Source organism: Echiichthys vipera, assembly GCF_963691815.1.
Source record: "Echiichthys vipera genome assembly, chromosome: X".
Classification (NCBI taxonomy): Eukaryota; Metazoa; Chordata; class Actinopteri; order Perciformes; family Trachinidae; genus Echiichthys; species Echiichthys vipera.
The window spans coordinates 24,705,422-24,993,779 of NC_139825.1; the positions used below are offsets into that span (position 1 = coordinate 24,705,422).

At 39.8% G+C, this 288,358-nt stretch overlaps 4 protein-coding genes across 7 annotated transcripts; 2 read left to right on the top strand and 2 right to left on the bottom strand.

Annotated features, from left to right (window-relative positions):
- The first annotated feature begins 44,525 nt into the window (after nucleotides 1-44,525).
- ca16b (carbonic anhydrase XVI b) lies at nucleotides 44,526-158,042 on the top strand. Its single transcript, XM_083939953.1, has 29 exons — nucleotides 44,526-45,036; nucleotides 69,305-69,409; nucleotides 99,086-99,265; nucleotides 116,181-116,329; nucleotides 122,226-122,321; nucleotides 124,658-124,724; nucleotides 127,077-127,234; nucleotides 128,481-128,673; nucleotides 134,662-134,846; nucleotides 137,791-137,899; nucleotides 138,020-138,069; nucleotides 138,179-138,938; nucleotides 139,655-139,793; nucleotides 142,280-142,371; nucleotides 144,005-144,096; nucleotides 145,555-145,651; nucleotides 145,768-145,850; nucleotides 146,221-146,355; nucleotides 146,469-146,603; nucleotides 146,868-147,040; nucleotides 147,180-147,315; nucleotides 148,446-148,592; nucleotides 149,014-149,107; nucleotides 149,657-149,733; nucleotides 149,920-150,048; nucleotides 150,614-150,760; nucleotides 151,339-151,481; nucleotides 152,369-152,504; nucleotides 154,469-158,042. Exons 1-29 carry the CDS (start codon nucleotides 44,952-44,954, stop codon nucleotides 154,613-154,615), a joined length of 4,239 nt encoding a protein of 1,412 aa, XP_083796079.1. The 5' UTR covers nucleotides 44,526-44,951; the 3' UTR covers nucleotides 154,616-158,042.
- A 1,846-nt stretch (nucleotides 158,043-159,888) lies between these two features.
- On the bottom strand, nucleotides 159,889-223,625 carry LOC310966105 (calcium-dependent secretion activator 1-like). 4 transcript variants are annotated; one of them, XM_083939916.1, is made up of 28 exons: nucleotides 223,199-223,625; nucleotides 208,605-208,718; nucleotides 206,711-207,043; nucleotides 198,884-198,964; nucleotides 198,343-198,576; nucleotides 195,974-196,095; nucleotides 190,657-190,768; nucleotides 189,776-189,915; nucleotides 189,414-189,480; nucleotides 189,033-189,141; nucleotides 188,726-188,938; nucleotides 182,908-183,044; nucleotides 182,606-182,793; nucleotides 181,182-181,283; nucleotides 181,030-181,093; nucleotides 180,803-180,926; nucleotides 179,408-179,476; nucleotides 175,603-175,709; nucleotides 171,494-171,650; nucleotides 171,261-171,402; nucleotides 168,989-169,144; nucleotides 168,721-168,868; nucleotides 168,517-168,591; nucleotides 168,039-168,122; nucleotides 167,611-167,643; nucleotides 167,340-167,447; nucleotides 161,022-161,126; nucleotides 159,889-160,378 (listed from the first exon to the last, which is right to left on the bottom strand). In XM_083939916.1, exons 1-28 carry the CDS (start codon nucleotides 223,529-223,531, stop codon nucleotides 160,202-160,204), a joined length of 3,834 nt encoding a protein of 1,277 aa, XP_083796042.1. In that variant the 5' UTR covers nucleotides 223,532-223,625; the 3' UTR covers nucleotides 159,889-160,201. The 4 variants fall into 4 exon arrangements, with proteins under 4 accessions (XP_083796042.1, XP_083796041.1, XP_083796044.1 ...); XM_083939915.1 differs by lacking the exon at nucleotides 179,408-179,476 and adding an exon at nucleotides 170,346-170,507 and having other exon boundaries at nucleotides 175,603-175,707; nucleotides 180,789-180,926; XM_083939918.1 differs by lacking the exon at nucleotides 179,408-179,476 and having other exon boundaries at nucleotides 182,959-183,044.
- Nucleotides 223,626-237,780: 14,155 nt separating this feature from the next.
- synprb (synaptoporin b) lies at nucleotides 237,781-241,908 on the top strand (the record flags this gene model as incomplete). The annotated part of the gene is made up of 5 exons (XM_083939487.1): nucleotides 237,781-237,804; nucleotides 238,336-238,460; nucleotides 240,937-241,135; nucleotides 241,269-241,460; nucleotides 241,552-241,908. 5 exons carry the CDS (start codon nucleotides 237,781-237,783, stop codon nucleotides 241,906-241,908), a joined length of 897 nt encoding a protein of 298 aa, XP_083795613.1.
- Nucleotides 241,909-275,734: 33,826 nt separating this feature from the next.
- LOC310966035 (green-sensitive opsin-like) lies at nucleotides 275,735-278,368 on the bottom strand (the record flags this gene model as incomplete). Its single annotated transcript, XM_083939824.1, has 5 exons — nucleotides 275,735-275,833; nucleotides 276,331-276,570; nucleotides 277,347-277,512; nucleotides 277,655-277,823; nucleotides 278,005-278,368. The coding sequence occupies 5 exons, from the start codon at nucleotides 278,366-278,368 to the stop codon at nucleotides 275,735-275,737; spliced, it is 1,038 nt and encodes a 345-aa protein (XP_083795950.1).
- Between the last annotated feature and the right edge of the window lie 9,990 nt (nucleotides 278,369-288,358).

Sequence of the window (288,358 nt, forward strand, 5' to 3'; positions counted from 1 at the left end):
ATGTGACTACCTACATAACAGTTGTTTTACTGGGAGATGATCACACAGCATCTGGTGGTCAGACAGCACATAGAAGATGCTCATTAGATTAGATTAGTTTAGTTTAGTTCTCTGAGGTGAGGCCAGTGGCTGCTGTAACACTGTTGCAAACATTTGCCGCAATGCTGCTGCTGCTCACGTAACATTTCAGTAAATGTAGTATTTAATAAAGGGTTATTACCGTCACCCTGTTATCTCTGCAGTGTTGCGCTTGGCATCTGCTTGCACAAGTGGGATGAGGTCCGTGCTCAGATGTCAAATATCAGCTCTGAACATATACTCCATGTGACTTGGCACACAAATGAGTTTAACTCGCCAGAATTGTGTTACATCCTTGTGGCAAAATGATTCAGTAATGTCTAGTTTAGAGCTTTATTCAAATCAGTAATATTTGTCAGATTGGTTTTCTGGGTTCTTTGACTCACACTCTTATTGTAAAGGACTAAGTAAAATGATTTAACCTAGAAGAATTCCTCTCAGACTAGGCTGGTGAAATAAAAAGTTCAAGCTTACTCAAGATTGAAAACAGGCTGGCAGGCAAAACAAAGGCAGTCAAAGAAAAGGGCTAGAACACAAGATAGACAATCTGGTGGGAAATGAATGGAAATGGACTGCTATGTGCTACTGCGGGAAGTGGGAACAGGTGTGCACAAGCTGCAAGCTTCAGGCCTTAAATGTGAAGCCAATGTAGAAGTGCCTTAAACCTGCATTTTTCCTAATGGGGGTGGCTCCCTGGTTGCCAAGAGAGGCCTGATTGTTTAGAAGTCAATTCTTTGCAATCGTAAAAGCCCTTTCTTGGCAACATACTGAAGAACTGGATTGCTGACAAACCGCTGGGTGCTGAGGGGTTAAAAAGACTGGATGTTTTGTCCTGCTCTGAGTATACAGGGAGGATGGATGGAGCTGTGAGTTGCTGTAGTTCGTGGTTGTGGCCAGCATGCTGTGCCTGGAGGGGAGATAAAGTGGCCTGCGTAAACCCATGCTGCCTAGCATGCAATTTCATTTCACCCTGCTCGGCAGCCCAGATTCCATGGATTGATTTTCGCCTCAACAAGGGAACCAATCACAGAACGGGGAGGGAGGGCAAAATGATGACAACGTCTATGCGACACATCAAAGCTTGTAGTTTGTTTAAACCTATGGATCGCATCTCTGTGTTTTTTTCTTGAAAAAACATGTCTGTAGAGTGTCCATATATAGCGCTACCTTCTTCCCTTGTGTTTGTCTTGCACAAACGGCAATAGTCGCTCAACGCCATTGTGCAAACGTGAATATCTGACCCATCGTCATCTTCTTTGTCGAAGTCCTGACGCTCTACATATGTCATCTGGTATAATTGATACGATTGCCTATTAGCTACGCATTTGCTAGACATTCGTAGCGCCCATTAAACGGCTCTGGTCAACCCATCATTACATCAACCGGAGCTGAGAGTAGAACAGACAGGGATTACTTTTACATACATTTACCTCATTATTTGATGATTTAGCGAATTTCATATATAGATATATATGGCAGAAACGTAAACTTTAAACTACTTTCAACCCACCATCTGAACCATATTTAAGCACAGCTCATACTCACTTAATCTAAAAGCCAAGGTTAAAATCGAAGTGTGTTTTTTGTGATGTGCAAGTAAATTCTGGACCTTCACAAAGTGATGAAAATAATAGCAGGAGCAAACTAAAATGCACTTTCTATTTGGATCATTTTGCCATATCTAATTGTCCCCTATTCTATTCCATGTTTTAGTTCATGTAAATGCAAATGTCACTGTGTTCCTTACTTTCTCATTATTTTGCTATTTTTTAGATTTAATATTTTTCTATTGGACCTCATTTGGCTCATCAACTAGCATTATCCTCCTGATATTATTGCACATTCTTACATCAAAGATCTTGCTTTGGGTTCAGTGAATAGAAATGGTTTTTTTTTTCAAAAATTTTCATGCAGTCTCTGTTCAGAGGTGCAAAGTGTGTTTTGATACACACGGCATGTGCTGAGCCACATCTGTAGACCATGTACCTATATAACCTGAGGCGAGGTTTTAATGAGCATTAACAGAACAGAGAAAGCATTGCTTATCAAATGGGTAATGTCCCTAAAGAAATTAACTAATTGTTTAAAAGCATTTGACAGTTAAAGATCAAAATCAGCAGGGAGGAAAAACACAGGTTTAAGGCCACATTATACCCACGACTTAATTATGCATATGTTAATCAGTATTCAGTATTAAAATGACTAATTTAGGCATTCATTCTCTGCATATAGCAATCTAATTGCCATAGGGCTTTTCCCAATGACACATAAGCAAAGACAAAAATGAAGCAACATTCCAAAGCATCTCTTCCTGTTAGCTCCATATAACAACAACACATCAAACAGTAGAAATACTGACCATTAGAGGAATTAGAGGAATTTCCTTTTGCCAAAGAAACTTCAGACTAGTAACATTTTCAAAAATCTTTGTCACACAGTAAAGAGTAAAAACGCTTTTGCATCAAGTCATGTTCATTTGTGTCCCTTATTCATAGTTACAGTGTCCAAAAGAAAATCACATTTCAGCCCTAACATTAGAAAACAAGGGAAACAAAAAAAACAAAAATGGGACACGTAGAAGAGCAATCAAACACAATCCAATTATCTTGCTGCTGACTTCTTCGTGACCAGGGCCTGTATTCACAAAACATGTTAAGGCTAAAAGTATTTCTATACTTGCTGTTTGAGGAGTAACTCTTTTTAAAGAATTCCTTCATTTTTGGTCCTATAGTATTTCACAAAGCATTTTAGTTCTAAAAGTAGCTTCTAAATCTGTGAAAACGTAGAAGTCTTCAAAGGACTCCTAAGTCACAGAGATCAAATCACAGAAAAATCCCTGAATGACTGCTGGTCAGAAGTGGGAAAGCCACATTTTATTTCCAGGCATATATATTTTTTGGAGTATCAGTTCTCAGAAGCTTTGTGGACATCTTTCACCCAGGACTCTGCTTCCCAGCACTTATTGGTATAAGTCAATTTTATTTATTTAATAATTAAGTTAATTCGACTACCATTCATTTCTAAGTTGACAAACTGATTGAAGTGATGAAACTGTCTCTCACTCAGAGAAGGTCTTAGAAAATTTCTGAGCTAGCGGTGGATTTAAAACAATAAATGAATCCGGTTGGTTTAAGATATTTAATCTAGCTTGAAAGGCCCAATATGTGTATTTAGGTCATAAAGCAGGTTAAGGTGCTGTATATATTACTGTGAAAGTATAAAAAGGCTCAATAAGCATGTTCTAGTAGAATCCCAAAGTATATCTTTTGATGGTATTATGATGGTAATGATTGAGCTTATGGGAACTTTGTGTATTTGTATTTATATTTAAAACTTTACTAAATTCATAGATTTACTTTTTATTGTATGATTCATATAGAATAATAGTCTTCTTAATGGTATATTGTGATGCTCAATATGTTGTAAGGCATTTGTTCAGGAGGAGACCACTGACAGGGACAATAAGTCATACATTACCCAATTAGCCAGGAAGGTGTTATTGTGTGGTTAACTGTGGCAAGATATTTGTTCTGATTGTGTGCGCTGTTTAAGCTGTAGCTTGTGTAAGTTGTTCTGTCATTGGGTCAGCCTGTTGATTCCCAAACAAAGTCCAGCTGCAGATTATGAAGGTATTACATCTGTTGGTTTGTCTGATAGCCACACTCGTGCAGCAGTGGAGTTTTATGCTTGGTTCAGGCTTTAGGGTATAATGCCATTGGCTGTTTACTTTAATCAACTGCTGGCAAATGAATTAATTATATCAAATGACATTAGCATTACGTGAGCTGCCCTGAAAACAGGATTTCTGAAATTTTGTCATGTGTTTCATTGTCAACATATATCAATATTTAAAAGACGTCAAGAATGCTTACTCTTTTGTTCACCAAAAAATGAGAGCCAATCAACTGAAGAGCAACCAGAGCCAGAGGCATCTTCTACCACAAGTGTTGATAACAACAGACGCTGAAGCTACAACTGCTGGGACTGGTGTCAGAACAAACTTTCCAGTGCCCAGAGTGACATCGCAGGATAATATGTGATGTTTTTTTTTTTATTAATACCCTTGTGGAGATGATGTGGCTATTAACTGATTATTATAAATCAGATGTGCTGACATAAGTGTACATCAGTTTACATTGATTGACTGGTATCAAACATGATGTTCATTTGTTACATATTGTGTTTCCATCTTCAATCTAACATTACCTCCACTCTAACCGATTTCCGAAAGGTTTCCCTTTGGTGGAGCGAAGTAAAGACAAACGATATTGAGAAAACATGCCATTCATGTAAACACAGTCCCAGTCCTGTTACTGATTGGTTAATCATTAGTCCCCCTGTGGTGCTCATTGGTCGATAACTTTTTCTTTCAAGCCACAATGCCAGATAAATCAGTCAACTCGTTGGAGTGGGTGGATTCAAAATTCTGGACCCGGCAACTGCTGTGATGCAGTGACCTTCAATCAGGAAAGACACCCCAGGTGAACAAAGAGTCTATAGTTGGCCCCATTTATAGGGATAGGACAGAATCAGAAACATGTTTACTGCCAAGCAGGGTTTTTAAGGATGCTAAATGGTCAGAATAAACATACAGAAAATCCAAACAAGTAGCCAACTGCAGCAGTGAAAAAATGTATCAATATAAAATAAAATGTACAGCAAAATATATGTCACATATATCTGTTAAATGTGTAAAATATATCTGTTCAGCTAAGAAAAATATCAGATAAAAGGAAAGCCTGTAAACAATTTGCAGTGAGACAGGTAGATCTATAAGGATGATGATGAATGATGATGATAATTGCCTTTCTGCTTGAACTTGTGTTAAAGCTACACTGTGGTTTTAACGCAAAAACACTTTAACTAGTGTGTGAGTGGTCAGATGGTCAGTAAAATCCCTGGGAAACCATAAAAATCAGCTGTGGATTTGTTCGCTATCAGAACTGATAGCAAAGCCCAGAATATTTGAAAGGACCACCCTCACCCCATGCCTCATTTGAATTCCTGCCCTCAGGGATGCCTTTGGCAAAAAAGTATATTTACAAAAACTCATGTATTTCCAGTGCAACTGATATCTTAAACTTAAAGATATGGGTTTTTCTACACTATTTGTCTTGACTGAGCTTAGTTACAATACTGTATGTGTGTGGCTGTGCAGGTAGACTTTCATAATATTCATGTTGTACATGATGTTCTTGATGTTTTAGGTCAGTGGTGTCAAACATACGGCTTGTGGGCCAGAACCGGCTTGCTAGAGGGTCCAATCCAGCCCACTGGATGATTTTCTAAAGTGTGAAAAGTAATTTAATTTTTCATATTTGTCCCCTGCAGGTTGCTCCCTCCTAATTAGAGCAGGCCCTATAGTGAATACACTTTTACAGATCCCACATGCTTTCATGCTGGCTATGTGACAGAACACTGCAGTGAAAAATATCTTTCTAAAAAAGGAGAAAAATGGAACATTACGTGAGAAAATTAAATTAAATTTATTCTAGCATCAACCTTTATGATACTCCTTACCATTGTCTCTCTTGATACTACGTCATCTTACAGCACCACAGTCAAGCATTTGCTCTAAGTGTCTAATATTGACAGATAAGGCTCACCAATAATGTTCTACTGAGCCAGAGTTGGGCCATTTCGCCTCATATATAAGGTTGTGATAACATAACACCCACTGGTGCAACAGTAACAGTTGAAATGAAAGTGGTTAATTGTTAGCTAAGGATTGGCGAAACCAGCTTTTGATATAAGTGAGAATCTGCAAGAGTTAAAATGAAAAAAAGTAATCAGTTTCTATTTTTCATATCCTTTTTCAAGCAAAAATGACAAATATTTTTTGGTTGGAGACTCTGAAATGTGAGGCTTTGACGGTTTTCTTTGTCGTAAAAGATAGGAAACTGAAAATATATGTTTTTTTTAGGATGAAACAAAGAAAACATTCAAAATGTATTTTTCTAAGAATCTAATTTTTATTTATTTCAAGTCAAAAAACAGCATAAAGCCTGTATTGTTACATGTTCAAGTGCAATTGTGTTTTTTCTCCACGTAAGGTGTGGTTTAAAATGTGACTGCTGCTTAAATTGTCCATTTCAGTCTCAGTGATTCATTATACATGCAATGAGATATGTGATTACCATTTTAAGTATCAGCTCCCCCTTCGATCATCCGCCCACCACCATACCGAGACACACACATACACACACATACACACACACACACACACACACATACACACACACACACACACACACACACACACACACACACACACACACACACATACAAGCACATTGAAGGTCAGTTTTAAAGGACAGATTTTCTGTTTAATTCCTAAAACAGGAGGAAGTAAAGCCTTACAGTATCTGTGTTTCTGACTTGGTACTCAACATCCAAAGACAGCATCACTGGCACCTGTTTGGAGTTAAAGCTTATGCGCACATAGCCAGCATGTATTTACATCTTAGTGCTGCTGCAAATAAATGCTAATGGTTCAGCTCACAGTGATGAAAACAATTGCATCTAATCTCTGACAGGATGCAGTATTTGCTATTATTTATTTATAATATTTTTTACTGAGCTCAGTGGACTTTAAAAAGCCATCTGTCAACTTACCTGTCAGCATCTGTTACTGTGACAGTGCAGCAATTATTGTTATGGCATTATTTCCAGCAAACTAAAGAGAAAAAATATTTTAAAGAAAACATTTCATGACATGATATGACAAGAAGATCAAGACAAACAGGGTAGCTAGCATTCTTTAAATGTGTCATTCCCTGACTATTTTCCTGTTTTTACTCCCATTGCATTCTTACATCAAAGGAAATGCTATTTTTTTCTTGGACTGAACTGTACTCAGCCTCTCTCATGTTGCATTCATGCCTTGTTTTTCAGAGCAGTTGCAGCATGAAAAAGTACTTTAAGAGCTACATAATACTGTCTTTTCTCTTGCTGCCCCCTCTGTCCCTGCGCCTTCCATTTATGCCTCTTCTTCCCTACCATCACATAATCTGCTTCTGTACCTGCAGAGGAAATAACTCAGATGGGAGAAGGGACCTGCCAGCTTACTCGCTCATCATTCATCACAGTCTGTTTGTGGCAACTGTACAACGCAGTGGGTGAGTCAGCAGCAACCTGCGCAAAGTTGAGACTGCACTACGACTATGAGGATGACTGAAAGGACATTTGTGGTCTTAGGGAAAATGGACAGCTGTGTTGCTTTTGGCACGCAGACATCCTGCTTGCATGCCTGCCTGCCTGCCTGCCACCTTTGACCCCGGCTCGGTGTAACTGGAATGCTAATGAGTGCATTATAGGAGCATTGTCATTGGAATACGCTCTGAAATGTCATTAGCGACGAGGCCAGCCCATGCTAATCATTAACATCTTGAAAAGGCTGCTATGACATTGGTGCAGGGCCTGAATGAGTTGTGATAGCTGGTGATTGTTATCTGCTCAGACGCACTCTCCCCGTCACTGTGCTGCTGCACCTATGAATGCACTGTGACAGAAAGCCAAATTTCAGATCCTGCTAAGAGGATTGATAATGTAGCCAAGGGTGAAAAACATTGGAGGCAAGTTGTATTTTCTCATTGAAGGGTCATATAGAGCATCAGGCTAAGCCTTTTATGTGATGATTTGGTGAATAAGCGATTTGTCGCAGAAAATCCTGCTGTTCTAGGCTGGTTTATTCACTAAAGAGTTATATAACCTCTATAAAAAGCCTTCCTATATCTCACATTGAATTATGTTTGCAAATTAGCATTACATTTTCATTCCAAACCACACACCTGTGCAACCAACCAAATAACTTCCTGAGGTTATGCACGCTCTCCAATTCCCTCTCACACAGACATACACATGCATTTTGAGTAAATGTTTACCAATTAGCATTTCATAAACAAAAGAAAATATATTAGATACTTATCGCGTGTCTCACAATGGATTGTCATTTGGCTTATTCTGTACCCAGTAAACATACAGTGTACACTCTGATGTGGTACTGTTTAATCTCTATAAACATATATCTGCATATGAATGCATAATCTGTCAGCAACTGGGCAAGACTTTGATATTGGAAGCATTCTGTTTTCTGTCTGAAATTAGGGCTATCCTCGATTAATAAAATTCTTCTAAGACTAACACATACTATTTTATCGAATAACCGATTTATTGATTTAATCCACAGACAAACCAAGTTTCTTTCTACAAAGAATCATGTAAAAGCACCACTTTAAATCCTGTGTCTAATAGATATGTGCTGTGCTGTGCAGATATGTGGAAATAAATCATCCTGCATGAAAAAATCATAAAATATAACTACTTGATTCAACCGATTAATTGTCTAAGAGAGGGCAGCCAAAATGCAATCTTGGAACCCATAGGAAATCATCTGACAATAGTTTAGATATGAATTAACTTTGTTTACAGTTATTGATCTGCTTTTGTGTGAAGATATCTCTTTATAGAGATTAACCATAATGCTCTCTGGACCTAAAACCCCCTAAAAAAAGTATTGACTCTGACTGTAAACGTTGTCTGGAAACGATACATTATGTTTCTATATCTGTTGGTCAGACCAATATAGCTGATGGATTTCACCACAGCTTAGTCTTATAGTTGCATGCCCTGCGCAAGGGCATAATGTTAACATCAGCCACCCGCCAGCTAACCACCAGCTTATCTAGCTGCTTACTGTACAATAGTAGAGTACTTTCCTGAGTTTCAATAACAACACTAAAACAAAACTTTTCTCAGCAGAAGAGAGTACTGTTGCAACTGCCATCTGTTCTTTTTGTAACAATTTATACACAATTTTACAAAAGAACAAGAGACATCAACAAACTATGAGAAGCAAGTGGGTTTTTCATATCTTACTCTGCTGTCTTTATGTATATATTGTCCTTAGCTTTATCCAGATCCAGATATGATAGCATCCTCAAGGTCTCCCATATATCCCTGAGGGAAAACATCACAAATTTAGATGTTCTATATTTTGAAAGGGAGCAGCACTGCTGCTATACGCGCCACATCTGATCCTACAATGACTTATACCAAAGCTATGGTTGCAGCTATCCACATACTCTTAATCTCACGTTGTAGCCAAATAGTGGGTTATAGTTTAAAATAGAAGAAATGGTAAGCAATTTAATACAATAATATTCCTAGTGACAGCAACCACTACTGAACATGTTTTTTCTCCCCAAAAATATTTTGATTCAACAAAAGAAGTCAATCTTCTCGTATGTTGAATATTGTTAAACTATTTCCATGTCTTTTTTTAATTTTTATTATTTTTTTATTATTTTTTTATAGCAATCAGCACTTCTGTACGGTAGTGAAGTCATAGTACTATGCTGTATATACTAAAGTCATTCCCTGGCTGCAATGAATGAAAGACACCAAGAGTGCAGATGCAAAATACCTGGAAGCACTAACCAATCAGAGCAGTCTGAGCTTTTTAGGGAGGGGGTCTTAAAGAGACAGGTGCGAAAAGACAGAGGATGTTTCAGACAGAGGATGAATACAGGTATATTCAGACAGACAATGTGAGAAATAAAGCGATCTTTGAACATCCAATCATGTAAACATGTTGTAGTAGAGAACCAGAATACAAATGTGAACCTGCAAATTAGAATGATATTGGACCTTTTAAATCTTGTCCAGACAAAAGCAGCTGTACAGCCACTTTTTCTCGATTTCAAAGTTGTGTTTTATATAAAATATGTGCTTTACGATTATGAATATTATTGTGGAATTACCACAGTTTATTTGATTACCAAAGTTTTTGTCTGATATTGACATTACCTCCATATTACTCGTTACATTTAAGTCAGTACCAAAGGGTGTAATACGGCTGAACACCTAGCCCTCCTGTGCAACTTAGAATACAGTTTTAGAGGTTACAAATGAAGGCACTTAATGCAGGAAACGTTTGTGTTTGTATTCTTCAGTAACAACAGTGCCTGCTGCAGTGCAGGTGTAGGGGAGTACAAAAAATATACTTAAAGAACTTACTTGTGAAGGTCAAAGTCATTACTGTAGCTAACAATTAATGCTAAGGTGAAGAAGAGAATACTGGCAGGCCCATATTCTATAATATGCATACCAATCAGATAGAAAGAGAGGGCCTGCATGCCCTTTCACTCAAGCAGAACAGTTGCATTGTTAAATTATTTCTCATACTGGTTGTGCCGATGCTCATATAAATGGATTGTTTTGGCTCTTTAGCTTACTGAGAAAAGCAGTGCTTTCTATTTCCTGCTGATTAGACCAGGCTGAAAACAGTGGCCCTATGGACTCCCAAACACACAATCAAAGGTAGCACCTTGAAATGTCTATGTGGAAAACGTTGTCATGATTTTTTAAGATTATTATATTTGTGTAATTTCAAGTCCTCATCTTTTCTGCACAGTAAGTGGGATAAATGTGAATAATTAACTTTAACAAAATGTTACAGTTTTTATCGCAGTTACAGAATATCAACCAGTGAAAAAAGAAAACAGAAGAAATATAATTAATACCAGTGGAAGATGAATGATGAATCTACTTTCATGGTGTGCATTTTCTGCCAGACAGCTATAATTACCAACATCTGAAATTTACATTGAAGGCCCATTATACTGCAATTACCACTACAGCATCATGCTATAACTTAAAGTAATGATCTAAGTCTGCCAGCTGCACTTACACCTTCTCCTCTATGACTCATTGTACCCGTGACCAGATTTAAATGTTCAAACCATCTGATAAATACTGACATGTTAATATAAAATGGGCTTAAAACAGGTTCCACCAATCCTCCGCATCCTCACTGTCGTCGGTATAATCACGCATGCATATGACCGGTCACATCCAGAGAAAGCCGCCTCCATCTGCTGCTTTGGGAAACGAACACAAGCTGTTTTCAGCTCAACACGTCTAACTCAGACACCTGTTACTGTTAGACAGACTTAGGCTCTTCTTGGCAGCTCGCACATTATTATAAATTAGTTTCTTGCTGCCTCCACTAAATGTAATAGTCTATATCAAGTTTACCAAGGAAAATTGCTCTAGGCCTTCATGCAATTCCAAGCGATAGTGACCTTTACAGAAAATAACTTGTCATTTAGATTTTGTTAGCAACAAACTTTCTCCCATTACCTCCCGCTGTATGGACACAAAATAAAGTGTAGGGTTATACTATTAGCATCCAGTGAGCACGCCAGGGAGAATTGATGGAACCGCATGAGGACAGTTTGACTTTATTACCATGTATGAAAGCTTTTTGCAGCCCCAAATCACTTTTACCTAGAATGACACTGGAAACATTAGTCTATCTCATCTATCAAATTTACAGTACCTTTCTGCGGAAAACAGACATTATGCAGCAACAGCCATTTAGAGGGAAGTTTGCTTATTTTGAAGCAGATGTATATAAGGTATAGTACTCTCGTTGCTGTAACAAAGTGTGTGTGTGTGTGTGTGTGTGTGTGTGTGTGTGTGTGTGTGTGTGTGTGTGTGTGTGTGTGTGTGTGTGTGTGTGTGTGTGTGTGTGTGTGTGTGTGTGTGTGTGTGTGTGTGTGGGTGTGTGTGTGTGTGTGTGTGTGTGTGTGTGTGTTCTTCTAACCTACTTAACATAGTTTTGTTAATAAGTATTGTACTTTTGTACATTTCAAGTCAAATCCATTACAGAGTAAAAAACAAAGCTATTTGATGTATGTAGGAGTGGTGACCATAGATCTTTTTATTTGTCAGTCTTTTTTGTTGACTTGTCTGGTTTTGTCTCTGATTTTCTATAATTGATAATTAGTCATTAGTTAGTAGGCTGTAGAAATGGAATTTAATGTTGATTTGGACACAAGGGGTCTTGTTGCTGATGTTGTTCCACTTGTGTATAAGTTGACATTTAATGCAATTTATTTTGCATATGTTCTCTAACTTAACAGTCGTATACTATATCTTCTCAACCCAACACTCCACCGCATCTCTTTTAGATATAACACAGTAACATTTTTGCTGACCTACTTACGTAGGTGCATTTAAGAAATAAAAAGCAGGATGACCTGCAATTTTCTGACGTTAAACTTAGATAAAACTGAAGTCATTGTACTTGGCCCCGTAGGCCTCTGAAACTCAATAGCTAAAGACATTGTTACTCTGGATGATGTTGTGTTGTCCTCCAGCACCACAGTAAGGAATCTGGGTGTTATATCTTATCAGGATATGTCCTTCGATTCTCACATAAAACTAACGACAAGGAAAGCATATTTTCACCTGTGTAATATTGCGAAAATTAGGAACATTGTGTCTCAGAAAGATGCAGAAAAACTAGTCCATGCATTTGCTACTTCTAGGCTGGACTACTGCAACTCCTTATTATCAGGCTGCTCCAATAAGCTTGTTAAGAGTCTCCAGTTGGTCCAAAATGCTGCAGCTTGTGTACTAACTAAAACAAATCGAAGAGAACATATTTCTCCTGTATTAGCTTCTTTGCACTGGCTACCTGTAAAATCTAGAATAGAATTTAAAATCCTTCTTCTTATCTATAAAGCTCTTATTGGTCAGGCTCCGTCGTATCTTAAAGAGCTCATAGTACCGTATCACCCGACTAGATCGCTGCGCTCTGAGAATGCAGGGCTACTCGTCGTTCCTAGAGTCTCCAAAAGTAGAAGTGGAGGCAGAGCCTTCAGCTACCAAGCTCCTCTCCTGTGGAACCAACTCCCAAATGTTATTCGGGAGGCAGACACTGTCCCCTTATTTAAGAGTAAACTTGAAACTTTCCGCTTTGATAAAGCTTACAGCTAGGCCTTACGAGCCCTTAGCAATGTTGTTATTTATAAGCTGATTTTGTTCTGCTTAATTATGCTGCTATAGGCCTAGTCTGCCGGGGGATAATACTTTTCCAGATACTCTGAGCTTCTCTCCTCTCTGTCTGTATCATTCATGTCTCATCAATGCATGTTACTAATTCAACTGCTTCCCCGGAGTTGTTTGTGCTTTGTCGTCTCTCAGGTCTCTGCTGATCGTGGTGGTGCCTGCTGGGGTGGTCCTGCATGACGCTTCCTGCTACTATTATAATCTATAACCTTAGCTGTGCTTGTTTCTACTATTCTGCTGTATTAACTGCCATAGCATATAAGTCATATTCACATTACTATAGATATTATTATAGTTACTGGAAGTGTGTCTGTCTCTCTCTCTCTGTCTATCTGTCTGTCTGTCTTTTCTCTTTTTCTCTCTCCTTTTCTTCCTCCCCAACCGGTCAAGGCAGATGACCGACCTCTACAGAGCTGGGTCTGTTCGACGTTCCTGCCTTTAATAGGTTTTCGTTGCCACCGTTCTCTACGAGGGAATTGTTGTAAATGTAAATCATAAATAAGTCATAGAGTGTGGTCTTTACCTAGTTTGTAAAGTGTCCTGAGATAACTTTTGTTATGATTTGGCACTATAAATAAAATTGAATTGAATTACGTAGTATTTTTCATGTATTTTTTTATTTTTATACAGAAACAATTTAAAAGAGATTCACCAGATTCATCAAACCCAATCTATGTTGTATGTGTTCAGAATATACAAGCTTCAATACATCCTCAATCCTTATCCACAAAGATTACCCTCAAGATTTGTAGTCTGACCACTGACAACATCGGGGTTGTGGTCAGTTTGAATTAATGTTGGTTATGATGGATAGGCAGTTTTCATGGTGAAAAATGTTGCCGGCATCCAGAGAGACTAATCAAACTGCTCCTGCAGTATATTCCTTTTCTTCAATGTCGACCCGTATCCTCTTCAAGATCCAAACAATTGTTTTATGAAATGCTACAACTGCTACTGTGTTTCACAGTTTATTAAATTTTCAATTTAATACTCGTGAAATATGACATTCTATTTAGCGCCCCCCTGACCTTACGTTGATCCCTTGACACCCCCTTGTTTCAGATGTAATTTCTACAGTAATAAATATGTGGATAACATGTAGATTACAGTAAATCACCTACTTTCATAGGTATATGTACGAACAGTGAATGAGGACAGCCTGAACAGGTACAAAGACGACTGAACTAAATTGGACCTGTTCTATCCCTTTAAGATGGACTCCACGTCCCTATGTCCTGCAGTGCAGTGGACATAATGGCACTAAAGCATGCAGACAGGCACAGCAGGCTCCATGGTGAGATGGTGTAGAACGGACACACAGACAGCCAGGCCTTTAGCAATGCTTAAATAAGTAAGTGATAAAATTACAGAGAAAATGTGTCTGCAGCAAAAAACATTCAGAAATGTAGATGATGACAAGGAGTTAATTAAGCTGTGGATGTTGTGTGGCGCTAATTGAGTGGGCTAAATGATCTAAATATAAGGCTGCTGTTTTGTTTCTGTTTTTCCTCATACAGTAGAGTATGTGCTTATATTTTAAACACAGAGGAGCAAAGCAACATATCAAAGTGTTTGTATTTGTTTTGAACCCTGGTACAGAAATGAACTACTAAGTGTATCTTAAATGGGAGCAGATGAGACCATAACGGCCTCTGGTTCTTGTACTTGTGACAGAAATCTGTCACAGGTGATCTCTGTCATGTCTTTGTGTCTAAACTGGTGCCAATTAGGGGATTTCATCTTTAGACAGATGACAGGTCCAAGTTATATATCAGGGGGAATAGTTTGTTATTTGCCATTTGGAAACTTTTCTACCCAAGAAAAAAATAAAATAAAATAATGGTTCATTTCAGTTAAAAGCAGATAGCAGCATGATATCGATGAAAGTATGTCTGCAATATGGGAAACAATTTTGTTGAAATCCCAAACTTATTCAACCTGAATGCAACGGTTTTAAGATCACCGAGATAGGTTAAAATGTTTTTGTATAGTTGCACTGTCGTTATTTGCTGCTCTGTGTGCCCTGAATTGCCCCCTGGGGACAAAAAACGTTTTTTTAATTGAATTGAATTGAATTGAATTTACACAGTAGTGAATGTAGGTCTCCAGTACAAAGCCGAAACAGGAGTGTAGTTTCTGAACATAAAGAGCCTTTATTTTAAAAATTTAAATGTGCTAACATTTATTTTGCTTTCCTCAGGAGCATATTTATGTTGTTCAGCTCAATATCCACTTTATATGACACGTTAAAGGTTCCCTGTGTATTTTCCAGAAACCCCATAGCGACACCGGTGACCCAGAGTGGCAGAGCAAAGTCCAAGCTAGGGTTCTGGTATGGTATCGCCACCCTGGTATGTACTGCATGTGTATGTCTGGCAAACAAATTAGCATGTGTGCCAAACAACTTGAAGTCATAATGTGAGTACTTCTTTTGGGACTGTTCCATATGTTCCATATCACAAAACCTTTTTGAAGTGGTCAGTTTGCTCAAGACCCGTTTTGAGTTTCATAATGAGCTAGGTTTTTCTTACTTTCTAAGGCCTTGTGGGATATTTGTTATGTCCAGTTCATGGACACAAACCGAAACCTCATCTCTGTTGTTGGCTTGCACAATAGACTAATTAATGTTTAATAATCATGTTTAATTTTTTCATAGAAACACTTATCTTTTTAAAAGTCAATAGAATAAGTTTCTTCGGAGAAACCTTTTTTTTTCGTCAGGCCAATTCCCCAGCTTTGATGTGAGATAAAGCATTTGAGAATCACATTAATACCAAAACATGGTCAGGATGATTTATCTCAACCAACTAATGAGCCTGGGAATGTTTCCAGTATGCATAATCAAATGTGGAGGAAAATACAATACATTATTAGCATATAACAAATAAATACTAAAACAAATCCGCCAGCACTGGAACAAAGGAACACGTAGACTGTGACAGAGCTGGAAAGATTATAAAGGATTTACCTGGGCACGTGAACACTAACGATACAAATGTATGTCCTCATTTTCTTAATCAAAGCAAAAGAAAATAGCTTATATAATAAGAATAGCTTGCCATTTACTTAGTGGGTATTTGTTTTTAAATGTATCCCCTGTTTTAAATTGTCTCTTTCATACAGCACAGTTGACAAGGTTACAGGAAGAGCAAATGAGAAAACAAATGAGTTCTCTTTCATAGCATTCGTTTCGTGTCTCACTATGGGGAACGCCTCCTGCGTGACCTCATCAGAAGCACAATAACACTACGCCAGCCCCCTATTGGCTGGCATTGATGACGCCTATGTCAGGGGGAGCAGGGATCCTCCCCCTATATAATAGGCTGACATAGCGAGAGTCGTCATTCAAAAACCTCTTCTCGCTTCTCACAGAAGCCTGTAGACGACTGTATATTGGTTGCTAGGCTAAACTGTCCACAGACTAGAGTGCACAACTCAGGTCACGGGCACCTCGTTGCCAGCTGTACGGTTATCTACTAACGTGAAAAATAGCAATATTTTTCAGAACAAAAGGTAGCAATACCCCTTTTTCAAACAGGTAGCGATACCTTACTCAAACAGGTAGCAATACCTTCCCAACAGGTAGCAATACCCTTCCAACAGGTAGCAATACCTCCAGAAGTAGAAATACTTTCTGCTCCTCCGCTAGCAGAGAAAAAGAAATAGCTATATTTTCCTCCCTCTCGCCTGGTGGCTGCATAAGCCGTTAGATAAACCGGCAAGCGGTAATAGCACGCTAGCTAGCCATGGCTACTGCTATCAGCCCCGGTGAAGCGGAGAAAAGCCTGAAACTATGCCCCTGCGGTAATAGAATTTCTGGCTGGGACACTCACCCGATGTGTGCGGCATGTCTGGGCTTACCCCACGCTCAGGCTGCCTTAAGCTCCAGCGATGAGTGTATCCACTGCGCTGCTTTCCCACGCAAACTGCTCCGCCGCCGACTAGCCCGCCTTGCTAATTTGTCGGGGGAAGACCCGGTAATGTGTGAAGCAGCCGTGCCGCATGTGGATGCGGACATGTCCGAGAGCTTGACCGCTACACCCGGTCCGAGCTGGGCAGACGCAGATCCCCAGCTGCTGGACACCATTTTCCCGACTCAGGAGATAGACGGGGGATGCGTGGGCTACGCTGCCGCTCGCACAATCCTTGGAGGAGATGCGGAGGATGACGGGGATGAGTCGGCCGACTCTGAGCTCCTGTTATCTGACGACGAAGAGGAGGAGGGATCCACCTTCCTTTCTAGCGACCGCGGAGCTGCAAAGCTCTCCGTCGCGGAGGCGGGCGCCCAGCCCTCGCAGTCGTCTCCCATTGACCTCGACATGCAGGACATGTGCAAGCGCGCCGCTAACCGGCTCAGCATCCTGTGGCCCGTCACTCAAGCGGAGGTTGTAAAATCTCGGTTTGACGGCAAGAAATTGCCTTAAGCTAAGAAGTCAGGGAAGCAAGTGTTGCCTATTCTCCCGGAGCTACTCGACGAGATAGCCGTGACCTGGAAAGAGAGGCCATACAGCGAGAGACACCCCATCGGGGGCAGCTCCCTGCTGGACTGTGAGGGGATGGAGACCCACGGTGTCCGCCAGATGCCACCCATAGAGCCGCTGGTAGCGACCCACCTCCACCCAAAAGCCTCCATGTCCTCCTCGGCTCCCTCTCTCCCCGCCAAGACGGACCGCTTCCAGTCTAGCTTCACTGACAAGTGCTACAAGGCTGCGGCTCTGTCAGCGAGAGCCCTTAATGCCTCTTCCATGCTAATGGCTTACCAGGCTGAGCTAGAAGAGGACATGACTGCCAAACCAGATACCTCCTTGTGGGAAGAAATCTGCGTTATAACGGACCACGCCTTGCGTCTCCATAAAGTGGCCATACAAGCTACGGGGAGAGCCATGGGCTTAATGGTTCTCCAGGAGAGGGCACGCTGGCTCGGGCTCACGAACCTGACGACCAAGGAGAAGGAGGAACTCCTCGACACTCCGATCGTCCCTCAAGGTCTCTTCGGTGCAGCCGTCACCTCCATGCAGAAGAGATGTGAGGACAAAAAGAGGGAGGATGAGGCGCTGAAGCTTTGCCTGCCAAGGAGGGCTCATCCCGCTGTCCCTCCGTCGCCGCGCCAGACGTACGCGCAGGCTGCCTCTCACCCGGCCCCCGCTTTCAGGATCCCCAAAGTACCTAAAGCGCCGGCAGCCTCCCAGGCCCCCAGAGGTCCCAAGAACCCGTGGTCCAGGAAGCAATCTCCTCAGGCCAGACCTCACACTGCACCGCCACCTCCTCCAGCTACCGCGGCTGGCAGGAAGAAGAAGCGGCCGGCCTGATGGCCTCCCCTCCGGAGGAGAGCGAGCCCAGTTCCCCCCCTTCACGGGCCGCTCCACCTCCTCCCGGCCTCGTTCCAGGGCAAGTTCAACAGGATGTGTTCCAGACAGAGTGCCAAATCGGGCGGACTTTCATGCTCCGGTGCCCGCGCAAGTGACACGAAAACAGTGTTTTCAGCGTTGTCACATAAGCACTTTCATGCACTCTGTAATAAAAATGTCCCCACACGCGCATCCAGGCAGATTGCCGAGGGCGCTGTCAAATGTGAAAAAAATATATACAAAAAAGTATATTTTAACAAACAAGTCGAACTTGTCTGCCATAACACAGCTCGTGGGGCCCGACATCCCCACGGCCGTGACAACGCAGGCGGTCCATGCGCCTCCAAGCCACAGTTTGGGCTACAGGCTTCAGTTCAATATCGCTCCACCACAATTTAGGGAAATAAACTACTCTCACGCTTGAGGCGAGTCTGCCCAAATTCTCATGGAAGAAATTTCCAATCTGACAGAGAAAAAAGCTATCAGAGTGGTCCCCTCCAACGAAGCTAAAAGCGGTTTTTACTCAAGGTATTTCCTAGTCCCAAAGTAAAGGGGGAGGGGCATGAGAGCCATTCTGGACCTCCGTGCCCTAAACCGTTATCTAAGAAAATACAAATTCAGGATGTTGACACATGCTTCTCTGCTGCATTTCGTGCATGCAGGCGACTGGTTTACGTCAATCGACCTGAGGGATGCCTATTTCCACATTCCCATATATCCCCCACACAGGAAATATCTGCGTTTTGCTTTTCAGGGGATAGCCTACGAGTTTATGGTTCTGCCATTCGGTCTGTCACTGAGCCCAAGGGTGTTTGTAAAATGCACAGAGGCAGCAGTAGCCCCGCTCAGGGAGGGGGGCATCCGAGTGGCGACTTACATAGACGATTGGCTAGTGGCAGCTCCCTCCCGCTGGGAGGTGGCGTGCCATACAGAGGCTGTCATACGGCACCTGGTAGGCCTGGGTTTCCGGATAAATGCAGAAAAGAGCATGATGACGCCCAGTCAACGCATCACCTTCATAGGGCTCAGCCTGGACTCTGTCCTGGCCAAGGCGGTTATATCCCGGGAGAGAGTGGATATTATGCAGAGAACTCATCTGCTGGGCATGATGGCCTCCTCTGTGGTGGCCATACCACTGGGGCGCCTATATATGAGGGGTCTTCAGCGCTGGGTAGCCTCTCTAGGTCTGGACCCACACCGCGATGGGCGTCGCCTGATAAGGGTTTCCCCAGACTGTTCACTAGCGCTGCGCCAGTGGAGGAGTCCGGGTTTTCTGACTCAGGGGGTCACTATAGGACCCATCCTAGCCAGAAAAGTGATCACCACCGATGCTTCTCTGACAGGCTGGGGTGCCACCCACGAGGGCAGAACAGTGAAAGGGAGGTGGGAGCCTCACATGCGCTCCACCCACATAAACTGTCTGGAGCTGTTGGCCGTTCACCTGGCGCTAAGACACTTTCTCCCTCGGCTGAGTGGTCATCACGTTCTGGTGAGGACGGACAACACCACCGTAGTGGCTTATGTCAACAGACAGGGGGGGCTACGGTCCCAGTTACACAAGCTGGCACACAGACTGATGGTCTGGAGCAGTGTGCACCTGCTGTCACTCAGAGCGACTCATGTACCAGGCGTTCTGAATTGGGGGGCGGATCTGTTATCCAGGGGCGATCCACTTTATGCAGACTGGAGACTTCACCCCGACGTGGTGAATCAGATCTGGTCACAGTTTGGGCAGGCAACAGTGGACGTTTATGCGTCGGCAGAGAATGCGCAGTGCCCCCTGTTCTTCTCTCTACGCGATCAGGGGGCCCCCCTGGGGGTGGATGCACTGTCACAGGAGTGGCCGAGAACCCTCCTGTATGCTTTTCCCCCAGTGGCTCTCATTTCTCCCACTCTGGCCATAGTGAGGGGGGGGGGTCTCTCCATGATCCTGGTAGCCCCACGTTGGCCAGGGAAGCACTGGCTGGCAGAAATCTTTCAGCTCCTGTCGGGTCCACCATGGCCGCTGCCACTTCGCAGGGACCTGTTATCTCAGGCACGGGGGGAGATATTCCACCCAGAGCGGCTAGCTCTATGGGCCTGGCCCGTGAGTGGTTCAACCTGAATACAGCAGGGCTTCCTTCTAATGTTATTGACACTATTCAGTGTGCCAGAGCCTCATCAACTAGGACATTGTATGAGCACAAGTGGCGTATGTTTGAGAGCTGGTGTCTGAAATCACAAGCTATTCCTTTTCAGTGTCCTGTGGCAGTGATTCTGTCATTCTTACAGGACCTTATTGAGAAGGGTAAGGCTTTCTCTACTGTCAAGGTGTACCTGGCAGCCATTTCAGCCTGCCATGTCGGTTTTGACAGAAAGACAGTGGGTCAGCACCCTTTAGTGTGTCAATTCATGAAGGGAGCGCGCCGTAAACTGCCTACGTTTAGGCCACTGGCTCCATCGTGGGACCTTCCCACAGTGCTTGGCGCTCTCTCCTGCCCCCCTTTTGAACCTATGGAGCAGGTGGAATTGAAAATGTTGTCCCTGAAGACAGCATTATTGCTTACTTTGGCCTCGGCCAAGCAGATAGGCGAAATTCATGCCCTCTCTGTGCATGAGGCATGTATACATTTTTCACCTGGGAATACTGGGGTCAGCATGCAGCCTAACCCAGCCTTTATCCCAAAGGTCTTGGGCCCGTGCTCCCCAATAGAATTAGCTGCTTTCTATCCCCCGCCTTTCTCCTCTGAGGAGCATCGGCGTTTGCATAACCTGTGTCCGGTTCGTGCACTGCGAACCTACATTGACAGGACCCAGAGTTTTAGACAGGGCGACCAGTTGTTTGTGTCCTGGGCGAAACCACATGTTGGGAAGCCTGTATCCAAACAGCGTCTTTCTCACTGGATTGTAGGGGCTATTGCCCTTGCTTATACTAGCAAGGGTCTCCAGCCCCCCGCTGGCTTACGTGCACATTCCACCAGGGGTCTAGCGACCTCTTGGGCTCTTTTTAAGGGAGTTCCCATTCAAGAGGTGTGTGCAGCAGCGTGCTGGGCCTCGCCCCACACATTTGCAAGGTTCTATAAGTTGGATGTCACAGCACCAACTCTAGCGCATACGGTCCTGAGCGCAGGCTCTTCTTAGAGCATAGATCCTACCAAGTGAGGTCCCACTGGGGACAGTTGTCTTCTTTACAGGCATGTCTGGCAATTGGGGAGTCAGTTTTTTTCCCATAGTGAGACACGAAACGAATGCTATGAAAGAGAACTTAAGGTTATGGATATAATCCCGGTTCTCTGATTAGCATGAGTGAGTGTCTCACCAGACCACCCTCCTTGCTAGAGAAGCGAGGAAGAGGTGAGCTTGTTTTGAATGACGACTCTCGCTATGTCAGCCTATTATATAGGGGGAGGGTCCCTGCTCCCCCTGACATAGGCGTCATCAATGCCAGCCAATAGGGGGCTGGCGTAGTGTTATTGTGCTTCTGATGAGGTCACGCAGGATGCGTTCCCCATAGTGAGACACTCACTCATGCTAATCAGAGAACCGGGGTTATATCCATAACCTTAAGTTCACATAATTTGTACATGAGAGATTAAATAGAAAAATGACTGGTTTATTACAACTCGGTTTATATTTCTATAGCTTTAATGTAAGACATCTTGTGGCAGGGTCTGTAGGGTCTGGCAACAAGCAATAGACCTTCCCAACTCGAGGGCTACATCAACTCATGCATTTCACAATACCACTGCACACAATTGGATAGCACTATGACCGACTACAACCAATCAGAGCAATAAACAAGGTGTAACATATCTAGCCTGTGCACCACTGTCGTCATCGGTTACCCCCACCTTTAACAGATAGTACAATTTGACTGGTGAGTCAGAATTGTCAGACATAGTTAAAGGTTGAATATGGAGAATGAGCAGAACACCGCCATCTAGTGTCTCAAGATCGTAGTCACAACAACAAAAAATAATTCCAGCAGTCAGGTTGCCAGGTTCGTTTCAGTTAACCTTTGATGGCCTCCAACAATGCATGCCCAGAGGCAGCGGCAGAGCAAATTGAAATTTGCTGGATTTCCAGGGTACTATAGACCTGCATGGAAGTGTGAAAACTGTTTGTGTGCACGACTACGGCAGGTATGACAGATACAAATGTAGTATTTTTAACAAAGGTCTCCTCTCACCAATTGTGTTTTCTGCCCTGAAGAGAACCCAGATTACTTTGGTAGGAACAGTGTTATCATAACCAATCAAAATTATGGCCAAAATACAAAAATATAAAATCCAAGTTATAAAAAAAACCATTATATCCATCAAAAAGAAATTACAGAATTATAGGTCTTCTCTGATGACTCATATAGATACAAAGAGATCAATATTTGGATTAACCTAACCAGGAAACATTTGAAACACTTTGATTCTGAAACTATTTCCATAGGATTATGCAAAATTAAAGATATGATGTGCCCTTGCTCATTAATCATCACTATAATAAGTGTATTGCATGTGTCATACATGTATTGTTATGCAGTCACAGCATAAGCTTTTATGTAGACCATCCCATCACAGCTTACTTTCCGCAAAAGTGAGAAAACACTCCCAAGATATAGTAATGATTAGATTTGTAACCATCAAAATTACAGAGAAAATGTGTCTTTTAACCTAGCATCAAAAAGATGCTGTGAAAACATTTAGAATTGCAAATTATACTGACAGAGCTAATTAAGCTGTGGGTGTTGTGTGGCACTAAATGAGCTGGCTAAAGGGTCTAAATGTAAGGCCCCAGTTATGTTGCTGTCATCTTTGCACAGTATGTGATTATCGTGAGCAGAGAATAACAAATTAAAGGGTTTGTGTCTGCCGTTTAAATCAACCTGTCACAGACTTTCACTGCATAGTTCATCTTGCGCTGAAGCAAAAGCAGGATGAATTAGTTATTACTTTTTCTGTTTCTCTCGTTGATTAAAAAATTGGATGTGTGATCAATCGAAAATATTAAGCCTGTGATTTATATCTCGTTGTTCCTGTCCCTCCACAGTATTGATGCACAATTTCTACATGAAACAAGAGCAAAATTAACGACCCTTGACAGTGAAATATTAAATGATCCAGATGCAAATACACTGTATAGCTGTTTTGTAATTCAAGGACAGAAATTAGACTTGCAAAACTTCACCCATACACAGTAAAATTACATTGAGATGTAGCCTTGCTGTTAGTGGCAAACAACAGGGAAATGAAACATGCACCAGAAAGATGGGACCATCAATCTAACTGGATTCTATTGCAAATTCTTTGTATTTCAGTATTGCCAGCTCTCACTGGGGGATAGTCAACAGAGGAATAGCTTTCAGACACTTCAGCACACATACTGGACTGCAGCTCTAGATCCCACGTAATAAGTATCATTGCCTGTAAAACAGTGAATGTCATTTTTACTTTTCTATGGAAAGAATAACAGCTTGAAATAGAATATTATGGAACCCTGTAGAAGCCAAACCAGCTCCATTAGACACGGTAATAGCCTCACTTTGTGATCGCAGTTTTGGCTGTGGCAAGCATTAACTATGCTCATTAAGGAGATTTGAGCCTAGCTGTGATCAACACATGCCAGCGTGAGATGGATGGCACATAATTACCCATTTATTGATGTCATCTCTGCACTATACTAATTATGTTTCATTTTTTACCTTAATATAGTTATTTATCATATTGGGATGCATCTATTTCAGTTGGATTTGTTCGAGGGAACTGGCGGTTTCACTATGAGTAACCTGAAACATGGCTTTCAGTGCAAAAATGGATTCTGAGATGCCAAGCTCTTCCTGTGTGTGCACTAATTTGTGCTGGAAAAGAAAGAGAGTGGAGGGTTGGATGACAAATTTGGCGGAGGGAACGTGATAACCAAGACACTGGCAGCATCCGCTGTCACTTCTGTAACCCTTCAAAATACAGCCACCCTTTTTCCAAACTCACAACTTCTTATACCCAGTGCATTGTAGAGGAGAATGAGTTAGAGTTACTTACACATTATGATAGTAATACCTGAAGGTACCATTTGACCTTCGTACTACTTCAGTTGATGGTTCTGTGCAGTCACGTCACGTCAAGCAAGATGAAAGTCCAATAGCCTTTGCATCATTCTTTCTTTCAGCTACAAAGAAAAATCTGGGAATGAGATATTGGGGGAGAAAGTGCGGACCAATGAGTGAAAAAAGCCACAACAACTTGTACAACAGAGTGTAAAACCGCAAAAACTAAATCCCCTGATTGTCATTAATTGATTACTTGTGGAGCATTAGGTTAAAGTTGTACACCATAAGATTTGAGATATCTTGTTTGTTAAGCTGTAAATGCAGGCGAGCCTGTTCTTTTAGAGTCTTTTATTATTCACATTCACGGACACTGTGTGTTGACTTTTTTTGTTGCTCTTTTGTAAACTTTATTGATTCGCATTCACCTCTCTACTTCTGGTCCCCGCCCGCTATATGTTACCCTCTTCAACCCACACACACACACACACACACACACACACACACACACACACACACACACACACACACACACACATCCCTATTCCACTTCTGCCCTTACTATAAGCCTGACTCAGAAGTTGGAAGCGCCCGATTTCTGATTACAAGTGAACGCAGCATAACTTTTAGTGACAACCTTGGCAGGCAGATCAACCGCTGTCAGCAGCATCACTAACATGTCGGCCTATAGACCTTTTTTAAAGATGTAAACATAAACATTCTAAATGTGTCCCAGTTTATTCCCTGTTGCAGTGTATGTGAATGGCATCAACTGACAGGAAGTTAACACAACAACAACATGGAATTCCCTTGAAAATGTCTATTTACATCTAGCGAGGGACTGTTGCCACAGACAGGGATATCGGAATACTCTGCAAAAAGGCAAGTAGAAGTTCTTACATTAGGCGATCATATTAGTGTTATGGACAATCACCAGTTCAACCTACCTCAGGAGTTTCAATTCTATAACATAATAATCAAGTCTGTTCTCTGCACATCCATAAGTCTGGTCTGGTCACCAAACAGAACAGGAACAGACTACAACGGACAGTCAGGACTGCAAAGAACCCCCCCTCCATTAAGGACTGATACATCTCCATGATCATAGAAACATTTAGGTAACATCACTGCAGACTCATCACGCTCTGAACTTCAACTGTTTAGCTTCTCCACTCTGATAGTCGTCACAGAACCCTGAGGGTCAAAACAACCGCAGGATTTCACTCCATTCAACAGTAACAGTAACACTTTTAATATGTACATATCATCTGTCAATGTCAATTACATTCCATACACTGTATATACAATATATAGACATGCATACATGTACATACTGTACATAATCATCCAGTCCATTCATATATTTATTCAGGATTTAATTCTTTGCACTATTTGTATAGTTTACCACTTATAGAACACCTGACTTTTTTATTCTCATTATTGGCCATTGGCAACAGTGGTTTTTTACCAGCCACAATTTTTTTGTGCCTAAAATAAAGGTGAACGACTCAGAAAATGCATAAGAATGGTTCTTGAACTTGTACAGAATCCACATTAAAGTGCTGTTGAGTTATTAACCAACTAAATCTCATTAATGACTAGACCTACATAATGACTTACAACTGTATCTGACCTGATGTGGCTGACATTTAGAAGAGAAAGTAACAGAAATAAAAACAGCCAATCATCTCACTGATAGTGGTTTTTATTCATTTAGTTAACACCCAACTGCAATCCATTAGTCACTGCCATGTCATTAGAGACCCAGGTTCAACATTTTTTTTAACTATAGATTGACAATAAAAATTACATTTATAACAAATGACTTATAGATAAGATAAGATATAAGATAAGATATTTGGATTATTTTGACTGGATAAAATTTAGATAAACAACAACAATAACATAACATAGCATAGACTGAGCGCTCTGAGTCCTCAAAAGAGGACACTCCCCTCTGCTTCCTCCACTTGCCAAACAAATGGCAATGCCCACAGTGCATCGTCTCTGTTGTGGCGCTATACATAGGCCAGTCGCTAACCTTGCCATCCCTTTCCACTTTCCACTTTGTATTAAAACATCTTTTTTATTTATTTATTTTAAAATGTTTAATCGTCCTCCTCATCCTCTTTTAGTTCTGTTGCAGCCATCAGCCTCTTCACGCCAGCAATATGCCGCCCCTTTTTTTATTTTTCTTCTTCTCTTTTTTTTATTTTAGAAGTCCAAGAAAACGGCGGGGCTTGCTTAGCAACAACAGGCTACCTGATTGGTTAGCCACACACAACACTTGCTCAGTGTTGTGTTGACTTATTGGCTACACGCCAACGTAGCTGGTAGATTGACAGTTTCACCCGCCAATCACAATAGTTACCCCCATTTGGCGTGTGGGCGGGTGCCAATTTCCTGTTTGATTGGCGGGTGAAACTGTCAACTAACGTTTTTCAACGGTAGTTGACAAACGGCAGTTGACAAACAGAAGTTAACGGCAATGGTTAGAGTTAGGGGTCAAAACGACCTAGTTAGGATTAGAAAAAAGATTTGTGGTTTGGCTTAGTACTTCCGGGACATGAACACTGCTGGGAAACGAACACTGGTTTCCTCCTGTGTCTCTCCCTCTGTCTGTTCTGTATAAGTGCATGTGGGCGTGGTCTACTTGCCATAGGCAGCGTCGGGTTATGCCAATCAGCAATCAACCCTCCATAAAGCCTGTATTCCTTAATACTAGTTGCCAGATCGTTTTTTCGGTCTACGTGGTAGTTTGCATCCTGGTTCCCTAGTGTTTTGCTCTTGTGTAGCTAATGCTGTTCCTGTGTTCATTCCACCCCGCTTCAGATCCCCATGTTTGCTTTGTGATCTCTTGTTGCTTCTTTCTTGCCTGCTCTCCTGTGTTTCCTCTCCGAGTAAGTACACCTGAGAGACGGACATCACTGTGCCATGCCGCTGAGACGCCATTTCCACGTGGCAGACACCACACCAAAGACACTCTCACGTATATCATCAGATCCTGGGACAAAGCACCACCCCTTCCCCTTGTTTTTTCACATTGACAATTAAACATGTTGTTTTCTTGCATCACTGTTGTCTGAGTCTTGCATTTTGGTCCAGTCTCTGTTCGAACCTTAACAGTAGCCTTTTAAGTCCAATGTTTCTCTACACTTTACCAAGTAATTCTTTGTGCCTCAACCTAACCAAGCGAGTCATCCTTAACTTTTTTTGAAGGCACAGAGAAATAATGACATCTTCCTATGGGCGAGGGCTACATCGCACAGCTTGCCCAGATATACGTTGTTTTCCCTGATTCCTAATTTCCCTGAATCTCTGCAATAGAGGTGACAGGTGTAAAGTTACCCAGCCACAATAGCCACAATTATGGGAAACCAAATGTTCGCTTTCAATAGCTAATGTGACTTGTTGCAGTAATCAGCAGACAACTATTTAGCCTTTTCATCCTGCTTCCGGTGAATGATTGTTTTCAGCTCCAATTATGTCAACCCCGATGGCAGGATCATCACTAAAGAGGGTGTGAGTGTTGCTTCACAATGCATATCATAATGCCTGGATTTAAGTGTGATTGCGAGGATGATTCTTAACAGAATGCTAAATGAAGAATGATATGCAAGGCTACCAAAGTGTTGAAAATGTGAAGTTATAGTTTCATAAACGTGTTTGCAGTATTTGCATTTTTTATTAAATAAACCTATCTAAGCACTATTCTCATTATTGTTTGGGCAGTTAGTTCCTTCCAGGTGTGGCTCCATTACTATGATTATCTGTCAGCATCTGAGTCCTGCTTTGAATTCACTGCAAATGGTTGAAATTATGTCACCACCCAGAGTCTTGCTGAACTAATTTGACAGTGCTGAATGGAGCTAACATAAGCTATACTGTGGTGGAAACATTTATCTCTTCAATTCAAAACTAATGAGAAGAAGTTTAGAAATGACTGTACATACAATCAGCAACACTGTCATTGCTGTTAGGATGATTTCTTTTCATGTGCTGTACTGTTATTGTACAGCTATTTTCGATTTTATGTTATTTTATATGCACAAAGTTTAACACATTTTTTTCGAAAAAGAAGATGCTATCTGTCAGTTGGAATTCCATTGGTAATACCATCAAATCACTGTATGCCAGTGTAGATTTAAGCTATATATTATACTTATATTTATATCCAAAAACACTCTGGAGTTCAGCATGTACGTTGAATATAACTAAAAAAATTCTGGCTTCTTGCTGCCGGTCATTTCAAACCTGGAGTGGGTCTTTGGTCATATGGTCTCATTTGCAGACACACACGCACGTACGCACACACACACACACACACACACACACACACACACACACACACACACACACACAAATGTTATACACTTCTTTGATAAGTGACACTTCTTGTCAAATGAAAGTATAAGGTAATAAATCCCCAGTGTCAAGAAAATTAGAACAATTTACACTTGAACTTGAACAATTGAAAAACAATTAATCTAATAATATTCAACCTCACTGCATCAATGTAAACACAACACTTTCATAGCAAAATGTCAAATGAAAAGTAGAAGGGAAACAAATTACACAATAACTATAACATATTGTTGCATTTCCACTTTGAAACTCCCAGATAAGTAGGATGTGCTAATTGTTACATATGCATCCAGTCACAAGGTATCACATCAATAATTCATAGTATTACCTATAAACTTAGATCACAAAGAGGGAAAAAAATGCCTCACTGAATGTGGCAGAATAACAGCTTGTGCATTAATATACAAATGTATACAGTGTCAAAGACAATCTACAAACCAAAGATGTTTCATTGATTTAAGTAAAAACTCTGATAAGTCTGTTGAATTACATTGACTTTGTGTTGTTTTTTCCTACCTACCAGGAAAAATAAGTAAACCCAGTATGGTAACACTCCATTTTAACCCAGCATATGTAATAATGTAGCTGTTAGCAGATATAACAATATCTTAAAGAGATAGTTTGGCTATTTTCAAGTGAGGTTGTATGAGGTACTTATCCATAGTCAGTGTACTACCTGCAGTAAAATGTGGTCGGCATGCTGCCAGTTTGGAGAATCAGGCAGGAGTACTGACACAGAAGCGAAGCAATGTACTGATGTGGACGGGGTCAGCAGCTATATGTATTTTAGAACCCTAAGACACACCTATATTTCTGCTCATAAAGGCATCGTCTTGTCTCCGTAGTGAATGGCATTTCATCGTCACAAACTGCAGACCATTGGGTCCATAATGTAGTCAAATACTATTGATAGTAACAATCTGACCCTGTCACGGACAAAAACGACTACTTTTAGTGGACGTATATTGACAAGTGTGCACTTGCCCCGTTTGATCTTGGAAGACTGTCGGCAGTACTTTCACTCAATTCTGGACCAATTTCCAAAAACATTTGTTCCCATTAGTCACTTAAACACAAATACATGGGGAGATAGGGTTGTTCTAGTATTTATTCAGTATTTAAAGCTATGGTCGACCATTTGGAATACTGGAATAATACGATTTTTATTAACATTGTTTGTATGGCGACTATGGTCTCTAAGGGGAGGGGTTTGGTTGTGAGTGGGCAAGATGCTTTTTTCAAATCTGTCTTAGAGGCTCAACTGATTTTCCGAATGTAGACCAAAGCTTTGATAATTGTTTTAATTGAACGATGTGATGCGTTTTCTCTCTCATTATTGTTTGTGTTTTGGGTTTTTTTTGTGTCAAACTAGAGGATGCATGTACTTTTGTGGCAAAATTACCTGAAAATACAGAATCCCTGCCATCCAAGTCGAATCCCTCTGTTCAATTGTCAATATCACTTGCCATTTTTTTCTTTCAAGGGCACATAAATGAAAGGTTGAGTGTAGACATTGAACCTAATTATGCTGATGGTTGGGGGACTCTAAAAGCTGTGGGTCATTAGCTCGCATAAAGGTCTACATGCCGTCCCCTGAGTGACATTCTGCTGAGAACAGGGAGATGTGTCTGATGCATTTTTATTATAGACTCCACAATGACTGCGGGGGGAGGTTGGTCGATAAAACAAAGGCTTGGGGAGTGTCAGGAGTGTATTGTTTTTTCAACTGTCAGGCCTGCCATCACACATTTATATTGAATCTATGCTCTGTATGCAGGCCTGTATCATATATCTGCAGAGTAAGCCGCTATTTCTGTTGCAGCAGTGCAGCAAAGAAATTCAATGCATAATTCCTGCTATGAAAGTGACTTAAAAACTAGATGAAATGTGTTTTTCTGTCTTCCTTATCACAAATATATTTCTGCTTCAGCTGAGGATTTTCCCTGAGAGCTTAGTTTACAAATGCAAGACACCTGGACAACATCATAGAGAAACATGCTTCATTTATTGCTATTGAAAAGTGCAGATTTAGTGTACTTTCTATAATTTAAAATTCTTGCATGTTGTCAGCTCGCTGTTCCCCCTCAGGGACATGTATCTATTTCGTCCACACAATAAAGCTTGATTTATTTTCGGTCTCCTCCGTGCATTTGGTGATGTAGTTTAATCTGATCCAAAGCCGAATCCTGGCATCCAGGTAGCGGGCGCTCCTATTTGTCTGTTCTTGGATTTGGATCCATCTTTTTCTCTGGGACCCGAAACAAAGCATGTCCTGGAAGGATGTGAGCCACTACATAGACGAGTAGCTCAGAAAATGATCTTGAGCATGCATCAATCCGGCAGTGATTCAGGTGGGGAGGCTGAATGGAGCTTGTCTGCAAAGCTCTCATTGCAAAACAAACAAACAAATTAAGGTTGTTGAATACTTGTGCATAGCACTGGAAGGAGAACAGCTCACTGTAAAAGAAGCTTTATGATTACATTCACTAGTCTATATATTTAACACATATCCAACTTATTTAAAATATAAATACTAGTTCACTATTCATAGAGATGCGTTACCAATGCAAAAAAAGCATAGCAAAACAAAAAAAGAAAACATCAAAGGTAAATGATTATTACATAAAGGTCATACTTACATGACCTTACAATTAGATTTCATCCTTACAAACAGACAACAACAAAAATGCAACAGTACTGTATATGACCTTTCAAGGCACATAAAGAATGCTTGTTAAGGTTGAATTGGTGTTATTATTGATTTTTGTCCTTCCGTCTTCATGTGATATCACATCTCCTATATATAGAAATGCACAATATGCTGTAATCTCACTTGACTGCATGGTGTTATCATGTTATCTTTCAGCTATGAACCTGCAGGATACCTGCAGGATGCCTTGAATCCAGGTGATACATTGCATTGAGAGAACAGAAAGATTGCTTCTGATCATGTGGAAGAATAAGATGAAAAATAAGGAAATATATAAACAAATGGTCCAGGCATAACGGTCACATCAAAGGTAATTCCTTACTCATATGGCAAATAAACATTACACATAATGGGATTCACTGCAATCTGAGTTGTTAAGCTCTGATTTGTTTCTGTTCTGTCATTTTTTTGTGTCAATCTTGTACTACTATTACTCACTCAGAGTAGACAACATGGTATGTAAAGGAAAATTGCACCAGGTCAACAAAGGTAATATAAACATGACAGCAGCATAAGCAGCAGCAACACATTTCTTCTAGGTGCACCTCATAGCACCCCCCTAGCACTACCCCCAACCCTTACCCTAACCCTAACCGTAACCCCTAACTCTAAGAAAATGCTGAATTAAACCAGCATAGGCTTATGCGACCGGGGAGGACCCTTTTTGGGGAAAAGGGTCCTATGTTCGGGGAACATAGGGATCACCCCGTGGTGCCTAGCATCAATAGTAGTTAAAGCACACACACAAACTGTCCATCTTTCAACTGTGGAAATATTGCTACAGTGTTTGTAAGAACAAATACAGCATAATGCATTGTTAACAGCTAGTACTACTAACAATGGCTAACCTGGCTAACCTGTTAAAAAATAATGGTTTTAGGACTGGAACGCTGTCAACTCGGGTATGATATTATTCATGATGTGTCCTACATGTGGGTTAAATGTCCAAATGAAAATGGATACAGATAGTATAAAAGCAGTGTTTAGTGTTCAGTCATGTAACAGTTTACTTTCATTTAAAACAATAGGGAGAGAAAACATACTGTAGATTGTTCCATTATAAGAGTAAAGCGACCAAATTCAGACTAATAAAGTGCTGTAAGCTGTCAGCTGTTTGACCTTGCTGCTGGGTTGTTTGTAGCACTAAGTACTGCCAAGCATGGCTATTGCCTGGGATCTTTTATTCTTTTCTTTTAACTGGATTGGTTCAATAAAACCATGGACCCAACATAGTAGACAAGTCAAGTCTGTTCTACACAAAAACAGAGTTTTAGTTTCTGTCGAATACACTCTTCATTTCTTTTTTCCCCTTTTTTTAACTGTGAGAAGAATAGAGGACAGTGGCACATTTCCCAGTAACAATCCTTTTTTTCATCTGCATAACTTCAATTTTGATAATTGCATTGCTCAAATGGAACTCCAGGCACCTGCCCAGAAGCACTATTTGGCTGCTATTGCTTTGCGCTCTCCCTTAAGCTACATGCAGACTCTGGCTAGTGATTTTTCACACACACAAAAAAGCAGGCTAGTAAAATATTCATCCTTCAGTTTCGCATAAATTATATCTTATTATCAGCTGTGCATACAGCCACATACTTTTACAGATATTATTAATGTTATAGCACTTTCATTGTTACTGTGTAATTGGCTTCAAATTATGCCTTCTCTCCTGGGTGAGATATCTCTAATTTTGTTGCTGCGTCTTTGTGTAAAAAAAAACCTGAAAAAACTGGAGATTAACCCTCATAAGGTGTTTGGGTCTAAATTGATTTTTTAATAAAATAAATAATATGTTCTGAAATTGTGGTTCTTCATTATGAAACTGGGATGAACACATCACTCAGTGCAGCAAATGAGGATGCACACACAGGGGACAAATTCTGATTCAAATGTTTCTATTTCATACATTACATGGCTGTACAGACAGTGAACAAAATGTGTAAAAGTGTGTTTCAGTCCATGTCGAACAGTGCAAGATAAAGCATGCATGATGAGTCACCCTATACTGTATTTGGGTTACTCTACAGGTGCACCTACTCAGTCATCTGGCATTGAACACACGTGAAGCCATTTGCCAGCTGGATTGTTTTTTTGAAGGCACAGCTCAACCACTGCAGCCAGGAACATGTGACACAACTTATTTCCTCTGAGTACCCACTTCTACAAATGCATGCCCTTTATCTGCTGTTGAACTGGTCATTCCAAACAAATAGATTTCTGCAGATTCACTTTCCCATGAATTAGAAAACATTCACAGCATATAGCCAGGGACAAGACTGTTCCTAATAAAAAACGTAGTGAATACTCCACCGATTTAGCATTGCACTCCTAAAACATTTTTGGACACGTGATGGACAGTTTAAATAATAAAAATGTAGCGAAATCTGAGATATTGTCTTTTTTATTCCTGTTTTCTTCTGCCTTGTCAAGATCTGACATAGTTTAGTTTGTAAACATTGGCATACCACCAAACATTGCATTTGTACAACTGTGTCGTCGGCCGTACTTAATGATATTATTATCTCTTACCTCTGTCCCCCTTACTGTCCACTGGACAGCCATCCTCTGCATCATAGCTTCAACAAAACACATCTCATGTTTTTTCACACTCTGGCAAAGTGCCTCTTCTTTTCATCAGTGTGGTAGCTCTCTCTGTTACCACGTATTTCAATTCAATTTTATTTATAGTGCCAAATCATAACAAAAGTTATCTCAGGACACTTTACAGAGTAGGTATAGACCACACTCTATGACTTACCCAACAATTCCCCCGAAGAGTACGGTGGCAACGAAAACCTTCCCTTTAACAGGCAGGAACGTCGGACAGACCCAGCTCTATGGAGGACGGCCATCTGTCTTGACTGGTTGGGGAGGAAGAAAAGGAGAGAGAAAGAGAGAAACACAAAGATAGACAAAAGACAGAGAGACTGACACACTTCCAGAGATGCAAGCAACCAAAGAGCAACAGTAACTATAATAATATCTATAGTAATGTGAATATGACCCATATGTTATGGCAGTTAATACAGCAGAATAGTAGAAACAAGCACAGCTAAGGTGATAGAATATGAAAATGATAATAATTATGACAAAGATGATCAATGATGAGTAGTGGTAATAGCAGCTACGGCACAGCGAGACATACCACTGATGATGTTTTTATGGCTACAAATTTTAGAATTTATAAGACTAGTGAAAGTATATATGACTAATAGTTATAGTAGTAACAGGAAGCGTCATGCAGGACCACGGCAGCAGGCACCACCACGATCAGCAGAAACCTGCGAGACGACAAAGCACAAACAACTCCGGGGAAGAAGTTGAATTAGTAACACTCATTTCTTTCTTGCTGGGGAACTGCCTTCTGGATGGGGCACTAAGGGAACTGTAGACCTTACTTCTACTGATAACACCTCACATCTAAAAGAGACAACATGCACTTTGACAAAAACTGATTTTCCCTTCACTTGCAATGTATATTCTAGAAAATGTATAATCCAAAAATCTATTATGCTATTTATTATGTTTACTACTAAGATAAATAAATAATATGTTAAAGATGCTAGTTTTATTTCTGTTTTGGTTATGTTCAGGGTCAGTGTAACCCAATCGACATCATTAATGTGTCCAAAAAGAAAATATAATGAAGGCAACAGGAATGACTCTGAACCTTCTAACATTATCAAACTGAACAGTGTCCTGTTGAAACAAAAAGTCATCTTTCCAGATCTTCTGGTTCGTCTGGGGTTAATAGAAGAAGTGGTAGAAGTAAAGGCACCTGATTTGAGAATGTTGAAATTGATTCAATCGAGCAGGAAAAGGGCTGAACAAAACTGTGAATATGTATCACTGCTATGCCTACTTGAAAGGTTAAAAATGTGTCCTTGTTTATTATAATAAAATTCTCCATCAGGCCAACATTCACCACCCAGGCAGGTTTATTAAGTCTTGGAATAAATTGACTGTATGGGATACAATGTCAAACTTGTATTTGGTGTTTTATATCTGTAATTATGCAAGTGAGTCGAGACTCTCATTTAAATGATTATTTGTGGCAATAGGACCCTTGGATACCTTATGTTCGTGGAAGGCGTGGATGAACTGAAGCCAAACTCTAAGGAGCTTCTGAGGAGCTTTAAACTTCACGTCCCTTGCTCCCAGACCTCACCCATCTTCAAACTCAGCCATTAATGATCTCAACTACACACCTGTAATGTTTTGTGTTATTTCTCGCACAATTGTACACTATCGTGGTGACAAAATCTGTCCAGGAGCAGGAGACAGATAACACCGTGGTCACTTAACTGGTTTGTAATTCCATAATAAACAAACCAAGACTCTTGCCACGCGATTTCAGCGTCAACCCTCAGCAACAGATGTTCCAGAATATCTTTATGTCTCCAGTTGGTGTCTTAAACCCTGCTCAGACCAAATATTTTTGACATGACGAGATAAAACTTGAAACTACTTGCAATGTGCAGGTCTGCAACGTTCTGACACCAGTCAGTTCACACCAGTGAGACAATGCGAGACGGTGTATCATCTCCATAGCAACGCCTCTCTATATTTTCTGTCACTGACACGCTCACTCGCTCGTGAATTCTCTGGACAATGACCTGCTCTTTTCACACAGGCTCAATCAGAGATTACACAGCCTTTCTAATTGGGAGCTGGCAGGGTCAAGTCTTTTTAATGTCCGATCCAAATGATTTAGGCTTTTGCGATCTCACATACAACTCCTCCGGGTAATGTCTTGATCATTTCAGGTTTTCAATGCATGTGTGAAATGGGCTTTAGCGTCTTCAGGACCACATTTTGCCATGCTGACAGACACAGACTCACACATTGAAAACAATACCAGTGACACTGTCATGGCTGGTGAAGACTTACAGATCCATGAGCTGAAACACTAATGTGGGATATCATGGTCAAATCATGTAATGGATGTGCTGTACAACACAGGGGATGCAGCTCTCTGCTGTGATGCTGACAAGTTGATTTCCTTTTTTCAGGATGCATTACTCTTAAAGCTTATTTTGTGCAGCGCTGTGTGGCCATGTGTCCGAACATCTGCAAGCTCTAGCAGTCGCTCTGTGCCTAAAAAGATGCCAGCTAGTGCCAGGAGGGGGACAAATGCAGCGACTTCTGAATTATTGAGCAAAGTCAGATCTTAATTTAATGACTTTGGACATGAGGGGAATTTGAGGATTACCATTGCTCTGTTCAATCAGAGCAAGGACACAAAGGCATCCTCTAAATTTAACAAGGAGACAACTTCTAATTATTGGTATTTTCGAAACAGAGGCGATCTCACAGCAACTGAAACTAGGCTTAATGATGAGACCCAAACCTGAGCTGATTGTGATGACCAAGATACAAGAGGCAGATTATATTTTTGTTCAACATACTCCTCATTCCTGTTCAGTGGATGAGGACTGTACTGTTGTAGCCGTCATTTAGAAACACTGAGAAATCATGTAATGACAAAAAGTTTGTAGTTTAATACCACAACTGTATTACTTTACTCCTTATCTCAATATCTCATACAACCATTTGGAATCCATCCTCGTTAGCATTTTAATTAATTCCACTGAAGATGAAGATTATGATGTATGCGTGTATGCAAATTCCTTGAGCAATTCAAGAAATATTCTGTATTATTCCGTCTCTCAGTTTTTCTTCAGCAGCTTTGCATCATTTGTTAAACGGTGATAACTTTCAACAATCCTCTGTGACTTACAAATTAGCAGGAGTTGTTGAAAGTGAAATGAAAATGGATCCCTGAGCTTTCCTGATGAAGATTTTTTCTTCCGCGTTGAGAAAAGACAGCGGTTGCCATGTGTAGAACAATGGTTTCTACGTGTTAACAAACAGTAACACAACTGTCTACGTACATAGTGACCATTTTCTTTGGAAACTGGTTACCATTGGTTACTGGTAAAGTCAAATAAACACAGTATACACTTCAAGTACATAATGTGGCTTCAATATACCACATTAAACACGTTGACACCAACTCTATATTCTGGATTTCTTGACTATTAAATCATCCGTCCAAGTACTTTGCTGGGATTCGTTTGCCCTTCTGTGACAAATGAATCTATTATAATCATCAGGACAGTTCTAGGTGGTTTGAAGAACTGCAGTGATTAATGGCAACATGAATTTTGCAGACAACCTCTACTGGCTTCAAATAGTAACTACTACCACCTCAAATCATTCAAGTCATAACTGTCTTTTTCTCTGTCTGCCAAACTCATTTTTTTTCTCTTGCTCACATCTTCTTTGCCCAAAACTGACCACCCAAATTTAAAACTGTCCATGTTTCTTTTGTTATCTCTTCGTTACAGAACATTGTTCTCCATCCTCCAGAATTAGGTCAACTGCACTAACATATATTACATCACGGCAAAGCCTCTGTATTTCAGTGTACAGTATTACTTTGATGAATGAAGTAATTTGCACATATGAAACAACCGTTTTATCTTATAATGATTGAAAAACTAACCGTAAAAATTTGGAAACAGAGCTGTTGAATTAATACACTGTACTAGAAATTAATTTATTTCGTCACTGACGACCAGTGACGGAGAAAGATGACAAATAGAATATCATATATAATCAATACAGGGGATAGCAGTTATGCCTTAAAAGATGTATTCTCCTATTTCCACAGGAACTGCATAAGTTCCCAACTGCTCATAGGGAATCATGTTGGTTTGAGTGGTATTGCTATCGACACCCTTCTGTTCTCAGGGGCATCTTTGTTTGGATGCACAATTGCAAAACTAAAATCCAAACCCCAAATCCCTGAGAAGATTTATGAGCACATTCAGTATCCAAGCTGCAACGAAACTCACATTTTACTTGCAATCTCTACCTATTTGCTTCTTGATTGTCTTCACACCTTTACATCAGCATAAATCATAAATTCAGTCCTGTTTGGCAGCTGGCTTCCCATGGCACATGAATAGATCATGCAAGTTGAATGACTTTTCAAATAAATACCTGCTACAACATGGTACAACAGTAACCCAATTTTAACCAGTGTTTCAATTCCCACTTCCAGCGCCCTTGCTTGGACCACACCCATCTTCAAACTCGGCCTTCATTTTGATCTCACCAACACACCTGTAAAGTTTCATGATTGTATCTTGCACAACTGTGCAAGATACAATGTGACTCCTGGCCCACATTTTGGACGATAACACACAATACCAGTGTCGCTGTCGTGGCTGGTAATAAAATAAAATCAGACGTTATGTTCTTTGTAATGGATCAAAAGTTTTCCTATCTTGTTATATAAGGAGGTCATGAAATGGAACCAGTGGTCACTGAGGAGGCAACAAAAACACAAATTGGTTGGAATCCATCCCAAAAATTTTATGTTTTCATTAAACTGGCTGAAAGAAGCAAAACACCAGTAAAGTATTTTACAGTATTTGAACAGTTTGGTTATGAATTTATCATCGCCAAAGCACCTTTTAAGATTCATGGCCTATTATCGGCTGCTGAAATTGGCTTCAAAACAACAAAATATAACAGAATTTTGCACAAGTCGGCATTTGTGTAAGAAAATCTGAAATACACAGGACAGGAAAATTACATTTTGTAATTGCATCCCACTACTTTGGCCTTTTAGTTTTGAGGCATATTTTCTAAAAACGAAAACTGGTAATGGGTTGGTACAGGGCTTACTTTTGAATCCCCTTTGCAGCGCTACCCTTTTAAACATTTGTCCTGCACCTGGCTGACAGACACTTGTGTTACTGTCCTGAAGCATTAATGCAGATTAGATTCTTTGCAGAAACATGACACACTGATGTGGAGAACTACAGGATGGATCAACAAAAGATAAAATCATATGGGGAGAGGAATAATGGTAAAAAATAGCTCTTGATTAAATAATGTAAGGGATTGAGAATGAAATAAATTATATATGGTCATAGCCTGAATTGCATTACATAATTGATGCACAGCATCGTACATTATGTACCAACTGTCAACATGTGAAATGTGTTTGAAAAAATAATACAAGTGTGATTCTCAAACCACTTAAGGGCAAAGAGGAAGAAGATGCCCGTGGGGACAATGCTGGTGTCATGGCTGGACTCGCATGAATCATGTATATCTCAGTTTTTCTTTTCTTTTTTTAATCTGAAGCACAATTTAACTGTCAGAGGAAGTGTTAGGATGCCTTTAGGGTCTCAACTCTCATAGGGTGATAAAAGATTAGAATGTTAAATGTCACAGCACATTTTACAAATGCCTCATGAAACTGCAAAGAAATACAGAGCGGAGGGACAATTTGGGCTTCTTTGATTTTTCATGGTTTTTGCATTAAACTCTGCAGGATGCTTAAAATAAATAAAAATCATGAGGCCTTTTACACCATGGCTGTTGTAGGTTTGTGGCATATATCAAAGAAAAAGCAGTGGCTCTGCGTGAAAAAGCATAACTTTAACAGAATTAATATAGTATCACCTGAGTGCATTTATCAGTCTTCCAGGTTGGATGTCATGAATGCAACGTACTGCTGTATTATTAATTATACTGTTCCATAATTTCACATTTTTAGACATCCACAGCACACTGCACACAGTGAGGTTAATAAGTGTTACTGTTCGGGGGAAAATTGAGTTTCAAGAGAGGCTGAGATGCAGCCGCAAAATTAGTCTACAAGTACAAACACTCATTAGATGAAAAACTCCTTAACTGCATTTTGTTTTTTAATATTCTCAAGTTAAGATTTGTCATGGAAACATGTCACCCATCTGTTGTTTGAATGCAGTTTATTGGAAATTTAAAAAAGAAGCTTCTCTTTTATTAAAGCTATAAGCTTGGATCATGTCATGGTTGGTTTCAAAACAGCTGCAAGGCAATGTTTCAATAAAGACACAGAGTACATCACAGAGCCTGGTGGCTTATAGCTCGAATAATGAACACAAATGCTACCAGGTTTTTTAAATTTTATTTTGGACTGTCTATTACTTAATTTTACACTAATTGCTATTTGCATGCTTTTTTTAAAAATATATATATATTTTTTTTTATAACAGAGGATGCATATCCCACTACATGAAACATTCCAAACAACAGTCTAAACCCCAAAGATCTTCAGTTTAACATCATATAAGACAAAGAAAAGCAGCAAATCATCACAACTGATGATGGAATCACAGAACGTTTGGCATTTTATTTAAGGAAATGACTTGAACAATCAATTAATCATCATAATAACTGCAGATTAATTATCTGTTGATCGACCAATCAAGGAATTGTGTCAGCTAGAAATGATAGGCTAAAAATATTCAGCTTAGCAAACTCTACTCACTGACAGAATGTGATTGAAAGCTCTGAATAAAAGAAAAGTAAGTAGAGTTGGAGTTGAGGTTATGATGTCAAAATAAAATAGGATTGTTAATTATATGATTCTGATAAATGTATTATCTGCTATAATGCATACATTCAAACTAATATGAGTTAAAGATCCCATATTATTTTCATTTTGCTTTAATGTTAAAAAAACACATTGTTTTTCTCATACTGTCTATCTGAATATACCTGTATTCATCTTCTATCTGAGGAACTCTTAGTGCCTGCCTCTTTCAGCCCTCTTCCTGAAAAAGCCTAGTCTGGACTGATTGGTCATGTGTCTTCCATATATGTACCCTCAGTGTCTGGACCGCCATTGCAGCAGGGGAATGACTGTAACGGCACTGTAGATAGAGAATTGGTCATCTCCATTTACTGCAATGGACCATTTTTTTTTTCACCAATGGTGTGTCATTGGAACGTCTCACTATAGGTGAGCAGCAAGTACTTGCAGCGCGGTAGAGTGGAACATTTATGATCCACTTTTAAAAGGTAAGACATGTAAGGAATCAGAGTGTATATAGTATATCATCAACACATCGGAATCAAATTAGCATGTGCATTAACACGTTAGTGGATTGTGGCCCACTAAAACACTACTAATTAGTAGTGTTTTGTCCCCGTAGTAGATATAGGGAACATTAACAGATAAGGCTAGGATATTGGATATAGTTGGCAACAATCAACACTAGCTATGGCTAACCACAAAGTGCTGCTTGTAAATAGTGTTCTCTCAATGCCATTTCACCCAGTGTTGTGGAATTAAAGAAACAAGGAAGGGTGGAAGAGTTCAGTTTTATGAAATATAACAATGGGCCCTGTGATTGTAGTCTGGTGGGTGGAGGTGGTGAAATGAGAATATCCAGCAAGTAGGTACAGTTATCTATCTTGTAGTTTAAATATTGTTTGCATGTTCTGCCCGTGTCTGTGTGGGTTTTCTCCGGGTTCTCCGACTTCCTCCCACAGTCCAAAGACGTGCATGTGTGTTAGGTTAACTGATGACTCAAAAATTGCCTGTAGGTGTGTGAATGGTTGTCTGCTTGTCTCTATGTGCCCTGTGATAGACTGGCGTCCTGTCCAGGGTGTACCCCGCCTCACACCCGATGTCAGTTGGGATTGGCTCCAGCCCCCCCGCGACCCCGATAGGGAGAAACGGTTGAAGATGGATGGATGGAGCATCAGTGATGCTGTAGGTCAGGAGTCTTGTGTGGACCATGGTGAGATTGAAAACATGAAGCTATGTTTTAAATGAACCATACGTAAGTAATCATAGCATATGTGTATAATACTACAATGTGATATGAGGAATCATACTACATACTTTATATAAAACATAAGCAGTAGTCAAACTGTATATATATAATATACACAGCAATCACACAGGAATCAAGAATCACACAGCAGTGATGCTGCATGTCGATGACGATGATGATGATGATGATGATGATGATGATGATGATGATGTTATAGGAAATATAGTATTAAGGAACAGTTTATAGTCACTGGACATTTACACACTTATTACATAGGACAACCAAGAACATGAGACAAGGTTATACAAATTCATATCACATCAGTAACTGACACCACTTAACGGACATGTTACATCACAACTAATGAACTCCCATAACTTATGTTGGGGAACAATGACCACACTTCGTCTCCAAAGATCATCTCCCATCCAATAATAGGTAGGCCGTCCACCTCTCCCTCTCTTTCAGCACAAGAACCACAGGAGGATGCAATGTTTGGGTTTAGTGAGCCCCTTCCTTTTTTTTTAGTAAACCAAACATTAAGCTTCCCAATGGCATGATCTATGTTTTGGAAAAACTGTTTAAATGTGATTGCCTCATATGTTTTTAGTTGTTGTAATCTTTAGTGATAAGATCGCTCCGGCTGACTTGAGCCAATCATTCCCCCTCCTCTGTGTCAGTGGGGAATTCTTACACTTTTCACCAAGTGATTGGAGCATCCCCATGCAGCACGGCAAACCATGATAGAGATGAAACAACAACACAGAGAACTGGGTACAGACAAACTGCTTGAAATGCTATTCATGAATATAAAAAATGGTAGAGCATGAATCTCATCTGAATTTTAAAAACATACCTTCCCTGCCTCTAAAATATCAATAAACATTAGGATGTGATTGCTCTTAAGTACCATACATACATTAATCTCCAAATATTAGCGAAACTTTACTTCAAAAAACATGTTGCGTGCTATGTAAAGATTCTTAATCATTGCATTTATTTACAACTTACCAAAGATCACAGTTTTGCCTCTCTGTATAATGCATTCAAAATAATGACATCTTAGAACTATCCTTGATGAGTCTACATGAATTACATGACGATCCTGCATTTTGAGCTTCCATTGACGCAAATCTCTCTCTTTAAGGCTCCTTTTCTACCTGTACATTGTATAATTGTGACATCACAACCATAAAGAAGTCCTGACAACTTGTTAGAGGCACAGTTTTTGAATACGGGTTGTGTGCATTTCTCTGTGGAATGAGCATTTTTAATATTTCACAGTATTTATACAGCACTTGAACCTGCAATATAATCAAAAAAGATATGTGAATTTCACTTTTTACATTTTGGGACCTTTAAGTTTGTGTGGTTGTTTGCATTATTTATTATGTTTTATTGGTTTGGCGATCTGGATTTAAAAATACATTTTTTTTGATTAATCAAAGGGCCATCCCGTCCTGCCACCTGACAGAAAAAAAAAAAAACTGAGAAGAATTCAGAATCTACTGTTCTGATGCTAATTGCACTTGCTCAGTCAGAATACAGTCCTGTCTGGAGTATTGTCAACCATACTAATGTTTTGCAGTGTGTATAGAAGTAGTGCAGCCTAGAGGATCATGCAAGGATGCCCACAAGGCTGTGTGGGCTCTGAAAAGGTAGGCATTTTGGAGAGGAAGCAGATGGCCCACATTAAAAGCAAAGGGCCCTTGTGACTGTCTTCAATGGCCCTGCAGAGAACTGGGTAATTAAATGAGAAATTTAATCAGATTCCTCAAATTAAATGTCCAGCTGGATAGTTCTGCAAGAACATCACTGACTACACATTTACCTAAGGGAGTGTCACTGGTAGATGCACAATTCTCCAATCAGTGACACACTTGTACATGATGATATTCCAGGTGATGATTACTGCTAAAGTGTTCCTTTCACAGTTCTCCCAGCAGGAGGCAAAGGGGCATCAGTGTGACCACAGGAGGGTCGTTTTAATAATGGGGCCTGGGAGGAAGCAACAAAACAGTGAGATGACTGGATGGGGGTTGGAATCAGCTGATTTAACAGGGAGACTATTATTTCTCTTCAAGGCTTCGATCCTCTTTAGATTCTGAAAATGGCCTTGACAGTTTTTATGATGCAACATATAAAAAAGAGGCTGCACAATCCAGTCTGGTGACTTGACAATCTGACACGAGCCACTGATTTCTGGGAGTCTTCCTTATCAAAGCACCATAGACAGAAACCAGACTCTGGGTTCGTTCCGACTCATTTTGCATTCAGCAAATCCGAGTACCGCCCCCCCACTCCCTCCCTCCGCTGCTCCCGCCCCTCGCTGCCTGTGCTCCTCTCTCTCACGCAGCCTGTCCTGTAGGATGAGACCAGCAGCCTGATATCCATGCATGCCTGACCGCTAGTCCACTTCCTGGATGGAAGAACGGGACGTTTCAACCACCGCTTTTCTTCGCATTGTGCATTGCCCTTCGTCACACCGTCGCCGTGGATAATCACTTAATAATGACCACGTGCAATCAATATTATTCGACCACTTTTTCCTGTAGTTAAAGACAGCGATTGATCGACGATTGACCCTTCTTCACTACGGGAATGTCGCTATCTGGAAGCCCGCTACAGGCACGGTGGAGTCCGACACATTTTGAACTGTCCTTGCACAACCGTAGCATGCTTTTCGTTGGTATTCATCGAAGCTAAAAGCAGCCTCTGCACGGACTAGAGGCGAATCAATTTGTCCTTTTTACAAAAAACAAAACAGCAACTCTGCAACCCGCACCGCTAACCATTACTACTCTGATGCTCTGCCTTCGTGGCTGCTGTGTCAACTTCATTTCTGCTTCGGTTTGTGTTTGTATGTATTATTTTTTTTGAAGAAGAGAAAAGACTCAAAAACTTCGTCATCCATTTGCCTTCTTGTTGCTCTCGATGAGTAGACTAACATGCGGAGAATACGGGAACCGAGTTACTGGTGGATTTTCTCCTTAATGTTTGTAACCTTGCCCAAACACGGAGACAGCCATCCTGGTAAGTACTTGCAAAACACAAGCTAGCTTTTGTATGTATGTAGCACAACTACTGAGAGTCCGTCGTGTTGTGTTTGTCATTTTTATAATGAGGGGTAAAGAGCGACTTTTGGTTATCGAAGACGTTATTCTTCTGGAGCACCGTTTATGATAACAAGGCCAAGCCGACTGTAACGTCCAGCGGTTATGTTAACGCCGAGATGTTTCACCTCCGTGATTTGTGTGCATGTTATTGATTAGGCAGCTGGACTTTGGCGCAAACTGTCCTCTGCTTAAACGATAGGGCTAAACGTTTAGTCCCGCTAAACAACTCCTGTGTGACCCCGACGCTCTTATTTGTTGGCTACAACGTTGCTTATTCAACATGGTGTCTAGAGAACTCGTCAAATGTAGCTAATAATAACATTCTTGTAAGCACTCCAAGATAATTTGTGGCATTCATTGAGTTACTTAACCTCCCGTAGAATATGCAGTATTTGCATATCTGCTAGTAGTAGTTTTGTTTTGGTGTTTATAGGATGCACCGTAAGTTTTTATTACAGGCTTAATACTGAAGATGTGGTGATTTTTATGTGGAGGTATATTCTTTGTGTCCCCTTTGCTGTCATGTGTAGGTAGATGATTAGAGGGCGATAGTTAGCGCTGTTGGCTTGTGGATGGGTGCGCATGTGTGAGAGTCAATCAATGCCACTGGCGCGCACTATGGTCCGTTATAATAGGCTAGTCCCGGAATAATGGCTTTGGATGAGGCACAAATCTGGGATGCAAAGCCGGTGTCGCACCCCAGATTTGTGACTCATTCGATTCTGTGCCACTAGACATTTAACTTAAATGGCCCTATTGTGCTAGTTTTCAGGGTCATATTTGTATTTTTTGGGGGGGCCAGTTACAATAGATTTACATGCTTTGATCTTCAAAAAACACATTGTGTTTCTTATGGTGCCCATTGCTGCAACAACTCTGTGTGGCAGGCTCTTGCTGTGTCCCAAATTGCGCACTCCCATCCTGAAACTGGCTTTTTTGAGGGTGGAAGTGCGTTCATGCCAGAAGTCGGTAAAATGCAGTGTACTGCATTTCTCCGGTCGTGCACTATAAAACGGCCAAACTGTTGAGTTTGGGTCGCTGAACACTCAATGCCCTCAATCGCCGCCGTTTTGACTACGTAGCGGAAGAGGCGGGACTGAATTCAAACTGGAAACAAACAGAGCGCCAACAACTAGATTCACTTTATAAATGTAAAAATAGGATCGCAGGGATTTTTGGCAGTTTGTTGGAAAAGCTTTTAAAAAAATAAACAGTAGAAAAAATACGATTGTCATTTCCGGTAAATGCGGGGCAACACTGTGACTTCAGACAGCACTTACTGGGGAAACTGAGTGTACCGATCGTGCCAGTACATAGGGCACACAGTGCACAAATCTCAGTATCCCACTGCAGTGCACAGTTTGGGACACAGCATCTCTCTGAGCTTGCCGCCCCCCCCCCCCCCCCCCCCCTCCGAAAATCCCAGTCTTCTCTGATTGGTCCGCTGGTCCGCGGTGACTGGTCAACCGACTATGTTACGCCCCTAACCATATACAGAATCAGTTATCTCTGAAAACACTGTCTTTGGAAGCTAGCCACCTTAGCCGTGCAACATGCTCGCGTTAGCTTTAACAGGTAACCTCCAAAATAAAGACCAAAACAGCATAAAAGTTGCCAAACTTACAGCTTCCAAAGTGGAGGTTTGGTCCCAGACAGTCGGTAACAGCTACAGATCCATCCTGAGCTTCAGTTTTAAATTAACTGTGTAACACAAAGTTACTGAACCTTTGTTGGGAAGTTTCCAGTCCTTTCTGACATTTCAGACATAAATCCAAATAACAAAATCCTCAATAAAGTTAATCCACTGGATCTTCACCTCCTCTGATGATGGGAGTACATGGCCGCTATTATGTTGGTTCTTGCAGTCGACAACACAGAGCAGGTAGATGACAGGTCCCGGTGGCTAACTGCTAGGCTCTGCGCAGGTCAGGACCGCTCTGTTTGAGAGTGCGCCTAACTAGCAGGAGTGGCCAGGCATTCTGGGGCAAGGAACGACGTAGGTATTTACAGGAAGTAAACACAAATGCTATTGAAGCGTTTCAGGCAGAAGTGCTGTCTGAGGGAGAGACAACAATGGCGAAAAACTCAGTTTGCCGTGGAATATCGTTATATTCAGTGTTTGACCCTTTCATCCACCAGAACCTTCTCCTGTCATGATTTTTTTTTTTAAATTCTTTATACTACTAGAAATAAATAGCCAAACAGCTGCTGTGTGCCTATTCTCACCCAGTGCAAATAAACACTCAATAAATGATACCCAGCCCATGCCAAGTAGCCTATATTGGATGTTTTTATTCTGTGGCACCAATCATCCCCCATAGAGAAGTAGCAGTGATGTAACAGGAGAATGGTTCCTCTCTGAGTCACCCCACCCCCTCCCGCCCCCTACCCCCAAATCCCCCAGTTCCCTGCTTCCACTCTTTAGTTCGCAGCTTTATTGACTAGTAGCCTTCCAGGCCCCTAACACATCTGAGTTTTATTCATATGTCAGAACTCTGACACGCAGCAGACAAGCAATACAGGCCAATAGGCAGACCAGCTAGGTGGAGTGGTGGTGGAGGATAACTCCAATTTAACTAGGCTACTTGTACACTGTCACATAACTGTATTCATCTACCGTCTAGGCTGGCTGACCTAAATCTTTTTAATATGGATTTAGAGTTTACATCATAGACGTTATTACCAAACTGGTGCCAGTTAACATGAAAATAAAGGATGCGACAGGAAAGGGGATTATTTTCTTTCTTAAATCAATGCATAGCGGATTTTAAGACACATCTGTTGATGAAATTGGCCTTATTTTCAAGAAGACTTTGAGAATTTTGTCTTAAGTGTAAATAGAGAGGCAACCCCCCCCCCCCCGAAAAAAACGATCGGCCCTATTTAGAAAACCAGTCTTGAATGTCTTTTCTCACTAACACAAACATCCTAAGGTGTCTTTCCTCAAAATGTTACTCCCTACAATAAAATGGAGATAAATGTTATGTTTGTCTCTGTAGTCATCATGAGAAGCATAGCTTATTATTCATTATAAAATTCTCCTGATTGCAGCACTTAAGTCATGAAGAAGTTATTTCATGTTAATGTGTGAATATGGCTAGGCTATATAAAGATGGATAAAGACATAAAGCCTTCTGATACAACTGGGGAATAATTGGTAGCATAGACAAAAGGACTTTAATGAACAGGGTTTTTGGAATTTAAATATAAAACTATATTAGAAACTAGAAACTAGATTCAATTACTACTTCCTGACAAACATATAGGCCATTTTCACTTGTGTGTACTATATTATAAGGATGTCCTTTTTAAATAACTCAATCATTGTCCACTACAAAAAGTATATTGGTGAACAAACATCTTATTAATGAGGTCCAGATGTAATACCATGCCAGCAGGTTTCCAGCTGTCCGGACATCACTGATGGTGGCAACGGCATCGTTATCATCTAGGTTCTCCTTCTCTGGATAGGAGATTAATTGGTTCGATATAAACACAGTACCGACAGAACGTCTAAAAAGTAAATTTCTCCTGGTTTTGAATAAGCATCAGTAACATATGCTCAGTCCCAAACATTGATGGGCTCAGCACACAAGTATCTGTTGTGTCTCCACCAGCTGCCTGTGCCACCCACTAAATGGTCCAATGGGGAAACGCTGCAACTGTAATCACTTTTCACTCGTGCAGATAATTTGCTGTTCATCCTTTTTGGTAGTGATACTTATCCTTTGCTTATTGCTTTACATTTTAATGACCAGCTCATCTATGTGTCTAATTAGACCGGATGCACTTTAAAAAGTCTATGCAGTTTTGTTAACAGTTTTGACTTAGAGTGTTGTTTAATTTTATTATGGTTGTTAAGTAGTGACCACTATTGTGGTATTGGCAAACCATCCCAGCATGTTTTATTCAAAATTATCAGCTGTGGAAAAAGTATTTTATTTGCCTAAATAGCCTGTGAAATGAGCAATCTTTTTATTATTCCACAGTTTCCTCCATGAATCTTAGTTACCGATAAAATCAAATCCGTTTAGTTTATGCTACAACGGGCTTTTAGGATAAGTAGGTTGAATGAATGACATTTAAAGTACCTTAAATTAAAGAAATTAAAAAATGCAAAAGGAATAATTTAAAGTTTAAAATTATTTCTTGTAGAGCATGAATTATTTCTTTTGGGTTCAGTGTTAATGTTGCATTATGTCCTCTGATATACAATGCTGTTTGAAAAATTCGCCATAATTTACCTGGTGTAACAAGGGCAAGCGTAAGTAAATGTTTGCTACCTTGTATTAGTTTCACAATTCGATCACTTTTTCAACACGTATGTCATGAATGATTTTTGGCCGTGAGGTAATTTGCTCGAAAATGTTTGGCCATGTATTGAGCTTTTTAAAAAGGGATGCTTGCTAAATTACTTGCTTTACCTGACATTAACTATAGTGACTTGAATCTGAGCAACTTTTGTCACTAGAGAGGTGTTTTCACATTCCTCTCCTGAAGGAGAGGCACTACACAATTTGAAATTCAAACTAATTCCGGGTAAGCTTTATTTGCTATGTCGATAATACATAAACCAATTTCTGTCTAATATGTTAAACACTTTTCGACGGGGAAAGACTTTGACATGACACCGGCAAAGAAACCTGAAACCTCCACTGCAGAGCAGACTGTTAGTGCAGAAAGAAAACGCATGCAAATACGTAACCGGAAAATGGTCTTTCCCCAGTTAAGGGAATAATCGGATTATTAAAGTTACCCACGTACTGTGTACATGAAAGGGGGTTGAATGGGAAAATGACCGGACTAACTCAACCTCCAGTACAGTAGGTGGGGCTCCGCCAACATACAGCTGGTCGGAATACAGCTTATTTTCCGGTTCACCAAATCATAAGCGGGGGGATATGGCTGACTTTTGGACAGAATTACGACTGAATCGGGTCTTCTTGTTAATGATGCTAATTGCCATGGCAAAGTCCTCACTCGGTAATGCTCTATTGTTGATTTTTTCATGTTGTTGTTGGCGCAGTTGCTTTGCAGACGCAAAACCCAATAATACTCCGGTTAAGCCATTTACATGCATGAATAATCGAGGTACTGGTGGAGTTATCTAGGTCTGTTAACCGGGGTATGAGAACTCCTTGCCAATTTATTTACATAACATATTCCTCATCAGAGTTTGGATCTGACTGACGTCGGGTTCAGGACATGGAAACTATAACTTAGATGCAGATTGCAAATGCTAGCTCTATGGGCAGGCTCTGTGCCCGTCCACCTGTGGGGCTCCAGAAGTTGCACCTGCAATACTGTGAGTCGGCGATCCACCCCAGGGGCTCTGATCCCTCACAGTCATCTTGATGTTGCCGTTTGCTTCTCTTTAAAGCTCAGGCCTGCTTAAACCTCCGGTAGAGGCTAGAACGTAGGTACCGAAGAGTCTCAAACCAGTGCGAGAATCAAAATTTCTCCAATGAGGGCGAAACAATAGTTGTGTTTCCAGCTCCATCTGAGTTTTATTTTATTATCTGACTTTTTTATGTGGGAAATCCATAATAAACACAATATTAATAATATAGTAATTTTTAAATTCACTCGTCTGGAGTAGGACCACAGAAAAACTACAACAAGCCACTTTATTTGCAGGTTGGCCGACGGCAGTCAACTGGGCAGATATGATCCGATACTAAAACTATGTTCGGCCAATAATTGGTGCACCACAAATACATAGATATAGATCTTCAGACTCTTCAAAATGTAACTGGCATTACAATTAAAGTCTAAACCTTTTTAAATGCAGCAACTCATTGGACAAAATTTAAGCAGGAATTTAAATTACAGTATAATGTAATGTGTATAGTATACAATCATATAATTTAATTGAATAGATTGGCCCCATGTTCACAGATACACAATCCAGCTATTTGAGTCAGTATCAGATTGGTGCATCCCTAACACTGGATACATCTGGAGTCTACCTATCAGTCTTCTTCTTCCCTGCCTTTGTTGATGCATTGCTATTGATCAACAGAACTGTATGAAATCAGTAGCAGGAGGTCTGCCAAACTACCCACACAAGGACACACGCAAACAAACAAAATGGGGACCCCTTCCCTCGTTAAACATTGATTTATAGCACTGCTTAGTGGTTAAAAACTCAGCAGGGTACCTTGTTTAAAATCTGCTGGATGAAAGTAAAGACTGACTTAAGACTGATCCCTCACAGGGTTGACATAGAATGCATGCAGAATACGTCACTAATTGTAGCTGTGCTACCGCAGTGACAAAATCTGACCACAAATACATCTGGTAAAATACTCAAATACCCATGACCCACACACATAATATAATAAATACACTGTACCACCTATACCCCCTTTATCCCTCTTCTTTAGTTGTATGTTGTTATAATTAAATTGGAAGAGAATAAATACCTACTGTACCATTTCCAGTGTCTGTAACTGAAGTAGAGCAACGAGCGTCTGATGTGGTCATCTGAAAAGGCTGGCATTAATACTGAAGTGGAATATTTAGTTCACATTAGTTTATGAACTCAACATTATGAGAACAATACCTTGTTTAAAGGGTAATTATAGTAATTTGACATTAATTATGATTTAACTGTGTATTTGTGTAACTTATGTTAATCAAGGCAATCAGTCATCACTTAATTACTTGGTGTGTACAGTTGAGTTCACTCGGTCTTTCAGCCAAGATACTCCAAGCTGGTCACAGTAGCATTTTAATCATTTAGAACCACTCAAAATCTTTTCATCCATCCTAGAGACATGCAACCCAAAACACACACACATACCAACCAGATTCCACCAGGCTGGTTGAAACAAGGGGGGGATAAATGCTTTTTTGGAAACTAGTGTACTTATATCCTGCGCTTGTAAACAAAAGTGGTCAACGTCCATGTTTTAAGGTGCTGTCACTGAAGGACTTGTACTGCTGCACTCAAGGACTTAGCCATATCAATAAATGTCCTGTGTCCTTCAGTCGCCACATCCTCTTTCCCCTTAAACAAACTTGCCACAATGTGATACTGTGTCAGTTTTACTTACAGCTGGACTGTCAGTCAGCGCTGCCATGTGGAGAGTGGACACAATGGGACCTTCAGGCTCCCTTTGCCTGCATTGTGCTATTGTGGGTCAAATGAGCATGTGTTTGCTTTGTGCTCTTTATTTATTATTTTATTTGGGCTACATTCAAGATTGTCTTTTTCAGAGGCGTGGAAAAGCAAATTCAAAAGTAGGCTATCCCATCCACAAGGAACATTTTCTGTGTTGGGAATTATGGCGACAATCACTGAAGATATAGGATTATGCTCTGAATGTATTATCAGGCTCATGGTGCTCTGCAGAATGCAAAATAAGCTCGCTAAATGAGAGTCAAGATGCATTTGATGAATTGAATTTTAACCTTTGCATAAATTATGTTCCTGTTATTTTGCTGCTGTGAAGAATGCCTAAAATATACCTGTGTGCATCTTTGTCACCATATAGTAGTCTCTGTGTATGGTAGTTATAACTGTTCAGACAGACACTCTCTCAAAATATAATGGTGCACAGATTGCAATTTTCTTGGCCGATCCCGATTATTATTATTATTATTATTTTTGTAGAGAGTCTAACCTGCCGATACCGATTTTTGCCAATACTTGCAATACAATTGTAATGTCCCGCTTACAACTATAATTCACAGCATACAGAAACATTTTTGGAACTTTTCTTTCTTTTATTGAACCAAAACTATAAAACATAACACGTATAAAACAGAATAGTATAACTTGCTTTTTAAAATGTAACAGGTGAGGTAGTCTAAAATGAATAACATATTAAAAATGCAAAACTGAAGGCACCTTTCAAATAATAAAACAAATAAGCTTAAATAAAAAAATGGAGCAGGTAATGGGCCCTTAAAATATATGATATGTACTACATTTCTTTAAAAAAAAAGGTGCAAACAGCTGAAGGACTAGAAGGTACCTTTTAAATAAATGTTGTCACTTGAACATTAATAGTATTTTTCTTTACAAACAGACGCATCTCTGTCACTTGACAGGCGGCTCTTTTTCTCATCTACCTGTTTCTGTTTATCGTTGTTGTGGAATCCGCTTGTCCCAGGTCAGAAGGCGCACCTGAATGCTCCATGAAGTCCCATCAGCGCACTACCCTCATTGTTTGTTTATAACTCACAGAGAAGGCAAACATGTTTCCACACCGGTAACTTTAGAGAAGCAGGAGGATTTCAAAGCTTTTTTTCTCCGTCATCTCTGACTACGGCAGTGGCCATGTGTGTGGAACAGCTCAGCTTCAGGCTAATCGCTAGCAACGTTAAGTGTGTATCGTGTGTTTTCGGCGTTGTTCCTGCGCAGCTTATTTCTTCTTCTTCTTTTACGGTGTCCCACAGTAAAGACACGCTGACTCACTGACCACGACCATAGACCTGGACTGACACTGCGGGTCTGTTTCAAAATAAAAGTCAGCTCACGTTTGGGAAAGTAAAAGCTTTTAATGTAAAGCTGCAGCTGTATGATGTTTTGTTTGCATTAGCAGTTACTTAACTGCACAATAAAGATAGTTTGTTTAATAGGAGGACAAGGTATAGACCTATTCTAAAGGAAATGGATCCTTAAATTGCTTCTGCTGTGATCTGGCGCTATATAGAAAATTAAATAAAATGAAATTAACTTGACCTTCAAGGGGGGGGCAGCTTCACTGCCTTACATATTTGGCATTGGCTGTTTCATTTTGCAAAAACCACCAGAGGGATTTGGTTTAGATATGCAACAGCTGTTCCTACCAAACAGCCTAAATCCCAAACGATTTCTTAAAATATTGCCATCTTTCTTACAAAGTGGGTGTAAGACTAGACGATGATTAAGAAGCTTTCAATCTCCAAGATTAGAGATGCAGTGGTAAAGAAGGCAGTTGAAGTCGAAAGAAAATCGCCTGAAGCATTGAAAAAATGCAGGCACTTGGATTTTAAATGTCTTCCTTATCGTTGAAGTATGATAAGCATAATGTGCTTTGACATATCACATCATAGATAGTTGATATATTGTTTGTATTGGTATATACACAAAGCCTTGACAATGGTCACTGCCAAAGACTTGATAATGGGATAAATACATTTAAAGGGTCATTCATCATGAGCATATGACACAAGTGATAAATAAAGAAGAATAGTTGAGTTTAACACAGAGTTAGTATGCACTCTTCCACTCCAGTGCTAAACCCACTTCATTAATTCCTTGTCAAAAGCATTTTTTCCCCTATCTAAGTTAACACCCTGAGAGATCAGTCCCCAGGCTTTTTCCTTTGGGTTTCGAATGAGATTGATGTTTTGTTTGTTTCTCTCACACACTTCGACTGTCTCCCTGGGAGCTTTCTCTATTTTGAGAGAAAGCTCTAAAACAACAATGAAGGGAGGGGGGTCATGGTATTTAACTGTTACTAAAAAGACGGTAAAGCATTTCAGATGGTGTTTCCATGTGCCTAATATGTTGTATCTGGAAGCTTAATGTTTAACTTTTTCATAAAATGATTTTTTTTGTGAGAGCAATGTGTGGTATTGTGAAAATGACAGAGGCAGCTAGTGTGAAAATTGTATGTTTGTTAATTCCAGAGGCTTCCAGGGGAGAAGATATGCTGAGTTGGATAGTTTTTGGAGGCAGAACAGGAGTTTGGAGACTACCCTATCTATCCTGTTGACACACTCTCCTTTGGGGAATACAAATGTTTCTGTTCTTCAACACAAACATTCAAACCCTCCTGGTAGTGGAACCCTTATTAACTAGGGATTTGAATACCATGGCCTTTCCCTTTGACATTTTCATATTTCAGAATGACATTGTTTAATGCTTCCTCAAAAAAGACAAAGCTCATCTTTATTATTAAAAGACAACAAGGTCAACAACAGTTGGATTTGTTGAACATTTGAAAAAACACAAATTAAAACACCTTACAAGTTGATGTCTGGGTAATTTTAGCTGCACTGTCGTAGAAAATCCCACGTGACTGCTTTATCTGTCAAACTGGTGTGAGCTGAAGGTGTGACAGCTGCTGTATGTTATTGTCACTACTAATCAAAACCTCCCAAACATAAGTGTTTGCCCCAGCAGAGAGGATTCATCCCCAGGTAACCACTATTCACTCAGGGATTCCAGAGACCGTCTGTCCCAGCACTTTTCAGCCAGCGCGAGAAAGGTGGGAGCTAGCAACCACTCTTCCCTTAACAACAGCCTTAAGAATCAAGAATTAAATACTTTGAATAGGCTTCTTGCAAGTGACACTACTGAGTGCAGTCTTGATTAAATGGAAGTGCTAAAGTGTTGCCTTGATTTAAAAAAAAAAAAAAAAAAGTATGCAAGTTTATGAATATCATATTTATCCTGTCAATAGATAGATTAAAGTATTCTTTATTGAGTCAGGAGGATTCAGAGTGCAGTATTGAGGACATTCAGCAGAGCATTGGTAGCACTCGATCATTTTTCACAAGTCGAAAGATAACCAAAGATATAACTGATATATATGTAGAGCAGCAACAACCAGTCGTACAAGTACAGTAGATTGACAGAAACTTAACTGGCGGCTATTTTGACCACGAAATAATCAATTCAGCCTAGGGATGTGCGGTATAATCTGTATAGAGAGTACACAGCTAGGAAGTGGCCCTACGGTATGGATTTTGACTCTACCGTGTAACCGGCAGAGCAGCTCTGATGTAACCACACAATGCATGCGGATTTACTGGCCTTTTGAGTAGAAGCCTTTGTGAAAAAGCAATAAGTAGCCGATAGGGATGTCACGAGAACCGGTACTTATGATCCCTTTCGGTTCTAAAATAAATTAAAAAACACTGACTATGACTATTTTTTTATTTTTTTTAAGGCACTGGAAGCACAAAGGCACCGTACGTTTCGGTGCTGTGACTCTTTCGGAACCAATGGGGGAAGTGTAGGAAGTGTTCCGGTCATATTTGCAATTTGAAGTAGGAGGTCTTGAAGAAGTAGAACTCACATGGCATAACAAACCCCATGTGAAAGATGGAAACTAAAGCACTGGATACGCCCTGACTCGTTGATTAAAAAAAACAACCATGTGTATGGAGGTACTTTGCATTTGAGGCAGATGACCGTGGCTATCGTCAATTTCCTTTAAGTGTTTACTGTGAAAACAAGCAACATTCAAAATGCAACTGACCTATTTCCTCTGACAAAACTATAAAGACGGATCAGATAGGTAACGTTATATTTAACATTAACATGTTTACAGCTACTAATTCAGGGTGATTTTTGATTTGTGTATATATCGACAACATCCTAACATTTTAATGAGTTTCTTTTTTTATCTGTCATACTGAAATACGAGCTACATGATGTTTGGGATGGCTCCTGGGCAAATCTGTTGCAATAATGCCTTATGTAGCATTTGTGCTGTAGGTTTAATGTTAGCCTGTACCTCGTAGTAATGCAGCCTCGGCAAATCAGTTAGCACGCCTCTTTACATTTCAGTCAGTCTTGTCAATGAAATACTTTTGCAAATGTTTGAAAACTTTTTTATGTCAATGTTTTAACATTAACTAGCTGCCACCACCAAGTCTGTAAAAAAATGAATTTTAACCTGGTAAAATTGGCATAAAAAATCAAGTGATTTCACTGGTATTGGCACAGACTACTGACATTTTGGTACCTTCTATGCATCAAATTATAATGTGCTATCAATTTTAGTCTTTACTGTACAGCCCTAAATTTAATTAATGTTAAAATGAAAAAAAAAAGCCTTGGCTCAGAATCAAACATTTTTTTTTACATCATCCATAGGTTACATAAGGACTGTTTTGGCTGGATTTGGCTTAACTGTAGGGCTCCTGCAACCAATAATTATATTATTATTGTAGAAATGGTGAAATGTCTACATTTCCCAGGGCCAAAGGTAACAGCTTAAAATTGCTTGTTTTGGACTAACAACATTTTTTTGCAGATTAATTTCCTATTGAGAGACTGTTGATTAATTGACTAATAGTTTCAGCTCTTACTGTAGTCTTCACAGTTACTGGAAGTTTGAATTTGCACAGAAGAGGGAAGCGCCTTGGTTGAGCTAAGAGGGGCAAGCTATAACAGCAACCATCATGGTTGACTGTGATGATAACCAAGCTAACACACTTCATGATATGCACTTAATGCGGCAAATATTTTCAATGTTCCCACCAACATACATCAGAAGTGAAGGTACATTTTTTGAGCCTGATTTATTGTACAAAAATTTACTGACTCCACTCAAGAGAATTTGGGACTGTTTTTCCTTTTTAATTTGGTACACATTCAGTCATGTATTTTCTTGGATGAGCATGTTTCAGGCCATAAGAACTGCTGCTAAATGCACTCACATGTAAGCTCAGTTATGGTGCAACTGCTTGATTAGAAACATTACTGCCAAGTAGTGTAAAGTAAATTCACACCATTGGTAATAATGATAAGGGAGTCTTTTTGTTTTTCTTAGAAAATATCACAATTCAGTTGATAGCAAAATTAATCAGTTTGAACAGTTGAGAGCATACTGTAATTTTAATCTCCAAATAAGTGGGGGGATGAGTAACTACAGGATGCAGACAATATCTTGGTGTGAAAAATAAATTATTTATTTTTCTTGAACTCACATTTTCTATTAAGCGTGCTATGTTGACGACTTGTACTAAAATTAAAGCATGACAGTGGATAATGATTACAAACATGTAATGGCAAATGGACTGCAACTACATAGCACCTTTTTAACCTCACCAGAAAAAGCACGCCACAATTTGCCTGAGCCCCGGTAACTTACTGTGCAAAAGACAGTACATTTAACTTTAATTATAGTAAAGGGATAAAAAGAGACATAATCCAAGGGAAGCAAAAGGAAATACACTGCTAATACCCAAGTCATACTTTAGCAGTCACATGAAACAATCAGTATTTTATTCATTTTATTATAAGAAGCTCAATTGTAATGCAGAGTTAAATGTCAAACAGGTTTTGTTGTACATTTCTTTACAAGGTTTGTACCTTTTTTCAATGCATCCTGATCCTTGTAAAATTCTAGAGAGAGAAATGATGAACTGTATACAGCAATCATTACTAGTGAGGGTTCTTAAGAGGTATCAAAATAGTTGCAGACCTCTTCATGTTTTTCTTTATCATTTCTAAATCCGCCTTTCAAGTATTGATTACAGTCCAACATCAAAAAGCATTTAAAGGGGAAGGGAGGAGGTCTTACTGCTTGTATGGCCGCAGGCACGCATGAAGAGCCTGTTTGAAAGTGATGCATGTCCTAGTGCGGTGGTATTATTTATGGCTAGCATTGAGTCATTTGGCCAGTGGGGATTTTTTCATCAGTGCTAGACAAATGTTTTCTACTAAAGCACATTTCCACAGATATTTGATTCCATATATTTTTAGAATTAGAGTTCACAACTTTATTATAGTATTTTACAACTGAAATCACTTTACTGTAGCTAAAACATCATACAATTTCAGCTCTGTTGGGTGTTCCGAAGTCAAATCCCGGCTTGGCAGTATTAGTGTCACGGTCTACCTGTTGCGTTAGACAGACCCATTTACATTGCCAGTAATCAAGCATCACCATTCGTGAACACCAGTAATGCGTGATGGGTGTAATGTATCCAGAGGCAGCTGAATTTATTTCAGAATCAATAACTAGACAATTCATGCAGGGCTGCACACCATGTCCTCAGGAATGACCTCATAAGCCCTTGGCACTTAAGCGATCCAATTGCCACATATTGAAAATTGAAAACCTCACTTTACACAGTAAATTTTCTTGACATTGTCAGAGCTGTTATGTACGGTCCTGCCACTGTGTGTGGAGACACGTTTGAAGATTGTTTATTGAAGTCTGGGAAGGGAATAAGCTATAGCCGGTTTAATAAAGAGGTCACTAGCCCTGAATTTGTTTAATCTTGTTAATGGTTTTCATCAGAGCCCCTGATGCACTCCATCAGTGAGCGCGGCAGTTATTTAATGCACTTAACTCACTGTACCAGCATTGCCATAGAAGCAGACTCAACAGCAGATTGACACAATACAGATTGACTATATGATTTCAACATTTTTGGGATGTGGCCATCTATTTTGTTCAGCCTATATAGTGGTAATGTTAAATGTTGACTTCTCCACAGGAAGTCCTGCAGTTTAATTCATAAAAGAATCAGTTCTGGTCAAACAATAGAACAATAGTTCTTTACCAACTTCTTATGAATAGAGAATAAATGCCAGGATGTTGTATTTTTTTCTTTCCTTTCTTTTGTTTAAAGGAAGGCTGAATACACTTGATACTTTAATGTGGACCCTTTTGCCCAAATTCTCTATAAAAGTTGTTGCGATGCACTTTGTTTCTCATTTATTCTTTGTAGTAAACGGTTGAATGGTGTAACACATGACACATAGCACTGCTCAGGCCTCATCCCCTCTGACTTCTGTAGTGTTATAGCAAAGATAATATGAAACCACTATCTCCTTACAATATCCCTTTTGAAAAAAAATAGGTGCAGAGACTGCAGGAAATGTGGGTGTCTGAACTGAGAACTGATTAAGAATTGGTGACACGTTTGGATTTGATTATAATGAGATGACTTTATCCACTTTTCTTCAGATATGTTTAGAGAAAAGACTGCAGAGCAAGTGGGCAAATTGAGAACGTCGAGACTGCCTCCTTTGACCTTCCTCCTATTCTGCTCGCTTTGGTGTTTCCCAATGAAACACAAACAAAAATGTTTTGTGTTTGAGAGGAGATCCAAGACTTTAATGCAGTGTGCGTGTGCGTGTGCGTGTGCGTGTGCATGTGTGTGCGTGCGTGTGTGTGTTTGTGTGTGTGTGTGTGTGTGTCTCTCTCTCTCTCTCTCTCTTTTGGACTTATTTAAAATTTGTTTTGGAGTTTCTGTCACTTCAGTATTTCTACTTGCCTCTTTATCTCACTATGAAGCTGTATCGAGGGTTTTCAGCGCCCCCAGAAACAGCTCAGCTCAGGTGGATGTGCGGTTGCACTTCCTGTCAATTAACATCATGATTAAAAAAGAGCTAGACAGGTCTTAACATGCACACAGACATACTCATACACATAAAAGAGAAAAAAGATTAAGACATGGCATTGAGGGAATTTATTTTAAATGAGTTTTGGGGATTTTTCTTTTTCTTTTTGATTTAATTCAATTTCAATTCAATTCAATTTTATTTATAGTGCCAAATCATAACAAAAGTTATCTCAGGACACTTTACAGAGTAGGCATAGACCCAGCAGACAGAGTACGGTGGCAACCTTCCCTTTAACAGGTAGGAACGTCGGACAGACCCAGCTCTGTGGAGGACGGCCATCTGTCTTGACCGGTTGGGGAGGAAGAAAAGGAGAGAGAAAGAGAGAAACACAAAGATAGACAAAAGACACAGAGACTGACACACTTCCAGAGATGCAGGCAGCCAGCGAGTAACAGTAACTATAACAATATCTATAGTAATGTGAACATGACCCACATGTTATGGCAGTCTGCATAGCAGAACAGCAGGAACACGCACATCCAAGGTGACAGAACATGAAAATGATAATAATCATGACAAACATGATCAATGATGAGTAGGGGCAATAGCAGCTACGATACAGCAAGACATACCACTGATGGTGTTTTTACATTGAGTTTCATCAAGGACTTTAGACTGATGAGCTTAACTTCACCTAATATGGTTGCATTTATTTGGCCCAAGGATGCTGATGTCCTCTTTGCTGAAACTGCTTTTTTATGTTCAGCTGTGTAGGCCTAAATATCTGCATTGGCATTTGAGTTGTTGTTTTAGGATTTCTGAGCCTGATGTTTCAGCCCCAGGGCTCAGCTCCCTCTGTTCCGTATCTTTGGCTGATCTTGGCAGTTCTCGTGTTCCCGAGGTATGTGGTGTGACTCAAACACTTCCGGGGATATTGAGCCACATCATCAATGCCCACTTCATGCGGAATGAGAAACACATGCGCTCTCGAGATCAAGCTCCACTTACCCCTTTTCTATGTTCAACCCCCAACCTCTTTTTAACCACTGTGACTTGCACTGGTAACCATGTCAACCTCTGCAAATCTGAGTCTGGTATTTGCCATATGAAATAAAATAAACAGATTTGAAATGTAGGTGTGTTTGTCGTAAAGACAACTAATGAGCAATTCACCAAAACTGAAAGCCAAGCAGATGTTCTCACATTTGACAGACACATTGCAGATGAGACTGTACAGACAGCAGCTGTCTCCTTCAATGTGCACGTTTTTTCATCATATAGTAATTTTGCATCAAGAATCTGCCCTTTATACACTCACGATGCCTGTGAAAAACACAGCTAATTTCTGTTTAGTAGGAATTCAGACACAATAATGTAAAAGTTAAGACTGCAGTTTGTCTAATTAGTAAATTTAATTATATGCCTTCTCTCTCCCTCTAATTAAAGGACACGCTAAGAAAATAGGGATGGGTGATGTGAATCAGCTGTGTTTTCCTCTCCCTCAGTAACTACTGAAGTGTCTGTATGGATAAATGTATGAATTACAAAAATTATAAAATGTGATATAATATTATTATTATCATTATGAGATGATCCTCACTTAGTACATGGATGAAGAATGGCTTTGATCACTAGGTGTGTGTGTGTGTGTGTGGGTGTGTATATAGGTTCTATGTATATAGGTGTGTAAATGATGTACTGTAATTCACTGAAAATAATTAACTATGGGGTGATGAGTGACAACTTTGTCAAGCTCTATGATTGTATAAATGAGTGATTGAGAAAAATGATTTAATTTTAAATTAAGGATTAAATACATTTATACTTCTACCTACTCCCTTTTGCGCATGTAAATCAAGACAATTTGCTAATGAAATTAATTACGTAATTTCTTTCTATTTTTTTCATTTATTTTCTTTTTCTTTGATATTTTTCAACAACTGCTGTTGTCTTTTTTGTTGTTGAATTTTACATGCTTAAAAAAAATCAATAAATGAACAGCAGGATCTATGCTGAGAGATAATGTGAACGATGCTGACTGACGCCAAAATATGTGGCTTAAAGGCAGAGCGGGTCGTCTTCCATTCCACAGATCGGCTGTTCAATCCCGGCTCATCTCTTGGGCAAGACACTGAACCTGCAGAATCTGCACAGTAGGGACTTGGCAGGAGAACCATGTCATCTAAGTACCATACATGCGTTCACCTGACCAATCTAGAGTCGGAACTAACTATATAGACAGAAATCAGGTTTAGGAAAGATTTATTTGAGTTGTACTTTGACTTTTTAGTTTGGGGTGGGACCAAAACGTCTATGGGTGAAACATTTACTAACCTCATGGTCTTCGGGTAAATTGGTGTTGCAGAGTTATTTTTCACGTCTTTTGGAACCTTGTTGATTAGTGAAGGGCTGTAGTGTCAGGACACATTATATGGGGCAGCTATGGCTCAGAGGTTGTGCCTTTGCCTCTGCCATCAGTGTATGAATGTCTTGTAAATGGGTGAATATTACGAGTAGTGTAAAAGCGCATGGTTAGCGCCTAAGTGGTCACAAGACTAGAAAGCTGCAAGTAAAGTCCATTTACCATTTATACTGGGTCTACTGGTAATGAATATACCATTTATACTTTATAGTGATAACAACATAAATGAACACAAGTGATATGAGGGATTTCAGCTGTTCCACTGCTGCGTCTCATTCCCAGCTTAAGGTTAAACAGGTTTTAAAGGTGTGTATAAAGCAGAGTACTATGATCCTACTAACACGTAATGTCTGGGGTTGCCAAAGCCTGATATAGCCTTTACCTCTGTGCAGTATCCAAAAATGCATAAAATAACATCAATGAGCCACACTATTGTTTCTTCGTGACATGTTTCTTCATTACCATTACCGCATTAGTTTATTTTGAAAATGTACTTGCCTTACTCCCAAAGTGATGAAGAAAAGGCTTCACAATCATTTTAAACAAAAAGAAGCATGTGGTTTAGTGCCATTGCATCGCTTCATAGCCCTTAACCATAAGGGAACACACAGGCGTCTAAACGTTTCACTTGCGGTGAGCTGTGTGACAGGTGTCTTTGGGATTTGTTTCGCGTTTCGTGTTTTTTTCTCATACTCGCTGTATTCTGTTGTGTGCCGTGTTCTCAAATGTCGGATGACATTAGTCGTATCAAATTGCCGTTGTTGGTTACCACCTCTTTGAATTTTGGCGTTGCATGTCTTGCAAACAGCAAGTTTTACATCTTCTTCGGAAACTGGGGAAAAATTCCAGACCGGAGAGCTCATGCTGCCAGCCATTTCATGATCCGAAAAACAGTCGCAGATAATTTACGTCATGCGCAGAAAACAGTCTTGGGTGAAAAAAAAAAATAAAAAAAATAAAATAAATAAATATATATATATATATATATATATATATATGATCGGCTTTTCTGATCTTCACTTTGAGAGCCCACAACCTAATTAGAGTCCATATCTGCCGATAACGATCGGTGACCGATCGATCGGAGCATCCCTATCTTACAGTTGTCATTATATGTAATTGAATGACAAACTGGGGCTAAAGCCATGAATCCTGAAGGTTGTGATGAACTGAGGTCTGCACATCCCACTGTCCCCTAATATTTGGCTTTTAAGGCTATACCAATTAGTTTCAAGCTTCATTATCAACATTGACATAGAAATTCTAAATCAACACCTGAATGCTGTGCAGCACCCCCCCCCCCCCCCCTTATTTTTTTTGATGTCTATTCATTCTTCTCAAACCTGGTATTTCTGCACAGTGTTGGCTCTGTAAGACTGTTTCAGGGTGGTGTGATGAATAACTCTAAAGCGTTGTAAAGTCCAAAAGTCAAAATCAACTTTTACCTTTTCCAAAATTCTCAGTGTCTTTTAATCTATTAAAATTTCCTGCTTCAATCATAGCCTCTCCAAAACAACATTTTCACAGTGCTCAAAAAACAGTTTGCTCTCCCACTTGCAGCATCCAAAGGGAGGCACGCATCTGTATTAACAGGGCGGTCTGGCAGCAATCTAACATCACCATGAATTACATTTATATAACCAAAATGAGGATTTTGTTTGAGGATGTTTTCTATTAGAGAGACATCGTAAAATATGACTACAGGCTCGATTCGAAGCTTCATCTGGAAACCCCAGGGAACTTTATTTTTAAATTAACAGGTGCAGCTCTAGTGCTTTCAAAATGATATAATATATCATTATAATATAATGATCAATATATAATATTGATATAAACAAGCCTAGTTTTCTATTTTTAGGCCTAGTGTTTATTTCTCATGTTCCATTTTGTATTTTATTGATAATAGGTTAAACAAAAATACGATCTTGGTGGAACGAATGAGGGTGTTGTTGTTATGTTTTGTTATATTTTGGTCCCATGACATGGTTAATGAATCTGAAATCAGCTATATTAAGCAATTACGCAATCTGTAGAAAAACATCACACAAAAACATCTACCATCCTATTGATCTATTGTGAACATTTGGCTACATGAGGCTTGAGGCAATTTGTTGGTTAAAGCACCTTAACAACAGCACTTAATGTGTTAATTACATGGATGCATTATCCATCCCTGAATATTCCTCCTGGTGACATGGATTTGCCAGCGTGTCTGTCCTTCACATACCTGATGCTAACATCAGTGTTAAGATTGATATTTTAACTCCTGCCCCAAATGACTAATGGAAGTTAAATGCTCCTGTGGTTGTTGTTAGGCTGCTGTTTTTCAAGGGCTCTCAAGGGTTCTTGGCTTGTTGTTGAGTGTGTTATTATGGAACAAATAGCAGGGCTTAATGGTGGTGTAGATGATTTAACTGCCCTTAGGGCATTGAAAAAAAGGAAAATTATTATGGTGCCTAGACATTGTACAAGGTGTTTTGTAGGTGTTTTATTTCCTCCGTGCTTCCTAAGCACGTACTCTGATGAAAAAATCAGTTTCACAGTGTCTAAATGTAAAAATACATTTTAGGCCAAACTCTTTATACAGCATCCCATTTAAACTGTTGGTTAACCTACATCATTGCCTTTCACTTGTGTTTTCTGGATTTGAGATTTATGAATGTTGTTTGAGTTGCTGTGAAGCTCTCCTCAGTCTCCTTCAGGCCCAGCTCAGACTGTGTTGTCTGCTCTGCTCTATCAGAGATGCTGTGGCTTTAATCCTTTGCCCACAGGGGACGTCTGACATGGATGAGAGTAAACTGTTGACATGGTGCTGTCTCCTATGCTCTCTGATCAAAGACAGCGCAGCCCTCCTGTTTCACAACCTGCCTTCAAATATGCTCCAAGTCTCAGAAACACCCTCCATCTCTGTTTCACACTTTATTTTAACCCTTGTTTTCCCCACAGTGACGTGTGATGATAACAAAGCAGCCATTTATGACTTAACACATTTAGGCTCTGTGACCTCCCTCCAAGCAATGAATTTGATTTGGAAAACACTGTAAGTGGCTCGTACTGCAGTGGAGGCCATTTTTGGATAAAGTAATGCACTGAATTCAAATGGAGGGAAAGACTTGGCTTGATGTAGTGCTTAGTTTAATTAATCTCCAGTAATGATGCAACTATTAGTAAGAGTGTGTGCGTGTTAGTGTGTGTGTGCGTGCGCGGTGCGTGCGTGTGTGTGTGTGTGTGTTTGTGTTACAAGTGACTCTGAAGGTGATTTAGTTTCAGAGTCCAGGGAAGGAGTTTTGCTGTTTAAATTAAAAAAATAGTTAAAATACTGCTTAAAACTACAATCATAAGATATAATGGAGTTGTGAAATGGGACTTGAGAATTTGGGCCCAGTCACTAAGCATACATCGACAAATACACTATATGTTAACTAACATGTTGTCTAGATTTTAATAAATTGCATATATTAGGCTAGGTAACATTTACAACCTACGAAACACCTGTTGGTGGGCGATATGTCCAAAATCTTTTATCCCGATGTAAAGAAGGTCATTTCATATCTGACAATTTATATCACGATATAGCATGTTTTCTGGTAATACAATAATAAATTGATATGAAATAACCACATCGTAAAGCCTATTTTTGTATGAATTTTCTTCATTTTCAAGAGTTTGGTGCAAAATGAGGGGTTCTGGAAGGGTCAGAACCTAAAGCATCATCTTAATGACGTAAATATTGCCGTAACAAATTGTCTGCTAGTTTTTGACATTCCAATAAAAACCATATAAACCCCCCCCCCCCACAATCTGCATTTTTATATTGTTTTAAAGATGTATATCATCATATTGCACTGCCCTACCTATGACTTACCATAGACCCTAAGTACTAACTACCCTAACCCTGACTACTACATATTCGCAAGACATTCATTCCGTCAGACATATGGCAAGTCAAAATAGTAGAATTGTAGTGGATTTCAGAGTAGAAGTAGTTTGTTGTTCTGAAGTTACATTTAACCTCGAAAACTGCTAACAAGTGTGATACACAGAAGTTGTCTTTAGGAATACTGTTTGAAATTCTGAATATCTGTTTTTGGCAGTTGTAAATATGTAAATATATTATTGTGCTGAAATTGGGGTTCTTGTGGGTATAGATTTTCCTAGTGGTATTATGGACTGATACTGAGACATATTACAAGACTGTTTATTGTGATTTTTGTGAGATTAACTGTGGTGTCAATCTGCATGTTTGTAAAGGCAACTGTGTAAATAGTTGTAAAACGCTAAACAAAGCACTGGTACAATCTGTAACCAATTCTACCAAAAAATTGATACAACATGGATAATTTAAATGGATTCAAAAACTGTATTGCACATTTCTACTTCCATTCTGAGTCTTGCAGATTGTCATCTCTGCTTTTGTTTTAGTTTTTCCTGCCATTTTCCCTTACAGAGAAACAATCAGTCTACTCAATTGTTTGCATCCTTCCAGCAACAGGCAACCAATATTAGCCAATACATTGGTTTTGAATGCCACAGTGGTTTTTGACTGCTTAAAGCAACACAAACTACTCTTGTTTTGCTCGAGCGCCTGATTGACAATGGGCTTCAGCTAGACATTTTGTTCTCTACTTAAACATGCTGCATCCGTTGTGGATCGTATTTTCCCTAATGAGTTTGATTATTGCAAGTCTGGGACTAGAGAGTGTATGCTTAAGGACAATTTGTGCCTCTAGCATTCCATGTAATTCTGTTGACAATGTTTGATTTCTTTTGGGCAATTTCCCGTAAGAAGCTGAAGGGACATTTGTGGCCTGAAGACATGTTACTGATTGTCTACACTCCTGGTAGTATAAGCTGTCTGCATTATACAGAATGAAGTTTCCACATTGGAGCTAACCAGCTATTGTGGCATTATATCTTCATGCTTATATACAGACCATCCAGTCTATTTCTTTTTTCCCCCTCAATCCAGCCCTGCTGCTGCTAATTTGACTGATTGTAGCTGTAAGAGAGCAAGAAGCATCATAGGGGCTGAAGGAGAAGCTCTCCTTGTTTTTTGCAGATCCCCAATGGCGATGATCATTACCACCCATTAAGGCATTGTGTCAAATGATGGCACCTGGGCAAGGGTGCATAGCATTTTTTTTTTTTTTATGCACATTGTCAGCACTGTTGCTCCTGCTTCTGTTTTCACTGGTTCAGTTTGGGAGATGACGTTCAGGAAAGCAAAATTCGTCATAATAGCCAGGTCAAGATCGGTAGAAGTTACCCTTGTTGAAGTATGTTTCAGTCAGTTCTGTCATCGCTAGGGTTTACAGACCCTACTGAGAGCAGCGGCAGCAGCTGCAATTGGAAGCACTTTGACAGAATGTTTCAATTAAACTGAAGTAGGTGCAATATTTTAGCTGTAATCTACAATAACAGACATTTCTTTTATCTTAAAGTAGTTTCATGTATGTGCTGTGTAGACCTTTCCATGCCATTTTTCAATTCTATTCCTTTTAAGGCCTCTGCACTGTACACAGCCACAGTCAGAGGCGTTGTGTATGGTCCGTCTGTCCATCCCATTCTTGTGAACGCGATATGTCAGGAACCCCCAGAGGATTTTTTTTCTCAAATTTGGCACAAATGTCCGCTTGGACTTGAGGATGAACATATTAGATTTTGGTGATCATAATGTTTCTGTCAATTATTGAATGCCGCAACTCAGGAACAGAAGGGGAGGCGTTAGGTTGGATACTGAATTGATGACACTAATCTTGAAATTGTAGTGATTGTTTAGATCGTCTGTGCTGACGGGTTGAAGGTGTGCATGCGTGCGTGTGTGTGTGTGAGGCATCCATGTTTAATCCAAAAAATATACTTTGACTGAACCTTTGATTGAATCCCTTCAAATTCTTCACTTTATATATTCAAAAGTCTGGGGAGTGTGGATGTAAACTGGAACTTGACTGGTTGGCAGAGGCAGTAATTCCAGTATTAAAGTATTCCTGCAGAATCTGCACATAACTATGGTTAAACCTGTGGTAGGCAGTTTATTGTTGGCGATGTTTGGCAAAACATACATAGTAATTTTTCATCATATTGTAATTCATGTGTTTTGAGAGAAAACAAGACTTCTGCACCTCCTCTTGGCTCTGCTTTCAAGCTTTAAAAGATCTAGCCAATGAAGGGAAACTTTGGCCAACCACAGGTCATTTTAGAGAGATAGAGCATTCCATTGGCTCTGTCAGGACAGAGAGGGTGTTTTTTATTCTCTGCTTTTTACCTACAGCAACTTCAAGTGCAGAATTTTGTAAACTGATAACAGGACGTTGACATCATCAAGATACTGCTGAAAGTTAACAAAAGATAATATTGAGTTATTGCCTAGCCCTGGAGAGAAGGGATGAACCCCTGTGTGCAGTGTCAAAGTTGGACACATTACACACCCATCCATCACGCCTGCCTTCAAACTCTTACATTTTTTTCAGCTGCATTGAGGGCACACTTCATCCTGCATTGGTACTAAAATTTGTAAATCTAATGTGTCCTTCAAGTTGTAAACAGGATTTGTAGGGAGATTGGACCTTTTAATTACTTTCTTCATAACTCTGTCAACTTTTGACACCAGCCATGTACATTTTCTCAGACACTTTTGATAGATTATTGAATAAGTTGCCAAAGTATTTGTAACGGTGGCAAATTAAACTTTTCTTCCTCTGTAGATTTTCTCACCTCTGTGTCTGCCTCCCACAGTTGCGTCGGGTGGCCAACCTCACTATGATGGAGACGGGCACCATGGGAGCACAGGCATAATGAGGGAAAGGAGGGCAGCAGGTGACCCCTACTGGTCCTATTCAGGTGAGCTCTCATTTTTGCTCTGACTAGAGACCTCAGTAGGAGGGGAAATGCATTTCTTTGACTTGTTCATCTCAGCTGTATCTTGCAAATCATTTTCATATTTGTGTCTACCACTTTACCAGAATCTTCTGCTTCCTCCTCACTGATGTAACCAGAAGGGCTTAATCAGCATTTATATAATAATATACCTATAGTACAGTATATGTTTTCATTGCTCTTAATAACTCAAATTAAACAAATGCACTAGATTGAAGAAAACACTGATGTATGGCGAGTGATTTTATGTTCAGATCATATTGTTGCCAACTGTGCCAGAAATGATGAGTTGATTCAAATTTATTTTGTAAACATTTGCGTGGATTGACATTGATGACGATCGGTTTATGTGCATGTCACTAAATAAAAACCTAGTTAATTGATAACCCTTCTCTTATGCAACAATTGATTGTTACAGATACAGAAGTCATACACACTGTTACAAATGACGATTATGACCTCTATTATGTCACATTTTGTACATTTGGCCTAGCTGTGAAAGCCTAGCAAGATGAGTTGTTTTAATTCCTGTTTCTATTATCAATAAAATGCATGTTCTTAATACCAAAGAAGTTGGGAATTTAGATTTGTCTCCTTCTCTAATCCCTAAACAAACTGGAACGATAGACGGATGTGGCTGCTCAGAGTAAACGGACAGATGTACACTCTAATGGATGATTCATTAGGTGCACTTTTATGCTTGTAAATACTCTCAGTACCTGCAATTTCCCAGCTTGGGATCAATAAAGTATTTCTATTCTATTTTAATATTCTTTTCTATTCTATAACACTGAAGCAGCTGAGTTATAGCTTTAGAAAGTTATTGTTTTTCTCAAAGTCTGCAAAAAAATCATATGCAGCCAAGATGCAGTATATTGCCGTATTTGTGCAGTAAACTAGTTTTAAATCCACTTACTCCATAAATGGAATATATAGATACCATAAATGCTGCTCAGAAAAAAGAAAATCAATGCATTCATTCATTCGTTTATGTTTAATGGTATGATGTCTTTTTTACATGTTTAGGCAGGTGTACGCAAACCGGGACAGCTCTGATAAGCACACATCAATTTTTTTCAAGAGCAATGCTTCATATTCAGCCATACACATTCACACAGTTTTAACATTGCTCTCTGTTGGCTATTGAGCAGTTCTGGTGGGAAATAGGGGTTATGTGCTTTGATCGAGGGCACCTTACTGGAAGAACTCAGGAAGGGAGGAGCAGTCAGTAAAATTATATTTACAGGTTCCAAGGTCCAAAAACACCCCTTAGCAAATAACTAACTGGGCCCCTCTGCTCATGGAGTGAATCACAGAAAATTATTATACTGATGGAATATTTTGTCTTTGGCACTGCTTTTACTATGGTTTTAGGCCAGAAAATGCAAACGTGTACAAATAGTGCGAAGAGAAGTGAATGATTTATGTTTGTTTTTGTTTTCAAAACTGCATGCATTTTTTCATGATGTTAGTAGTTTGTGTTCCCTCACTGCTTTAAAACAGGGAAACCATAGCTGCATTATACTTTTATCCGTCTTCATTGTGCTCTTTGTCATTGCAACTGCCATTATGTGCATATCTTTGATCTTAGTGATTGGTTATTTAAATGGCCATACTCACATCATTCTTACTGGAGGAACTAAACCTCTACTAAAAGTCCAGACTCCAGCAACACCCAATCTTATTCATGACAGGTTTTGCTTGATTTTTTTTTAAACAATTCTAGCTTGATTCGAAATTGGCACATTTCTTTGCTCAGTTAAATTCTAGGGCCGAATTTAGATTATTTGAGTGTTATGTTTATTTAAACAGCTGGAGCGGGAGCCTGATACTTACTTATATTTTGTGTTGGAAATATCTAGCTCTGTGTTTGTGCACAAAGTTGTGTAGATGCTAAGCAAGAAGGATCTCTTAATGCTTAAGATTTTCATATAGGGAGGCTGGACAAAAAAATGAACAAACAGGGAACTGGCTGACATGGCTTAATTTTGGACATTCATTTCAGGTCTGTGCAGAGCATTAATTCCGACCAGTGAAGGCAGCTGGCTGATTGTACTGAGAAAAAGGGAAGCATTGAGGGAACACAGAAATGTCCATTGCTTTGGAAAGGTAATTAGTGGCTAAGGCTGTGAATGGGGGGGACAGACAAGCGTGCCATAGCAGCTAAATGGTTATTAAGGGCATTTGCTCTGTGCAAGTGAGTGTAAAAGAAAGGCACACAGTAGGTTTAGCCTGAAGCTAGAAGTTACTAGTGCAAAGCAGACTTGAGCCTCTATGAGTTAGACACAGATATAGGGGAACATATCACCCATTGTTTCACAAAGACTTGTTTTCACGCCCTTCATTGTGTATTCTGCAGAGTTCTGCTGTAGAGAGCTGTTTGTAGGATGTGGAACAATATGAGTCTCAGAAACTGGAGCAGTAGCAATATAATTTTGTGATAATGAATAACATTGATCGCTTGATTGTTTACATAATGATTAAAATGTTTGGTAATGTGTGACGTTATGAAACTCGTTGTAAGTAGCCTTGAAAACTACAGTCTGAAATTTGAATAAAAGTTTGTGTGTGTGTGTGTGTGTGTGTGTGTGTGTGTGTGTGTGTGTGTGTGTGTGTGTGTGTGTGTGTGTGTGTGTGTGTGTGTGTGTGTGTGTGTGTGTGTGTGTGTGTGTGTGTGTGTGTGTGTGTGTGTGTGTGTGTGTGTGTGTGTGTGTGTGTGTGTGTGTGTGTGTGTGTGTGTGTGTGTGTGTGTGTGTGTGTGTGTGTGTGTGTGTGTGTGTGTGTGTGTGTGTGTGTGTGTGTGTGTGTGTGTGTGTGATGATATCATACTCACCGTTAGAGTCCCACGGGAACAAGGCTATGCATCATTTTCCCTCTTTTTTATATCTCTGCAGGTTTTCACTTGTTCTCTGTTATTTCCTTCGACTTCCTTTATCGGCCGTTTTATGTTTTGGGCCAATATAGGCAGTAGTTTGCTTTTGATTGCACTCTTGTTGATTTATTGTTCCAGTTTAATTACAGCACAACAGTTGGTGTACCTTAATGTGCATTTGCAGAAGCATTACGCTTGATCCCCTCTAACAGTGTGTAGAATGAAAAACAAAAGAAAAAGCAAAGGAATAACAGCATTAAATGTAAAAAGATATAGAGATTAATGCCCTTAATTTTAATCTACACTCAATTTATATTTTAACTGCATTACGAGATTTTTTCATGTCTCTGAATTAACCTGCATGTCATTTTCAGACTGATATGAATCAATTATTCCTCATGAAATATTTATGTTCTTGCTGTGCTCATTGTGAGAATTTATGATTTTTGTTTGAGGGAACGCCAACTGTGTGTAATGGGGGAAAACAAAAATGCAGTAAAGAGCACATGCAAATTTAGACCCACATCCTTTAGATGATATGGTAGTCTACCTCCACAAATGAATAATATACACCTGCGGTGATTTTTCACATTTATAACTGACGTTGAGCGCCGTGCTTTGTATTGATAGACCTCCTACTGCAGCAAGGATGTTTGGATGGAAGCCAGCCTGACAAGCTGTTGTAGCCACTGAAAGAGCCTGCGATTGTCTGATACGTGTGGATTACATTTCCCCTCAGCCTGACTGTTTTTATTCCACCTCACTGAAGTTGCCTATGATCATTAGCAATCTTTACACTCATGTCTCACATAATGAAGTGAATAAAGTGTCATTTTCAATCAATTGCTATGTTGATCCAACTTAATTAGTACTTTAGAGAATACAAAACAAGATTAGGTAAATCACTGTTCTTGATTGCTAGGGCTATTTGTTTAGGCTTTGAATTAACCCTCAGCCCTACCACTGCACCTGCTTCCTGTAGCTTCACAACTTCTAATCTATCAAGCTAATTTGTTGATGAAAATATATAGCTTAAATTGCACTGATAAGGTATTCCAAGCTTTTGAAGAAAACATGTCAATCATACATTATTCTACAGTCGGACAATTGATCTCAGTCGTGTGACAAAATTCACCACAGGATATCAGGGTTTTTTTGGGATGGTTTTAAAATGTGCCATTTGCCTCTCGGGTTGGTTACTTGGTTTTAATATATACCATATGATTCATACAACCAGGGCATTGGTGAATGCAGTGCACTTTGTCTCTTGCGGATTAACCCCCCCCCAAAAAAAAAAAAAAAAAAGACCAGAGGGAAAAGAGCAATGCCACGTTGTCATGGTGCCTGACAGAAGGAGCTCTACCTCCTGGAGGTAATGAATCGAGAGGAGGATTGCTCCCGGTAGGCCTCCATGTATGAGAAGTACTTGACTTAAATCAAAGCTCCCTGACTATGAGGCCCTGCAAGGGGTATGCATGGAAGGTAAAGTATGGGGCATATTATACTGGGATACAGGGAAATACTCTGTAGGGATGAAGATAAAAATACCACTACTAATGTAGTTTTCTCTGATCAGATGGAGGTGATTTTTACAAGAGCTCCAGAGATCTTGCCACACTTTGAGATAATCAATTGATATCTATTAAAGCTTATGTGAAATTTGTTTTGTATCATGAATCATAATGCACATTGTTGTCCAAATGAATACTGCAAAAACAATTATTTAATCAGATTTCAGCCAGAATGAAATACTTAAAATGGCAGCTGAAAAATCACACATGAATTTAATTTCAAATTATCATGAAGTCCGATGACATTAACATCAACTAGACAATATGCTCTGGAATTTTCCAAATTGGCTGTAAGTGATATGAATATTAGTATGGGGTGTTTCAGTTATTTTTGCATTACTTAGTCGAAAATATACATTAGTAGATCCTTAGGTAAACATACCTCATCTATTCAGACCTTTCATTGATTCTTGCTTCACTAACCGATGCACCCTATCTGCTGGTTGGGAAAGGTTTAGCTCTACCCCCTCTACGCCTGCCTGCTATAGTTTAGTTAAGCCTTTAAAGTGACAGGTTATTCCTGTTCTGTTCAATTATCAGATCGTACTTAACCCCAAAGGGACAGTAGATTGCAGTGTTTCTGATCTGTCATTCCCAGTGACTTCCATCATAAATTCTTATCAAATAAATATTTTTAGGGGCTACAACTTGGTGTATATTTGGGTTTAGGATTTTTAACATAAACACAATAGGTAACTGTCAAAGAAATTAAAGGGAAATCAAAGGGAATTATTATTTTGCTAAATGCTACAATATACTAAATGAACTAGTTATTGCAACCTGTCTCAAGATTTGAGGACAGCACCGCCTGACAGGATAGGATTAGTGTAAATACACCTCTACCATAGTTGTTTTATGTAAGTTTGCACACTGGCGGCGGCGTGATAAGTGCCGTGATAAACCCTGACTAAGACCTCTGTATGGTGCATTGATGTGTGCTACAAGTTTGTGTTGCACTTTAGAAGAGTCTCCACTTTACATTTTTTATTTTGAGAATAGAAACTGTGTTAATTTACAGGAGTGTCTCTAGGAACTTTGTTGTGCACCTCCCGCAACATTCCTTTACTGCCTAGCATAGCCATAGCGCTTTCTGGACTTGATTAATCTCCTCCTCCTGGGAGAACAGAGAGAGATTCATCTGTCTTACACCCCTGCATTTATAGTCACAGCCATTCTCTGTGATGATGGAAGCTTAACACAACATAATCTATATTCCTCCAGTCTTGCTGATGTTTTGTATCAACCTGTAGTTGTACCTGTACTCAATTTCTGAGAAAATGAGAGGTGCAGGAGCACTAATTATTAAAAATGAATTTTGCCAGGGCCCAAGCTGACTCATTATTCATCTTGGTTATTGCTAGCAGTTTGGATCAGCCTTCGTGTGCCAGAATTGGTCCATTTGTCTCTGTCAGGGGTGGGCCCTTGACAGATGTGCCAATATGGCTACCGAAGTTCTGTGCTGGGGGAGAGGCATCTTAATTCTCCATGATGTATCACGCTGGCAGCAACCAATTTAGCAGAATTGAGCTCCAAATCATCTTACTTCCCACTGCTTCTGCCAACCTGTTTCCTTTCTCTAGATGAGGTAAATATATAAAGCATCAAAATAAATTAGGGCTTCCCACGCCCCGAGCTAATTCTGTATCACTGAGATTTTGTTGGAGTTGATTGTTTTATTGTCACATTGGCATGTAAAAAGAACAGTGTCCTGGGCCACCACAGTATACAGGCTAAAGCTAAGGCCCAATACACAGCTCCAACTATGATAAATACAGCTGAATCCTCTGGTTTCCCTTTCTGCAGCAGATTGATATAATGGACCTACAGGTTTGTTGTGTAAACCTAATTAATTTCATTTCAGGTGTCACATGTCGGTGTGCCTTGTGGCAGCATATTGTGCCTACTTGGTGGCTCAGGTCCAACATAATGGATGTGGACATGCTTGGCCTGCTGGGATTGCAATATTGAGGAAGTGTGAGATTTCCAGCCCACAGGTTTCCTCTCTAATGCTGTTATGCTGATGAGCTAGAATGAGCTAGCTAGCAGCTCAGCAAATTCTTAAACTAATAATCATGATGACATACTTTGTAATGAGTACACCCCCCCCACCCCCCATCACAGGGAAGAGCAATCAACTGCAGGGGGCAAGGCCGTAATAGGGGCATAATGGCACAATGTTGGAAGGTGTGCAGTGTTTTGAATTATTAAACGTGTTTGATTCTCATATGTTCAAATGCTGAGAGGTATATTAGCATAGAATTGCACTTCACCTGCAAGATCAAGACTGAGTAGTAACTGTATAGAAGCAATTGATGGGATTTAGTACTGCATCAGTTCTAGATCACTGACGTTCCCAGTCTTGTTGGATCATTTATCCTGTGCTACTATCTCTAGTTTACTGAATTACACTGCTTACTATCGATTCCTGTCTGTATTCTAAATTATAAGGACACTTGCTGTGTAAACATGAAGCCATTGTTGTCCCTGCTTAGCTTGCAGAACAACTGCAACATAGAAGAGTAATGGCTGCTGAGGGGGTGAGCTGAGTTTAGAGAGGCCGATAGCTCAGAGTAGTTCATGCCTTATTTTGTATTGTGCTGTCTGTGGGGTGGACCATATGGCTTGGAGGGGGTAAAGCTGTTTCTTTAATCACAATATATTTATGTGCAAATATTGGATATATAATTTACTTTATCAATCACACTTATTGTTGGATGATTAGTTAAAAACTCTGAATATACCCCGCTAATCGGCATTGTTAAATCCAAAACAACCCACATTGTCTCATCTGTGCAAATTGAAATACATTTATGTTAATTTTGGTTATCCAGCTTCATATTCTCACATAAGCAGGCTGGAGGAAGATCAATCAGGCCTGGCATTATTTGCAGTGTAGAGGCTCATGACTCATTTAAGTGGGAGTTCATATACCTGCAATAGATAATAAATATTGTGGATGTATCAAGAAATTATAAGGGTAGAAACTGCTCTTTGCATATTGCAAGAAAGGTTTAGGCTCTTCTACATTTTAGAATGCAACATCGTCACTGTTTTTTTTTTTATTAGTATGATCTGTTTTTAAAGCTGAAAATTGCACTTTTCATTCAGTAATAGTAGGCAGGATTTATAAATGGATTTTTGAATGAATTGAGCAAAAATAATACATTGGAAAACATTTGGAGTGTGTCAGGTTTTATGAAATGAATAAATTGAGCCATTTCCCACTTACTTACTAAAAATAAAATACATTTTTAATCTCAAGTAAAAGAGGGAAAGCCAGCGGGCAAATTACCACTTTCTCATTATCCATGTGCTCATCACTGCCTCTGCTATGCCGGCTATTAGCTGCAGTGGTAATAACAAGCTCATATTTACATTCCATTTGGATGGTACTTCAGTAAGCCGGACTTTGATTTTTTTGGTGCATGTGTGTGTAGGAGGAATGCGTAGAATAAGGTACAACAAAGGGCATCAGTGGATAATTGAGAAGTTATACTTTTTATACTACTTGTGGCTTTTTATGCCTTTTTTTTGAGGGTTCAGCTGAAGACTGTCAGAAAATGGGGGGAGAGAGAGAGAAAGGGGGCGACATGCAGCAAAGAGCCACAGGTCAAAGTTGAACCAAGGCCGCTACAGTGAGGATTTAGCCTCTGTATATGGGGTTCCCGCCCTACCAGGTGAGCAACTGGACGCGCCTGCCCACAAACTATAATTGTGAAATGAATTTTACCGATCTTCCCCAGCACTCACCTCTCCTCTTGAGTCAATTTTCTGTTCTTCTACATGAGCTCCCTTCTATCCTTAAATTTCCCTCAATCGCATATCTGAGTAGAGGTTTTACATGTGGATTCTATGGGGGTTGTGAGGAGGGTGAGAGATTGAGTGGATTTGGGCTGGATTTAAAATGGCTGTTTGCTCTGCTTAGCTCAACTCTCATTTGGGGATTTGGTCATGTGCTGTCTTGTGATTTGTGGCCTAATTAGCAGTTTTGGGGTGCCTAAGAAAACAGAAAACAAACATGCAACCTGCATCTGCTGCCCCCTTAAATTTCTGCCACTTTCTTGCCTCTCCATGTCTTGGCACATGTACCCACATATGCACACCCACACACACTCCTACTCTCAAGCCGTAAAAGTACAAGCAAAGGATGACTGTGAAACCGAGCAAATAAGCAACATGTTAAGTTGTGCAGATAAAGGCTTCTCCATGCAGCCAATATAATAAATACATGTCTGTTTAGTTCAGGTTAAAGTGCAAAATGGAAAGATGATTTGGCTAAAGTTAATGCTTACCTCCGCCAAGAAGGTTATGTTAGCATGGCCCCTGGCTGTCTGTTTTAGTCTGTGTTCAACGCAACTCACACTAATAGCTGGGCTGACTTGGGCTTTTCTGCGTTTAGCTGTGATCTCCACAGAGAGTTCATGCAACAAAGAGGAAAGCACCCATTAAATGTGGAGACTTTTTGACCTTTCCTATACAATCACTAGCATCCAAACTTTATTTATACACAACTGCTCTGCTGTGTTATTTAACCAAGACACTGTTGGTTAAGAAAGTAATGGCCAAGTCTGAAGAGTTTTATAGATTTTTATATAATTCTAAACTTGTCAGTAAGTGAAAATATTTCATACTACTATTTAGTGGTCAACCGATAGGGTAGAAACAAAAATTGACCAGTAGATCGAGAGCTTTGCCTTCTGGTGCAGTAAAGCAACTGCAACACCGCCCCCGCTGCTCTGAATCTCTGGACCAAACTCAGGCTCCATCGTCCCCTCACTCGTGAACAAGATCCTGAGGTACTTGAACTCCTTCACTTTGGGTAAGGACTCATTCCTTACCTGGAGTAAGCAATCAACCGGTTTCCTGCTGAGAGCCAGGGCCTCAGATTTAGAGATGCTGATCCTCATCCCAGCCGTCTCACACTCGGCTGCGAATCGATCCAGTGAGTGCTGAAGGTCACTGACCGACGATGCCATCAGGACCACATCATCTGCGAAAAGCAGAGACGAGATCCTCAGCCCACGGAACTGCAATCCCTCCCCACCACAACTATGCCTTGATATCCTCCATGAAAATCACAAACAGGATTGGTAACAAAGCACAACCCTGGCGGAGGCCAACCCCCACCGGGAACGAATCCGACTTACTGCTGAGGATCCGGACACAGCTCTTGCGTTGGGTGTACAGAGATTGGATGGCCCACAGAAGTGACCCCCTCACCCAATACTCCCGCAGCACCTCCCACAGTATCTCCCGAGGGACCTGGTCATATACCTTCTCCAGATCCACAAAACACATGTAGACTGGATGGACATACTCCCAGGCCCCCTCCAGGATCCTTGCGAGAGTGAAAGGCTGGTCCGTTGTTCCACGTCCAGGATGAAATCTGCATTGTTCCTTTTTCCATTGTGCTAAATTGTAGGCTACAATTTTAAAGCATAGTGTTTAAAATGCAACGGATGTTTTCAGAAAATTCTGTTGACGTTTTGACGGCCCTTAAAAGATTTCACAATAACACTTGCTACCCATCTTACAATTAAATTTTATTTATAATGCCAAATCATAACAAAAGTTTATCTCAAGACACTTTACATATAGAGTAGTCCTAGACCACACTCAAGTCATAGAGTGGTAGATTTTCTGGCGAACAGTGGCAACGGAAACCTAAATCATCCCAAATTATGTTTTCTGGTGCTGGGGACACCTATACAGTAGTTTTCTAGCCCTGTAAGCTAGTTTAGCTGGTTGAAGGCTTGATACTATGATGCAGATAACTCCATATAATATGGAGAAATTGACACTGAGGGGATGGTGCTAACTTTGCTTCCCAAGCCCTCAGATTGATTCTGCCATGTGAGTGCAGGCATCCACTGATGTTGATTATGTCAAAATGGCATTAATTGACCCAATGATTAATCAGTCTATCACTACTACTACTAAAACTAGTTGAACTACTTTTAGGAAAAACTATAGTAATTTTTTCCCTGTGGTCTCATTGTTATTTTTTTTATCTTTTGTCAGTGAATCTCTGTCATATTGTGTAAGCCTGTGTTTGTGCACTTTTTGTATGTCTCTCTCAACTAATAGAGGAATAGAATTGCTCATAAGCCTTTGGAAGATAATTACAATGTCAGGGCTGTGCATGGATCTCCGTATCAGTCCCAGACAGCTTGTGTACATGTGATTTGCTGAGCTGATCTCCACTTTGTTATGAAAGATGAAAATCCCCAACCCCACCCCCAATGTCATTCACAATCTGTATCTGATATAGAACATTGCAGCTACTATTGAAGACATGTCCTCCTCACATATTGTAGTAAGAAGAAGTCATACTGTATGTGTTTCACGGTATATTTGCAACTACCATGTCACACTGTAGACATTTTGAGAGGCGATAAGCTATTATATCATGGGCAATTTAGAGAGCATTGTTGAAACATTTACTGGTTTACACTCTATAAAATTGGCATTATAGGACCAAACACTCAAAAATAGCAGCTCTCGCAAAATAACATGTACAAGCAGGCAAAATAAAATACCAGATAACATGTCATCTGAGGGTTCACCGTGTGGGTGGAGATCTTTCACCTCTACCTGCTGACTGTGGTTAATGGTCTGCTTAGCGGCGACCTCATGCTGTTGGGTCATCCTGATGCCATGACAGGCATATAAGTGAGAGGCCTCTGTGTGTCTCATAACCCCTGTCCCCTGGGAGACAGCAGCCTGCCTGTCTCCATATGCCTGTCTTGGTTTATCGCGCTGCAGTGACCTATAGTCAGCTCATCCTCCCGCCGTTGCATAGTCCCTTCCGTCAAAGGGAACGAGGGCCCTCTGGCAGGCATCTACCGCCGCTCCCTCTCCCCTCCCCATCTGATGACCAGCTGCTTTATGCAAGAATGGCGACACAATTGGTTCTAGGGATGTGTTTGGCATTTTCAGCCATGCTAGCTGCGTGGTTATAGTGATGGCACTGCCTGACTGCCTGCTGTTCCACCACTTTGGTCCAGACGGAAATATCTCATGGATGGATTGCCATGAAATATTGTGCAGATGTCCATGGTGCCTGGAGGATGAATCCTACGGACAGCAGTGAACCTGAGTTTTCCTTTAGTGTAGGGCTGAAACAATTACTTGAGTAACTCAAGTTACTCGATTACAAAAATGCACCGAGGCAAAATCTCTGCCTCGATTGTTTAATTCCTATCTTGCATGTTATGCCGGCTGTTCAGCGCAGGGGTCATTGTTCCACGCAGGCCATTTTTGCGAATGCACACCACTACATCCGGAAAAGGCAGAGGATCATTTCACACTTAAAAAAGAAGCCAAAAAGGTGCAAACAGCACAACATTGATGATTCAGAATCTGAGCTGAAAGAAGCCAGTTATTGACGCCACTTCACCGAGCGCTGCTGTTCTCTGTTCCGGTTTGAGGAGGGTGGTTTCTATAGTGATGCGTACCGTAAGCTGTATTCATGAATGCCTCTATGTTTAGTTTTTCATGAACATTAAACATAACGGCACCTACCTGATGTCTTTATAGTTTTGTTTGATGAAATGTGTCAGTCGCGTTTTGTTCTTTGCTTGTTGTTATTGTAAACAGGAAGAGAGCGAATTGCTCTTCCTGACAATATCTATCTCTAATTAATTTTGTAAATAAATCTATTTGTCTTTGAAACCTGTTTGACTAAACACGTGCATCACGTAGAATTTTATGCACCACCTTGAATTGTTTAAATAGTAAACTTATTCATGGTAAATTCTCTCTCTCTGACATAGAAAAAAGAAGGACGGACCATGAGCGGACATTTTAAAACAATGGTGGCGAAAGGTTCACGTAGGTGTGATGCGGAGGTGAAGTGTTTACTGCAGATTTGGTCAGATGAAAATATTCCAAAACAGTTAGACAAGACGCAAAAAAACTCTGAGGTCTATGGAAAGATTTGTAAACAAAGCGACGCGTCGGGATGATGTCAATCAATGCTTGTGACGTGTTACGACGTGATTACTTATAGGCAGCAAGAAGCATTCCGCCGAGGCCCAGGTGGTGTGAGTACAAACGGGCCTGGCCCGCGGGGGAAGAGCAAGGGGGGGACAAGTACCCTAAAGCACGGGGCACGGTACGGATGGACAGTGTGAGTGCACCATCTCTCTCTCTCTCTCTCTCTCTCTCTCTCTCTCTCTCTCTCTCTCTCTCTCTCTCTCTCTCTCTCTCTCTCTCTCTCTCTCTCTCTCTCTCTCTCTCTCTCTCTCTCTCTCTCTCTCTCTCTCTCTCTCTCTCTCTCTCTCTCTCTCTCTCTCTCTCTCTCTCTCTCTCTCTCTCTCTCTCTCCACAACCACAACAATGGCTGCTCGCATCGTACTTATAATTGACAGACAAAGACATCGAAGCTGCTGTTTCATCCGTGTTGTTCAATCTAGCGAATATTTCTTCTTTTCCCTGCGTCGCTCTCATCAGCATCACAGGTTGGTTTTGATGTGAGTGGTTTAAGTAGCACGTCAATAAAGATGACAGACAAGTGGTTTATCTAATCATATGCAAGGATTTTTGATAAGGCCCAGCCTCCTGAAATTACTCTGCTATGGAGCGATCCCAGATGTTTGACTGAAGCAAGGTGGAACGAAATTCATCTGGCGAGAGGCAGGTTACCCAGCAGGTTCATATATGTGTTTTTGAGTGAAATATTTCAACATCTATTGTTTGTTTTTCCATGAAATTTGGTATATCTATTCATGTTGTAGTTAATTGTAATTGTGATTACTTTTGTGATCCCGTAACTTTACTCTAGCACCATCCTCATTTATGACAACACGGCAAACTAACATACTTACATTCCCATCAGCCTCAGCTGCACTTTGAGTTAAGCTAATTAGCAAATATTAGTATGTGAACACCCTCAACTCAGATGGTCAATGTGGTAAACTTACACCCGCTTAACATGAGCATGTTAGCATTGTTTTTTTTTAGTTATATAGATATCCTTATCATTAACATGTGTATTACACTCTACTCTACTATAACCAAATATGTACTTGTAATTGACAGACAGAGACAAAGTGAACAAAATCTAGAGTTAACTACCTCCACTTATACTCAATTGGACTAAAATGACTGAATGACTCTCGTTAGTGCGTCGAGGAAGTGGTTGCAGTATGTCTTCTGTAATAGTCAGGTATGGAAGTTCATAGCTTAGTTGAAGTTTGTTGGGCCAAAAAAGAGATAACTGAGATAACTAATGGATGAAGCTGCTTAAATGTAATACAAGGGTCTGACGGCTCAGAAAGAGATGGTGGCTTAGAGTGAGATAAGGTGCTCACTGAAATGAAGTGTAACAAAAGGAATAGGTGGCAAGGGTGAAGGTGGATACTGTAATATTATGGGCTGTGTGTGTGTTGGTGCACATTCTAATGCAGTAGAGTTAACTTTATCGTCCCAGAAGGGAATTTTGTCTTGGGCACAGGTCTATAGTTTGTTGCTTCACATAAACCCCCGCCCACAAAGACATTAAACATTAAAATATAAGACACATGTGACTATAAATTTGACATTGACAATGTGGCAGCTTAAAAAAAAGAAGAATTAAAGTAATAAAGTGCTCTTGCAGTAAGATTTACCATTAGAGTTCAGCAGCTTGATAGAGGCTGGAAAAAACAATAGCTTCAAGTGGATTGATTTGCACTGTGGCGCAAAGTGTGGCAGAGGTTTGTATGGGCTCATTTTTTTTCCAGGGCCCCGATTGGTTTAATTTAGAGAAACCAAGTTGCTATATCCTATGAGGACCAACTCCTATAAATACGTATTATGCAGATGTCCTCACACATCACTGTTTTGTATTTACTTCATCCTCAGTGCCCCATTTTAATAACACTAATTCACTAATTATTCTTTAATATAATATTGACTGTGATTTGCATACAATCACTATTTTTCTATTAAAACATCCATCACATGACCAGCTGCAGGACATTTATGAGTGCTGATGTTAGCACCTGTGCTTCCGACAGTTAGCTGATATGAAACAGTTGCCCTTGGACAAAGCGGAGTAATGTAGCGTCACTAATCAGTGTTTCACTTTGCGGCTCTACAGAGGAGAGATGTGTTGCGCTCGGCAGAGTGCTCACCTCTCCCTCCTGTTTACAATTAGCAAGAGGTTTCCTTGCACTGATGCAGTGTTGGATTGGTGTCACTGCACTGATATAGCGCAGATAGGGCAAAACCCATAGAGAAAACATTTGCTCTTTTAAACTATGGAAAAACAACTTTTGAATGTGCAGAAAAGCAGATGAAGTTGAACAGAAAGAGCTTTTAGTTACTTGCTTTATTTACTTTGGTTATGCAAAACCCTCTCTTCGTCATTAGCCACACAGACGTAAGGTTTGTAAAACTAATCTAAATGAAGTAAATTAGAGCAAAGGATATAACAAGACAGCATCTCCCACGTCAAATAAAGTCCTTTTGAATTGCAGTTACTAAACTCATTGGGGTTGGAACTAAATAAAAAATCTCTGTAGAGGTGACCATTTGTTATACTAAGAAGCTGTGTTACTGAAACAATGTTTACAGGGAAGTTAGAAATCACGTTCAAACAACATTGGATATATCAGGTTTTTCGGTCATTGTTTTTTGATAACCACATGGATTGTCATGAATTATTCCTTACTTTCCTTGCCTTTTCAAACATAATTAAATTTATTCAGGAGTGGACCAGTTATTCTGCTCGAGGTTATTATGACAGACCTTTTATTTTGACTTTGCTATTTTGAATTGGTGGGATAAAAGTATTAAAGAAAAGTTTCAGCAATTGTTATTAAAGTTTATTCCAAGAGCACATAATTAAATAAAGGTTCATACTGATTGAAACATCCTAAGATATGAATAATTTTGCATTAGCATCTAAATCAATAAGACTGTTTTGAGTTGCATACATTTTTGGTATATCCGTGGTATTGGATACCATTACATTACAGCATCTAACCACCGTCCGTATGTTATATGTATTTTTGTCCTTTGATTGTTAATCTGATGGACTTCACACTTGGCGAATGTATTGTTGAGGACCGAAGTGCAGTGTCTAGTGCAAGCTCTGGAGATCTACAGAACATATTAAATAAATAGTGCGTTAAATAAACACTGTGTAGTGTATTGAGAGGGGGCCCCTATTAACTATTATACCGCCAAATAGCATGCTGGGTACAGCTCGCTCTCCATCGCTCGCTACAGTACATTTAAAAACAGATGAAGACAGAGTGACCGGAGATGTTACATTTTAACAAACTCAAGAGCGGCTCATTGCTTTTTTATTTTAAAATACTTTTTTGGCTACTGTTTATTTAGGAAAATCGATCTGGCATTGTGTACGTACTCCTGTCCGTCACACAGGTTTGATAGAAGTGTCAGTAAAAGTGTTTTTGGTGTACTGTCTGCATTCTGCAGCCGATGCTGCTGCTGTTGTCACAGGAGTGAAGGAGTATAAACTCGGCACTGCGGATCAAAAGCAGGCAGTTAAATTGGGACACAATGACACAGAGAACGGCTTTGAAGTACGAATCCATTGCCTTCATTTGAACGTCTCTTTGGTATGACTGAACAGTTTCTCTCACAAAATGCCACATCGCTAGTGTGTAGTTGTTTGGATGAGTGGTTCTCGAGAAAGCTGTAAGCAGCAATACCACAGGCCAAGCAATCAGACTGCAGTAGCCATAATGATGCCATCATGCACACTTAAATTGCATAAATAGATGTTTGAATAACCCCAGAGCTAAAAATATAATCGCCCCTTCCAGTATAGTTTATAGTCCAGTAAGGCATGAAACATTTAGTCAGCTTATTTTTGGCTCAAATGCAACTACTGGTCAAATTTTCACTACTTCAGTTTAGTAATTTGATTATTTAAATTATCTTTGTTATAGACTTTTCATGCTGTTCGAAATGTTGAGCTGTGTCAGGGTCATCTTTTGACACGGTGAATGCACACAAATAATGAACAAATCTGTCTACTTAAAACCCGATTTCTATAACCCATGTTCAGTGTTTGAATTGAGAATGCTAGACAATTTGATCACAAATGAAAAGAAACATGAATAATAGGATTCATAAATCATTGATCAATCAATCACTCAAAATTGCATGCTAGTACAATTTAAGTAATGACCAAAAAGAATAAAAATGTTTTAACATAAACATTCTGCACTACTTACTGGAGGACATAAACTTGAAGAGTCTAAGCATGTGGCACTTAAAACCTAATCCATTCTTGCAATGAAGGACAAAGGTTTGTTATCACTCATCAAAAAATAAAAAATGACAGAACTGGGCCTTAATGGTTTTTATTTAAGAAAATGAGCTGAGAAAATCTGAAGTGCGGAAAATCTGCATAATCATGGGAATGAGCAGTCTCACTATAACTCCTTGATTTAAAATTTAAAGGATAACAGTGAGAGGAATGGTAAAACAGGGAGCAGCCACAGTAAACGGGTAAGGTTCACTGTTTGGTCAGAGCCAGACTGAGGCTAACCTAGTAAAAGACCATTTTTACTACGGAGAACACACATAATCAACAGATAGTAAATGACAGTTCATATGTATTTATTATACTTTCTCTACCTCTAGCTTTTATTTTGTCTTTAAGTAAGAGGTCTGGATACTCAGTTGGAAAAACAAATACCTTTAAGGTTCTTTTTTTTATGTCCAATTGATGTTACAATATCCTGTAAAGCCAGAAGAGCAGGATATTTAGGCAGAACGTGTCCCATCCTTTTTTTCTTTTTTTGATCATTTTGCTTCTTTAACTATTAGTATATGAATGTATATATATGTTTTTTTTCAGAGTTAGTTATTAACTGTTCAGCAGATAAATCACATACTTTAGCATTACTTCTTGCTTTACAAACCATATGATAATACAAATGTAGTAACTAAACATAATACTCATGCATTGATAGTTGAGACTTACCGAGTGGACTCTCTTTTGAAAAGTTAATATTGGACTTAAGCTAATTATTTTGTGGACATTTTGTGTGCGGAAAGATGCTACAGTCTACAGCTGATTGATCTGACAGAGCGAGCTGTCCACCTGCTGCCTCTTCTCCAATCACCTGCCTCTCATGTCGCAGAACAGCAGAACAGCAACTGTGCTGTGAGGCAGAACAGACAAACAGAGACATGTAGAAAGTGATGCCGCACGAACTCCACTCGTCTCGTCTTTCTCCAGCATGCTACATAGGCTAGTTGTGTAACAACCATTTTTCTCAAGAATAGAGGTGTGCAACTCAGAATGAGCCTAATGGGTCCAGAGGGTATTGACTTATTCTGCCGGTGTGTGGGCCTGTTTTCACATACACATTGACGGATCAAGTCAGGTTTGGGGATCACCTATCAATGTTAACTTTGCAATGACGGAATGTTACAATTTATAATGAACATTGTCTTGCTTCGTCTTTTACCCATGCACACTCTGTAGCAGCAGTAGAACAGTAACTAAGTAGTTAATGAGAATAAACAGTGTAAGTTTTTGTGTAATTTTTTCTGTGGTGATCATTCAGAGATGCATACAGAAGTGAAGGTTCTGAAACATTTGTTGGCTTCTTGCCATATTGAAGGGGAAACTGTTAAAGGTTTTTTTGTAGGGGAAGCTCTTCCTCATGGGGACAGAATGTATTTCTGTCCCTCTTTTTCTTCACACAACGTCCTGGAGATTATTTTTACAAACTAGGGGATGTTGTACTTATGCAGCAGCCAACACCCAAGAACAGGAAGCCACAGTTTCTATGAAAGTCCACGAGATGGAAGCAGATAGCGCCAAGGGAAAACAATATTTTGGCTGGAGCTCATTCTGGTGGCCAATTAGACCCTAATGCCTGTATGATTTACCACTTCCTCTACCTGCTTTTATGTGTTTGGGGCTGCTGTGTGGAACACAATGACCCCTGATTAAAGATTGAGCTCAGGCTCTGAGACGGCTATGGCGCCATCCTTATCAGATGCCTACTTCTCAGAACTCAGCAACACCACCTGAAATCAATGGTTGTATGGTTTGCCACAACGACATGCTAGAGCCAGTTAGTGTTTTTAGACTTTATTTTAAATACAATAATATATAAATAATGTAAAATTATATATATTAATACATACATACATGCATATAATCACTAGTTTTCTAGGTAGCAATTAATTATGAAACCATTATCATGCTACTTTTACTTTGAAATGCACAGTTTTGCCAAAGGTCTCACTAAAGTGCTTAATTCAACTACTCAGTATTTGATCCCTCTCTCAATGCATGTGATATCAAAGATTGCTTGCCATTATTCATTTTTAAAGTACAGTCAGGAATACAGAAGGGAATAATACTCTAGGAAACATACAGCATATTTAAGGATTTGAAGTCAGTGGCTAACTGTATGGCCCTTTGTCATTTAAACCACTTACTGAGACACATTGTATATGCGGATGGATTGTTTTTCTTTTTCCTCCACCCTCCACTGTAGACATGGGCTGGAAGGGAAGCCCGGATCTTGAATGACCGGGTGGAGTGAGGGGTGTGAGGTCACATACTGTTAATTGCACAATGAAATATATGTGGGTTGAGATAACTCCTCAAAGGAACTGTTATGTAACCTAAAATCAGAACTGACTGTGATTAAATAAAAGCGGTATTAAGACAGTGACATGTTTTTCATTGTATTGACTGTACACAGGGTTCAAAATTGAACAGTTACCATCCACTTTAAGTGCAGACTTTTTAGCCTAAAGAATGTTTTGAGGACATCCATGTTGGATGAACCGTGTTGGACTTCGTAGAACTGTGCTAAATAATCCATCAATTTAAGGACATAGGAGTAAAACAACAGTTCTAAATGAACAGATCAACAACCTTTTGGTTTTTGTGGGCAAACAGTGTTCTCGACTGGGCAAGTAATTTGACCTCAGTCCAAATGAGCATGCATTTTGCTGGTGACCATGTCATTTGGTTCTACTTTCTTTGGATAGAAATCTCCCCATTGAGCTTCTTAGTTATTGGAATTATGCTAATGCTAATGCTAATAAAGATGTTGATCAGTGGTGTTCTTTTCCTGTCAGGGTAATTATTTACAATGCCAACATATTTACCTTTTTCTTAAGTGCCCATTTTATCGTCGCCTTTGGAAAACTCCTGTAATTTCCTCAACACTCAAAGGAACCAAAGGAAAAAAACATTAACTCCTCTTTTTGTTTGACAGACAGGCAAAGTCTCCAAATTATATTGTTTAACTTTAGTCACACACCCACACTGTTTTCACTGCAATCTGGCAACTTAAAAGAGCTCACTTCAAGTAAAAAAGAAAGAAAAAAAGATTCAAAGGTCTGGTGGTTGTATATTCCTCATTGCCTGTCAGATGGTGTCAGTTCATCTAACATATCAGAGAAAGATGATGGTATTGTAAATAAGCAGGATATAGAGTGCTTTCTTTTTTCATCCTTTGTCTTCTTGTGGACGTCTTCAGCTCATAAAAAGGTTTGGCATTAAAACAGCATTCTCTTGCAGCATTGTTTTTATGTTAATTACTATAATAAACATGGCAGTGTGCGGTATGTCAGGGTAATATGGGTCAAATCCTTTTTTTTAATTCTGTCTTACCCAGGGCAAGGTTCTGTCTCTCTGCAAATACATTGGCTTGGCTTGTGAACCTACTTTCACTGAGCCTCTTCCCACATAACTTCATGTTACGGCCTCATCACACTCTACATTGTGATTATTAAGTTCTCTGGAGATAAGACATTTAACCTCAACGTCTCTCTTAACAACATTTGGCTTCAGTCCTGCTAATTGGCCATTAGATCGCCATGAAATGAGAGAATGTGCTAGAAGAAGGCATTTTTTTTTTCACACTGGTTTGCTTTATCGCCTCTACAGAGATGACCATTCGGATTTGTCTGATCCTTTGTGGTTTGAGCCGTGGGCTTGTACCAATTTCTGAAAAGCAAACTCCTTTTGTAGAGGGCAAAGCTTTTGAGAAAAGTTGAGTTATAATCAAAGTGCTCCGTGTCTAATTTAGTGGCGGAAAACATATTTGTGCTTGAAGACTGTTCAAGAAATGCATTTGGCTCTTGATTGAGTCTGCTACAAGCACAGTAAAGGCTTGGGCTACTGTTGCAGGAGATGATAGATGAATGCTTATCTTCCGTACTAATAAAGCAGATTAATATCGAGGTGAAGTATCACTTCGGACCACCCCAGAAAACAGTGCTAGGCCTGTAAATCTGACTCATAATTTAAAATGAAAGGAATCAGTTAACAACTCGTGCCTTATCATATCAGTTATCATCAAAATCTAAACTAACCCACTCCCTGTTATATAAAAAACTATTTGAACTTGTGTAACCGGGTCAGTAAGTGACCCGCAGCATCAGCAAAAGGGAGTGCAACTTCAAAATAACTCTTGAGTTTTATTTTGACGGTTGAGATAGCAGAGGATTCTTTGGCTCATGTCTGCTTTTTATGTCACTTTGGCTTTTGCATTACACTTAATGTGCCAGCTATCTTCCAGAACAGCTAGACCTTTAATCACCTGTCACAGTTGGTGTCTGCAGTAACTTCAAAAATGCTGATAATGTAGTTCTGGTTCTGGATACAATGATGGAATGTATAATTACTGTATGGGGATGGTATTAATCATATTTATCAGATGTTACAGTGTTGTGAACCGCTATAAAGGAAGGAGGTTGAGGAGTTTGACAGCTAAAATGATAAAATCTGTAGACAGCATGTGCAAAAAAAAAATCCTGAGATTTGTTTTTTAAAATCTGTAATTAATTCTACAGTTATCAGTAAAGCTGTAAACATGATCTTTTTCAGCAAAAGAAGAAGTGCACTTTGTTTACTTGCTTTTTTTTTTTTTAACATGTTTTGTGGACAAGAAAACCTTGATAGCTCAAAATATAATATCTGGGAGCATTTTTAGTCATTAACCAACATACAGATTCTGTGACTTGATCAATTATGTGTGGAGATAAGTTGGTCCAGATGTGGGAGCACCTCTCCTGTAACAACCTGATCTGTTCCACAGCTGTTTACATTCACTGACTGATTGAAAAATCCATGTGCTATCAGAAAAAAAGACTCTGCTACACATTTTGATCCTTTTATAATATTCTATAAAGTTTTTTACAATTATTATTCTTGTTTTTTCCTGTGCATGTTCAAGTTACCCAGTTATCCTTGTATGTTATGGTATTTCAATAACAACTCTGTTGAAGACCTACAGTAGTACATTCATATTTTTTCATATTAAAAAAAACATCCAAACCAATCTCAGACTGAATGTATAATTGGAAATTTATTAAAATAATAACTAATAAATCAGTTTAGATTAACTAGACTGTGAAATGTGTCTACTTTCTATTTATACCACTGCATTTCTTGCAATTGTGGTAATGACTAATTCTGTTCTGCCCTTTTACTCATGATCCCAATTAGTTATTGAATCAGCAGTTATAAATTGTTTGCCACATTCAAAAAACAATCACTCACACATCACAATGATGTCATGATTTAATGATTTATGATTTAATCCAAACCTAGACAAACTTCATCAGTCGTGAATTTTGTGATCAATTATTAATTTGATTCTTTGGTTTTGCACTATTATTGTATTATTGTTGTAACCCATGTGGTCTGGTGATATGTGCGTTAATGCAAAAGGCCACATTATTACATTTGCGTAAAGTTAAATTAATTAACTTATCACCTGACCAAATATCATAATTTTCCTGAACTTTCTTAATGTTCTTTCAGTGTAACTACAAAAAAGTGAAGGAACACAAATAGATTATTTTTTCGGTGTGCTTGCTTGCCTGTTTCTTGCCTCCGCCTCTTCGTTCACGACATAACTGACAAGGTCAAATAAATGCACCTTTAATTTGGTTAAGTGTAACTGAAGACTCACTCAAACATCACCCTTGATGTCCCCCGCGGTGACCCCAAATGCCTTTTTTCATTCTTGCAAACTGCACTGATATATTGAGTATCTGTTCCTTCAGATCTCCTCTGAGAGGTGGATGTTAGACTATGATGAGAAAAGGATTTCAAACGCACGGAGGCCGTCTCTGCAATTATTTTCACGTTTTATAATTCTTGAGTAAAAAATATTCACTGTTCTTCATCGTATATTGCCTCATTAGTCTTTGAAGCCTACTGATGCCCACCGAGTGCATTATGGTTGTTTTTTTTTACCTTCATGGTTCACTTCTAATTTAGTCATCTTATGTAGCCCGGTCAATAAAGGAATCTGACAAAAAAAAAATCCTTTGAAAGTACAGCTACTCCTGAATACAAAATCACACACAGGAGAGATAAAGGGCGAATTGTTACAACTGATGATTCACTTTCATAAACTTTCCTTCATCAAACTGAAAGTTTCCACTATTTGTCTCGATAAGGCTTCTTTAGGCATGTTTAATCTTCTCAGTAACACTTTATCAATACAAATAGATGATTTCACTTGTTGAAGGGTACGGTCACGGCAGCAATAAAATACTCTGTCCTTGGTTGAGCTGTTGTTTAGTTACACATTTCCTACTGGTGTTACAGTTTGTAGTTTTGGCAGCATAAGCTCCTTTAGACTTAGAAACAGCCAGTGACCGAAATTGACTGCCCTAATTTCCCCCACTTTGGTTGTAGATCCATGCAATGTCTTATTGTTGTACATCTTAAAATGAAACCCGGCATCCAACACGGCACAGAAAATAAAAATGTTAGACTGAGCCTCTCTCTAGGTATTTGTGAATCCAAGAAATTATGAAACTATGAGCTGAATTTATAAACCATATCCATTTCTGGTTGCTTGTTATACCCGGTTTATGTGGTTGGGATTCTGTGTCTTTTTTGTTAAATGCTCACAATTGGCATCGTTCAGTAAACTGAGTGTGCTCTCTTTTTCTCACAGTCGATTTCAGCTGTATGTTGAACTCTCTCCCTTTTACCTCAACCAAGCCCTTAGGTCATAGAGCTGCCAGGACGCATGTAAAGAGATCTGTAGGACACAGAGACAGTGGAACGAAGTGATGCTGGAGGAAGGGACAAAGTCTGTCGGGTTTGTTTTGTGCAAAGGAGTTCTGCTTCTGCAGTTTACAGTAGATAGGACAGAAGTATGCTCATGTTAGTACCATGGAATTGCCTTGCCTCATTCTGAATGCTCTCCACATTTAGAGTTACATCAATGTGCAAAATCCATATTGAATTAGTCTATACTGGTGTGAACAGGATTTTCTTAGTAATCGAAAAAGGTTTGAGGCACAATGCTTCTTGCTTATCTGAGAAAAGAGGACAAAGGCTTCCCGGGCCAGCAGCATGTCTATAAGGATGGCCTAACAGACAATTTCCATCTGTCTGTTAGGCCATCGGTTCACCAATTTGTTCTGCATAGAGATATCTGTGTCATTCTGTCAAAATTGAGATTAATTAAATAAATAAAGAAAATAAATGTATTCTAAATCTTGTTTATCTTCCATGTGTGCCAAATGTAGTGTATATATAAATGATTATCTTGACAAAAGTAATTTCAGTCACATTCAAAAGCTTAGACAGAGGTGCTGCATGGGTGCTTCAGCAATGGACAATATGAGAAATATAATGTGTTTTTTAAAGATCGAAGCATGTAAACCTATTGTAGTTGACACGAAAAATACAAATATGACCCTGAAAACTAGCATGTGATTTTATGAACTTTATCTCACAATCAGAATCGAAGTTTGGAGTTTGCAATGAAAATAACTTCCCCCCGGATTATTAAAGTATTTCTGATTCTGATTTCAATAGCACTTTTCAGACAATGCATAAAAACAAGGGTTTAAACTGCACACACTACAAGTTACAGAAATAAAAGCTTAAAAAAAGATTATTTTGAGAAGGTTTTAAAAAAATTGCAGGGGTTTCTCTACATCAGAAATCATTAACCAATTGCCTACTTTTTGCAGGGTTCGTACAGGTGCTGAAAATCCTTGAAAATACTTGAATTATAGTGTGGTGTTCTCAAGGTTTGAAAAGTATTTGGATTTTGAAAAAAAGTGCTTGAAACTGCTTGAAATATATGTTATATGGGATCGCATATGTAATATAACACAGGTCGTAAACAAGCCGCCAGCTGTGGCAGATTAGCTACCATTTAAATTCAGAGATAAAACCAAAATTGAGCATGTCAGTTACGTCACTAATATTCTCTTGATAGTGCACACAACTACATAAAAATATCAGTTGTACCAGGAGGTTGGGGTGTAAGGCGTTTCTTAGATGTTTGAAGCACTCCGAGATCTCAGAGTCTATGATTTTAAAGATGTCAGAGACCATCCTACAGGATGTGTTACCTGCTAATGCAATAGAATAAAAAATATCCATCATTAGCTGGTCATCAGTTGACTGATTACTGACTTTGACAATTTTGGCCTTTCCCCACATTGCACAAGCCCTCAGCTCATCAGTTGTCAAACCCGGACTTGTCATAGTCCCCACTGCTACAATGCCTGTGTCTCCACCATCTGGACTGTTATCAGCATATTGAAAGTGACAGCAAGAATGTTGCTCAAAAATGTTATCCGATGCTCCTGCATTCACTGAAGGGATTGTGCAGCGTACACATGGCTTTGGTCTCACTCCCCACTGCTCCAACTGCAACAGCTATTATGATTTGTCTCAGTGCTGCAGATACTGTGCCTAATATCTGCCAGCTATGTTATGTTGTCACTCATATACATATGGACTGATCTGTGTAGACTTGCAAGTGCTTGTGTGCCAATTCTGGGAGGTCTGCCAGGCGGTATACAGCATGGATGCTTTCTCTCAGAGGGACAAAACGGAAATGACAAGGCAATTGCCATTCTGTCAGCATTGCCATGGTAGCACAGGCACGGATGTTTATCCCAAGGTTAATGGGATGACGCTTGGAACTGAAAGTGTCAGATTGAGAAAAACATGTGCCTGTTTTACTTAAAACAAGAGTGGTGTCACATGACACAGAAGTGAACCCAGAACAGGTTGGATTAACAAACAGCATAGGATCACTTGCCTTACTTCTAGAATAGATCATAAACTGCTAAATGGAGGCAATATTGCATTTTTCAAAATATTGTAGATGTGATGTTTTGTCATTAAAGAGATACCCATTTGAATCCAGGTCTGTGTCATGGCAGTGTGGGCATTGTGTTCTGTGGGGACCTCCGCCACGAGACAGGCCAAACACAGTTCATCTGAACAAAGTGCCCACATTGCCATGACACAGACCTGGATTAAAATGGATGAAGTATTTCTTTTAACCTGTGCTGCCATTGATCAAAACACCTTTCAGTGTGCAAAATATTACTGAAACAGATCAGTATGTGAGAACTATGAATTTTGTAAAAGCAGGGATTTAAAGTAGGCTTATAGGCATTTTAGCACCCACCGTGGTGAGAATATTTCTGTATGTTTTCTACTGATATGTATAACAGGTTTGGCTGTCACTTTTGCAGAATTTCTGATGTGACTGTAAAACTGATACATAAAGTAAACAGTTGTTGTCTATACACACTGCAAATGCAACGTGACTGTGAATCATTTAAGATCACTGGACAACTCAAATCACCTGGTGTATAAATAATCATCTGATTCTTGTGAAGCAAGATGCTTTTTTTTTTGAAAGAAAACCAAATAAAAGCATAACTATATAATGCAATGCACCATATGAACACAACAAGCTTTATACTTTGAAAATAAAATTACACCTGTTTTCACAGTCTCAATAAATGTTGAATATAACACGCTTCACAGAGGTAGGATTTGGTGCTGGCTGACTTATTGAGGTAATTCACATCCAGAGTTTCCACAGTTACAGATACATTCTACTAAATATTGTTTTATTCCTGGAAGGTGAGCTGTAACAGTGTAACTCGCTCATCTTTGCCCATCATAAGTATATTAAACAATTAGCATACCGCTTGAATTACCTGATAGCACCTATAAAGATTTTTATTAGAATAATGGCTGTGGGGCCCAGTGTGTATAAGCCGTTAAGTCATATGCTGAATGCAGTTAAAAACGCAGTGTGTAATGTCAGATAAATCAATCTACAACATTTTAAAACATGCACTTATTTTTTATTTGTTCACCTCAGCCATATACAGTAGAGTGGCATAGCTGCAGTGGAAAAGGTTTAACCACTGGGATTATAGTCATTTTGATGGATGGCAATGAGACAGATTAATCGACTCTGTGCAACCCTCACTTATCTGATTTTAGCACTGCTCCTCCCTTTCTCTTCTTGAAAAGGGGAATTATCTCTCTAGCAGCAAATGGGATGTAATGGAAAAATTTGCAAAATATAACTATTCTCTAGTTACACTTTGAATGCAAGTGGCTGTCAACACTTTTAGTGAATTCAGTACACTTTTTTACACTATGTACTTATAAAATAAACTATTGACATTTGTTTGTGGTCTATTTCTTTTGTAACTTATTTTATTTTCATTGGCATTTCATTTCCACACAGCTAACCAATGGAATTTGTTGTTATTTTAGAGATATGTCTCACATTTTATGAAGCTCTGTATCGGTAATATCTCAAAGGGTTTGTGTAGTGGAGAAAGAAGACAAGCATGAAAATGTGGGTCGAAACTGCCCACCGGAGAACCTGAATAGTTCTTAGTGTTTTTTATTGTTGGTAGCCCACATAGCACACTTTGTTGGGTAGGGGAGTGGTAAATGTTTAAAGCAACTGGAGGCATTGTACTTCAGACAACTCTGCCAAAAAGAATATATATTTCTGCAAACACAAATGGAAGTAAGTCATAACCAATTTCACAACTGCCTCAAGTGTGTACAACTTCGACTATACGGCTAACCCTACACAGTCTGAGCTCTGATGTTTGTCCTAGAAACATTCAGAAACATGCACTGAAAATTAATTCAATTGTGTGAGTATGCAAGTCGACTATTACAGCTTGTCTCACAAGCGCTGTCATTGATTAATGTATATTACAGCCTGAGAGATTTTTGAGGCTGATACTGATTTTGGAGTTTACAAAATGACACAGCCCAAAAGTATTGTTTTAGACAAAAATAGAAATCCATAAACAGCAATCTTGATGGGGATCCCCTAGATTGTTTAAGTTGTTTTATTATAATCATTATTATTGACTAAGATACTACCACTTGGTGGACAAACTATATAATAGTGACAATGTTTCTATAGTACCCCAGATCTACTTTAGCATTTCTGTCCTATGAAATAGTGCCAAAAATAATTAATAGATATCAATATTCTGGTATGGTATAGCGTAGTAAACGAGCAACAAAAAAGCCAATTGAGTCAATTGGGTTTTAACTCTAAGATAAATGGTAAATCATTGTGTGTTTAGTATTGAATGTTTCACATTAAATAGACGCAAAGCAAAATGATAATCACACTGCATTCCTCTTTCTGGCTAATATCTGCATTTCTTTAGCTTGCTAGATGTCCGACTTGTTCCTTCAGCTCTCCCATATTGATTGTGTTGTCGATTCTCAGTGAGACTGGCCTTGGTAGCAAGGCTTTTACATTACAGCGAGTAATTTGCTTCAGTGTTGATGTAAAAGATATTGCTTCACAGAGCTTTACATTTAATCAAATTATTGTTAAACGGAGCTAATTGAGTTTAATTGAGCTTTTGTCAACTTCAGGGTTGATGGCAAAGCTATGCCTATTACTTAAGCAAGCACAAATGGAATGGGAGATAGTGTATAAATAATTATTTGTTGGTGGTTGTTATTTGTTGGCATAGCAGAAGATTTTGTACACAGAACACGTTTTATTTGAATACGGTATACATGCCCTCCATTTTATATAAATACCTTCAGTGTATTTATGAAAGACAAGCAGCTTTCTCTTGCCTTATTATAATAATAGTATTGCATTCATAATGTGCTTTGTTACATTGTATGAAATATTGGGAGTTTTACTGGTGCAGACATATTGGTAAGTCTAAAGACATGACCGACAAATTTAATACTGATAATGCAGTAGTAGAAATGCAGCTCAAACCAATTTCAACATTTACATACAGTCCAGACATCACCACCCCATAATAATCTTGCAGTTGGTACAGTATTTAGAGGACGGTCGATCTTAATTTAAGCCACTGCACAAATATGAGACATTTCCATTGGCTTAATTGTGTTTAGTGCACTCTTTTCCCAACCCAGTGACATATTCATTGGATAGTTGAATGAAATGATTCCGGTTTATGTGTCTGTGCATACCATGATGCATGTTTATGATTATGCACTGGCTGACATGGTAAAACAGTGACTATTTTAATATAACCCTGAATGGCTCTCTCTTTTCGAGGGACTCAAGCACAGTGTCTTTGGCTGCAAGGTGTTTATACGATACAAGACATAAAGCCCTCCTTGATCCAGGGTGTTTTAGTAAAGAGGGGTTCTCATATCTTTTTTTTATGAGCCAGTAGCAAAGTTGCCCTGTGTCTGTAGGGAATGGGATCATGAATATTGTGTTAACCCAGAAAAGTAAAAATCCATGCATGCTTCCTTGTTCCCCTGATCCCTCAGCTTTTGTTGTTGCGCTGGCCCATTGTACCCAAGAAGAGATCAAGGGGACCCCTGTCGGTTATGGATTAGTCCTTTGTAGAAGCGCCACTGTAGGGGATAGAGGATTTAAAAGAGCAGACAGTGGATGGGGATTCTACAGGAAGTTCGTTTGCAGCACGCACTGCACATTAATTTTTAAAGTGAAGTATTTTCTTTTGAATAGCCTATTTGGTGTAATGTCTTTTTTGTGTTTTTTAAACCTGTCTGAGGCATAGACCTACATTAACTATTCATTAATTAATTCTGGGCTCATCTAAAGTGTGTGTAGGACTGTAGAATCTACTTCATTAAGATATTTATATCATATATTGACAATTAATGCTAGATTTGCCTGTAGCCAGATGATGAATTTTCATTGTATTTACATGTTTTCCCAGCGGTTGGAGGGGGTTTAGAGGGCACTGCAGCTGAATGCATATAAAATAATCTTTGTCTTCTCTCTCTCAATTTCCGTTAAGGGCATATTGAAACCTGGCCACTGCTGTGGCAGTATTATTCTCAGAGTGTTTCTACTTTTGTGTGTCTCATAGCTAGAATCCTTAGACAAAAGGGGATTCTGTTGGCCACTCTACATTTTTCATAAGCTCTTGTTTCTTCTATTTCTGCAGGAAGCCATGGACCTCGAGGCTGGGAGGCCTTATACCCAGAATGCGCTGCGAAGAACCAGTCACCTGTGGACATTGCAGATGAACAAGCTTTGGTTTCAGAAGAGTACCAGGAGCTGGTATTTGACAAGTTTGATACTGAGTCCTCCAACCAGACCACCATGAAAAACACAGGGAAGACAGGTTGGTATCACATAATTTGTTACCAGAATAGATTTGCCCCTAAACTATGTTAAAGTGGAAACAGATTGGACCCCTAGCATTTTAAAATGGTATTGTTGGTTCTGCTTCTCAAAGACAGCCGGGTATGGATCATTTTCTGTTTTCCTCAGAGCTAACTTTACCAACAGCACATTACAGAGCTACGTTATAAGGTTTATCCCTCATGCATGCACAGTCGTGAAGATCTCTTTCACGTCCTTGTGTTCTGCCTCTCTTACGTCAATGCTAACTATGTAAGAGCAGTGTAACCTTAGTTATTCTCCCAACAATCATTTTCTTCATCCAATGTTGGTGAAACAAGGGGCCTGATTCTTAGAGGGCTACACCTATACTTACTACGATGCAAGTGTGTGTGTGTGTGTGTGTGTGTGTGTGTGTGTGTGTGTGTGTGTGTGTGTGTGTGTGTGTGTGTGTGTGTGTGTGTGTGTGTGTGTGTGTGTGTGTGTGTGTGTGTGTGTGTGTGTGTGTGTGTGTGTGTGTGTGTGTGTGTGTGTGTGTGTGTGTGTGTGTGTGTGTGTGTGTGTGTGTGTGTGTGTGGCCTTGAAAACTACAGTCTGAAATTTGAATAAAAGTTAGTGTGTGTGTGTTTGTTTGTGTGTGTGTGTGTGCGCTCAGTCTTTCATGATTTTTGTGAATAAAAATGGTTTTAGTAATTCCTTTGACTGCCACCTTTCTCTCTCCATCCTCTTCGTATCAGCCTGAATGCCTTGTTTTCACAAATATTCCAAAGCTTACTTGATTAACTGCTACTTCAAACCATTGCAGCTATTCTTTTTTTCTTTGATGAGCTAATCTGTGGACCATTGGTGTGAAAACCTTGACCTTAATTGATCTCTTCCGCTTCTGGCACTGTTTCTCTCAGAGAGTAGTTTCATCTTTTGCGTTTGATCATAATGAGAGTTGTTAGCCTCCATGACAACCAAGACCGCTGGGACAGCCGAGCAATGCTGCAGGCTGCTTATTTACAATGATGGAAATAACACGGCTGGCTGTAATTTTGGGCACAAACATTACAGAGGGAATTTTATATGGCTGAGCACTGTGAAAATCAGGAAAATGGAACAATGTTACTTCAAAAGATTATAATGCATAGTACCCTATTTAGAAGAGGTCAACATCATATTTAGTAAACACCTCAGTATGGTGAAGTTGATTTTAAGATAAGTCTGCCCTAAATAATGGTTCTCTTTCATAATATTTCGTTCGACCTCGCTGCAGCCCTCAGAAGCATTTATCTCATTACGCCAATCCTGATCGGCTGGTGAAAGGTTTCCGTCCGCCGCAGATAGTCCCAGCTACCTTAAATAGCTCATGCGGACGGGACCGCCTTCATTCAAACACGGAGCATATCTCGCGTCCAGGGCTAGCTAGCTTAACTGTCCACAGACAGATCTTATTTAGCTTCTGTCGCCGGGCGCTGCTAGCTTTGGATATTTTTCTGCTTAGTCGGTAACACCAGATCGAACTCGGTGCTTTCCTGCCCCTCCACGGCCTGGTCAGCACTGCTATCGACGTCTCACCACGGCTGTCTGAGCGCCGAGCATTAGCGCACCAGCTAATCTCCTGGTTTTTCACGGTTAGCACACCAGCTAACTGCCTCGGCTCCCTGCCTGCACACCAGCTCGCACGGAATGGAGGCTAAACCCCCTCACACCAGAGGGCACAGAGGGCGCGCTCACACTATCCTCCCGGACCGAGACCCGGACTTTAGGGTACTTGTCCCCCCTCCCTCTCCCCCCCGCGCCCCAGCCCCGTTTGTACTCACACTACCAGGGCCTCGGCCAATACTTCTTGCTGTCCATACGCCTTCAAGCCGTAACACGTCACACGCATTGATCGCGTGTGTGTGGCTTTGTTTACAAATCTTTCCATAGACCTCGGAGTTTTTGTGCGTCTTGTCGACTGTTTTTGAATATTTTCATCCGACCAAATCTGCAGTAAACACTCCACCTCCGCATCACACCAACATGAACCTTTCACCGCCATTGTTGTTGTTGTTAAATGTCCGCGCATGGTCCGTCCTTCTATTTACATGTCCGAACAGGCGGACATAACGCTACTGCCGTAGGGCTCGTGCTCGTGCGCGTACACGTGCGCACGCTCGTGCTCGTACATGTGCAAACGGCTCCGCTAAAGCCCACCTATTTCAAGCGGGCCGTGGAGGGCCAGCTGGCCCCAGTTGAGCGCGGAGCGGGTGCGCTCACACTACTTAAAGGTACTAGACTTTAACTGAAAAACCGGTTTTGGCCGCGGCCAAAAGGATAGTGTGATCACGCTCAGAGACTCTGGAGCAAGACTCTGGAGCAAGACTCTGGAGCAAGGCATGGATCCACACCAGGTCTGCTCATGCTGTCTGGGGCTGGAACACGCCCAGGCGGCCATCTATGTCCCCGGCTCGTGTCCACACTGTGCTGTGTTCACCAAGAAGAGTCTCCGCAGACAACTAGCCCACCATCGACGGTGGAGCAGAGGTGGGGATCGCTGCGGTGGTGGCACCGGAAGCTAGCGCCAGCTGGGGTTCCCAGCTGGAGCTAGCAGCGGGTCCCCCGCTGGAGAAAGACGTCCTGGATTTGGACTATGGGGAAGATGGCGATGGCGCCTTGGAACTCCTCATCAGAGGATGAAGAAGAGGACGACATCTTCATCACTCCGGCCCGGGCTGCAAAGCCTGCGGCCTCCGTCGCCTCTCGGGATGAAGACGAGAGTAGCACACCAGCCTCTCCCTCTCCCAGCTCTGACATGCTCGACGTGTGAAAACGCGCTGCTGCCCGGCTGGGCATCCCCTGGCCTGCTGTCGTAGCTGAGACCACACGGTCACGCTACGAGGGGAAGAAGTTGCCCTTGGCCAAGAGCACGACGAAGCAACTTCTCCCCGTCTTCCCAGAGCTGCTGGAGGAGGTGGCGCGCTCATGGAGAGACCGCCCCTACAGCAGCCGGAGCACGATTCCCAGGGCCTCGTCCCTTGACTGTGAGGGACTCGTTGCAGCGCACCTTCACCCCCAGCTGTCAGCAGTGTCCTCCCGGAGCCCCAGCCTGCCGTCCAAGTCTGACCGTTTTCAGTCAGCCCTGACTGAGAAGGCGTACAAGGCGGCGGCGCTCTCGGCCAGACCGCTCAACGTCCTCTCGCTGCACACGGCTTACCAGGCTGAGTTATGCGAAAATTTTGTGCTAACTCAGGACCCAAACGCATGGGAGGAGATACCGGTCATCACCGACCTGTGTCTCCGTGTCCAACGCTGCGCGGTCCAGGCCACAGGAAGAGCGGTTCTGCAGGAAAGAGCTCAGCCTCGCCAACCTGTCAGACAGGGACAAGGACGACGTCCTGGACATGCCCATTGTCCCGGAGGAGATTTTTGGCCTTCGCGTTAGCATTGATGCAACGACGGTGTGAAGCCAAAAAGGAGGATGAAGCCCTCAAGCTCTGCCTCCCTCGAAAGCCCCCGGCTCCTTCCCCGCCTGCGCAGCGTAAAACCTTTGCGCAGGCTGCTTCCCAGGTTTCGCAGTTCAAAATGAGACCGAAACTATCGAAGCCCCAGCCGGTCCCACCCACCGTGTCCGGTCGGCCCGGCTGGTTTAATAAGCCCTCAACCCCAGCTACAGCTCCGCCGGCACAGACCGCGCAAGCTGCCGGCAACCAGGCGAGAAAAAAGAAGAGAACGGCCTGACGCGCCCCTCTCTCGACCGGTGTTGCAGTTGGAAGTTCCCCGTTCTCCATCTCCACCTGTTTGGCTTCTGAGCGTACATCTAGGGGCCCCCCACGCCCCTATCTCCCAGCTGCCAGGGACCGTTGCCACGGACCGTTCCAGAGCAGACTGGGAGAGACGGACATTTGACGGCGGAAGGTTCAGCGGTTGCCCCTCTTTCATGTCCACAAGCACGCACACACACACACACACACACACACACACACACACACACAAAGTTTTCAAAGAAAAAAATGCGTCCTGCTGTCGCATCCAGGCCGAGAGCCGAGGGCGCAGCTAATAAAAACCAAAGCTTTCAAAATAAACAGCGTGGTGGCGGCATCCGCTGTCTCCCCCCGGAGAAATGCCACGGCTTTCCCCGGGGCGTGACGGCAAGGTCCCCGCCGCTGTGCTCTCCTCCCGGGCCAAGGTGCACAGCACCGCCAGGGGGTCATGTCAGTATTTCACCAGGAGAGGGCGCCACCGCACCGGGGTTGGGCTCTCATAGTGGAGGAGCTGCGTGTGTCACCTCTCTGCCGCAGGTGGGACAGATGGGCTGCGCTCGCAGCTCCACCCTGGGTGCTGAGGATGATTTTGAGGGGGTACAGGCTGCAGTTTGCAGCTGTTTTCCCCTACAATTTGCAGGCATAATACACTCCCAGGCTCAGGGAGAGTCAGCTCGTGTTTTACAGGAGGAAATCCTCTCACTGTTAAACAAAGGAGCAATCTGTGTCGTTCCTCCCGCACAGTGTCAGAGCGGATCTACGTGCTCTGAACAAATATCTCAGGAAATACAAGTTCAGGATGCTTACACACGCATCCCTGCTGCGCCTGGTGCGACAGCACGATTGGTTCACTTCTGCCGATCTGAAAGACGCGTATTTCCACATTCCAATCTATCCTCCCCACAGAAATTATCTGAGGTTCGCTTTCCGGGGGACTTGCTACGAGTACCGAGTGCTCCCATTTGGTCTGTCTTTAAGCCCGAGGGTGTTCGTATGGTGCACGGAAGCAGCCGTGGCCCCGCTGAGACGGCAGGGCATCCGCTTGGCCACATATCTGGACGATTGGCTGCTTTTGGCACAATCGAAGCAGGGGGCCAAAGTGCACAAGCGTATTCTCACACAACACCTATTCGATCTGGGTTTTGTGGTAAATGTGGAAAAGAGCATGCTGTGCCCGACACAGGAAATAATCTTTCTGGGATTATCCCTGGAATCGGTGACTTTCACAGCGCGCCTCTCAGCGGAACGAGTGAAAGCTTTCAGGGCATGTCTGTTCAATTCAGATTATGTCTTCGATTACTCGGACTGATGGCATCCGCCATTCTCGTAGTCCGTCTCAGTCGCCTCCACATGAGAGAATTTCAGCTCTGGGTGGCCTCATGCGGGCTGGATCCCGTGCATCATGGCGCACGGAGAGTGTTGGTCACACCGGGGTTTGCCAGAGCACTGCGCCACTGGCGAGCCCCGTCCTTACTGACCCGTGGGGTATCCATGGGCCCAGTCCTGTCCAGGAAGGTGGTCACTACGGACGCCAGCCTGACAGGGTGGGGCGGAATCCACGAGGGCCAATCGGTGTGAGACCGCTGGAGGCCCACACTCCAGCGGTCTCACATAAATTTTCTCGAACTTTCAGCAGTGTTTCTGTCTCTCAATCGCTTCCTTCCGTCCCTTATGGTCATAATGTCCTGGTGAGGATGGACAATACGACGCCGGTGGCGTATATCAACCGTCAAGGGGGGTTACGCTCTCGTCAGTTGCACATGCTGGCGGAGACTGATCCTGTGGAGCTGTGGTCGTCTCCTCTCCCTAAGAGCGACGCACATCCCGGGAGCTCTGAACACGGGGGCGGACCTGTTGTCCAGGGGAGCGCCAGTATACGGGGAGTGGACTCTGCATCCGGAGATTCTGGAAGAGATCTGAGCCCGTTATGGGCAGGCCGCGGTGGACTTGGTAACATCGAGAGGAAACGCGCAGTGCGTGCTGTTTTACTCTTTGCGCAGCATGGACGCTCCCCTCGGTGCAGACGCACTAGCGTTCCCTCCCCTGGCCTTAATACCCCCCACTTTTTCGAGAGTAAGGGACCTAGGCCACACGCTGATTCTGGTGGCTCCGCATTGGCCTGCGATGCATTGGCTGGCGAGATTTATCGGTTACTGTGCGCGCAGCCCTGGCAGCTCCCGCTGAGCAGGGACCTGCTATCACAGGGGGGAGGGATGGTCTTCCACCCACATCCAGAACGCCTGGTGCTGTGGGTTTGGCCCCTGAGTGGCTCAATCTGTCAGCTGTGGGACTCCCACAGCGTGTGATTTCCCCTATACAAAGTGCTAGAGCCTCCTCCACTCGGTCTCTGTATGACTGTAAGTGGAGGGTGTTTGAGGGGTGGTGTCACAGAAACGGTCACATTCCTTTTCAGTGTCCAGTGGGAGTGATATTGTCATTCTTGCAGGACCTGATGACAAACGAAAAGTCTTCTCCATGGTTAAAGTGTGCCTGGCGGCTATCGCCGCCTGTCACGTGGGGTTCGGCAGGCAAACAGCGAGCCAGCACCCGCTGGTTTGCCGTTTTATGAAGGGAGCGTGCAGGCTTCTCCCAGTGTCCAGACCATTGGTACCACCATGGGATCTGACTGTGGTTCTGGAGGGGCTTAAGGGCCCCCCGTTTGAACCAATGAAGGGTGCAGACTTGAAACACATGTCTCTCAAGACGGTGTTGTTACTGGCTCTGGCTTCGCCTAAATGGGTTAGAGACATCCATGCGCTTTCGGTGCATCCGTCATGCACTCAGCTTTTCCCAGGGGATGTGAGGATCATTTTGAAGCCCAACCCGGCTTTTGTACCTAAGGTGGTGGGCTCATGTTCTCCTATTGACCTTGTGGCTTTTGCTGCCTCACCAGGAGGGCAGCGGTTGCATGCGTTATGTCCGGTCCTTGCAGTGCGCACTTACATGGACAGGACTAAGGTTTTCAGGAGGAGCGATCAGCTGTTTGTCTCCTGGGCTAATCCTCATGAAGGGAAACCTATCACAAAGCAGCGCCTGTCCCACTGGGTTGTTGAGGCAATTGCTTTGGCCTATAGAGTCAGGCTCTGCAGCCACCTGCGGGCCTGCGGGCGCACTCGACTCGGGGCTTGGCCGCATCCTGGGCCTTATTCAGGGGAGTTTCTGTTAAGAACATTTGTGCTGCAACGAGCTGGTCCTCGCCTCTCACTTTTGTCTGTTTCTATATGCTGGACATCTACACGCCGTGCGTGGCACGCGCGGTGTTGCTGTCCTGATTGAAACAGAGTTCCTTTTCCTGTGGGTTGGTGGACGCTAGATAAGCCTGTCTGGCAATACGGGAGCAACCATTTCCCAGAGTGAGACATCAAGCGAAATGTTATGAAAGAGAACTTTAGGTCACTTACCCTGGTTCTCTGAGTAATATGAGTGAGATGTCTCACCAGACAACCCTTCTTGCTTGGGCGAGTGAGAAGAGGTGCTTATTTTGAATGAAGGTGGTCCCGTCCGCATGAGCTATTTAAGGTAGCTGGGACTATCTGTGGCGGGCGGACACCTTTCACCAGCCAATCAGGATTGGTGTAATGAGATAAATTCTTCTGAGGGCTGCAGCGAGGCGTTCATCCCATAGTGAGACATCTCACTCACATTACTCAGAGAACTGGGGTTATGTAAATAACCTAAAGTTGTATTAAACTATAGTTTTCTGTTACTGCTTCCATTTTGGAATAGCCATGACATAAGCTGGCAGGTAGACTGTACTGTCCTTTCAAACATTACAATTTTGATTGAATAGTTAAATAACAGCTAAAATATTATGCCTATTTATTCAGTGAATAGATGGATAGATTTGTCAATAATGTTACAGATTGTTGGCTCTATTGTGCATTTACATATATAAACCAAACTTGAGAATAAAAGAGTAAACTTTTTTAACATTTATTTCCAGTGCTCCGTTTGATCGTCTTGAAATATGGATGAATGTGTTCATGGACTACTTAGTGTTAGTTATTGTTCCTTGCAGATATTTGTCCTTCATATTTTGGACAATAGTTCCAAAGTTTTGAATGTGATGTGTTGTTCCCTCTCAAATGAATCTTTGGCCTTCAGAGTCTCCTTATTTCCGCATCCTTGATAAGTCTTGCCAAATCCAAATCCTTTTTTTTTTTCAAGCATCCTCCTTTGACAATCTTTGTTGTAGAAGTGTACTGAAATTTTTTAAGACGACGTAAAACATGAATGAGTGCATCCAAGCTCATTGTTGTCACTGTGTAGTTGTCACAGCGCTGTGGTCCTCAGGAGCTGAGCAGAGACACGTCAGGGACACTTGACTCATCTATTACCGGACTTCTGTCAGCTATGCTTTATTTTGTATCATGAATATTCAACTATGCCGTATTTCCTCTCAGCTCAGCTGCAATGTTTCACACATCATTTACCTCTTTGTCCATTCATATACACTATATTGCCCTGAGAGTAGGACAATTTTTTTTTCTGGCCTTCTTAGTCATTAGTTCACATGGACTGCTACAACACAGTGATGCAAGGGGATGGTGTAGTCCCAAGTGTTTAGTCTTACACGTAAAACCTTCAGTCACATGTGCACCGGAGTATGACCATTTTACATGTATATGTGAGCCGTAAACATTGCTCAGGCCAATGTGATTTAGTTGGCTATAGTGACATTTTATTTCCTCACTGTTGATTTAAACCTGCATGGTGTATACAACTTTCACATAATACGTTGGTTGATATAGTGGAGTTGCTTATTTATTTATACATTCACCATTTGCAGAGCAACTTTATCATTCGTTCGGAGTCATGCTACTGGCCACCTGATGAAGTCCAAGATTTACTCTGCTTTTTGGTCTCCACCAACTCCTGAGGGAAATATCTGCTTCTTTAGCTGCTAAATGCTGCACTGTAATATGTCTACCAGCTATTCTCTAACTTTATCATCCTGCTGTTTGATTCTGAGCAGATAGTGTGCAATTAGTTATTTTGCCTTACAAGAAGAGCGAGAATGAACCAAAACAGTTAAGTTATGAACTGGACTTCTAAGGGGAATTGAAGATTCAGGTGATAATTAATTTGTAGGTTTATCAACGAGTGACCCCTTTTATATGTTCTTATTGTTTAAAATTTTATTTATTTATTTTTAGGTTTATTTATATTAGGTACTATGTGCATCTCCAAAAAGAGAAGCAAGCTTTGTACCAGATTTTGAGCTACTTTCACAGTCCCTGATCCATGTGCATACATAATAAACACACACACACACACACACACACACACACACACACACACACACACACACACACTCTTGCTTAAACGTCATTTCATGCAAAGAAAAAGGTGATGAAGTGGGTAGACACTTTCTGGGCGTCACACTAGATGGGTTCTTCGTTGGCTATGAAGTCCGATGCGGGACTTGCGAACACGGTTGCAAATGCCACAGGGGAAGTTTCCATCTTGAGCTGGATGCTGATGGCGTCGAGCGCGCTTTTCATCTGCTTTGCGTTATATCTGATGTATAGATCCTGATGCCTTTTTCACAAGAAGTTCGTGATTTGTGATGGTCAATGGCAAGGGTGTCAAGGGCCAGGGGTTGGAGATTGCATTCTTGAGAGATGTTTTCAGGTGATCTTTATACCGCTTGCGCTGACCTCCTGCAGACTTGCAACCGGCAGAGAGCTCTCCGTATAGTACTTTACGCAGAAGTCTATCCTCTGGCATTCTGGCAACATGTCCCAGCCAGCGTAGTTGTATTTGGAGTAGGGTGACTTCGAGAGGCTCTATGTTTGCTCGCCTGCGTATTTCTGTGTACGGCACTTTGTCAGACCACTTAAGCCCCAGGATGCACTGTAAACAGCTTGTGTGAAAAGCCTCTAGTTTTGATATATGTCCTCTGTTGGGGACCCAAGATTCAGAACCGTACAGCAGGATAGACAGACAAACGGCTTTGTATACAGCTACTTTGGTACGAAGTTAGAGCTCTTTATTGAAGAAGACCCTGTTGGAGAGTCTGCCAAAAGAGGCGGAAGCAAGACCAATGCATCTCTGTACTCGGAACTCACCCAAGGTAGTTGAAGTGGGTCACGTTTTTGAGTGGTTGGTTATTTACACTGAATGTGACAGGCTCACGTGGTGGGTCTCTCATTGAGAGCACCTCAGTTTTATTGGTGTTAATAACAAGGCCTGCACGACTATAGGTGTCAGCAATGGTGTTAATAGTCTGCTGTAGGACTTCTGGTGAACAGTCAACATATGCTGCATCGTCAGCATACTGCAGGTCAAGGATGGTTTCTTCAGACACTTTGGTCTTTGCTTGAAGATGGCGTAGATTAAAAAGGTTGCCATCCAAGCGGTACAAGATGGGAATACCACAGTCTGAAGGCAGCAAGTGGCTGGCGCTTTTCATAAGACTAGCAAGGAAGATGTTGAAGATGACTGGAGCAATGACACAGCCTTGTCAGACAACTGTATCCACTGTGAACGGTTCAGATTTACCTCCTGCGCTGATGACACGAGCCTTTGCCCCATTGTGGAGGGCAGCTAGGACTGACAGGAAGGTGGGTGGACATCCAAATTTTTGCAAGATGTTCCAAAGTAGTGGTCTATTAACCGAGTCAAATGCTTTGGTTAGATCTACAAAGATCATGTAGAGGGGTCTGTATTGCTCTCTACATTTTTCTTGAAGCTGTCTGGCGAGACATGAGCATGTCGGTTGTACTGCGCTCTTTCCTGAATCCACATCAAGTTTCAGGCAATATTTTGTCGGCAGCATACTTAGTATTTGTATTAGTATAATAGTATTTGAAGGAGCATAACTCTGGCAGGCACCTTTCCAGCGCTGGACAGGAGTGAGATCCCACAACTGTTGCCACAGATGGCGATATCTCCTTTCTTTTTATGCACATTTGTTATATCAGCATCTTTCCACTGTTGTGGCGCACACTTAGTTTTCCAGATGGCTGTTATGATGTTGTGGACGCAGTTGAGAACTGCATCACCGCCATATTTCAGGATTTCAGCAGGAATACCAGTGGGACCATTTGCCTTATTGTTCTTAAGTCCATCCAGTGACTTCTGAACTTCAGCGATTGTTGGTGGAGTGTCAAGTTCGCTGATGAGAGGTGAGCTGGGCAGATCATCAAGCAGGCTTGGGTCAGTGTCACTTACCCTGTTCAACAGTTTGCGGTAGTGTTCCGCCAACCGATTAAGAATCTGAGTCTTCTCCGTGAACAGGGTCAGTCCGTCCACAGTCCTGACTGGGTGGAAAGCATTTCTGGATGGTCCAACATGCAGTTTTCAGGGCGGAGTAAAGCGGTTGTTGGTTCCCAGTGTCTGCAAAACTTTGGATCTCTTGGGCTAACTTGGACCACCATTGGTTCTTCAAGTTCCTCATTTCACGTTGGGTTTTTAGCGGAGTGCAGCTAGCTTTGCATGTGCTGCAGGGGATGGATTACTTAGGGTTACAGCAAGGGCCTTGTTTTTCTCTCTCAGCAGGTTGTGGATCTCAACAGCCTGCTCATCAAACCAGTCTCTGTTTTTCTTCGTATGAGTACCGAGAACCCTGCGTGATGTTGTTAGGATAGTGGTACAGGCGTCCTGCCATGCTCTACTGAGATCTTCAGTCTTTATCAGTCCAGTAGTTGTTGTGGTGAGCTCTCTTTCAAGTTCATCCTGCAGCACTGTTCGAAAGTTTGGGTCTTGAAGCAGCTGGATGTTTACAAGGGCAGGTGGTGCACAACGGTGAGCTTGTGGTCGTATATTTAGTTGGAGCTTGGTTCTGGCTAGCCGGTGGTCTGTCCATCCATCAGCTCCTCGCATTACGCGAGTTATGATGACATCCTTCACGTTGCGCTGGCGAGTGATGGTGTAATCTAGCAGGTGCCATTGCTTGGATCTGGGTTGCATCCAGGTTATTTTTTGCATTTCCCGAAGCTGGAACATGGTGTTGGTTAGTGCCAACGCATGTTCAGAGCATAGGCTGAGAAGTCGGAGGCCGTTTGCGTAGCACTTACCAGTGCCGTGACGACCTAAGACCATTTCCCATAGGTGGTGATCAGTGCCAACTCGGGCGTTGAAGTCACCCAAGAGGATACGTTTTCTTCTTGGGGTATGAATTACAAAGTGCTGTGAAGTAGTGCATAGAACTGGTCCTTAGTGGCTTCGTCCGTGGGTACGGTTGGGGCATAAGCGTTGATGAGTGAAAGGTAGCGGTTGTTTGTCAGTGGGATGCGCCATTTCATGAGTCTCTCATTAATGCCGGTAGGGCTTATGGGGATGCGATTCACAAGAGATGTTCTGACATCAAAAGCCACACCATGAATGCGTGGTCTATCTTCTGGTAGCCCCTTCCAGAAGAAGGTGTAGCCCGCTAAGTGCTCTGTGAGAGACCCTTCACCAGAGAATCTTGACTCAGTGAGGGCTGCAATGTCAATATTATACCTCATTAGTTGCAATAAGGGCTGTTCGTCTCTGAGGACGGAGATTGGAGTCGCTATCTAGCAGTGTTCTAAGGTGGCTACGGTAAGTTTTCTTAGGAATACTTTTTTGTGCATTGTTTCGACCACACACACACACAGGAACAATGCTTATTTAAAAATAATGCATATCTTGCAGTTATGCAAGTTTTGATTATAGCTGCTTTAAATTACAATATATATTTAACATTTTATTGAAGACACAAGAGTTTGACGTAATTGTTATTTCTGTATGCATTGGCACAGTTTTCCGTCATCCATATTGTCTGGTCTCATGCAGCCACTAGGGGGCTGTGAAGTCCAAATGTTCAAAACCCCCCCACAGCGGGGCTTTAACATCCTTCATGCTTTTTAAAAGTCAATGTTGTAATTAAGAACTGAGTGAATAGATCTTAAAAGTTCATCGAGATTGATTTCACAGTGTTCCCTTGTGCCTTGACCCGCTTTCGAGATCGAGCTGATTGGCCGCCATTCAAGCAGTGTTCCTCAACAAACCATTTCTCAGTAAACTTTCAAACAACTCTCGACCAAATTCACGAGGAATCGGAAGGCCCCAGAGACATTTGCATTGATCAAGGATTTACTTTCTCTCTCTCTCACACACACACACACACACACACACACACACACACACACACACACACACACACACACACACACACACACACACACACACACACACACACACACACACACACACACACACACACACACACCCCTTCTCTCACTGGCTGTGATTCAAGGTCTTTTTGGCTTAGCTTCTAATTCCAACTCTGCTGTTGGAGGGTTCAAACACACCCAGGGCCGCATTTCTAATGAAACTCCCAGGACCAGCTAGCATCCCCTTTTCTTGACTTTCCTTGTGTTGCAGACAGGATTACACTACTTCAACAACAGCAGAATCAGGGATTTACGGTCTTACCATCCCTGTAAATATGTATGTGTTTGCAAAAGCGGTATTCATGATCATGTGATGGTTAGTTATTTCCTATGCAGACTGATTTTCACTTTGACCTGATGCTCTCAGTCTTTGTTATCTCCATCTAGTTTTTTTTTTCCCACCATACTGTGGGCCATCAGCTTAAGCAGCACTGGCACGTTAATACTGCTGGCAGATTCTTTCTTGCCTCACGACAGGGGCTCAGCTCAGCCCTCATCACACAAGGTTCTCCTCTCTTTAGATCTCCTTGTCTCTCTCTTAGTTTTCTTTGGATCACACATTCGTCTCAATTCTTCTGCTAGTAATCACTGTATGGTGGTCCGTCTCACCTTGATTTCATCCGTTCCCTCTGCATAGCTTGTTCATCATGTCATCCATGTTTACTGACAGTCTGTGTTTGCGTGTACATTTGCTCATCCTCTTGATTTGCTTGTTGTGATAGGATTAAAAGTGGGCTGTGCTTATCCAGAGAGGATACGGGGGCTCTCTAATTTGGCTAACTATGTCAAATGTAAATGTGGTGAAAGGTTATAGACACATTAACATGTAACCTCAGTAGGACAGCTGAAGGATGATGATATGCCTTGCCATGATGGTGTTCGAGGTGCCTCGGAAAACAGTAGAACTAACTCAGCTTACGCTCACCCTTACATGACACTCAGTACATGTACAGTATACATATTAACTTCAAGGAAAAAAGACAGGCTGAAGTTTTAAGGGGAATCCAAATTGCAGTTGTTATGTAAAAACCTCACAACAACAGTAATGCCTGTGTTTTAACCTCAGAAGGAGGATTACATGATCCGCTACGAATTTTGAAAATACTATGACACTTAGGGCGGACTCACACTGTCCTCCCGGACCGAGACCCGGACTTTAGGGTACTTGTCCCCCCTCCCTCTCCCCCCCGCGCCCCAGCCCCGTTTGTACTCACACTACCTGGGCCTCGGCCAATGCTTCTTGCTGTCCATATGTCATCACGCCGTAACACGTCACACGCATTGATCGCGTGTGTGTGGCTTTGTTTACAAATTTTTCCATAGACCTCAGAGTTTTTGTGCGTCTTGTCGACTGTTTTTGAATATTTTCATCCGACCAAATCTGCAGTAAACACTCCACCTCCGCACCACACCAATGTGAACCTTTCACCACCATTGTTGTTGTTGTTAAATGTCCGCGCATGGTCCGTCCTTCTATTTACATGTCCGAACAGGCGGACATAACGCTACTGCCGTAGGGCTCGTGCTCATGCGCGTACACGTGCACACGCTCGTGCTCGTACATGTGCAAACGGCTCCGCTAAAGCCCACCTATTTCAAGCGGGCCGTGGAGGGCCAGCTGGCCCCAGTTGAGCGCGGAGCGGGTGCGCTCACACTACTTAAAGGTACTAGACTTTAGCTGAAAAAACGGTTTTGGCCGCGGCCAAAAGGATAGTGTGATCACGCTCTTAAAAACTCTCTAAGGGCGCGCTCACACTATCCTCCCGGACCGAGACCCGGACTTTAGGGTACATGTCCCCCCTCCCTCTCCCCCCCGCGCCCCAGCCCCGTTTGTACTCACACTACCTGGGCCTCGGCCAATGCTTCTTGCTGTCCATACGCCTTCAAGCCGTAACACGTCACACGCATTGATCGCGTGTGTGTGGCTTTGTTTACAAATCTTTCCATAGACCTCGGAGTTTTTGTGCGTCTTGTCGACTGTTTTTGAATATTTTCATCCGACCAAATCTGCAGTAAACACTCCACCTCCGCATCACACCAACATGAACCTTTCACCGCCATTGTTGTTATTGTTAAATGTCCGCGCATGGTCCGTCCTTCTATTTACATGTCCGAACAGGCGGACATAACGCTACTGCCGTAGGGCTCGTGCTCGTGCGCGTACACGTGCGCACGCTCGTGCTCGTACATGTGCAAACGGCTCCGCTAAAGCCCACCTATTTCAAGCGGGCCGTGGAGGGCCAGCTGGCCCCAGTTGAGCGCGGAGCGGGTGCGCTCACACTACTTAAAGGTACTAGACTTTAGCTGAAAAACCGGTTTTGGCCGCGGCCAAAAGGATAGTGTGATCACGCCCTAAGAAGCCACTGCAGGATTTCAAAAGTGCACGGCAGTCCAGCTAGTAAAATGATACATTTCTCCTCTGAGGTGAGAGCTTTTGAAGTTACTGGACCTTTTTTTGACAGATGGCAACACCAAGCAAAGCTGTGGTGTCGTCCCCTCTTTGATTATGGTGTTTTGATATGGTCAGCTCTCTTAAGGCAAACTCCAATTTCTGGCAAAAGCGGTGATTTATTTTTAAGCTTATTGAGTTTAATTGTTGGCTTATATCTGCAAAGTTCAGTTTTGCAGAAAGATTTCATGCAGTTGAAAGGTTTTTATACTGCTTAACTTGCTGCAGCTCAGGCTTTTGATAGGTAAGGGAATATTGTATGCTATGTAAAGACATATGCGACAATCGACAGACAGCATTGCACATAATAAAGGTTTATTGCATTTTTGGGATCCAGTGCCTGAACTTATATACTTATATTTACACTTACATAAAATAACACTTGTAAAATATTTTGCTATTTATTTTTAAAGCCATACCTTTGTGTGTATGCCAATTACACTCACTTATTGTAAATACTATTACAACGTATTCATGGGAAATTCATTTCCAGAACTAATAGTTGCACAGCATTAAAAAAAAAAATCCTGCTTTAAACACCTACATAACAAGATCTTCTTGACCACAATGTCAAATCTTCAGCAGTGAAGAAACTGGTAATAACCTTGCATGAGAGGAACTTTTAAAATGTTTGCTATTTTATAGGTGAAGCAACAGTTACAGTCTTGCAAAAAGCCAGCAGGTGTAGGAAGATCACAAAGCAGACAATTACCAATATGTTTTCCTAGCCAACCATGGAGAAACTTTAAGAAAGAGAGCTCCTTTGTCTGATGCTGTTCACCACAGCTTCCCACAGTCAACCGATGGGATGCCAAGGCCGCTAGAAGAGGCTGGTGTGTAGTTTGTCTTAAGGACACCTCAGTGGCACCATTGTAAATGTGCCCACCCACCACTGATTTTCTATGATGCGATAATGATTACCCACATAGAGCGTCCCAAAGAAACAAGCCATGCAAGGCTGAGGGTTGACGGGTAGCAAAATGTCCCTCTTGCTGATTCTCTGTCCCTCCTGAGTCCAGACCATTTTATCCCTTTAAATAGCCTCTAATCAATCACATGAATGAGCCCCAACTTAAATATATATATATTTATTTGCCCTATAATAATTTGAAAAGAAAACCAAGTCCATCTTCTAGGCACCTTATTTAACATCCAATTTGTTCAAGAAAAGTTCAAGAGGAATGTGGAGTTTGCACAGTTCACTTATGCATTAAACCCCTAAACACCTCAGAGCTAGTCTATCTTTGACTAGTTGTCAGTTCATATTGACGATGTCACAGAGAGAGATAATGGCTGATAAACAAATTAATCAGTGTTTGAAGCAGGCTGAAATTGCACTGTGTCATTTTATCAAAGAAAACAGATTGATATTTTGAGATAAAGTGCATCATCTCAGGGCCAGATTCTTATAGAATGAACACCACAGGAAATAAACGTGTTATTTTTAGATACCTCGTTACTGTTGATGTCAGAGTTGTCATAACAAAAGAAACAGATGAGAATGTAGATAATGAGATATAAGTTGTGATTTATCAGATTTAGGGCGTAAAATCTGTTTGCTTTAATCTTTTGTTTTTTACCCCTCTTTGTCTCCAGTTGCTGTTCTCCTGAAGGATGACTACTTTGTAAGAGGTGCTGGACTGCCAGGGCGTTTTAAGGCTGAGAAGATGGAGTTTCACTGGGGCCATAGTAATGGATCAGCAGGCTCAGAACACAGCATAAATGGCAGAAGGTTTCCTGTCGAGGTAAAGCTCCCTGTCACTATAATACACTTTGACAAATGTGCAACAACTTTTTTTGAAATTGGTGCTAGATGCACCATCGATTCAGCCTGGTTTGCCGTGAACTGGGCAGCAATGTGATTGACCAGGGCAAGGACTGCCTGTTTTTGCCACCGACAGGCACAGATTGTTATTATAAGTGTTTGACTACATTATGAAAAGATGGAGGAGTTCCCATTATCCTGCCATGCTTTTGTGTGTAGCTACCGATGCAGTTCAACGCTGTAATTTTAGCTAATAGCATTAGCCTACCTCTGCTCTCTCTACAGCAAGTGTCTTCACTCTTACTTCAGGAAAATAGGCTTCGGTATGAGATGTCTTCTCCTCTTTGGCTGGCAGTAGCCGTCCCGGTCAAGCAGCGGTCCGTCTTCAGGCAACACATCTCACAAGATTTCAGAATGGGACTTCACAATCTTTAAGTTATTGTCATTAGTCACTTACACAGAAATACATGGGGAAATAGGGTCTAGGTTGAAAATACAGAAAATACCCTTTAATTAAGATATACATTTAAGCAGAAGTTTGTACTTTGTTTTCTCTTTTTCTGCACAATGTCAAAACACATTTCTCAATGCCATTAGTCCCACAAGACAAATGACAGACCAGAGAAGGGAGAACAAGACTGCGAGTAATAAAGGAAAGAAGAAAAGAAATTATCACCCACTCTTGCAGCACAGATATTAAGGGTATTAAGTCTGAAACCTTTTGGTATTATTTATTCTGGCTTCCTGATTAAAGCATAAATCCCACTCTTCTTTATGAGAGAATTAGTTATTACTGCCTTTCAAATTTTTATGATTAACAATGCCATTTTAAACATAATCTAAAATGAATAAGTAAATGTGTCATACGATTTTATAAAATGTTTTTATATCCCGTCTATTGTCACAATGCTAATAATTAGTGCAAATATAACGGTGTATGACAAAAGGGAAATGGGCCTCTCTGTCCTATCTCCAAACACACAGCTAGAGTCCTCTTGTGTTTGTTTCTTGGCCCTGTTCTTTGGAGCCCTCTCTGCAGGCATAGCTTTTGATGCTGAATGGCTGAGTAATTAGATTTATTTTAGCCCCATCACTTTGTGTTCAATGTAGTATTAAAGGGCACCGGATTATATACAGCCATTATAAAGCTGTTGTGCGAATAGCTCCTTTGATGGTGTGCTTCTAAATAAGACGATAGAATTCTCTTTAATGACCAATTTAGGAAGCCGTTAGAATAAAAGCTGGGCAAGAAGAAGAAAACCATGCCCTCCAGATACATCATTTATAGATGTAAAATATGGATTTGTGGCTTAACAGTAGTCTTTGTGTGTATGTAGACCAGGGTTTTTGCATTTACCTCTTTGTCAAAAAACATGGATTCCATAATGTGATTGAAATTCGCAGGGTGGTGTTATTTTTTATAAAAATAGTAAAATAGTCAAAGAGTAAAATAAACATAAATAGGATTACACATTGGTGTATGAGTCAAATAAACACATATATAGGATTACATTGGTTTGATATCTCAAACTCTCCTTGTTACGGGACACACATTCAACCAGCCAGTTAGCCGTCACCCGTACACCCCAAGTGCTGCAATTGAGAGTGCATTAAACCAATTTGCAAGGGTGTAGGAAAGTTAAAATTGATAGCTAAAAGTAATGGATAAATGATACCTTGACGAAACCTGTACGATTCAAGGAAAATTAGACGAAGCCTAAACATTGACAGTAACAGGATTACTTTATCCTGTACAGTATGAAAAAATATATGTGTTAGCAGCGAACAATTAATTTTTTTTTTTTATAAATATTGGAGCATCATCTTATCTCCTGCTCCATCTTGCTTCAGTGTTGGTACCACTCACATCATGATGTTCGGTCTAATAACAGCAGTCAAATTCTCACCGCTCCAGTTCACTCACATGCTTTGATAGTCCTATACATCATTGGAAATTAAAAGGGTTAAATAACCATCCTTTTAAAATGGATTCAAAGAACACAGTTGGGAAGATAGAAAGAAAAAAAAACACAATTTATGAAGGCCTACATCAGACAAAAAAGGCTTGGTTTTGATTTAGTATTTGTGGTAATGGATGGAATCGATGCTTTTTGTTGCTAAGGTACAGGTACTTTAAACCGAATGTGACTGAATGCACAAAAGCAATCATGCCATTTGAATTCCATCTGAATATCTTTTTCAGAACTCAAGGGTGACCCTCTTCTTGTACTATTTATTCTGTTACCACGCATGTCAAGAGCATGCAATCCTGATAGGATTGTCTTGACATACACTTTGATGGGGATTGAGCTTCCGTAAGTGCCACCATAGAGAACTGTTCAAAGAACAGCAAAAGAGAGCCACTCATGACAACCTATATCCTCACGGGAAATGCAGTCTTTGCAACAGGAAGAACAAAAAGGAATATTCCATCCACATACCCTCTAAGATGTTTCCTGTTAACTACATACTGTGCATATAAATGGTGCATCTTGTACGCAGAAATAGCACAGAGTGGGAGGTCGACTATTAAAAAAATGATTCTATTTGTCAATAAGACAGCCTGCATGTATCAAACATGATGTATCATTTCACTCTCTGAATGTAGGTGAAAGAAATCAAATGATGAATGGTTGAAGGGTAACATGGTTATGCTGGATCTAGCCTTTGCCCATTGAACTGCTTCATCCTGTAAGATTTGGCAATTTCATTTTTCATATTTATGCCTTGACAGAGTTTGATGTATTTTAGATTATATTTCAACCGACACCACACACATAGCAACAATTTACATTCATAAACCTTTTTGTTGGACATATTCAGTGATCCTTTACAGCAGAGGTTGACTTTTGTTTTGTTGTGTATATGTTTTGTTCTTCGAGAGTTGAGCAGCATGACCTTGGAGGGTGAGCTCCAGGGCTAATTTGTCTCTGCTAAACAGAGACTGTTTTCCAATCTGCTGTCTAATTATCGCTCTACTTCAAATGAGTCACATTCAGCCAGAGCCGCTTATAACACACTGCATAAAGCATTAACTCTTATAGTGTGTGTGTATCTGTTTGTGTGTGTGTGTGTGTGTGTGTGGGGGGGGGCTTTTTCCACCTAACTAGAAGCTTCAAAACACACACAAATATACTTCACACATGGGTACAGTGGGCGGAAAAATAAATTCAGACTGCTGTGCCTTTGTATCACGGTCATGTAGAAAAAACCAAGAAGAAAAAAAAAACATTGCTGCTGGGCCTGTGGCTCCTGAGCTTGACATTAATCTAACCACAGTCTTTTTCATGGGAGTGAAGTGGGGAAATCGATAAATGGACCACCTGTTCGCTCAAACAACACAATGAAAAATGAAACATTGGGTAAAAAAAAATCTGCCTCAGGGTACCATAAGGAGATCTTTTCTAATAATATATTAGAGTGTCACCACAGTTAGATTAATTATACATGGGTTACAAATCACACCTACCTATGGTACGCACTCTACACATACTGTGGATGTATGAAGTGTCAGGGTGGGTGTACAGTACTGTACATTTCAGAAACCAAAAAGCTCCAGCAGCACTGAAAGCATATCTGCATGACTAATGGGATGGATATGGCAACCCTGGGACCTCAATACACATACTAAATAGAGAGAACACAGAAAACACTACAAAATACAATACGTGATGGAACTAAAAAATGATGAACATTCCTGTCTGAATGAGCAACTGCCACGGTTTGTGGCGCACAGAGTTACTGACGCCAACAACCCATGAGTGGTGTTAGAGAAAGAGTGAAAGCTAGCTAGCTGTATAGCAAATGTCTGCAATAACAACGGAGCTGAAGCATACAATCAGTGAATTGGTGAATAAGTCTTCATTATTTGCTAGTGTTCTGTCTGTATGCATGTAGTATGAGTGCATTGAGTTCTCATGAGCACCATTGAAATAAACATTTATTTACCGTATGACTACTCTGCTAAAACAATCATTTGCTGCCGGTTTGCTGCTAGCTACCTCTTCTTGAGTAACAGGGTAAGTTAGATGGTTATAGGAAAATCATACTGTGTTTAAAATAGGACATTTACATGTTAACGACAAAATGCTGCAGTTGCACAGTTGTGAAGAGCAAAGTGGACTGCATGTGTGCTGCTGTGATAAATCTATGGTCTCTTTTTCTATTTTTGCAGTTCGCTTGTGTTGCCTCAATGTCTCGCTGTCCTGGGAAATCATGCCAAACATGACTTTGTTTTTCACCTGTTTGTGCTTAAATGGAACTTGGGAATGCAGAGCAGCTTTCAGCGCTTGTGTTTGCACTCACTTTGTGCTTGAAAATTTATATTGTGGGCTTCTTAACTGAATTTAGACTAAAGGAGGGCTCTGGAGATGTGGACAGTGTAGCCCGTCTGCTCTACAGAGAAATCTGAAGGTGAATTATACAACTCAAATAATGTTTTGTTTGTCTTTCAGTTTCCACCTGTCACCTCTAGTCTCTCACCATCTATCGTTCATTATTGGTGCTCACTATTTTCAGATATGTCTTTACATATTTCTCTGTACAACAGCATAGTAAATGTTGTACTGACAAAAACAAATGTGTTTGAATGTTTTAATAAAGCTTAAAGATTGGCTAGGTCACCTGTCTGTCCTGCTTGAAATCATCAACTTCCAGTGATATCTGTGGATGTGAATGAAGTTTGCTCCACTGAAGCGGTTTTCTGCCATAGTTTGCAAACATTCAGTGAAAAGAAGCGTCCAATCAAGTGATTCCGAACGCTTTATTTTCAATGGCTGCTATGAAAGTGTGTGACAATTGAATATCACATTTTCCACTGTGCTGTTAATAAGAGCAGGTCACATGAGCCAATGTCAGTGAGTAAATTAAGCCTAAGGGGGCCAGCTTAATTGGGTAATGTAGTTAATAACATCTGAAGGGTGATGAATGGCTGGAGCTCTGTCTTGCTGAGTTCTCGCACAACAAATTAGTTCCATTAAAGGCTGCAGTTAAAGGAACTTTGAAGGAAACTGATTACCTTAAATTATCTGGATTGAGTGATTTTGTACCTGGTTTAGGCCTTTGTTGCTAATTGATTTATCCTTAGTTAGACGCTTATTTATTTAGAGTTTATACGTCTGTTTTCAGCACAGCCAACTGTGGCTGCCCCCCCCCCTCCATAATTTTCCTTTGAAAGAAGAAAAAAGGAAGGCATACCCTTTTAATTAAATCAACATCTAGGACCCTTTTTTATTGCCAATTAACTTGGTTCAGTGACATGAAAGGATTTTTCATTTTAAAGAAGCTCCAGACAGTGAGATGATGGACAGCTCCAATTGCTACTTTTGGAATAATTTGCTGATTTTGATCAGCACTACCATAATATTTCTGCTTTGAAATGAAAGAAAATCTCTCTTTTTTTTTTCTTTTGGAAAGCAGAGCATGACAGGTATAGGATGTATATTGTTTATGATGTTTTTCAGAATAGCTTATGTCCACACCTTTTAAGCTTTGTTGTTAAATCAGAAGCAATGTTGTGTGTGATTTAAGGTAATTGGAAGCGATGATTCGAAGCATACCATTGTTTTGGATCTCACCACAGGAAAAGAGCACATTCTTCTAGTTCTTCCTCTCGGCTCATGACTTGTCTGTGTGAGGACAGTCGCCTCGAGGAATGGGATGCTGTATTTCTTCAACATCCCCCAGGAGTGGCAGAACACAAAAAGGAACGACACAGATTATGGGAGATTTATAGGAGTGATAAATAAACCCTTTTTTATGCCCCTCAAAACAGCTTTTCATCAGCTCCTCAGCAGTGTGTCCAAGTGATTGATGACAGGACTGTTGGTTCTCCTTGTCCACCCCTCAAGCTGTTTATGCTCTGTTTCCCATCTCAGATGCAGATCTACCTTTACAATTCAGATGACTTTGACAGCCTCAGCGCTGCCATTAAAGAAAGACGCATCATCGCTGCCATGGCCGTCTTCTTTGAGGTAAGGTATCCCCAGGTCTGAAGGTCAAGGTAAATCTGAAAAAAAAAAACAAAATACAAAAGTGCACTTATACTTAAAGTGCACTTGAAAATAGATATTTTTATCCAAGCAAGTGGCGTGGTTTTAAGGATGACAAGGTCCGTCCTTTGGTCAGTCCACCACTGTGGTTCAGACTGAAATATATCAACAACATTGGATGGATTTTCATGAAATATGGTAGGGCCTGTAGGGCATGTTAGCATGCTGACATTAGCATTTAACTCAAAGCACAGCTGTGCCTAAGCAGAGCCTCACGGAGCTGTTAGCATGGCAGTGGACTCTTGGTCTAGTTAAATTATAATATGTTCATGCTTAATGATGCATCTTTAATATCCACAACTTAGTTTTCAGAATAGTTACTCTGCTCTTAAAGGAAACACAACAACAGCTACTCTCTCTCAGAGCCAGAAACCAAAAAGTCACAAACTTGTGATGTCATCAAGTATAAAGTCTGGAGCTGCTCCATAGACAATGATTGAGTGTTTTTGTTTGTTTGTTTTTTTATTTTAGTGTTATGAGTTCATTCCCCTGGGTGCTGTCAGTGTCAGCCTCAGTTTTAGCACTCTGGTTTTTGGATTTGGAGATTTTATGTTCACTAATATTAGTTATATGAATAACTAATATTATAGTTAGTGGTAGTATTGCCTAGATGGAAAATGTCATTTTCCATAGGCTTATAAAAATTACCGCCAACTGTAAGAAATAGTTTATAAAATATGAGTAAATGAATATAACAAGAGAGGATAAAAAATAAACTGACTGGAAGATACAAAATTGAAATAAGAGTAAGCATCAAAAAGGACACTGTAAAACGGTGAGGCAATTATGACTTAAGGGCGAGAGTTATAATTGCATTAGTCCAATTATTAAAGGATGAAGATGTGAATACGTTTTTGAGGTCAGCAAATTATAAATATTTATTAGAAATGATTTTTGGCACGTGCGTTGTGATATGAGAGTTTCTCTTCACCTAGCAGCTGATTGTTTTTCCCTTTTCTGTGGCACATTGCAGATTGCTTACAGAGATAGTACAAATTGTCCCCTGAACGTCTGCGCTCATAAGCTCGTAATAGACAAGAATGGTCCTAATTTCTGTTACAGTAAAAACACCTCAGCGATTAATGGACATTGAAAAAGCATACACCAGCAGCACATGTTGCGCTCTTAATTTCTATTAGCAGTGTCTTTGCAATTTATGGCTGACGATCAATGTGGGCTAACTTTCAGCTTAATAGTATATAGGCAAGGGTCAGCTCTCAGGAAGAGGGAGGCTGGAATGGGGACACAGGTGTTTGTAATGTAGGTCTACTCTCAGACACTGATAAAGCGTGTGTGTGCGAGGACCTAAATGCCTCCGCCAGGTCCCGACAGCCCTATTGCTTACTGCAATTAGCACCACCATACACAATCCGCTGAATAGCAGTTTACAGTGAGAGTTTTTTTTAAAGCAGGCACACACACATTGGCTCAGATTTACCATTTCTAATCAATGAGGGGAATTCTTCCTGTGCTCCCCAAAGGCCTATTAATGGCTTCTAAGGTGTGCATATTATCCACATTCAGCATTCAGTTCCACACAATTATTCTCCTCTGACTGACCTGAATTAATATTGAGCAAGAGAAGATTGGTCCCTGCATCCCAAAACCGTTTTGTCCAGGCTTGTCTCTTAAGTAGGACATTGGGGATATTGCAGAATGTGGGGCTGAAAATATTTACCTTTCGTCAGTCATCTCAAAGAATTAACAGGCCTAATTGATAGGAGGGAATCAACACGTGTGTTCGTCCTGTGAAGCTAATGTGCTAATGCTAAGGATACAAAGCTCATAATAAATAATCAGATGCTTTCAATGTGCCACATATAATAAATAAATATTATGTGTAATGTGTTAATTCAAGGGTACTCTGAAGTTGATTTTGTGTCCCAATATCATTGTATAACAAATACTTTGGTAGTGAATTCCATGAAAAATACACATAACAATGTAGTTATGTAGTACAATGCCAGAAACAGCAGCCTCGAAAATGACCAGAGGACTGAATCCACTCATCCGCCAAGGTTAACCTTCAAATTAAATTTCACCAATAAATGAGCATCACAGACTTCAGAATAATAAAAGATAGAATTAGATGCTGCTAGATTATATTGTGTTGTAGAGATGTTGCCCTCATTGTGTCCACCCAGCCCCCATCCTCCCGGTATTTTGCTCATATTGATCGTTTTTAGTCATTATGTTAGATTGTTATTCTAGTCTTGTAATCCCTTTTGTAATCCTTCGTCTCGGGACATTTCCTGCAGCTGGGGCAAAAAGACAATCCAGCTGTGGACCCCATCATCCAGGGATTGAAAGGAGTAGTGCATCATGGTAAGTAATGGGAAAGTAACTCTGCTGCACATAGAACAATGTTATATTATGCACAGGTTGTGGTGAGTGTGTTTGTCTTGGAATATATAGATAATTGTTATTCTTAGTTTTTCTGCAATGTTCTTTTACTTACCACTGAATTTTTTCAGTCATACCAAAATCTCCTTTGCACGAAACAATACTGTGGGAATTAAGTTCATGTGGGATATTCAAAAAGCAATAATCCCTTACAAAATCACTCTGACATTGCTGTTCATGTTTTGGTTGATCCCTAGAGGTTCATTCCTTGTCACAGTGCAGCCATTGTACTCCTCGCCTAAATCCTCAAAACAAAGATTGATGCTCTTCTTTTCAACTGCTTAAGAATTGGTTTTCATTTTTTTTTTTAATAAATACATTAAAAAAACAAAAACAAATTAGAGACTAAACACAAGACATAAGCAGAGTTTAACTTCAAAAGGAGGCAAAATTTGCAAATACCGCCTCCCCTTGCTAGTACAGCTCCACAGTAGGAGACCTCTGAGGAGCTTCACACATAGAAAGAGAGCTATTAATTACATCTGAGCCTCAATTAGACAACACTGTTACTGTGAGTCAGATATATGTATGTGTATACATGTGTGGCCCATGGCTCCTGCAAAGGCTCATATTCATATTTAAACTGTTCATTTCTTGTGTTCTCTTCATGGCATATCTTAAATAACTGCTGCCGTGCTGCCTTCGTTGCATGCATGACTAATGCAAGCCATAAGCAGATGTTTTAACATGACTGTGTAATCCCTTTCTGCATCTAGGGACACAGCAGCTCTGTTTACACAGACACGTATGGCTTGTTTTACAACCTGCCGCTGACGGCCTTTATGTGAGCCTAATCGTACACTGACAAGGACATGAAAATAGATGAGGATATATAGAAGTATAGAGTAATTGCGCTGTATCCATGCTGTTTTCATAAGATTATTGCTGGGTTCCATTGACTTGTTTCTAATTATGATTTCACTCTGTACTTTGATGATGGGATGAATGTTTGGTGTTGTGTGCTGGGAAGGTTATGACTTTTTGTGTTGAGTCTTGGGGTGAAAAATAATTTTTACAACTTTCTTAATGAGTGGGAAGAGAAAAACAGATGAGAAGCGAAATGCTCATTTAGAGATCACTATCAATTCTTAAAAAAAACGTGAATTGGTCAGAATCAGAAAATGGGTCGTTTTGTTCAGGGAAATTTCTACCCTCAAAATTCCATGGAAGTAATTGCAATAAGAAAAATGGTGTGCTTTCGGATTGGATTGCTGCACTTTTCTTGTGGTATGTAATCTTGATAAAGGCAGGTTGCCAAAGGATGTTTGTTGTACTAGATTATTATTTTTTTTTAATATCCATCAGCCTCCAAAAGTGGCTGAAAATTTCACAGATGTTCGTGCTAAAACCACAGTATCTCTCATCTGCCAGCTGAGAGAGAGCTTGGTGTGGTGGTTTTTGGACTCTCTTCCTGCTGGCTGCTAAATGCACCTCGCCCCCTCCCCTGTTAGGGTGGTTGGTTTTCCGCTAGCTCGTTATCCCACAGTCATCCATCCATCAGCATCTCGGCGGCCCATGAGTGATAGGGCACGTACACTGTCTGAAGACGGGGGGAAGAAAGCCTGCGAATACTGAATTTGACTTTGAGTACAGATGAGGCAAGGCTTCCAGTGCCTCAGTAGTCCTATCAGCCCTATCACCTCAAGTCTCTACTTTTTAGATAAGATTGGATTTGACATAAATTCAGCTTTATTTGAGTTTTTCACATCATAGTTCAAGGAAAAACCAAGCTCAGTTGCATAGTCCACATAGGGTATTTGCAGGGGCTAAAGGGATATTCCTGCTTGTTGTTTTCTTTTGTTTATTCATTTTTTTACACAGCCTTGCCTGGTTCTGAACACAGAGGATAGAACAGATCCGGTAATCGTTTGGATCTGTCTTAATCCCCATGGCCGATACGACAGTTGTTACACGCAATATAGCAGGTTACCACCCAAGCACAGATCAGCTGTCAGAGCGGGCCATTTCATCTGACCCTCCCTCCTTTTGCTCCCTTTCTAAGGAGAACCTAAGGGAGATCTCAGAGTACAGATATCTGGTCGGTGTGATAACAAATGGTGAGGCTTTCAACTGCTGTCGCCATGATTCCCACTAGTGGATGTTTCAGGAAAGCCATTAAAATGCCACGGGGAGAATGAAATTAAATTGCTGTGTTAATATTGGTGTAAAATGTAACTGAACATATCCAGAGTTTTTTAGGCAAAAGCTTTAAAGGGTGGAAAAAAATGTGGTAAGTTTGCACCCTGACACGTTTTGATCCCTTGCTCTACACAGAAAAGGAGACCAACCTAAGGTCGTTCATCCTGAGGGATCTGCTGCCATCGTCAGTGGGCAGTTATTACCGATACACTGGCTCTCTGACCACGCCGCCCTGCATCAAGGTAGTGGAGTGGATCATCTTCTCCAGGCCTGTGTATCTGTCCCACTCACAGGTGCGTACACACGCGCACAGACACACACACACACCGCACACTCACACACACACACACACACACACACACACACACACACACACACACACACACACACACACACACACACAGCTGTTTTCTCCATTTGCACATAGTGGCTCACATGCTTCCCCACACTATCGATGCACAAGCCATTTTTTCCATCATCTACTTTTCCTCCTCCTTCCCTGTTTTACTCCTTCCTCCTCACCCCCTCTGCATATGAAACCATAACTGCCTATATAGTGGATGAGTAAGCATGAAAGGGGAGCCAATTACAGACATTTCAATGATACTGTGAGATAGCTTTCATACATATATCATGCTGTTGGTCTGAGACAGTGGCTATAGGGTGTTAAATAAAATACTGGTTCACATGGAGTGGTGGTTATTTCACTATTAAAGTTGTTCAAGTGCAGAAATGTTCATTGATTAAATGTTCATTAATTTAAATTATTTCAGTAAAGGTTTAACATTTGTCAAATGGATAATGTAGCATTTTATGGGACTCAGCTTTGCGCTCTACATCAGTTTACCTCCAACTGTTTTTGCTATATTGTAATTTTGAGAGATAATATATGCCAAATCATGCCCTGTGCTTTTTGCTGATCCCATACACAGTCTTTTGCTGCATCTTTTTACACATCCAATTCTTAGGTTACCCGGCTGCATATCCTCTAGAGTGTGCCCTGCTTTAGAAATTTGCAGGGCTCAGTGGAATTTCTATTAACTTGCAGGAGGACACATCTTTTGTTCAGAAATGACTTGTGCTGCAAGAATATTGACCATCGCCACAATGTTTGTGACGCTCACAGATAGTCTTTTATGAACCTGTAATTCATTTCTCCAAGCACACATAGGACACATTGATTCCACAGTATCTGTAATGTGTAGTCATTACGGCACGCGGCAGGAGATCATTCATGGCAATCAATGGCCACAAATTTGCCCCATTGAGAAGTTACAGCCCAATAGATAGCCAGGATGATGATTGAGGTCCGTTTCTGCTGGTGCCTGTGGTGTAAATGTTTCTTGCAGATACTCTGCTCCAGTTGTGAACAGTCAGCTGCCGGCAAGTGGCTAGCAATGCAGGTCCTGCATGATATATTATATTCAACACACACACACACACACACACACACACACACACACACACACACACACACACAATAACAAAAGCACACAGACTAAAATTGTTTCAATATCTCTTCTCTTTCTTTCTATCTAGCTGGAGGCCTTTTATTCCATCTTTACAACAGAGCAACAGGACCACGTCAAGTCTGTAGAGTACTTGAGGAACAACTTCCGGCCCCTGCAGAACCTGGACAGTAGGAAAGTCTTTAAGTCGGCTATAAAAGACGCATGGCAGAAAGATTTAACTGAAGTCCTGGGAAGCCCTCACAGCACTGAGGCTTCAAGAGGTAAGCTCTATGTTCTGCGTAGTAGCACATGCTCTTTGTTATTTTAACTACAACACCACTGGTCTAGCCAAAGGATCTCCTGTAATAACGATAATTGCCTGCTATTTTATAAGCAATAGTGAATTGCTGCCTAAAATACTTGCAGTAGTAATACATAATGCACACTGTGTGGAACACACAGTCATATCGGCTTATTTCTTTTTTGCAATTTGCAAACATTCAAAATGTGTGCTGATTGACCGTTTGCTTAGCCCTGACTCCTTATTTACTGTTTTCAATTCTTGCACTGCATGTATTAAGTCTATAATGATAATGTTGGCACATTTACCACTGGATTTTTTTTTTTTAAATAGTGGGTCCTGGATTTCAAATAGTGACAGACAAAAGCAGGCTTATCATTTCTAGCTGTTGAAATGACAACTGTGGTTGGCAGATTTTGTTAACTGTAGCTACAGTAGCAAACTAATTAATAATAACATCATGTCGCTGTTAAAAATTTCTGTCTGACTTTTTCAATTTTATTTTACTTACTTTTTTGCCTTGTGTTTACTTAGACTTATTGAATGTTTCCAGCTGACTTGTATTAAAACGAGAACCCTGTAAAGGGGCTTTAAATATGCACTTGATGGCTACATACATGATGATATCATGCTAAAAGACTGAGGCCTAAGCTGCATGTCCCAGGAGAAAAGTGATTGGACGACCACTGTTTGGAGGAAGGGGTTTAACAAATGGTCAGTCGGGTTCCACATTGGCCATTTTCAGAAAGGCTCCTATGTTTTGTAGCACTATTTTCTTTTAAGGTAAAAAATGTAAAGGCTGCTGTGAAAATGATTATTGAGCTCTTTGATAGTCTTTTGGGACCAAATTCGGGAAGCTCAATTTGCTGCTCAGCCTGGACACCATTTCATACACCAAGCTCAAATCAGTAGGTCAGTAAATGTAATGGGATCATAGAAGGCCATTCTTTTTTATAATAAGGTAAAAAAATTGCTCAACAAATTCTGATAATATATATTTTTTTCATAAAGATTGTCCTGTCGGAATAATGCATGATTATCCCATTGTTACTCATTCTTCTATCAAAGAACATGTTAAGCACAGACCTTATGCAGGGCTTGATTGTAACATTTTTGTTCGTTTATGCGAGCATCTTGCAGTGCTTTCTTTAACGGAACAGTACAGGAACTATGGAGACTAATTAGAAAGGCTGCTCCACCTTAAAGTGGTGTTGTTGGTGCCTGGCGGGGAGAATTGATTGGAAATGCTTGTGATGTAGTTGGAGCACTCTCTCCAGGCCGATCAGCAATCATCATTAATATGTGGCACAGCTAAAATAGAACCATACAAATTAAGTTGTGAAATTGCTTTTGTGGTATTATGTCAGTAGGCAGAATGAATGTGGACCAGTGTCTCAGTTTTTTTTCCAGCTTTTCCTCCCTCATGCTTGTTTTCTTTTTGTGTCTCACTTGCATTTCTATTTCACTGTGCTAAAATGTAAGAATTCCTACTTAATGGGAGGCGCTGGGAGCAAATGGTGTCAGTTTTATCTTCAGGGCTGACATCTGTCAACGTTGTGTAAGGGGTGATATCTATCTGCGCAAAATGAATGATGTGAGAGCCTAGATCATACCTTGACTTCATGTTTCATCACTGTGGCTTTGACAGCCTTGAGAGTTGTTTGGCTATTTGAGATGCATAGCTTCTGATGTAACATATAGGTTGCATATTAGTGTGTGTGGGGGGCAGGTTCTCTGTTTGTCCAGTAATGATGCCAAGATATACAGGGCCTCATTTACTTTAGTGTTTGTGTACTCTGCCTAAGCTGTTTACCCTTTTTTTTTTTAACTGAACCCTGGAGGGAAATGGCTGACCAAAATGTAGACAGTGAACCAAGAAATAGTGCATTATTCATTGATTAATCAGTGTGAAAAGTATTAAAGTGGACACATTTAATTAAAAATGACATTCTTTTGTTAGGTCCAACTTAGAGTTTTTTTAAATGTATTTGCAATTGAAAGTTGTACAGGCTCGCCTGCAGTTACATCTTACTGCAAAGAGGCCGCTAGAAACAAGAGATCTCAAATCTTATGGAGTACAACTTTAATATAATTCAACCTTGCACACATGTTACAGACCTATATGTGATTTAACAGAGTATTAAATATCAAATCCATTAGACGAGTGACCTTTTCGATGGTGTGACATTTGTTTTCAATGTCTGGTGCACTTCACAAAGTGTAGTTTGAAAGTTAACCGAACCAAATGAAAAATGCAACAATTTTGCACCCAAGTCTGCTGAACTATAGATAATAAAAGCATGGGGAAAGAGCCGTTATACTCCTTACCTGCATGTGTAAAAATATAAGTATGCATGATTTTTCCCACGAGGCGATCACATTTACTGTACCTCTGTTTAGAATTTGATTAACAATGTGGTCCATATGGCTGCAAGTTACTTATTTTCATTATTATTTACTTTGTTGGTTATTTTCTTCATTAGCTGATTAATTGTTTTGTCTATAAGATGTCGTGAAAAATGCCTTGAACTTAATTGTTTTGTCCAGCTTAATAGAAAAGAGAAAAGCAGTAAATCCTCACATACAGAAACGTGAACCAATGAATGTTTGACATGTTCTCTTGAAAAATTAACCAAATGACGATCAGTTATGATAACTGTTAATAGATAAATTATCTATATTATTGGTTCATTTTCTCTCAATCAACTAACAACATTATTCATACATTAATAATATATATTATTATAATAGTTTGATGTTGATGTCAGTGCTGTGACTATGGTGGTTTCTGTAGGAAGAGTCACACAATCTGATGCAATAAGTACTGTATTTGTGTAAGTATCAAGCCCCCACCACAGCCACTTCCTGGTGGACCCAATACGGAATTCTCCGAGTGTCCACTAGGAGTAGTTTGCACAATAGCGCAGTTTCTCATTGACCCCCATGTTAAACAGGCTGATTTTTACAGCATAATTAAACCTATTCAAGGCCTGGTACAAATAACCATTCTCATCTGTATGTTTAGGTCATTTCTCAATGACAACACTGAGGGGGGTGAATTTGTTTGTACCAGGCTAGTTTTAATTTTATTGGAGGTTAAAGTTTATGAATAATTAGGGTTGCAGCCTCTTAAGTGACAGTTAGCCTCTGGCTGTCACTATTTATATATTTATAGCCCCTTTGTCAGGATTAGCATGCTAACTCATCTCGACCTGGACTGCGGTCATTCGTGTGGTGGTGTTTCCATAAGTGACAAGATGGTTTACTCTTTGATCAACTGTACAAACAGATGGTTTAGGAACATACCGCGTTAATGTTAGCTCTGTTATGCTAATTGAATAGCCGCACTTGCACCATGACTTGCAATACAGCGTACTATCGATGGCACATACACTAGATGCTAATCTGGAACACTGGGAGGATTCAGGCCACGAGGGTTGTGTTTGACAGTCTATGAGCATGGTACTGTGTTGAATATCAGTTTAAATCATTGATCGTAAATACTGGCTGCCTGTACTTGACTCCCGGAGCCGGTGTAATCTCCGGTAGAGACATGCGAAATAATTTGTCCCACTAACTCTGCATTCCGAACACGAGAAACTTTTTCTACTTGAACACTACTGATAAAGTCGTCGCAAAGTTAGAGTTATTTTTGTACCCTTTTGTTAATAAAAAACGGAAATGACTCCCGGTCCCAGAAAAAAATCTCAACATTGACTCCTGCTCCCGTTTATCTAGTAACGTGTTCTGTTAGCCTAGCTCCAGGGCCGTGGTGCTAATGTGGCTAATTCAGTATACGTCAGCCGGATGGGCGTATCTCCCTCCCCCCAACGTCACATCAATGCCCTTTTTTGGGTAGTTGATGTGAGAAGAGTGAATGAGAGAATGGGCCCCAGTGGAGAGGCTAAGTCCTTTTTTTATACAGTCTATGGTTAGTAATAAGCCTTGGATGACATGCAAAACTTAACTTTCCTGCAAAGTTCAGAAATGTATATAACTATTTATGTATAAACCGCCTTCTCTATGTGTGTTTTAAATTATATTGTTGTTTTTCTCGTCATTCCAATGTCTGTACACAGCATCTTTAAATCATTTTGTAGAGCAGCCTTGAAAGGAGAGAAGCAGTGGAACTGCTGTTTGTTGACAGCAGTCAATTCATTCCCTTCATGGCAGAATCTGCCAGGAGAAAGATTTGTGTTCAGCTTTGAGTGGTATTGCAGGCTGAAGTGAAACCACATTAAGTCTGATTTTGGCATGTTACAGTGCATCTATTCACAGATAATTATAATTTTTTTTCTAGAAAGTCACGAGCATGTTAAGTAGTTGTGCCTGTGATTAAACATTAGAAACTATTCATTTGATTCATGCTGTCTCTCAGTTGAATATTTTGTTTTCAGTTAAACCTGAGATAAAATGAAAAGAAAATGCATACAAATGTTTGATTGAAAGGAGAACTTCATTTTGTTGCAGAGCAGCCATTGTGTTAAAATGTTTCTTATCAAAAGAACAACTATCTTTAAATAAATAAAAAAACATAAAATGAATACAGAGATGTCACACTTAACCAACAGAAAACCACATGCAAGAAAATTATTATTAACAACTAAATTCTTTAACAAAAATACAAATATAGGAATCCTACCAGTATTGTATTTCACGTTGCCAGATAGGTGTTGATGAGATATTTATCTGATAGATTCAAACCTGCTTGATTTTAGAATCAACTCTGCACCACTGTTGACAGTAAAAAGAATAATGACTGACATGACTGTAATAATGCAGGCAGTAAAACCATTGTGACGTCTTCAGCTGTTATTAAACAGGTGATTATGAGCTACTGGAGTTGACAAGGAACATCCAATGGGTTATAATGCATTTCACACCTGTCACAACTCATCAACACCCCAAGATATTCTCGCTATTGTGTTTTTTTTCCCTCCTGTGTTCCTCTGACTGATTTCCTCCCACCCTGTCTCCCTTTCAGAGATCATGGTTCATAATTTGCACCATAGCTGCACTTTGTAAATGAAGAAAACTGCGGTGACAATTTCAATTTGACAGAAACCCTGTGTGCACATAATCAGCTGACACTGGTTCCTGATTGCTGCTGCCCTAATGTGCTGAGAAGCATGTCCAGATTGTCCCCTACTCACTTATTGACTGATGCTTGTGTAAATATCCGTGCTGCAGTCTATACTGCCCCCTTGGGGCTGGCTTACAGATTTTTCTTTCATCTTCCTCATGCATCCTGTTTAATGTTGCACAGACAGGAACTGGCAAATTGCGTATGTGCAGGAAGCTGCGCATTATCTCTACCACATGTTTAGCACTACACCCTGCTGTTTTGTATTCTACCTTAAATCACTTACATTTTTTTTGTCATGAAAAGGACTCAAGTGTCCAAAATGATTATATTCACTGAAAGCCTTAGATGTACCTGACACCAGTCAAGCCTCCACAGGCACTTTGTGTTGTTGGGGTACTGCATTAAACTCTATACACTTGTACATTGTAGTCGAGTAGAAATGTATTTGAGTCAGCAGCAGACAGTAATGATAGGCTTGTTAAAAGGCAACCTGCATTCTACCCACACACACAAACAGCCACAAATACATGTGGTCAAGCAGTCCTTCCAACAAAGCCTCTCATTTTCACCCAGCTACATATTCAAGTAAAAGTAACCTTTTTTTCTCTTTTCATGCTGCTTTTTCATCTTACTCTCTTCTAATACTCTTGAGGCGAAATAATATTTAGTTACCAATCTTAAAAGATAAAATCTCCACCACTGATGTATATTCAGTGGGTTTTAAATTCCATCTCATGTTATGCATCTATTTCATCTCATTTTACCTTTGGATGTCCTTTTCTTGTGCACTTGGTCTCAGTGCTTTTGTTAAAAACACTCTGAATTGCCTCATTGCGGAAATGTGCTGTATAAATACACTTGCCTTCCTTTCTGGTCTTTCAGTGTGCAGCAGTGCCCCAGTGAGAATGAAGATCCAGCCGCTGAACCGGACGGCATTGATGGTGAGCTGGGAGCGCCCTTTGACTGTCTACCACCTACCCATCACCAGTTACATGGTTTCCTACAGCTGGGTGAAACGCGATGTTGCTGACGAAAAGACCTTCACCGAGACTGGGGACAAGAGCATGGTGTGTATTATTATCATCTGCCACTAACAGCAGACCAAAGCAGGTTTTTTTTTTTCAGAATTGTGATGGATGTAGTGCTAACAGCTCTGATTGGTTTACAGAGCCTCCCGTGTATCTGGCAGGATCAGTGACAGTGTGTATAGGAGGTGACAGGTTGTGAGGAACTCTGCGCTGGGCTGTTGCTGGATTTTAGGGCCCAGACAATGACAGTGACCCCTGTCACTCACCTGTCTAAGAATAGACACACAGGACTGCCACACACTGATAAGTCACATGTATAGATATAGACAAATCGGCCTGTGGCATTGAATAACTTTAAGCATTTTTCATCAAGTTGTTTTACTTTTATGTCAATCTATACATTTACTTTACTAACATGTGATGCAGGTTAATGTATTATAGGCTAAAAGATTAAAGAACCTATTAGATTATAGAATATATATTTTTCATATTATTTGAAAACGGTTAATCGTTGAAAACCAACACTGTAGCAACTGTGCAAGTGTAGTCCTACAGAGGTTTTTGACACCAGTGATCACACAATCTTTTTTACAGAAGATGTCCTGTATTGACAGAAATATGTCCTCCTCCTGCAGAGGTTAGACCTACAGGACTCGTCTTCCACTACATATTCTTCTCCCTGGTCACATATCCTTCCATTTGAGGGAATTCTCGACATTCTGCATTAATGCCTCTTTAGTTATAAACAGTGCAGGGCAAAACAATCACACACTGGTTCAGAGACCTGGGATGAATTCCCTTGTGGCAGTACTTTGTCTAGCATGCGATTCAGTAAACACAGTTGTCATCATCTTGGGTGAGAAGCTGTCGAAGGATCATGAAATTTTGCTGCACTATTGACTGCTAATGGTTGATTGGAGAAACTGCATAGAGGAGGGGGGATCTGAAGGGACTGATGTAAACCTTTGCACGTATTATATCCTCCTTTTGCTCTAATTCTTAGAAAATAACTACTAATGCATTCGCTAATAATCCCTTCCACCCAATAGTTAATGTTTACTTCACTTGGATGTTTAACCTTTACTTTGCAGGGTGATGTGTGTGCAATTTGACACTAAAAATCTGTTTTCACATTCTACAACTTTTCACACAACTAGTTTGGAAGAAATTTGTGGTCCAAAAAGCAACTTCTGCATTTAAGCGATTCTAAGAGTTATTTATTTGTTTGATCTGTTTGAGTAATCTTTGAACTTTTATATAGTAGATTTAAATATTAAGATATTATTCATTGAACTATGAAGCCTTTTAATAGAGGTAAGAATCGAGGACCAGTTCCAGTTGAGAGCCTGTTCAAAATCGTCTAATCCATCATATGGCTCTGAGCTTATCAGTAAAATCGTTGTGAATGTGAAAACTTTTCACAGACCCCCTGGCCTTTGGCCACTTTGAGAATCACTGCGTAATGAGACACCTTGCGCTCAGCAGTTACACCTTTTGAAGTTTGAAGTTTGAAGAATATTTGCATAGTCATAACTTCTGACAGAGAGGAGGAGTCAATGTAATATAAAGATTATTTTTACCCAGGTTTAACTATTTTGTGGAAAAACCACATCAGACAATGTATTTTTTCATGGGGTTTATTTGCAACCCCTAAAGCTTAAACACTATTGACAAGGTTGGCTGGTTGAAATTGATCTGGCTTACTGGGTGTATATTGCGAGTATAAAGCCACTGTGCCGGGTGTCAGGCATTCTCAATCCCAATCTGTTATCTCCATTATGGGGCTTAGTGCTGGCCAAGACAATTGTGATTGGTTTACAGAAACACAAATTAGTGTTCTTTCATCTATACCATGTTAACTCTGACCATTCTGCAGCACTGACACAGCGCTGTGGAGATAGATCTGGCAATGCAAGATAGGTTGAATGAATACACAATCAGGCTTCCAACAGTCAAGAACTCCCTCACAAATTATACTAAGGCTATCCTCAGCTAGAGGTAAATTAACATTTATTTAATTAATTTAACTCCTGCACCCCTAAGAAATCCATGTCTCACCTGCAGCGTGTTCAGAGAGCTGCCGCAACGGTTCTGTCGGACATAAAAACCATCTCGCTGCAATTTCATTCTCCCCATGCTGCTGGTTACCTGCTGCTCTCAGCCTCCTCCAGCTACATTTACTAACCTTTTAACTCCGCATCAGCCACACCGCTCCCTGAAGTCCTCCAGCAGAGCCGTCATATCTTTACAGCCTTCAGAGTCTTCATTTTCTTTGTTCTGTGGTTTTGACAAGAAATTCTCTGTTAAGATATTATACTGTGGTTTAACTGGAAGCTTACGTGTCAAATGTGAAGTAGTAATTTATTAAAACCTATATTTGAACCCATACGTTTACCATACTGTCTTTAACAACAGATTGATATAGAGTCATCTAAAGTGATATATGTTCTGCTAAGAGCTTTGTAAGTCCTTGTTGTTATTTTACATTTAGTGCAGACGGCTGACTGACAGAACGATTAATGTGTCCGTGAGGTGCTCTAAGTGGTTACGCTCCATTAATACAGTCTATCATTTGCTTAACTGACAGTATTCTCTCCATTCCACTCTCTCCTGTCAGTCTTTCTTATTTTTCCCACTTCATTTCCATTTCAATTTTCAGTTTCTATCTCTGGGCAACCTTTTATCTGAATTACTTTTGAGAAATACTAGCTCTCCAACACCAGAGGCAATCACTCGTCCGTTCTGAGGGCCATTTTAATACAAGTAAAGCCAATTGCAAAGTTTGCATCACAATTAAATTAGACAGTAAATTAGTTTTTAGACTGCATCAAACTTGCTGGCCATACATTTTTGACGGAACAGTGTTTTTTCATTTTGGGCAATATGAATGAACAGTATCCACAGTTTGTACATGCAGATACTACATACAACATTTTGGCAAGTGGTCTTAAGTGTATGCGTATGTGTGTCTTTTATTTTGCAGAAAGCTGTCATCACTAATGTGTCCCCCGATGTCTTGTACCTGTTCAGAGTGCAGGCAGTGTGTCAACATGACCTGCGCAGTGATTTCAGTCAAACACTGCTGTTCAGGGGTAAGTGGTCAAAACCCTCCAGCTATCGAGTCATTATGCATTCTTAAAGAAGAGCTCATTTAGCTTGTCAGACAAATGAGATTGATTTCAGAAGGCTCGCTTGCTCCTTTTGTTTTTCAGCTAATACAACACGAATATTTGAAGGGTCCCGTATTGTGAAGACTGGGATGGTAAGTTGACCATGAGAATACAGAAGGGTCAATTTCTTTTTGTTTGTAAGTAATTTTCATGTGGTTGGATAAACACTTTTTACACTTATATTCTGCCTGTCTTTGTCAGCCCACAATTTCTCCAGCATCCTCAGCAGATATGGCACCCATCAGTTCTGGTTCCTCCACTTGGACGTCCTCTGGCATCCACTTCTCCATTGTCTCCATGGCAACGGGGATGGGCCCCTCTTCTAGTGGCAGCCAGGCCACAGTGGCATCAGTAGTGACGAGCACTTTGTTGGCAGGCTTGGGCGTGGGTGGAGGGGTCATCTCTTCTTTGCCCAGCTCCGTTTGGCCCACACAGGCACCACAAGCCACGCAGAACCCCACCCGTCCATCCGTCCCACCGGTGAAGTCCAGCACTGAGCAGGCAGCGCCCCAGGGTTCAGGGACAGACACCCCATCTGAGGACAAGCAGGCTGCACGTGAGGGCGAGGAGGAGGAGGAGGATAAGGAAGGGGAGGGAGAAGGAGAGCAGGGAGAGGGAGAAGAGGAGAAGAAGAGAAAGAACAAGACTGCACCTGATAATGAGGAAAAGCAAGCAAACGGCACTGTGGCCAAAGAGCCTTTAATCCCTACCCCCGCATCCACAGCCAAAGAGAAAGGAGAAAGGAAGCCTACAGTCAAAGGCACCACAGTAACTGCAAGCACTGGTGACGATCAGTTGGTCAACGCAGAGAAGAAACCCACAGATGTAAATGCAGTCTCCACTCAGGAGCCTCATAATGACACCGCAGAGATGCAGATTCCCCAGATTCCCCAGAGCTCCACGGTGTCTCCAAAGATCAGTAGTGATGGCAAGAGTCTCTGGCCTTTTTCTGTCCACACTGGTGAGCAGAACTCGCACTCCCACACAGATATGACACAATATTGCTTGTTGTCACTACCCAAACAGACACATCCCTTTCAAATTCTCACTATGGCTCAAGGCAATGCTTTTCTGTGATCATTACCAACAGTTATGGAGCCAAATTTAGCATAACAAATAAACTGAGTTAAAGCAGTGACTACACCGGTTACCATTTCAATCAAAGATAAAGCTCCAGGCTTTTGTGTGTACAGCACAGAGGTCTGAAGGTAGAAATAAGCCATCTGCCATCAGGGTTATGCCTCAAGTAATCCCTTTAAGCATATTTTGAAAGAGTTTGCTTCAAGGGAGAGCATTTTTGAAGATTTTTTTTACCCTAACAATGTGAGATGTTAGAGATACTGTTAGTGGCATTAATATTGCTACAATAATAGTGCTACAATTCTGGCCCAAACTGGGTTCTGGTTGAGATTGCTTAGGTATTATCATGATCAGTCTGTTTTGCTCTGTTCCTGATGTTAGAAGGGTCTCATGGTAAGGTTAATACATGTTTTACTCTAATAGACTGACTGGTTTATTATTATTTATAGGTTTATTCTCAACCAAGCAAAATATTAAGCTCAAACCAGGTTCAGGTTGACGTTGGATATACTGTGGTAACTTAAAAAATCTGATGAGTTGGTGTAATTCAGTAGAAACTTTTTAAGCATGTATTTATGTTCATGTGTTACATTCCAGACAGCACCATCTTGTCCAACATGACCCGAACCCCTCACCCAGGTATAGGCAGGATGGTGTGGATCGTCCCCCTGGTGGTGGTGTCTGCTCTTACTCTACTCTGCCTCATAATGCTGCTGATTGTGATGGTCTACTGGAGGTGAGTTCAACATACAGATGGCACATTATAGTTCTAAAAAAAATTGGTATAATGGTAAAATATCTTTACATGAAGTGTTTTTACATACATCTTAATACATCAATCTTAATAAGGGTATCACTGATACCTCCCACAAGGGTATAAAAAAACTATCTTCCCCTCAGCCATATATATACATACATAGATAGATAAAACAAACATTCTGGTAGCAAGACTGCTTTCCTCCCCGCATGTTGTACATCAGGCCCATCATCCACCTGGGTGAGGTCAGGAGACCTGAAAGCCCTGCAGAGCCAGCAGGGGTCCCATCTGGATCTTTATCTGCTGGGCTGTTTTCCAGCCACGCCATTGGAGCCCCAGTAATTACACAGACCAGGCCACTGGCACATGTGGGATGGTTAATGAGTAACATATAGCACTATTGACAATTTCCTCAGCTGGTCTCATGCATATTTACTGTCTGTAAAGGCTCTGCTTCCAGCTGGGTACCATTGTGTCTGTTTACATTCTGAGATTTATTTTCGTAAATACTTAAAATTTGTTAGATGTATGATATATATTATTTTTAACAGGATATTTTACAAGTGTGATTACACTGCAGCGAATGCTTATGGGCCAGTTACACCTTAATGTGGCATTTTGTGGTGTCAGATAATATAATAGCGTGGTATAAATAACAGCCTGGTTATCCGCTGCTCCATAGAGCAGTAGAGAGCAAGACAACTGTAGCGGATGGAGTCAGTTGATCGATTACTGAGAGTCGTGGTTTTTGAGTAGAGGAGAAGGGGTCAGCTTTGAGATTTAGCAATGGCCATCAAAGCTGTTGTTGTGACAACTCTTGACACTTCACAGACAATGCCTGCCTCCTCTGGGGAAAAGCCCACGATGAAAGATGAAATCAACCCATTCACACTCTCTTCGCTCTTCATGCTCTGCACAGATGTTTTAACAACGTAATATCTTTATATATTCAAATGTTTATTTAAAATATGTAACCAATTGATCATCTTTTGAAGCGTAATATCCTTGTGCTTGTTCATTTTCACAGTTAGTCTTAGGTTATGTCTACAATGGAATTAATTGCTGGCATCACAGTACACATCTGGAAGCCTCTGAGGCTTGAGGTGTTTGTTGAAAACTCACAGATGTTCAGCTGAGAGAAGAAAAATCCCATTTCATGCGAGTGGCTCATTGCTGCTGACACCAGTGTTGAATAGGATCCCTCTCTCCATTGACTTCCATTCAGAAAGCCTATTTCATCCCAGTTTCCACTCTCCCAAAGCAAGCTATTCTTTTGAGATGATGAGAGAGAATCAGGGAGGAGATGTCGACTATACTGGTTAGTTAGCCGCACCACATCTGCACCCTGAGGGAGCCATCGGATTGGGAGGCTGTGACGCTAGCCAAGGGGGAGCTCTCCTCCCTTTTTGTTTTTTTTCCCCTCCCCTTTCAGTCTTTCTTTCTATATATTTAACTACAGTTCAGCCTTTTTACTTTTCTCTCTGGGCTTAGCTTTGTCTCTCTTAAACAATGACAAGCATCTGCTCCCTCCTCTGCATCAAGTACAGGTAGGATTAAACCTGGGAAACACTTGGATGAACCACGGGTCTTTTTATATGCATTTGTTAATATACGTTGTATGTGCATGAGGAGGGGGTGGAGGCTGTAAAGGATGCGCGAGGTGTTCAAGACGTTAAAAATTCCTTTCTGTAAGTGAGGAATATTTAAGGTCCTGGTCTGTTTTTTAGGAGCATTCTAAAAAGATTTCACAAATGGAAGAATTGTTGATTTTTGTTTGTGGAAGGGCGTCTTTAATGTGGAATGTTTTTAATTCATCTTCTTACAAAGCACTAATATATCCCCAGCAATAAATTAAATTTCATCTAAAGATATGCATTCAGCACTGATTTGGCAAGATTTACAGTTTTTCACTCTGAACTTTGGACCTTGAATTGTTTTAAATTAGGGAGGGGTTGTCCAAGAGGGGGCACTAAACTTAATGAATGTCAAAAGTTTAATCTGGTCTTGACAAAGAACTTTGTCATTACTTGTTTACATATGAACATCTGTGCACTGAGTTGCAGCTGTTGGCTGAATTCACACACATTTCCTACAGAAACACACTTTTTTTATTCTGTTGTCCTCAAAGTGAATTGGGAGCTCTTGAAAGTGGTGTGTGTTGTGTTGAAGAGAAAATGTGTGTTTGGATTAGTTGTCTTGAGTTTGAGTAAAGAGCTTAATAGGACTCTACACTGTGAGTTGTTTACCTGTTCCCAGTAGACCAGGAGCTGCTCTTCGTCGATGACTCAGCTGTGTCCCACTCACTCTGGGGTCTTCATTAGCAGTGTTCTGCTGTTCCTCCTTGTGTCATTCTATTCAACTTTTAAGATGCTAATGTTGATGGACCAGATCTGAGAACAATGGGATAACGACTCCCTAATAGACTTTATTGCAGAATGACTGTTTTTCTCTCTGTGCCCCTGTAGGAGATTTTTCCAGACTGCTCACTTCTATGTGGAAGAGAGCAGCTCTCCACGGGTGGTGGCCAATGAGAATATTCCAATCATCCCTATACCAGGTAAGCAATACTTTTGTCATCATATTAAAAATGTTATATATATGATGTTCAGTTATTCATAATTTTATGTCAAAGTATACTTATAGACTTGTATTACGGTGATACTTATGTGGTATTCTATGTTTACTTCGGTGTTATATGTGTTGATAGATGGAAAGATCATTGATTAGCTCAAGAGAAATAATGTAAATGTTAATGCAAAAAGTAGTGGATAAACAGTTAAAAAGTTAGCTGAAATTAATGGTCAGATGGTTAATATGGATAGTGAAATGTACTGCAATAAACAGTTGAAATAGCAATAAAGAAAGAAAGATATATAGTTGGAATAGTTAGCTTAAAGTAATGGAGAAATGGTTGAAATACATGGTGTTGTCAGGGATGGGGTACGTTAATTTGACAGCACTGTGGGGTAACATGGGAAAAAAAATCTTGTTTTATCTACTAAAAAAGAGTGATTTTAAAGGCTGAAACTGTACCAAGAAACTGACAAAGGAATCTTGACTACTTGAGTAATATATGTCTGCTGCTACAGGACACATGCACAAGCCACCGTTAACTGTTTTCGAACGGCTTTCTGTTACCTCGATGTCTGCATTTGCAGTTTCTGTCCATTTACATGTGAAATTACTCGGAGAGCACCTATAGGAATTATGTGACTGGCTTTTTGTTGCCTTGAATGTCCCAGGCAGCAGCGCTCTGGCACTTCCACAACTGTCTAAGGCTCGGGGACATTTCTGGGATATCACAGTTAAAGAACATAGTTGATGCCAGTATTGACTCCGCATTCATTGAGGCTTTTATTCCTTGTCTTTTTTGTTCTCTTTCCCCTTTCCTGTCAGTCTTCTCTTTTTCTTGTACTTTTAGAAGCTGGAACTATTTTCTTACAGCACATTATTCTGCATGACCATGTACTTGATTTAAGTTGAAAATGTGCAAGAAAATTAAATTCATAGAACAGTGGTTTTATTGGCTCAGAATTTGGATCACTTGTCTTCATGGATATTTGTAGACATTTAAATGCTAAAGTGGAAAATGACTAAATGAGATCACCGTTAAAAGCATTAATATTGCATATAGTGCTGTGGAACATGCATACCTCTATAGTTTTAAATCTTGTCAAGAAAAATTGGACCTAATCAGCCTTACTTCATTTCAGTTTCCAGCTCCTAAAGCCACATTTCACCCAGAACCATTCAGATTAACTGATTAGACTGATAAGTGACGCTTGACACTAATACATGGGAAGACATTTTGATAAATGAACAGATTAACAATCCAGAATTCACCCATAACGCTGTAACCACTGAGGGAAGTAAGAGCCCTTAAAGCCCCAGCTGCAAGAGGGTTTTAGTTAAGACATTTGCAAGCATCGGCAGCAATGACAGCTGGGTCCCTTTTACTATTGTCCAAGTATGATTGTTACCAGCCTAATCAAGGATCCCTCATGTGTGCTTTTGTGGCTGATTTGACTCAGATGTGACAGATGCTCCCTACTATAAATGCTCAAAATACCAAATCTATATGTTTTTGATAGAGGTCAGTCTGTTAAAATGGCACAAATATAACTTTTCTTTGAGCTTTCGTGTATTTCCAACACACTCAGGTAACTCATATGTTTCTTTTTGTTGTGCAGATGACATGGAGGCCATCCCTGTTAAGCAGTTTATTAAACACACCATGGAGCTCTACAAGAACAACCTGCAAGGTTTTTCTGAGGAGTTTGAGGTACACTTTGAAAGCCACTTCAATAATTATTCATTTTGAAGCCTTGTTAACCTTTGCTATATGACTAATGGTGGTTTTGCATTGGAGTTGGATTAATTTGGTCTGTACAACTGGGGGAAAAAAACAGGTACATTGTTGCCTTTTACTTCTGCTCTGCTATGTGTTCACTTTGACTTATTACAAACTAATGAAGAGGAGTAAACATGAAACCATATGGATGGACAGTTTACTCGTTGATTGGACAGTTTTGGCAGCTGCCAACCTGCATCACCAGCGGTATAGCAAGTTATGCATTACTTTATTGCACCTCAAATATTTATTTATGTTCTCTGGGGTCTCAAGGAGCTCATAAAGAAATGATTGATACTAAGTACTAAGCATTGTCATAGTGCTGTTGGTTGATACATTTCGCTCAATCTTTCTTGGCTGGATTGGTTTCTTGACAGCTTACAATAAGAAGTTATTTACTCGTAGTTTACATTTTAAAGTATATCATAAAATCAAGTGGTTCTATTTTACTTTCACACCACAAACAAACCTCACCACAGTCTGCTTGGAGGCAAACCGTGAGACTCTTTTTCAGATGGTCTTGGTCCGGTTGTTCGGTTCGCACCACGTCCCAATTACAGATTTCACACCAGCCCTAATGAAGCGAACCAAACAGGCAAGTTTGTTTTAACTGAACCAAACAGATAAGGTGTGAAAGCACCATAAGACTGCGGAAAACATAGATATACTTTTGTTATTTTCTTCTGTAGTTTAGTAAGATAGTCCGATTAGTCTATTCAGCACTGTCCATCTCCTCCTCTACCGTGCACACTTTATCTGCATTTGGGCCTGGGTCTTAACAGTGGTTGGATTATCTTTTGCATGCCTTAGTGTGCAGGGTTGCAACTTTTGAGCAGATGGTTGAGAGAAAGACGGAGAGAAAGATCAAGAGAGACGGAGGTTAATTAGAGAAGGTCTGTCTGCTGGTTGACTGGATGGAAAACACATTCTCTGTGTAACCAGGTTAAGAAATGAAGCAAAAGCTTCACCCTGAGAGGAATCCTTCTAATTGGGGCCATTTGATGTGAAGTTTGTGTGCATAATTTTCAAATGCATCAAAAAAAAGCTGTGTTTAAATGATTTTTGTATTAAATGGGCGGGTGGGTGCAGCGTGGTGTAGTGAAGAGGAGATGAAGGCTGTCTCTTGAGGCCTGAGTTCAAGCCCCAGTGGCAGTAAGCATCTGCTCTTCTGAAGTGTCCTTGACCGAGATACTGAATCCCTGCCAGAGGTTCTGCTTTGCAGTTTATCGTGAGCTCAGAGCTCCTTTCACAGGATAAAAAAAAAAGAAAGTGAGATATTTTAAAAAAGTTGGTCTGTTAAAAATTAAAATATGCAGTTTCTCTAAAAGCACCGTAACAGTTAAAGGGGGTAATTCAATTACATCTTCTCTCTATTTTTCCTCTCTCCAGGAGGTCCAGCGCTCCACAGCAGACCTGAAAATCACTGCAGAACACTCCAATCATCCCGACAACAAGCACAAAAACAGATACATCAACATTGTGGCCTGTGAGTCAGCTGTAAAATCTGATTATGATCTCTACTGCTGCGCAGTCCAATAATGCGTTTATAACATGTTTTCATCCCTTTAATAATCCACACAAATATGTTAATGCTCTCACTAGATGACCACAGCAGGGTGAAATTAAGAGCTCTGGCGGGGAAAGATGCCAAACATTCGGATTACATTAATGCCAACTATGTTGATGTGAGTTTTACCAGCCGCTTGCTTAGGTTTTTTTTTTATGCACGTTCTGGTTTGGTTTTATTTTTTGTGTTTAGAAAGGTTGTGAAATCCACCTGCATGGTCCTGTCTCGTGTCATGAACAGTGCTAAATGCTGACATTTTTATTTAAAATATTGATTTAGGTATCAAAATCCTAACACCCACAGAGAAATACAAATCTATTTTAAGAATATTGATTAATGTTTAAATATTTACCATTTCTGTCAGCTGAATGAGTGGATTTCATGACCTACCTGTGTCAGTAAACCAGTCATACCAGTGTTTGTTGATAACTTATACAATATGGATTGCATCTTACCAGTAAACACATTCAGCCGCTTTCCTGTTTCAGGGCTACAACCGGCCCAGAGCTTATATAGCTGCTCAGGGCCCTCTCAAGTCTACGTTTGAGGACTTTTGGAGGATGGTGTGGGAGCAGAACACAGGAATCATCATCATGATCACCAACCTGGTGGAGAAAGGGAGAGTAGGTTCACTTCAATTTAATTTACAGAAGTGAAAAATACAGAACAAATTCCTTACAGAAGGTAACTGTATTTCAGACATTTTATATCATTCATGTGTCTTTTGTGTCCTCAGCGGAAATGTGACCAGTACTGGCCGACAGAGAACAGCGAGCAATATGGAAATATTGTGGTGACCCTAAAAAGCACCAAAGTGCATGCCTGCTACACACTGCGGCGATTCCTTATAAGAAACACTAAAGTTAAAAAGGTAACTAAGAGCTATTTGTAAATCTGTTACTAAGTTGTGTATATATTCCTTCAAACATGTGATTCATTAAGTTGAGTTGCACCATTAAGGTTCAAGGAATGTTTTGGCTAGTAAAGACTTTCTTCTGTAAATTGGTTGCTAAGTCTGCACTTTAAACTCACTGATGCAGCCGGACTACAATGATGTCCTCCGTGTACAATAAATCTATTACTAGTAGAAGTATTTTATTTTCACTAGGGGCACACGTCTGCTCTCATGTTCTAGGGTCAGAAGGGGAATCCAAAAGGGAAGCTGAACGAGCGCATCGTGGTTCAGTATCACTACACTCAGTGGCCTGACATGGGAGTGCCAGAGTACACCCTCCCTGTTCTCACCTTTATTAACCGATCCTCAGCAGCTCGCGCTTCAGACATGGGCCCTGTCCTGGTGCACTGCAGGTATGGTACTTATTACTGAGCTCCTGGGCTAAATGAATGATACTTATGAGTGCCAGAGTCTTATATTTGCTGACTTGGTTAACAGCTCCCTCTATGGGCCTGTGGTTATACTAATATTGCTTTGTGCTCTGCTCCTCAGTGCAGGGGTTGGGCGCACAGGAACGTACATTGTCATTGACAGCATGCTACAGCAGATCAAGGACAAAAGCACAGTCAGTGTCCTGGATTTTCTCAAACATATCCGCACACAACGCAACTACCTAGTTCAGACAGAGGTAAGAAACCCTAAATTGTCCCCGATGTTGTTAAACTGGATTCTTTTTTTTCACATTAAATAGGTAATTTATTATTAAAAATGGTTAGAGAGTTACAAAAGCTATTGTGTTTGATACTCTAGGCTCAGGTGAAGGTCACACTTGCAGCAATTGCATTCTAACAGACATTACAAAATATTATACCCTTATCACAGTACAAACAAATGTCAATACAGGCTGTCCTCAGGCCACAGCTTTGAATTTTATTTTATAACTGAAGATGGATTGATGTTATGTCTTTGTACTCCTACCCTCAGGTCTGTCCACAGAAGACTTTCTGTAACCGTGATGTTGTGTTTTTCTAGATGTATTAGTTTCAAATAGCCTTCAAATTTGGTTTCAATTTCTTGGAAATCTAATCAATCATCTATGTAATCATATATAAAAGGGTGTTTAGATACTTATCACCTTGCATATTGAAATTCTAAATACAAAATGTGATCAACTAATAAATCTGATGTGTTATTATAGATTAAGCTACATGACAGTATAAATTACAGTTAGCCCTTTGCTTTTTGACAGCTTCATCATTAAAGTAATGATTACACATTATTGCCTGCAGAGTTATTATAAAGAGTAATTCCTTTATGTACTTAACGTATATTTTGATCATACTTGATTGACTTTTATCCCTCTAAAATGCGGGAATATTTTTAGAATGCTACATTGTCAGTTATTCTCTCGTCACTGATTGCAGATCATTTTTATTTAAAATGTTTTTGTCTTTTATCTTCGCAACCACATTTTTCCCAGTAACCATGTTCTCATTTTATTTCCTAATGCCTCTTGCCATCCCGGTTCGTCAGGCTGACTGTCTCTCATTGGCTGTTGCATCCATCTGAATAAGTTAACATCCAATCATATACTGTAGCGTGCTCTACTCTGTGAAAAACTACTGGAATTATATAATAAAAGAAATTACAACGAAAATGTGGATGACATATTTTTATCTTACCAGAAAGCCAAGTTTTAAAAATCTTTTGGGATTTTTTCACAGGGTTGTATGTATTATTTTTCAGGGTTATGTCTTTCACGTGATTATCTATTTCATAATCTAAGTTTACACACTTTTGTCTTGCGTCTCTCCTCAGGAGCAGTATGTTTTCATCCATGATGCTTTGATGGAGGCCATCATGAGCAGAGAGACAGAGGTGCCCGCCTGGCAGCTGCACAGTTATGTCAACAGCATCCTCACGCCCAACTCGACAGGCCGCACTCTGCTGGAGAAGCAGTTCAGGGTGAGTAAACCTTTGTGGAGTTTGACTGCTGCGTTTAGAGGAGCTGTCACCAACTGCAGTGTCACCACCAGCTGAAATGCAGGCTCTGTTCGGATCACAAGCTTGTTAGCGTCGCACACGTTGGCTTTCCAGTTCCAGACAGGAATAGATTGAAAGCGTCGCTGATGTTAGCTGTAATAAAGTCATGTCTGTCACCCTTGCAGCCTTATGCAAAGCTTGATGAATGTTTCATTAAGCTCCTGCTCTGTCAACATCAGGAGACAGGGAAGCTAATTGCTTGCGCATAATGTCACCTCCTCCCTCCCAAGCTTAAAATGATCATTATTAATGTGAAAGACTTGCTGTTAATTTTTAAATGTTAAACAACATGTCTTAATTTAACTCTTTCTGATATTGTGTTTTTTTCTTTCTGTCTCACCAGCTGTTGACTCAGTGCAACGCACGCTTTGTAGAGTGCTTTAGTGCCCACAAAGACTGCAACAAGGAGAAGAACCGCAATTCCTCTGTGGTTCCCTGTGAGTAACCCATCCGTTTTAACCACAGCACACTTGAAAGGGAGCTGAGGTTTTGGAGAACCAAGGTCATGTTTAAAATGTAAAACCACTGGAGTTGACATTCAGGGGTGTCAAAGAGGGCTGCTTAAAGTGGGTTTACATAGAAAGTTACAGGAGTTGCTGTCTTAAAAGGAGTCCTACACTAACAATATGTTTACAGTTTAAGGATAAATAACATATCGACACTGTCAAAAGCATTTTCAACAAATAAAATCGTTTTTGTGTCTGTTACTTAAGACTCACAGCATTTTCCTATTTTTCAGTCAGTAAATTATTAAAGACATGTTCCAAAATTAGAATCTATTTCCATAATCCTATAAATTAATATTTCTATGCATTCTGTCTATGCAACCTGACAGGGGAAAATGATGTACTTGTTGCCATAGCAACAGCGAGGAGTGGTAATGAATGTGTGCATTATCGGCTAGTGCAATATTTTACAGGCCTGGGTTTGTGATTTTAAGGTGTTATCTCCCCACCCCCCACCCCCCTTCCCTCTACCTCTTTCAGCGGAGCGAGCAAGGGTCGGACTCACCACTCTGCCTGGAATGAAAGGAACTGATTACATTAATGCGTCCTACGTAATGGTACAGTGTGATAGTCTGGCTTTTTTTTTTTTGGTCAGTTTTTTTAAGAACTTTATTGACAGGTCTGACGGTTATTGATGACAGTTTCTTAGATAATGATCAGTAGTTTGTCAGCTTTTACATTCATTAATCAGCGTGAGTGCTCTGAGCTTCAGAAATGCTAACGGCTCACCTTTGTCAACTCAGGGTTACTTCAGGAGTAATGAGTTCATCGTCACCCAGCATCCTTTACCCCACACCACCACTGACTTCTGGAGGATGATTTGGGATCATAACGCTCAAATTATTGTCATGTTGCCTGACAACCAGGGCCTGGTAAGTTACTCTCAAACACAATAATGCTCTTGTGGCATTAATGGCATTTTCTCTCTGTTAATTTTGAATTGTGTCTATTCATGCTGTTTAAACACAGTTTCTTTTGCAGATAAAGATTAGGCTACACTCATATTATTAGTATTATATTCTTTGTAGAATTAAATTCCAGTGGTGGCCGCATTGGATTGTTTCTGATTTTTGTGATCCAAACATCTCTAATAACTGTGAGTGTTGTTTCTGTTGTAGAATAATGTTGCTATAAGCCTATGGGTGCAATTATTCCATCATTATGTTAGGCCCTTATTGGATTAGCCTGCTGCATACATGTATGTATGATGTCAAATTGGTGAGTTATATTAATTAACTAAAGTTTATTTATAAAAAAGAAAAACTAATTTATTCCAATGAATTGCTTTATTTAAATTGAGGATTTAGTTTGGGATTCTTTGTTTTGGATAATAAAATGACAACAGACTTCAAGCTTCATTCAAAAACCTCAGGAGAGCTGCAGAAGATAAAATTAAAAAATTGAATTCTTGTTGACACGCCATTGATTTCTCTGCAGGCTGAGGATGAATTTGTTTACTGGCCGAGTCGGGAGGAGGCCATGAACTGCATCGCCTTCACTGTCACGCTCATCAGTAAGGACAGACTGTGTCTCTCCAATGAGGAGCAGATCATCATCCATGACTTCATCCTCGAGGCCACACAGGTACCCGGAGCTCTGCTTCGTCTCTACCTACCAATTAGATTACTGTGAAATGAAGTATCACAAGTCAGTTTTTGGCTATTCTTGGTGTTTGATTGCTGTGACTTGACAAGCACAAACCTAAAACCTGCATATTCAGCCAGGCTTTTGAGTAAAGAATACATATTTTTGATTAAGAATGGTTTATAGACATTATTATTATTATCATTTTTATTATAAATATAGCTTTTAAATCTATCTTGTTTTTTATTGTCATTTTTATTTGTTTTATTTTACCTTTTAATCAATTTTTTTAATGTGTTTGATGAATCTATTTTATCACATTTGCATAATTATTATTGTCTTGCAAACATCTGTCTCAATTTCTTAAATTATGTTTGTCTTTTCTGCTGTTTTTGTGGTGTGCACTCGTTCTGTCTCATTGTGGCCTTGTCAGTCATCTGTGAAGCAGTTCTAACTGCACTGACCTGTACGAAAGGTTCTATACAAATAAAGTTTGATTGATTTGATTGGAAGAAGCATCACATTATTTCTGTCATGTCATGTGTGTACAAGTGACACTCTTCTCCTGTGTGTGACAGGATGACTACGTTCTGGAGGTGAGACATTTTCAGTGCCCTAAATGGCCCAACCCTGATGCTCCTCTCAGCAGCACTTTTGAGCTCATCAGTGTCATCAAGGAGGAGGCCATGACTCGAGACGGCCCCACCATCGTGCATGATGAGTATGATTGTTTTTATTCTTATAGTGTCCTCTGTCAGAACAGAGAAAGTCTACTTGTACTTGAGATCCAGCCATAGAGTCCAGGACTCCGTAATTTCATATTCATTGATTTTTATCACACACTGTCGGTCTCGCTTATTGTTTTAAAGGCTGCCTCTGGATCCGTATTTTAATGGTTCAGAAGTGGTAACAGCATCCTGAGACATTTAATGACCTCGTTAAACTATAGGGTTTGCACTGGCAGGATGGAAAACAAGCCACTAAACGTGGAGTGCTCTCCATGGCTTGGAGTTTCAGAGTCCTCCAGTGTATAACAACACTTGGAATCTACAAGCAACTACCAAGATAAACAAAAGGCCACTCTGAAGTCTCTTAGTAACCAGGCAACCATAACAACTTCCACAATTGTTCCCAGCTGATGTTGCTGCTACAGACCTCTAAGCCTTCAATACCTCAGCTGCTGTTGGTGAAAACATCAGCTAATTGAAATGTCTCAATCACTAAAGTTCCTGATTATCAATCACATTTCATCCTTCATTTACCTGAATCGTATCTCAAGTTGCCACGGACTAAATAACTAGACCTACACCTATTTACACCAGATGCTAATGTAATTGGATGCTAATTGCTGAAAGTCCTCATGGAAGTAGTTGATTACCTCATGTACTGTAGTGTATTTTATCGGCAGTTACCCGTTGGTTGCAAAGGACATTGTGTTAATAACTTTACCTGCAGTTTGTAAACAATGATGATATTGAAACACTAGAACAGCACACATGAAAACAGCCCATCAATTTGTGATGAAGTTAAATGTTGTTTGACCACCTGAACAGGAAGAGAGTTAAACACACAGTTGACCCACAGCGGATTTTGATAATTTCCACACAGGTATGGAGCCGTGTCAGCAGGCATGCTCTGCGCCCTCACCACACTGTCCCAGCAGCTTGAGAAAGAGGGGGTCGTCGACATCTATCAGGTGGCTAAGATGATCAATATCATGAGGCCGGGAGTCTTCACTGATATAGTAAGTTCACTGTTATGTAGATTTTTCCCTCAGAAGTTGGTTGAGACCAAAGACAAAGTGGTCACAAACCTGATTCGCTCAGTATCTGCTGGATGTTTAAATAGTCAATTGTTCATCAGCAGACTGCCATATTTACTTTAGGTATGTTGTGTTTAAAGCTTGTCCTGCTGCCTCAAAGTGGCCTAGGAATTTAATTAAAACTGCAAAATTTAAGGCTGCATTGGTCAATTTCTTGTCACTGGCAGACAAAAAAAACACAACATATACAGAAACCACCATCACTAGCTTACGCTCTTTTTGGTGTTTAAAAACAAGCCCACTTTTCATTCAGCAGCAGGGTTCCTACACATTTTCCATTTCAAAATTTCATACTTTTTCAGACTCAAGTTTCCAGCCTTCTCTGAGGATTTATCGATCAGTATTAAACATCTGAATACTAATTGTTAGATGCTTATGTCAATAAATGTTTTAAAATCCAACTTTTAAAATACATGTATGTTGAATTCTGAAGCTTAAAGCTTAAAGAGTGAAATTAATAACTGTAAACCTGCAACACTACAGAAATAACAGTAGCGATGGACAATTAGCCAGGAGCAACAAAAGAAAACATCAGTCTTTGCTTCATTGGCTTTAGATGGAGTAAACATACTTGTAAATTAATAGAATAATAATAAATCAAAATAAATCATAAATAAAATGTAGACGACACGTATGGAAAAAATTAAATAAGTGAGAATTGTACAGCGAACGGTAACCATGGTGACCCGACACCATTCGACAGCCAGCTTGATTAGTTTCATATCATCTACAGGTAGGCTATTTTGCGTTAGTAAACTTGTTTTGATTTGTATATATTAATATATTTTATTTTAGAAAGTGAGAAATAGTCTGGAAACGATGCAAACTTGTTTCCATAACTTTTTCCCTTTTTCCATATTGATCCAGACCTGGAAATTACTCAAATTAAATCCCATACCTTTCCATACTGCGTAGGAACCCTGCAGCATACACAGAGCAATGTTAGCATTCTTTTGCAGTTACATTTTGTCCGGCTGTTGAGAGTAAGTCCAATATTGAACTCAGTTTGTGTTTTCCACCAACTAAAATATCCAGGGCTTTAGCTGCTAAATGCGTTCCGACATCAAAGCATGCAATGATTTTAAAAGACAAAAAAATGAACTGCAAGAGGTTAAAAAGCTCCATAGAGCTGCAGAGCTGAGTTCACCATACAGTTGGAATATGATGGTGTCCACAGTGAAACACCACAAAGCTTGCTTCATGTCAGCTACTATAAACTTTTGTATGGCATTGTCTGCATGCTTCTTCTACTCTTGCTTAAAGGGACAGTACTCGACATTCAGAACATTAATATAACGGCAAACAAATATTTGCTATCTAAAGACATAGTTGAGTATTGGTGTCCTGAACAGAGAATGAAGTCACTCTCTCTCTCTCTGTGTTGCAATACCATTTTCTTTCTTTCTTTCTTTCTTTTGACATTCAGTACGGCCGCACTTGCATGTTAGTGCGTGTTGATATTTCACGTACTGAGGAACGGTCTGAGAGCCATGTGGAAGCAATCCCAGCCGACTTTTTCTTCCAGTATTTCAAGTACAGCTCCTTTTAATGCTGCTTATTGTTGTCCTGATGCTTACTTCATTGACTTTTGCTTTTTTGGCTACTGCCCGCCTTCTTCAATGTTGTCATGTTTAGCTGTATTATCATTAACTTCATAATTTTCTAATCTATCATATCCATTTTATCAATGTTTGTCGTACTGTTTCAGCCACTAAGCCCAACCCTAGTTTATCTGTATGAGCAGCCCCTTTAACATTAGTCACCTAATTCATATGCATAAGAAATATTAATAAATGCAGTTTTTAAAGAAATATAATATAACAGCAGCACATTACAGGATGTAATCTGTAATGAAACCTGTTGCATGTTTATGTTTTTGTGCACAGGAGCAGTACCAGTACCTTTACAAAGCCATGCTAAGCTTGGTGAGTAACAGAGAGTGTGGCCTGAGCCCCATGCACATGGACACTAATGGGGTGGTGGTGATTGCAGACGAGTCGGACCCCGCCGAGAGCATGGAGTCGCTTGTCTGAGGATGTTGTCACAGGCACTTACTTTGTAAAAACTCAAGAACTTTCCTGAGGCCTTTTTTGCCAGACTATTGATTAAATGAATAACCTTATTACTTTTTATACTGATAAGTTTTTTGATATTTATGTTTTTGTCCTTTATTTCTCGTCTTAAATGTTATCCTGCTGAGCGTTTGCACCTGTTTAAGTTGACGTGAGTACAATGCAGCTCTGTCCAGTTTGCACTATACTATCAGTGTTACTGCCTAAATCCAGTGAGTGAAGACGTTTCACAGCTAAATCCTGGCATCACAACACAACCAAGATTTTTGGACCGCATTGAGACAAACCTGAAGCATGAAGACCAGGATGAGTTGAACCCACTTTCCAATAATGTCTCAAAACAAGAACAAAAAAAAACATCACAACGTAGCCCAGCACGCATTATGTCACTTTGTCACCTCGATCAGACAAACTATTTTGAGGCTCAGCTCCACCTTGGTGAAGCTTTTTTCACATGTTAAGAGACTATTAACTGCTTAATATTCATATATTGTCCAGGTATCTCACTGCTGTCTTGTATAATGTACCTATGGCTTATTTTGTTGAGGCGTGTTACAACATTTATTGTGAACATGTATTGCTTTTTACAGGGATTTATATTGTTATATTGTTTTTAATATATATATATATATATTATAAACTTAATAGCCAACCAATGTTTTATTTTTTAGTGCTTTTGCCTATTTGTCCACTGGACTTGGTATGGATTCATGTTTTTTGAGATTGTCATGAGTAATCTACAAAGCTCCATTTTCTTTCATCTTTTTTCCAGCTTCTCTAACCTCAAAGCTTAACTGTTAACACATGTAAAGGGTATCTGTATTGTCACAGTACAATGTCTACAAAAAAGTATTCACCCCACATAAACATCCATGTTTTATAGTTTCACAACATTTAATCACAGTGGATGTAGATTGTTGGTATAAAGCCCACCATTGGCCGGACATTTCATGTGGCATTCTTCTCCCCTTCTACTATCTCCGCTTTCGGGGATTAGTAACACCCAAGACGATTGTTATTGGTTTAAGAACAGAAAGCTAATAGCAGAATGGTAAGCAGTGCAGTCTCTAGTGCTGACATAGCAATGTGGAGATAATTCAAGCAATGCAAGACTACAGTGGATGTAATTATGATTTTTTTTTTGACGATCAATAAAAAAAGCTTTTTAATGTTACAGTAAAAACAAATATCTTCTATCTCAATTCATTACAGATACAAAACCCAAAATTGATTGATTGCATAGAGTATAGCCTTCTGGACATGTTAACAATTTGTCACGTTGCCCTGTCAATCCTAGTTTAATGAGGATTGAGACAGAGCAGCCAAATCTCAAGCCACTAATTCTGGACTACTTCTCAGACTCTGACTCGGCCACTCCAAGGCATCAGCATTGTTCTTTGAAAGACGTTCCTGTGTAGGATATTATATATTTATATTTGGTATCATTTGAGGAAAAATAAATCTTGCCGTTCTCTCACACAGAGAACTGGAGTTTCCCCAATGGTTTCTTTTTACAAGAAGGGGTATGTTGCAGAGAAGCGTTCTCACCACTCTCACGATGAGGATGGTGTGGTTCGGCAGATGTGCCGTGTTTGGCTTATACTCCACTAGTGAGACCTCTTTAGGGTCTCACTAGTGCCCTTGCCCTTCTTCTCAAGACACTCTTTTTATTTTTAGAGCTGTGCCACACTCCTTCAATTTTTATAATCGTTTTGTGGTTATCCAGTGCCTTGCAAATTTTCTTATGTCCTTCTCATGATTATCCTATTTCAGTTAACTTGTAGATATGTTTGGAGTATTTATTTGTTTTTCATGATGCTGCTTAGGGATGCACCGATCCAATCTGGGCTGAGCATATCAGCAGATACCCGATACCGATCCTATACTTATGTTGAATGAATGCACCGTATACCTGGCAATGTGAGTGAAGGCATCAGGCTTAACATAAACAATTAGCCTTGTTAAAAAAGGTGACAAATAAACACAGATATAAATGTACTTAATATTATTTATTAACAAATAACATGTAATGTACATTAAAGTGTACATTAGCAGCAAAATGAAATAAATAACACTTCCATGTAAAGTGCACTGAAAACAGATATTTTAAAATGTAATATAAAACTCTAACCGGTGTTAAAACATAGAATTGAAGGTTCTAGATCGCTGTAACTGTATTTCTGTGTATGATATTAATAAAAAAGAAATGACTGGATTGGAATGTTGGATCGGCCTCATTAATCCGATATCCAGCTAATTAGTCAATATTGGAGCCGATATCCGCTCCAAGTGTTGGATCGTTGCATCTCTTCTGCTTATGCGAGGAAATTGACTAAAAAGCTGATTCATGTATATATAACTTAGAACAACCCAGTTGAACTCCATTCAACTTCCTACTTACACTTAATTTACAGCTGTGACACAATGTAGTCTTTCTTTCACATCATAATTACATCCACTGTGATTCAAAGTTGTAAATTAATAAAACATGAAAAGATCCAAAGGAGGTGAATACTTTTAAGTAGTCACTGTAGTTTCTTGTTGGGGGGTGATGCTTTATTTGTAACCAAAGATGTGGTTCCAGTTTGCAACATGTAAGTGGTTTTGTCCTGAGATCTATTTAATCAACTAGAATTTAAAATCGAAATGGTTGAATCTTGCAGTGCAGATTATCATGTCAAGAGGTATGAACTGAACAAGAATTGCGTATATTTCTGTTCCAGCCTCTGGAACTCACCTAGCAGTAAATAATCAGAAGACAAGACTTTAAATTCAAACTGTAAAATATATTTTATTTGGGCTGATATTCTGTCTCAGCACTATTTTGTGACTATTAATTATAAGCCCTTTTCAACCCTAAACACCCCTCTCTTGTTTGATTTATGTGTATCCTCATACTCTATGATGCACTCTCTGGTGAAAACTTTTTTCTGTGAACACCCAATTCTCTGACAAATGGGAGTTTGCTAAATTCAGTGCAACCTCTCCAACATTTGGAGAAAAGTCCAAATTGCTGATTACTTCTCTGTAACAAAGTTTTTTCTTTACAGCAACTTTTCTTTTGTATGAACGCCAACGTCCTTTCTGTTTGATATTTCTGCGCTCATTGAGTGCTGTGGCTGCGCACATTTACTTAAAAAAAAAAAATGTCTTTAACTTCAATGTAATCTTTGTGATCATAGAAATTTATATTTTCATACAAAGATTTGGTTTGTATAGTGGCCCTGTAACAGACTGTACTTTTGTGGGAAATTTACTGTCCAAATCTCCGAAAACCGAATCCCCAACAGTCATACCTGCCTCTGAGGTCCGAGCGGATATTTAAACAAGATTTGTCCTGACATTTGCTCAATGGTCCAGGGATTCAGTGTGTAAGCCTCAGTGCATTTCCGCCAGGTTGATAGTGAAGTCTTTTTTGTAACTTAAATAAAAATTAAAAATGGTTTTGTCCATCATATCACATGTATGATAGCATCATAGCCATGTATTTCTATGATGCTATCATATACCACATTCTAGTGTAATAGTGTTATTTAATAGGTAAATTGTATTGCTATTCATGAAATAAAGTTTGGGTTTGGGTGCACAGCATCCTCTTATTTCTTGAGTCACTGATGGAGAAGTTTTCACTTAAACTGATGGCATGAAAAGCAAATTAGCAACCTGTTCTTCCCGTCGCCCTCTTCTGTCAGTCTGTCACCAAACAACAGTGGACGAAATATTCAGATGCTTTACTCTAGTAAAAGTACTGCGAGAATACGCAATAACATGTGCATGTAAAAGTTGCATTTCATTTTACAGGATAGAGATATCAGCAACAAAATGCACTTAAAGTGTCAAAAGTACTTGTTATTCAGGATGGCTCATATTGCATTATTATTAGTATTATTATTAATGATTCATTAACGTTTAAAGATGTACTCTGTTTCATCTATTTAATTGTCTTTTAAGGCACTATCTATCAAAGAGTATTCCAATATCCGTGTCTGTAGCGACATTAGTCACTTCACTGTTAAAACCGGCCCAGTGGACAAAGACAGTTGTAACATCTAAAATAATGGATAGGATCACTTTTTTTTTTTTGCCTTACTGTGACTACTAATTTCGTATTTTCTCAAAACGGAATCCAAAACATCAAGTAACATCTTTACCTAAAAAACAAACAAACACTATAGCTGGTAACTTTCTCTGGCAGTTTCAAATGTGGCTCCTTTTTTTGTAATCAAGAAGACATCTTGCAGAGCATTTGCAGTGAGTGTAATCACTCTAGAAATTTTCTATTCAGGAGAATTCAAGACCCTATGTTACAATAGTCCCTGGTCTCCCCCACTTAAATGTATTTACTTTCCATCACTGCCAAAGCAACATTTAAAGTACACTTCACTGTCTATAATTGTGTCTCAAGTGGACATGCAGTTATTAAACATGACATCAGATGCACATGTACAGTAATTTTTATTTAGAGGCCACAGCTCTTGCATATTACAACTGTTGGCTTTCATAAGGCAAAAGCAAGAATGAATCCACCAGCTAATTCACACAGAAAACAGAAAGCGTTTGGGGAGGGTAGGAACCCACAGGCATGCAGCGATGGCTCAGAATGCAATGTACAGCATTTTATATTTATATATATATTTATATAATATATACAAAACAACAGTGAGACCCAAACAAATGCCAGACATCTCATTCTACAATTACAGAACAAAGACAGACCAACTTTTTTTTAATTAAAAAAAAATATTTTTGCCCTTTTCTCTGTAAAAGTGCAACTCAATTAAAATAGAACCTATTTCAAGGCCTTTTAATGTTGAAATAAAAATAGAATCTCCCAAGTTATCAAAATGGAGCTATGAGAATATTGCATCTCTAGTATACCCACTTGTTGAAGTTTATGATTCCTCTTGAACCGTGTCTAATCGAGATAAGATCACATTGCATTGACACATGATAAAAATGCAGGTCGGGACTTACTGTTGATGTTAATAACAGTGAGTAGACAACAGTGTATCTGTAACAGCCGTAAACAAATACAGAGGTTTATTTTCAGTTTTGAAGCAGTTGGCATTCACTTAAAAACAGACAAGACAAAGAAAAGGGTCCACACACTCATCATCACGACAATGTACCATTAATGAATGTAGAATACGACAAAGAAGCGCCATATAGGTTTGCATTGGACAGGGACACACCTATTAATCTCACTCAACATTGTCAAACAAATGGTTCTCCATATTGCTTAGTAACACATAGAAATGAATTTAGAAATGAATGATTCAAAGATAGGTGCTATCTTTATCATGACACAGCTAAACTGCCACTCATGGTTATTTTTTAACATTTTTATTTAGATTTTCCTCAGTATAAGTACTATTTTTTTTTTTATAGTTAATAGTTCCTTCATAGGCATTTCGAGCTGACAAAGAGGTCCTAAAGTGGCTATCTGAGTTGGTACATGCATCGGTAACCAGGCTAAAGTCAAAAGTGTGAAAGGGGGTAGGGGTGAGGAGATTCAGGGGCGAGGGTTGGAGTGTCAGTGTACAGGCTCTAGTCGTCCTCTTCGTCCTCCTCGTCGCTGTCCTTCATGGAGATGCCCTGCATGCCTCCTTCCCTCACTGAAGCTGTGGCCTCCTCCAGGGTCAGCCTGTTGCGCACCGTGTCATACATCTTACTATTGAGGGTGGAGTCGAGGACCCCCTGCAGGCGAAAGTCCCGGTATTTTTTCTACAGGAGGACAGACATTACATCAGAACAACATGGAGAATTCTGGGTGTTCCATCAACTTGACATGCACAGTATCCAAGCCCTTTTTAACATTTAATCAGCAGCAGTAATTGTTTTGACTAGTTAGAATTCCATATTCATGATGTAATTTTGAATTGAATGCAATTCTAATTAAAGATACCTGAAATTAATTTCTAACTTGCATGGCTTTGTGGTACTTAAATTATATGACACCCATATATCTGAAATGGTTTGTTGATATTACAGACATATCAACAAATGCAATTGTTGATATCTGAAAAGTGAAATTACATTTCCACTAGTTGTAATCCCTTTCCCCCATGTGAAATTAAACTTGTTAATCATTATTCTTACTAGTGAAAAGGATGCACTTATTAATTAATTATTTACAAATACTTATCTATAATTAAATGAAAGATGTCTGTAAATTATTTTGGAAATTGAATTTATATGTGAAACTATATTTGCAACATTTGAAAAATTGTTCTACAGATATCTTAAATTAGTATTTTAACTAATCAAAAAATTTCATTTCCAGTAGTGAAAACTAAATCGGTACTGTTCAGCCCTAGTGATTAAATAATAAAAGGGCTTGCCATATGATAGGTGTTTCCTGCCTTACCTTTGTAATCCTGATGAGGATTTTTAGTTGGTAGACGTGGAGCTGCTGATCCATGCGTTCAGTGAGCCAGGTCCCCAGCAGGTTCATGGTGGCAGTGTACCATTGCTGAAACACATAAACACAACACTCTCCAGCAAAACACACACTCACACACATACTCAAGACATCTTAACATTAAACTAAACTTTATAACACACAAAAAGAACTACAACTAAACAGTTACAGTATATGACAAATCCATTAACTTTCAAGCACCCTCATATGAGTATTCAAGCATCACTTCAATAAAACCTTCTATAATACATTTGAGGCTACATTTTCTTGTGTTTTCCTTTCCTACAGTTTGTGTTCAGTATATACAGTTAATAAGGATGATGTCTCTATCCCACTTCACAAGACCGGCATTCCTGCGTGTGGTGATTCCGAATTAGGGTTGGGCAATATTGAAATTCGCTTTCTGAAAATATTGATTTAAGGAAAAACTATATATGAAATAAAAAAGTTGAAGAGAGATGAAGATAGGTATAAATATCAGTGGCCTAGAGATGCTTATGTTGCAATACCTGCAAGTGGCCTAGAGATGCTTATGTTGCAATACCTGCAAGTGGCCACTATGTGACAGTAGTAAGTGATATATCAGTCAACTGGCTTGTTATTTTAATCAAAACGTTGATGCATGGAATGAGGATAACTTAGGCCTACATTTTGCCTACGACTTATAGTTATGGTGAGTAGTAGTGATGGTCAACCCGGATCATTTTAAGGATTTGGGTTAATCGCTCACTGATATTAATTCAATAAACAATATGTTGTGCGAGTCACTTGAGTCAAATTCACCGTGTCTAATGAAAGAATGAATACAAGTAGCTGTAGCTCATTCAATCTCAGCGCAGAACAGGGTCAAATAACCTAACATTAATTGGAGGATTTAAGGAATGTATTTCAAACATTTTTGAAGTAGCCTTCTACCCAAAGCACAGTCAAATATTGCTTTAATTCAGTTACATGAGTGGTGGGCTAGTAACTTGAGGAAGTGTTGGTCATTTCTGCGGGTGCAGCAGGTTCTTATGAGCCGCGACTCAGACTGACTGTCAATCAATAGATTCACTGTCTCTTGCACATTTCACCATGTACCCGGATGTATCCTGTTCTGGATCTCAGACTGACTGTGGTTCACTCAGTCCCCCAGTTGATGTTTGATGATACAAATTAACTCATTGCTGCAGGTTGTATAACATTTGGCAGCCTGATATAGAGTTATTTGTTGTTGTTGGGTTGTAAACATTTCAAGATGTTTGTGTTTGATGCATTTTCTCAACTAAGACTCAACTGACTTGAGTGAATGGTCACTAAAGATCCATGATTCTTGGGTTATCGAAGGGAACCTGGTGAAAGAGCCGGTGGCGGGTTAACCGATCATTACTAATGAGTGGGTGAATTTACTGTTTATATAACCACAACTAGCAAGTGCACCCCGCTGCTACAACTACAATAACTGGTGTTGCATGAAATCATGCATGCACAGCTCAGAGTTAGCTAGCTTGGTAATTCCTTCATGCCTTAACGCTACGCTGGTTACATAAAATTAATTGAACAAAGTTGTCATTCGTTTAAAGAAAGAATGTTCTTTCCAATGCTGTGACAAGAGTGTGTGGATATAGCATTATTTTTTAAAATTTTACCAACAACTGACTAACAAAGTGTGGTGGAGTGCTCTGCTCACTCCACATAAAACACACCAGGTCTACATGAACATAACGTTACAGAACTTCCAACAAACTTCACGGTGAACAAGGGCAAAACAGCATCACCAATCTATTTTGATGGATTATTCTCTGGTCTAGCTCATATAAAACACAGAATCCGTCAGCCCGTTATCTTCACTTCACTGTCTTTAGCAGTTTAGATAACAGCCCTCTCAACTCTGCTGCTTGCCTCGTTTATGGACTCACAGGAAGATATTGGAAACACTGAAGAGAGAGATTGAATTTAGCATAGAATTCATAACAGTTATCGTAGACATATGAAGACTATCATCGTAGTCAACCAACGTCTTTTTGAAAGATAATCTTGTAACATCATCCAAGCTTAGTCAGAATCAGTAATCAATGCAGGTTAAAAGAGTTGAGCGCTCTTTAAACTGTTTTTTTTTTCATCAGCTGGTTTCAAAAAAATATTTCCCTTTAACTTTGTTAAAGATTGGAAAAAACACATCCTTGTGATTTTTTTATGAAGAATTTAACACTCAGAAATTGAGCTAAGTTGCTTCATCTGGACTGTATGGGTATTCAAACTGAAAGAAATATTTGACCAAAACAAAATAAAACTTTGCCAGAGATACACATATTCACTTTCTTGCTTGGGGTTTAAAATGAAGAGATCAATACCATGCTCAGTACAAAGCTACAGCCATTAGTTGGTTAGCTTAGCTTAGCATAAAGACTGCAAAGGGAGGAAACAGCTAGCCTGGCTCTGTTTCTTATGCATCAGTGTTTGTACAAATTAAAGAAACAAGATATAATGTGTTAATTTAGCGAGCTTTAAGGGTGCTTGAAGGCGGATTTAGTTACCATTGGACAGCGTAAGGCAAGCTGTTTCCAGTATTTATGCTAAGCTGCTAACTGTGTCCTGGTTCAAGCTTCACATTGAGCAGAGACATGAGAAAGGTATCAGTCTTCTCATCCAACTCTTGACAAGAAAGCAAATAAGTGGTATTTCCCAAAATGTTGAACTGTTTCTTTAAGGTAGGCTTGTGTCACTCATAGTGAGAAACTTTTGGAAACTGGTTTTCAAGGCCTTTAAATAGATTGAACACAGTCAGACCTATCTATACTCATGTATTAGTTATTCACTGAGATAGATAAGAATTGGACATAAAAAATGGTCAAATTACAATTTCACCATGACAACTTTAAGCTAACTAAATACGTTGAGATTTTATTGAATTTGGGCCTGTTTGTTTCAGCAAATGTTGCCCTAACACACACACACACACACACACACAAACACACACACACACACACACACACACACACACACACACACACACACACACACACACACACACACACACACACACACACACACACACACACACACACACACACATGCACACACACACACACACACATGCACACATTGTGACATCCACACACAAACTGTATGTGTAGCTGAAAGAGCAATTTTAGAGTAAATACTCAGAGCAGTGATACTACTGTTACTTGAAGAATAAATAAATAAATACCCATTGAAATACTAAAAAGTATTCTCAGAGTCAATGTTTTATAAAAGCTGCATGGCCCATCAATAATTTAAGGCAAATACTTAGCCTTTATTTATAATTTATCAAAGTCTAAATGCAGAGCTGAGTTTAAATACCTGACACTAAAGATAGAAAACTACTACTGTATAGGGGATTGAAATTATAGTTTTGACACAAGTTCAGTAGCAAAAGAAAAATAGAATGAGAGTGAGTAAATGGTTAGCAGGCAGGGAGCAATGGTGCTATTTTCTTGTACCTTTTCTCTGCATTGCTTTGGGTGGCAGTTTCCCAGACTGTTTAAAGTTACAAGAGAACAGCACCCAAGTCTAAAAGAAACAGTTGTCACACCTCCAAATTCAAGAAAAAGAAGTCAACTTTAAACATGTGAGTAGGCAGGAACGCAGAATGGGTTTCCTCGGCCCGAATTAAAAGTGTGAGGATTAGTTTGGCTGTTGAGGTTTCATTTTGAGTCGAGTTTTCTTTAAAATTAAGATTAGGGTGTATGGTTGAAAAGTTTGAACTTGAGGCCGGATATGCAGATGCCTGTCCACTTCACAGTCGAGTTGAGCGTGCAGTGCATGCAGACCTCGCAGGTGGGTGGGTGGCAGAGTACGTGCTAAGGAAGACTGTTCTATGTGCAAATGAGGCAGAACTCTGAGGAGGAGGGTCATGCTAGAAGATGTACACAGGAAGATTATTTGACTCTAAAATCATGCCAACCAACATAATGTGATAAAACAACGCAACGCAACACTAGAGATAAGTGCCACTTTTTGAATAGAGGAGGCAGCAGGAATGGTGTTAATCAGAAAAGAGATAAAAAGTATTGAAATTAATTAGTGGAAGAAAGAGAGATCAAGTAGAGCCTATGCAACATTGAGGAATTGTTTGTCACATGCATGCAAATGGATGGATGGAAATGCATTCAAATGAAAGAGAAAAACATAGACATCCTGGAACGCAAGTAAAGATTAAAATGCTTAAAAGGGAAACATTCACAGCTTAAGAAATCTTCAGAAGAATTTAACATGACGGTGTTGAGTAGGATTTTGGTGCACTTCGGGGGCCACACAGAGGACAAGAGGGAAAAAACTCCACACTAGAAAAACTGACAACACAGACGTAGACGAGGGGAGCTAGTGTAGACCTCAAAGACAAAAGCAGACCCACTTCACAACAGCATCACTCTTCACTCCAAAACAACAACAAAAATCATATTTATCTGGCACAAGACTCCCGCTTCTACAACCAAACACAAACATTTCAAACCAAAGGGAGACTTCTGAGTTTCTCTCAGACATAAAAACTACACATCACTGCCTCACAGAACTGAGAATCTGTCAAACACACAAAGCCGTCACACACCTGTAGAAACACAGGTCTGTACAAACAGTTTCTGAATGACATGAAGCACACACATCACAGCATTATGTGTCGTTCGAATCACACATGGAGGACACATTACTGTCAATGTATCCTGTTAGGATTATGTTTTTGTAAGACAGTGCTCTCTTCACCCTCCAACACACTGGTTCCCAACCTTTTATAGCCATGTCATGCAGACTTATAACCTCCCATTACAAAGAGTGCATATTCCTATGGACTGTGAGCTGTTCAGCTAGAGTGATGTCTCCCTCTCAAATTAAGTCTTGCAGGCTGTTGCACCAGAAGGAGCAGCAAATTGTTCCAGATGAGAAGTTAGAGCATGATAATATTAGGTACTTTTGTACTTGATAAATTACATTTCCGCACTATGATTATTTGTCAAAATAGATGCCAATTATCAATTAATCAGCTCTAAAGATAGAACTTTGCGAAAAATTACACCTTCCCTTAGCAGGTGTGAGTCGTTCATTATTAACTGGTGACACTAATGGTGGAAGAATCAGAGGAAAGGTTTCTGCCTTGGAGGAGATTTTTGTTCATGTAATTATTATATTATTTAGGGTTTTTTTTAGTTAGTGATGTCTGGCCTTTTATGCACAATATAACACATTGACCATACAGTTATAAAAGTGGTGAGAATAACACTAAATAATCAAACAATACATAAAACTAGATCAAATGTGATACAGACATTCTCTTGTAAGGGAAAAAATGATAAATTATTGTTGTGTTATCAATAAAGATACATGTTTTATTGCATATCATGACAAAAACGGAATCTGCATAATTTCTAAAAAAGGTTTTGGGTTTGGGCTGGACTTGAGTTCACACACTGAGCTTCGTTTTATTGTTGAAGTTTGTTTAATTTTTATCTGTTAAAAGATCTGCGGCTGCAGTTTGTTTATTGTACTCTTTTATTATTACTTTTTATATATATATATTACTGTTTGTTTTTTTCTTACTGATTGTGTTGTGATGTGTTAATCAGAGGATACACTTATTGTTGACTTTATACTAAAACTGGTGCAACAGGCTTCTTCTTTTCCTGTGCTGTAGATTTATCTTGCGACCCTTTAGTAGGGTCTTGACCCTCAGGTTGGGAACCACTGCTCTAACAGACCAAGGGTATACGACATGTCAGCCTCAGAGTTTGACATCATTATGTCACCCTGGCCCATCCAGCAGTGCATCCTTCACCCAGCACTGTGGACTGAGGCTGAGAGTGCGTGTCATTTATTTAGGAGGCTGGCATGCTTTATGTGGAAAGTATCTGGAAGCACAGTGGTGGGCTACAAAAAAATATAAGTTGGTGTGTTGGCATGTGATCACTATGGACAGTTCTGTTCTTTCCAGAGAGCACTGCTTCAGATAATCCTGTTTTGCTTTTATGGACTCTTTGTAAATAAAAGTTTCCTTTTTTTAATACACAAAGGCCCAAAAGCACCGTGGCAATGCACACCAGAATGCAGAGGGCAGCAGCTAAGGTTCAGAGAAAAGAGAGACAGAAAGAAAGAGAAAGGTCAAGAGGGAAAGAGGTTTAGAAAAGCCTCTTCTGCCAGGCTGAAATACATTTCCTGCTCTCAAAATGAGACTTATCCCTCTCTGCCCTGTTGTTTTGCCACATTTTGGAAGGCCCCTCCCTTGTTGAGAGGAGACGGCATCTTACTTACATCAAATAACCTTTCTATATACACCTCCTCATTGACCTTATCACGAAGCATATCCTGAGAGTGGCGCACAAAGGTCACGTAGCCATCAGCCACGTCCATTCCAGGTTTCTGTAAAACAAAAACAGAACAGGGTCGGAGCTCATGAGAGGCATAAGCAGAAAATAAACACGATGATTGATGATTAAAACAAAAAGTAGCTTGTCCAACTGTATCAGCTCACATACACACAAGCTCATGAGCACACACGGAGGTAGATTGTTATTGCACTTACAGGTACGTCCACATATTTAGAGGCAGCTTTCACCTGAAATCAGAGGAAAAATGTAAAACACAGGCGGAGAGTTTATAAAAGTACATTTTAATTTTTCAATACTAGTGCATATATTATAGCCAAATTTTGATTCCAAAACAATATTTTTTCAATAGCTAACAGATATTTACATGTTTTTATACAAATATTTTTTGTAAAAGTAAAATACAGTCGAGAATTTAAATAAAATGAGAACTTTCTGATTCATCAAAAAGAACAGAACAGTACAAATCTGAGGATGCATTTTATGCTAGCTTTAAGTACTATAATGCTTGAAGGACATATTTTGGTCAATTGATATGATGATAACCAGCCCTAAATATTACTGAATCAGCCCATTTAGGTCAATGAGGCAGTGAGGGACTGTATAAAGAGAAGCATCATCTCACCGTGAATGAGAGGAATGAAGAGAAGAGAGTTCCTTCATCATATCTGGAAATTTTTGCCAACACGCCTTCCAGAATGGCAACAAACTGAGAAAATGGAGGAAGGACAAGATTAATCAATTTACGAAGGCTAAGAGTCTACAGCTATGCTAGCAGCAATGCTAACGTCAGTTTGCAAACATGCTGATGTTAAGCTGGTATAGAAGATGTATAGAAGATGATAATAATATGTTGAGATGTCTCACAGAATAAGTAAAAACCTCAGGGTTTCACTATATCAAAATTCACAGGATCACCAATATCATTAGGATGCTCTCGGGATAGTGACAAAATTTCAATTTCAAATTTCAATCCATCAAATAATTGTGGAGATACTTCAGTATTTACCAAAGTGGCAGACCGTCTATCACTGCCATCTGTAATACTCCTAACTTGTAATTACGAATCCTATAATAGATGGTATTTATTTTTTCAGTCGCACCTTTGCAACCAGAAACTGGATCATGTCTTTCACACTTTCCTCAATCAGTTCGTCTATTTGGGTGTGGTACTGTTTCTGCAAAAAAAAAAAAAAAAAAAATGGGAGAAGTTTAAATACAATTTAACAGATCATTTTCTTTTTGCAAATATAAAACTAACTGTATTAACTAACTGTCATTATGCAGCCACTGTCCCAAGTTTTTACCTCTTGGCCCATTTCCATTGCACACAATTTAGCTGATTGGTCCTTGGCATCCACCATCACGTTGAACATGGTGCATAATGTTGGAGAAATGCGAAAATCTGTCGACTTGCTGCTCTTTGTCAGCTTGGACTCAAATGCCATCCTAGTGCTGCAATGAAAGTGAAATATTTATTCGCACTTGGAAATAAATCATAAAGTTCATTCTCAACATTTAGTAATTCTGTTTCTGTCAGCCCTCTTCTTGTCGTGCACAGACACACGAACGCACCGCTTGACGCAGTTCTCGATCATGTTGCTCGACATGAGCTGGATGCGACTCTCGAGGTGTTTGGCAAACTCGTCCTCAGGCCAGTGCAGGTCCCTGATGAAAGTCTGGAGAGCGTCCAGCTTCCAGAAAAGGTCCTCTGACGTCCCGGAGCCGTTACTGTCATTGACGCAAAACACACACACAGGTCAAAAGATAAAGGTCACCCTTCTAAAAGGAGGGGTGGGGGTTGGGTGAAAATTTGTGGCAGGTGCAGAGAAGGATGCTGTTCCTCCACACCTAAACACAGTCAAATCATACTCCGACCATACACTGACTAGTTTGTCCAAATATCTCTCAATTCATGGTGTTTCTGGACAGTCAGTGTATGGGTGAAAATGAGCGGGCAGGGTTTACTGTAACAACTCAATAACCATGCTGTAGAGTATGATTATTGACTGGGATGTGAAGTGGCCACATGCAGCTAAAGTTACTGCAGATACAGCAGCTAATCACACTGTGTCAAGACAAAGGAGTAGGGAATGGACAAGTGAGGGAGGGCATGTAAAAATATCATTTATAGGCCAAGTCTGTTTCCACAGAAAATCTCCAAATTGATTCATCACAGGCCCTCTCTCAACATCCATGTCCCCAGGCTGGTGGGGTTCCTGGAAGTATTACTAAACAAACCATGCAGGCCTTTAAGGGCAGCCTGAGCAGAGCTCACTGGAGAAGTGCTGCAGGAAAGATGTGGAGTCGGAAAGGGAGGTGATAATCAGAGAGGGCCAGGTCTGAACACCACCTGCTGAGCCCTTCTGCTCTATCGTCTCCAATCCAAACCCATTATCTTCCCTCCCAATCAGACTTCTAGCAGATCGTCAAGGTCAGAGATGAATCTAAGGCCATTTACAATCTACAGTGCACTAAAAACAACAACTCTGGGGAAATACATCTCTTGGAAATCTTGACTTGCAAATGTTTCCAAATAGCTTCGGAGCAGTATATGATATCAATATATATTTTGTTTTGGCCTGTATCTCCACACCTCAGCTCAACAGCATGCATGTTGAGACACGAGAGCTTTTCTCATTTTAGAAAGCAGAACCCCATCTACTCTAACACCTCTCAGATTGCCATTGGCATGAACATGGACATAATCATGGTGTATTCACACAAGAGAGAGAATGAAATAAGGAAATTTAAATTTTGGTATTCTGTTACTTGTATTACTTCTCCAGTCATAGAGAGTCATACGGAGGATATGTTTCTGTACTTAAAAAAATGTGTTACATTTTTGAATGATCTTTGACTTAGGGCATCTTCATACCAAGGCAGTATCTGCTTACTTAATATTTCTAAAGTAAACTAGTTGAATACACACTCAGAGTCATATATAGCAGCCATCCATGACGGGGTAGAAAAGCTAGGCATTTGTGGAAGGTTAACTGATAGTCCTGCTACTGGCACTGGCAGATTTGGTACTTTGGGAATTTGAAGGTTCACATTTGGCAGATTCACATTGGGCAGATTACTTGTTAAACTCCTGCAGAAAAGACAGACAAAAAGAAAAAAAGAATCCATAACAGTGATGTGAGAGCTGCAGAAAGCCATGTAACACTCATCATAAAAGTAACGTAAATCTGAAATTAGGCGAAGACAGTAAGGTACAGTTACACAAACAAAGAAGACCAACAGTAATCATCAGACGCACATTACACAAAGACCTCAAGAGTAAACGGGGCTCATGATGCACACATATACTGTATTAAATGTAGTGAGAAGGAGAAGCAACTTAACTTACTTAAAAGAATAAACACAAATAAAGAGCAAGAAAAAAAAACCTTTCCCTTAATAAATCTTACTCGTTGCCATAAAAAAAATGCAAAAGTGTGAATGCCACAACAAATAAATCATAACAGCAACATAACAGGTTGGAGGCCTTTTGTTTCTGGCAACATGTCAAAGCACACATTATGAAGGTTAGTTCACAACACAAAACAACAGAGATATTAGGCATTGCCCTGACTCCAATGTGCCGGGGAGAAATTGTTAAGACACGTAGATTAGTCAAAAACTATTTTCAGAATAAACAACCCATTTCTTTCAGAGGAAAAATAGGTTATTCATTCCACTCTTGGTTCATTCTTTAAAAGTGAACCTACGGGAAGCCTGGGCGAACATTACAGCCACGCTCCCAGATTTCTAAGCTTCCACGTAGTCAGTCCGTCACCTGAATATGAAAGCATTGCATCTCCAACCATCCTACAGCCTAGCTTTAAAGACGGAGGCTCCTTACTTTACAGGCTCCCAGGACTCTCGGTCAAAGCCCTTGTGAATAGACTGTGCTATGGAGGATTCCATGAGATCCACATATCTAACCACCAGAGGAGCATACAGATCCTGGAGGTGTTTATGGAACTTTCCATTGCACAGATGATCTGTTTAAAACAAGGTGCAGAAATATATTAGTGTCCTTTTTTGAGCATAAAAATACCTCAAGTGTCTAGTAAATAAATGCAGGGAACTTACAGTCTGCCCGGAGGAAGTCGTTGAGCAGCTGGAAGAGGGGGAAGCTGTCCCAGCTCTCGGGGGACTGGATCTCCAGAGCGGCATCCATGTCGATGGCATAGAGAGCCAGGAAATTTTCTGCATGCTCTACCATGAGGTCTGTCCACCATGCGAACGCCTAGAGACACAGCAGGAGGGAGCGCAAACAGGTGAACAGGGGCTCTGGTTAAGAGATGATGAGATGACGCAAGGAAGAAAAACAAGGAAATGGGGAATAATACACACAACTGGAGCTCATCAGGTTTTAAAAAGGAAATACCACTTGATTTGTGTGTGCTCGATTTATGTTAATATACACTGGAGATTAAAATGAATTAATTGATTAATTAATACTTGATTTATTCTGAAATATTGTTTTTTTATTGTTCAGAATTTGATAGAATATCTGCTGTGGCTATACCACTGCTGTACTAGCATGTTTTTTAAATTACTAGGAAGTGTAGAAACCCTCGCTTTGAATGACTTGTGCACATCTGCACCCACAGGACATCACTAGCATGTTTTTTTAAAATAGTCCAGATTTAAAACCCCAAAGAGAATCTCTGGAAAATCCTTAGCGGCAAAGTAATGTCTAAGAAACCCACTACAGTTACTGAACTGTGGAAGAGACTGAAGAAGAACGTACATAGATCAAACCAGAGTAGTGAGAAAAACTAGTGATGTCCTGTGGGCACAGATGTGCTGAAGTCATTCAAAGCTGTGGCCTCTACACTTACTATTCATTTTTTAATCTTATAGCCCGAAGAAAACATTGTTTAAATCTTCTCTTCTGACACAATGGTTACTGTTCTCTAATTTTGCTCACTGCTTTTTGTTGTGTGCCTTGGTCATAAAAAACATGCTAGTACAGCAGTGGTATAGCCACAGCGGATATTCTATCAAATTCTCAACTATAAAAAAAGACAGTATTTTAGAATAAAATCAAGTATTTATATCTGTTCTCTAATTTTGATCTCCAGTGTAGATTTAAGGGAAATGTGCTTTTCTCATGCAAATGTGGAGCTCCCTGCATGCTTTCCTCTCAAGCTAAGAGATGAAGGGGTCCACCATTCGCATCAGTGGCAAACCCATAGCCAGCTAGATGCAAATGTGACTCATGCACATCTTCGACTAAGCACACCAAAGACTGCAGCACACAGCATCTCTTGTGTTGGAGTGCGTCCGATCCAATTAGTTAAGTAAGTTTTCTAGCACAGTCAGGATTTTCTTGTACAGGAGTACAGTAGTTGCTTTGCTGGCAGTCTTGGCTTGGCTGATTTGCTTCTCATTCAGACTAACATGTTGCCAAATTCAATCTTTCTAAATTATACCTTTTTTATCAGAAATCATTATCGTTATTTTCCCATTTGGCTTCACCATCACAATGACAGTTAAACCGGACTTACCTGTCTACTTACCTGCCCACTCCCAACATTTAAAAAACACTTGAAAGTTCTAGTGTTAAGGGAACAATCAGCAAACAAAGCTCCTCTCCATCACATTCAGGGAGAGATACTCTCATTGCGGACAAGGGTGGGATTAAAGGGGAGCACCGTAAGTGTTTCCAGCAGGTGAGGGAGGTGTAATCGATCAAAGGTCACTAGGCGGAGTGGCCTCTAACCTTTGACAGAGGATAAGGGACACATACAGGACCCTGAAAGCTCGAGGGCAGACCCAGTGTTCAGCCAGACAGACTAAAGTGCTGTAACAATGCAACCATGTCAAGGGATCAATCCCGAAGGAGTATACTGATGCCGAGGGGGAAGGAGAGGTGGCATCATCTACTGACATGCACAGAGCATTATGGGGGTTTCTCATTCAAGTTTACTACATACCTCTTTTCCCTGCTTGGACAGTCATCAATCATATGACAGTGAGAACACAGAAGGATGTACAGAACAATAAAATATTTTTGAGGCATTTCTCTTAAAAAGGTTTTTTTAAACTAAGAGTAGACAGCATAAAGGGATGAAAGAGGAGAAGCTGGGGGAAGTAATGCTTGAACAAGTGCGGACTGTGAAATTAATTGTTGGATGGAGGGGAAACAAATGTTTATGGTGGATCAAACTTCAAAAGGTTCACATGGAGCATACTTTGGGAAATTTACTGGTTCAGCATGCTTGGAGAGAAAGGAAACCTCTTTATGGCCCAATGAACATGCTTCATGATCACAATTATGTTTTGCAAGCTACAGTGCCTTTTAATTTTTGTTGAACGTTTGCTCTCACTTCTATGCTAAAAACCCACCCACTGCTACAGTATCTATGAGATCATTCTTTGCCTAGAAAGGTGCATCTTGCCATAGTGGCGCACATGCCATACAGGGGGTCGTGATGGGGGACTGAATAGGAAAAAGAAATAAAAATACTGTACCGATTGATCTCCAGAACTTGTGACTGCCGCCTGTCAAGCATATTCAGAGAGATACAATAAATCTGCTTTATCTGTATATTCTAAGATCACATTGGATCACCTTCAGAGCTACACAAATGCACATGCTGATCATGATTTCCTACCAGCTCAATGTTTACAGCAGCAAACCATGTGCAATGAAAGAACTATGTTTAATGGTGGAAATGCCACTCCATACTACTCTATTTAGTTTCAGCGGGGAATATTGAATTTTTTTTATCTAGCTGCTACAGTTACTTCTTAGATTAAGGTTTTACATACATAACACATATGATATGAAGCTTCTAAAACATAATGTATTGATATAACTAGTTCTTTCCAATCTTCCCTTGCTTGTAAACCCTTGAATGTGTTTTAGATGTTGTTGAACTTCCCCTCTAAACCTCTCAGGTGATTTCAACTGTATAAGGCAGTGAAAAGATACAAGAATCCAATATTTCACAAAAAAAGAGTAAAATAATAAATTATAGGTTCATTTACAGACACAGTTACCTCAATTTTATTTAGAGCTCTCTCTTTTTTTTAATCTTCAGATTCAGGTTTTGTTTTTGATTTTTATTTTTTAGTTCTGCAGTGGTTAGCTCTGTTTCCTCACAGAAAGAGGTTCTGCTGGGGCTCTTCTGTGTGAAGTTTGCATGTCAATGTGAGTTTTCTCTGGGTTTCGAGATTCCTCCTACAGTCCAAAGACGTGCAGGTGTTATGTGTAAGCCCTGTGATTGAATGGGTGTACCTTGCCTTCGCCTTATGTTAGCTGAGATAAGCAGTTTTAGTAAACAAATGTTTTATTTATTTTTATTTTCTATTGTGCACGCAACAGAATATTAATCAAACTAGTATTGGTTTATTTATTTTAAACCTGGATATGTTTTTGCAAAATAACTCCTATAATAAAATCAAAAAAAGAATAGTAATTTGTATGACAAACTCCTTTACTAACCCATTTATCTTTCTTTCTCATTGATAAATAACAATAATAATAATAATAATAATAATAATAATAATTATAATAATTATAATAATTATAATAATAATGATAAATCACTAATTTTTCTTTCAGATGAAAATAAATTCTACCTAAGTAGGATTTTGAATGATTGACTTTTAAGGGTGTATTACTACTTTGTTGTATAGGTACTTTTATTTAAGTAAAATATTCAAGTAATTATTCCACCACTAGCTATTTTGTCTTCACATTGTGTCCAAAAACTTTACAATATTGAGAGAACACAGAGGTCATGAGTATTGTGTATTGTCCTGTATTTCTGTCTTAAATTGTGTTTACCTTCCTCGCCTTCTGTTTATACTAGACTATCTATAATACATTACCATTTTTTTCAACGCTTTCAACGGCTTATGTAACATTGCCACACTGAGGTATGAGCTGTGATCACAGGAAAGAACTGCACACATTATCATTTTATGTCCAATTTACAGTCTCTGCTCAAACACTGAGCTCTGATTCCATGTAGCCATGGTCTGTTGAACACCAATTAGAGCTCTCCTAAATTAAATTCATCTTTGAAAGGGTGTTTTTTTTAGTTACCCGTAGATCAAAGCAGCTTTATTTATAGAAGGCTGATAAGAAGACTAACTCCTTGCTGAGGGGCGGAGTGAGATAAGAGTGAGAGTATAGAGGGAAAGTGTTTTGAGGGGGAGAGGAGGAGAGGGTTCTCACTCACCTCCGCATGGTGTTCCTGGTTCTGCTGGAGGACCTCTATGACTAACTCCGCCAGGCGAATTGTTTCCTCCAGCTTTTTGGCAGGCGTGACTAAGCGGCCTACGTTCTCTGAGACAAAAGGATGAGGATGAGGGATGAGTGGTTAGTCAAGCACAGCGAAGGATTCCAGGGGGATTTTTTTGACTATTCAGATGATTTTTCCTGTCTAGAATTGTGACCGTTTTAATAAAGGTATAAACACTGTGCTTATGCCGTGATGTTTATCTACCATACTCTAATAACATGCATTTTGGGCTGCATGACATAAAGCAACATATCTAATGTGTTTGTAGGATAATCAGACTTATGTTAGAATAGTTTCAGGCACAGTAATAGTGGCGTTGAGATGGAGGTGCAATGTGACATCAAAAAACATGCATATAGTGAAGCGGTACTAAATAAGCCATCATTATAAGGAACTGTTGCATGGCATGGTGAAAAAAAACTTAATAAACACACACTGTAAAAATAATCCATTGCTTAATAGGTTTTGTATTAATGAATAGAATCAAGCATTTAACTGATTTGTACTCACTACTTGAAGAGGGGAATTTAAAAAAATTCACTCAATCAAACTAAGGTTTCAGTTTCAATTATCGAAATCAAAAGCAGGATCTGTGATTTCCTCCATATAAATAAATTATTTAAATTTGACCATATGACGTGAGTATGATACATTCTGAAAAACGATAGAGTTTATACCACACTAACTACTATGTAGCTTTAAAAGAAGAATTTGAAAATGTAAATGACATTTGTCATGATATAAAATGAACAATCTGTTAGTCTTTAAAAATCAAGGTGAAGATCTTAGTCAGTGCTGGAAAAAACGTTTTAATCAAAAATTGAATCAAATTGTGACCTTAAAATCAAAGGTCTAATAAAACCACAGCAAAAATCATGTGTTTGGTTCATTAGATACTCAGAGAGTTTATTACTTATAAATCATTAATTATCTCATGCATTAATAACCAATCATTTGTTGTGTTTTAAAATATTTAAGGAATATTTTACAGTGTGATGGTGTTGGATTTGCTATCAACTAAAGTTCTGTGCACTAAAAACTGCTTTGCCCCTCTTTCATTTATCAACGTTGGACTATTATTTGCAAAAGCTCCAAATCATTTGCTTATACCTTTGCTGACAGAATGATCTGATAAAACAATTAAATGTCACAGAATGGGATTATTCACAGTACGAATATGTGGAATGATATGTGTATAATTTGAACATAGAACTGAATGGCTACACAAATTAAAAGCACATATATATGTAACTCTGCATAAAACAATAGTGTATTTCCACTATAGGTTCGAAAGGGGGTGGGGGAGGGGTTTCTTGTGTTGCTTTCACTCTTACTTTACTGAGGAGTGGAATTTGTACTCAAGCCAAATGGAAACACAGATCTTTTTTTAGGTCCTGGTTGTAAAATAGCAGAAAGAAAGCCTAATCTTATGCTCTTGCGGGAAATTAGATATCTAAATAGCCAAGATAATATTGAGTCGTTGTCTTAAGGTACATTTAATCGACACTAATGGATGGATCACATGGATTTTTATTACAGTAACTATATATTCTGTTTTCATAATGCCTTGCGAGCAGATCTAAAAAAATAACCTTTGTGGCTTCATCAGCACCGTGAATGCATTTCAGTAAGAAGCTTGTAATATGTATTTTGTATGTCATATATTTCTTGGCATTGTTCAAACACAAAACACCAATATCCAATGTGTCTGGCTACTGTGGAATATAAAAAGGTCAGTTCTTTTAAACATATCCTTGGTGGTATTTGGCCATGCAGATTGTTTTGGGGGTGGTGAAAGTATCGGTGGCAAATATCTGAAACCAGCTGAAAATAATTTGTTGAATGGATGAGGATGGTTGGATTTAGTCCAGGTTTTATGTCTTGCTGTCTCCTGATGTGAAATGTTTTCGACGGGCTTGTTTCATGGGTTAATTATTTGATTTATTTTCATTTTTATGTATTTTCTTTAGTTTAATTATGCGCTATTTTATGTAATTTATGCTTGTGCTGTGTCCTTTGTTTCACCTGACTGCATGACAGATTTCCCCTACGGGACAATAAAGTTAAATTGCAGTTGAAATGTAATTTGAAATAAAAAACTTTAATAACTATCTGCATGACTAGGCACTTTTGGAATATGGTTAAATTGACCCTTTTTAAGTGACTGATATTAAAAGAAGTAGTACTATGATGATTTAAATGTGTGAACATTTTAGGCAATATATGGCATTAAGAAAACCTGTGTACCTGTGTACAATCCCATTGTCAAAAGTATGATCTTAAGTGGAAATGTTTGATAATATGTGTTCCAGTTGATGATGAGGGTTACATTAAAATGTTGCTTATGCCCTTCTTTTCCCTTTTTACTTTAACATGTTGGTAAATATGTGACTTATTCTGACATGTAAGAGATTGTATTACTGTATAATTCTTTATGCAAAAATGTTGGTTAAATGTATTTTTCAGCCACATGTGACCACATAACCACATAACTGTTCTGTGAATACAAGCTGAACAAAATGGAAAAAAACTTCCAGAATAAATTTAACAATATTGAGCCAAACCTGAATTGATACTATAAAGTAATACAATCTCCAAGAATGTACTTTTAAAAAGAGATGCTTAAAACATGCCAAGACATTTGAGAACTTCAATGAGTGTGTATATTACAAGGGTGTATGATGTGCTACAGGTAAATTATGTGCATACATGCATATGTTCTGTTTCTATTCACAAAAAAACACGTGTGGAGGGTTAAGGGGTTAGGTATGTGTGTATGTGCATGTACGTGTGCACCGTGGCTTAACCACAAGCTAAACATGGCTTCACCTGGATCCTTTTGATCCTTTTGACCTTTCTCAACTTCAGCGAGAAAAAGGAGAGAAGAGATAAAGAGGAGATGTTTAGAATTAGCAAGGTTCGAGGGTTATTATCATGTCACAGGGAAGGGTGGGTGGGGGGGCTCAGAGTTGTTATTCATCACCATGTGACTCTTTCAAAGAATCTGCTGGGACGATTTCAGCTCCAGGGAGTGAGGTTTCTAGGCAACTGACAAACGTCACAAACATACAATAAAAACAGAAATGCTGATATATTAGCCTGTGGAATATTGGAAATAAAAAAAGTGATAAGATGTTTGTTAACAAACAGACAAAGCTCAGACTGTCGTAAACAAGTAAGACACACAAACAGCTGCAGGGATCATAGACAGGACACCAGTGAGTGACTTGTACACAAACAGGAGCTGTTAAATCCATACACCTTATACACCCTGACCTGTTCTTCCCATACAATAGCTCTGTCGACACATGCTCCTTCACTACCTGTGGTGTCGCGGTGAAAGAAAAGCCTACCTGTTCGGCACAGCACACCATTGACACATGATCAGACCAAATGACTGGAGGAGATAACAATGTAAGCAATGTAAAAATGCATTCAAGTCAAAGGAATGGGCATCCAACCAAAAGAAAGTAGCTTACAGACCAGACTGCTCATTCATGTCCATCACAAACAGATGGTACTAAAAAAAGGGCCCCGACTGATTCAATGTGGTACTCCTCAGATCTCTCGACTGTTGTGCTCCCCACTCACACTCACAGACAAAAGGCACAGATAAAAAAAACAAGCATGACAGGAGCAACATCTCTGAAGGAAGAGATGAGGCAGAAGAGGGATGAGGTGGCAGAGCGCTGAAAATAAGGAAAAGGAGAGAGACTGGGGAGAGGATGGTGAAGGTACTCACGGATGGTTAAATCCATCACTTGAGACGCCAAGCAGAAGACAGGGTGCTCAAACATTTCCCTCTTTTTTCCTATAAAAAAGGATTTGGGCATGCAAGAGGCTGCGGTCAGAGGTGGGAAGGCTAGTGGTCAGAGGATGATGGGAGGAGGGCTGTCCAGGTGAAAACGACATTCTGTTGGCCAGGAGGCAATGTCAAATGTTTGGTTTATTTTGAAACAGGCGCCTCACAAGGACAGTGGAAAGTAAATTCACATAGCATAGCAAGATATTAAGGATTGCATCCTTAGTATCTTTAGCACCCTGAGTGATTTCTTTCAAGGCATAAACAACATCAGTTTTTTTAGTAAATATGCAAAATGCATGTCAATGCATTTAATGTATATACTGGAAAAAAAGACACAGCAAGAAATAATGTAATTTTGATATATAATCCATGCCAATAAAGAAAGGCCATGTTGTTATGTCTCAAAGCACATGCAGCTTGATGATGCTGGTTTGTATGTGTTCAATCCCAGCATTCCTTTTATTAAAAGCCACTTATCACATAGTGAAGTGATAACTGTGGCAAAGCCCACAACTGTCGGGGAGGAGGAAAAAAGCAGAGCAGGGAGGGAGCCGAAGATTGTGGTCTTCAGCAAGAACACAAGATAGAGGTGAAAGGAGAGCTGCTGGTACTTCAAGGCAAGGGAGAAAAGGGGGTGGGCAGAGTCAGTAATCATAGAGGAAAGAGCTACGGGGAGAGGGGCAGTGTGCATCGACTGGGAGCTGGGAGTCAGAGAGGACATTCCGTTAAGCTGAACCCACTGTCCAATCACCTAACGTCAGAGGCCGGGATACTAGACAGCTTGAATAGTCAAGGCACAATGAGAGATCAGCACATCGACAGATTTCAGGGCTTTGGATTTGAATGCATTTTTACCTCTACACAAAAGCCAACTTGACCTACAGAACAGCACAGAGCTAAAGCAGTCCTGAAACAAAGGAGAGAGTTATTGGACTGAGAGACAGAAAGTGACAGACAAACTGTCACAAATAATTCGGGATGCCACAAATCATTTGGGACATGGACACAAATATACCATATACCAATTGAATTCATGATGTGTAAATAAATAAATAAATAAATAAATAACAATGACAAGTGTTATCTCATATTGGGGTAAGAAAAAGGATATCTGGGAATAAAAGTGTATATAAGTGTCCATTGTTGTCCAAAAATTTTTTTCGCACACATAACCCTTTGGCTCACCACCGTACATGGTTAAATGACTGCACTGCATTGCATACATTCACATTTTATGTATGATTATTTAGTGGATGTTTTTTAATCATTATACCATTAACACATTCACTCTTGCAGTCATTATGGGATGTTTGGTCACATGTTTCTGGTTACCTTCAATTTTAGCGTATTCTTGAATCCGCTCATAGTTGAGCTGAGCAGCCTGTTCCAAACATTTGCGGATCACTCCTTTAACTTCTTCTGGTGGAACTGGAGTCACAATGTCTTTCATCAGGACCTACAGGCCACATCATTAAAGACGAGTTATGTAACCTGCTTTTATTACATCACAGTTGTTGTTTCATGGAGTATAAAATGCTGTTTTTTTTATATTTACAAACCCTCTCCAGCAAAGATAAAGTGGCCTTCAGTGCTCCCTCTGGACGGCCGAAGGGGAAACAATATCTAGAAGGGAAGATGTAGACAGAAAATATAATAACAGTGGAAAAATACAGATAGACAGATGTGGTTGTGATTTTGGTGAGGCAGTCACCTGAAATTTACAATCTGGTTTTCCAATATCACACGCAACCGCTCCTTGATGTCTTCGAAGCGTTCCTTCTCGTCCACTTTCACTGTGCTCAACCCGTCTGGCCTATGAGGATCACACCCACACACTTTAACCCAGCTGAAATCCTGAGGCTCAAGTTAAGCAACCTCTGATCTGAGTCCGAAAGGAGCCAGAACAAAAAACACTGGGAGAAAGCTTCAAGCTCCCGAAGGAAACCGCCTGCAAATTGTGTGAGATTTGTTGATTGAGTTCCCTTTGTGTTACACAAACAAATAAATTACAAGGTCTCACCTTTTCTGCCCTTGAAAGAGTAGTATTTTGGAATCCTTTCTCTTTCTAAACTTGAATATGCGTGCTTGTTTAGAGGCAGTGCGAGGATCTGGGCTTTGTGGGGTCTTTGGGGACATTAGGGCCTCATAGCCCATCGGCCCCCAGTAATTGCTCCCCTCTCTGACTTTAACGGACGCATGGGAGGATGAATAATATGGTAAGAGACAGTAAGAGACTATGGCAACAAAGGACAGAGAGAAAAAAACAAAACAAAAATGGTAGAAAACAAGAAAATATGTAGATATACACAATTGATTAACAACATAACATGTAACACAAAAAACTGTAAAAATTAAACGTAAGATAAAATTTAAAAAATAAACATAAATATGACAATATTACATAGATGGAAGACAAAAAATGCCACAGACTGCTCTATTCTGTTCTTATCCAGTGTTTATGGAGATTCAGTATGCCTACCTACTCTCTATATAGAATGCTGCAGGGATAATGTATTTTTGTAGGCCAACACAGAAGATAGCATCACTCTGTTTCCCTCCACAAAAAGCCAATTCAATTTTCCGATTGGTTTTGGCAAACAAAAGTTTATGATACTAACCATTTTTGTTCAGCAAGATAATCTGCACAAATGACAATGACTTTTATGACTCTAGCAGTGTCAATGCAATCAGCAGAAGTAAAAAGATAACGTTAGGGTATAAACAGACTTCGCCATGGTCACTCAACGTCACCACCACTAAGCTCACATTGAGGTTTAATGTCCAATACAACCTCTGAAGTGTCATTTAGCCACTTTTTAGCAACCACTTTTTTAAGACACAAAAAACGTCACGTATACTTGTGTGTTTTATGTAATAGAACAAAATGTGAAAATAACTTGTATGCTAACCACATACCTCGTTTAAGGTATCTAACCATAAACCCATTAAAAAAACTATTGACTTTGAGAGGAGGGAACCAAAAGAGCTAAAACTACTTTTTGGGTATTAGTATGGGAGGTATCAGTTTGCCTAAAGGAATACAATTTATATCGTTCTCTTAATGTGCTTTGAAATCCTGTTCAGCATTGTCACTTACAAAGTATAAAGACTTTAAAAGAAGGGATTAGGGCACACCTGTTCCCATGGACATGGGAGGCACAAAAAGCGAAGCTGTAGTGAAGAAGAGTGGGGTCAATAATAGCCCCACTTTCTGCTCTTTCCAGTAGATCACGCAGGTAACACAAATGTCTGTGACAGCCTCGAACTCCGTTCCTGGCACAGTACTCATCCAAGACAAACACCTGGCCTGGGCTAAACCATCCCTGCACAAAGCAAACGTAGATGGGGATTGCATTACTGCGTATTAACTAACAAAAACAGCCCGCTGCCATAAATGTTTTGTGTGGTGATGTTATAACCGGCAGAGAGTGACTCACCAAGCAGCAGAAGGTGTCATTGAGCCTGTGGTCCAATGTGAGTCGCTGTACCATCTCAAAAAGCGAGGCGTGGTCAAAGCTACAGGGGTTAGCGGAGATAAACTCATCCATGCCATGTTTCTGAGCTCTGTCAGCATCTATCCAGCCAACGGCACAGGGGAAAGAACACGGTTCAGAGGAGAGGACATCAGTGAGGCACAGGCAAACAGCTAGTTTTCGTCACAACACAGAAACAATAGGGATTTTCTTTGCTACTTCTAAGGGCAAATTATAAACACTTACAGCTTACATTGTCAACTTGCATTGTGTTGGACAGCGTAAAGAGATTTACTGTATTGGTGGATGAGATTCTAATGATCTGAAGCTAAGCTCAGAGGCACGGGTGCTTCTATTGTATCTGCATTCATGCATCTTAGTATGTCACATTCCCTGATTTTTTGCGGGGGAAATATATCTTTAGAGATCCAAAACATGTTTGAAAAAAGTGCTGGTTAGATAGTATTAGCTGCATTCTTCTTAATATATTCAATAGATTCTGCCATTCGCGATTGTTGAATGTCACTCAGGTACAAATATTGTTACGTGTGCTAATAAAAAAGACAGAAATATGGCAAAATAATAATTCATCTGAACAAACTGTAGGTATACAGCATAGAGTGCTAATTCTAGAAAAAAGGGTATGTTATAAAAAACTTGCAGATCTTTCTCCATTTATACATCCTCAGATGTCATATTCTTTCACATATTTATAATTTGTCTTGTTTCATAACTTTTTCCATCAAGGAGACTTGATGCTCTGTAGAGTTCTATTAAGAAAAAAACATTAGTAACATCAAATTGTGTAAAGTAAAAAAAAAATGAAACTCAATAAATATAGGGGATGAAACATGATTTACTTCTCTAAACCATAAAATAAATAATCGAATAACTAAACGGACCATAATCTGGAATGCGCTGTAAATAATACAATTGTCACAGACAAAATGATGGGGACGAGGATGATTCAAAATAGATACGAAATGCAGTCGTGTCCTCTGTGTGAGTGACAGGTGTCATGTCCATGAGACAGTGACATGAGTGATGATGATTTGGGAGTGTGTGGGTGCAAAGTGGAGACCTGATCTTGGATAGGCAAGGCCGGGGGCAACGTATAGAGCAGAAGTTACATCCGTCAACCTCCAGGTCAGTGAGAGGGACGGGTTTAAGGTTGTAATACAGGTGCTAAACATTCACTGAAATTTGCTATAAAAAAGAACCTCGAGAGGGTTACACTTCAGGAAATTAGCTTGTATTTTTACTCCAATCTGAGAAGGAAAACCTGTGATACAACAAGTAAAATGTGGACGATGGGAATAAGAGATTGAAGGAAAAAAGGGACAAGACAGGTAAAGTAAGTCATAATGTAAAAGAGCTGGACAGTTAACATGTGAGGGCTCAAACACTGAGAGAATACAGTACATGGCAATAGAGGTGGACCCAGTGCTGGATGAGGATACAGCGGCAGGATGAATGAGGATTTGGTGGGTAAGACAAACATTTAATGGGACAATAACACAAGTGTGTGATGACCACAAGAAGAAGATTCAAGTTACAAAGAGAGTGATGTTGTGGATCAGTGTTAAGATAGTGAGTTACATCCAAAGAGTGAACAGAAGGGGCCTGGGGTTGGTTTATGACAGACAGTGAGTGGGCTATATCTCCTGTGGTTGGAATAAATGAGGCAATGGAGTTCAAGTCCAGAATACACTCAATACTACAGTAACATTATCATGAATTACAATAATGATAATGACCATATATAAAATTCCCAAATTCCTAAAGTGATGGGCTAGAACTTTTGCATACATATACTGTAATACATTATCACATGCTGGAGAACAGTGTGACTTTTCATTGAGCTTTTAAATATCATGCACAGCTGCAGACCCATTTTCAAATTGCATTTTTATCTTATTTTTGGCATTCCTGTTTTTTTTCTCTACGCATTTGCAAGTTGACAATACTTTAATATGTTGCAGTGTATTCATGATCTCTACAGAGCACACTAACAGGCATACCACTACCGGAGAACTCTAACAGGGTAGCAATACAATTTAGTGCAAGTACATGGGTAAATAGCATGAAGCCGACAGAGGCAAAACTGTATCATTCTCTGGGAGATGGGGGGAAATTAATGAAAACTCCTGTATTTGTACAAAAGTATGGACACATGACACAGGTGTTCTCCTATTCAGGCAAACAAAGGGCAGTCAAAAGAAATCAAAATGAGATCTCTCCTTTCTGGAGGTGTTATTCCTGTCTAGCTTCTATCTACAGGCCCATCTACTGTAGGAGGTGGGGAGGGGAGGGGGGGGGGGGGTCCGGAGTATTTTATCGTAAGAAGAGGCGGCATTAGCTACTCCTTGTCTTTGGCATTCAGAATACTCCGCATACATATTTGCCAACTCTCATCGAGGAAAGTTCAAAGAAAAATAACTAAAAGCATTTGAGCCCTCTGAAGTAAAGCAGGGTAAACACTTAAGTAGTGTCAAACAAATTTCACTAAAAATAAATAAATAAAAATAACTGCATGACAGACTGCCATCATCCATACTTTATCTACAGTTCTATCATTGAATACATCTATATTAACATCAGATATTAGGTTTCTAACTGCAATAAAATAATCACCAGCTTGTTTTCAGCTCTGGAATTGTATTTTAATCAATAGTACACACACACATTGAATCTTTTTTATGATAAAAAATATAAGAATTTTGCACTTGCTGTTTCCACAGAATGTCACATTTTATCGTCGTATTGCTTTACTCTGAGGGATCCAGTCACCAATATGAATAAAGAGAGAAGGCAATTATGCAGTAACAACTATAATATCAGCTTGAACCATTACTGAGTCAAATAATAAACTCTAAGAATAAAATACATGCATCCTAGTCTGGCACGAATGGATGCTTATACTTTGATCCTCAAGTAGAGGTCGTCAAAAACAAAAAAAATAAGTTATTAACTAATATCTAAGACATGAGGCGAGACGTGAAAAAGGAGAAGAGGGAAAGAAGAGAGAAAGAACGTTGCATTTGTCAGATAATCGGCGGGGATTATCTGAACTGTGCCGGCTACAGGGAAGCACTTACCCTTGAGTCCAGCTAGAAGACAGCAGGGTAAGAAGGGACAAACCAGAATAACATAAAGACTAGCAACAAGGCTGGAGGAGAGCAATCACGAGAGACCCTGACCTAGCAGCTGCATTACTCAAGAAGGGTACAGGCAAAGCATGAAGAAGAAAACACAACTCAAAAACAACAACCTATACCAACATGAGAGTTTGTGGGCGGTGGTGTGTGAGTACATGTGAGGATATGTGGACTTGACAACAGATGTTGAGGCATATTAGAGAGAGAAAGAGGGAGACAGAGAGACAGAGAGTGAGACAGAGAGAGAGAGAGAAAGAGACAGAGACAGAGGAAGGAAGAGAGAATTTACGTGCCCCATCACTCCACTGCAGTTTATGTATGCTGGATTCTGGACAAGTACTTAAGAAGTTAAGAGCTATGCGTTAAGTACTGTCACACAGATCAAACAGAAGGCTTACTTTTAAAAGGGACATTGGCAAACATACACGGACCAGGATGAAGTAAACCCAAGTATGTTTTATGTGTAAAAGATGCCTGTGTCTTTTTTAAAAGAAAAGAGACTATGAAGGTCCTGGAAAGTCTAAAATAATCAAGTGGTGAAAGTGAGACAACACGTCACAATTTTATTTTAAACATGCTTTAAAGGAGCACTCCACTGATTTTAGACAAAGCCCTACTTTGTCTCTTCATGTCTTTTGCAGGTCTGGGGGAGCTTTTCAAGTCTTAAAGGGGAACTAATGTCCATTTTCAAAATGCATACATGGTCAGTCCAAATATATAAGTAAACAATGACTCTCTACCAAATCCAAAAACTAGAGTGCTAAGAAATCAATTTTATATAAGGATAAGTAAGGATATTTATACAAGGATAAAAACTATATATATCATCCATCAGCCATAGGATCCAGTGTCTTGGTTTGGACTCACACTAGGGTCTAAATGTCAGGTTATCTCACCCTATGTAATGTTTAACATTCTACCAACTATTCTTGATTAATAGATTTTTCACAAGTCCCCTATAATTATGGAAGTCCAACACAAAATCGCTGGAGTACTCCTTTAAGCCATCTATGATATCCTTACATATTCATTTGTTGTTTTTACTGTTCAGCCTATTATACGGAAAGTCCAACTCTATAAGCTTGTCCACATTTATTGTAACATGTGATGTGTACTAAACAACTTTCTAGTAGGAAACTGGTTGATTGGAGAAGAGCAAAATATTCAAAGTGGAAGCAGATCACTCAGAACCTTTATAGGACTCTTGTTTAAGATCAGTTCACTGCAGCAGAGTCAGGAGGCCTATGTATGTTATGGTCCCAGTGCCATTCAAGACCACCAGGGGGTGAAACATGTACGCGTGGTGTGCCACAATGTTTCAGGGAGGGGGAAGGAGGTCTGTGCCACTGTGAGGAGGCTTTGAATGGCAACAGCTGGCATCAGAGGAGTCAACTAACCACAAGAACAATCACATACTGGACAAATAAACCAATGGAGAAACAACATAGAATTTATGTGATAGGATTCCGAGTAACTGATCCAATTCCTGTCTTTATAGTTTTAATCTAATGATATGATTAACAGACGGAACACACTTGTGGCTTTTAAAAAATATATTACTATTATTTTTATTATTATTATTATTATTATTATTATTATTATTATTATTATTATTATTATTATAATTAAAACCCTGTGAAATATTGCCAATTATTTTGTCTGCAATTCATCTAAGAAAAATAAAAAATCTTGTTTATTAGAGAATCATTCTGAAACTATGGATTCAAAAGATGCACACAAAAAGTCAAGTTTTTTTTCTGAATAGCAGGATCTATTATTGTGGAATAGTAAAGAGTATGTGACATTAAGTTCAGTAGGTCAGAAAGGTCTGTTAGTGTTGTTATGGGCAAAGATATGCTATACTTTCTCATAAATAAGAAAATGACTAACCATCCATCATGTGAAGAAAAATGTTGCTGGCAAAATTTGTGGTGATACTTACAAAAAATTTTTTTTGCCTTCTTTAATGATAGGGGACACAAGAGACGGTTACAACAAAAGTTGGTACAGATGCCACACTACTGTAGACAGTCTTACCTTCACTTTGCTACCTGACCTGTGGGCTGCTTAGAGGTGCAAGTACAGTGACAGATTGGTTAAAACTTTAGACATGTTGTCTGACTTGGTCGTCATTCAATGACAAGGAAACCATCCGAGAAACTGTCTCAGAGCCACGGCTGCCTTCACAGCTGCCATCCAGCACTATGACTGGATAAAAATAGGCCTATTGTTCGGACATGAGCAACACTCCCTGGCACTGTTAGTCTGAATTAAATCCCAGCAGTTTTGAATGTTCAAATCAGGTGTGTGGTGACCTATTTAGTTTGTATACAAAGATTGGACGCCATATCCTGCTGCTGTACGATAAAGTATTTTTCGGTTGGTTGTTCATTGTGAACAGATGGAATAGCATGGAATTGCACCTTTAAACACTGTGGGAGTGGTGACAATGAGTGGAAGTCCATCAGATGCTGGAGGGATCTGTGAGAGACCAAGGCATGTGTGTGCGTGCTTGTGTGTTAGTTCTACCAGCACGTTTTGTGACTGCAGTGTGGAGCGCATGGCGTGAGACATTTATGGGACAACTGATTTCTGCTTAAGTGACTGTGCTTGGGGCTACTTACAGAACTGAGAAATGGGAGCATCCATTTGGGCTGAGGCACCCCCTTTGGAGTTGAGCTTCTGGACCTGAGTGGGTGGGACAGGCTTGTGGGACTGGCCAGTGGCACGATACATGGCCTGGACCCACAGGATGCGGTCCTGCTCATCATCGCTGGCAAAGATCACAGTGTCACCTTCCTTGACTGCATTGAAGAAAGCCCTCCCACCATCCAAGCCTGAGACAACAGGACATTACAGAACAAGTAGTTAGCATTTTACAGTGTGTGTACTTGAAGTTACACTCTGTTTACAGTAGGTGTGTCGTCTCACCTGGCTGGGGATCACTGTAGTCCACAGTATATCCGTCCAGCTGGAGAAGCTCTTGTGGTTCTGACTTTTTCTCTCTGTAGCTGCACATGGCGAATGTATACTGACTCACCTACAACACAAAGGATTGACAATCGGTTGAGCCAGCCACAGAAAAGCTAAGTTAGTGAATTCTGTGCTGTCCTTGAGTAATTAAATTTTCGACACATTTTTATTGAATTCACAACAACAACAAATTCTTATCAGTGTCATATACCAATACAAGCAGCATATGCAATATTATATTTATGCACTTAATATTGTGAGTCAGCAGGTTAAAAACACACAAAGGGCAAAAACATTTACAGAAACAACTTCATTTTTTTTATTTTTACAATAATTCACCTGCACAAGGACAAAGAAACGCTTCTTCCAGCGCTTCCAAACATTCTTCCCAAAAGCCCACAGATACCTGTCAAAACAAAGAGACAAAACACAGTCCACATGTTCCAACGAAAACAAACATTGATTGGTGAAAGAAAAGAATCAGCAAACGACTTGTACTATTTTGAGATTTTAAATTAAAATACATCTAAACTACACACTGGCATCCACCAGGGGGAGTAGTGCACTTCACAGTATTTTTCCATGGTACGTGACTAGAAATGAGGCCAAGGAGCTGAGAGGGCTCCAGTTCTATAGGAAAAACATGTAAAATTACACACAGAAATGTCACTTCATGGCTTATTTGGCAGCCCAACTCTTACCCGCAGTGTTTCATGTTCTGTGGTTTGTCCATACGTATGGCCAGTTTGATCCTCAGATCTTGGTCGGGGCATGCCTTGGTAACGGTCATCTTATGGAGCTCTGACTGCTTGGGGCTGTTAGGAGTCGGGTGGAGGACAACCTGAAATGGAAGACTCCATAATTATGGGCTTTTTATATCAAGGAGGTGAATCTTTGGTCTTATCCTGTGCAACATTCAGCAACACCGAAATTTGTGTGCTTGCAAGGGTTGGTGATTATGTGTATTTGTGTTTCATATTTTTTGGAAGTAAAAGTATGAAGTGAGTCAGGGTAAAGAAGGAACAGTGCTTTGCTCTGCCTCCCTGAAGAGGAGGCTTAATCTCTCTTTGCTGTGTTAAAGAGCTTTGAGGAAGTGCTTTCCTGCCAATGGTGCTGCAGTGGAAGATCAAAGAGCATTGTCATAGACAAGGTCACTGTCACTACAGGGATGTCTGAAGTGTTACTACCCAATCGCAAACCAGCAACACCACCATACTTAACCATTCATCCCAGTAACCGTACACATTTACATCTCAGGGCGGTGCAGGAGAACTGATAAATGTTTATGCTCTGTGAGTAGGTGAGTAATTCTCAAAGATCAGATATCTGATGTTAATTCGCTCACATTATTCCAATGCAAGCGTAATGCGAAAGTATCAGAATGAGAAGTGTTTGCTGGAAACACAAGCACAGAAAAAATGTGTTGTTCCCTCTTCTAGTAGGTAGGGTAAGGTAAGTAGTAAGCTGTCGTATGTTTATTTGGTGTTTATTCATGTGACGTGTGTGTCCTTATTACAATTTCCTAGTGTCTGTGTTAAAATCATTTCTGTGTTGGTACAAATAAAACAAATAGAAGTGTTACCCTGCCCAGTTCTTTGTCCTCCAGTGCCAGCACCCCTGTGCTCTCTGTAAACAGTTTCACCTTGACAGCAGGCAGAGGGTGTGTGGTGGTGAAGTCCCCTTGGGTTCCCCAGCTGAAGGACAAAAGACACACTAGAGGTTAGCTTCCATGACAGCATGGTAGCACAGTGATCCCACACAATGACTTCATCTCCAGCAGTCTATTTTACTTGTCCATAACATTCCTCCCCTAGTATTTTCCAACTGAAATCACACAGAAAATAATCAGCAAACGACATCTACTAGTTAAACAGCAATCAAAGAAATAATATGTGTCCAGATCCTATTATGTATGTTATGTTATGTGTTCACTTCATCATAGCCTTGAAATAGCTGCTGACAGTTTTTTGGCTGATGATTACAGTATACAACATAGGGGGATATGTTACATTGTTTAAAGACACTCACACGTCACAGTATATCTTTTTATCACAGAAGAAAGATGATAGTGCAAAGTCACACAGATCTACAATATGTCAAAGTCAGGATAAGACCACAGAAGTTAAGTAACACACACACACACACACACACACACACACACACACACACACACACACACACACACACACACACACACACACACACACACACACACACACACACACACACACACACACACACACACACAGACACACGCACACGCACACACAGATGCACACTGATAAACAAACTTTATTCCCCTGTCTTACTGTTACTTGTTCTAAATGCATTATTGCTATTTATATACCAGACATCTTTAAAGCTGCACTTGGCAAGATTGTTATATAACAAAACACTCGCCTTATCAGCCAACATAATTTTGTGTATCTGAAAATGAGAGCAGCAGAGAGATGCCACAGATTTACTTCTGCTGTCAAGCATTTTGTGTTTAATTAACTCCTTATCACAGGCATGTCTAAAAAGCAAGGAATTTACACAGAGCTAAATCAAATAAGGAAATGAACTGCAAACATTTATAATCAAATGTCATAATATAAAAAAACTGATTAAAGACTAAACACAATAAAATAAATGTTATAGTTTAGTTTTGCATACCACACTCCCTACATGAAAACCATTCAAGCTCATACTCTCACTGAAGAAGGTTGAGATTCTCCAGTCCACCTGACCTGTCTTACAGTATTACTTGGGGGAGAAACATTGGGAGACCCAAACTCCGGACAGAAAGTAAAAGGATCAACATTTTATTGTACTGTGGTTATCAAAACTTAATGGATATGTTCAGATTTTCAGAAGTCAGAAGATCAGAAGTCTGCTTTAACTTACATGTCCATGTAAAAGGGAATTTAATGTAAACAATAGGGGGGAAAAAATCCACATTCAAAAGGTCAGCCAAAGCTAAAGGCCTTCACACATCAAGCCTGTATTTTTTACGTCCGAAATTGCAGCATGTTTCTTTAAAGAAATACAACCTCATGTTATGTTTCACATTTACACACTGACTCATCATCCAAAATGTAAATACAGGTCTTAATATACATTCAGTGCATCCTTATGCATTGTGAATTTTCCCAATGAATAGGTTTCTGGGTGTTATGATTTATTTCAGAAACGCATACAAAAAACACAGATTTGACGAAATGCATTAATATGCAGGCTAAAGACAGTCTGAGTTAGTCCCATCAAGTCTTTTAAGTTCAAAATTCCATCTTAGTGGTTCCTACCTGAGTCATCACGCAAAGAAGAATTAACTCAGGCTGTTGAAGCCTAATATGAGCTTTGGTTGAACTTTAACTTTCACATAGAAATAGGACTGATTTTGATCCCCCATCTCATCCATTGAAATTCTGTTAAGAAGAGATAATTTTTTTGGCCAGTATGAACAGGAGGAATGATTAAAGCAACCAACACTACTTGCAATGTACACACTGTGCGGGCATGTGAAAATATAGACAAAAAAAAAAGAATAACCACTGATAATCGGACAAACCACTAATAAAGACTAAACCTCATCAACAGCTTCGCCTCCACATGCACAAAAGGATTAAACAACAACAACAAAAAAGCAGGGAAATGCAGTTTACAGTAATCATGTTACACAACGTATACTGTATGGGCTTTTGTTGATTATCTCTGCAATCTATGGCTGCCAACATGTCAATGCAGCCTTTTGCATCCATGGCAACATAATATGAATGACTGAATTCTATGGACAACATTGTGTCAATTTCCAGCCTTGGAAAGCTGCTTTCCGATTTCTAACATTTGATTTACTTAATTGCAAGTTAATGTACACAAAGAACACCAACAAAGCTGGGCTGTGTTGATTTCAGATGGAAGTATTGTGCTGGCGTGAAGGTGACCTTGTTGATCAATCAAGGTCTATTAATGGATGTGACAGTGCTGCGCTCCTGAAGCTCTAAAAAATATATGAAAATCTGTGTGTGCTCAAAATAAAGACAATAACAGAAAATAATGATTTTGGCAGTTTTAAGAATATCAACACCTAAATGAATATACCAATAGTAAATTGAATAACACGAGTGCACAATTACTGAACACAAGCAATTACTCTATGCAAATGACGTGCAGTAGTATACAGTATACATTAATCATAAGTGTTTCATGTGATTTTCGGTGAGTTTTTCTGTGTACAAACCCACGCACAAATATATTACCCGTGCCTGGTTCTCCTTTAATCCCTTCTCTCATTCCTGTGCCTTCATCTTTCTCATTCTCTAATTATCAGAGGACATTTGGGCCTTAAAATCATCATCGTCATCATAATCATCATCATCATCATCATCATTGTTATGGATCTGGTCTGGAATAACAAGTAGTGACATACATTATTTAGGATACATGCTAGAACCCTCAAAGGAAACATGGGAATTTACAAACTATGCCATTTAATTTCATATCCGTGATACTGTGGAATTACACAATGCAGTTTCACAACTTGGTCGTCTGAGTCAGAAATCACCCAGTCAAGTAGGTTCTTGGGTTCAGCTGTGAATTATGAATCACTCAAGCTCATAACTCAAAATGGAGATAGGAAAGGCTTTTGCTTTCCCACAGGATTAGGGTTTTTTTGCTCTCTTATGGCCTATTACAGCAAAACACCATTAAACCTAAACTTCAGTAAGCACAGAATCAGGTACAGGTCTAACTACATGAACACTGGATCAAATAAATGATACATTTAGAAGAAAAAGTTTTTCAACCGCTTCCACTCCTTGCGGACACCAGCATCCTCAGACACTGTTTTTTCTTACAGCAATGCCCACTTTATCCTAATGCAAACCATGCAGTTTTTGCATCAACTATGGATTATTTTGCCTAATTTTAAATTGTGTTTTTTAATATCTGTTTATCTATTAAAAAAAAGTTACCTCACTGTATCAAATTACTTGGTGCGACCTCTAGGATAACCACAGCCTCATGAAGATTTACAACCACAAACAAGAGAGCTGTTTACAGTGGTAAACATCATCTGAAAGCTGGTAACCTGAAGACTAATTTGCAGTATATATATGTATATATACAGTGTACAATATACAATATATATATATATATATATATATATATATATATATATATATATATATATATATATATATATATATATATATATATATATATATATATATATATATATATATACAGAAAAGAGGTGAGGTACAATACATTGTGTCAAGTGCAAAGTGCCTTTAAGAGTGAATGACGCATTAGTGAAGTGCTGGAAATATTTTCCTGCTTTCAAGAACTCACTAAGATGCAGTATGCTATATTTTATTGCAAGTGAATTTCACTCAGGGAATCTGAAGCAATTCACAGGAGGCACCAAAGATCAATAAAAGAATTGGACAGAATCTCAACAGTGCAAGTTTAAAATGAACAGTGGTATATTATTGGAAAGATAATTAGATTTATTGAAATTACATTTTCCCTATGGATGAAATTAATAATTAAAAGGAGCTTCTGAGTTACTGCCAGCAGTGGAATCACTCACTAGTATACAATGACAGTAGGGTATGTAAGGAAATGTTAAAAAAAAAAAAATACATTTAAGCAACAGCTGACAGAGGCTGTGGTATGTTGTGACTATATCACAGCTATGGGACACAGTTCAGCTCGACAGCGACAAAGCAGTCATCATGTATGGCATTATGAAATTTACAGACACATTCCAATTTAAATCGATTTTAATTAATACATATTAATAATGCTCACAATAAAATATGCCATCCTGGGCTGGCTGACTGGTTGCCATGAAACTTGGCCTACACTAACAGCTAGCCCTTACCAAAGTCACATAATAACACAAACAAACTAATGAATAGTGGAAGCGATAGACCAGCAACTCTGTTCTGTGAGGTAAAAATACTGTTTTTGTTTAAAGAGTCTTGTGACTTTGAATAGAGAATTCCCTGCAGTTCCTCATCAGAAAAAGCTGTCTGTCAGTAAGGTAATTTTTTTTTTTAATGTGGAATGATACTGCATTGTGCAAAGGAATTAGAATTGTACGTGGTTATTATATCGCCCTTTGAACCAATCAGACTGCTTAACTTGAGATACACGTTATATAGACAAAAAACATATTCTGGTACAGTCAAGGTCCAATTTTGCCTGCTTACAAATAATAAGGATATAGCAAATGTGAGGATTTTTTTCTACTGAGATTGCAAACCATGCAATCTTTAGTGTGACTTAATTAATTTGACCTTGCGTAGTTATCAGCCCGTCTTATCATTGTGGGACAGGGGCAAAAACAATCTAGCTTGATTGTATTTCTTTAAACCAATCGCAATCACCTTGGACGGCACTAAGCCAATGGTGCACTTGCAAAAAAGATAAGTAAGAAAGAGGAAGGGGCCTGACATCTGACGTGTGAGAGGGTACCAGAAGTCAGGCAATGCCCAATCACAAAACTCAGAATGGTTGTTGGCTTCTCTATACTGTATGAAACAGCAATGATCAGAAATCAATATGAGCTGGGGGGGGAGCAAAATCTCAGTCTATGGGAACCAGAGGGTTGCCACATGGACCAACTGGTAACTGGAGAGGTGCCAGTTCATCCATAGGGCACTGCCTCAATATCACTCTGATATTTCTCCATAGATCCTGTTTGAGCATGTGTGTAGTGTGTGTGTGTGTGTGTGTGTGTGTGTGTGTGTGTGTGTGTGTGTGTGTGTGTGTGTGTGTGTGTGTGTGTGTGTGTGTGTGTGTGTGTGTGTGTGTGTGTGTGAAAAAATCCCCTTGCAGGATTTATAAAGTATACTTTTTTTTTTTCTTCTGATGCATTTTGTTAGTGTGTGCATGCCTGCTCAGGCCCTTACGTTGGCTTGGATGCTTCTGCTTGGTCAGTCTGGAGTTTCTCGCCTCCCTCTACCTCCATGGTGCAGTAGACAATCCTGTTTGGAGCCAGAGACTTCAGCCCCACCACTTCCATGATCACCACCTAGGAAGCACAGACACCTCAGTAAAGTTTGTACATGTGTGATTCATCTCCTAAAACAGGCCATGGAGCAAAAAGTCAACAGCAGATGAGAAGGAGGCAAATCCCCACTATCCCAGCCAAAAACGTTATTTACACTCATAGCTGGTACACTCATATTACTAAAATCTAGATTTTCAACTAGAACAGTCTACAAAAACTACAGCCATCCTTCCTGTTAAGTACAACATCCTATTGCTGAGACTGCTTGTAGGCATAATCTGTAGTCTTTAATTTCTCAGTGAATACAATATACTGTTGTACTAACAGTCCCAGGGGTAATTATTATGTTGTAGCTGTTAATGATTCTGATAATGCATTCACTCTGAATGAAAGTGTCAATTGGATCCACTGATGTCTTCATGATGCCAATATATTTTATTTGACTTTTGCTGTTTTTTTGGTTCTATGATCACAGTTTTAAGAACCCTTCCTTTTATTGTGTCTGCACTGCAAGAACTAGGAATGATTAAAGTTCTAACTCGGTTTTGAGGGCCTTTTTTATCTCCTATTTCAGAGTAGGTCTAACTTAGCACAAAGGAACTTTGAGTGATCTAAGTTCATAGTGATTGGTCAACATAAAAGCATCAACAACAGCCGTTCATAACTGCAAGCTAACTAGCCAGCCGCTAAATGAGTAAAATTTAACAGCTTAATGATTCTTCCATGCTCTCTTGTCACAGCGTAGGAAAGCAAATCGCTATCGCCAGATGAGGGACAACTTGCTAATTTTCTGTAACCAGTGTAGCATGAAAGTATGGTGGCATTAACAAGCTAGCTAACTAGTTAGCCATGCAAGCTAGCTTTCCAATTCCACCATGCTTTCATGCTACACTGGATACAGAAAATGAAACCTAACAGCTCGCTGGTGGTTGGAGGCCAGCGGCAGCGCTGCGTTTATGCGAGGTGGATGAATGGTCTGTTACTGTTAGTGTTAGTGAGACATAGGGACTGTCCAGCTAACATAACTTACATAACTAACATAGCGTTTCCTAGATGCAAATATTTTTTTAAAAACTGAAGGTATTTAGTTCTCGGGGCACTAGGTAGTTCCTATCCTGGAGTCCCCAGAACTGTTTGGTCTGGAAATGCCTTATGTAAATGGCAGTCTATCTTAAGACTTTTCAAAGAATTGGTGATTTGAAGCTGATCAAAAATACACTGCTGCATTTGTAACATGGCATAGCCGACATCACTATTTAATGTTTTTCACTCCCCAAAAGTATAGTAATAAGGACAACACAAATAGTCTCTGAGCATCAAAAATGCAAAAGGACTGTATTACAACTGATTCAAACTAGGTTCTCTTACGAATCCCCAGTTTGTTGCTGAGGGACTTCTACCAGCTGCTACAGTCAACTGTCTCCTACGTTCCGCATGTCGAAGTGTCCTTGGACAAGACATCGAACACCAAATTGCTCTACGTGCTACACATGGGTGTGTGAATGTGGTTTGAAGTATTTTTTTTAGATCAGATGATAGGCAGGTAAAGCCTCTGCAATCAGTGTATGCATGTCTGTATGAATGGGTGAATATGACAAGTGGTGTAGAAGCACCCACTTCTGTGTGAAGGAAGAGAAAAAAACTGTCATGTTTCAGATATTCTCTGAACATTATGTGCTTCCTGATTCTAAAATAGCACTGCATCATGAGAAATGAGGTGTGATTGCTCTCTGTTCTGTGGTGATAGCTCATCTCAGACAAGCTGATAACAATGAGTCATGTTCCCTATTAAAGAGCAGGTAAAAGGGTGTATGCATGTGTATGTGTGTGTGTGTGTGTGTGTGTGTGTGTGTGTGTGTGTGTGTGTGTGTGTGTGTGTGTGTGTGTGTGTGTGTGTGTGTGTGTGTGTGTGTGTGTGTGTGTGTGTGTGTGTGTTTGTGTGTGTGTGTGTGTGTGTGTGTGTGCTTGCATGCGTGAGTTTCAGTCTGTTCAATCCCCTGAACAGGTCTGCTGTCTGTTGCTATACTTAGTCTCGAGCAGACAAGCAGTCGACAACAGCTCTGATTCCTGAAATCACACATTATTGTCTGGCAGATCAGGCAGATGCAGTTTTTCATTTAGTTGAGAAATTAGTTGAAAAAATGGAATAATGTTCACACCATCCGGCTATAGTTAGAAGATACATGTCAGAATGACAATGTGTGTTGTGAGTTTTCACATACATTTGATTATATGTTCATATCACATCTCATCCCTAATGCACTGTACCTCCAAAGTGAAGGATAGAACCACATCAGACTTGGACAGCGTGTTCTCATCCTCCTGGCCCATATCGATGATGGAGGTATTGTGTCCCCGTTTCAGCTTCTGGAGTTTGAACTCCCCTCCCTTGGACACGGGCATGCTCTCTAGATTGGCCATTAGCTGATTCACTGATGACTTAAGTTCCTCAATGAACATGGCCTCCATCTCTTTAGACACAAATTTGGGGAACTTTCCACCCTGTTGACAAAACGAAACAAAAACTCAGCGAACACTCACAGTCTTGATGACAATTTACAATGAGGTTTCAAAAATGCTGAACACATAAAGGCAAGATTAGTGTAGGCATCTCTTTTTCAGATGATGGATACCTAATTTAGTATAAAATAAATAAAAGTTGTAAAAATACAATCTTTGAAATTGTACAATCTTTTTCACCTGTGGGTGGAAGCTCCCACTGTGATAGTTACACCATAGTAGTACTAGTAGTGACATATTAATTGTATAACAAAGCATATTCAAGAGACCTCCTCAGTGTCTGACTCACCCTGGCAATCTGGTCTGCCATCTGAAGACGTCCATCTAGCTCTCTTCTGATCTGTGCAGCCTGTTCATCCAGGTTATCCAACTATTGATAAAAACAGAGGAGCAGAAATACTTTAATACAGCCAGGGGCCAGGGTAAAAGGTCACCGAAGACTCCCAGCATCATTTATCTTACCATGAAAGATGAGAAATGCAAGAAATCCGAAAACAGATATCTAAACTAGACCAAAAAGGTTGAAACAAATGTGACCATGCAATCCAAATGTGCTCCTTCAGATTGGTGATGATGCCGAATGGTATACAGCAGGCCACAAAAGAATAATTAGAGTTCCATTTCGTTCTAACAGGCTGCAATCATAGCAGCATGGTGTAGCAGCACACATGAATAGATCAAAATCAAAAGGAATTCATCAAACCCTCAGGAACCATGCTGCCATCACCATAGAGACCATGAATGGATCACTGTTTGTGCAGAGGCCTTTTTAAAATTGTCTTGTGTATAATTTTTCTTGTTGATTTCAATCAGCAGAATGGAATTTCTGAAACGGCCATGCTGAGAGAGGGGCAGTAAACAATTTAGACAATGAAATGCATTCACAGTGATAATGGAAAGTTTTGACTTTAATGAGCCATTCCAAACTGCTCTGGCACATTGAAACAAAAAGAGTGGTAATGTAATTTCTTTAAAATGTTTGAAACTGCCTGCGTTGACGTTATCAGCTCCGGACAAAGATGCCTGACATCTGTTAGCCTAGCAATTGAGTAATAAAATAAAAAAAAATGCATGGCTTTCTCACATCAATAATGAATGACAGTTTTATATTAGCTGACACAAGGAAATAGAAGAGAGGGCTGATGTCTCTTTCCTGCTCTCAGCTTCAGTTATTCTCGCGGCCAAAACGGCTCGTTCTTGTCAAATGTGATGTTGTGACTAACCATTTACCACCATTTCCTCTGAGGACATGAGCCTAATTGAGACATACTGTAGTATCTGCAGCACAGTTGTACCAGGGGAGTTGCAAACCTTTCCACACAGTGGTGGTTCAAGTTTTCAATGTAAAATAAAATCTACCTCGCCCAGATGTTCTTACGTTTAACACTGGATTTTAACCCTGGGGCTGAAATACGATGTTATAGTTTTCATGCAGGACATATTTCAGTTTTTCCTTTTTATAGTAGGCGCATGTGAACATTTAGAATAAAAATGTCAAAAGCAAATTTAAACAGAAAGGCGTAATATTCTAGCAACAAGACAGGCTGTAAACATTACGTTTCCTTAAGCCTGATTATCCCCAGCTTATTTGTTTGTTTGTTTTTGCAAAGATTTTATCATATTCAAACTCAGAGAATACACACACAATGAGGTGTAGACCAGTGTACGTTTCAATGTAAGCAAAAAACAATATCACCATGTACAGTATATAAAAAAAACCAATATAAAAATGTCTATTGTATACATTTGTCTATATCAGGAAGTCGAAAAAACAGCTTCCGAACTGCATTACAGCAAGCAATCAAATGTCATTATGTTCATTTGTCAAGTAATTGGTTCACACAGGAATATACAAAAATAAGCTTTACCATGTGGTTATTTCATACAGACTTTTTATTGAATTAACAGAAGCATGCTATACTGTGATACATATCATTATGAAGACATGAAATAACCTATGTTTGGTTGGAAGATTTTGGCCATATTACCAAGCCCTAATTTTGACCTATCAGTGCAAAGGGTAAAATGTTGAAATGTATTTTTCGTTTATATTTTTCCATCAAAATATTCCCCTTAAAAAGCCAAACCAGCATAGAATAAAGCATATAAAGCATAATAAATAAAGCACATTATATATTAGGGATACAGCTCCCTTAACTCCTTTAGTCTCCTGCTTCTGGGATGCGTGCCAGGGCTGACCTCTCTGTGCCTTATGGTATTTCACCCACTCCTATTACATTACCAAGCTTTGTCTTTCAGGTTTTACCATATTGATTCTCTGCCCCTTCCAGCAACCCTTCTTAAAAGAGAATGAGCTTGCGTCTCGCGTGCATTTAACTGGAGGAGTTGTGCTGTCCGACTCGGACTGAGATCAAGTAATACACAAGACATGGATGACCAAAAACAAAAAAGAAAAGAAAGTGCTGTTGAGATATTTGCTTTCCTAAATCTACATATTTTGTCCTGAATATAGAGATAGATTCTTCCATGCATTACTTGCTTCTGTAATTGATTCTGTTCACTGATGTGCACATTACAAAATGATGTCAGCCAGATGGCCCGTTTAAGTGGAGGACAGTCCTTAAGAACCGTCAAGTCTTGTGTGTTACCAGTGCTGGCCACTAAACAGCCACCCTGCTACATAATCCAGAGTTCCTGTTTAGTAGAGCATATAATCAGACTTTGCCACCAGCTGCAGCAGAATGTCTGCACTTGCAGCACAGTAGTACTCAGTACTGTTCTGCCACAGAGTGACACTTGAACAGTGGGAAGCATCCTGTGGTAGAAAGTCTCACATGCAGGAGTTTTTCTTTTCTTTTTTCATTCACATGTCCGACAACAGAAAAACAGATAATTCACGTACAATTATAACTGTGACTGATACTGATTACATTCCTGCCTGAGCTGTATCTGAACATCTTCCCCTGCTGCTGGCGATCTGTGCTGCCTGTCAAAACACTCAAGAGTTTTAGTCTGGACCCTATTGGGGCTGTGGTGCTAGCGACATCTGACTTGTGCAATCCCAAAAGGCTTGGCTACTTGATGTCTGACACTGCATTTTCACTGTCTCATCTGTGTGCCTCCACCTCCCACAAAACACAACAGACCTAAATCAATTAGTCAAGGCAAATTCTCAAGACTGCAAAACATCGGCAAGACGAAATATTGCAGCAGCAGATGTAATATTGGTCACTGTCACTATGTTCAGATTGCAGCTTGTCGGCAAAATGGCTAACATGAGAGAAGTGGCTCTGAAGCATGTAATGTGAAGGGGGATGGGGCCAGTTTCTTCCATTACTCCCATCTCTTTCGACAGGACTGAAAGGCAACGATAGTCATGGCTGTGGAAGGTAGTAGAGCTGTAGGTCAGTGTCTGTGTGAACTAATAGCCACCCCCTACTGTGCCCCAAAGCACCCATATCTTATCAAGCCTACAACTACTGAAAGGTCATTGTTGTCAATGGCCCACAGGCTCAATATAGTTGGACAGGCTACCCTGTATGAAATAAGACTGACTAAAAGGTATGTTTCGCTCTATGTTACTAAAGCTGACAGCAGCACTGGATCTAAATAAAGGTGACACTGCCTAAGTGTTAGCCGAGCTGACAGCGGGTTAAAGGTGATGGAGCAGAAGCAGGTGGGTAGTTAACAGCACAGCTGATGACAGATTCCCAGATGGTTGCTGGGACATTAGCAGCAGATAGCAAACCCAGGCCGGCCAGGGGCGGTTTCTTGTAGAGAACAATGGCTGGGCGGACAGGATTGGAGCTGGATGGGACCTGGAGGAGTTGAAGCAGCTTGTCTATATTTAGACTTGCTGTAAGTGTCTCTGTGTGTTACAAAGTGTGCAGTCTGAAAGAAAGCCTCTCTTGTGTGAGTTTACTGACATGAGAGGCATGCTAATTAGGAAATGCGCTAATGAGTGGATGTTCTGCATCTCAACTTCTACAGTAACATCTTGATCAACTTAGAAATATTTCTTCAGTTTAATGCAAAGATATGGTTTATTTTGTCTTCAGATCTTGCTGATAGCTGTCCTAATCAGTCATTTTATATTAGATTACTGTGTAATGTGAATTATGACCTGATCCAACTCCTTGTTCTCTCCGGTTCTACGGAACATTGTTTTGAATGGATAGCCCACAGCTTTACTGTTTTTTTATTCAAATTCCATCTGGGAATACTCACCTGCTTCTGCTCCATCACCTTTAACATGCTGTCAGCTTCCAGATGACAACTGAAAACATGCGGGGTCTTGTAATATAGCTGAGCAAGGACATCACTATCAAGAACAACATTTTTATATTTTCCTTATAATAAACATTGTCGAGATTCTAAACCATGCGGGTGGGTGCAGTCAAGCTTTACTCTGTGTTTCAGCATCACTGCTTTTTCAGCTTAGGTGGCTGGGCAGGCATAGCTAATGCTTTAACCCCCTCCCTATCCTGTGTGCAGTGAAGAGGCTCTATTATATTAGCTACAGGCTAAACTAGGAACAGCTCTCGCCTCATTTCCCAACTAAAAGTTGCTGACGAGACAAATCAAAGAAATAATGCAGGGTCTTCTTCAAAGCCTGTGTCTAGAAGAAAGCTGATCTGAGAATGGTCTGAGAGTTTTGGGGTACCCAAAGGGTCATGATTTATAGCTCAGTGGCTGAAAGTCTCATTCTGATGTTCTTGTGCCTTTTACTCCCAAGCTTCAGTAATTTAATCAGCCATTTAAGATTAAGTCCACTGGTGTGAATAAATATCAATGATTAAAACACTTCAGCAGGAGAATCTATAAGCAGTTTTTTTTTTTTTTTTTAGCTGAAACACTTAGCGGATTAATCAATATCAAGAGACAGAAAATTAATTCAATTAAATATGATAATAATTAAAAAATTATTTGATAGTAAAAAAAAAAAAATCAAATACGACAATGACATACCAAACAACAAATATTTAATTTAAGTCAGACCTATAATGCAAAAATCAGTTCTGCGGAGCTTTTTATTTTATTTTTCATTTGTTTTGGTTTGGGTTTTACTTACGTAACTGTATGGTTGAGGCTGAGTTGCTCTCATAAAACAAGCAAATAAGTTTAAGTCACATTTGTCACACCTTGTTAATGTTGCACCTTGTCTGCTAGGTGTTAACTGTTTGCTAACACCAGCTGCTCCAATATGGTCTTATCTTTATATGTCAGCATGTTTTGGAGTTCTGCAGCATTGAGGGGTACAGTAGTAGTAGGCCTAAATTAAAACAGTGGTAAATATATATTTACATACAAAAATACATGGCAGTAGTTGCATGTTTCTCCTATGCAAAGTGTCATAACATTCAAATTATACAGAGCATAGGCCTTTGTAATGCCTCCTTACTTTAGGGTAAAATAAACAAAGACATTTTATTTAGCATAGAATCAAACAAATTAAAATGTATAACCCCTTTCCCTGTAAAGCATCAACAAGTATTTCTACTATTTTTACTGTTTAAGATTCTCCTGTTTTGTTTACAGAGCAGCAACTGAGAAACCATTGCCATAATAAAAAAGATTCTACATTTTTTGAGAAAGTTAAATAAGAACCTGTTAAACGTCATTCAGTGTCTGGTGTGCACTATTCAGACTGTGATGTATTTCCAGAAAAAACATGTGTATAGCAAAGTCATTTTGGTTTGAGGATTTGAGAGCTACAAAATATCTTTTCAATTGCTGATTGTCTGCCTTTCCTCTCCAGTCTGCATTAAAGTGACTGATTTCTTATTGTATTTTAATAATGTTAAAAGTGAACACAAAGTTCAATTATGGTTTAAAAACCTGCTTTGCAGCATTGAAACCAAACACGTTTTCTTACAGTTGTCTGGTCATGCTTGGTGTCACCACAGCTGAATTACTGCAGCCATTAGGGAATCAAGCATGCTTAGATTCTGGCTGGTGCGCCAGTCGGCCATACCACTGTAATCAGTATGTTGGTCATTTCCAGGGGCTGCTCTTGCTTCACCAGGAGACAGAAATAGACCAGTACTTCCTTTGTACTATTTGGACATAACTGCATAAAAATGTAATTCCCCAGTGATAACAGTTTAAAAATGATGGCCTTTGAATTCCAGGCAATCCATGAAAACCTCTCATCAAATCCCAGCAGCCCTGAGCCCATGCTGACTGGTTTGCTGTGTGTCCTTTTTAGTGATGACTTTATCATCTAGTAGAGGGCAATATATATGGCTTCTGGTTTCTTACTGGCGAGATGTTCAAAGTCAACATCAGTACAGGCTGATGTATTCATTATGAGAGAGAGGCAGAGAGAGGGGGGGGGGGGGAGGGGGGCAGCATCAGGAAAAGCAGCTAGAGTACAAACGGAAATTTTAATTATCTTATGTAATATTTGTTTACATAGGTATATACTGTAAATGATACATTTTGAACAAATCTGTGCCTTTCCACGACAAAGACGTGAATCAGTGTGTCATTTTTACCAACTTATAATTGTAAAAACAAGTCAGTATTACACCACAGTGCTATACACACACATTTCTGCAGCCTACATATGCCTTTATATTGGTGTATTGTTGAAAGAGATCTGCTAAGGGAATAGGTATTATGTTCTGCATGCAGCCTTCTGACCGTATACTAACGGCTCTGCTGCCAGCACATTAAAAAAAACTAGGTTAAGCATTTTCAAAGGCTTGGGAAGGAAAAATGCACAGTGGATTTGGAGGCTATGGTGATGTATTGCACCTCAGCTTTAGAAGCATCTAACCAATGAACACTCTGCTAAAAGAGCCCGTATTGATCTTGGCCAACAGCAGAAAACTGAACAATCTAATTTGTTTAACAGCACCTCATGCCATCTGTGCAGATTTATATATTAGCAACGGCTGAAAGAAGGATGTCACCTGCTCAAAAAAAACAACAGCTTTTTAACACGTGCTTCCAGTAGGTGGGTCTATTAGATATAAATTAAATGAAGAGGTATACATTTTTTTATGCATTAAATGATGAGCAAATGTTAAAAAGGCCTTCTCCAAATCCTGTCGTGATAAGACTTCTAATCAACCTCCTTAAGAAAGAATACATTAGTGTGGCTTTCAGCCTCTCCATAGAGAGCAATAAAGCAGTAAAGGAAGCGAAAAGAGAAGAGTTATGTCTGCCACAAGCCCCCCCCCCCCATGTCCACTATTATCCACATGCAGTCTCAACATATCTCCAGTTGAGGAGATGTAGTTATTAATTACTTTTATGTCTATTCAATGGCAATGGCATGCTGTCTATGGCAAATATTAATAAATTTACATTCAACTAGACTCCTTAAATAGTCATTATTACCATGCATTTAGTAATTAAATTAAATGGTTAAAGGGTCTGATTAAACATCCTATTTTTTAATTTCACACAGTTGTTTTTTTTTTCAGATTATTTTTCTGTCAAGAAGTGATCAGAAAAGAGGTTTCAGGTCCAATTCACACATTGGTCTGGGGTTAATTTAGCCAAACGGAAGGTTTGCAAAATGACAATCACAAGCTGTCAATTGTTGTGCTTATTGTCTTTACAAAACTATAATATATTCAGATTACAATGATATGAAAGAGAAATGCAGCAATTCCTTATTTCAAAGAAGCTTCAACCAGCAAATATTTGACATTTCTGCTTGATTAAACAACATAAATGATGTTTCAGATTAACAACTGATTTATCGACTAATTGTTTCAGCTCTTAACCCATCCACAATATTGTGTGCAGGTCTGCAGAATTTTAGGGTAAGGAGAGTAAATAGAAAATGTATGTAGGCCAACTGCATCAAAAATAATCAAGGATTTCAGTATTCACATCATAAATATATAAAATTAGTATAGAATGATAGTATAGTATAACATTAGACATTCATGGTGTATACTGTATTTTTAGACCACAGTCTGCTCTACTGCACCTCAGTGGTGGAAAATGAGGGAGGAGCAAGCATTGTTGCCTTTTTCAATTTCCCCACCCAGTCACAAGCTCTCTAACCTTTAGTCCAACATGACTGAGCTACAGTTTAGAATGTTCTCAGGTGTAAAAACTAATAATAATTATGGTGTCACCACCAACTCACACATAACTAAAGCAATTCTGTGCCAACACTTAAATATATCCTTACCTGACAGGCTTGATAAAGCAGCTGATGTTCAAACTTTTTGATGCCAAGAATATTCTGGAACATCTCATACAGCTGGTCCTTGCTGAGGATCAGCTCAGAGGCAGCGCTGGCAGTCATGCGTTGCTGCGCTTTGCGTGGATCCTCATCGCCACGGTAGATAGTGTCAAACTTGGCCATCCAGGAGCTGAGTACCGTCTCCTTGCTCAGACCGTCGATCTCTGGAAGGCTGCGTACACGCTTCTCAATGTGCCTCTTGAACACTTCCCTAAAATCATTGGCCGAGAAGCCGCCGCTCTGAACCATCTTAGCCACACGGTCACTCTTTAGAAACACCTACATTGTGAGAGAACACAATTGCAGTTATGTAAGGGACAGATATCCTTTTATTTCAAATTCTTAGTAATGATTTGGTAGTTCAAACCTTCTAAACATACTGATATTTATAGGTTTATAGTGGAGTACATGGCATAGGAGTTGTGAAGAGCTTTTTTGTAATGTTCTGTCTGAAATACTAAATGTCTGTCTTCGTCAGCAAAAGGAAAATCGAAGGCATATATGTAAAACTGTAATTCAACATGGCCAAAGCTGCATTCTGTCTCCTGTTAAAGACAGCATAACAGGGACAGAGACAGGCGAGGTTATATTGTCACAGCATCACGCAAAGTAACCATCAGAGCTGACTGCTTTGTCACTCTAACAGTCACAATTTGTTCTTAGCACCCATTATGGCTAAAAAAAAATCAGTGACTACTGATTGAAACATTACAGTAGAGTGGTACATTATGCCTATCTTTTGGTGAATCAGTAGAACATTTGAAGGCTGAAGTCAATCTTTGTTTTCCCATCTGCAGACCACAGCATTTCAGACATTTTTTGCCAAAGACAGTACACCAAGCAACCTGACAGCCTGTAATCATGCATAACTTAGGTAATAAAAGTGGCCTTTGGTATTTCAATAAATATACCACCTTTAGTAAAAATGTTTAATGAGTTGATTATTTTTCTGTGAGAAAAATATCTACACACTGGAGCAGAAGTGAAAAAGGTTTCAATGATTCCACAATCATCTGTGTCTAATCAAAGTCAAGTAAACAGTAACAACAGTAATAAATATCATCATGACTGTCTTGTCAGCCACAATCACAGATTTAAAAATATGACTAAATGCATTCAAAAGAAGAGTAGACTCATAATAATTGTCTGGTGTAAGTATTAAGCTAATTATAGTATATTTAACTTGTATTAATTACTCCTGTAATTATTGTCCATGGCAATCTACTATGTACTGTGTGTTTCTTGATGGTTCTAACCTCATACTTAAGATTTTCATTATAGTTACACATGTTCTTCCATCATGGATTTGGCCTTTAACGTGTCCCACTATCTGCAATGCCTTTTGTACTCTATTCATGATAATAATGACTTTTTCATTTGTAGACTGAATAGTGAGGTTTGGAAAGACGGCTGTGTCAGCCACATGCTCTGACTCATAATCTGTGCAGTGAAAAGATTCAGCCACCATTTTACCACTCAGCCATCTGAATACAAGCATACTGACATGGAGTATCAAGAGGACTGCGTGGTGCTTTTTTACGTTTTCGACTGAAATCTGGTGATTTCTACCTCCAAATCTGCTGCAAAAGCTACCCAGGGGATATGGTGCACATACAATAACAAATACTGTACATCACATATGTCAACATTGTTTCAGGTATTAATAGATAAGGAATATTCAGCTGCATTTGTACATTTCTAAAATCTAAGAAAATGCATACACACAAGAATAATATAGTTCAAATTCAGGGATTCATGTGATAGTACCAAGTTCCCTGCTCTTGGATTATAAAATGGTTCTGACTTTGGTTGTTCTGCTATTGTTGTGGTGTGTTGGTACCTCATTGTAGCTCTGCACAGCATTGATGAATGCCTCATCAGCCACAATCTGTGTGTCTCCATTGAGGAAGGCCTGGAAACGATCCTTGGTCTGCTGAAGCTGCTGCTTGGTTATCTGTTGAAGCAAGGGCAAACAGAGGACACGTCAGTGGTAAAGCCAGAATAGGAAACTGTGTAAAAAACAAGTAGACAGAAAAGAAAATGTGTCGTATTTTTAGTTTAAACAACAATGACATCCACACAATTTGTAATGTTATTCTGGGCAAGCATAGCAACCAAACATCATTTTCCCCAGAAGCATCCTCAAGCTCCTCCTGGGAGAACACTAGCACTCCCAGGCTAGTTAGGACATGTAATCCCTGTTGTGTTTCCCTAAATCTACCTTTGTGTCCCTTTTGCTCTAAACACCTCTTAAGGTAGGTGGCCAGGAGGCATGTAAGTGCCCAAACCACATCAACAAGCTCCTGCCAATGCAAGGGAGCAGCAGCTCAATAACACAGTCAATCCACAATCCTTTTTACCATTGCTCCTAAATAAAACCCCAAGGTACCTGAATGCTTCCACTTGAATTCTCCTCCTCCCTAACCTGAACGGAGCAATCCACCAACCTGACAACCTCACAGCTCCAAACTGCTCTAGTGGACATTGTAGGTCACAGTCCATTGAAGCCAAAACAAAAAAAAACAATGTCCACTAATTGACACCACCCTAATATAACCCAACTGCTCAAACTCCAGGGGCCACGTGCATGCGTAAACGATGTGTACACAAACAAATTGTGGGAGTGGAATTAAGGCTTGCACATATACGCTCAGCTCTACAATGACCGTGATTCAAAAAATAGAATTGGGCATATATGTGACTTTATAAATCTGACAACAAGATTACATATGCATTTTTCTGTTTTAAGCATGTGGCCACAGGTCTCAGCTATGCTTTGATATCCAAAGCATGAATATCACTAACAGGGGAGGTTACAAGCCTTGTCAAATTTCAATGTCAAAAATTTTACCACCATTTTACCACATATCATGAGCCTTTGAGGCATTCTTAACACCATCTGCATGTCCATTGTACTAGCCCCCCCCCCCCCCCCCCCCCCCCCCCCCCCCTCTTTAGTAATGTTCAGATTATTAGGATCATGTGGCATAAGATTTCTGCATCGGAGCCAAAGTTTGGTCAAATAAAAAACAGAGACACACACGGGTTTGCAATGAGATGATCTCTCTCTTCCATTGCCAATATAAATAAAAGAAACTCAAAGCCTCAGAAATAATTTCACCAAAAAGGCTTCTCCTACTTTCTCCAATTCACAATAGTTGCAGAAGAGAGAAATCTCAGGATGATAAACCATTTAATGTCCAAACATAAAATATGCACTTAACAGCTCAAAAGAGATCAATAGGTGTACTTCTGCTTCAAGGTTTCAGATTTATTCATCTTTGCAATAGCTACTGTCGATAGATGTGATATTAAAAAAAAAAGGGGGGGGGGGGCATCCATGCTATGTTTTAATAGACTACGGTGTTCAAGGAACATCCTGAGGCAAGAAATGTTAATATTAACACCAATATGCAAATCAGTCCGGTCTATGGAGACATGCAGAGGCTGAAGTCAATACACTCGCCCTTGGTTTTCTTGTCCATTTCTGAAAGTGAGTGGGTCAGGATAAATACAGCACACAGTTTTCCCTTTGTATTGCCTTTCTTCATTTATGTGTACAGTAGTTTGCAGACTAACATGAATTCATGAGACTTTCATTCCTTTTTCTCATGAGAATGTGTATCCTATTAAATTCTGAAGGTGTCAAACTAATTGTATTTATATAGCCCACTATCATAAATTACAATCTTTACAACATACGACACCCTCTGTCCTTGAACCTTCGATTTGAATAAGAGAATAACCCATTTAATGAGGAAAGAAATTGAAGAAACCCCAGAAAGAGCAACTGAGGAGGTATCCCTCACACTGGACGGACAGAAGTTCTGTTTTCTGAGAATGAGTCTTATGTAGGATAAACATTTTAATTAAAAAGAATATTAGAAAAATATTCAGTGCAGGCTGAGGGATGAGCTACAACCAATTCACCAACAGGGGAAGAAAAAACAAGAGCAGCATGAGTAAACAGACTGAGATATGGGCTAAGATTGTTTCTAAGAAAAGGTGCAAAAGCAGACTTGAACTAAGTTGACTAAAAATGTTTAGGGCAAAGCTAGCACATTATTCACTAGACCTGAGGGCACTGTAGCTTTCTTGAATACAAAGCAACAGTATTACTGTTTACAGTGTCCAAAATCTACCAGACTAGCAGAAGAACTACATCACGGATCAGTTTTATTGTATTTTGTTGATGAGCTGTAATTAGAGGTGGAGCAATGATTTGATTAATGATTTACTATTGATTGAAAGACAATCAATCAGCAACTATTTTGAATAAACTCAATATCTTTAGTTTTGATAAAATAAGATATTTGAAGATATTGCCATGAGATCATTAAATGTTCACTATTTTCTTGCATGCACAGACGAAACGATTAATCAACAATGGAAACATTTCTTGGTTGCAGCCTTTGCTATAATCCATGTGGGCAAGGATAGAGTGGCCTCTATTAACCTCACATAATAACTTCATATTCCCTTTTCACATATAGCTGTAGAAAAATCACAAAGATATTATAATAAACTCTACTAGATGGTGTATTGGCAGTCTACCAGAAACTGGCAAAACACATTTGTCTTATACCTTAAGATTTCACCATGAAAGGTCAAAGCTAATTATACATTTGCTTCTGCTGACAGTTTCTCTCGGCCGATCTGACTTTATCTGACAACACAGCAAGCTGCTAACTCTGCGTGTTTATCTGCAGAGTAGACGTTGAAGTACACATCCGTAATCCGAGCAAAATGTTCTCCACCAAAGAATAGCTCTGTTGCATGAAGTATTTATGACTTTCAGGTCTGCATGCTCTTTATTTCTCTGCTGATTGGAGAACTGTGCTGATTAGTAACCAAGTTGATGGATGAGAGAAAAGCTATCCATTTTCATCAGTATTGCCAGAGTCCCAAGACATATTTTTCCTGCTTTGCTCTTATTGATTCTCTCTCTGTGGCTCTTATCAAGATTGCAGTGTTACATTTTGATTCATTGGCTTGCAATGAAGTGGGCAGTGGTATTAATCACCCTTCACATATCAATAGCATTGGCTTGATGTACAGTAACTTTATTACAGTTCAGAATGACTATGGATTTGAGTTTATAGTTCAATATACATGCAATGCAATATTTGCGTCACTGTCAAACATTTAACGACCCAAGAACTTTTTCAAAATAAATTAAACATGCTTTTTGTAGTTTATGTAACCACTTAAAATGGCAATTTATCATTTATCACTGTTTAACAGACAGTGCAAAGTGGAGACAAATGGATTTTATAACATGGAGAAGCTCCAAATAAACATATTTTTTTTATGCATAGCATCAGGTAAAAAGATTTAAGCCCCATCGGGGATATAATATATCTTGTAAAATTAAAAATGTTTTCAGTTAACCGAAATATATATATATATATATATATATATATATATATATATATATATATATATACTGTATATTGATAACAGTACCAGAAATGCCTCAGATACTGCCTAAAATACATTGACATCGGTATTGGCGAGTATGCAAGTCTATGCACCGATCCGATACAACGTAATTTAGCCCCGAAAAAGTACTGCTACTACTTTAAAGTAGTTTTGTTCTGTTTTTTTCCATTATGATTTACTGTCAAACTAGATAATGTTGTATATAACAATCATATGACATATATACAGGTTTAGTAATATACAGCAAATCGAATCAATTGATAAATAAATTAATTCATTGACAATTAATCAGCACTAGTTTGATAAGCTAGTTTGATTGTTTGGTATTGGATATGTACTCTACATCGGCCAATATGCAAGTTCAGTTATCTTACTGCTTTGTGAATATTTGTGGAGTGGAGTGTAGGTTGTAAGTAGAAGCTTCAGAAGAGAGCAGCTCTTCCCTGAACATGTATGAAGAGTGCATTTATCCTACTGTATACCTGCATGTGTTTACAAACAAAGTGAGACTAAAACAGAATTACAGTTAACACCCGCAATAATATACAATAATAACATGTACTGATAAGGATGAATACTTACTCATCATACTATCTCTTTGATGTTTTTAATCAACCTCGCTAGCAATGTATATACAATATATAAGCTGTCCTTGCAGTGCTGTGATGAGGGGAGTAATTATCTAATTGAATGCAGTATTTACTGTAGTTCAGCGCAATAAAGCTGACTCGCACTTTATCTTTCTCTGGAAGTTAAATAACGTTGGATTAGGGTGGTTTACAAAATCAATGGTAGCAAAATATGGCAGTTTTTACAGTGGTTGACAATGTTGAAAACACTTATAATTGATTCATAAAAAACAGACAAAATGATATCTGTTGGTGTGAGGACCAATAACTAGATCTAAAATTTAAAAATGAGGCAAAACATGAAACTGTATATAGAATGAAGAAAGCAAACATCAGCATTGTTATGATATACTGTAAAGATGTATGTCAATTTGAAAAGGAGGGTTAACTTTAATGCAAAGTGATGATGTGAGTATATCATGCAAACTAAATGTTCTTATTTAGTGCATGTGTTTGCTCAGGGAAGAGCTCCTGTTGGTTTTGGTATTATTGAACCCTCTCACCACACAAAGCATATTTCGGTAATGTTGCAGATGACACCACCAGCCTTCATTTGAGTAAACAGCAAACACAAGTACGGGAGCGAGCGCTGCATGACATCTGCACAAAATCTACCAGCAACAGGCCTCGAAAAACATAACACCAGCATTGTGTACTGACTGTGGTCAAAAAACTACAATTTTACAAAGACAGATGCACAAACTATTATCTCCAACCAGACATGCTCACATAGACTTGTTCTCAGGAGTCACACACACAGCGTTGTGTGAGTAAATACCACTCCGCTGGGTCAGTAAACAGCCAGGTGTATACTCTGCAGAAAGAGCTTGACTCAAAGCAAACAGGGATAGAGCTCTGGCTCTGTATAACCAGTCTCCGCACTGTTGTCACATTCAGGAGCTGTGGCTTCTGATATATACAGGAGAACTGTGTTCACAACCAACTATAAGCCTCTTCTCGTAACAGTCCTATCACATCACTAACTCACTGACAGCAGCTGCACAGCAGCTGGTTCTTCATTTTGCTCATTTCCTGCGTAAAATCCTTCGGCAAATTCGATGATCAAAAAAAATAAATTTGAGGACATTTGAGGAAATACAAGTAACATTTCCTCATTTATTGATAGAATGACGGCAGAAAGATGACAGAATGATGTCAAAAAGATGGCAGTGAGTGAGTGTGTAAGAGAGAGAAAGACAGTACATTTTCACCCTCATTTAACCTTAGGTGGACAAAGCCTTGGCTGCTTGTTTTGTTTCACATAGCCTACTAAAACGAAAGTATATTACTGACAGAGAAAGTGATCGCTGTCATAGGCCTGCATTACCTGGTGATTCAATGAGGTAGGAACATAAATGTGTGGGTGTCTCAGCTCTGGACACTGAGTGGGCCCGTTTACCCACTCCTCCTCCAGTAAACTGTATGGACAAACATTCCCTAACACTGATTTGTTCCATATAACATGGATCATCGCTCTGTAACAACATAATATTGCTGTCTGCCTGACTAACATTTGTCATTGCAGGAGGTTTCCAGGCTGGTTAACGTAAAACAGGAGGAATCAGGACAGATTATGGTGGGATTTGTATTTACTGCCAATCAAAGCCAGCAGTTTATTTTCACAGGAATGGGGGCGTGGCCTCATGTGTAACTCTCTTCTATCAAGGCAATTATTTTTTTCCGTGTATGAACAATTAAAATAGAGATATCCAAGAGGCTCTGGCCTCTGAACCTAAGGCGACCCCTTGTGGACAAAATTAACACAGGAAAACCAGTTAGTGTGGAAACCACTAGGGGTGTAACCCGGCTGTAGCTAACACTACTTGTGATGAATGCATAAAGGGGCTATTTTAACTACTAATACTGCTCCAAATAACACCAAACCTCTGCAGTAGCATGATAAGAGTCCTTACACATAAAATAAGGCACCAACAACGTAGTTAGTGAACCCGGAGATTATTAAAAGTGTTTTAAAAGACTTACCTACTGGCCCCGCTACCAGCTTCTCGTAGTAAAGCCCATTCAAGTCGATTACTGAATGCAATCCAAAAGGGAGCAAAACACGTATACCTTGTGGTTTGTGGCAGTTTGGTGAAATAGAAGTTAATAATAGATGGTAAAGGGTTTGGAAAAGTCCAAGTCAGCATCTTTCCCTGCAGCACCGAAATGTTACACGAAATCTCAGGGGTCGTGTGTTGCCGGAAGACGCACAGCTTATGTGAGTGCAAGCACTATGTCCATAGGAAAGACGGCTAGCCTGCAACTTGAAGAGAAGAGAGACAGAATCGTTCGTGTTTGTATCTTTCCTGGCTGCAAACAAAAATTAAAGCTTACAACTCAGAAACCTTTCACATTGCGGTACGATGGAAAAGCTTCAAAATACTCTTGCACTATTATTAGCTCATTCTTCATTTTGTTTACCAAAAAGGAAAAATGTGTGTCTTCTAGTAAGAGGATTTAAAAAATATTGTTTTATTTATTTATATTTTGCTTTTGTCTTCTGTGTCCTTGTGTTTATCTGTCATGGTTCAAAATAAAAATACTGCAGTGCTGCAATGCTACTTCATAGTGCCGAGTACACAGCACTGACTGTCGGTTGTTATCTGTCTGATGAGGGTGCATTACTCTCATCAAGAATCTAGACATAAATCCTACCCTTCCTGCCTCCCATCACAAATCACTTACAGTCTTTTTTCCCACTTTTATCCATCTAGTTAATATCACTCAATCACTTTGCTTTTAAAGCTGCCAGTCTGTTGTTTTTGTTAGATGCTCAGTGAGGTCTGAATTGTGTCTATTCTTCAACAGCAAACGCTTCAAGCTGTTGTAAGAATACATCATGCAGACTACATCAGTTTCACTTGAGAGTTCAGTAACACTTTTAAAAATTGTAGATGGAAAGGAAAATATATTTACTAAATATCATACTAAGATGAGGGGTGAGCTACAGAGGTCTGGTAAACAAGTCACTTCTTTCTAAAGCCACACCAAAAGACCGTTTTCACTTTCAAACTTCTCTGAAACTCAGATTTCATGCAGCTACAAAAGGCTTTATACAACTTTTTCACATGTGCAGTAGTACATGTATTTTTTTAGAATTAATATCAGGAGCGTTATGGCCTTAGAAACATAATGGAGAACGGACATTGAATTGTTTGGTCATTTGACCAGTACAGAAAGAAAATGGTGCTCAGCACTGTGTTGACTGTAGAAATAGAATGAATGAGCAACAGTACAAATAAAAATGACCGAGCATCCTGCTACATGGATCTATTATTATTTTAAATGTTGTCTTACTTCATTGGTGAATGGATGATTCTTCAAAGGTTAGTCAGAATCTCATTATTATCATAGGAAAAGTGATGGTAAATGTAAGTCTTTTTAAAAAAAAAGGTCATACATGTGTCTTGTTAAAGAAATATATGTTGCCTATACATAGCCTATAATCATAAGTAATGATGATATTTTGATGATTGATATACTATACATTTTCATGCAAAAAGAAAAGGCAAAAAATGCCTCTCAGCCTCTCAAATATGGAGATTTCCCGTTTTTTGATGATTGATATACTATACATTTTCATGCAAAAAGAAAAGGCAAAAAATGCCTCTCAGCCTCTCAAATATGGAGATTTCCCGTTTTTTGATGATTGATATACTATACATTTTCATGCAAAAAGAAAAGGCAAAAAATGCCTCTCAGCCTCTCAAATATGGAGATTTCCCGTTTTTCTCTGTCTTATATCATATAATATTCAATATCTTTGGGTTTTGGACGGACACAACAAGGGGCATAAATACATCTCCATGATAAACTGGAATGGATATTTTTCACTATTTTATAACATTTTAGAAACCAAACAATTAATCGATTAATCTAGAAAAGAATTAGCAGATAAATTGATAATTAATTTAAAGTTGCAGCCCTATTCAGTTGCATCGCCAGCCAGGGCTGCTGATGTCTAATGTCAATTTTCAACAAACCAGCTTTTGTTTTTGACTTTTTTTCTGAATATGACTAATGCACAGGATTGGGAGCAGGGATTATATACAGCAGCAACAATGAAGAAAATAATGACAGAAGCCCTGCAATATAATCTGTCTCAAACATATGTAAAGCACAAGCCCCAACTGCAGCGATTTTCTGGTTGATCCAATAAGGAAGTGCCAAAAATTGCAGTTCACCAAGTAGCAACTACAGGCAGGTTTCATAACAGAGTAATTTCTCATTGACCCCCATGTTAAACAGGCAATTTTCACAGCATTAAACCTGTTTAAGGCCTGGGACAAAAAAGTTTTTATTTTATAGGAGGATAAGATGTATGAATAATTAGGGGCGTGGTCTCTTGAGTGACAGTTAGCAGCTGGCCCTCACTTCTCCTCGGAAGTATACGTCACCCAGATGGGCGTATCTTCCTCCCCCCAACGTCACATCAATGCCCTTTTTTGGTAAGAGACAATGAGGCGGAGTCAAAGTCTGACAAGATGGCGTTTCCCGTGGGCGAGTACGATTGGATTAAGTTGAGAGAACGGACCTTGACGTAGAGGCTACGTCCATTTTTTTGTACAGTCTATGGTACAGCATGAGGACAGCATGATTAACAGTCCTCAACCATACAATTTATGTCCAAGGCCTGTGTCCTTCTGAAAACATGGGTATTTGTGATGTACTGCAGGAGAAGGGTTGAGCAAATGCTAACTAGATGGTTCATATTTGTTAAGGTGCCATTTTAAACAGAAGAAAAGATTATATTGGCTAAAGATACATTATATAGTAAAAACACATAGAATCTACTATAATTAACAAGTGCGTACTATATTCTGAGAGAGAACAGTTGGAGGAAAGAAACATCACTAGAAGCCAGAACACAGATACATCTTTGACTTTCAGTAGAAATAACACAATGCCACCTTGAAACATAAAATATTGTACATCTATGTGCAAACCCACAGTGGTGACATTTGCATTTCTGTAGCTATTTCTGTCAGTACACGATAGCCCTGTGTACAAATATCAGGTCAAACAACTGGATTATTCAAAGTCAGTTTGATTCTGACTGTGATTGCTACCTTCAAAGAAGTCAAACCTTCGGGGAAAAAGACATGACTATTCTGGCAGATAAAATCTTAGCCTTCCCTTCTGGTTATATGCAGACACAGGAGATGCTTAATTTGTGAAGCTGTGATTTGTTACACACGGCTGCACAGATTGTAGGTAAGGGGATATTTCGCCTGCTGCTTTTCTGCTGTCACCCCATTGGAATCCACTTTCATATCCATACCATTGATGAACCCCTTTATTCTTCAATAGTGTTGCTGAAAACAGCACTTATTAGGAGGGAGTAACATTCTTCAGCAGCAGCTTTCACATGATTGACATGTTTTATTGTTATCTCAAAGTTTGACTTTGACGCTGACTGCGAAGCTTCTTTTATTGTGAAAGGATGCTTTTTTTAAGGCAGTACGCCATTTTAAGATCTTACATAAAAATGCAAATTATTTCAGTGTCATACTTATGTGTGTTTCATGAACATAATGAGCGCAGTTATCTTTATCTACATGTCCGTTGTTCATGTATATCTTGAAAAATGTGTAAGTGTAATGACATAAGAGACTTTTAAAATTTAAAAAACACAGTGCATTCAAATGTTACAAAAGGATTATATATGCACATACACCACTTTGAGCGTATTCTTATTCATTCTTATTCATTTTAATGTTACTAATTTTATACCTCTTCCAATGATGTTTAATTTACCTCTCTCCCCCAGCTGCTTCTTTTTCCATCCTCTTATCCTTTTCTCATATATTATATCACCATGTTTACCCATTGAATAAATGTATAGACAGTAATTAGAACAGGAAAGTAGGGTATAAAATAGTATAAAATAATAATAAGTAATAAGTACTATTTCCATGTATGCTTGTTGTGCCTTTTCTGTGATTGCAGGGATGCAGACATCTTTTCTTTTAGTGTTTCTTATCAGTTATATCTCAATTGAAGCAGAATAAGCCTTTAATGCCTTATGAAAACTTCACCATTCCCTTTTATTCACATACATTTATATTTACATATTGTTACTCTTAACACCATCTCATCTCATTAAGTGCAACATTATTTGCAAGAGGCATTTATAATTGATCAAAATCAAATTTTTGGAAATACCAGTCCCAAAATCCTTTGCAAGGCTAAGCATTAAACACCAAAGTGGCAAACTTTATCCAAGTGTCACTGATTTGAATTTTGGTCTACTTCATATTCATATCACTGAGCCTGCTGCACAATCCACAGCAAATCTCCCTCAGAGTATCAACAGGCATACTGTATAGTATTAAAATGCTAAGCCAAGAAACGGCACTCTATTAAGGAGGCCTGCTGGCAGATGAATTGACTGGGGCTGATTATCTCCTGTGCATCACATTCTCTAATTGAAAAAATCCTGAACCTTGGAGATTATTTAATTCTGAAATACACATTCATTGTGATCTATAAAACCATATTATGATTGACCAGATTCCATTGTTAGCAGTTCATTTGGCATTTTAGCCTGCTAACATTTGTACATTAATAATAAAAGCTGAGGCTGAATGTCATGTTTCTCAGGTATTCAGTCATAAACCTGCTGCATAAAACTGATGAACAAATGAAACTTTTGACCTGATAATGATTTAAGACAGAGCTCCTAACTCTCAATCACTGAGACACAGGCTCTCATGCCACACGTCCATTTTTTCATGCAATAAAAACCTAATCTATATCTGATAAAGTTGTGGCGCAAACAGAGGATACTGACAGCGTACGGACAGACAAGGCAGAGTAGCATAGCACAATAGCAGCACTGTAAAACACTGCGGTGAGTCGTCGCTTGGATTTTGATCCGCATCTGTTCTTGCTACAGCCGAAAAAGATTAAAAAAAAGGCTAAGGCATTACTGCAATAATTTCTCAGAATTTATATACAGAATAAAACCATCAGTAAACGGGTCATAGATTGATAAAATGGGTGGCAGAAATGAATTCCTGATTAAAATGTCCCTGATCACGACCATACACAATGTGTTGTTGTTTTAAGGGAAAGTCAGACCAAAAGATATTGTAACAAGTTGTCAAGAATGTTGTCACTTTCTAACTGTCATAAGGTAAAAATTAAATGTTTTCCATCAGAGGAGACATGTTAGAAAAAAAGAATTCCTGCAAGGTGAAATCCAATTTTTTCACTCTGTTATTATATTATTCATGGCACACGCACACAGGCCCGAAATACAGACACATGCACAAACAGGACCTATATACATGCAATTAATTGAGAGATGTCAGAGCGAGAGGGCTGCCAATGGATCGGTGCCCCGAGCAGCTGGGGGTTTGTTGCCTTGCTAAAGAGCATGCTTGAACCAGCGACCCTAGCAGCCGAGTCACCTATGGAATGAGCTACTGTCGCCCAGTATAATTCTGTAATTCTGTTCCAGATGACCCTGACTGTGACCATTTAAATTTCAAAGTAATTTTACTATCTCACTCCAAACTAAATTGAAAAGCTGTGTTTCAGATAAGAAGTCAGAGATCACAAAAGGGATTATAATTCATCCTGAGGGGAACATGAATGTCTACCAAATTCAGTGGCAATATTTGCAACAGTTGCTGAGACATTAAATTTAAACTCACAAATTTCAACCTCATTTTGGCATTTAAAATCAGAAGATCACTGAATTCTTTAGGATTCATTGCTAGGAAACCATGAATGTCTGTGCAAAATGTTGTACCAATAAATGGGGCTGACAAAGTCAGCGGTTCACCTAAATCAGTAGGCTTCATCCTCTGGGGAGAAAGATACAAAAACACGTTTAAAAATGTCTTATTACCGGATACATACAAAAATCTGAATCATCCTTCATGTTTAATTCCTCTGTGCACACAACTTTGGCAGCTTATTGCCCCCCATGACTATCCACAATGATGCCATAATTCCATGAATCACACCAATACGGAGGTCATTAGTGTAAGTGTGTCCCAGGACAATTAGCATGTGTCACCAGACAAATATGCACATACATTCGACCTATATAACAACAGCAGTAGCCTCCATACTTCTGCTTGTGAAGATATCTTTCATACTGAGGGAAATTATTTCTATCACCCCTCAAAGGGAAGCCTTTTTCTTTTTCTAACCCTTCCACAAGGTTATAGCAATACATTTGAGGAAGCAGCAGTGGAGCTTGCATACTCTGCAGGCTGGCCTGTTTCTCTGTGATAGCCCATCAATGCTGTATGTGTGCCAGAGCTTCTAATAACGGATTATAATGGAGCTGCCCCACATGTTTTGCTGAGGCCTTTAAGTCTTTTCATTACAGAAATTGCTTCATCATATTTCTGTGACTTATCTATAATAGCAAAAATGTAATAGGCTACAGACTATATTGTGTAGCCAATGCTATGAGGAATTTCCTTAATAAATTATTGTCTACGGCCGTCTGAGAAGTTCACATTCAAAGGAGGTTCAGGGCGGAGGGGAATCTACAGAGAAAATATTGGATATTTTTTCTTCAATAAAAGCATATTTTGTGACAAATATTTTCTTTATGACCACCCAGGAGAGAAATATAATTAAATGTGAAACAGAGAAATGACTATCATATAAAGCCATGACACTGTGAGTGCACATAACTGCCAGAACGTACTCTGAGCTGTGATGTGTCTGTGCAATTAATTTGCTTCTTTTAGTTTCATTCCAATCAAACCAATTTAATGTGTTAAAATACTACAGAGACTTGTTGTCATTTAATTCTGCACAGGGTGTATAGCTCTTCAAAACCAAAGCAAATCTGGACCAAATAAAAGTCTAGAGGCAGACTGTAAGCAGACAGACACACTTTGAGTTCCTGGTCTGACAGCAGGTATTGGATTGTTTGTCCGTGTATTCACTCATCAACAGCAAGAGGACTGTGGCTTACTGAGCAACCAGATATGAAAGTGCATTACTAAGCATGCATTAGACTATCAGTAGCCTACGCTGAATGGGACTACAAACACACAAATAGATGGAAACACTGTGGTTTATGCCACCCACATGCACTTGTGCATGAGTCAGCAGAAAATAATTCGGACCATATGGCTTAAACTGTGTCCAGAAGAAGAGGAATTGTCTGCAGGTAAAACAAAAACAACATACATAAGAACAATTTCCATAATACTGTTTACAGTATTTCCTCACTTGAGTGATACATGATCAGCTGAAGAATAACTGAGCTGAATAAATATTCTGCAGGTCCAAACTGAATGCAACTTCTGTCTTGTGAGGAGAGCTGCAAGGAACTTCTGCTAGGTCTCATTAAGCCAGGTGATGATTAGTGTTTTCATAATATGGTTGCCCAACACACAAAACATGTTGATCACATGCATTTATAATTGCATTCATACCTTGATTAATTAAAATAGACATAACAGTCTCAGAGTACAAACAGCAGATTTCTGGTGTGACAGACAAGTACACAATAAACTGGCGCCATTGTCCATCCATTCCACTGAGTACAGTAGGGCCTGTGCATGGTGACTTTGACAGTAAGGACATCATGACCCAAAACTTGCTTGAACATCAAGGGAGCTTCACAGCAGCAATATGAAACCAGGATTTGGGCCTCGTCCCTTACAGTAACTGACATAAATATCATAAGCTGGACCTCCTGTAGAAAATAGTATCAAATATTTAATGTGTGAAAATTATCATGCAATTCATTTACTAACCCGTCGAGAGGAGCTACGCTCATCTGCAGAGGAGAAAGGCTATTAAACAAACCTCCTCAAGAGGTCTGTGCCTAAAAGTCACCTTGGGAGGCCAAATTGACGGGATAAGTGATGGCGCAAACGGGTTGTAATTGGGTATCCGCCAGGAAGGCAGGGCATGGAGAGACACATAGCTACATGTTTAAAGGAAATCGGGAATTCAGTGAGATATAGGCCAATATGGGAAATTACGTTTTACATAGCCACCCACCATCTCTTGAATGCTCCTTCAATGAATGGACTCTGAGATTGATCTCACTTAGGAGCTTGTGCATGGAGGAACACGGGCTGCTTTAGTCTGCAGCTCTGCAGTACCATGTGTCCTTTCACAATCCGGAGCTCGGAGAGCTTTTATGTGTCTCTGTCATGATCCGGGGATTTCAACATTTTGCGTCAAAAAACAAACAGTGCTCTCGCTGGGACTGTGTGGATCCGTGCGCTATCGGATAGGCCTAGTGGCCAACCCCCCCACCCTCTGTGCTCCACCTTATGTAGGTCATCAATGACAATATCTGCGATATGAAAGCAGGCATTTCGTCAGCATGTGGTTATTAATTAGGCTATGCCTTTGCACCGAGGGCCCTTACCTTCTGCTGTCGCCTTGCCATATCTGTGGGCTGCTTTGCATTGAATGGGTACGCGACGCATCGCATCACAAAAACATACAACTGCAGCTTCTTTTTACGGTCTTCTTCCTCCCTGTGCATCTTCTCCAGATCCTCTTTCTCCTCGCTGGCGGCTGACGGGCTCGGGCTGGTCGGACGGGCATTGCTGCGGCTGCTGCTGGGCGCTAATCCACCCGAGCTCTCGCTGGTCCTGCTTGGAGAGATGCGGGATCCGGCCTGAGGTGCCATCGTCTCTTTGCTTTCCTCCTCCACTATCCCATCAGATTCCTCCTCGCTGGACGACGGATCTAACATCTTGCTCTATTGGTGTTGCGTCCCTACAGATATCCTAACCTACTAAATTATTATTTTAAATATCCCCCAAATGATGGCTTGTCTTATCCGTACCTAGATTACATGAAGAATATGCCCGGAGTCAAGACAAGGATATGTCCTGATTGTACTCGCTGATGGATGTCAGCAGTACGAGTGGTGCTGGAAGAGGTTGAGCCTGCTTCACAATGAGCTTTCTCCGCCTGCGCCGAGCACTCGTCGATGCTTACGTATTTTCTGTATTTTATTTGGCCAGTCACTGCTGCGGATGTGAGAGGGGGAGGTAAGAAGGGAGCGGAGGGGAGCGGAGGGGCAGGGGGAGTGTAGTGTACAGCTGAGGGTGGGAAGAGTTGCTTTTTTTCTCTCTCTCTCTCTCTCTCTCTCTCTGTGAAAGCGGGCGATGGCCTCTCCCAGCCTGCCAGGCGGGACGGGCGGGGCGCAGGCGCGGGGAGCTGCCCGTGGTCCTGAACACAGGGTAAGAAGAGAGAGTGAAGGATGCGCGACAATGGACATAGAAAAAAAGGACGGACGGAGGACCAAAAATGGCGCCCCATTCATTCCTATGGAAAGCTGCTCAGTGGCGCAGGCTCCCCTGCATCTCGTGAACGCGGGAGGACTTACCGGATGTAGAAATGCCCGAGCGCTAAGCACGAGCGAGTCTGTCTCGATAGAAGGAAGCCTCTTATTCTTTAAGAGTGTGATATTTTCGTATTTTTCTGTCCATGGTATCTATGGCTTGGTAGTTGGTTGATTGAGTAAATGTTGTCTATAGACGCAGTTGGCATATGTTATATATTTATTTAAAATAGTATATGATATATACTGTTTAACGGTTTAATAAAGCAAAGTGATGTTTGTATTCTTTAGTGAGCTGTTTTAAAACTCAATCCCCTAAAATGTGCCAAAATACCATCTTAAAAAAAAGAAATATTAGTTTTACGTCCCTGTCCTAAGAACTATCTTGATTATAACTGGAAATATTATATTTATATATTTTTATTCATATATTTATTGGAAATATTACGTCTACCAAGTACTAACTAAGTAAAATACCACAAGTAGGCCTATTTAGTATGATGATGTTTCACTACCCAGATTGTAGTACACTTGAATTATACACTGATATATACTACATAGCTTAAATAAATAAACAAGTGTAGCGTATCAAGTTATAATGTTTATATTAGCCTACTAACAATGTCAGTAAATTACGTACCATCATCTCCTATAATCAATATGTTCGTGCCTCCAACAACATATATCACTTTCATGTAGGTCATGCTGCTAGTAAAACCTTTTAGCCTCCTGGGTCAATGAGATAAACTATAGAAAAAGATCGGACACAAGTGTGAGCAGCAGAGTTGTGTCTCTGCCTGAGCCTTACACTGGGATTTTGATTTTACGGAGACGGGAACTAAGCTGCGGAATATGTTTCACTGCGGCTCTTTTTAGCCGCGCACCCTCCTTCTCCTGCCCATAACTCCATTTTAGTCGGGTCTAAAATTATGAAAACAAGCATTTTTTTAGGAGAGGGTCTGAAGATAATTATGAGTCTTTCCTTTGGTATCTAAAAAAAAAACTCGATAGAGATCTTCTCTTCCCCGTATGTATGGGAGTGAATGGGCGAATGTGCTTCCGGGCACAGGACCGGCACTTAAACAGGCGAGTGCTGCAGTACCACGCTTGGCCGCTAAGCCCATGGTGGCATACTCCTTCCTCCCATCCCATAACGCTCTGCAGTGGTACACCTAAGATGGCTGCCACATGATTTCTTTGACATTGACACTGAAATGGGGAACAGTATTTGGTTAATGGGCTGTGCACCGGATTCATATTAGTTGGTGTAAAATGGGGCTCCTGAGTCGCTCCGTGCCAAATGCTGGTTGAGGTTGGGATAGCTATGAACACTGAACTGCTCATTCTCTGTCTGTGGGCTCCTGGTCGAAAAATTGATTGTTGCAGCATGTGCTGGCATCTGTGGCATGAGTCTCCCATTCTGCAGTCACACAAGGTTTTCATCTGTTAAATAAAAAGTTATTATTCAAGATTAATAGAAGTTTTCAGGTGTTTAACTTAATTTCCTACAAGGTTCAATGTTATTTATTTGTCAACAGATATAGTCAATTGCAATGCAAATCTTAGGCATCAGGCACTGTCAAACATTGTCATGAAATAACTAAAAAAAAGAATCAAAAAGTAAAAGTAAAATCTGAATCTAGGACAAAATAGTGCACCCTAAAATATTGGACTAAAATGTAAACAAATAGAAAAATGAAGTATGCTTACATTTTCTCACCAAATACAAATGTTCAACACCAAGTGTTGATCTCTGATCAAATGACATCCCAAAACAAAGCATGTGATTTTGTTGAATTATGGTATTTTATATATAATTAGACCTGAAAGCATGTATCAATGGGGTCCAAGCCCCCCGCGCAACTCTGGCCTGGTGACCCGCTGAGGTGAAGCAATTCGGACCAGTATGTCCAGTATGGGCACGACACAGGTCGCAGCTTGAATGCAGTGCAGATAGTAGTTTTGAAAAAAATAGTGTTAGTATTTGAATTAGATATTGCATTTGTATACATAATGCATGCATTACTCAATTTTGCATAACAACCCCAGCTTGTGACGATTGCCGTCAGATTTTGCACAGACCCTCAGTGGAGAAGGGTGATTACTTTTCGTGTGTTGTGTGTTAATCAGAGAAAATACTGCATATTAATGTACCACTTCCTATTTTGACTACAATGTAGAGGAAGTCTTTCCGCTATAACTTCCACCTTTTTTGGATAATGAAAATGATTTTGATGATTTTTGATCGTAGGGTTAGAAAGATTATATCTTTAATTTCGTGCTGATGGGGCTCTCGGCCTAGGAGGAGTTCTAAAAAGTAGGTTTAGAATATGTTTCGCATTGTTTGTTTATTTTTCAATTTTGCACCAACTAATGTCTGATTTACCTCAAATTTTGCACAGAGCCTCAAGTTATCATGGAAAACTACCAATCTGGGTTTAATGTTAATTGGACTAATTATTGCAAAGATATACAACACTTCCTGTTTTGACTACAACATACAGAAAGTTGTCCTTTATAACATACAGGTTTTGGACTTTTACAATTCTTTTGATAACTTTTCATCACGATGATCGGTGATCCGACTCTCAGCCTAGGAGGAGTATAAAAAAATATATATTTTTGTTTTTTTGCAATTATTTTGCAAAAAGTATTAGGCAGAAATGTGCTGTGGTCGTTATCCCCGAGATTCGGCACCTTTCACAAAAGAAGTAGATGTAAAAGGAAAGTTTTGTTTCCATAACTTTTACAGTTAATGCTCCAGTATGAGTGATATTCAAAACGGCGCCACCTCTTGGATGATTGATGTCAAAGCCTCAGACGAGCTTCAGAAACCATTGTTCTAACTTTGTTGGGTTAATCCGTCTTATAATTGGTAAGATATGATGAATTCTGTAAAAGAGCACCCCTAGTGGTTGGTTGGTGTCAAATTTTGTAGCAGGCCTCAGTAATACATAGGAAACTAGATTACCAAGTTTTGTGTTGATCCGACACAATTTGGAGAAGATACGCAACACTTCCTGTTTTGACTGTAATCTACAGGAAGTTGTTCCTTTATAACTTCCGCATTTATAAGAGTATCGAACATTTTTTGATAACTTTTGATCAGGACCATCCAAACATTATGTGTACCAAGTATCAATTTGATTGGACACTTGGCCTAGTAGGAGTTTGAAAAGGTAGCTTTTGGATATATGGCGATCCCGGAAAAGAAAAAAAAAAAGGCAGAAATGGTCATGGCCTATATCCCGAGCTTCACGTATGCTCAAGGAACGCATAAATGTAAAAATGTTGAATGTGTAAGGTACGATGTGGGAGTTACATGCAAAATCGTGTTCAACTTGATTATAGCACCACCTGCTGGTGAACATGTGTCATTTTTGGTGTCTGCCGTACATGGCGGGGTCTGAACCAAATTTCAAAGTTTCACCTCCGTAAAAAAAAACCCAATAAAAATAAAAAATAACATGAAAATAAAAATCCTTGCGAAAACAATAGGGTTCCCAGCACCGCTGGTACTGGTGCTGATGCTTGCATAGCATGGCCCCCAGCCCCCTCGGGCTTGGACCCCTAAATAACAGTGGTGTTATACTTTATTATTAATACTGACAATGCTAATACCATGATTTGCTGCACTGTGTTATAACCTGGTCACATGAACTGTCAAATGATTTACATCAAAACACTACAATGCTAGAAATGCAAACACATTCACATGACACAGTGTTGGAAATTTTCATTGTGTGTGTCTGTAAAGACAATAATTTACAACTTTGGCCATAACCGAATCTAAATAAATATCCTATATTTCCTGGTGTATTTTTATGTAATGTCATCACTTTGCTTTTCCAAAACACTAAGTTGGCAGATTAAGATGGCATTAGTCAGCCAAGAGAAAATGCTACTTTGATTTGTTGATTTATAGACAAATACACATATTACCTACGCCTACTCTCTGACCCCTTTAACCAGGGATCTTATTGACCTAATTAAACTGACAAATCACTGGCCTAGATTAATTAAGAGAGACCCTACCACAGACTTTCACGGAACATGTTATTATTATTATTATTATTATTATTATTATTATTATTATTATTATTATTATTATTATTATTATTATTATTATTATTACCTGTAGGGATAGGTTTCAGATAAACTAATAATCTGCCTCACCTTGAAAATACAATGCTCATAATCATGAGATATTATAAAAATGATACAGATTAAACCACATAGTAGAGTTGATCTGTTGATTATATCTCCCCCTGCTGATGGAACGTGAGCTTGTAGAGCAGCCCTGGGGCCTGTTTCACAAAGCAGGTTCAAAAAACTCTGAGTTTAACCCTGAACTCTGAGTTGATCTACTCTGAGATAGGAAACTCTGAGTTTCCCTCATTTCAGGGTTAACATACTCAGAGTTTTCACTAAACCTGCTTTGTGAAACAGGCCCCAGGTCTGACCACCGGTCCTGTTGTTGACTGGATTTTTCTTAGCTATAATATCTCCTTCCATTTTCCTTCTTTGTGGTTTAAGACCTGTTGAAATGAAGCAATATCTGCTATTTATTTATTCAAAATATACATTATTTGCGTAACCAAAATATGTTCTTTAAATGTAATCTTATTATTTTTTTGTGTCTTCATAGGTTTGGAACCATGCCATTTTATCCTGTCTGCAATTAGCCTATATGGCTGTAGTCAATTAGTCTACGACTGACAGAATGGTGACACAATCAATTCTGAGTTTGAAAAGCAGAGGTGTAAAAAGATTTAAATTAATGTTGTGTGAGGTCCATTTTGCTACTTTATTATCTGGGTTGCAGGACCAAAATATTTTTGTGGTTCTTTTTTGATCAACCCAAATCCCACCTATCAACAAAGGCATTTTGGATCTGAGTAGTGTCTAGACCTGCTCTGTATAAAAAAGTGTCATGAGATAACTTCTGTTGTGATTTGGTGCTATATGAATTAAAAATATATACTTGACTTTACCACCCTTGTACATGACTTTACTACTCATGTCACCTTTCTGACCCTTCATCGTGTTCACCTCCCCCACCAGCACATCCATGACAGCCTTCATACTTTGCATGCACACTCACCATGCACAGAGAACAGGCAGGCCTGTCTATTTCACCTCTGAGATTGAACTGAATCTGACAGCTGGACTGACTAGCGGCTAGATGTTCCTCATGCGTCTGACCAACAAATTCCCTGAAGTTGACCATGCTTTCGAGGACACAATGTCTCCAATGTTGCTCTAATGGATCTCCTGTTACTCTAACTTGGCATTTAATAGTTCTCCTTTAGTTTTTACTCACACAACTTGCCCCTTTGGAGTCTCAGCATGAGGTTTGCCTTTGTTCTTCATAGTAATCGGCTCGTTAGGTACTCAACAGGCCACTGCCACTTCTTGATTGGTGAGACCCCTCAGTCTTCTGCCACTGCACACTCTTGAGATCCCTCAGAGACATCTAGCACTAACCTCAGCATCGGAACTCTCCAAACCTTTTAAACATTAATAATTGACTGATGTTCTCTGCCCCGCTCCTCTACTTCAACTAGAGTGTGTACACATTAAATGTTGATGTTCTTCAAGGTAGTACAACACAAAAGCCAGTGTGGAGAAGAAGTTTCATCATGCAGCTGGGATTTTGTTTGTTTGTAGTTTTAAGGACATAATGTGTGCTTTCATTTCGTGGTAGAATTTCATTGTCAGCCCAATGTTCATGAAGTCTAGAGAAACAATCAAAACAACTAGTAAAAAGCTGTGCAAGAGCTTTTGATCACTTCATTTCAACATGCTGATGAGGATGAAGGCTGCTAATAAGACCTTGTTAGGAGATTGTTTTCTCAAATGTTGAATTATGAACTTTGCACCTTCGGTTTTAACCCTTGTAAAATATTCTGTGTGTCTAGCTGTCGGGTGGGCAGCTGGGATTTACCTTGATCAGCTCACCTTGTGCCTTGTTGTATTCTGTGAACTCTGTTGTGTGCCACCTTTGATTATCCTACTTGTGCAAACTACCTTCGAGATTGAGCCAGGATTAAGATTTAACTGATTTTCAGAATGCAGACCATAGCTTTAAAACATTTTAAACTTTATTTTTAATAAATAACTTCATATACCAAACAATAGCTGGTGTAATGTTGCTTCCCTTTTCCCTCACGAGCTGGGCCATAACATGAATGGGGGCCGAGATCTGAACCCTGGACGTCCTGTCATAATAATGTGTTCAATGATTTAATCAGTCTCTACTAGACCACAATTTATAATGGAAGTGTAATTTATTTTTGTTTTTGTGGTGGAGGTGGACAAATGACAGAGGCCAAATAGTGCAGGAAAGTGAGAGCAAAGAGATTCTCTGTGTTTGGATTATAATGATGTTAAATGATCTGTGTATGTGTGTATGTCTGTGTGTGTTTGTGTAGGGGTGTGTGGGCAATGTTCTGTTTGTCTCTGTGTATGTGGCTCAAACTGCACCGAAGATCACATGAGTGATGTAATTGTGGGGTATAGTAGCATGCGTGCTCATGTGTGTACATGTTTATCACAGCAAATAAGGTAAGGCCAAGGAGTTTCAGGTCGAAAAAAATAATACATGTACCATTTTTCTTCTTGTAAAAACTTGAAAAAGATCAACGTGACCTGAATACCATACAAGGGTTAAACATCCATTATTGATCCTGCAATAACAGATTTTTTTGGCCACTGTAGTGCAGTAGAAACAAGTTGTGAACACCACAGAGATATACAGTATTACCATCTTTTAAGTTGATATGGTAAAACGTTGCCCTTTTGACAGCAGATAAGGAGCAACGTTAGCTTTTATTTGAAGTCATGTTTGTGTCCACCAGACAAATGTTTACCCAAATATTTAATCTACTTGTAGCTCTGTTTTGGTCTCCACTAATCTCTATGAAGAAATATGTGAATATGAACTGTTCTGGTTTCCGTGCGTAGTCCAAGTATTATGTTTGAGTGGAATTTGGTTGCATTCAGGTAAATAGTGTGGAGAGCAAAAGAGGCAGGAAGCATTGGTTGAAATGCAATCTCAGAACTCATTGGCTATCGTCTGACAATGATGCTTTTAAAAATGTATCTGCATTCATATACAGAGAAATAACCCGGTCGACATCCATTCTAAACTCTACTCCATTCTTCTGCAATTCAAATTGCTAATCAGACTATTGAATAACTTTGTGTGTGTGACACTATTTTGCTGGGAACTCTTCACCTGTGTGCACAATGCGGTAAGAGAATATGGGGGACACCATCAACGTTTTTACTTCTTTTATATGAAGATAAACCTTTATCCGCTAGCTGAGTACACACATGTAAAAATGCTCACTATAAGGACCCCAAAACCTAAACATAGCTGTTCCATATACAGTCTGACCCAATAACGGGCTAACTAAAAGATGCCTGTCTAAATATTCAAACACTTAAATCAGATTATAGTCAACAAATTAACATTTTATTAACCTGTATTTTGATTACTTTTAAGGAAATTTATAACACAGACTGTAAACAATGACTGGCTCACTGAAGAGGAAGTCGTTAGCTGTTGGGTTCCAAGATTGGGTCTTCACCAAGAAAATATCTGGCACTTCAGCTGCTAAAAGCTACACTATGCTCACCAGCTAGTGGCTCACTTTGTCTGCCTGCCCTTTGGTGATGGGTCCGGGTTGAGTACAGTCAGTTTTTTTCAGTGACTGAATATGGCGGGAGAGTGCGACGAGGGTGAACCAAACAGTAAAGTCGCAGAAACAATTAGTTAAAAGAAACAACAATGCTCCACAGAGCTGACCATACAGTAAAGCTGAAGAAGCTATATTTATATGTAGTCCTTGTTGAATATGCTCATATATATATATATATATCTCCCTTCTTCTAGTACAGGATATATATATATATATATATATATTATCCTGTATCCTGTACTAGATATTTGACTAAGATCAGAAGAGGGGGGATGGATCATATGAACTTCCCTTGACCCTACCCTACAAGTTAATTATTCATTAAAGTCATAATCCATGGAGACCAGCCTGACTTTACCATCTTACCTGAACATCATCTTAACAGTCTTTCTTTTTCATTAATTCTGTCCCTAAGAAATCAAAAACTGTAAAGAAAAAATGTGTCATAGAAAAACCCACACACAATAGAACCAAGAAAAACCCTCTGGAGTCACTGGTTTGTGCTTTAATATGTGTGTTCCTGCATGCTACTTTTGCACACTGTCATGGGTGTCTTTGGATCAGACAGCATATGTAAAGCACACAGTGACGAACCAGACAGTGCAGGACCGCTTAAACATCACAGAATAACTGCATGATGAAATATTTTCGACTTCCCTCTCTCAGTTCTCTTCATTTATAAATTGTTTTCATTCTATACAGTTGGCTACAGTATATGTACAGAGCATGTTTAGAGCATGATGTGAATGTGAATATTTTTGCAGAAACATCTTGTGCTCTTGAGTTTATATCATTCAGATCTGTATTCCTCTTCTTAGACTTTAGCTTAGTGTTATGTCACCAGTCATAAGCTCTGGGTTAAACTGTATTTTAAAAACAGTTTGAAAAAGGCTTTGTCAGATTGAAAGTGACACACACACACACACACACACACACACACACACACACACACACACACACACACACACACACACACACACACACACACACACACACACACACACACACACACACAGGCTCAGAGCTTCTCTGGAGTTAGCTGAGGAGCTCTTTGAAATATTTAAATGCTTGGAGCGTTTTTAATGTGAGATTGATGGAATAGGGTCAGTGTCAGCATTGCAGCTACTATAGCCATCTCACTGAGGGCTTCACAGCCAGCAAATACTATATGATGACACTTATCACACGTTTTCACCCACATCGTGTGTACATCCTGGGTAATTTGCATTTTAAGGTATGCGTTTTAACAGATGTTTTCAATGTGAAATTAACTGGATATATGGATTGCAGAGGAATTAAATGTTCAACAGTTTAAAGTGGAGATGTGTGGTAATTGGCTTTTAGGAGTAAGGGAAAGCCCGTTTTTGAAAAAAAAAATACCAATCTGTAAAAATCCTTTTACGTAACCCCATCTCTTTTTTTTCCCGAAATGCTTAAAGAGAAATCAGCATTCTGTTATTTTCATGTTCCCTCTTTGACAGTGAAAGTTGTTGCAGCGAATTTGAGGTGCATCCCAACAGGTCCAGAAGATAATTTAGTCTTTTGTTTACATTTTCTCTTGGCATTCTTTTTTCCATTGTTCCTTACTGTGCACTATTTTCTTTATTTAACAATATTTTTTATTACCTATTTAGAAGCGAAACAAATTAATTTCTCTGTATGTTCACTTTCATAGTTATTTTTGCAGTTTAAGATTTGATTACAAACATACATTGCATACATTCAGCCCTAATTAGGATTGAAGTGGGCTTTTCGTTGCATGTTCTAGATTTAGCCCAGGCCAAAGGTAAACACTGTTATCAACTCCCTGGACATAACATTTCCAGGTGGAGGCCTTGTGAAAATCACCAGCTTTATGCTTGTCTTTTCCTCCAACCGTTTTCAGGCTATAGAGAGGGGACATGACGCCAGAAAAAGAATCATTAATAATGCAGCGAGAGGCTCAAGTCTCACCACTTTAAAATGATGAAAAAACCCTACTTTTCTTTCTTCTTATCAAGTGGGATAGACAAATCATCCAATCACTGCACATAATAGCAGAAGAATTGAGATGTTTTAGCGCAGTGTACAAATAGGAGACAAAACCGTCAACTGGATTTTGGAGAGAGGGGAAAAATCAAATGTAGTGAGAAAGAGGTAGAGCTCATCACTGCGGCTTCAGATATGTCCCACTCAATCAGCATAGCTAAGCAGTGCCCTCTGTTGGCTGAATAATCAAAGAGCAGTTTAAGTCATCTGTGTTGATGTGTTTAAATCATCAAGGCTCCAAGTGAATATATGACGACATCACTATAAGATTATAGTCTCAATTGAAAGCAGATGAGAAAACCTACAATTCAAATGTGTGTTTTTTTGGGTGAAAGAAATGTTCTTTCTTATTTTAAGAATTATTTACTACAGAACAATTGTATTTGTAAGTAGTTGCTGTTTTCTAGAGTAGACAACCCATGAATTGATCATAAAAAACGTTAATACTTAATACCGATGTGTCTGAACTTGGTGTCCGAAATGTTTTATTTCTCAATTAACTTAAGTAAAGTATCTACTTCTACCCAGTAGGCAATTTGAGGGGGGATGCTATTCACCTTGTAAGGAAAGTTACGAGGGGGATGGCCTGACTCATTGATTCTTTATCTGACTGAAGTTTGTGAAAGTTAGAATCTATGGCCCAGACAATAGCTCTGAAATATGTTTAGCCTGTGTAGTGATAAATCCATGGCACTCTCTATCGTGCTGAAGTAGCAGAACTGTGACTTTTTTTTCTTATGTTTTATCTTGGATCCTCATACTTACCCGATCCCCTAGAACCTGTGGACTGCTGGATGAGAGCAGTCAGCTGTTGACCATCATAGCAAATAAAAAAATAACAATGAAGTCGTCAGGTGGTAGTCCAAATGTTGCATGTGCATAGCCACATTTATCATTGTCATTGTGTGCAAACTACGTCTGGTCTGTTTATTAAATTGTAATCCAGAACAACAACTTGAACAAAAATTTGGTCAAAATTAAGCACAATGACCGAACAGGGTGGAGCAACTACTCGGTTGCAACCTAGTCTTTTTAGTGGTTGCGTTTTATTCACAATATTGCATCATTGAATATTTGAATATGGGTCAACATGAATGCATCTCCACAGCTACATTAGGAGGGTCGCAATGTGGCCTGGGAACCAGTGGGGCGCAGGTGTGGACTGGTAGTTGGAGAGGTGCCAGTTTGCTCCTGTGCACTGCCCTTGAGGAAGGCACAGAACCCCACAAGTGCCTGGGGCGCCATCCTGTGAGGGAGCCACTGCTCTCTGATATGTCTCCATACATGATTTGCTGCCTTGTAAATCCTTTCTACTCATATGAACCAAAAAGCAGCCAGTGCCCCCATGGCATTGTATGACAATGTGATGTTAGGTAGGAGCATCACTTACATAATAATGACAACAAACAACACAACATATTCCCTAGTGCTCTCAAGTTTGTTTCTCATAAACCAGTCTTATTGTTGTGGACTGGTAGGTGGCATAGTTTCTTATATGTTTTAAAGCATTGTTTTACTTGACAATATTTTGTTTTGTTTTTTTGTTGTTGTTTTTTTAACTTATTTTATATCTCCTGTTATTTTAATGTAAATCTTTTTTTTAAAATATATATATATATATATATATATATATATATATATATATATATATATATATATATACTACAGTGCTAACAGCACCGGCAATGTAAAACTTTCTAAATAACTGCTTTTATTGGCGCCATTATGTCTTTGGGTAACATCTCTCACTTTTAAAAGTAAGTAGTATAAAAATGTTCATCTTTAGTAGCATAATATATGATCGAGTGATAGCAATAACTGTGGGAAGAGTAACTGCATAGGCTTCAAGCTTCTGTCAAGACAATAAAAATAAAATTCCGTCATATAATCAATTGATAAAAGAAAAAAGTCAAAGATGCCGACATTTTTCAGATCCTTAGTTATTCACTCTCTTCTAGTCATGTTGTGGTTATTGTCTCAGCTTAGACATGTCTACATATTTGGTAATCCTGCTGTTTTGTAAGTAAGAAAATTACTAAGAGTGTTTTTGAGATATTTGTCTGAATAACCATTTTGGATTTAAGAGCCTCTCTGTCCAAAGAGTTCAATATGAATATTTGCTATCACTGAACACAGATTAAAGAGTAATCATTTTCTGGTGCACAGAATCAGAGCAGTCTAAGATATCACTTGATATATCCTATATAAAAAATCCAGGTTGCACAGAAGTACATTATTATATTATATATTTTACCTCAATAATTTGCACAACCCTAAATGCATCATCACTTAAAAAACACATTTGTAATACAGATTTGTCACCAAAAGAGGTCAGCAATGTCCTTTTTTTGTTACAATACAAAAGGTCAGATCCTCAATGGCTCCTCAGAAAATAAAATGTAAAGTTTCCACAATTATTACAATACAGCTTTCTACAGTATAGTTGTTTATTTTATTTTATGAAATTATGGATTGATTAACATGGTACTCACACTATTACATGTTGATTTGTATTTAGGCAGATAGCATTTGAATGATACTAGACATAAAATTATATTCAGGGATCTTTCTAGAGTAGTATTAAATCAATTTGGAACATTCAGTTTGGGTTAGATTTAACAAAGACTATTTTACACCATGTAGTTTACACTTCAGACACAGTCTGAGTTCAATTCAACTCACTGTGCAAACATCAAAGGATTTACAACTCTTTGTTAATAACATAAGAAGTCCATCAACCACTTTAGTAATGTGACTTGAATACTAGGTTTACTTAAAGTGCCTCAAGGCTGTACCTAAGTCTGTAAATCACATAAGTGCATAATAGTACTTTAGTACATACATAACTGTAATGGCAACTCTTCTGTTAATGCAAAATAAAAGAAAATAAACACTTCAGTGTCATTATACATCCGACCTAGGTATGATAAATAAACCAACTTTTAAGGGTAAATATATTAACTTAAAGGTGCTGAGGAAGTTATAACACTGATGAAGTCCCACTTTTTTTCTGTACAGAAGTGTACCATTTGGAATACACTTCAGTCACCAAGGCAGCATGGGTTTCTGGTAGGAAATAGCTTGGCGAAATTTTATCCAAATTAATAAATTTAATCACCCCAGGTTAGGGTTGAGCATTACGGAAAATCAGAAATGGGGGGCAATGGCTTGATGGTTAACCCTGCAGTCTGCCAACCAACCGATCTAGGGTTCAATCCCTGCCTTGTCCTCCTGTTTCCCAGCTTGGGGTCCATAAAGTATTTCTAATCCATAAATATTCATGACTAAATACCTGGATATCAATATTGCAATGATGACAGTTTGTGCTTTCTCAGAATATTTAAACAGGCAAACAAACAGGCCAATTCCTCCTCCTCCACATTGTTAGAATGCCCACTCTCTGTAAGGGCCCCACCCCTCCACGGGCCCTCGTGCAACCACACTGCCTGAATTGTCTATATTTAATATATAATTGTCCCTGCCTCAGTCCCTAAATGAAAACTTAATTCTGTGGTGTATCTGAATATGCCAAAATCAGTAGATCTGGATATTTAGTAGACCTAAATAGTATTCACAAATTTCATTGCAGCAAGGATATGCTGCAGCAGATATTTCTCTTTTTTTCATTTTTCTGATGAAGCCTTATTTGGAAAAATATCTTACAATAAGAAGCAAACAACAAACAACCAATTCACACACAATAACTCAGTTGTGGTATTTATAGTTTATTGCAGTGCTTGTGAGCAAATATAGAGGTACAGAAAAATTTCAGACTCCTCCCTGGTGAAGATATCTCTTATCAGCCCTGCCCTCCACTGGAAGAGTCGCTCTCTTTTTTCTTTTCTACATCAGTGGCGTTTCAACTCTGATGACAAAAGCTGTCGACACCGTGGACTCAGCCTTGAGATCTCTGATTTTTAAATGTGTATGGTTATATTTGCTCCGGTAAGTTTTGTTTCTACATTTTGATTATTATGATTTCTGCTGCTGTTCACTTACATTGTAAGAATTATAGCAGCAAGTGTGATTTTAATGTTTCGATTTGTTGATTAGTCAAGTCATTAGTCAATTAGAACCAGCACATTTTGTTAATGTAAAATGCTGAAAAGTAAAGAAAAATATATTCAAAGTAGTGAACACAGAGTAAATCTCTCATTCTTTATTTAACTGTTCTGCATTTGAAATGTGAAGATTAAAAGAGAAAGAGACTTCAGACTAGCATCTTCTGTATAAATCTGTATACTGCTGTGGCCACCCTCCAGCACACAGTAAGGAGCTCCGTTAGTTGTCTTCCGACCTTTCAATTATTCAGGTTTCGATTTCAAACCAATTATAAATCTTAATATTCAGTCCAGTAATTTATTGATGTGTATACATGATGCTGCATGCACATACCTGGTATTGGATGAATTAAAGATATTAATTATCAATGGGTGGTGATCATTTTATGACAGTCTTTTGTTTTCCTACATGTAGATTTTTGCCATCTGTGCTTTTGCAACATGTGGTGGATACTATGGTCATCTCCAGGTTAAAGTGGACTGTGCAGACAGGAGGCAGAGTAACCTCAGCATCAACATTGATTTTGGCTATCCTTTCAGGTAAGGTCCTTTTTTGTGCTTTCTTTGCCCTTTGATCTCATCAGGGAACTTAAATAACAAATAATAATTGGCATATAATTCCAAATCTATGTTTTTAGACTAACCAGACATGACAATCTCTGCATATTTTAGGAAACTAGCAGGGCAAATGAAAAAAAGTTCTATAAAAGCTACACAGCCCTCCTACATCATGTTGTCAGGCTCAACAGAGAGGGGCTGTCCAGAAGCTGGACATCTGAACAGGAAGCTGACCCAATATAAATCCAAAATGTTTAACTACATCATTTGACAAAGTTGTACCGGGAGTCCTGTCAGTCAAGACTTAACATCAGGTTTTGATGTTATAGCTCTTTTGCACTTCATCACAGCTGGATGTAGCTGCTTGACGATCCATTGATAAGCTGATGAAAAACAGAAACTTGTATATTTTTTTGTCCCAGTTTAATTTTGACTCGTGCAGACCTGCATGTCCTTGGGATTGTGAAGGATTGTGTGCTATAAAAACCCCACTGATGTTTTGAAGATGTTTTTTCCTCCTTGTTGCTATTTTGAGTCAAGACAGTTCTCATATATATGGAGCTATAATATATTTAGCTTCAGTGGACACAGTGGAAATGAACTCCAATCCTTTATTAAATTAAATTTCTGTTGGATGTTACTCAGCTCAAGTCAAGCCAAGATAAGATGGTAGAGAGTTGAATTTAACAACAGTAAAACATAAAGACACATTGTTTCACCAAACAACTTACTCTCCATATCTTGGAGAGTGACCAGCAACCATGAACATTTCACTTTGATGATGAATGGTGTTGTGTGGATGTGAACTTGCTGGTCTCATGGCTCAGCAGTGCAGTAGTGTGGTCAACCACCCCCAAACTCCATGCTTCAGTCAGTGATGGCCAAGCTGAACCAAACTGTTAATTAGCCGTCTCATTAACAGCTCAACTGACTTGACACTAGTGTTGGTGTGTTAGTTCAGAGTACCCACTCTCATGTCGAAAAGGACCAGTAACCCAGATTGCTTCCAACTAAATTTTAGTATTAGTTCTTTTGAAATGGAATAATATTTCTAAACAGGGCTTTCACATCAATATATAAATGCAGTTTCGTTTTTTTTTTAGCATCTGGACAAGAAAGACGTGCATGAATGACTCTCATCCTTGCATACAGACATAGAATCCTTACATTAAATGATGCTGCTACACAGCCACCTATTGGCCAAATGGCACCCAATGGGTCATGGCCAGTCAGATATGATATCTACAAATGTTAACAGAATGTGGTTGCAATAGCAAAAAAGAGTTCAGGATATATGACATGGTTTGTAATGTAAGCCAAACTTTGAGCGCCAGCTATTGCAAAAATGTAGGGAACTGAATTGGACACAATTCAAAACGGCAGAAAATCAATCTAAACACAAATGGGTGGCTTAGAGAATTTTGTTTCTTAGACTTACAGATCAACAGCCTCAGGCCAAAATATGGTTTGTTGTTACAGTGCCACTGTCTGGCCAAATTGCACTGAATGCATCACTGCACTCACTTTCTGCAGAAATACACCTGCCAAGCATGAATCGAATGTTGATCGAATGAGTTTTTAGACAAAGATTCCTTGCTTTATAGTTGTGTGAAGCGCTATGAATTGAACTCTATAAGGTCATATAACAAGAATTTTTAAAACTCCATGCAACATGTCATGTACAGTATTGGATTTATACAACAACATACAACTACAGTACAAAGTAGGATAGGAATAAAGTGCAAATCCACACTTAAATTCAAATCGCCATTCAAATTACGATACCAAGTTTAATATTACAATGTATCTGCTAGTTTCAGTCGTAGCTGTTTATATTAGCTTACTAGCAGCTAACCAGGCTGCTTAGCTGACATGAGCTCAGTTGGCACTGCTGAGTCCAGATCGGTTCATATAGTCTGATGTCTAAGCTAACAGTTTGTATGTTTTCTCAGTCTTCATCAAAGTAGTGAAGTATAAGCACATGGTGCTTGCTCTATCACATCAACTTGATCTCAAGTAATGTTATATTTAACAGAAGGGCCGAACTAACAATATAATCTCAATATTATCTGTCCCATGGAAGGCAAGATCACATTTCCAGTGAATAGACTGATCCAGCAGAGAGTTCAACTAACAGTCAGCCTGCTAATATTAGCGCTAACATGCTAATGTGTTTTGTGCTAACCATAAAGTTAGCTAATTTCCAAACATTATGCATCCTTTTGTTACATAGAAAAGCAAAGTTGCATTTTTTTTTTCACTGGCAGCTGCTCATTTATCTTTCAGAATGTGTTCCTTTGAATACAATACAAAATAAAGTTTCTCAGCTGTGTATCTGTCCTTTTTAGCCATATGTTAATGAAAGGTGTTTTCAGAATGCGTGATGAACAGTGGAGTGACTTTTTTAATAACAACATGTCTTTTCATCCAGTATAAACCTCCTCTTTCTGTCCTGTAGATTAAAAGAAGTGCATTTCAAAGCTCCCTTGTGTGAGGCAAAGATGCATGAGATTCTTTTCCTGGATGGCGACTTCTCCTCAGCTGCTCAGTTTTTCCTGACTGTGGGTGTTTTTGCTTTCCTGTACTCTTTGCTGGCTACCATAGTCTATGTCTTCTACCAGAACAAGTACCTGAGGAACAACAGAGGCCCACTTGTGGTCAGTGAGTTCATACCTTTAACATACATTCCTGTAATGTCCACACATGAATTAGATAATAAGATAATGTCTGTTTGTATGACACAAACTACGTTAAATGTGTCTGTCCTTTCTTCTCTTTTTTCCTGAGCAGGATTTTTTTGTTACGTTCATCTTCTCCTTCATGTGGGTGGTCAGCAGTTGCTGTTGGGCCAAAACTCTTTCTGATATCAAGACAGCTACAAACGCAACACAGGTGCTGTTGCTTATCTCAGCATGCAGAGCTCCGGGGAACAAATGTACTGTCATCCAGGAGCCTCTCTGGTCACAACTTAATACATCTGCGGTAGGTGGTCAACAAATGATGCACACCACACAACATAACACAAAACTGCATATAACAAGCCATTCAGTCCTATACCTTCTCCTATTTCCAGGTTTTTGGTTTTGTAAACGTCATCCTCTGGGCTGGAAATATTTGGTTTGTCTTCAAAGAAACAGGCTGGTACAAGACAGGTCAGAGATATCCAACCAGGAGCGCTTCTGGGAAACGCACCAGTGAAATGCGACAGCGACTCTACAGTGAGAGCAGCTTCGAACAGCCAGAGGAGGGTTTTGCTCCACAACCATCCAGACAAGACAGTTTCAATCAGAAGGTGAACAGGCATGTTAGCGCTAACCAGTCACAAGTAAGCTTCAGCTTACCTCATGCATATCTTGGCAAACCAGTCATTTTTGACAAAGAGAATAAAATGTCTTCTCAAGGGCAGATGATATTTGTCAATGAGATGTGATCTTGCTCTTGGTTATACTGCCCTACATGTAGAATGATATGGGAACATTAACCTAATGCAGCTAAAATGAGTTTTTAACTGGTTATGAAACAGGCTCAATGTAATATTGATACCTATATATGACCTTCATGCACACAACAACTTCAGTGAGAAGATTAGCTATTTCTATAGAGTCATTCTCAATACCTGTCCCTGGCTCTGATTCCCCACAAAATCAGATGAAACGATTTATAGCACACAGACCTGAAAAGCATATGTTTACATTTTCCAAAACAAAGTTACTTTTCTTTTTTTGAGATCATTTTACGAGGCTTTTTGACTAGTTCAGCTGAAGGGAAAAGAGGTGAGAGAGAGGGGAAGACATGCGGCAAATGGCCTTGAGTCTGAGTCAAATCCAGGCAACTGTGATAAGGACTAAGCCTTTGTATATGGGGTTCTCACTCTACCACGTGAGCTAGCGGTGATGTTATATTTTGTGGTTATTGATAACATTGAGGCAGGATCAGCTAAGAGAGAGAGAGAGAAAAAAATGACCAAAGAACAAAAAAAAAAAAACACATCCCCAAAAGCTAACAGAGACAGTAGCCCAATCCCAATTTCCTCTTTAAAACATAAGCCATTGACGTCACCTAATACATTCTTGAGTGCATGAGGCTGCAACACTTTGTGATAAATTTGATTACCTTGACAACAAAACAAATATATAATTATGGTTTGAGACTTTGTTACTTTCTTCAGGATCAAGGCACCTAAGGCACTGCCTGAATTGAACATTTTTCAGGCCCTGCCACACACTGAGTGGATGAGAGGTCTCTGTCAAATAATCAATTTTCTCGTTTTTGAAAAAAAAAAGCATTATTAGCTAAATTTAAATTAAAATTACTTTTTAGGCACTTTTTAAACGTCTACTTTGAAATGCTGTCAGTGTTAATGTGCCTATAACTTTCATTTCAACACTGTTGTTGTTATCTCAGCCCAGATCATGTGTTCGATTGTTATTAGGGTTTGATGGGCTATCATTAGGATTGTATCAATGATACTACACTTGTCAATAGGATCAGATATACCTTTATTTGTCCCACAAAGGGAAATGTCCTTATTACAGCAGCAAAGTGGATAGCCAACATAGAAGAAGCATCAATAAGAAACAATACATTATAACAAGCAGTATAAACATATAGAAAGATATAAACAATATAAACACAGGGAAACATAACATACAAGAATAATAGGAATAATTTATAAATTTACACCATGGCAGAGCGAAAATATTAGTGTTGCACAAAATTTTGCCATAGTTAAATATATCACAGTATGGAGTGAATACAGTTAGTGAACATTATAGTGAAGTTATTGTTTTGGTGTGTGTGGTCTACTGGGAGCAGTGCCAGTACTCCTTATCGGTAGGTATCAATACAGAAGAATGTTTTTTGTTCATTACTAAATAATTGCTTTTTAGAAGATGTAGTATAAAAAAAAGAATACATTCAGAACAGGATTAGGATTAATTTATATATTAGCCTGTACAGTATATAAGTAAATGTTGTTTGTAGAGCAGCAACAGTAAAGTTTATACCATCAAAGTAACTATATATAACCTCAATAATATCTCACTGGAAAATGAGCTAAATTATGGAATCAATCTTGTGATGGAGTGTCAGTACCAAATTGGGCAAGAGGTGTAAAGTGGTGGGGCAATGGCCTTTCCCATAGATCTCCTGCTTAGATCACACCCATCTTTAAACTCCACCTTCTTTATTTTCTAAACCTGTAAAGTTTGGGAACTGTATCCTCCACAGTTTTTACATTTTTGATAATATGTTGTTCATTTCAAATCCCTTGAAATCCATTGAAATACAATTTCAAAGAATACATGCCCAGTGATCTAGATGTTTTAGCATGTGTTAGGACAAAACATTTACCTGTAAAGGAAAAACGTTTTTGTTTTGTTTTTCATTTCAAGGGTTATACATACTGTACACTTCATACACATTTTAACCTAATACATTGTTTGTTAGAAAACGTGCAGTATCAGTATCAGTTCGAAAATATGTCTCATGAATGTGCAAGTTCTCTCTAGGAAATATTTAATGTTTGATTGTATAAATATTTAATGTTTGATTGCAACACTTATTTTCATTGTGATCAATGTAGGATTTTCTCATATTATAATCAACGTGGCACTCTTTTTTTCTCTTATGAATATTGATTCCAAATGGACATTGAGTACCGTCAATGGCTTTGAATATTTTACTTACCAATAATTTTGTATGTATTTGTGAGTAAATATATGTATATTGACATATTATTATAATTGTGTCAAAGCTGAATATTTATCTTCTAAAAGAATATGTTACATACTAAACAAACTAAGATGCATATTTTTGAATGTGGAACATATAGAAGTGCTCATATTGTGGCTTTATAATCACAGTCCTCTGCACTATTCTGATCATTAAAACAATAATTTCCCAAAAAGAGATAATCATAACATACAGTTCAAAATGTGTACAGTAACCGTGACGTGTTTGTTATGAGCTGATAAATATATTGAGCATTTAAGTTCATGTCAGACATTAAATATAATGTTTTACTAGAGGTGTGTTTTAAGTGTGTTCTAAGTGTTACTACTGTTGCATGTTTTTTTAGGGATATTGAAGTGGGTGTATCCACTGTGGAGCTGTTGTTACCATAGTGTCTCTTATAAGGTATCAACCTAACCATTTCCATGAAAAAGGGGAAAGAGCAAAGGAGACTGAAAAATTGGGAAATACTGAAAAAGAAATGTGGGAAACTGATATGGGGAATCATTAATCAGTTTATGCAGACACCATCATACACATTATAGCATGTTTCACACTGTGTATCAGGATTATCTCAATTGCAAAGGCAGAAGGGATAATCCCTCACAGTGTCTGTTTCACCCTGTCTAAGATATTTAACATATCATCATCTAATGCCCCAAACCTCTTACCAATCCAACTACAGTCTGGAGAGTTTGAAATGCGTTGATGAAGGATGGTGTAGTTTGATAATTTAATCCCAATGGTACTGAAGTAAGAATAGAAGCATGGTCATGTTTTTTTTTTAACACGTTGTAAAATGGTCGCAGTTAAGGGCACAGACATTTGATTAAATTTAGGAAAAGTTAATGGTTTGGTTTAAATTAAATATTTTTTACGTGCCATAGTTCTGTTACTTATATAAGTCAGCATTCATTTTTGGTTACATACAGCCACAGGTCTCGGACAGCGATCACCTGACGGAAAGTCATGGTAGTTTGTTTTTTTTGTTTGAAGGATTTATTATCCCAACCTCACCCTTAGAGGACAGATTATTTAGTAGTGGTGTTTGTGTTCTGTTGATGTTGGTGCCAGAGAAATACTAAGCCAAACGAAAACCTTTTTCTGACCCTAACCAAGTCACTTTAATTTCTTACCATAACTGGCATCTTTTGTTGCCTAAACTCAACCAGTCAAGTAACGGTAGTTTTAGTACCTAAACCTAAGCAACACCTTTTGTTTCCTTAACGTTACCATCACAGTACACTGATGAAACTAAGCAAGAACAGAAAAAGAAAATATTATCAACAGAGACCCAGTGATGCTAAAAACAACATCTAGGAAATATGAAATTCACTGAATAAAATTATCAGACTGTAATGGTGTTTTCATTACTAAACCACAGGAAATTGCTAATTGTATTTTTTATTAATAAAATTGATAAATTAAGAGCCACTATGACTCCTAAACATGGCTCTCACATGCATTGTTTGACGATTGTATTTTAAAAGGGAAACAGTGTTCTTCTGAATTTGAAAATGTTGATGCCGAAATGGTTGAGGGAATGCTGTTACACCTTTCTGAGGACACCTCTCCTGGAATTGACATATAGATGGGATACTACTCAAGGTTGCAGCTTTGTATTCCTGTAAGTCATATTATTAATAGATGTTTGACTAACTCCTCATGCCCTGCATTGTGGAAAGAAGCTAAAGTGATCCCCTTGCCAAAAAATAAAAAAGCTGCCTTTTCTGGGCTAATAGTAGGCCCATCAGTCTACTACCAGAACTGTGCTAGATATTGGAGAGGATTATTTTTAATCAAATTAAAGACTATTTTATTAAATAATGATGATTTTAGTACAGCTTTTGACATTATTGATCATGCAGTGCTAATTAATAAACTCAAGTGCTATGGTTTTGCCGATACTGCCCTCTCTTGGATGGAGAGTTATCTCTCTGGCAGGAGAAAAAGAGTATGGAGTCAATGGAAGCTTATCAGTCATCAAATATGTCCTCTGTGGAGAGCCTCAAGGAAGCTGTCTGGGTCCTCTTCTATTGACTATCTTTACCAACGACCAACCCTATGTTCTGAAACAAAAAATGGACGCTCTCTCATCTCCAATCGTACTCACCTCTGGGGGCCATCATCTTGTTGGACTTTGACTCCTCCTCATTTCCTCTTACCAACAAAGGGCATTGATGTAACATTTGGGGGAGGGAGATACACCCATCTACATATATCTGAAGTATACTGGACTAGCCACATTAGAACCACTGTCCGTGAGCTAGGCTGACAGCACACACTGCTAGATAAACGAGAGTGGGAGTCAGTGTTGAGACTATCCTCAAAGCAATTTCAGTCAAAAGCAACTGGACTGGTTGTTTGTCTAGGAAGGCGTTTCACCTCTCATCCAAGAGGCTTCATCATTTCATGTACGCATCTGACCAGGCTGGGACTGGTCCAACTAACTGGTGTGAGATCCAGGTATTTAACCTCTCACAAGGCCGATGATGTCACTGAAACCCCCTTTGTGCTCCAAGTGCCAACGCCCGTCGTTAGTGTGACAGTCGTTGGTGGGCAGTTGGTTTCGACTTTGTTAGTGCTCCATCGAGTCTGAACGACAGTCGTTGGGGTCACACGGGGCCATGTGTGAACAGTGGTTCTTTGAGGTTAGATTGTTGAATCTCCTGGGAAGGGCTGAAAGGGCAGCATTGTAAATTGGAGATAAGTGGTGTCTCAGACCTCCTCCTCTGTTTAGCGATGGTTTCTCTACTTTTACATAAATGGCTTCTTTTACTCCTCTTTCAAACCATCTGTCCTCTCTGTCCAAGATTTGGACATTGCTGTCATCAAAGGAGTGGGCTTTCTCCTTGAGGTGTAAGTGGACAGCGGAGTCCAGGCCTGAGGAGTTAGCTCTCCTGTGTTGGGCCATGCGTTTATGCAGTGGTTGTTTTGTTTCTCCAATGTAAAGATCTTTGCATTCCTCGTTGCATTGGACAGCATAAACCAGATTGCTTTTGTGGGTGTGTGGTGTTCTGTCCTTCGGATGTACTAGTCTCTGTCTGAGTGTGTTACTGGGTTTGAAATACACAGGGTTGCAGTGTTTGTTGAAAATCCTCCTGAGTTTCTCCGATGACTATGTTGTTTCTCCTAAGCCTGTGAATGTTCTCATTCGTCCAGGTCATCGTTATCCTCAAAGCAATTTCAGTCAAAAACAACTGGACTGGTTGTTTGTCTAGGAAGACGTTTCACCTCTCATCCAAGAGGCTTCATCAGTTCATGTACGCATCTGACCAGGCTGGGACTGGTCCCAGTTGTTTCTCCTGTTATCTTTTTCTTTCTCAGCCACTTTGGTTTTCTTTCTGGAGGCAGCTGCCGTTTTAACAAAGGTTAAAGGTTAAGCCTCTTGGATGAGAGGTGAAACGTCTTCCTAGACAAACAACCAGTCCAGTTGCTTTTGACTGAAATTGCTTTGAGGATAACGATGACCTGGACGAATGAGAACATTCACAGGCTTGGTGTTGAGATTATTTTCGGGGACCGGGAGGGAACAGGAATCACCACCTCTGTGAGTCAAGTAAGGCACTCCCATGTCAGTCTAATGGGAAACAAACCGGCTCCGGGAATGAAGTGCAGGCAGACAGCCTTTATGATCTATGATTTAAACTGATATTCAACGCAGTACCATGCCCATAAACACAGACTAGAGCCCGAATCCTCCCAGTGCTCCAGATTAGCATCTAGTGTATGTGCCATCAATAGTGGCCAAATGTTATATTGCAAGTCATGGTGCAAGTGCAGCTATACAATTATCATAACAGAGCTAACAATTTTTGTTCAGAAACCATTCATCGGTACAGTTGATCGAAGAGCAAATCATCTCGTCACTTATAGTAACGTAACCACAAGAATGACTGCAGCCCAGGTTGACATGACGGAGTTAGCATGCTAATCCTAACAACTAGCCTCCGAGGTGAAGTGAGGGTCAGTGGCTAGCTGTCATTCAAGAGGCTGCACTCCTAATTATTCATAAACTTTAACCTCCAATAAAATATAAACTAGCCTGGTACAAAAAAAATCAACCCCACTAGAATGTTTGTTTTTTTGTATCAGGCCTTAAATAGGTTTAATAATGTTGTAAAAACAGTCTGTTGTAACTAGTTTTTGGCACTTCCGTATTGGATCAATATTGGTTGCTGTGGTGGGGACTTGGTCAACATGCAAGGAACTGACTGAGGTATTATGCAAATTATTGCAAACTGTCTCTGATTGGGTAGAGGACAACAAATTAGTTCAGAACATCACTTAGACATTGGTACCAGGAAAAGGCTTGCCAGGGACCCCTGTTTAATAGGGCAAGTAAGGAAAATGAAACTACTTGGCATTATAATAGATGATCAATTGTCATGGTCTGATCATATTGATTCTATTGCTGTAAGAAGGGGACAGGGTATTGCTATGACAAGAAAACACTCTTACTATTTCACATCCTCAGTCAGGGATAAGGTGATTCAGGCCCTAGTTCTCTCTCACTTAGGGTACTATATGGTTGTGTGGTACAGCGTTGCACAAAAATATATTAACAAAAAACTCCAGCTTGCTCAAAATAGAGCTGCAAGATTGGCTCTTAAATGTTCTTTCAAAATTAATGTCATGCGGATGCACAATAGTCTGTCATGGTTGACTGTTGAGGCTAAAGTTACAGTTGAAGTTATCTAGTCTTGTAATGGTCACCCGAAATGCTGGTGGTTCTCGGTCAGGGAAGGCTGCATTGACCTCCCACAACCCAAAACAAATCAACTAAATAAAGCTATTATTTAAAGAGCAGTCATTCAGTGAAATTCCTTACCTATTAACATAAGCATCAAGGGTAAATATAGATACTGTACTTATAAACTTGTAAATGATCATGTATAGCATATTGTCAGTTTTAAAATTCCCTTTTCTCCTAAATGGTCTTTTTACAGAGAGGTTGATGATGTTTGTACAATGTATTCAAGTGTGTATATGCAATGTTTTTTCTTTTATGTGTACCCCAGAAGGATTAGCAACCACAGCTGTGGGAGCTAATGGGGATCTGAATAAAAGAAAAAGGAAAGTAAAGGGTAGTTTCATAGCATTAAATAGAATGTTATGTTTCGCAAGATACAAGATTGATGAGAATATGTTGCCCAAAATCGCCCAAAATCAAACGCTGATCGAGCATTGCGGAGATCGGAGACTGACAATACTAGACTATACGTCACATGACCTCCTCCTCAGCGCCGGTCATAATTTCTATGGTCAATAGAGGTCAATAAACATAAATATGGGTGGTTTATAACTGGTTTACTCAAATAACCTACAGGGCATTTTTTTTCTTGTTCCTTTTTCTCTTCCTGATGAGGATCTGAAGATGTACAAATTTTAAGCTCTCTAAGAGAGACAAATTTATGATTTGAGGGGATTTACACTCAACATCTTCTGCTGTTGCTGTTCAGAACCATAACCTGGATATCTGTAGTAAGCTGATATCAGGTTGGCAATCTGACTGCTTTTTCCCCTCTGCGTTTGTTGATTTTCAACAAAGCTAGAAATTGAAATGTCACAAGAACTAGCTCCTTAGTTCTGATCTGAGCATTTATAACAATGAGAGCTGACGCTTGTGTCAGCCAGCCCCCTGACAGAGACACTAAGCACATGCAGGTGTCCAGGGCAGGCTCTTTGAAGAAAATTACAGTGTGTGTGCTCACAGCATGGCAATTAGGGTCAGGTTATCAGCAGGAAATAAAGGGCTACAGCGGGTATGGAAGAAGGGTATATTTATATGTAATTAATCCCCTGTGAGCTGCAACATGTTATAGACTGCTGAAACATTTGTCCTTAGTTATGCTTAGTATGCTTAGTCTGTAATTCCCACCAGCAGTGAGTGTGAAGCAGCATTTGCTTTTATTTACAAATAGAGCACTATGTGGAGCATACAGTACACTAATGGTGTAAAGAAATGTTTCACTTCCTAGAAAATACCAGCAGGGGGCATCTTCTGCCTATATTTTCATCTGAAAGCCCTCCAACAGAGGATCCAGCTAATAAAACATATTTTAAAAGTCCTACACGCTTATGTTCTATTTGCTTATAAAGCCATAGGTTATTCCATTAAAGCAGACATTTTTTGGTTATTTCCACTTTTAAAATGTAAGCTTACATAATACAGTACATGAAACCACATACTATGGCTGCTGCACTGCAGATATGATGTTAGGGCTAAAGACATTAGCCTCTAGGGGGCAGCATAGCATCACACTGTGGATGTACAAGTATCTGCCAGGTTGAATAGTGTTAATAACATAGGACACATTAGAGACAAGGTCTCTAATCAAAGAACAGCAGTTACAGTGTAACCTACAGTTCTGTTTGTCTAAATGTGTCATATTTCAGGGGTTTCTTACTTAAAGTATCTTGTACTCAGCTTTGTATACCTATGGGTATCTGCCATAAGATAATGTAATGAATCTTATTTACACAGATAATTTAGTGTCTCAAAATTACAGTGACTTTGCAGCCACTTAAGATATCAGAAATGTATGACTTTTTTTTCGTGTGTGTTTTCTAGTGCGCTCTAAGGGCTTAAAATGTTTTTGTGATATTTGAGTTTGTATCTTGTAAAGAGTTTAAATTCCATGCTTATTTCCTGAATTCTTCCGTCCATCCATTATTATGCCCAGTATCTGGTCTCAGGAATTATCTGTTGCTTGAAACTTGTCCTTATGTCACCCAAACAATTACCGTAAAAGGATTACTGTAAATCTAACACTGCCTAATTGGTCAAGTAGCAGTACCTGGAATTGCCTCTTAACAAAGAATTATAACAAGGGGTTAGATCGGGACACTGTGACTTGATGCTTTTTGAGTATTTACTCTATGGACCTTCCTCTTTCTAGTGACATGATGAGAATGTTATGAGGAGGTGACACTTAATAAAGTTCAAGATGTATTGGTCATATGCAAAATAGAGTACATGTACTCTAAAGTGCAATGAAATGAGTTTTGCCCTTGGCACCCTCTCAGCACAAAATACCTATAAAAATTGCTGTTCCAGCTTAGGTAATAAGTTGCATAAAAATAGAACATCTACATACAATATCCATCAATATAGATCTCACCTCATGACATTGTAAAAAGAAACAGACTAGTAATACATATTATAACAGAGGTAAAAACAAAAAACAGAGACACCACACAGTGATAGAGATCCTTAACAGCCAGCTAACATCAAGTCAAAAGCCACTATCCTACAGTCGGACTGAGAGGTCTGAGCCCTGATACACCTATACCTCCTCTCTCTTAATTGAGGGAGCCTGTTTATTGCAGCAAGTGGAATATATGTCATTTAACTGTGGTAGTGGCGAGCCTATGCTTTTGGATGCAGTCTTGACAGTTCTCATCAGGAGGTTAAAGCCCTGTGCAGTGATGTTACCATACAAGTATACAACCAGTTAAAATGTTTTCTATGGTGGACCAATAGAAGTTGAGAGGGGTTTAGGTAGGCATAACAAACTTTTTTAAACATCTAAGGAAAACAGTCTCTGTTGTGCTTTTTTTTGTAACATGGGCAACATGTAAGGACCAGGTGAGGGAATCAGCAAAATGAATGCCTAGAAACTTAAAGCTGTGCCCAATCTCAACAGGGGAGTTATTAATGTATACTGGAGCTTTATGAGTCCCCTTACGTCTGAAATCAATTATAAGCTCCTGTGTTTTCCACACCATATTGACAGGTTCCTCACATCATCCCAATACACAGCCTCATTGTTGTTTTTGATTAATCCAATCAATGTAGTATCATCTAGAAAAACTTGACAATGTAATTTGTGGGATGTTTTGCCAGACAGTCATAGGAACACAAACTATAAAGCAATGACCTGAGACAACAACCCTGTGGAGCACCTGTGTTCAGAACAGTGTTATTTGAGTTTCAATAACTGAGGCCTATCTATAAGAAACCTGTGTATCCACCTACAAATGGCACTGCAGATGCCCAGATCTGTCAGCTTAGGTATCAAAGTGGATAGGATAATTGTGTTAAAAGCACTGCTGTAGTAACACTGTGTGTAAAACAGAGGATACTGCATCAGCCACACTCCTTTCTGATTGTTAAACAGGCTGTAATGAGTCAGTATTTACTGTTCTATCATTGATGTATCTAAAATCATTTAGACAGGATGCCAGAGGCTTTTTTGCCACTGGCACAATAATGGATTTCTTAAAACATGTTGGAACTACAGAGAGAAGGAAAGATAGGTAAACATGTCTGTGAAAACATAGGACAGCTGACTGAAGCATGAGTTAAGGACCTGTGGCGTGATGCCATCTGGGCCAGCAGCTTTACCTGCTTTCATGGATTTAAAAACCTTACGCATATCCTCCCCTGACACCTGAGATAATGTCCTGCACCCATGTGTTGGTGAAACCAGGCTTAAATGCTCAAAATCTGAGTAGAATGAGTTTCATGTGGAAATGAGGAGGAGGTGTTTCTGATTCCCCCTGGCATTGCTTTATATCCAGTTATGGTCTTCAACCCCTGCCATACACATCGAGTCATAACCTTGGCCATAGTTTTCCAGTTTACCCCGATAAACTGTTTTGAGTAGTTTCCTTAACCCAAGTCACTGCACAGAAAAGCCCCTGGCTGTATTGTGCTGATTGGAATAAATATTAGACATTTTTTATTTAATCCAAAATGCAATATTGCCTCTGCACAGGAAAAGGGACCCTCCTCTGTCACTCTTCTTTATGCCATCGAAGGTATCAGTTTTTTCTTACTAAAGACAAGGATGTCATATTTTGAACAGAAGATAAAGCTTTCTAGCTATTGAGCTCAATAAATTAAACTAACTTGATTAACCCATGGGGGAAACCACAATAGTAAATATTGTTTGTCAAATAGTGAACACATTTAGATACTTTCATATACCTCCCAGTTGTTGTGTTAATCTGCCATCTGGTAATAATTTACTTAATTGTTGGACAGACCCTATTTACCTGGAAGCTCTCCTGGTCACTTAGCAAGATGGCAAGCCCCTCTAAGGTGAATGAAACCTTGAGACAGCAGGTTGTCCAGATGAAGGCCAAAGGGATGACCCTCTCAGCCATCAGAGAGAGGTTGGGCATTTCAAGTCTGTGTTTTTCAATAATATTTAAACTTTACAAGGACACAGATTCATTTAATTCCCTCAAAATGGCCAGTAAGAAGTGCACGAGAGGACAAGATTATGCAAAGACTCTTAATGGGAAATTGGTTCGACACTGCAGCTGGAGTGCCTTGTCAGCTGCAGTGTGGACAGAGGAGAACTGGTCCAGAGTGCACTTCAGTGATGAGAGTGCATTCAATTTATTTGTGTCTGCTGAGAAACATTATGCCCCAGACCATGACGCTTCCTCCTCCAAATTTAACTGACTTCTTTACACACTTTGGGGTCAGTCTTCCCCCAGTCCTACGCCAAAAATAATGTTTACCATTAGGGCCAAATAAATTAAATCATCACTGAAGTGCACTCTGGACTAGTACACCTCTGTCCACACAACAGGCTCCTCAGCAAAGTCAAGTCTAGCCTTTTTATGTTGTCTGCTGTTGAGAAGTTTGTATGTTTGAGTTTGAGTGGGCTTTCAGCCAAAATTGTCAACCAAATTGTCTTACATGACTAAACACTGTTTGCTGAGCTATCAGATAAATAGGGTGTGTCCAACAATACAGTAAATTACCACCAGGTGCCATATTAACACAATAACTAGGAGCTATCAGAAAGTGTTCTCTGATTTTGCCTACTATTTTCTCACAAAATAAAGGTTTTTGTTAAAGTGCCTTGGTTATTTTAAAAAAACATGCTAGTACAGCAGTGGTATAGCAAAAGTTGATTCCATCAAATTCTGAACAATAAAGAATAAGAACAATTCAGAATTAATCAAGTATCTATAACTTGTTCCCTAATTTTGATATTCAGTGTGTATGTATATATATATATATATATATATATATATATATATATATATATATATATAGTGGTTAGAAACCACTTTTGTGGTCCTGATCACCAGTAATATATGTTTTAACGTTAGAGTTATATGTTATATATTGGCTAAATTAAGTAGTATAAAAGACTACTATAATATCAGTGAGTGACTTGGGGATTAAATCCTTCCACAAACCCAAGCCTTATGGAGACTAATGAGGGTTTAGCTCAAGGCAGAAAGCTTGCCTACAATGGTAAGCGCAGGACTCACCGGTCTATCGAATTCAATCTATCCATTTTCATCTTATGAAATTCCAGGTTTCCAGTTATTTAGCGCGTTATTTTTAAAAAACATGCTAGTATAGAAATGGTATAGCCACAGCGGATATTCTATCAAATTCTGAACAATGAAAATTACAATATTTCAGAATAAATCAAGGATTACTAGTTTGTTCTCTTATTTTGATCTTCAGCATATATGTGTATATATATATATAATGGCAAACCAACCAGATATCGTGGTGGCGGATATAGGACAGAGGAAAGCCGTGGTGGTGGATGTAATTCATTTAATTTGTATAGCGCTTTTCAAAGACCCAAAGACGCTTACAGAGCAGGACAGGTAGTACAAAGACACACATGGAACAGGTAGCAAACAACAGAAGACAAGGATGACAGGGAAACAAAGCAAAGGGGGCATGGGGTAATGCTGATACAGACAAACAGGCAGAAACAGGTACAACAGTAGAGGTGGGGGGATGGATTGAAGAGCAGTGGGGGGGGGGGGGGGGGGTCGGGGTCTGAATGGGTGAGGAGAGGGTCGGAGGGGGGGCAGGAGTGAATGTAGTTATGGGTTGTAGGCTTGTGAGAAAAGGAAGGTTTTTAGACAGGATTTAAATGTTTTAAATGTGGCGATTCCAAGCGATGGGAACACTCGCAAAAAGGAACACGAGAAACTGAAAAATACCAAGGGCTCAGAGAGGAGCTGGAGAGAGCCTAGAAGGTAACAGTAGTGCCCGTGATCGGAGCACTAGGGGCAGTGACCCCCAAGCTGGAGGAGTGGCTAAAGCAGATTCCCGGAACAACCTCGAACATCTCGGTCCAGAAAAGTGCAGTGCTCGGAACAGCAAAGATACTGCGCAGAACCCTCAAGCTCCCTGGCCTCTGGTAGAGGACCCAAACTTAGGGAGAGGGTCAACCACCTGTGCACCCAAGAGGGTGAGGAGAACATTTTATTTTTTTATTTTTATGAAATTATTCTTAATTCATATATATATTTATATATATAATTACACATAAATGTTTCCCAAAGTCAAACTATTTAAATCATTGAGATATAAATAATATTGTTTTTATTTTTATCTTCCGTCCGTTCACAACAACATTGCCGCAACAAAGGTAAAACATTTGTATTACAATAAAAAATAATACAATACCACCATTGCCTAATGCCTAATGTTAGAAACACTGAATTTACAGTATTTAATTCAAAATTAATTTTGTTTGTTCAGCAGTACCGAAATAAGGGGATTATACAGATCAAGACAGCTCGATGTTTTCTTGGTGCTGTGCTGCAGTCTGAAGTGACTTACATTGCATTTATAATGCTTTGTTACTACACTCAAACATTATACTTTTCAATTCAATTCAAAAAAACTTTATTTGTCCACGGGGGGCAATTCAGGGCACACAGAGCAGCAAATAACGACAGTGCAATTATACAAGAACATTTTAACCTAACACAAGAATAAAGTGTAAAAGAAGAGTTAGTGTCAGGATGTTAGTGTGTAAGTACAGGTAGAATAAGTGTCAGGATGTTAGTGTGTTAGTACAGGTTAGATACAGAGAACATAGTCGGCGTGAAATGTAGAAAGACATGTGTGTATCAGATGTAAGCAGACATGTGAGCGGGTGTATATGATGTAAACAGTGTAAACATGCAGTAGACTGTTGAAACAGGTATAAACAGAACTGTAGTGCAGAGAAGATATAAGTGGACAGTGATCGGATTCAGATGAGGTCAGACATGATACATGTGTGTAATGAGCAGACGTAACAGAACTATAGTGCAGTAATAGAGTATAAATATAATATATAACTATAAGCTAAATAATAAAGTGAATAATAAAGTGATAGTGGTGCATGGCAGGAAAACAGCAGTCTGAGTATGTGCTAGCTCTGTGTAACAGATCAATACTGAAGAATAAAGTGACCATAGTGCTGTGATGGATACAATATAAGACCTGATAGACAGAATAAAGTGGAGCAGTGCATTAATACCATAAATTAACATAACTAACAGAATCAAGTGGACCAGTAAGAACATAGTAACAGAATAAGTCCGGTGTGAACATAATAACAGAATAAATAAGTAAGTGGAGTAGTGCAACAGACAGGAGTAACATTATAAACAGAGTAAATAAGTGGCGTAGTGCAACAGACCGGAGTAACATTATAAACAGAGTAAATAAGTGGCGTAGTGCAACAGACCGGAGTAACATTGTAAACAGAGTAAATAAGTGGCGTAGTGCAACAGACCGGAGTAACATTATAAACAGAGTAAATAAGTGGCGTAGTGCAACAGACCGGAGTAACATTATAAACAGAGTAAATAAGTGGCGTAGTGCAACAGACCGGAGTAACATTATAAACAGAGTAAATAAGTGGCGTAGTGCAACAGACCGGAGTAACATTATAAACCGAGTAAATAAGTGGCGTAGTGCAACAGACCGGAGTAACATTATAAACCGAGTAAATAAGTGGCGTAGTGCAACAGACCGGAGTAACATTATAAACAGAGTAAATAAGTGGCGTAGTGCAACAGACCGGAGTAACATTATAAACAGAGTAAATAAGTGGCGTAGTGCAACAGACCGGAGTAACATTATAAACAGAGTAAATAAGTGGCGTAGTGCAACAGACCGGAGTAACATTATAAACAGAGTAAATAAGTGGCGTAGTGTAACAGACCAGTAACATTATAAACAGAGTGAACAGAATAAGTGGAATGTGAATCAACCAGTAGTTCACAGCTTTGAGGACAGGAGTGGAGGTAGATAGCCAGTTCACGTGTTCGTTGAGTGTCCGGGGGGGGGGGGGTGTCCAGGGGGTGAAGGTGTCCAGGGAAGGTGTCAGGGGTGGGGAGGGGGGGTGATGGTGATGGTGTCCAGGGAGGATGTCTGGAGAGGGGAGGAGGAGAGGTGAAGGGAGGGGTGTCCGGGGGGGAGAGGTGTCCAGGGAGGGTGTCTGGAGTGGGGGGGGGGGTGAAGTGTCCAGGGGAGGGTGTCAAGAGTGGGGAGGGGGATGGTCAGAGGGGTCAGGAGTTGAGGAGCTGGACAGCCCTGGGGATGAAGGTTGCTCTTCTCCTCTGTGTCCTGCAGCAGGGACAGCGAAGACGGCGTCCTGAGGGGAGCCACTCAAACGCTGAGAAGAGAGCGTGGGAGGGGTCCTGCATGATCCGACCAGCTAACCTGAGTGTCTGCTGCTCGTGGATGGTCGACAAAGTTCTAACAGGAAGTCCAATGATCTTAGAACAGACCGTGGCGACGCTCTGCAGGCGGTTTCTGTTCTGGAGGCTGGTGGAGTAGAACCAGCATGTGATGGAGAACGTGATGATGCTCTCGATGAAGGAGTAGTAAAAGGTCAGGAGGATGTTCTTGCTGACTCCAAAGGAATTGAGCTTCCTAAGGAGGTATTTACGCTGCTGACACTTCCTGAGAATCTCCTCTGTGTTGGAGGAGAATTTCAGCAGGCTGTCGAAGATGGTGCCCAGGTACCTGTACTCCTCAACTGCTTCAACAGGCTTCCCGTGGATCACGGTGTTTGCTGATGCAGCCAGTTCCCTCTGCTTGTTGGAGAAGGTCACCACCATGTCTTTGGTTTTGTTGACATTCAGTTCCAGGCAGGAGCTGTCACACCACTCCACAAACTCCTGAAGAGCTGGTCCGTGGTGCAGAGATGGGCCTGACAGCAGAGACAGGAGGACGGTGTCGTCAGCGTACTTTACCAGATGACAGTTAGGCTGTGTGGTTCTGCAGTCATCGGTGTAGAGGATGAAGAGCAGAGGTGAGAGCACACAGCCCTGAGGGGAGCCGGTTGAGGTGTGTTGGAGGTCGGAGAAGGTGCTGTTGACCAGGACTCTCTGTGAACGGTTGGTCAGGAAGTCCAGTATCCACAGGATTAGCAGTTGGTCCAGATGAAAGAGGGCTGAGAGTTTGTCAGCAAGGATGTGGGGCTGCATGGTGTTAAATGCAGAGGAGAAGTCTGCAAACAGGAGTCTGGCTGCGGTGTTGGGGCGCTCCAGGTGTTTGTGAACAGTGTCTATTATGAATGTTTTTGCATCATCGACGCCCCTGCCAGCTCGATAAGCGAATTGGAGCGGGTCCATCTGGGAGTGGGTTTCCCTGATGATGCGTTGTTTTATGATCCTCTCCATGGCCTTCATCACAAGAGAGGTGAGGGCCACCGGCCGGAGGTCATTCAGACATTTAACGGCGCTCTTCTTGGGGATGGGGATAACTGTAGAGTGTTTCCATTGCTGGGGGACTATGCTGCTGTCCATGGATCTTTGGAACAGGGTCTGAAACACGCCCCCTAGCTGCTCAGCACAGTGCTTCAGGACGCGGCCGCTGATGTTGTCTGGGCCAGGTGAGCTGTTCTCCCTTGTCTTCCTGAGGGCTTTCACCACGTCCTCTTCACTGAAGGTGAAGGCTGCTGAGTCACTGGGCTTGAGCTTGGACAGCAATTCTTCCAGCTGGGTGGTGTTGTCCTGCTCGAACCTTGTGTAGAAAGAGTTAAGGTCATTGGGGAGAGATGAAGAGCTGCTGCCTGAAACCTGGATGGTTTTTGTGTTGCTGGCAGCAGTGTTCACAGCAGCCATGTTCTTAAGTCCCTGCCAGGCTGAGCGGAGGTTACCCTGCGTGAAGCACTCCTCCACTTTGTTCTTGTACTCCAGCTTGGCAGTTTTTATGGCATGCTTGACCTCTCTGTTGACCTCCTTTTTCTCCATTTCAGAGCCGGTGAAGAAGACCCTTTTCTTCTTGTTGAGGATCTCCTTGAGCTCTTTGGTGATCCGGGGTTTGTTGTTGGGGTAGATAGTGACCGTTTTGGAGGGGATGATGTTGTCCACACAGAAGGAAATGTACGATGACACAGTGTCCACATGTTCATTAATGTCATCAGAGGGGGCCAGGAGGTTGTCCCAGTCAGTGGATTCAAAGCATCCTTGGAGTGTGATGATGCTTTCGTTGGTCCACTGCTTGATGTTCTTGACAACTTTCTTCACCCTTCTCATGACAGAGATGTAAGCCGGAGCAAGCAGGATGGCATGGTGATCAGTAGAGCCCAGAGGGGGGAGGGCGACAGATCTGTATGCGTCGGGTACTGAACCATAGCACTTGTCCAGTGTCTTCTCCTGGCGTGTGTGGCATGTGATATACTGTTGATAACCTTTTAATGATTTGTCCAGGGAGCAGTGGTTGAAATCACCCAAGATGAATTTGGGAGAGTCCGGTGAAATGTGGTCCAGTTTGTTTAAGGAGTCTGTGATGTGTTCAGTGGCTGTGGCTGCGTTGGCTCTGGGGTGGATGTAAACCAGGATGACAAAGAGCTGAGGAAACTCTCTGGGTAGGTAGAAAGGACGAAGGGAGACAGCCAGAAGCTCAATGTCCGGGGTGCACAGTTTCTCCCTCACGACGATCGTTGAGCACCAGCGTGTGTTTACATACAGACACACGCCGCCGCCATGTTGTTTACCGGTGAGCTCACTGTCTCGATCAAGTCTTAGAGGGGGGCCGAAGCCATCAACGTGCAGGGCATGGTCATCGTCGTTCTTATTTAACCACGTCTCAGTGAAAGCAAGAACCGAGGCAGTCCTGTACTCATGCATGTGGTTAACGTTAGCTTGTAGCTCGTCCGTTTTATTCCGGAGGGATCTAACATTAGCTAGGACGATAGATGGAAGCGGCCGTTGTTTACAAGTCTCCCGTTTGAGCCTGGCCCTGATTCCGCTCTTTCTCTTCCCCCTTCTGGTTACCTTATTGTTCTTGTGTGTGGGCTTGTCATGGCTGGTTGAGTTACTCCGCAGTAATTCCTTCGGTAGAGAGTCTACGGCGAAGGCGTGTAGAGGATGGAGTCCGAGCTGTAGTAGGGTCTCTCTGGAGTACGTGTTCCGCTGGTCGTTGTTCGTGCTCGCCGTTACAAACTCCAGGAGAAACCACACGTGAAGAATGGCCATGAAAAACACGGGTAAATCCATGCCGAACGGAAAATTTAGTCCCGGGTGAAAAGGAAAGAAAAACAGGAGAATAACTTCCGCGTTGTCCGGCAGTCACAGGGTTTGATGCACTATATCAGCAGTCAAAGAACATTATATATTTTACATATGATGTTATATGTTATTTACAATGATGTATAAGTGTCTTACGGATGCCCTTGACTTGTTTCCTTGTGTTCATATTTTTCTACAATTTATTTATGAAGTAGGACGAGTGCTGAGGACAGTGAACCCCAGGAAGGCGGCCGGCCCAGGCGGAGTACCTGGCAAGGTGCTCAGAGCGTGCGCTGACCAACTGACTGGAGTTTTCACAAGGATTTTTAACCAGTCCCCACCGAGGACGCCATCACCACAGCACTCCACACCGCGCTGAGCCACCTGGAGCACAGGGGGAGCTACGTGAGGATGCTCTTCCTGGACTTCAGCTCAGCATTCAACCACATCATGCCAGAGATCCTGGTGCAGAAACTCTCTCACCTGGGCCTCTCCACCCCCATCTGCCACTGGATTAAAGACCACAAACCGACCACAGTCTGTCAGACTTGGCCCTCACATCTCCACCGCGATCACCCTCAGCACAGACTCTCCACAGGGATGCGTATGGAGTCCCCCTCTATTCACTCTATACACACACGACTGCTCCCCGACCCATCTCTCAAACACCTTCATCAAGTTTGCCGACGACACCACAGCGGTCGGGCTCATCTCAGGGGGAGACGAGTCCGACTACAGGGACGAGGTAAACAGACTGACGACGTGGTGTTCAGTAAACAACCTCCAACTGAACACCACAAAAACAAAAGAACTGGTACTGGACTCCAGAAAGGGCAGAGCGGACCCAGCCCCCCTTTACATCCACGGGGACTGTGTGGAAAGGGTCCACTCCATCAGGTTCTTGGGTGTGCAGATGGCCGATGACCTCTCCTGGACTGCAAACACCACGGCGGTGGTCAAGAAAGCCCAGCAGCGTCTCCACTTCCTGAGGGTGCTCAGGAGAAATAACCCGGAGGAGAAGCTGCTGGTGATGTTCTACAGAGCCGCCATAGAGAGCATCCTGACGCACTGCATCACAGCGTGGTATGCAGGGTGCTCAGCCGCATACAGGAAGGCGCTGCAGAGGGTCATCAACACAGCCCAGAAAATCAGCGGGTGCCCTCTGCCCAGCCTGGAGGACATTGCCAGCTCTCGCTACCTCAGCAGAGCTGAAAACATTATCAAGGACTCCTTTCACCCCAGCAACCACCTGTTTGACCTGTTACCCTCAGGCCGACACTACAGGTCACAAAAATCACGGACAAACAGACTCAGAGATAGCTTCTTTTCTGGAGCTATCACTGCAGTCAATAACAAAAAATAAAACAACGAAACAAACTACCTCATTGTTACATATATTGATCACATTGATCAGATTTAAAATTTAGAATCTAAATAACCTTAAACAAAGCCACTTTAAACCGAAAAAAAGCCACTTTAAAACTCTTGTGCAATAATAACATGCTCCACCCTAAATATACATATTTTAGTATAGTTTCTGTTCTCCACCCATCTGTTTATACTGTTCCCCATCTGTTTATACTGTTCCCCATCTGTTTATACTGTTCCCCATCTGTTTATACCGTTCACATTATTATATTGTTTATACTATATTGTGTGTTTATTGCTTATATTATACTTTGCTTATTGTTTTATTATATATTATTTTCTAAAATGTACCAAGGGGGAGTAGCATTCCAATTTCGTTGTATGCAAATGCAATGACAATAAAGGCTATTCTATTCTATTCTATTGTATTCTATATTGATGCTTCTTCTATGTTTGCTATTCACTTTGCTGCTGTAATAAGGAAGTGTCCTCTTTGTGGTAAAAATAAAGGAATATCTGATGTTTTTTTAAATACATATTCATTACCTGCAGTAAACTCACTTGATCTATCTATAATAATGCATGTTTTATCATAATGTTTCATTGTTGGTAATAAGTAATGTTCTTTTAAATAATCCATGCTGTATCATAACATATAAGTCCTTAACACAGTTGACTGTTGAGGTGTGTCTTGTTGAGTATATATGTAATCATAATAATAATAATCCCTATCAGTGGTTTAAAACTAGTCAAGACACTTAAACTTGAAGTTGCAACAAAAAAATTACAACTGTTGATATAGTGCATCAAAAAGCAGTATGTAAATGCTCTACAGATGTGGTCTTCATAGAAATTGTTACCTGATATTGTTTGTTTGTTTGTTTTTTCCAAGCTGTCACAGTAAGCCTTTGGAACATCACAGCCATGTCACTGTGGGTGAGAAAATTAGGTTAATCTAATCAAGATAATGACACCTACAGTTTGTACTGGTTATACTAATCGTAAATTCCCTCCTTCCCTAGAATCTCGAGGAACACTGCCGAAGCAACATATATGATCCGTGCTTCCTTTATTTATTACCCCATTGGATATGTCTTGAAATATACTTTGTCTTGTTAAATTAGCTCTCTAAAACCTCAGCTCATTTTTAATTACAGATAATCCCACTTTTTTCCTTTTTGGTTTTATTTTTCTTCATTTTGCGTAAATAGCCTGTCCTGTCAGTCTGTATATAAGTGAAATATTCTATTTCTGTTGTCTACTTTAAGTGAAAAAAGCATCTGGCATGAGTTTCTTTATTTTGCCAACCTCATTGCTAGTGCCAATTCCAAGGAATGGGCTATTTTCCACACAGCCAGGTGGATCTTACACCCTAAACAAGTTGGGGTTTGGTATCAACTCAAATGTAGCCCTCTGCCACACCAACTGATAGAGTATCTGGGTTTTGTGCTTGATGCACACAAGCTGTGGTCAACTCAAATTGCAACACAAATGGCCATGCCTGCAGCAGGCAGTTTGCAGACTATAACAGGGTCCAATGGTAATGGCGTTGACTGTAATGGAGGTTCTAGGATTCATGGCAGCTGCCCATTCGATGGTTCCACTGGGGTCAGCAGAGGTGGTTTGCCAGCTTTTGCTTGAATGCCAAGGAGCAAAACGGTTGCTTGGATACCATTCTCCCCTTGGCACAGGATGACCTGTGATACTGGGGAAAACACAACACCTGTTGAAGAGAACCCCGCTGGGATGGCCGTGAGCCTGTCATTGTGGGCTTCAGAGCACCTCAGCCAAAGAAGTTTCTTGATGCCTTACTATCGCATCATCTCATCACCTCTGTTGGAGAGGGTGAGACTGGAGCAGTTGTCTGCCATTCCTTTCTCAGCTACGTAGTATGCAAAAATGACTCAAATGGTGGAAGTCCAGCCCTGGACCAGCCCCCCATCATAAGGGGGTGCAATATGGGTTTTGCCCACTCTTTGCCCAGGGGAGGATTTAGTGCTCCTGTGGACCTGACTTCCTAACTCTGACTCCAGGCTACAACATTGAATCATACAATGGGTACAGAAAGTAGTCACAGCCTAAAATGTCTCACTCTGTTAATTTGCAGCCAATTGCTAAAATCAATTATGTTGATTTTCTTCCTCATTAATGTTCACACAGCACCCCATTTTGGAACAAAAAACACAGAATTGTAGTAATGTTATCAAATTTATTAAAAAACAAAAGCTGAAAATCACATAGCCATAAGTATTCAGACCCTTTGCTGTATATTTAACTCAGGTGCTTTTTCTGATCATCTTTGAGATGCTTCTGCACCTTTATTGAAGTCTAAATGTGTTTAAGGAAAGGCACACACACCTGTATATATATAACCTTACAGCTCACAGTGCTTGTCATAGCAAATAAGAATCACATGGTCAAAGGAACTGCCCGAAGAGCTCAGAGACAGAATTGTGGCAAGGCACAGATCAGGCCACGGTTACAATATTATTTCTGCTGAACTTAAGGTTCCTTAGAGCACAGTAACGACCAGACGACCAGAACTCTTCCTAGAGCTGGCCTTCCGGCCAAACTGAGCAATCTGGGAGAAGAACCTTGGTGAGAGAGGTAAGAACAACCCAAAGACTGTGGCTGAGCTCCACAGTTCTACAATCTATATTGGATTTGAGGTAATCCAATTACGACTAAGAGAGAGAAGGAATTATGCTACTCATTGTCAAAATTCACACATTAGGAGAGGAGTCTGGCTGCAAGCGCAACTCTGAGGCAGCCCCAATCTCAGGCAGGAATAGGACACAAAATATACAAAATGAAATCTTACTTACACCGTCAGTGAAGATAATATTTTAGCCAAGTTAACAAATTATTCCCACGCATTGACCCTGCCCAAAGTTAAAAATGCATAAACCTAGGCCAACTGTTAGACGATTAAATGGCCCTTCTCTACCTGCTAATTGCCTCAGTAGGCAGTTACCATATATATTTTTCTTGTAAACTGAATCCCCCATCAACGTAGCTGTATACAGCTTAACCGCAGCGCTGTATGATGATGTCTGATAATAGGAAATATTAAAAAAAAAAAAAAATGTTATGTGTTAAGAAAAAGGTGTGCATGGTTAGGTTAGACACATACTATTTTTTTCACAATGTGACCCAGACAATTAACAAGTGATGCCAAGGGTTTCCGAATGCTGACTGTTATCATGTGAATACGACGATAACAGCCTTCTGAATCTAATGGTAGGTGTAGCAGAAATCTTCTTACCCATAATTATGAGGCTGATAACAACTGATTATAGTCATTTAATGGAGTAATAACGTCCAAAGTAGGTGCTATGGATGAGGTTCATATCTTATTTTGACAGAATTAATAAAGCATGTTCTAATAATGCAATGATATGATCATGTTGCTGCACTGGCATGGTTTAATATACTGTAGGTCTGAGTATGGAAAAAGACTACTGCACCAAAGGTGTCAGTACAATTTTATTTTGTATTTTTTTGTGCATTTCCTGCCTGAGATTGCCAGACTATTTTCTATGGTATAAAACATCTGCTAATCACTAACATTTAAATCCATATTCATGGCTGCTTTATCTGTATCTGTGCTATCCTCACAGCACAATAAGACAGACAATCTATGTCTGTAAACTATTATTTTTCAGAATGATTGCCACAGTCTTTATAGAAACCACAGACAGCAATTATTTTATCACTTTTAATACTAAAACTATGCGTCAGATTTCATCTTCATATCCAATTTTGAATCCTTATCCAACCAGGGTTTACATTAGAATTGAGGGGACATCATTTCCCCATTGTTGTTTTGACACTTTGCTGCTGTCCATTTAGTCCACACACGGGCAGCTGCAACTTTCACACCTAGTTTATTCTCAAAACCATGAGGAAAAACTGGCTGCTTGAATGTTCTTTTTAATGAGGAATTATAGAAATTAAAAAAAGTTGCAAATTGAAAATCGAATGACCAAAAGATACACGGACCAGCCTGGTTCCTGGTTTTACTATTTATGTAACTTGTTTGTTGAACCTGGTATATTTTGCCAGGATTCCAGTATTCCTTTTTAGAATGTACAGAAATGGAAAATTATCAAAATTGAAAAACATTTGCGACTTAATATACAAAAAAATAGTGGTTTTTCGTTTTAAAATACTAAAATCAAAATTGATTTTTGTTTTCTAGTTATGATAACAACAATTAAAATCACTACTAATCTCTACTATGCTAATTGCCTCAGTAGGCAGTTACCATATATATTATTCTTGTAAACTGAATCCCCAATCAACGTAGCTGTATACAGCTTAACCGCAGCGCTGTATGATGATGTCTGATAGTAAGAAATATTAAATAAGAAAACTAATGTTGGCATGGTGTTTTCTATTGACAAAAATTAAAGTCACTAGAAGACAAAAACGGAAAAAAGTGTTTACAGTAAACGTTCAAAAGGACACTGACACCGGTGAATTAACGTTAGCGGTGTGTTACCCTCTGCCCTACTCGGATGCCATGTCCTTGCCGTAAACACTGGGAGCTGCTGGTTGTCCAAACAATGATGTCAACACATCCAGGACCACACTTCAGTCCTTTAAATAAAACAACATGCTTTAACAGCTCCAAAATATACCATAAAATCTTCTTAATTTACATGTTTAATGTAAACCACCACCTGAGCCTTGCAGACTGAGCGTCGCACAACGTTCATACTGCTACACTGAAAAAAGGAGACTGGCCAACTCTTGGATTTATGTAAGCATCTTGGGTGCGTTTAACACAATTGCCTCATGTTTTAAAGTTAAACATAACTATATAGTGTAGAAACTACATAATATGCAGAGTGGGTACACGAATGTGTTCGGAACGTGTTGAGATAAAGTAAATCAATAAAGTTGCAATGTTAATTATCGCGATGCCTCACGCGATCTGGGATGGCGGGCTTCGCAGGTAGAAGAAAGCAACGCAACGTCAAATTCAAGTGCTACTCCACGCCATTATTCGGTCGGTAAGTTTTGATTTTCTAATTAAATATTGTCAAAATCTCAGCCAAATGTAGTTTAATGTCTTGAGAGTCACTACCTAACGTTAATGTTAAATATGTGCCGTGAGCTTATTTGCTCGCGCTTATTTATCACCATGTTTCATTTGAATTAGTTTTTCGAGCAGAGCCGTTCATGTTACAGTCAACCTAACTTTGCGACGCTACTTTATTCTTCAGTTTGAATTGGTTTGCCAACTGACTGTTCAGTTACATTGTGTGTTAACTGTACCGTGACTGTAACGTTAGCATCAGTGAGATTAGGGCATCGAGCAGCCTCTGCTAATGTCATCAGCGGCATTAAGCTAGCGAGCAGAAGTAGAGGAAATTCAAACTAAAAAGGACACATTAACTGGTGTGCGTCGGCTCTGCCTGAATAGTTGTGGCAATAATCATTTAGGGATGGCCTGCCGCTGCCTAACTTGCATAATGAAAACTCTGTTCTCATCAGAGAAGTCAATATTCACATTCATTATTTGATATACCGTATTGACCCGAATATAGGACGATGAAAATTATGTGAAAAAGTGGGGTCGTCTTAGATATAGATGAAATAATCTCCTCTCTGTGCTCAGCAAATCCTCTAAATAAGGCCATAGAGAAGAATGGACCTTTGAGTTCTGCATATCAACGTAAGCAATATTACAAGGAAAAATTTAATGTTGTTGAACCACTTGAATATATTTTGGATGCAAAAGGGAACAAAACATTCCAGTATGTCCCCATCCTAGAATCCCTGCAAGTGCTGCTGAGTAGGAAAGATATTATAGATAAGATAGTTAGTCATCACGAAACACAAAGGGAGACAGAGACTGGAAAAGAAATTCTGTACAGGTCCTACAAGGATGGTCTGCATTTTAAGGAAAATGGTTTGTTGTCAGGGAAGGATCTAAGTTTATCCATAACTTTGTATGCTGATGACTTTGAGGTCTGTAACCTTTTGGGCACCTCCCGCAAAACCCACAAACTTTGTGCTGTGTATTGGGTACTAAGTAATCTTCCCCCAGGGTCTCATTCTAGTTTGTCCTCAATTTTTTTGGCCATTTTGTGTAAAACTGACGCTGTAAAGTCTTTTGGTTATGAAAAGGTTTTAGAGCCCTTAATACACGACCTGAGGTCTTTGGAAGTTGAGGGCATTTTTGTCCCACAACTCAACAAAACACTGAAGGGTACAGTGCAGACTATTGCTGCTGACAATTTAGGAGCACACGGAATAGCAGGTTTTGTGGAGAACTTTACAGGACCCTACTTCTGTCGTTTTTGTACAGCACCAGCTAAAGATATTCAATTGCATGAGGTAAGGTCAGGAACTTTTAGCCTCAGAACAAAAGAAACACATGAAACCCATGTCAGAGCAGCGTTGGATAGTGGCAGTAGCTTATTTGGAGTAAAAAGAGCCTGTCCTTTTACTGGAGCACTGTCTCATTTCCACGTTGTCAGTGGCTACCCTCCTGACATTGCTCATGATCTTTTTGAAGGCATTGTGCCTGTTGAAATAGCACATTGCCTCACATTACTAATATCAAAGAAGTATATCACCTTGGGTGATATAAACAGTTCCATTCTGCATTTCCCATACAAGTGGACAGACAAAACCAATAAGCCTCATACTTTGCCACAAAATCTTTCAAGCAGGAAAACCATAGGGGGCAATGCCCATGAAAATTGGAGCTTGTTAAGATTGCTCCCATTTCTAATTGGCCCCAGTATTCCTGAACATGAGCCAGTATGGCAGGTCTTGTTGGATCTAAAACAGATAGTTGAGCTAGCGGTTGCCCCAGTTCACAGTGATGAGTCTATCGCCTACCTTGAGAGCAAAATTTCAGATCATCGACAAAGGTATCAAGAGGTGTTTCCTAACAAAAAATTGCTGCCCAAACACCACTACATAGAACATTACCCACAACTGATAAAGCTTTTGGGGCCTCTTGTGGGACCTTGGACCATCAGGTTTGAGGCAAAGCACAGTTTCTTTAAAAAAGTTATAAAACACACCAGTTGCTTTAAAAACGTGCCTCTGTCTCTGGCTGTGAAACATCAGATTATGATTGGCTATCACTTGTCATCTCCAAATATTGATAAACCAGTGCTCGATGTATCGGATGTATCCACTGTCCCATTAGATGTTTTGAAGGAAGAGCTAGCTCAAGCTTTTAAACAGAGAGATCCTGATGTATCTGAAATAAACCTTGCAAAAAATGTTTGGAGCAAGGGAATAAACTACAGACCAGGTATGATAGTGCCATATGGTTCTGAGGGTGGCTTGCCTGAATTTGGAGAAATCCATCAAATATGTATCCTGCAGCAGAGACTATTTTTTGTGTTGAAACTGTTGTGTGGATGGTATTGTGAGCATTATGGAGCCTTTCAGCTGACTCCATTTCCAGCACGAGAATTTGCTCTTGTGGAAATATCCGAACTGGTTGATGAGTATCCATTGGCTGCCTATGTAGTTGGGGGTGTGCGGATGGTGACCTTGAAGAGATCAATCTGTATGTTCTGGTATGTAAAATGTATGTATATTCTGTCTAGATTTTGAAATGGTTGTAATTATTATTTTACATTTAACATGCATAGATGTGGGCCACCTCTTTCTTTCCTCCTGTTCTGCTCCTTCCTTCTCATCTGCTCTCCTCATCTCTTTTCTTTATTATCTTTCCCCCTTTCTGATTATCCTATCTTTACTTCCCTCAATCTCTTTCCTCCTCCGTCTCCTGTCTCAGTTCCATCTGCTCTTTTCTTCCCCTCTTCATCTCTTTAATTCTCATCCTTCTTTTGCCTCCGCTGTGTACATCTCTTAAAAGTTTTAAAAATGAATGTATGGAAACCCTAGAGACCACTCTTTTTCAATTCTGTTTTGAGCCTGTAGTGCACTTCATCACTCCTCTGGTATTGTCCTGTGTTCTCCTCAGCCTCTGAATGTTATCACTGGGATATGTTTGTTGTACTCTGTTTAACCTTGTTTGTGTGTGAAATGGTGATGGGATTGGCAACATATACTCATGTATAGATCAGACTGTGATGAAGGAATGGACTGTGTTGGAAAACACACACACAAAAAAAAAATCCTCTCTGCTGTCACGTACTAATTTGCATGGGAAACCCTGTACACACTTACTGGTGTTTTTTTTTAGTTAAGTTGTCAGATTGTTAGTGTTTTATTGATTAACAATACCTCTTGTTATAAAACTGATACTAATTACATTTCCTTATTCTTTCCTAACAGACAGTCAAGGGAGACCATGACAACTCCAGCTGTTCTCAGAGTTATCCTTGGACCAGACAGTAGTCAGAGGGTCATGTTTTCTGCTGGTCTGCCTTCAACTGTGGCTGAACTAGAGACTAACATAAAGACTCAGTGTAAAATAATAGAACCCTTCCGACTACAGTTTATGGACACGCTTTTTGGCAACGAGTTTGTTAACTTAACCTTAATGGAAGAAATACAAGACAAAGCAACACTCAAGGTTGTATACATATCCTGCCAACCTCAAGACCAAGGTGAACACAGTTTCTCCTTTTCATCAACGAGTGCACTGGATGACACCTCATCCTGTTCTGGTGATAGCACCGTCATTCTTTCATCTCCAGAGTCTACGTCATCACGGGCTTCATGGCCAGATTTGTTCTGTGTTCCCCGTTTCACATACGATGCGGAAATTAAGCTTGAGAAGGCCCACGTAGCTCTCAAGGAAAATGGGATGCTGCTGATACCTGATCCAAAGCTGAAGTCTGACATATTAGAGGGGTTGATCCAGGAGGTAGTCAAGTACACAGTCTATCTCAAAGACAGTAAGTTTGAAGAAGTTGCAGAGGCACTCATCTTGAAGCATCCATGTTTAAAAGAAAAAGGCTCACCCTCTGGCTATGAAGGATGGAAGATGAGCCTCAAATACAAGTAGTCAAACTACCGCACACATCTCCGTAAAGTAGGATGTCCTGAAGTATGTGTGAATTCTTTGAAATTTAAGCCAGCTGAGAAACGCTCCCCTGCTTTTGACATTAAGAAACCAAAGAGGGGTGAAGTGGAATACTGCCCTTCTTTTCCACTTGGAGAATGTGCCCAGTCCCTGGAGAAGATGAGGGTCGAACTCCTTTCAGATGTCAAGAAGCGCAACAACAGAGAGACAATTAAAGCTAAAATGGACAGAACATTTGCATTAAGAAGACAAGAAGTAATTTGTGACGCTCCTATGGTCATAAATGTACAACAGAGATGACCAGCTCTTTTTAATGCAATGGAGGTAATTTAACAAATGATGCCCTGACTAGTTGTGTCATAGATAATGTGTTCATTTGTAAAAAATAATGCTCGACTTTATTAGGATGTGTTTCCAAATATTCCATAGCAGAGCCCAGATGATTAACCATGCAAAGTGCACGCCATAATATGTCGGGCAGGTGTAGTTTGATGTTGTAGAAAGGTCTTCTAAAATCTGTGGACTGTGCCGTTTATATAAAAATAATTTTATGTTCCAGATAAACACAGAATTTAAGCGCATCACAACCATGCCTCTACAATCAAGGTTTCTGTCGCAGCTTGACCTGCTTTCTGAGCGTCTACTGAGAGTGTTTGCCAAGCAATCGGGGGAGCGTGGCAAAAAGCTGAAAGACGTAGCTGCCATGATGACAGTAAGATTTTTTAACTCTAGATTGTTTAGCTCTAAAGTGTTTATGCATTGCATTAGTCAGAAAATATTTATATGCATCCATTTCCAAGCTCAACTCCCTTTACCTGTGAGTGCTGTCTATCTATCATCTCTGGAGATGATATAAAGGTCAGGTCCAAAAGGCTGGTTCTAATGTTTTGTAGATATTTGTGTCACATGCTGTTTAAAAAAGTCAAAGAGTTTTTGTCTTTGATTACTTTCTTCTGTGTTTTTTAGTTCAAATATCTCTATTTTCTTTGTTATAATTCTTAAGGATGACGTTGATGCTGGAAGGGAGTCCCTCATTAAAGGACTCTGCATCTATCTGAATGAGAATCCCGACGTCTTGGTGCAGGAGTACATGGTGAGTGTTTTGTGAGTAGATTGTGGCTTTGCTACATTTTAAAGTTAAACCTATGATCCTACTTGGACTGTTTAGGTCCATTTGCCTTCTTTCGCAGAATTGGGACCAGGATACAACCCTGGACTAAGTCCAGGTTAATAAGTCATCCAGGAACATGAAAAAAACTTCCAGAAAAATTCCAGAGAACTTCTTTCTCTTAGAAATTGAATATGAATTGCAGCATAGCAAGACAATCTGTAGTAATCTGCTATGCTGTTTACATGGGTTTGAATAAACTATAGCATTAGAATTGCTGCATTCACAAGCGATCATGTATTTATTTGTTTTTTAAAAAGAAATTTTATATCTGTAACCAGGACATGACTGTGCCATCGAGAAAACGACAGTGGGAATCTACGTCACCAGAGAAACGCCAGGCGATGGCTTTTCTGATGTTGGCATCATCATCGAGGGTGTGGTGGTTCTTCAAGATCTGGATAATGTGGCCCTCGCAACAGCCTTGCTGTTTGGACTTTTTTACTCATTGAATCTGAGGTATCCGCCACAGCTCCGCTACACTTTCGAAGTGATTCAAAGGGTGGTAATGGAATTGGATGTGACTCAACTCTCGAGGAAAGCCCAATGCTTAAAGACAAAACTGCTGCAGTAAGGAGAGATCACTGTTGTTGGGGTTGAGTTTGAATTTCCAGGTGAACAATCAGCAACCAACGACAAATCACAGCATCCATTGTTAAGTCCACCATCCAAAAGTGTCAGTCAGTGTATACTTCTTCACCAAGTGTTTATTCCCTAACCCTAACCCTGCCATGTGGACGGGGCCAGTTTTTTCCCTCTTCCTCTCTACAAGTTCTCTGATTGGCAGCATTCTTCAATCTTTGTAGTAGTTTCAATCTGTCTTTACAGGTGAGGAGATGGAGAACTGTACACAGTCTAAATAGTGCCATAAGGGCCGTGTGAATCAGGATGTTAACTTTTAAGCTCAGTTGGAGTAAAGAATGTTCAATACTTCTGAGAATAATACTACTTCTAAGAATACAACTCAGATTTGGCTCTTGTAGGAATCGTTTTTCTTCGTGTGCAGGCCCAACCTGTGGGACCAGAGGTATGTTTAGGTTAGATGGGTTTTAGCCTAATGTGTAATGTAAGAAACTTTAACATTGTGTTGATTATTTCAAGGTCAACTGCTATTCCAATTGCTACAACAGTATTACATTAGATATTGACAGTTCTTTAATCTTATGTAGAGGGTGAATTCATTGCCGGACTGAAGGCAGTACAACAGTTTTTGAAATATTTACCTAATTGTTAATTGTATAAGTGTCACTTAAACCTTAAGTCTTGATTGATAACCGTATTTTTATTTATTTTTTCATACATGGCATCTTTCAGATTATTGAAGACAAAACATGGGGGTTTATTTTATTGCACTCTTTGTACTCGGTTCTGTAGATTACAGTTACATATTTTAAAGGCAGTTGTTTCAAAATTAATGTATATTTGCTGTACACTTGTTGTATATTTCATAGCTGCAGTTATAAAACATTTTATTCATAAAACCTTAACTGCCATGTGGATGGGACAAATTTTTTTCCCATCTTACTCTCTACTTAAAGTTCTCTGATTGGCAGCGTTCTTCAATTTTAATTCCGAGTTCTCTTTACTAGTTAAGAGTTGGAGAACTGCACACAGTCTAAATCCCACCAGGTCCGTGTGAAATGGGATATTTCAAGAATTTTAAGTACTGTTTTGAACCAAGATGTCACAATGAGGTCTGTTTTATCCTATGACTCTTGAATAAAGGTTTTGACATGCAACTGTACATTTTTTATTTTACTTGGGGTAAAAATGGGCAATTGTAATGATTAAGAGAGATAATAGAAAGGTATCAGACATTAAAATAAATTATTGCTGGAATGGCAAAGGTAACTAACATTTTTGCATTTCAAATTGTTTAATTACAATTGTTATTTAATTTTGTATTATTTAATTACTTGTTCACTGTTGATTTGTATTACAGTGGAATAGTAATACCAGTTCAATTATTTACATACGCACTGCAGTGAAATTAAACATTTTATTTTGAAAGGTTACTAGTGGTTACAGGCAACCATCTTCAGAGAACAATGCAAACAATCTGTTTTAAGGCCTCCATTGTAAAAATGTGTAATTGACAATAGAATATAATACTAACATGTAATATGAAAATAACGTGTAGTATTTAAGTGACCAAATAGTATTGGGGTAATGTTTATTGAATAGTGTTGAAATAATGTGATAAAATTATGAAGGATTAAAATGTTCCAAGAGCTCAAATTACTTTATCAAAACATGTTTCAATCACACTATATCAACACAAAATACACAGGTTTATTGGACATAAATAACTTGTGTTAATTTAACGCAATTGTTTAAATTGCTGCCAAAGCAAAACATCTGTGTGCAACCAATGTCCACTATTTAATTAAGTTAATCCAACATGTTCTTTTTTTCAGTGTACTCTCAGTAAAGTCACTTTTGTTTACTAATTAGACGTATAAATGTCTATGTACAAATATGAAATATCACTTGTAGATTCTTAGAAATGTGTAAATTAATTCTAAAAGCACTAAGAAAAGACTGGAAACTGCTCCAGAGAGGATGTGTCCGGATAGGGACCATACAAGCAAATCAATCAAACTTCCGGTCGCAGAATATGAAAAAAACAATACTTTTCTCGTTTTTTGTCTTCTAGTGATTTTAATTTTTGTTATCATAACTAAAAAACAAAAAGCGATTAAAACGCCTTGTGATTCAATTTTGACTATTGTCTGTCCTACGCTCTGTCAGCTTATCTTTTTTCGTAGGAATTTCGACGAATTTCTGTGCATAACTTTATGTAGGATTTGCTATGAACGTGCTCATGAGAACATGTTGCTTCTCTCAATTAAGAAAAACTCTCTCCAGTTTGGATGTAACTAATACTATTAAAACATATTTGCTAAACTCTTTAGGAGCTCTTGTTGTTTTGAACAAGCAGTCACCTCTTGTGTCATCGTCAGGCTCCTCGTCATGCTGATGTTCTGGCTAATTTTCAAACTGAGCAGAAACCAGAATCATAAGGAGATCAAGGGCTACTACATGTATATTGTATTGTTATCATGATAACATTCAGATATTGTGTTACTCTTCAGCTTTAATGCAGGACTTATCTTTCCTGAAATTGTATTACTTCAAAAATAGTATGATCTGCATATTCATCATTAAGACCTCCTGCTTATTGAAGCTAATGTACTTCTTAGGCTATTCACTGTTTAAACGAACTTGTGCAGCACAGAATATCTAATATTTGCCTCCTACTGATCAGCAAATACATAGCAATGCAATATTAATACTTAAGGAAAGCCACATTAATTAAACACACAAAAACAACAACAACAACAACAACAACAAAGTCTTTTCATGAATGCATTTAATATCTTTTTTCTAGACTTTAGTGTTTATAAAATATATACAGAATATTATGACAGAGGTCAACAGATATGCTAACCTCTCCATGTCATGAATATACAAAGATGATTCACACCCACTCATTCACCCAAACACACCATCACCATAATTACATCAACACCTGAGGCTGTGTTTCAGAGATGTTTTTTTTCTTTTCCTTTTTAAGATGAGATATGATGTTGGAGTCCAGCCGTACAAACAACTTAGGAACATGCACATTGAAATAAAGGCATGTATTCTGAGATTAAAGTCCATTTGTTGCAGAAAAATGATCCACTTCTATCCATTTGTTCATTTTCAAGAAAGCCATTCACAGTCAGGAAGAAATCAGCAAGTAGGAAGTCCAGAGTCGTGAAGTTCTTGATCTTAAGAGACAGAGGACACTTCTGTCTTGCTGGCTGATACTGAAGTCTCATCTTCAACCATACCGCCCATCCCAACTGTAGAGAGCATGCAGTTACGGAACTGAAAAGGAGACAGAGGTAAGATAGTAGACCACATTTCAATGTGTTACTGTGAGACTTTATTTAGGATTATAACATTTGTTTTTAAATCTCGAACCATGAAAATATGAACACTGATCTGACAAGTTGGCCTCTTCTGGTGTTGTCGACCATTAGAGGCCAACTATTTCTAGACTAGATGTTAATTGCTCCTCATTATTACAGTTATGTATTTGCCCTTCATAACTGTGGACCTGGTTGTTAAACTTTCTTTTAGTAATGACTTGTATCTCAAAGAATCAAAATACATGAATATTTTCAACCACAACCTAGTAACCCGATATGTTTTTAAATTACGTATACCATATCTGTAAAGCATTAGTAAGTACTTTATTAACCAACAATAAAGTAATTACTTTAAGCTGATAAACCTTTATTAAGGATGACTAATCAGCCCTTGGTCCGTCTCTTCTGAGGAGACTTAGTTTCTCAGTTCATACAGCAAAGTAATAAACTGACCTGTTTGTTGAACAACACGTAGATAACGGGATTGTACAATGCTGAGCTCTTTGCGAAGAAGGCAGGAACTGCCATTTGTGCAGCTGTGAAAGCTGCTCCTTTGTTGAAGAAGATCCATCCAGCAAAGGTAGCATATGGAGTCCAGGCCACGAGGAAGCCAAACACCATCAGAACACACATGCGTGTCACTTCCCTCTCAGCCTTCTGAGTGGATTCTGAGTCCTGCTGCTGGGCTGCAGCCTGAAATGTGTTGAACAGAAAAGCAGTTAGGAGATGAGTAAAACAAGGCTAAGTCTATTTTCTACGTTGTGTTACTTTAAAATTAATTTGATCTGAAAAGAATAGGATGATTAATCAAATAATTGATGACCAGAAAAAAATATATGGGTTTGGGTCGTCTGTTTTACATTTTTCTGTCTCACTGTTACACTGAGAAAATGACTGTCATTTCAAGCAGTATTAAGTTGAAGCTCTACCTTCTACATCAGGGAACAAGGTGGTGTAGGGCTTTAACAATTTTAAATATTTGCTTAGCTGTGTCATTGTATGCATGAGCTTGCTTTGTTGTATGGCATCATTTTATTGTTGGAAATTGCATATTGGTTTGTGTCTGCACTTCCTGTCATTGCTTAATGTCTGCAAAAAATAGGACAAAGAAGGCAGAGGTGTACAAAGATACATGGAAAGAGGTGCAGAGCAAAGACAGTGGTGTACCAGGCGTAGATGTATGTGTGTCAGGAGCGTCACAGTACAACGAGAGGCTAGAGAGCAAAGTTGGAAGGCCTTTGATAGACTGCTACTGAAAAGCCACCACCTTCCTCTACTGCACCCAACTGGACTGTAGGTTTTAAAAGAATTATACTACACATGGGATTGTTTTGTTAATACATTTTAAACGGTTGCACTTTAAAGTTTCACCTCTTTTGGGCTACTCAGTGCACTCTCCATCCAATAAAAAAGAACCCACCCTGATAGACTAGTACTAAAATATAACAGAGTGGAGAAAAAAGACTTACAGCTTTGACTGTCAGCACTAGGCTGCCATAGGTGAAGAAGATGATGAAAACTGGGATAAAGAAGTGGACGACAAACATGTAGATGACGTATGAATCATTGTTGTAGCCTGGGGCTGAAGTGTAGTAGTCCGGTCCACAAGAGCACTGGAAACCCTCAGGAAGGTACCTGTGGGAGACAAAGTGGGGCAGTAGAGATAATCAATCTATATTGTACAGTCAATGAGTTCTATTAAGTTCTTTTCCTGCGCAGTTTAATGAATTGGATAAACAAATCTGAACACTGAGAGATGTTAAACATATGTATTTACCTGGACCAGCCAAACAGTGGAGGGGCGGCACACGCAAGAGCCATGATCCATGTGAAAATAACTCCAGCTGCTGCATGAGTTCCACTGAACTTGAAGCTTCCCATGGGTTTGCAGACAACAATGTATCTCTCAACAGCTAGGACGACCAAGGACCACAGCGCAACTTCACCTGTAAGACAATGACGTAGAAGAAACAAAAACATCTGGTTAGAATTGTTGTTACATGCATGTTTTAATTGTGGCATGTATCAGAGAGCTTATTTAAGGCAGTAAAACATGGAAGACTGATTTTTTTCATGAAGGAAACAACAACATGCATTAGCAATGTTACACAAATTCCTCTATCATACCTCCCAGAGTAGCCATGAATCCCTCCACAGCACAGCCCAATGGTCCAAAAACAAAGTAGCCATTTAAAGCAGTTGTGATGGTGATGGTGAACCCAAAGATGCACATGATCAGTCCAGCCACAGCCAGGTTGACCAGGATGAAATTGAGAGGTTGTCTGAGCTTCTTGTTCTGAGCTGTGACCACCAGTGTCAGGAAGTTAATTGGAAAGCCGGTGCTGATCAGAAAGAATAAGTAGCAAGCCATTAGGTAGTATTGCCATTTTGCTCCCAGGTAGTACTGTGGATACTCAAAAGGACTCCTCACAAGCCCCGTCCTGTTGCTCATGGGGATGTAGAAGTTCTTTCCTTCTGTGCCGTTCTCCATCTTTTTTGACTGTGTGGACCGACTGTGTGCTGTTTGCCCAATGCAGTATCGAACCTGTCTGCAGCTCATCTTGAGTCGAGCTTTATACCTTTAAAAAGTGGATTACAGGAGGATTGAGCATACGTCTTTGGTGTTATCCTCAGGAAATCACGTTAGCAGGGATGAAAGTGTTGCATGCAGACACTCGTCACTACATTTGTGCTTAAGGTTTAAATTATTTTTTTATATCTGTAGAAATAATTTCAATATTTGCAGGTTTTCAACACATGAAGTTTTTTCTCATTGTTATAGTGTGAATTATCTTATGCAGTAGTGGAAAGTTATAAAGTACATTTACTCAAGTACTGTACTTAAATACAATATTGATGTACTTGTACTTTACTTGAGTAATTCCATTTGAATCTACTTCATACTTCTGCTTCCCTTACATTTCTTTGGTAACTTTAGTGACTTTTACAGATTCAGATAATTAATACAAACTATTGTCAACAAATTAAATATGATATACTGTTATAGATGAAGCTACACAGCTGTATATACACTAAATAAAGTTGGCTCCACCTTTATCAGCTGCAACATCGAAGTGTTATGTCCATTAATCAATCAATAATCTAATCTAATATTATTATGTTCTGAAATGGGCTACTCTTCATAATGAGTACTTTTACTTTTTGTACTTAAGGTACATTTTGATGTTGACACTTTTGTGCATTTACTTTAGTAACATTTGAATAAAGGACTTTTACTTGTGACAAAGTATTTCTACAGAGTGGTATTACTTTTACTTAAGTAAAAACTCTGAGTAGATAGACACCAATAAAAAAACATAACATAGACAACAGTGAAAAACAAAACAAAAAAAATCAGACTAAACACAAATGCAAAGCAATGAACAGCAACAAACTTATACGAGAACAAGTAAATTCCAAAATAATTCAGACACAGACTAGAGCAATCTGAAGTGGTAGGTGTAAAGAGGGGATTTAAAGGTGGTGGGAAAGTCAGTGTCAGAGATGGTTTGTGGGAGAGAATTCCAGAGACAGAGGGTTGCATGGGTGAAAGCTCCTGCTGACATGGATGACAACCAGGCCGGAGGTGTGGTGAGCAGCATGGAGGAAGAAGAGCGGAGAGTGCGAGTAGGTGTGTAGTTTTGGAGGAGGTCAGAGAGCTAAGGAGCAGGATCAACGTGGTCTTTGATCGGGAGCCAGTACAGTTGTTGGAGGTTTAGAGCATTAAGTTTATTCCTAAAGATTTAGAGCATTACGTTTATTTCCAAAGGATTAGAGCATTACGTTTTTTCTAAAGATGCCCTTTCCTCAGAACAAAAAAGAGTTTCCTCTCTTCAGGCTCGAAAGGGCGCATCTCTTCCTTTGGACATACCCTGTAAAACTGGACTTTAAGAAAGCAAACACAAGCTGTCCAGTTCAGTCTAGTTTTGTCTTTTATTAGTAACCCCTTAGCTTTCTTATTCATATTCAGTCTAGTTTCGTTTTACGATTTACACGTAACTTTCTTTGCAAGACCCTTGTTGTGCTCTCGGAGAAGAAGTTCTGAATTTTATTTAGATTGATTGTATTTTTCTTAGACAGTCAAGCCTCGTTTTGCAGTTTGGTACTATTGTTTTTGGGGTTAATTTTAAATATTGTTAAGTTTATATCTAATCCAACATTTGCAAGGAATTCGCAAACAGAAACCAGCTGAGCCTCATCCACGCCTAACTCCTAAAGCTGTGACTGCTGGAGACTTCAATTGTGACTCATCAAAGAAAATATGTTTTATACGGCCAAACGGCTGAAGACAAAGTTGATAAACAACCTTCACTGACTAAAGAGGTAGAAACCTCTGGTTGCCAAGGCGACTGTATGTACAGTACTGAATCTTTCTTTCTTTGTAAAAGTTGTAGTCACTTTTATCAGAACAAGAGATATTCAGCACATGAGCTTGATAAAAAATATTCTTTTAATATTAAAGGGACTAGCGTATCTGTCCGACTCTTACAGGTGTTAAACTTTCATTGAGGCTTAGGTTAATCCAGTCCTTATATTATTGACGTGGTGCCCACTTTTAATAGAAGTCTGAAGAAATCAAACTTTTAATCAAAATTTGATTAGCGTGTAATTCCCAACACCTATTGACCCCATAATGTAGAGTGGTATCACTGACACAGGGTTGAAAGCAAACACATTTAGGGCTTATTGAAACATTTGTATATGTCAAAGCGTATGTTCTAGAGGTCATCAATAAGGCTAAATGAATTGTTAAAAATTTGCCAGACTATTTTTTCCATGGTGTAAATAGTCTGCAAAAAGTCAATGTTTAAACTATACTTAAGGCTGCTTTATGGCAAAATCTTTTTTTTATTATTATATTTTTTGATGTCATTATATTTTATTATACTTCGATTTTTAAGGTACAGTATTTTCCAACAATCTACTTCACCATATAGAGTATATTGTTATGATTATAAAATTGCAAATATTGTGTGCCATTTTACACTTCAGCCTTCATGAAGACACATTTGTTCCTGAAATGTCATTACATCAAGTAAGGCCTGGGGTCCGTTTCACAGAGCAGGTTTAGTGAAAACTCTGAGTCTGTTAACCCTGAAATGAGGGAAACTCTGAGTTTTCCATTTCACAAAGGGAGGTTACTCAAACCAGAGACAGAGGGGTAACTCTAGCCTGTTTCACAAAGAGAGGTAACTTAACCTCTCGGTCAGTTACCATGGTAACATGCTCTCTGAACCTAACCTGGTCGGGACCAGGTTTTTCTCAGAAAACCTTGAGTTTCTCTCCGTCTCCGCCCTCTTTCAGCCACACACGGTGTTTGATTTCCTCATTCATTCAGTCAGCGGGCGAGTTTTGGCGTAGAATAGTTCCGTCTGTTTTTTCAGAAAATCATTGCAAAAATCAGACATTAGAAGTTCTATTAGGTGGCGACTATTTCACTACCACGGCATGTCCTTTTGATAACGATCCCGTGGATGAAGGTGCAGAATTAGTGCGCAGAGAATTAAATATTCGTCGGGAGATGATTATCAAACTACTGATTATAGATGTTCATGCATTTCCAGGCAATTCTCTTTTTGAGCGGTACCGTTTCATATCCCAGCAGATATTCTGTGTTGCGCTGCTTTTTTTTGCAAACGCAAGTTTTTGTATACAACGTATAAAAATCAGTCAGTAGGCCTACATTAGAAGTTATATTAGGTGGTGAATATTTACACTACCATGGCGTGTCATTTTGATAATGATCCCGTGGATGAAGGTGACGCATTACTGCGCAGAGAATTAAATATTCGTCGGGAGATGATTATCAAACTATTGATTATAGATGTTCTTGCATTTCCAGGCAATTATCTTTTTGAGCGGTACAATTTCACGCCACAGTCCATCATTTACATACACAACCTCATCCGTCCTTACATTGCCAACATTAACCACCAAAGTCATGCTCTCACATCCCAGCAGATATTGTGTGTTGAGCTTATACAACGTATCAAACAGCCACTTACGGTTATATTTACTTTACAATGTAAAACCTGCTCAAAATGAGGCGTCACCATGAGACAGTGCTGAGGTTTTACCTGTTTAAACATATTTTTTATGTTTCATCTTAAGCTGCTGCCAAGTGCGCTTCTCCCCCGCGGGGTTGCACTTAAATTAAATAAATTAATAGGCTCCCACCCAAGCAGTTCCCCCTGTGATATTACTGTGATTACAACAGGACTACATTTAAACTTACGCACTGACCCGAGCCGCAATGTTCTCCCGCACCGTCTCCCTCTCTTTTGCTGCTGCAGCGGTGTAAACATGCTCAAACTCTCCATATGAGCGCATTAATATTTACAGTTGCAGTTGTAGCGTAGCGCTTCGCTTCCCCGTTGCCATGGTGACTCGTCGAATCAGGGCTCCATTGATGCTGTCTTTTTTTTACTTGTGGTCCACGCGCTTAACTCCAGGTCAAACTACTCTGAGTTGATCAACCTAACGCAAATCTGCTGTTCTGGAACCGAAAAGCAGAACTTCAGGGGTCCGTTTCACAAAGCAGGTTCAACAAACTCTGAGTCTAACCCAGAACTCTGAGTTGATCTACGCTGAGATAGGAAACTCTGAGTTTTCGGTTCCAGAACAGCAGATTTGCGTTAGGTTGATCAACTCAGAGTAGTTTGACCTGGAGTTAAGCACGTGCACCACAAGTAAAAAAAGACAGCATCAATGGAGCCCTGATTCGACGAGTCACCATGGCAACGGGGAAGCGGAGGGCTACGCTACAACTGGAAATGGAAATATTAATGCGCTCATACGGTGAGTTTGAGCAGGTTTACATCGCTGCAGCAGCAAAAGAGAGGGAGACGGTGCGGGAGAACATTGCTGCTCGGGTCAGTGCATAAGTTTAAATGTAATCCTGTTGTAATCACAGTAATATCACAGGGGAAACTGCTTGAGTGGGAGCCTATTAATTTATTGTGCAACCCCGCGGGGGAGAAGCGCACTTGGCAGCAGCTTAAGATGAAACATAAAAACATACAGGTATTCAAACAGGTAAAACATCGGCAAAATCTCATGGTGACGCCTCATTTTGAGCATGTTTTACATGGTAAAGTAAATATTACCGTAAGTGGCTGTTTTTTATTCAACATATAAATGTTGTATAAAAAACTCCCATTTGCAAAAAAACGCAGCTCAACACACAATATCTGCTGTGATATGAGAGCATTACTGGTTGTTAATGTTGGAAATGTAAGGAGGGATGAGATGGACTTTGACATGAAAGGGTGTTGTGCCGTATTCAGCACCCCTGTCGTGAAATTCACCCCTTCGCATTATAGGTGATATTCTGGATCAGAAGGCTGTTGTTTCCACCTATAGGAGTAGTTTATATAGCGGTAACCCAACTAAAAGCACACACTTTTGAACCTATGAATTGCAAGAAAAGCTGGGATTATATTTAGGAAACGCTAAGTCAAATACATTCAACTTGCTCAAAAGATCCATTTCATTCATTTTGTAATTATGGCTGCAGCATATTAAGGACGTCTATGCGCGGTCTGATAATCATCTCCCGACGAATATTTAATTCTCTGCGCACTGCGTCACCTTCATCCACGGGGTCGTTATCAAAAGGACACGCCATGGTAGTGAAATAGTCACCACCTAATATAACTTATATATAGGCCTACTGAATGATTTTTATACGTTGTATACAAAAACTCCCGTTTGCAAAAAAACGCAGCGCAACACAGAATATCTGCTGTGACGTGAAACGGTACCGCTCAAAAAGAGAATTGCCTGGAAATGCAAGAACATCTATAATCAATAGTTTGATAATCATCTCCCGACGAATATTTAATTCTCTGCGCACTAATTCTGCACCTTCATCCACGGGATCGTTATCAAAAGGACATGCCATGGTAGTGAAATAGTCGCCACCTAATATAACTTCTAATTTTTGCAATGATTTTCTGAAAAAACAGACGGAACTATAGCAGAACTATACTACGCCAAAACTCGCCCGCTGACTGAATGAATGAGGAAATCAAACACCGTGTGTGACTGAAAGAGGGCGGAGACAGAGAGAAACTCAAGGTTTTCTGAGAAAAAACTGGTCCCGACCAGGTTAGTTTCAGAGAGCATGTTACCATGGTAACTGACCGAGAGGTTAAGTTACCTCTCTTTGTGAAACAGGCTAGAGTTACCCCTCTGTCTCTGGTTTGAGTAACCTCCCTTTGTGAAACGGAAAACTCAGAGTTTCCCTCATTTCAGGGTTAACAGACTCAGAGTTTTCACTAACCCTGCTTTGTGAAACAGGCCCCAGGTCCATGGTGGACCGCCTGCTAAACACAGGGAAGCGTGTGATCATCTCCGGCCCGCTTCCCCCGCCCCGTTTTGGTGACGTCATGTACAGCCGCCTCCGCCAGCTTCACCTGTGGTTTAAAGGACACTGCCTGGGGAAGGGCATTCCATTCGTGGACAACTTCACGACTTTTTTTAGAAGACCCAAGCTTTTTTAGACGCGACGGCCTGCACCCTAACCAAGAAGGGTCAAGACTTTTGTCTGCAAACATTGACCTGACTATCGAGTCCTGCACCTCCACCACCTCCAGACAAAAACCCAGTCTTGGGATCAGGATGCAGAGTCAGAGTTTAATTCACCTCTCTGCGCTGCCCTTACCGCAAGCACACAGCAAGCATAGCTGCAGTCTTACACAACTCTCCGCGAGCTCTGTGGATCACTTTACAGCTCAGTATCCTATACAAACGCTGTGTGCCCCACGATCATCTACATTAATTAAATCAAAAATGAACAGAAGAGGAGCTATACAGAAAAACTTGATGCAAATCAACACCAAATCTGCGATAATGCAAGAAAATCAGAGAATAAAATGTGGACTTTTAAACATCAGATCTCTGTCATCTAAAGCTGTATTAATAAATGATCTGATATCAGATAACCATATAGATGTTCTCTGTCTGACTGAAACCTGGCTGCGTCCCGAAGAATATGTTAGCCTAAATGAATCCACTCCTCCCAGTCATATTAATACTCATATTCCTTGAGGCAGTGGACGAGGAGGAGGCGTTGCAGCTATTTATAATTCAGGCCTATTAATAAACCCTAAACCTAAACTAAATTATAATTCATTTGAAAGTCTTGTTCTTAGTCTTTCACATTCAACCTGGAAAACTGTGCAGCCGATTATACTCGTTATAGTGTACCGGGCTCCTGGTCCATACTCTGAATTTCTGTCTGAATTCTCAGAGTTTCTATCAAATTTAGTCCTTAAATCTGATAAAGTAATCATTGTAGGTGATTTTAATATTCATGTGGACAGCGATAATAATAGTCTCAATATCCCGTTTATCTCTCTATTAGATTCGATTGGTTTTAGTCAGTGTGTACATAAACCTACTCACTGTTTCAATCACACCCTCGACCTTGTTTTGGCTTTTGGTGTGGAAATCAATTACTTAATAGTCTTTTCACAGAATCCTATTTTATCAGACCATTATTTAATAACTTTTGAATTCATATTACAGGACTACTCACCTCTGGGCAAAAGTTTCTACACTAGATGTTTATCTGATAGTGCTGTAACTAAATTTAAGGAAGCTATTCCATCTGCATTTACTTTAATGCCTTATCCTAATATTCAAGAGTCCTGCACTAACGTTTGTCCCTCTGAAATTGACCATTTTGTTGACAGTGTTGCAGGCTCACTAAGAAAAACACTCGACTCTGTTGCTCCGTTAAAAAAGAAGAAAATAAAACAGAGGAAGTTAGCTCCGTGGTATAACTCACAAACCCGTGAACTAAAACAAATATCGCGAAAATTAGAAAGTAAATGGCGCTCTACTAAATTGGAGGAATCTCACTTAGCTTGGCATGAAAGTCTAAAAACATATAGGAAGGCCCTCCGTAATGCCAGAGCTGCCTATTACTCATCTTTAATAGAGGAGAATAAGAACAATCCTAGATTTCTTTTCAGCACTGTAGCCAGGCTGACAGAGAGCCACAGCTCTATTGAGCCATGTATTCCTATAACCCTCAGTAGTAACGACTTCATGACCTTCTTTAATGACAAAATTATAACTATTAGAGACAAAATCAACTCGCTTGGCACCAATCTTTCATCGAACCCAGGAACCTTAGAAACAACTGTACGACCTGATATATTCTTGGACTGCTTTTCTCCGGTCGACCTTAACAAATTAAACTCTACTATTTCAGCATCAAAGCCTTCTACTTGTCTCCTAGACTCTATTCCAACTAGGTTACTCAAAGAAGTGTTACCTTTAGTTGACACTCCTGTATTAGATATGATTAACATGTCTTTATCAGCAGGTTATGTACCACAGTCTTTTAAAGTAGCTGTAATTAAACCTCTTCTTAAAAAACAGTCTCGATCATGAGGTACTAGCCAACTATAGACCTATATCTAACCTTCCTTTTCTCTCTAAGATCCTCGAGAAATTAGTTGCCAATCAGTTGTGCGACTTTTTACATAATAATGAGTTACTTGAGGACTTCCAGTCAGGATTTAGAGCGAATCATAGCACTGAGACAGCACTGATAAAAATTACCAACGACCTTCTAATAGCTTCAGACAAAGGACTTGTCTCTGTACTTGTTTTACTAGATCTTAGTGCTGCCTTCGACACTATTGACCATCACATCCTGCTACACAGACTAGAGCATCTGATCGGCATTAAAGGAACCGCACTGAGCTGGTTTAAGTCATATTTATCAGATAGATCTCAGTTTGTACATGTTAACGACAAATCCTCCATGCACACTAAAGTTAGTCACGGAGTCCCACAGGGCTCTGTCCTTGGACCGATTCTATTCTCCTTATATATGCTTCCCATAGGAAATATTATAAGGAAGCACTCCATAAATTTTCATTGTTATGCTGATGATACACAATTATATTTGTCGATCAAACCAGAAGAAACCCATCAGTTAGATAAACTTCAAATGTGCATTAAGGAAATAAAAAGCTGGATGAGCTGCAATTTTCTGATCTTAAACTCAGATAAAACTGAAGTTATTGTACTAGGCCCCAAAGGCCTCCGAAACTCAATAGCTAAAGACATTGTTACTCTGGATGATGTTGTGTTGTCCTCCAGCACCACAGTAAGGAATCTGGGTGTTATTTTTGATCAGGATATGTCCTTCGATTCTCACATAAAACTAACAAAAAGGACTGCATATTTTCACCTGCGTAATATTGCAAAAATTAGGAACATTATGTCTCAGAAAGATGCAGAAAAACTAGTCCATGCATTTGTTACTTCTAGGCTGGACTACTGCAACTCCTTATTATCAGGCTGCTCCAATAAGCTTGTTAAGAGTCTCCAGTTGGTCCAAAATGCTGCAGCTCGTGTACTGACCAAAACAAATCGAAGAGAACATATTTCTCCTGTATTCGCCTCTCTGCACTGGCTACCTGTAAAATCTAGAATAGACTTTAAAATCCTTCTCCTTACCTATAAAGCTCTTATTGGTCTGGCCCCGTCGTATCTTAAAGAGCTCATAGTACCGTATCACCCAACTCGATCACTGCGCTCAGAAAATGCAGGGCTACTTGTCGTTCCTAGAGTCTCCAAAAATAGAAGGGGAGGCAGAGCCTTTAGCTACCAAGCTCCTCTCCTGTGGAACCAACTCCCAAGTGTTATTCGGGAGGCAGACACTGTCCCCATATTTAAGAGTAAACTTAAAACTTTCCTTTTTGATAAAGCTTACAGCTAGGGCTTACGAGCTCTCAGCTGTGTTGCTGTTGTTATTCTTAAAGCTGCGTCCGTTCAGTTTAATGATGCTGCTATAAGCCTAGTCTGCAAGGGGAAATATTACCTCTCCTAATACTCTGAGATTCTCTCCTCTCTATGTCACTCATGTCTCATCAATGCATGTTATTAATTCAACTTCTTCCCCGGAGTTGTTTGTGCTTTGTCATCTCCGAGGTCTCTGCTGATCGTGGTGGTGCCTACTGCCGTAGTCCTGTGGGTCACTGCTGATTTTGGTAGTGCCTGCTGCCTTGGTCCTGTATATCAGGTCCCTGCTGATGGGGGTGGTGCCTGCTGCCGTGGTCCTGTGTGCTAGTCTCTGCTGGTGCTGGTGGTGCCTGCTGCCCTGGTCCTGTGTGTAGGTCTCTGCTGACGGTGGTAGTGCCTGCTGCCTTGGTCCTGTGTATCAGGTTCCTGCTGATGGGGGTGCTGCCTGCTGCCCTGGTCCTGCGCGCACGTCTCGGCTGATGGTGGTGATGCCTGTTGCTGTGGTCCTGTGGTCCTGTATGAAGGTCTCTGCCGATGGTGTTAGTGCCTGCTGCTGTGGACCTGATTGTTGGTCTCTGCTGATCGTGGTGGTGCTTGCTGCCGTGGTCCTGTGTGCTGGTCCCTGCTGATGGTGGTGATGCCTGCTGCCCTGGTCCTGTGTGCAGGTCTCTGCTGATCGTGGTGGTGCCTGCTGACGCTTCCTGCTACTTCAATA

Coding starts and splice junctions, on each gene's coding strand:
- ca16b (XM_083939953.1), top strand. CDS start 44,952: ATGCGGAGAATACGGGAACCGAGTTACTGGTGGATTTTCTCCTTAATG. Junction 134,847..137,790: donor AGACTGGGGACAAGAGCATG/GTGTGTATTATT, acceptor TTTATTTTGCAG/AAAGCTGTCATCACTAATGT. Junction 149,734..149,919: donor TTAATGCGTCCTACGTAATG/GTACAGTGTGAT, acceptor TTGTCAACTCAG/GGTTACTTCAGGAGTAATGA.
- LOC310966105 (XM_083939915.1), bottom strand. CDS start 223,531: ATGTTAGATCCGTCGTCCAGCGAGGAGGAATCTGATGGGATAGTGGAG. Junction 189,142..189,413: donor GTTTCTTTGTCCTTGTGCAG/GTGAATTATTGT, acceptor TTTGTGTTGTAG/GTGAGTCAGTATACATTCGC. Junction 170,508..171,260: donor GAGTCCTGGGAGCCTGTAAA/GTAAGGAGCCTC, acceptor TCTTTTCTGCAG/GAGTTTAACAAGTAATCTGC.